The 288,358-nt window shown below is 35.8% G+C and overlaps 1 protein-coding gene across 5 annotated transcripts; it reads right to left on the bottom strand.

The window, feature by feature from the left end:
• Positions 1–32,083: 32,083 nt before the first annotated feature.
• On the bottom strand, positions 32,084–214,586 carry HDA2 (histone deacetylase 2). 5 transcript variants are annotated; one of them, XM_089817999.1, is made up of 15 exons: positions 214,440–214,586; positions 214,159–214,258; positions 214,012–214,067; positions 159,950–160,067; positions 140,305–140,367; positions 110,952–111,029; positions 110,702–110,770; positions 110,459–110,625; positions 110,224–110,288; positions 110,079–110,125; positions 109,881–109,925; positions 109,545–109,595; positions 50,598–50,684; positions 32,484–32,571; positions 32,084–32,367 (listed from the first exon to the last, which is right to left on the bottom strand). In XM_089817999.1, the coding sequence occupies exons 2-15, from the start codon at positions 214,252–214,254 to the stop codon at positions 32,282–32,284; spliced, it is 1,116 nt and encodes a 371-aa protein (XP_089674125.1). In that variant the 5' UTR covers positions 214,255–214,258; positions 214,440–214,586; the 3' UTR covers positions 32,084–32,281. The 5 variants fall into 5 exon arrangements, 3 of the variants coding, with proteins under 3 accessions (XP_089674125.1, XP_089674118.1, XP_089674134.1); XR_016361840.1 differs by having other exon boundaries at positions 32,484–33,208; positions 214,159–214,586; XM_089817992.1 differs by having other exon boundaries at positions 214,159–214,586.
• Positions 214,587–288,358: the final 73,772 nt, after the last annotated feature.

Below are 288,358 nucleotides of genomic sequence, written 5' to 3' on the forward strand. Positions count from 1 at the left end.
ATACATGCAAGATTATGTTATCATTCATTCCAAAGCAAAAGTGTTGTTTAGTTAACTGTGCATTCAAGATTGAGTTTGATTGTTTTAGCTTTAACCATGCATTCAAAAATGAGTGTTTAAGCATACAAGTTCATTCCAAAAACAAACATAAAGAAAAACTTGCCAGCAATATGGTTAGTGAGAAAATATCCCTGCAAAACCACAAGTTAGGGCATTGAAAATGTATGACAAACATGAAACAACCCTGCAATGAAAAGGTTAACACAAAGTTCAGCCTTTGACAGAAAAATTAGGGATCTAAACAACATCAAAATCTCATGAAATCAACACCATCATGATGGGTTCGAAATCAACTTTTCGGTGATATTTTTTTTTTAAAAATGGAGTCTGTATGCTCAAGTTATGAGCAAAAAATAGAAGGCTACTCCTTATGGTCTAGAAGGGCATGTGGCATGCTGATGCAATGATGACATCAATGACTTGCGAGGTTAAAATTGATGATTAGAGGCATGTCAGGCAATTTTTTTTTTCGAAAAAATAAATAAATCTCGAGGGGTGTATTAAAAAAGATAAATATTATTGTTAAGACTAAAATGGAAAAGACAATAAAATTTTGTTTTGTTTTTCCTTTTGTGTTTTTAAATGAAAAATAATATTAATTTTTAAAAAAAAAAGGAAATATGTGGAGGGTTTGCGCACAATAGAGGAGGCGACAGTTGTGCGGGGTGTAGGGAGGGTTTTGGGCATAGCCCAGTGGAGAGCTGGTGGCGTGGAGGAGTGGCTAGGTGGCGGGATGCAGGGAGGCAAAGTGTTGGTTGTGGGTGGTGGTGGCTAGCAGGGTGCGGGGTTTGATGGAGGTTGCATAGAGAGTTTGTGGCCGCAAGAGGAGGGTTTGAGCAGGATGTAGGTTTCAACGCAGGCGGGGAGGAGCGGTGGTGGTAGTACGGGTTAGCAGCTAAGTAAGCGACGTTCACTACGGGGGTTAACAGCGAAGTGGCCAGTGGCAAGTGGAGAAGTGAGGGTGAGGGTTACGAATGAGGCAGAGAGATGCAAGGAGGCGGTGTGTTGGCAGCGGGCAGCAAGTCAAGTGGCTGAGCGGGGAGCAGGGTTTGAAGCCACAGGCGAAGCATTAGAGCAACGGGGCCGCGTGATTAGTTGCAAGCATGCGTAGGAGTTATAGGTTGTGCAGCGTCACGAGATGGTGGCGAGCACAGGGGCAGTGCTCACAGGTGGCGCCATTGGTGGCACCTACGGGTGGCCGACTTGCGGTAAGAAAGAAAAGACCGACTATTAAAAAAACATTTTATTATTATTATTATTATTTATTTTTTAAATTTATTATTATTATTAAAACAATTTATATATATAAAGAGAAAAACATAAATAAAAGTTTTTTTTTTTTTTTTTAAACATGAATAAAATAAAGCAACCACCCCCCCCCTTTTTTCTACCTATTTATTTATCAACAAAGAGGGAGATTTTTTTTAGCTTTCCTATTTTCCTAATTAACAAAGAAGTATACGTAATGTTTATAAACTCCAACTTGAAAATAGAGAAATAAAAACTATAGAGTGTAATATGTCAAAAAACTTCTCTCGTGTGTTTCAAGTGTGATGATGGGCTTTATGGCTCGATTAGAGGCTCTTCATAAGATTTGATCTCTAAGTGCTTCTTCAACCTACAAGCTTGAATACTCATAAATAAACTTAAAAATATATTAGATGGTTAATTCGAACCCGTGAAGTGGGTTCCACCGAGCATGCTAAAATGTATTGCATAAAAATGTAATAAACAGAATAAACACTAAGCAACTAACATCTATTCTTACATGATCATGCAAACCTCAAATATGAAAGACGACATGCAAACAATGAAGACATGAAATCAAAGAGCTTTAATCTACTCAAAATAGCACCAATGCAAACCTCATGAAATCACCAAGTGGTTGTGATTTCATTGTTGTGGGATGTGGTTGCTCACAATTCCTGCAACATAACAATGAGGTAGATAATGATTTCTCAATGATAGGTGTAAAAGGTGTGAGAAGCATGGTTTCTCACACATGTGTGAGACACCTTGACTCTCATGTGAAGGGGACAAAGTTGTAAGAGGTGTGGAAGGCATGAGGGGTGTGGAAAATGTGAGTGTTCCTCACACATCTATGAGCACACACTTAGGATTAAAAGTGGATTAGCAAGGTGATTAAAAAAAGTAAGCGAGATTAAGTGGTGGGTAGGCTTAGAAGGATGAGTTAGGTTAGGAAAGTGAGGCTAGGTTAGGGTTAAAGTTAGGAGCCATGTGCTCAAATAGGATTAAATTTAATATTTAATTCCAAGTGGTATTAGCAAAGGATTAATTAAATAAATGAAGTACTTTACTTAATTAAAGTGAATGGGTTAGCATGCAAGTGGAAAGGCTAGAATTTAAATAAACTTAAGTTTATTTAAATCAAGGAAAGGTGAATGTAATTAAATAAATATAAATTTATTTAATTAAAGGTAAGGTAATTAAATAAATAATAAATATTTATTTAATTGGTCAGGAAGAGGGGATTTGGACAAATTTAGGTGTCTACACCTTGTCCTTAGGATTCTTAGAGCTAGAGGCCATTTGGCAAACTAGGGTTTTAAGTAAATGAAACTGCATAACTCGGCACGTGAAGAATACCTTTAGATCGATGAAATGATGCTTGATTGTTACTAGAATCCGTGCAAATGCTTCATTCTTGCTTGAAAATCACTTCTTTTCTCTGCTCGCTCTTTCTCAATGTTCGTAATGATGAAAAATGAGCAAAAATCTGCCTTATACCCTTTCAAAACATCACATTTAATGCATTGTGCTTATACAACTATAGACTCGACTTCTATGCAATTTTTGTTTCACTCAACATCCATTGGTTTTTCCATCATTCTGTAGCTATTAGAATTACCCTTACTCGACTCCAATAGGAATTTCCTTCACTCGACAGCTACTACTGACTCGACTTCAACAGGCTTTGGCTAACAACTTGGCACACACTAGAATTCTACTCGACAATTGAAGAGGATTTTTTACATTCGATAGTAAGATGAAAACTTAAAAGTTTGACCATGATTTTTCCTTGTTGACTTGCATCTTTATTCATGCCAGTTTACCCTTTTCAACACTAACTTATCTTGGAACTGATGTATGATGAGGCATTTAAATATCAGTCCCACATACCTCCTTTTGCTTAGTTTGATGAAATGCGACCACTTGACCTTTTGGGTGAAGTGATCTCTTCATTTGATGTGTTGCATCCATCTTTCTTCTTCCATGTTTTGCTCATCTCTCCTCTGATGTGCTCATCATCTACCTTGCCTTTTCCTTTGTTGAACTCTGAGTTAGGTGCCTTTGTCCTTGTTGGGCAGTTCTTGCTAATATGACCAGTCTTCAAACAACTAAAGCATGTAGTTTGACTCAACCATCTATTGTAGCTACCACTGAAGTGTGTTGATCTTATGCAATTCTTAGGGATGTGTCCATACTCTTGACAATGGTGACAACTATGTCTTGTATTGTAATCCCAATTATAGGAATTTTCATAGCTTCTTCCCTTTGTTGACTTTTTTAATGACCATGTGGTCTTGGATCTACATTCAAAGGCTTTGTGTCCAAACTTCTGACAATTGTAGTAGCATCCTTCAAATTTTGGTGCATGCATGGTTCTGGTTTTGCATTCATGTGCCTAATGACCTTATTTGTTGCACTTGTGACAATGAGTTAGGTTCTTTGGCTTAGCATTCTGACTAGCATTCTTGCTCCTGCAAACATTAGCTATGTGTCCTTTCTTTCTACAATGATGACAAGTAGGTTTAGAATTCTTACCTTTATTGTTTCTTTCCTCAGCAACTTTGGATGATTCTCCTTCTTCAGTGCTTGTGTGGCCCAATCTTGACATGTCTTTATTGGATTTAGGGGATTTCAGTAGTTGCTCAAAGTACTTGATGGCTTCATTTGGCTTGTTGAAACTTTCAACAAACTCCTTTTCTCTTTTCAAGTCATTCTAAAATTGCTCATTTTGTAACTTCAATGTAGTTATCTCAATTTCATTGACATTCAACTCGTGATGAGCATTCATCATTTGGCTTAGGGTGTCCAATTGCATGTTTGAGATCCTAGATAGCTCTACTAATTTTTCTTCCAATCTATTTGACAAAATTCTTTTGTCTTCTTCAATCATGGTCTTGTCTTCTATAGATTTCTTCTTTTGTTCAGTCACCTCACATAGCAATATAGCTTGTGATTCTTGCTCCAACTTGAGATTTATGATCTCCTCAACTTGTGCTTTGTTCTTGTCCATGAGATCTGCAATTGCTGCATCAAATTCACAAGAGTTACCATTTGCAAATAACTTTGTGGTGTCAATCTTTTTGTATTGAGTGTCATTTTCAGCTATAGCAATCTCTTTCTTTCTCTTTAGTGAACTTCTCAAGGCATCTCTGGCTTCATTCATCTGTTGTAGGAAGAGATGTATCTCAATCACCTAATTTTCAATGGTCTTTCCCAACTTGTAAACTTCCATCTCAAGATCTTTTCTCCAAGTTGTAAGGTTTCTCCCAATGAGAACTCAACTAAGATACCAATCGTTGGAAATACAAATGGGAAATGTATACTTTGAGAGGGGGGAGGGGGGTGAATCAGAAGTACTAATCTCTAACAATCAAAATTTTTAACTTTAAAACAATGCATGCATAAACATATTGAAATAACATGTAAAGTAAATGCATCCACATAAACACTTGACACTAGGTATGATTACCTAGAAACCCTCCAATGAGAAGGTAAAACTGGGGTGGGGATGACACCCACAATTCTTCACTACTACAACAATAAATTTCACCTATTAAGGTTACATAATTTGACCATTATCATGATCTGCATTGCAAAAGGCCTGCCTTGTTAAAGGCTTACAAAGGATTGTTAGATCCCACCCTATTAAAGGATTTTAACACCTTATCAAAAGTGTGCCTGGCTAAAGGACTTTAAAACACTCACTTGGAATGTCACCTTGTTAAAGGATTTTACTATGACTATTAAGTCAACCTTAATATAAAAGATTTCATCCTGCTAATATAGTTGTTAGAAATTACAGTAGAATGTTTGATATGATACACTTACAATCTAGTATTGCTGATTTCAAATCTCAATTCAGTTCATCTTGATCCTTTCTGATCTGATATGAAATTCTTGTATCCTCGATCATCTATTCTGATAACTGATTCTACAATTCCGTCCTTCTTGTAAGTCACCTTGAATGTATATTGATCAATTCACCCCTTTTCACTTCCCTCAAATCTTCGCTAGTGTCACCTCCTTGCATGCGTTCTCTAATTCTCTCTCTCACATACTGAATTATGGGGCTTCATCTCCCCTTTAAAAAAAGACTTTGGTGGCTTAGGGTTAGGTATGAATTTACAATTGAGATTCATTCATTTTTTTCACTTAATTCCTTCCATTTTTCTCATTGGTTGCATGTTGATTGCATAGGGAATCCAAATAGATTCGATCTTATCTTCAAAGCTCCAAGATCTATTCATATGTCAACTCAAAAATAGTTTACATAGTTGTTTGTTCCATCACAAAAAACTAGGTCAATTTTGTGTTACTCGACACTTGTTAATACTGATGCTCGGCACATACTATAATTCTGTCTAGCTCAGCACTTGAACTACTCAGCACATGAGTGACTCAACACTCATTGCAACTCGACATCTATGCATATTATACTCGGCATATGTTACTAGCTTGGCATGAACTTAGTAAATTTCTTAAGTGTGTTGACACTCAATTATCAAAATCAATTTGAGATCAACATTGTGTTGCCTCTGTTGGATGATAAAGGGGGATTAGAGTTGATTTTGAAGACGATTATTAATACTAGAGAGAGGCAGTTGCGAAAAAGGACCATCCGTGAGTTTTTGGTTAAGTGGAAGAACTTACCAAATGAGGATGTTACCTAAGAGCCTGAGGATATTGTACAAGACCCCAGATTGTGATTGCTTGGGGACAAGCAATCTTGGGGAGGGACGACTGTAATGTCCCCAATTTAGCATGTCTTTGGAGTATGGGTTTTGTCAACTCACCATTGCGACCCTTGTGAGATGACGTTTGAATTTTGGGGTCTTTGTTAAGAAATTGCTGTTTTTGGACTTACTATTTTTAGTAAGTCTTTCATGGCCAGTTACTATTTTTTGGGTTTAGCAATTTAGGCTAGGTGATCGTTTGGCTTTTGGATGTTTGATCTCTCAATGGTTTTTGATGAAGTCATATTTATTGGGAAGTATGTTGGTTTTAATGAATATTTAATGTACACCTAATTATCATTGTGCTTTATATTATAAAGTCTCAAGACTTTGTATTATAAAAGTTGTTTTTAAGTGAAAGGTGTGTGGGTGAAGCTAAATGGCTCAAATTTTATTATAAATATGGCTTTTTGGGAGAATGATGGATATATTGAATATATTAATTTTCTCATCTTATGATCTAGCTAAGGGTTTTTGAGTCTTAGAATTTGTTTTGGTAATGTCATTGCAAGTTGTGTTGTTCTGTACAATTTGTCGAGTCTCATTGCCGTATTCCTGTGGCTAAGGTGATATTGGTTGTGAAGGTCTCCAATTGTAGTGATTAGAGTTTGATTAGGATTTGTGAATTCTGAGTGGTGGAGGACGTTATTAAATTCCAAAGTTTGCATATTTACTAGTAGCATTTTGTGAGCTTTGGCATTATGCTTTTGAAGGTAAGGTTGCACCTAGGATCAACATACATCTTTCTCTAAGACCTGCGTCCACTATTCTCAATTCCTAGAATTGGTATTGGCACCTATGACTACAATTTCAAGGGTCCATCCATCTACATTAAATACTTGTACACCTGACCAACCTGCATTCTCTATTCAGCTATCAAATTGGTGATTGGAGTGTGGTGTGATTCATGGTTGGAAGGCAACCATTATCTGCGACTCAGGATTGGCATTGAGGAGCAAACATTGATAGCAAGAAGGCAAATTTGGTGGGACGGCTCGCCAAATATATTTGCAATCCAGGTGCCATTTAAATAATATGGACTTCTGATTAATTATTATACAAATAAAGTGCAACGGGGTTTTAATTTCTCAGTTACAGTTTGATTTCCCATATTTTCATTTCAAATTTCTTGACATTGTTGATTCATTTCTACAAAGGGGGAAAAAAGAAGAAAGAAAACTCATAAAAATTACAAAAAATAAGTTGTGCATTAGAATGCAAATTAGAAGCCTGGTTGGGTCATTTAAGTTTTTGAGTCATTTTAGGTGCAAAGATTACGAGGTTACATGTTTTGGTGGTCAAGTTTTAAAGTTAAAGAATTGTTGGAAGCTTGATCATAGATTTGGAATTTGAACTTTGTGATTATAGATCAACTGGTGGAGTTGAGGTAGGGATTGAAACCCCTTTGTAATTTTTTCTTTTCAAAAGTCTTCATTGTGTCTTCTAGTCTGGTTCTTGATTTTGGAGTGATTGTGTTATATTTTCCTTTGTCTATTGAGGAATTTGAGAGACTAGATTGTTATGATATTCATGTATGAGGAAAATCTATGTTGATATTAAAATAGAAAACCATGGAGCTCTTTGTAAAGATGTAAAAACATCTAGGTTATTAATCTATGGTTCTATATGATGAGGACTGCATTATTACGCAATTTTCAAAGCCTATCATATTTGTGCTATGTAAACCCAGAATATATATATATATATATATATATATATATATATATATATATATATATATATATATATATATATATATATATATATATATATATATATATATATATATATATATATATATATATATATATATATATATATATATCTTGGGTCATAGAAAATTAATATTATTACAAAAAATAAGTATAAAAATAATGTCAAAATATACTTTATAAATAAAATAAAGAATATATAACATATTTTATTGAGAAAGTAATTTAATTTCTATATTTATGTATTATGCATGCGTGCATGTGTATATAAAAAATATATTTATGCATGTGAAATGTATAAATGTGTTTTAGAAAATAAATATATTATTCTTGTACGCTTTAAAAGTACATAAGCATGTGAAAATAATATATACATACTTATTTTTAAACTTTAAACAAAAAATATCAATTTTTGACCTTATTTAAAAAGATATTTATATCTTTTTAATATTTTTAAAAAAATATAATCATTTATTTATTGAATAAAATAAAATAAAATAAATAAATATTAATTATTTTGTATAAATAGATTGTTAATATTAATATATTTTATTTATAGAGTTAGCTCTAGTTAAATTGTTAGTTGAATATAATTTATTATATATTTGTTAATGCAAGTGTAGTTATAAATTAATAAATATATAGTTTTCATTATCATTTCATTGTAATTATTCAATATTATGGATGAAATTATTAATAAGTTAAGTAAATTATAATTTAAGTTTGAGTTATTTATAATTGCATTATGAATTAAAGAGAAATTAAAAATTAATATTGGACCTAAAATGAAGTTAACCAAGGGGCACAAGTGTCAAAGTTCCTACCTTTAGTGTGGTGGGTTTATAGTAAGAGTTGAGTTAGCCTGTGCATTTAACTATAAACTTGAAATGGAATGTCAGATTGCGTGGGAGCATTTAATTTGTGGAGACCAACTGCATCAAATTTACTTATGAGCTTGTATGTTTTCTTAATTCAAGATATGTTAATTGTAGAAGGTTGATTTAATGTATTTATGTCCACTAACTAGCTAAAACCAAGCACAAAGAAAGTTAAACTGCAGTAGTTATTCTCTTACAAGTGATGCATGTGGAAATATTACTAGTGGTAGGTCTTTCCCAATTGAATCCTTCTACCAAATATATGCAAAAATGTTATGGCATAGCAAAAAATTAGAACTCCTTGACATTGGTAGTAAATGATACTTAGTTTGCTTGAAGGGTTTTAGGACATTTTAAACAAAAAGTGTTGTAACTCTCTTATAAAACTTTTACAATTTAGTTTGTCTACTCCATATATATATTAGATGAAGATAAAAAAGCAAGTCAGAGAGGCACAAAAATGTCACCTTTAAATGTTAAAAGTTATATGGTGTCTATTTTCTTTATTTATCTTTTATAAAACACATATTAAGAAAACCCACACATATTTAATAGAAATGATTATGTTTTAATTTATTTTTATTAAATCTTTCTATGATTCTTCCACTATTTTTTCTAATTCACTATATTGTTGAAGAATTAGAGGAACACAAATTATTAATTATTGAACCCAAGAAATGAGTCTTATTGAAATCAAATATTGCAATTACTTGAAATTAAAATTGGCCTTACTAGAATTAAATTTTGTAATTACTTGAAAATAAAACTAGATGAATGATGATATTCTATGTGATGATGTGTCATTATACAATACTAATAATTCTAATCCTCCAATTATGTATGCCATGTGGATGCATTTTTTTAATAGTTAGTGGCGAGTTAAGACTTTTAGTCAAATGACAAGTTACATGATAACAGACTACATGCATATTTGATGTGGACAATTAACATATTGAAAGGTGTTTCTATCTCATGTAAATCATTCAATGCAAGTCTCATGTAAATAATTCGATGGAAGAGCTTCCTAGAATAGGATCCTTGATTACCTTATCAACTATGGGAAGGACCAATCTAGACAATTCTTTAGGGAGAAACAACCAATCATGCTTCAGTAAAGGGAGATAATGTGAAAAATTCTGAAGAAAAGCCACATAAGCTTTTGAATTAAAATTGTGAAAGGATACTATGTGAGTTTAAATGTGAATACTTGGTTGAAGGAGGAGGATGCAATGTTCAAAGATTTCATGGCGAAAGATCATAATTTTTGGTCTCCTAAAAATGCTTCCAGATCAAGTAGTTTTAGCTTCTCCATCTCTGTGTGCGTGTCCACAATAATTGCTCATTTTCTATTATCAAGTATAAATTCTTCAGCAACCAAATTTAAATCAAAGTCTTTGGGACACATAATTCTTTAGAGACTTTTAAAATTTGTCTATTAAGCATAGGATGGAATTGTTGTAGATCATACACATTGATTACATTTTGGAGTTCAAAGTTAAAATGGACTCCAAGAAGAATGAATTTTGGCTTTGTGTACTAACTATAGTGTTGCTTGTTCTTTTCATTGGTCTAATGTCATGATTGATGCTAGTTCTTAAGCCAATTTGGAAATTATCCCCAAATTAGGAAAGTTAAAAGACGAGGTAGTCAAAATTTCAAAATGTGCCAAACTATTCATATCAACACTCCTTTATCACATACACACAAAACAAAATTGATAGAAATAAAAGTAAATATACAACTATATTCTATTTAAAGAGCAAAAAAATAGAGAGGTGAAAATATTTACAAAGAAGCAGAGAAAAAAATTCACCAGTTAAATGATTCTTTCCAAGCGACCTATCATAATATCCAAATTAATGTGCTATTTAATGTAAGGGTTGGCAATCTACAAGGCTTATTCAGTAAATTTGTATGCCTATAGTGAAATTTTATAAAACATGGCTTTCTATAGAAACACACATTTTCTAATTGGCATGACGACTACATAGGAAAAGGACTTGCAAATTTTGGGTAGCATATGGGTCATTGCAAAAATGAAGGAATGCCATTAAAAAATCTTGCTTGTAGAAGAAGGATGTAGAGCCAATGGAGGCAGAAATAGAAACTAGACTTGGTGCAACTACAAATGATTTTGATGGAGAAGTTACAGGGGATTGAGATGGAGGAGCTTTTGTCAATGCTACTATTGGTGCTATAGTAAGGCCCTTTATTGGGGGGCTTTGGATGGAGCAACTGCAGTAACAATGATTGAAGTGTAATCTTTGCAACTACTTAAAATCTTTACCCCAAGAATTTGGAAAAATAGGAGCATGTTTAGATCTAAAAATAGTTGTATAATGAAAATTGGTTCGAGGTAGAAGGCCACAAAATTTATAATCTCACAAAATGTAATGCACTGCTAGGGTACCCAAAAGAAATTAACCTAAGATTTCACTAAGTTTGCCAAACATTTTTTTTAAAGATTATAACAAAAGATAATATAACAGAAGCAATAACTCACATACATACAAACAATCCATAAAAAAATCACATCTCTTAAGGGTTCCATGATGTTGAATCACATATATAAGTTTTATTAATACTAAATCTAATACATAATGAATCCACATCATAGAATAACCACAAGCACTAATCCAATTAAATAATATACAAATTACATAAGATGCCACTTGGCACAACCAGAATGCATAATCATCCACTGTACAACTCACATGGTATGAAAAGATCTAAGAATAAACATCATGAACAAAATACATCATCTCATAAAATCTATGATAATCAAGTACAATACAAAAAAAAAATCCATCCATCAGAAATACAAGATTAGAATGAAAGGAACAATTAGACAAGTACATCCAACAATGACATCCAGTTTCCAAATCTCAATGGTACAAGAAATACTACCACCCAACCTCGTGGAACCTAAATGACCCACTCCCACCGTGCTGAGGAGATAATCTCAAGTCCCATACGAATATCAATCCCAAAAGTCATAACCAACATCTAGGTCAAGGAAAACATGATAGAAAACTATCTCAAAGGTACCAAGACAAAAAATGACATCTAAACCTAAAGGAAAAAAAGACATGTAGGAAATATACTATGTAAGTGGGCAAGTGTCATCACATGAGCCAACTCTAAGGTTACCCTGGCATCCTTTTTGGACTCCGCCCTCCTAGTGTCTTTATGTGGCATCAATATCCTTTCATAGAGATAAGGTATAGTAACGAGGCAAGGTCGCAACCAAGCATCCTCTCTACTCCCATGCTAGTTTGTACCAACACTCAAGGCATGAGCGAGGAAAAATACTGACTCAGATTATTAATTTATTTTAAACCCATTTAATGAAATGTTATCACTTATTAAAACAACTTACAATGGGTTACCCTGGAAGCCTCTTTAGGGTTTTGACCTCCATTGCAAGCCACTTCCCAACATACACATAGATTAACTACCTTAAGCTCATGAAAAGTACAACTCATAAAATCACAATTTTCACCTCAGTCCTTTACAAGCAACTAGAAAGTGCCTAGAGACAAATCACAATATTCACCTCAATCCTATGCAAGCAATTGGAAAGCACCAAAATATAACTGATTGAAAACTCAAATTTTATAACCAAGAAAGTCACAATAATACCTCAATTCTATACAAGCAATTGGAAAGCGTCAAAAGATAATTGATCGAAACTCAAAGGTTACATCAAGAAAATCATACCGTTCACCTTAGTTCTATACAAGCAACTGGAAATCACTAACAAGCAACTGATCAAAATTCATCATAGAAATACGTGAATACATCACAATAGTCGAGTATAAATGATCGAGACCAAAATATATATAACATCATCACATAACAAAACTTTCCAAGCCTCTAGTAAACATCCTGACTAGTCAACGTACTAAGTCAAACCCGAACCCTAGCATGAAATACAACATGTACATCTCACCAAGAAATTTAACAAGTTTTTTCATAGTTCATTTGGTTTTGAAAACATAAAAGTTCTATTTTCACAATTGGGTTTCAAGTTTCAATTTTTCAAAAGTAATCAAAATCGATAAAGGTTTCATATGTTGTATTGGTTAATTACACATCTCAAGCTTGTACCCAAAATTAACTATAGATGCATATTTAAATTTCGTCATAAGATAACCTTTATGGAACAAATATCTTTATTTTAAAATATACCCCTGAAGTCCATTTATTGATATGTTACAAGTTCCTCCTCTATAGATAAATGATCATTTATTAAATCAATATTAGATTTTAAAATAACTAAATCAAATATACCTTGTTGGATTTAAAGTATAACCAGTTTCCAAATATTCTAATTAACTAAGCTAAGAATGATTAAATTTTTTATTAATAACAATAATTATTCATTTAATAATATAATAAAAATTATTAATGAAATTTAATATTACTTATATTAATTAATATATATATCAAAAAACATTTTAAAATAATAATAAATAAGTTAAAATTTCGTTTATAGCCCCATGTGCTTCACGCGATAGCATGAGTGCTACAAGGCAACACTCAACGCTACTACAACAATGTGAGCTACTACTTGCATTGCTCACAACTGCAACAACAACCTGAGTTGCTATGATAAGAAAGAAAGGAGGGGAGGTGGGGGGTGGTAACTTGCCTCCTAATTTCACATTAATTTTTTAAAAATATAAAATAAACACTACTAGAAATAAATTTCCAATATATAACTGATATAGAAACCCAAATTAAACAGTCAAAATTAATAAACAAATATGGTTTTCTGAATTCCCCATCTTGATTCAGTGTTTTCTATACAATCCAATGACAAAAACCAACTTTTCTTAAAACAAGGGTCTCAACCCGAATTAAATTTTGAATACAAATCCTATTTTCAATAAGAATTTCTCTTTGATTTTTCTCATAGACAATCCAATAACCACAAACAACTTTTCTCAAAACAAGGGCTTCAAGGGCTTCAACCTGAATTAAATTCCGAGTACATATTCATACAAACACAAAGCATACAGAGAAATTTTGAAGGGAAACTACTATGTAAAACTCAACAAGATCCTATCTCGATCTGATGCTAACTAGATGAATACTTAGAGCTCACAAGAAATTCTCGTCTTCTCGAAAACCCTCTTTCTTGAAATTTGCTCCTCCAAACATGTGTGTGAAGAAATGAGCTCTAATTCATTAATAAAGAGCTTTCTTTAATTAGGATTTCGGTTTTACAATCACTTGAACCTTTTTACTTTTTATTTTATTTTATTCTAATTTCATGTGCAAACTTTTTGTATTTTAATTAAAATAAACTTTATTAAATTCATTCTCTCTCTCTCTCTCTCTCACACACACACACACACACACACACATTAAATCACAAGACGTCTTTAATAATATATTTATTAATTCAACTAATAATAATATTTAGAGTTTATTAATAAAATAAAACTCCTAAATAAATTATTATTAAATAAAATAAATATAATTACACCAAAATTAGAACTTTAATTATATCTTTTAAATTTAATTCTTCTATTTAATTAATAGCTTAATTAATTAATTATAATTAAAAATTGATTTTTATTTATAAAATTTGCATTAAATTAAATCATTTAATAATCTTTTTATTTGATTTAATTTTAATTGAAAATAAAAATAGATACACAAATCAAAATAAGAAAACTCATTTGAAAGACAAAGTATTAGATCAAACTCAGGGGTCAAAATCTCAAATTCACATTACTTGATGAATTCAAAAGGGTAAACAACTCAGATACTTGTCCTATTTTCTAGGACAATTCACTTAGGGTTGGGATTTGGACTCGAGAACTATCTCCCCTCTTTACCATTCATATTTTGTGATAGGGTACGCTCATCTGGCAATTCAGGGAAGTTGATGCTTGGTACCTACAATCTGTATAAAATCTGAGCATGTAAATATACATATATATCTAATCTAAACATGAAATGATGAGGAGTGGTGCATTGTGTATATCCCGACTAGTAGGTAACTATGCCTCCCTCCCTCAACCACATCAGACACATCAAACATAAAATAAAGCATACAAGTACACCATACACATGCAAGTATGGGGTAAGTAACCATAGAAATTGCATATGAATCATCCATCTAGCTATCATCATATAATAACTGAAATCACTATATGAACTTACATGTATCACCATCAAAAGAATAAACATAAACACCTGAAATAACCAAGTATCAAATAACTCATCAAATATATAACTTAGTATGAATAACACCAAATCAAATCCAATAATCAAGTACTCCTAATCATAAAACATAACCATAAAACAAGCCTAAAAGAATTCAACAATATAACATGAAAAGTGAACTAGGGGTAGGCATTACACAAAAAAGATTCAAAGATTAAAAGAAAAAAATTATTGAAATTCATACCTCAACTTTCAGGGAGCTTCGTGAAGCCTTAGAATTAGCAGCCACACTTCCTTGATTGTCTTCAACAAATTTGATGCCTGAAAAAGTATAGCATAGCATCTTCTAGAATATGAGATCGCTAGAACTTTATAAATTGATAAGATGTTAAATATATTTCATATGTATGCTTTATGTCATGTTTGTTTTGCTTTGATGGATGGTCTGCATGGGTAAAGTGTTGCCCTAACTAGAGGCTTCAAATATTTTTTGTGGTTTTATACATTTTATTGTTTGTGTGATACTATGAAAATATCATAATCATTTTTTGTGTCACAATTGGTTCATGTTTTTTTTTGGGGTACATTTGTTGGTGATTAAATGTGTCTCGATTATTATGTTGTTTGACCATAAGAGGTGATGATCATTATTGTGTTGATTTTTTTCTTGGTCACCTTATTTTTTTTCAGTGACTATTCTATGATCTAGATGATGACATTGATTTATGTTCTCCATGCTTGGAGAGAGATGCTACTGATGTTTTGATGATCATTAGTCTTGTGATATGATAAACATATGTGTTTGGCATTTGATTTGTTGAGATGTCCATTATAGGGTGGATAGTTAGATCCTTGTATAGGATGATATGTTCTTTATTTTGCTCCAACATTTGCTTTGGTGATTTACCATGCCACATTAGAAGATGCTTCTTAGATCTTTAAAGATCATTGGGGTATTTACCTAGTTGATTATGTCAGTGTTGTCGATGTGATCTCTGATGAAGCCGCATGGAAATATACATCATCGTTGCCTTTTACCCCAATCCAAAAGGATCTTTGGGATGCAAATATGTCAAAGAGAAAGGTGCTACTATAAAATAAACAAGAAAAAAATTATTTGTTCCTCCTCAAGTGATGGAATGTACTCCATCAAATTGGGATATGCAACAAATAAAAAAATGAGTGTAAGATCAACCAACAAAAGAGTCTTCAAGTTTTGTTGTAACAATTTTGTGCTCCCGAAGGTAGGTTGCTTTCCTTGGCTATTGTCACTCTTCTTCTAACTCAAAATTATCTCAAATTGTTATGCAAACATGGACTATCATGGACTCTTTCATACAATGTACATTATCACACACACTCCAAGAGGCAAACAAGGTTGCAAACATCCTAGCAAATCTTGGTTTTGATAAGATAAAAACAAACTCCCTCAAACTCAACCATGAGTTGTTAGATTTGCCTTAGTTATAAGAGGAAGTGTGACTTGAACAAGTTAATTTACATGACACTTTGGCACAACCTATCAATTTGTACCACTTTGAGTTGTCTAATATTTCTAGAACAAGTGTTTACTGAGCTTAGTAGAAATTTTTTGCTAAGTTGACATAACATTCATAGGTGGTCAATGGTGGAGTTATTCTTGGGGTCTACATCTAATTATCATTTACTTACATGATTTCCTGAAGGTGTTATCATTTTTGACATATTATCATCTCAATCATTGTGGAGTATGACTTTTTAAGATTCATTTCTTGGCATTAGAGAAACCTACCAGTTGTAATTACTATTATTACATCCTAAAGACCGCTAGTTAAAGTTTTATATCCAATATGTTGGCATCTGTCCAAGTACATGGCTCCTCACATATGAATAATTAAAGCAACCAAGCTTTTATTTAGAGATTTTAGCCTACACATTGCAAATATTTAACATCATCCACGTATTGCCTTCATGAGTTGGTTATGGGGTGACTGGATAAATTTGTTGGTCACTCAAATGTCTAAGTTGATTCCACTCTTCTTTTAGTCTATTTACAATCTGTGGTGCTAATATCTTACACGTGGTTTCTAAGAAGACTCAAAGGAGACATGATATTCAGTATTTAGTTAAATGTAAGAACAAACATGCACTAGAAGATATTCAGATGGATGAAGAACAAAGAAAGAAGCATGGTTCATTACTACAACACCTCATCTGAAGAGGACTTGAGATTCATTCTACAAGGGAGTATGTTGCAGTGGCAGACTAGAAAATTTTTGCTACAAGAACTAAGAGGATTAAAAATGCTATAGGAAGTTATGCAGAAATTTAATGTTGTGTTTTAAATGTTTTCAGCTTTAATTTTTGTAATAAAGTCCTATGATGTGGTGGCATAAATGGAATAGCGATCATATAAGCTCTCCAATTATAGCCACTTAGGACAAAGTTAATTTCAGTTTTATGTTGAGTCAGTTTTATTCAAGTTTGTGTGTGTGTTTAACAATTTAGTCAACTAAAGAATTGATGACCACATGAAGTTTCAAATAGCTGGAAGGTTGGTGATAGATTCTGAATTCTAACCGATCCTATCATGATTTGAAAAACATTTTCTTTTCTTGTTTTTTATGATGTTTCATCTTCCAAATAGAAAGGGAGGATAAAGGATTTAAAAAGACATTTTTGTAACTGAATGAATAGGGGAGATCAGATTGAGAAGAATGGAATAGAAATTTTTTTTTTTAGTTTTTTTGATTTTTGAGTTTTGTAGTTTGGATGTGTGGTTCTCTTTGTTTCCTTAGTTAAATTGATATTCAGAAGTTCCAAGATTTTAGTGATGCTTTTGTTTTAGAATAGTAACATATCGGTTAAGTTTTGGGATCAAGTTTTAATTTGTTGTTTTGAAATTATTATAGGAAACACGTTTTTCAGAATATTTGAATGTAAATATTTTTTGTTTTGAGAGTTGCATCAGTGGATGGTAGTCTATTAGACTCTCTACAATCTATTTCCTAGGATCACAGTAGAGCCATGTATTATACATTTATATTTTGCATTTGTTTTGGATTTTTTGGTCAATTCAATCCATGTCTGCACGGAAACGAATTTCATGTTCATGGTGAATATATTCATGTATTCACCGAATTTTTGAAATCACATAGTTGTTATGTGACAACAGGAAAAGTTGTTTTATGTATGGAATATGCAAAAGTTGTAAGTGCCTTGAATATTTCAGAATTAGTGGTCGGGTTATGCTCAAATTTTAAATCCATGGAAGAAGAAAAGGAGGTGTAAATTGAAAATGAGTAAATGTTGTTTGATAGTTATGTTTTGGGTTGATGTGGGTATTCAGTTTTACATTAGGGAAATGACCAAATTACCTAGGCATTTTAATTTCAGTGCAAAAAAGTCACGTCGGCCTTGTCTTTAAGTTGTTGCAGGAAAACAAAATGTGGTGACAGGAGGTCAAGAAAGTTCATGTCGCCTATCAATTTTCAGTAGGTATTAGGAAAATCAGTTCTTTAAAAAATCTAAAATAGGTTGAAGATTGATCCTAGAAAGTGTATGTGCCCCTTGATGTAACTTAGTTGAGTGACTCATTTCCTCCTAAGTTTTCCAAGGTGAGGCTCTGCATCACATATTGTCTTAGAAATCTTTAGCGCCTTCGAACTGTTGTTTTCATTAATGCCTAATATAAGCTAAAATGTATGACTCTAATACTAACATTTACAGGAACACATTATATAGCTATATATACAGAGAGTCTCATAAAACCATCAAACTTATACAAATTGAACAAAGTACATAGAGTATAGTCTTATGGAAAAAAATCCCTAATAGCATACAAGGAATTCAACCCTTATTTGTTCATCATACTAATCACATAAGGTAAAGCACAGGGTTGCAGAGAAATCGCTTAATATACATTTTTTTTCCTTCTGCTCTTAAAACATCACCATTTGTAGCTCACATTACAGATTCATGTGAGTAGAATGTTGCAATGGAAGATCCCCTACTAGAGAAAATCTCGATTCCAGGGCCAACATTGGCAATGATAATGCATCGCTTCACCACATCAAAAATGGATTTTGATAGCCTCCTCTTTGGCCATCTTTTCTCCATATATCCCCTTAGAAAAGAAAGTAAAAATTCATAACTTACTCAATTGCTATAGAAAAACAAATTAATCACACACAATAAATGAAAGAAAATATTAAATCATCAATTACTATTATACTGCTACAACACAATCAAAATAAATTCTCTGATCTTTCTTATTAATTGCTTGCAATAACTCTATTACATTGTCTTTCTTTTATAGAACATTTCTATAATGATTGGAGATAGATTACAATAGTTAACTATGTATATATGAATAGTAGTAATCTATTCATACAAAATAGTCAAACTAGCAAAACTCCTCCCTTATGATGAATAATTATTCAGTGGATATGTTTTTAACTACAAACTACTAATTTCTTTGTGCGAGAGCACTAATGATGCATGTAAAACTAAACTAAACAAATGGTTAAAAAAACACATGAAACATACACATGAAATTATATTTTCATCATCCCCCAAATTTGGTAGATGACAACAATGAATTCGCCCTCTGTCAGGACTCGATGGCCACCATTACCACCTACACAATCTCCAAATGTCTTCATTCGTTCTACGATTCTATTGGCAAGATCAACCATGTCAAAAACTTAGCAACCGAAAAATTGGTCCCATTAATAATCATGATCCACTCATCTGTTAGTTTTTTGCTTAAAGAAATATGCCTCTCAGGCTCTCCATGTTCAAATTCACGATCACATCTTGGCTTAGGAGAAGTGCCAATAACACTCCCGTTGCTGCCCAAAACTGCTTGTCCAGGGTTCACATGATGATGGAAGCGGTGTTAGGGTTATGGAAGGGGACTAAAGCCTATAACTTGAGATTATAGATCAAAAGCCTCAAGAAACTACCAAACATGTAACCATAATCTGAAAGATCATAGAAGTTGTGATGTTTTCATGTGGGTATCATGGAAGAAGCCTAATTGGAGATGTTTACAATTATGTATTTGAAGACACAAAAGAATAAACAAGAAGTAGCAAAAACTCCAACCAAATTAGAAAATTGAATTCATGGAAAAGAGTCTAAAACTTCTGTATGATTTTAAGCTATGACTGACACACAGTTCTAGGCAATAATCTTTTCAATTTTCCTCCATGTCTACACCCATGCAAAAAAGACAAGAACATTTGCGTGTGTGTCTAGGCAATAATCTTTTCAGTTTTCCTCCACGTCTACACCCATGCAAAAAAGATGAGAACATTTACGACCATGTACCCTTCTTCAAAATGCCACTTGTAACATCTTTTATATTTTCTTTCATTTTTTGGAAGAAAATGAAAAGGACTGCCGAGAAAAATGGGAAAAGCCAATAGTAAAAGAAAAATTTAAATTTATGACATGTGTTTAATTTGAAAATTTCTTTAACACTATAGTTTTGGCACGATTTTTTTAGTTTGCATAGTTTTCAAAAGGAAACTAATAGTAAGAAAGAAGATGAAAACTTTAGTCTCCTGCCTTAACGATAGGGACTACCAATTACAAGACATGTATTATCTTGCAATTCTTTCTCTAATGACATGTTTGAGTTGTATCTAATTCTATATCCATTATTATAAGGGTTAATCTCTTGCTCGTGTTATGTTTCTTTTCTTTTTCTCTTTTGTAAAGGTAACAATAAGAGGATTTCTTGTTGGTTCTTTCCTCCATGAGCCTATGAACCAATATTATTTTATATCTATTAATATATTATATATGGCTTGCCACCTTCACCCAAAAAATATTATTTTCTTTGGTGATTTTCATGACTTTGTGATTTATGAGAAGTTGATGTAGCACAATTTTAAACATAAACAATAGTTATGATACAATAGAAAAAACACCATAATGTTTAAGAATTCAAAGATGTTCATTATTCACCCAACTTCTCTACATGACAAAGAGAAGAAATGGTAATTTAACTCAATTAAAAAATTTGTCATATTTGGTCAGTTTTCACAAAATCTATTTTTTGTAATTAAAAAAAGAAAAAAAAAAAAAACTCTAAAAAAATATTGTTTCCCCCTAAACCCGCCCTAAACTAAGATAAGACAAGTTGCAAACTACTCTTCAAAATTAGAAACATGATTTCCAGGTTATTAAAATTTATCACTATTTAAAAACTCAAAAAATCATAAAAAACTAATTTTAGAGGCCTAAATGAAGTTTTTGGCTACCAAAAAAATGTCAACATGACCACCAATTGAGCTAAGCTCAATTTCTAATACAAAAATATATTCCTAAAGAATGTGTTGGTTCCCAAAACCACAGATTGGAAATCCAAGAGCTTAACAAATTCTCTAATAGGATTCCTCAATTAGTTTTGGCCAACGAATGAGAATAACCTCCTGATTCAATTCCCTTGCACTTTAGGCTTCGCTAAATCTATGCAACTTCACCTTAAACCCTTGATCACTTGGTTCAAAGCTTTTTTACAATGAATTTAAACTTCGTGATCTCTTAGGTTGGCAAAAATCCTAAACTTGATCAAAATAAAGTTATGTGAATGCTTTGAGATATTTAGTTGTGAAATGAAAAAAATTTAATTGAAAAAATAAATATTAATTATGAGATATGGATATGGCAGAATATTGAACTTCAAGGCTTCAGACATTAACCACTTTCACAAGATAAATTGCAAACATGTCCCTTATTCAACCTTGCGTAAACATAGTCAAACTTTCTTCAGATCCTTATATACAACCCTGAGAGACAGTGTTATATCAATCACCACTTTATAGACTAAAGCTTCAATTGGCAACACAACCCCTATTCTAATTGAATTTAATTTCTTTGGGAAAACCAATTTCATATTCAAATTCTGATAGTAGCGATTGATTTTTAAATAAATAATCACAGGGGATAAACTGAAGAAAAGTATTTGAACTTCAACTTTCAAGATGGACAAGAAAAAAGTATAGAACTCTTGCATTAATTTTGAAAATGAGTACAATAGGTTTATACTTTAGTTACAATATCCAATATACCAAAACTAAAAAAACATTCTATTCCTACTTATTCCTCCTTATTTATCTCATTGTCTCCTCTCTCCTCCTAATTTCATTGAATGCTCCCCTTCCTTCAAATGATATATATTCCTTATTTATATTCCATTCAATAAAAAATATGACTTTTTAAAAAGAACAGTCATATCTATTTTTAAGAATAAATAATATATATATTTTTAAATAAATCATTTTTCTCCTTAAATAATAAAATACATTAATATCAGGCAAGAGCCTACAACACAATGGTAAATTGTGAACCTCTTATCGAAGAGGTCTTGGGTTCGAATTGACCCGTGCTTAATAAAATAATAATTAATAATAATTAATCTTAGCTTTGACCTATTACCGATCAAAAAGAAAAGAAAAAAAAAGACATTAATATTATCTTATCTTATCTAAGAGAAAGCCTCAAATTACTCTAATCACTTAAAACAAGATTGACAGTAATGATGTGTCAATACTCCAATGTATCTTTGACAATGATCCATTAACTTTATTTACAGGTTTATTAATATCACTTTATTATATGTGATTTTGATCACACCATATAAATCACTATAGTTTCACTAATATTTCCATAGATATGCTCCATCGTATTCATGCCTGATAAAACTCATGGTATATACCTCATGTCGCTTCTTATTACAGAGTCTTTTAAATTCTTCTTTACAAGACATATTTTAATTGGGACTCTTAATCGTTAACAATACTTGCCCCAATTCTTGATCTGCCGCAAAACTCCAACCTTGACTTAGCAAAAAAAAAAGTGATCTTATTTGATTCTGTAGATGCATTTTTTAACTTATCAGGCTACAAACTTATTATTACTTCTCTTTATTAAACCACCTCTTAGTTCCTTTGATGAGATTATGGTATTATTGAAGATCATAAGGAAATCGTAGGAACTATGAACAAATAATTTATTTCCTTAAAATGTTCATATGGATTAATAATAATCTTGTCTGCAAGCTTACTCTTCGATCCTTTAATGTTATTGGGCTTATTGACTTAGTTTGTGGGCTGAGTGTTCAATATTATCATTGGGATTTAAAAAAAATAATAATCCATGACATCTCAATGTCATGATATGATATGATACCAACTAGGAATTCACGACTTTCTTCAATGATTTTGTTTGCTAAGATTTTCGTCGATAACTAGTGATATAAATACTTGTCCTGTTAATTGTCAATTTTATTCATTTCAGTAGAAAAATGTCATCCTGCATACTGTAGTGAGAATCGACCTGTATATGAGAATTGATAACTTCATAGTAATTTGATCAGAGCCAATGGTCGATGAGTTCCAACTTGCACGGGCCATTTCCTTCATTTTCAATGCTGCGCACTCCTCATTTGCTGTGTTCCACCAATCCTTGTTTAATTCCTTTGATAATATTGTTTTCTATCTTATCATCATGGTTCATAGCGAGATTTCAAAAACAATCATCAATGAATTGTCTATATACTCTCTGATTTTTTGCACAATAAGAAACACTTCACCATGACAACGTATACATTGGATAGCCTTTATTTCACATATGCATTGTATTCAAATAGGGATCTCTAAATGAGTTCTTGTTCTTGTTTTGGGAAAAATGACATCAATGAAATACTTCATTAAGTCTTCTATATTATTTTATAAATTGAGGCTCTAATTTGCAAAAAAATAGGGCTCCATTAGAATGCACCTGTCAAATTTCAACAAAATCAAACAACTAGGTCAAAAGTTATGACCATTGAAAGTGCCTCCATCAAAAATATTTTGTGGTTTTAGTTTTTTCTGCTCTTGGTTTCTTTGCTAAGAGCATTAGGCTAGGTTATCTAGGAGCAAATAGGGAAGTGACTTGCAATGAAGGTTGATGCCCTAAAGTCATTTCACGGGTAACTCATTATAAATTAATAAGTGATACAATAATACATGAAATGAGGTTTTCAAATGAATTGATAAGATAATTGTGTTCCTTGCTCATGCCTATAGTGCTAGCACAGGTGATGATGAGAGTGGAAGATGTTTTCCGCCTTGAGGGGATCTAGATATATCATAGTTAGCAACATTGTCTAAATGAGAAGTTTACTAATGCCGCATAGTCACTAGGGGGTTGAGATCTAGAGAAACTATCAGGATGATTTTAGAGTTGGCTTATATGATGACACTTCCCCATATGCATCTTAGGTTTCCTACATGTATTGATTCCCTGTGAGATTAGTTGTATAACTTTTGCAACATGTTTAACACACCTTGAGATAGAGAGCTTCTAGGATTCATTGTCTAAGTTTTGTATCTTGTTGATTAATATCCGAGTGAGACCTAATGTTATCTCCTCAGCATGGTGGGTGTAGACCTTTAGTTTCATGTGGTTGGGTGGTAGTGGTTCTATTACCATTTGAGATTTTGATTTAGTTGTACTAGCGTTGGATGATCCTTGTAACCATTACATTCATCTAGTTCATTAGTGGAGACTTGCTACTATCTTCCATGAGTTCTATATTGTACCATGTATCACTGTATCATAGTTTATGATACTTTTGGGATATTGTATTGTACTTTTTACTTAGATTATTATTACACACCCTAAGATTTGTGCAATGGGTTTTGTTTCATTGTGTATTCCTTATTGTATCACTTGTATCTATGTATTCACTTGTGTAATGATGCAATACATATTCATATTCACGATTAATCTAAATAATTAAATACTATACACATAATTCTACATTATGAAACCCTTGAGAAATTTTAATGGTGTTTGAGTTACATTTATGTGCATGTATTGTACTTCCTTGTATTTCTTTCACATTGTTATTATTATTGTATAAAAATTTAAAAAGAAAATCTTGTAACATGTTTAGTTTCATATCGAGAAAAAAAACATATATATCTGAGGTTCATAGGAGGGTGACAAATTTTGCATCTAGACTAAATCATGATAATCAAAAGACATACTTCCACAAATCATATATAGAACTACAAAGAATTTTGGGCAAGTGTCAAACACAATCAACATAGAATAAACTATTAGAACACATTTTTTGGAGCATTGTCCTTCCAAAGCACCAACCTCCAAACTAATAAAACCTCAAAACCACTGCAACAAAATAGAAATGTTGATCATAACATCATCCACCAAAGCAATATATTTCCATCAATGACAACCATACAAACACATTAATACATGTCCAACATATTCCACAACTCTAAAATATCAACAACAAACTCCCCCTTTCAACACAAACGTGTAAAAATAATTGAACACTCTAGAATAAGCTATAGAGAAAGGAATGATAGTTAGCTGGATCTAGAAGGATCAAGGGAATTCAATGAGTTTTTGCTTAATGATTATGAGCATTTAGGTGGAAGTAAGAAGAAGGGGAACATATCTAACGTGTACGCAAGAGAGTATAAGGTGTTGGCAAGAATTGAATGGGAAGGATGTGGCAGATGGGTGGCCATGTGATGGAATGCTATGCAACCACCTCATCTAATTTGGATGGTTTCCACACAAGTTAAAGGGGTGGGCCAAGGCATATTTCAAATAGCAGACCAAAATGGAAAAATTGACATGCTAGACAAATTGTTGTTTGTCACGTGGAAAATTGATGAAAAATTAAAAATAAACTTTTTTAGCTTGTCTAGTTATTGGTCTACATGACAAGGAAAAAATAATAGTTTTTGGGTACACATAGCATACCACATGGACCCACAAAGTTAAGCTGTGCACTTTATGACTTCTAATGCATAGATTTTTCTTGATAACATTGGGTAGATTGAGAAAGCATTCACAACTCTTGAGAAAACAATGAAAAGGCATTACTAAAAAAATGAATGCCTCTATTTCAAATTGGTGTCTTGAAGCTTTAGTAGATGACTTCTTATGTGTAGAAGGTATCATTCCTTCACCTTTATTTGTTAATAAAGAAAATGACCTCACTCATGGAATCAAGATCAATGCAATTAGTTTCAACTTTTGTTATTGTGAGTTATGCATATAAGAGAACACTAATGATACAATATCCACTCATTTTTCACCCTCTTGAATTAGACGTAATTAATTTGATATTGATGAAGAAACGATAATAAGAGATGTAATCAACACAAAGGATGAAAAATCTCAACAAGAAATTTGGTCAACACAAGCTAAACAACATAGATAATAATAGAAAATGGCTCCCAAGTGTATTGCCTATGCTAGAGTTTCTCCTAGAGGAGGGGTTCTGCATTACTTTCTAATGGGCTTGGCAATGTCAGTGCTTCATACTCTATTGCTCATTCAACATCTGCCTTGGTGGTTTGTCCAACATGTGTAACTTTCTCAATTGGCGGGTCAGACATTATTTCTACAAGTGGTAATAAACCTTATAATGCTTCTACAATGTACCCTCCTCAGCTTCAGGCTGATGTTGGTAAAGGCTAATCTTTGGGTGTTGTTGATGTTGACCTTATCCTATGGATGCTTCTTCTGCATCTTGTGGGCCATCTCTTAATATTGTGAGAGGTCCTAATGCTTTTGTGGCCAGTCTATCATTGAGAGTTGGTGTTACGATGTCTCTTGTCCCTCCTACAAGCTTAAGTGTTCATCAAGGATATGAAATCTCCTACAAAGGCAATTTGGTTGGTTGCCAGTCTGACAAGGGTATTATCCCCTCCTTTTCTGTTTAGGCTGCATATTTAAATTTGCAGCATAAGGAACATTTTCCTATCTGTAAACCTATTGCATTTAAGCTTTCTTCAGAGATCAAGAGGGAGGTTGCTCACAACACTAGTGTTTCACCTCTCGTGGAGTTATTTGTTGATTTAGGGGTTTTTTGCCCAATCTCTCTCAATTGTATGATTGGATTTCCCAAAAATGGAAACCAATCTTATTTGGTGTGGTACATGTTTTCTCTATGGCTAAGGGTTATTCCATTGCTAAATTTGATAATGTTGAGGATATAACTAAGGTCTTATGTGATCACTTCTTCAGTTGGGATGATAAATATATGTTGATGATTAAACTTTGGAATCTCAATTTCAATCCTTCCTCTGAATTGTTTAGCAATATCTCTATTTGGGTTAGACTCCCCAACCTTCCTCTTCATCTTTGGACTAATTCCTTGTTTGAGGAAGCGAGTGACGCTTTGGTGGAATTTTTTTTTATGTTGGATGATGATTCTTCATGTCTTCCACTTCCACTTATGCTCCTTTTTAGTTGACTTTGATGTTTCTAAGGCTCTGCGAGCTGAGATCAAGTTTGATTCTTCCTTGGGATCATGTATTCATTTGCTTGACTACAAGGGCATCCCTTTTAGATGTTGAAGATGCTTCAAGATTGGTCATGTGTTTGCTCAATGCGAATAAGAGAAAAAGAAAAAAATATGCTTCTTGGAGGAAGGGTGTCCCTTCAGAGCACTACATTGTTCGAAAGACAAGTTAACTTGGGGCAGTTGTACATGATTCTCTGACTACTAATTCCAATCCTCTAGATGGTGATGTGGTTAAGTGTACCACTCTTTCGTTTGTTGGGGATAAGGATGGTGATAGTTCTGCTAGTGCCTTTTTTGTTGGTCTTATTGAGAGTGTTGTCCCTGATTAGGTAGTTGTCTTTGGTTCTAGACCTCATGCTCCTATTGAACCTACCTCAACTCCTCAAATTCATGTTGGCATTTCTACTTCTGTTGGACCTATTGGTTTTGTGTGACTTATCTCGCCTTCTCCAATCTTTGTTGTCCTTGCTGCCTCTGTTGACCTAGTTGTGTTTTTCGATTTTGGCAAGAAACTTTCAAACACAAAGTGGCCAACTTGACCTTTCAAAGTAGTAAGGCTAAATGGTTTTTGCAAGTATAACACATAAAAGCATGTAAACACTTTAGCAAACACCTAAAATATTCAAGTGTGGGCTCACAAGAGCTACTCCTCTCTCCACTCTAACAGAAAGACAAAACCCATCCCATAATTAATGCCATCTACTATAGGAATGGATAGCTAGAGAATGTAAGATCTTGAACTACCTTACACCCTTTACTTCAAAAGACTAGAGCCTTGCCCAAAGTAAGCTTGAACACATCACATGGATGCATATGGACACACTCCCCAAGAACAATGCAACATAAGGAATAGTTATTGAAAAAGGCTTAAACTAAGCCCTTTAAGTTCCTAAGGACATCCTTGAAATAAATAAGCTACATGAGATACAACTATGACACAACAATCGTGGATCAAAAAATCAAGCTACTCAATCCATCCTTGCATCCCTACCTTACAATTACTCAAATATTGAGATTTCCCTAGGCACAATATGACTAGATTGGGATAGAATTTCACTCCTCTTTTTGTATCTTGTCAATAACACATGGTTTAGGTCATCCTTTGAGGTGATAAATCTCCAAGCATTCCTCCAAATAGAAATGAATTTGCTAGGTATTGTTTATCACCCAAGATTGCATGAAGAATGAGGGGAGAACATACACATAAACTAGCAAACCATAAGATTACAATTGGAACAAAATATGAAAAATTATGTAAAATGTAATCTCCAAGAATGCACTTGCAAAGGGAAAATATTCATTGATCACAACAATCCAAACATGTCAAACAAGAAGTTAATTAATTGCTATTCCAATTTTGGTGCCTAATCTAGGGGACAATAAAAAGGCCTTCGACAAACAAAACATACAACACCTATTAATATTTTCACTTATTTTTCTTTGACCAATGTAAGCAAATCTACGCCACTTTATTAGTTGATACAAAATGGATAATTCAAAATCCAAAATATAACAAAAATACTAGAAGCCAAGATGACAATGCCAAGATAGGCATAAATACCTAAAAGCTATAACATAAGCACTAGAACACACAAATGCATTGACTAGCAGCCATTAAGAATCTAAAAATTAATAACACCAAATAAATTGAGCATACTTGTTGACAAATTGTGCTAAACTATAGAATGAACATTAATTTCATGTAGAAATTATAGAACACAAAAAAACACTATTTACCAAGTTAATCCAACAAGCAAATCAAGCAATTAGAAAGAAAAATAGAAACCCAATAGAAAAAAGAAAAAAGAAATATTAAGAATGCAAAAGTGTTAATTTGCAAAGCAAAAGAACAAAATTGCAAAAGCATCAATCTTTCTTAAAAGTGCCAATCCAATGCAACAACACTAACTCAAAATCACACAGTTAAATCCTGATAGCAATATCACAATGTAAAATCACCGATCTAGGGGTTGCAATGAAAACAACCAAAAGTCAAATGGAGATTATTAAACAAGGAAGTGTCCCACTAGGTAAGCCAAAATGAAGAGAATGAACAATTGAAGGGCATAACATAAGTAAGCGACTAACATAAATCACTTCAAATTTCATACCTTTCTCACTTTCTTGATTGAGATGAAGTTATGCACGTTTTCTTTGTTCTTCAATAATCTTGTGATGTGAATGGTTCTCTAAAAGATATAGCATGAAGGGAGAGACTCCTGTTTAGCAAAGAAAAATTATGGAGTTATGGAAAATCAAGATTTTATTACAAGATAGATGGACAAATTTGAAGAAGAGTGAAAGGGCTTAGAGTGTCACCAAGGTGGAAGCATGTGACAATGACACTTGGTATGAAGAAGAGGGCAAGGTGTATTCACCCATGTCTTTGAGTTGATTGCGAAGAACAAGGAGATGACAAGTGGAGGCATACATGAGAACATATAAGAAATGTTGGATTGGATAGGTGACAATGGGTGTCTTCATTGGGAAAAAGATATCACACGTGTACCTATCCAATAAAATAATCAATTAGAGAACAAGGTTAAAGAGTTGAGAATAAAATGTGCATGCTAACATTTATGAAGATATCATGTGTGAGTACCTATCCAATAAAATAATTGATTGAAGGACAAGGTTGGAGAGGTGAAAAAAACATGTGCATGCTAACATTTATGAAGATATCTTGTGTAAGCACATATCCAATAAAATAATCAATCAAAGGACAAGGTTGAAGAGGTGAGAATAATATGGGCATGCTAACATTTATGAAGGCTTAGACGACTTACATGACTACAAGTTTGAGAATTTGAAATTTGAAATTTGAAATTAAAGAAAATGTCAATTAGGGTTAAAGGAATGAATAGACTAAAAATGGTTATATGAACTAATACAAGTGGAAATTGAAGCCTCAATTTTATTAATCAGCCTCTAAAAGTGATAAATGAGGGACACTTTAGGGAATAGTTAATCTGCTCAAATATTTGCTCAGTTCTTGCCTACCATGTTTGGCAAGGTCCAGTTCCAACTAGTCATGGTGATCCTGAGTGAATCACTTTCTCAGGATTTAAATGAGGGATACTTGTACACAATTGAGTCATGTGGTTATAATACACAAATAATTTCAATAATAAGCAGTGTAAGCCAATGGCTTGGACAATAGTAACTCACACTTTTAAAAAGGGATTAAACACTCCTATGACTTGAATGGGATTGGAATTGGCTATCCTACTAGGAAATCCCATAACTGGGCTTTTTCTCACTCTAGGGCTCCCTATAATTTTATGGGCTATCCTACTAGGAAATCCCATATTCGGGCTTTTTCTCTACCATATGTTATCCCAATCTTTGCCTCTATTATGGGTGCCTATGCAAGTGCTTTCAAAATAGGGCCCAACAGGTGGTCGGGACCCACTGACCTTATTTGATGGGGGCAACCACACCTGCCGTAGGGATAGTGGCCCATCGACCCTCACACCTACCTTACCAGCCTACCTTTCTCCTATTGACCACTGACCTACCCACCTTACCGATGCAGCCTAACGACCTACTGATGCATAGGGATTCGCCCACCGACACCCACCATGGATATTCGCCCACTGACCACAATGGCCTACCTGCCCAACGAACAGACCAACCACCGGCCGGCTGAAAACCACCGACCATGTACCACCCATGTTACATAGGGATATTGGCCTACCGTCCTACTGACCTACCGTCCTACCCGATAACTTATTGTCCTACTAACCAAGGCCTACCCTCCTACCTGCCCGACCAAAATGTAATTAATCAAATATTATTTAATTAATTACAGCATAAAATATATTTGTTGTCAATTAGTTATTGGAACATGAATATTTAATTAACTTATGAAGTCAAGTTTGAGATGCCTACAATGTTCACTAGTATTTGTTTCATAGTAGCTTATATCTAAATCTTAATGGAATATATCATTCTAACCCCATAAAAGAGGTTGACAACCTCCATAACTATCTACGAGATTGCAGTAATTGGGTGGTCGTATGTGTTAGCTCTGATCATTATGTTTGTTACGCGCCTCAAAATGTCAATGAAATTGGCGATAGCTGCATTCATGGGTAAAGGGTCATGTTTCCTCTTCATATAGTATTTTCTTTGTTAAGACAAGTGGTAAAGAAAGGCAAGAAACCCACCGGTTTGTGCCGTCTAGAACAATAGCATAAACCATCAGTTAAAAATCGGTCACCACCAATATACTGTGATGAATCACTTTGGATAGAATGCAAGGAATATGCTTTGGAAGGAGCTTGGGAGATCTTTGAATTCTTGCGCAAGTTTAGAATGTATGTTTCCATTTCAACGTGGCTAGCCTTTTTTGGTCAAAACATAAGTTTAAAAATGCTCTTCACATTTAAGATATTATCCAATTACTCACAGGAAATGATTTATTCTCTGCTGCAACAATTTATACTGTTTTTATCCTTCAAAATTCCGACGATGATGCTCTGCATTGTGTTCTTTGATTTCATGGGCAGGGGCTTTTGCTTGTAATGAACAAACTAAAATTAACCTGCGAGATAAATGTTTCTCCAATTGACGTTGAATTTATCTCAGATCAAGGAAGATACCTTCTATTATTGTTTAACTCCTGAGTTGAGTTTAAATGACAGATCATTTCTCCACTCAAGGAGACTTTATGAATTTTGCTATTTCAAGTAATACAATTGCTAACTAGTTGTTGCCAAAAAAGGCTAGCCATGCTGAAATGGAAACATACATTCTAAACTTCTTGTGCAAGAATTCAAAGATCTCCCAAGTCATGGTCAAAGAGACTTGAACTGATATGGGCCATTTTGAAACTTGGCAAGTGGCTCCTATTGTTTTCATTGAATTTCTATTATTGGAATTTTTATCTATCAAAATTTGGAGAGAGAATATTTTTGTAGGTGTATTATGTAAGGTAGAACATTAATAAAAAAGAAAATCAATTAAAAAAAGTTTAACTGTATCTCTGTAATTTTTATGGTAAACTTACAGATCAGTGTTATACACAACTATTTATTGACAAAACAGAAAGATAGTAAATTACAATTGTATATTCACACACAGGCTTGGTTCAAGCACAACCAGAACCTAACTCTGCATATTTTGGGAACTAGAGGTATTTTAATTATTTAATTCAATTAAATGTTTATCAGAAAGATTTGTGATCGAATCTGCAATAACTCGAGCACTACTTTTCATGTAGCCACCTGAAACAAATGCAAGCCTGTTCAGTTAGCTCCCTGCTTTAAATAAAAAGCATACATAACTATAACTATTTGCATTGTACTTTTGGGACTAATATTAGGCTGAATATGAAGGGTACCTGATGTAAGCATGACAATGGGAACTTTCTTCTCCTGAGCAAATGTGAAGACCTTCTCGTCTCGCTTAATGACTCCTTCAGGATCAACCTGTTGAAAGAGTGATTTGGAGGTTGTGACATTCAAGAACCAGAGGAGTCATTAAACAAGAAGGGATCACATTTAATGCCTCCAGAATACTTCGAAGACATCCTTGAATTCTTCATTACAGTTTAATCCAAATAAATTTCTTTGTAAATGCAATTTGTATTTCACCTATTAGCAAGAGCATTTTGACTCTACTTTGAAATACACTTAAATGTTGTTGCCTGGAATTTATGATAGCTTACCATAAAATTTAAATATGTCCAGTTATATTCACTACATTACTATGCTTACATAAGAATTGCTGGCACCTATAAGTCCTTGTGTGATTGTCTCTTGTAACTAGTCCCCATTTGTATTGAGTACTGGTCATCTTTGGAGACATCTGTAAGGCATCTCCTCATAATTTACATATACAAGTCAGCCCATGAGCATACTTACGTGTTGATTTTTGGTCAAAACATAAGACATTTCAAGTTGCTTGAAATTTGTCCCAAAAGTATTCATCCCGCATTAGACACCTATTAGTTGCCCTCAGTGCTCAGTAACTTCATTGTATCTTCATTTCTTGCCTATGAAGGAAGATAAGTTGGTTGGAGTCCCCAATCAATGATGCAACCATATTGTGAATGTCAAAGTACACCTGCCACCATCATACAAAGACCGATTGAGTTTATGGATACTAAATCACTTTTGTTCATGCAGTGATTAGCCTTCTATTTTCTCGTGTGTTCAGCCACCTAGGTTGGAAAATATATGTTCATATTTAATGCTTTGTGAATAAGTGCAACCTCTACATGTACTGTAATAGCGGGCTATTTAGAACAATGTTAGTGGGCATCCTTGTTGGGCCCATAACTTTGCAACTATAGCTCAAGATGACCGAAAATTGAAACAACAAATTGTCAGAAATCTTTGAACATGTATAACATCATGATATGGTTTCTAACTGCATACTTTAACAATTTTTGAACATGTGAACTGCAGCATAAGGCCCAAAAGCTGTTCAGAGACAAAGTACTCTATGACATGGTGCCTCAAGAAATGTGTAGCTTTCTCTATGATCAGTCTTGTAGGTGGGAATGCCACGAGGTCAACAGATCTCAATTCCATAGTCTCATCACCCTAGCGATCAGTCCTGTAAAGTACAACAGGTCTAAGTTTCTTATAAGAAAAAACTTGTGATCGAATGTGAATATTTGGTAACTTTTTGTAAATACCATGCATATCTGCTTCTTCTGTCTCACAATGAGCACCAATTACATCTAAAAGAAAATCAACAGTTGAGGAATGATAGCCCATGGTTGCAGACCAGTGTTTCATAAAGGAGCAGCTTATATAAATTATGCAGAAGAGCTGTTGAAGGCTCATGTCCAGAAAAGTTAAGATACAACCAAGCATTGCAAAGACTCCATGAATAATTGAGGGCTACAGAATTTGGATTGGTCTACTGATTGCACAATTGCCTGTAGACAAATTCCTGGGGCCTTAACACTAGGGGAATGCACCCATTCCGTGGCCATCATTTTTAGTATTCATCTTTTGTTCTATTGATAAATGGAAATGGGTAACAACTGGGTTTGAAAATAAATTCAAGTTTGGATAAGCCCCAAATTCCCCTTGCTAGGAAGGTTTTGATCATTGAAGTAAAGCATGTCTACTATTTTTTAGATTCTCTTTTTTCAATTACAGGTGACCCATATGATCATGGAGATGATGCTCAAAATCTCTCTTTCGGAAAACAGGGGTAAAGTGAAAGGGATTGTACTTAAGGCATAGGATTCTGCACCTCACCAATGGATCAAGGGGATGGGGGATTTGAATCCCCTTCAATCAAGGAGCTTCCATTTAGAGAAAGTGGGTAATAAGAGTTGAGAGGGATATAATATAGCAGCCTCTAAGTGTACCATAAAATCCAAGCTGCTCTGCATATTTAAGGTATTGGACAGGACTTTAAACTCCAGCACATTGTTGTTACTGCAATGACCCTCTCTTTTGGGGCCAGCACTGCACAAAAGAGAGTGGGCTAGGAAAAAAGAAGAAGAGTTTCTCCACTGGTAACTTCTGTTGGGAATAATACATCATTCCCGTAGGTTGTTAGTGTGTCATATTATAATAATTTGTTACCTGGTTGCAGTTTATGGTCAGTATTATGAGTTAGGCAACTCATATATAGATAGGAGTTTTTCATTTGTTACCACATAATAATGGGGATATTATGGGATCCTATGGTATAGAAAATATAACTCCTATACATGTATGTAATTTGTATTGAACGGACATAGAAGAGAAGCATTATTATTTCATGAATAAAATTATCAGTTTCTTTGACTCTGCCATACTTCTTATAATTTGAAGGGCCATGGTTTGCTTGAGATATTGCAGCATGCCCTATCTAAACATTTTGCTTTCTGCGATTTCAGCTTGTTTTCTTGAAAAGGTTTGTTATTGATTGGCCATCAAGAATTCTTTAGATTGAAGGATATGAGAAATCATGATAAGCAATAATGAATCCTAAAATTGACTAATGAATACGAGCAAACTAGGATAATTTTAATCCCCAAAAATTGTCTATTTAAATTATAATACCAAGGATTGTGACCATTCACAAGTGTTGAAAATGAAAATGGTAAGGCTTTTTACAACTGTGAGAAACAACCTTTATGAACTAGTTTCTACCAAGACTGGTCTTGTTTCACAATTGAAGAAAATGTGGGGATAGAGGGGCTCCACAGAGCATAGGAAAAGTGGGTGTGCATTTAGAAAGTTTGTAAATACCATGATGGTCACTGATCCATTGAGGACTAGAGATCAAGGCAAGGTTACAGAAATTTGGCTTTATAGACTACATGTCACTAGTGTGGTAGAGATGAAAAGGTCGACCATGTCCTTTATAAAAGCTCTTCTTGTAATGAAAAAGAAATAAAATGAAGATACAAACAGTAGATACAAAACACAAAGAACACATTTATCGTGGTTCAGCAAACTTGCCTATGTCCACACTTGAGCAGGGGAATTCTTTATTAATCAAAAAAGTGCAGATACATTTGAATACACAGCAATTGCGTATAAATACAACTCCAAATGGACTGTTGAATGTCCATCACAGAAGTTGAATGGACATACAATTGGACTGAAAACAATATGGCTGTTGTGCTTCACACCCCCAACAATCTCCCACTTGAAGACCAACTACTGTTGTAACAAAGCAATTCCCCTTCTCCAATCCCTGTTATCGCATGCTGGAAATGCCGAGAGAAGCTTGACAAACCTCAAACTTCTCCCATGTAACAACCTTCGTGAGAGCATCAATTAGATTCACCTTGGTGTCAATCTTGACAACTTGATGCTTGCCTTCTTCAACCGCATGTCGAATCTAGTGATGATGCAAGTCGATATGCTTGGAATGACGCTGAGATGTATGATGTTGGTCATAAATATTGCACTGTTGCTGTCACAATAAATAGTATAATCCAATTGCTTTAGTCCCAATTCTTTGAACAAAAGTTGTAACATATCATTTCCTTTTGCCCCCTCAGAGAGAGTCATATATTCAGTCTCTGCAGATAATTGTGAAACTGTATGTTGCAATTTAGAATCCCAACTAATAACGGCCCCAGAAAATGTGAAAACAAAACTGGAAGTAGATTCTCATTTGTCTAAATCTCCACCAAGATCCGAATCTATGAATCCCTGCAATTGTCTTATCTTGCCCAAATTATAAAGCAAAATCAGAAGTACCTTTAAGGTATCTTAGGATCCATTTAACAGCCTTTGAATGAGGTTTACTAGTATTACTCATAAATCTGCTTACTACTCCCACTACATGAGCAACATCCGGAGGAGTAGAAATCATAGCATACATGATACTCCCAATTGTAAAGGTATAAGCAATGTCTTTCATAAAGTCTTGACCCTCTTGTCTTTTAGGAGACAAATCAGAAGACAAACGAAAAATGAGAAACTAGAGGAACACAAACCGGCTTAGCTTTTAACATACCAAATCTATCCAATACCTTTTCAATGTATTGCTTTTGAGATAAACAGACTCTCTTCTTGTGTCTATCCCTTAAAATGGTCATCCCAAGCATAGTTCCGAAAATTGCCATAAAATTGCCAAAATCGCGTAAATCGCGAGAAGATTCATGGTTGCCGAGTTTTTGTGAATCTTCAATCGCTGACAGCAATTTCTTGGCATGAATCGCTTGAATCGCTGATTTAGGCGATTCATGTCAAAAATCACATGAATCGCCCACGTGAATTGCCCGCAGCAGCTAGAAAGTTGTATTGAAAATTTAAAAAAAAACACATGTTTTATTTCATTTCTTTTTTGCCTTTCCTCTTTCTTATAACCCTAAAGGGCCTTCTAATTGTTAAGCATGAGTAGAAGAGAGGAAAAGTGAGAGAGAAGAAGAGAAAAAAAAAAACCATAAGTTTCCAACCGGCAAGAAGGAAGAGCACCAAAAAGATTAGAAATCCATCTGGGGAGGCCATAAATTGCATGGGGAGCATTAAAGAGTCAATATCAACACTCCTCAACTCATTTGCAAGAGGTAAGTGCTGTTTTTTTTTTGCATGTTAGTGTATTATGCATTTTTTGTTAAATTTTTTTAGTTTTCATTTGCAAATCTTGAATGTTTTTTATTTTACTAAATTGCAAAAAAAGGTTTGTTGTTTTGTAGCTTTGTTAGCCTACTGGATGGTTCCGGCGGTATTTTGTATTCTGTAGCCGACAGTCCGGCGGTGTTTCTGTACTCTGTAGCCGATGGTCCGGCGGTGTTTCTGTATTCTGTAGCCAACGGTCCGGCGGTGTTTCTGTATTCTGTAGCCGACAATCCGACGGTGTTTCTGTATTCTGTAGCCGACGTCGTCGGTAAATAGTTTGTAGCGGATAGAATAATTGTGGCCGACGGACTCCTTCGAGAAGGTTCAGCAGTAGTATTTATATCCCATCTGGGATCATTGTAAAGCATCATTCGCTTGCTATTGCGAATATTACTCTGCTATTCATGATCATTGTCTGTATGCGTTGATTTCTTTACCTGTACGGTAAACATTTGGCGCCGTTGCCTTATGAATCTGGAAGGTGGGAGGAATGAAGATTAATGCCAAATCAGCTTATCAAGGATCGGAATAAGGCGAAGGGAAAAGATGGAATCCGTATTGCGCAAGAGAATTTACTTCTGGCACAGCAAGCTGAACGCCGACGGAGATTCCAGAAGATTGCCGATAGAAACCGAAGTGCGGAGGAATTGTTGGAGGAGACTCGGCAGCAGGTGGAATTGGTGGAAGAAGCATGGGAGGAGTTCTTGAATTTGTGTTCGCCGAGGGAAGAAAATTCAGACGGAAGAGCATCAACTCGCACGGCTTGCAGTGCCGACGAAGCACGAGCGTGGAGTGACCTCTTCGTCTAGGATAGACTTCCGTGGGAAACAATTTTGAAGGATCCTTCGTCTTCACCAAGGTTCCCAGCTGTCGATACCTCCAGTGTGGGAGTTCAGACTGCCGGTGTGGGAGTGCCGACCGCCGGTGTGGGAGTGTCGACCAGTGTAGGAGTGCAGACCTCCAGTGTTATGGCAGGACCCAAAGAGAAGCTGCCGAAATTTGAAGGCGATGGTACAGTCGACCCCATCAGACATTGTAAGACATGCGAAACGATCTGGCGAGCAAATGGAATCACAGATGCCGACAAATGGGTCAGGCAATTTCCGGCAACCCTATGAGGTGTCGCGATTGATTGGTTTTCGGATATGGATCCGCAGAAGCTGGATACATGGTATAAGATTAAGGAGTTCTTGGCGGAGTTTAAACTCTTGCGGGATGATAATGAAATCGTAGCGAAAATTTTCAATACCAAGCAGGGGAAGCACGAAACTGTCCGCGTCTATGCCGGAAGATTAAAAGACTTAATAAACAAAATTGAAAGCAAGCCGGCAGACAGATTGCAGAAAAGGTGGTTTGTGGACGGCCTATGCTCACAGTTGCGGAGGAAAATGAAAATTGTACCACCGTCGTCATATGTGGATGCTTATAATAGAGCACTGGACCTTGAAAGTGAATAGAAGACAAAGAAGAAGAAAACTAGCTCCTCTGATTTTGATGACGACGAGCCTGCCGGAGATGATAACAGTGACGATGAGGGTAGTAGCAAAAAGGTTTGTGCCTTACAGAAGGATATGGTTCGAACGATGAAGGAGTTTAAAAACATGCAGGAGGAGCCAAAAGGTAGTGAACTGTGGTGCACGGAATGTAAGACCGACGGTCATACTAAGGGATCGTGTCCAAAGAACCAATTCTGTGACATCTGTCAGATCATGGGCCATTCGACAAAGGACTGTCCCTTTAACATGAAGACAAGAGGATCTCCGCAGGTGCTTCTTACACAGCAGGCTTCCCCGTCGGGTAGTAACGGAAATGCAAACATTGATGGTGCCACATTCAGAGGGTATAGGAATAATAGCAAAGGGCAAAATAACAACAATGCAAACAATAACAATAATAATGGAAGCCGAAGTCGAACCTAGTATGATGCAAACGGACGGCCGATCGTTCAATGCCGAGCATGTAATTTGTGGGGTCATTTTGCGCGGGATTGTACAGAGGCAAACACACTGAAATTATTATGCAGATGGTGCGGACCCGGCGATCACGAAGATTCCAAGTGTCCAAAGGCTGGAGTAAACTTGATCACTGTTGGCACGGAGGTAGAGGAAGTTCTGGCAATTACACGGAGGCAAGCCGAGGAAAAGAGAAAAGTGGGGGAAGCGCAGGCGGACATTGCAAAGGCATCGTCAGCAGGGACATCTCAGTTGAAGGACATCATCGGCACCTTGGCAAGGAACTTCGTAGAACAAAACATTGTACGACAGATCTTACAAACGGAGATACTAGTCAAGATAAGTGACCTCCTTCTCACAATGCCCCAGTTACGGACGGCCATTTTGAATCATACACCGTTTTCGAAAGCACCGGAGGACATAGGAAGGAATAGTAGGGAAGTGATGACAACAGACCCAATGCTGCTGGCACTCACCTCCAAACGGCATCCGGCGGTCGTCGAGATGGGGATTTTGGGAAATGTTTTGACAGAGACAATTGTTGACGGAGGGTCCGGCGTGAATATCTTACCGGAGGATACCTGGAAGAAGTTGGGAAAGCCGACGCTGTGGCCACCTACATTCTAGTTGCTCACGGCGGACCAGCACGGGATCAAACCGTTGGGAACCTTAAGGGCACAAACGGTAACTATTGGTACGCAACCATTTTTATTAGATTTTGTGGTTATTCCATTGAAAAGAAAAGGATATGATGCTATTCTAGGACGAGATTGGTTGGTGCAAGCAAAAGTAAAGCATGATTGGAAACGAAATACCATATCAATGAAGGGCAGAGACAAAAGATTCACAATTGACCTACACACACAAATGGTAGGCGAGGAGGCAGCATCGTCAGATTCAGAAAGCGACGACGAAAGTGATGATGAAGGAAAGAAGAGAATGGAACCGGACGAAGAAGGAATATTGAGACTAGACAGAAGATCGAATGACGACCTAGACTCAATGAATGGCCTTTACCATTGGCAGATAAAAGACTACGAACTGTTTCCGAGTTGCACTACATTAACGGTCGACAAACGTGACAAAACAAAGGAAAATGAATGTCCGGAGGAATGCTGGGAAGCGGAAGAAGGAAAAGTTGCCATGGCTGAAGCTGAGGGGAAGAACATACAGTCTGAACACAGAAAAACGAAAGATCCCACAGTCTGGTACATGGTGAATGGACCGCGCGGAAAGAAAAGGTTACAACATAGCATAAAATTAGTGGAAGGGCACCGACAGCAAGGAAATAATCCAGTTGCACGACGATCGCAGGCACAATGGGCGACGGAGGTGGCACAGAACAAACGTAAGGCGTACGACGGTCAGAATGAAATCAAACTGGAAAAGTTTAAGGGTAGATGGGTTGGATCATATCAAATTCGGAAGGTCAGCGACAATGGAGCAATCAGATTATTAACTTTGGATGGGCAGAAGGTACCTCCGGCAGTCAACGGATCCAAATTCAAAATATATGGTGCCAAGAAGACTCCGTCACTGTAACAGGATGGCCAGCTGACTCCGTCGTCATGGCAGAATGGCGACGGTCTGAGGCAAATTTGAGGTGCTTTGTATTTTTTTTTGAAAAAAAAAAAATTGAAAAAAAAATTGAAAAAAATAAAAAAAAAAATTTGAAAAAATAAAAAAAACAAAAGAAAAAAAAAATTTGGGGGCCCCGCGGACTGAAAAGCCCTGTGGGCAATAGCTTGTCCGTGGGAGAAAGGCCCGCGGATTGAAAAGCCCTGCGGGCATCAACCTGTCCGCGGGCGAAGTCAAAGACCCTGCGGACAGCAGCCTGTCCGCGAGAGTGAAGAGGAATGTCCCCGCGGACAGTCTGTCCGTGGGTTGTTAAAAGCCCCGCAGGCAGCTGTCCGCGGGCATAAAACAGTCTTTTGCCAAGGAAAGCCCCGCGGGCTTAAAACATTTTTGCCAGACATCTCCGCGGGAATAAAACCTCTAATTCCTCCGCAGGAAGGCCACGGGTAAAAGACATTTTCCGCCTGGCTCCAATTCCCGCCTCCAGCCGGTCGTGCCAGACTTCTACGCGGGGAAGCAGAGCCAAATAAAAGAAGCGTGCTTTTTCTGCCATTCGCTGCCAGGAAATAGAATCGTGCAAAGACTTTAAGCATTTCTTCACTACTAACAGCGAGATTCAAGAAAGGGGCTTCAAATTTCGATTTTTGATTGTTTCATACGGCTTGCCGCCTGATCATGGCCGAGTTTCTGACATGGGTGAGTTCCAAATGGCGACGGTTTGGCAACTGTTGAAGAGTTGCAATCTGTCTCGAGTTGTACAGATGCCCTGTAACATGAATTGAATTTAGTTTGATGGCTAAAAAAAAAAAAAAAGACGACAGATTCAAGTTGTTCGGAATGAGCAACAGATGATGCCAAAGGGAAGGGGAAGCATCAATGGTTGTCAGAAAGAGTGCAGAATCGGCAGAAAATGACAAAAATGGTGGGTTCCGTGCATTTCTGTGTGGGTTGCGAAGTGCTAATCAGGGCGCTGCCCCAGGACCCCGCGGGGGCGCTGCCCCTCGACCTCGCCGGGGGCGTTGCCCCCTGGACCCCCAGTCGTTGCGGATATCAGTTGTGGGAGTCTGACCAGTTGAGAAGAGTTGAAGTTGCTGCAGGCATGGACTTTCTGTGTACCAGAGGCAGTGGGAGCAGGTGTTGGCTGTGAGGTTGTCTTGGTGGATGCGTAGAGAGCTCGGGAGGGGCTGATCATCTAGTTGGAGGCAGTGCAGCGACACTTGGCTCAGGGTACCGAGGAATTGAAAACAGAGAAAGCAGCACAGGTGGCTATCAAGATCAGCTTGAGGAGACAGTATTGTGTTAGCAGAGGCTACAGATGTAACGGGATGAATGTGGAAGTGATGTGACAGAAGCAGGATTTTCTTGTTGTAGTCACTTTGATGATATATTTTGTTTGTTAATTTGTCTCAGATATGTTGTAATTGTCGTCCATAGACGACTTTTCTTTTTAGGGGGGATGGTGTTAGCCGATTGGATGGTTCCGGCGGTATTTTGTACTCTGTAGCCGACGGTCCGGCGGTGTTTCTATATTCTGTAGCCGACGGTCTGGCGGTGTTTCTGTATTCTATAGCTAACATCGTCAGTAAATAGTTTGTAGCGAATAGAATAATTGTGGCCGACGGACTCCTTCGGGAAGGTTCGGCGGTAGTATTTATATCCCGTCTGGGGTCATTGTAAAGCATCATTCCCTTGCTATTGCGAATATTATTCTGCTATTCATGATCATTGTTTGTATGCGTTGATTTCTTTACCTGTACGGTAAACAAGTTTTTGTTTATTAGTTTCAAACTTTGATATTTTACATGATTTTTTTTTTATTGCAGCAGCCCTTTGGTTTCATTTTCCACAACGGGTAAAAAAGATGAATGTTGGAAATATAACAAAGAGTTTCCTGGAAGAAACAAATTTTAAACAAAATGTATATTTTGTAAAGAAAAAATAAATGATGGAGGTATTTATAGATTGAAATACCACATTGCTGCTATACCTGGACATGATGTTACAATTTGCACTCAACAAACTGCTGAGACAAAATGCACTTGTTTAGTGGCATTAGAAAAAACTGAACAAGACAAATTGAATAAAAAAATGCAACTTGAAGGGTTAAGGGGTATTGGCTCCCATGTTCTCGCATCCGTAGCCGCATCTACAAGATGATGAGGAGGAGGATGATGAGGCTTGAGCTAGAGCCTTGTTTTTATATTTTGTTTACAGATATTGATATTGATAGTGAATCACTGATAGACATACATTTCAAACTTCCATGGATCTTCATCTTAGATTCTTACATACATTTATGATTTGATGTCTTATGGATCTTCATCTTACATACATTCTATGATTTGAATCATCATGATCATTTGATTTCTATTTACTTCAGCTAGCCTACAACTTAAATTTTAGTACATAACATAATTACGCATGTGATGGATTTTATGTTCCAAACTTCCATGTTTATGTATGTTAAGTTTTAACTTCTATTTGATGATGTTATAGTGTGTTTAAGTTATATTCAATAAAGGGTGTATGAAATAAGTTTTAAATTGTTGAAATCTCTAAATTTAAAGGGTTTTTTTAAATTTGCTGATTCATGGGCGATTCATTGCCGATTCACGATTCGATTCGGCCTTGCCGATTCCGATACAATTCCGATTCTCGTTACTTTGATCCTGAGTATTCACTTGGCTGCCCCCAAATCGTTCATGGAAAATCTTGTAGCGAATTGTTTTTTTAGCTCACAAACAATCCTCATGCTAGTGCCAGTTACTAGCATATCATCCACATAAAGTATGATAAATTCACCATTAGGCAACCATTTAAAATAGACACATGGATCAATTTTGGAGCTTACAAGCTTATGCTCAATCATAAACTGATCAAACTTGAGATACCGTTGCCTTGAAGCTTGCTTAAGCCCATACAAACTCTGCTTCAATCTGCAACAAAGGTGCTCCTGGCCCTTTTTGACAAATTCCTTAGGCTGCATCATGTATAGTTCTTCACTTACATCTCCACACAAAAAAGTCATCTTCACATCCAACTATTTGAGCTCGAGATCCCAAGCTACAACTAAACCCAAGACAACTCTAGTAGTGGTCATCTTCACTACTAGAGACAAAATCTCATTGAAATCTATACCTTTCTACTGACCATAGCCTTTGACTACCAGCCTGGCTCGATAATCAGTCTGACCTCCATCTTCCTCTTTCAATTTGTAGACCCATTTGTTTTTCGAAGCTTCCTATTAGGCAGTAAAGGTACCAAATCCTAGGTCTAATTCGTTAATAACAAATCCATTTCCTCTGGCATAGCATACTGTCATTTCTAAAAGGCTCTACAAGAAGCCTTGTAATTTGCAGGCTCAGTTTGACCAGACACTAGTGATGAGGGCTCTTCCCCTTCAACAAACAATAACTCGTAATCAAAGAATTCAGAAGGAATTTATTTTTATCGTGTAGACCTTCTCAAACCAAGAACATTCTCCTTCTGCTGTTAATTATCAAAACTGTTGTATATCCCTCTTGATTTATCAATCTTTAAATTTTTGTTAATCCCATCCATTTGTTTGCAGTCCTCTGTCCCTTTTATACTTAGAGTTTTCAAGATTGTGTGACAAATCCAAATCGTTCGCTTGTTGAGTCTCACCATGACTTTCAATTTGGATGCAAGGTTTATATGCATCATGGCTACCTACAATAACTAAGAGGAGATCCAAATTCCACACTTTGCAAGGGATATCGATGTATTATGATCAGTAAGGATCCCACTATAGCTATGAGCCACGGCCTCCTGTCGTGTTGGCATACCATCTAGCGTAGATCTTTGAACTGTCATGGCTGATGATACGAATTGCCACATCTCGGGCTGTTGGGACCGTGTTTAGGAGGCATAGTAATATTGGGCACAACTAAGTGTCTTTCTACCTACCTGGGATGCAGAGTACTGTGATTAATTGGGCTGCCTTTGTCATGACTGGAGCATTGGGTTGCATATTAAAAGAAATTGGAATTAACATCGATCATTTAAAGATTGATGAAGCACTAGGCACTTTTATCATGACCATCCCCTTTGTGAGTGGCCAAATAGGTGTATTGAGAATGGACGAATATGGATGCATTGCCCCTATCTACATAAGGCGTTATCCCTTGCTCTGGATTGTTCTCTTCAATTTGAATGATGTTAGTAAGACCTCTTTCCAACAGATTATCATCTAACTATGATGTCTGTCCATCATACAGGTCATGTAACATGTTTCGTATTGGCCATGTGATAGTATTATTAGTGATGCCATGGGGCTGTTTGGTTTGTTCATTGTGACTATTTTGAGCACTCGAAAAAACAAAATTTGAAGTTATTGGTGATATAAGTGGAGGAGCCAAAACAAAGGTGGGTGAATATAAATTTGCAAAGAGTATGTAATGTCCCCAATTTTAGCAGGTTCCTGCAGTTGGCCAGGTTAGTTCACCATTGCGACCCTCGTGAGCTGACAGTAGGATTTGAGGGTCTCAGTTGTGTGGTTATAGGCTTTCCAACAACCTATGGTGTGTTTTGGCTCCGTTTGAGGGACTTACTATTTATAGTAAGTCATCTGTTGGTTCCGATGAGCTCAGTTGAGTTAGAGGAGTTGGATGATGCTCTCAGTTTTTATTTTGGGCTTTTAGTTTGAGCTCCAAGAATCTTGGAGGGAGCGTTTATTTATAGTCACCCATCAGGTTCATTCATCATCAAGATCATTTTGGTGTTGTCAAATTTCGATTCTGATGCTTCTTCAGCTGTTTTCGCAAGATGGGTAAATTATTATTATTATTCATCTAAATACGCTGAGGTTGTTATTTTTGTTAGTCACCTTAGTATCATAGCTCGTTGGAACTAGGACGAAAAGTTTTAAATTGTGGGAACAAGAAACAATGGCCTTATTTGTCAAAATATTAAGTTATGGTGGAAAAGGTCATTTTTGGAGCCAAAAGCAATTAATAAATTAGATTATAATGACACTTTATTATATTTTAATGTTGTGTGTGGGAAGCTTCTTAAGTGAAGTTCATTTGGGAAACTTTGTGCCATTTGGAGATTATAAATATGAGTTCACTTGATGAGTAAAGCATCCGGTTGAGTATTTATTTTTCTCTTGTTGTCTTTGTGACACTTTTGAAGTTCAAAAATTTTGTGCCCTTGCTGAAGTATAAGGGTTTGGGATCTACATTTGAAGTATTGTAGATTCAATTTTGAGATTGCTTGGCAAATTGTATTGAGGTATACGAATTGTCATTTCTCCTACTATATTAATTGTTGCTAAGGAGAAGTTTAATTTTTCTTGCTGCTAGAGGTTGTTCTAGAATTTGTGAAGGGATCCACTAGAATTGTTATATCAAATTGTGTGCTGGTTAATTTGCAGTTGGTTGAGCGCCAATTTATATCTGTTGTTGGGTGTTATTTTCTATTTGCACTTTGGGAGCACCATTTTCCAAATCTGTAGTTGCATTGGTTGGTTGAAGAATTAATTTGCTGCAATTGGTCTTCATTTTAGAGGGTATCAAGGCACGTCTTACCTGTAAGTTCATGGAATGTAACTTCGAATTTTTCTAGGTATTGTTAATTTAGATAATAGGAGATATTTTATCAACTGGGTTGTTGGTATTTTGTGATAATACTCAATATCTAAGTTGATATTGAAATCTGGAATTTTTCAACTGTATATTCCCTATGTAATATCCAAATATTTGAGTTGAAATTATTATTGCAATATCTTCTATTTTGCTGCTATATTGTTGTATCAAAAATTGCAAAATTTCAAGAACAAAAAAGAAATCAATTCTTCAGCACAAATTGTTTGAGAGCCAACAAAGTTTATTTTAGTGGTATTAGAGCTTGCTTGCAAAGTGTTTGACGAAATGTCAAACAACTAAATTATAAAAGAAAGTTATAACCAATTGGGGTTATTACAGAGTACTGACTGTAAATTAGTATTAGAGGACTGTAGACAAGAATTGTTTTGTAGTTCTAAGGGAGCTATATATTCGATGATTGATTGTTCCTCTTTATGGAATGCTGGAGAAAACTTCTCATTGAATTTTGAATCACCTTCTTTCCCACTAGATCCCAAACTCTAAATCAAAATTGATCCTCAACATAACCATTAAATATGCCCTCCTGTGATTTAAAATCCAACTTTGTCCTCTTTTCCTTTGGGACATGAACAAAAGCTTCACATCCAAATGTCTGAATGTGAGAATATGAAATTCTTTTCCCCAACCATTCTTCCTCCAGAATACCAAAATCCAACCATGATGGACTTTGATTGATGAGATATACCACTAATACATGCCTTAGCCCAAAATTCTTTGCCCCATCCAGCATTAGAGCGCATACATTGTGCTCTCTCAAGTATGGTTTTGTTCAGCCTTTCAGCTGCTCATTTTGCTTGTGGAGCAAATGGAACCACTTCAACTTAATGAATAACTTTATCCACACAAAAGCTATCAAATTTCAAGGAGCAAATTTCTCCTCCATTATCAGTTTTTAAGGCACTAAATCTTGTGCCCAATCTAAGTTTCAACAAGGGCCTTAAATGTTTTGAACTTAAAGAAAACATCTGATTTCTTAGGACGCATATAAATCCACACTTTTCTTGTACAATCATCTAGAAAGTAACAAAGTAAATAGCTCCTCTAATAGAGGTTACCTCAATGTGTCCAAAGACATCCAAATGAACTAGCTCCAAAGGTGTGCCCTTCTTTTCATTACCAGTCTTCAAGAAGCTGACCTGCTTTTGCTTGCCATAGAGACAATGGTCACAAAACTCTAAATCAATAGATTTTAGACCTGGCAATTGTTCCCTTTTGAGTATAACGTCAAAAGCCTTCTTGCTCATGTGATTGAGCCTTTGATGCCAAAGCTCCAAAGTGTTCTCTGTGATTGTCATAGCAGCTCCCAATTCAACATTATTTTCTAAAATATATAGACTACCAATTCTATCTCCATTTGCAGCTACATCAATCCCCTGGTTACTTTCAAAGTATCGGGATTCAAGAAGGTATGGCAGCCTTGAGTATGGAGTTGAGAAACGGAAATCAAACATCTCTTTAATTTAGGAACATAATGTACATCCTTAAGTAACCATGTACTGCCTCCTTTTAGTCATAATAAAACATCATCTTTTCCAATGATTTCGCAAGATTTGTTGTCTTCCTAAGAGACACTTCCAAATTGACCTACTTGTTAATTTGAAAAGGCTTCCGTGCAAGAAGAGGCATGAAAGGAAGCACCAGAATCAAGCACCGATGAATCTGAAGTAGTGTCGCTTGTTGTCAAGATAAAGATACCATCACAGGTTGTACTGGCTTCACTGTCCAGCACTCTTTCTTGTGCTTTATTATAGTTTCTACAATCCTTTTTGATATGACTGGATTTACCACACTCCCAGCAATCACTATTTCTCCCTCTTGACTTCGATCTCCTTGCTGATTTGGATCCTTTATGATGATTACTTTTATGTCTTCTTCCTCTATTCTGGTGCTTACAACCGTTAAGGATTCACCGGATGAGTACCCTTGTTTCCTTTTTCTTTTGTCCTTGCTGAGAAGAGTAGCCACTACATCATCAAAATCCAGCTTATTCTTACTAGATACCGAAGTTCTCACTGTCACAACTCCATCCCAGCTGTTCCGTAATGAACACATGAAGAGAATAGTCTTGTACTCATCTTGTGTCATGCCAACTGAATTTGCTTGGCTTACTGGAGTATTTAACTCGTTAATGTAGTTTAACATAATGCTTCTTTCCTTCATCTTGAGTTTGTAAAGCTTCTTCATGATGAAGACTTTATTTGCAGCTGAAGTCATCTCATACATGCCTTTGAGTTTGTCTCAAATCACTTTGGTTGAGGTTTCATTTACGATATTGAAGAGAACATTGTCAGAAAACAAGAGAAATATAGTTGCCACCGCTTTCTTATCAATAGTCTCCCAATCTTCATTGCTCATTGTAGCTGGTTTCTTTTTTTTCCCTCAAGTGTGAGAGAAAGATCTTGTTTTATCAACAAGGATCCCATCTGCACTTTCCACAAACTGAAATTCTGTCCCAAGAATTTTTGCACTTTCATTTTTTCCATGATTCCAAAATTTCAACCACTGAACTCTAGACCAGAAATTTACCTTTCTCTGATACCAATTGTAAATGAAAAAAACAAAAACAAAATGAAGATACAAAACACAGAAACACAAATATTTATCATCGCTCAGTAAACTTGCCTATGACCACATTTGAGCAGGGAAATTCCTTTTTAATCACAGAAGTACAATATATGTTTGAATACACAGCAGTTGCATATAAATATAACTCCAAATGGACTGTTGAATGTCCATCACTGCAGTTGAATGGACATATACAATTCGAGGGAAAAGAAAATGGCTGTTGGGCTTGACACCCCCAACACTTCTGTCAGGCTCCCTTGGCATTGTTTCAAGTTGAATCTAATAATTATTTTATTTTCAACTCTTCTACAAAACCAAGCATTAACCCAGAGGCCCATCTATGCATAGCACATACCTTTATGGTTTTGGTGTTAGATAACTCCAGGTACCTCCTAGGTTCCATTGTGTATCGAGCCATAATGCAATATGATAAAAAAAACATTCATGTGATACAACAATCAAAATAAAAATTAATTTAAAAAAAAAGCAACTACTGCTGCTACACTTTCTGCATCTTGGTCTAACAAACTAATTGCTAGTTTGCATTCTCTCGGTGAAAAGAAATATAATGATCTATTACATAGTTCTTAAGTTTGACAATGACTAGCAAATTATCAATTTACCTTATTTTGACAATAACTACTGTCAATTCTTTTTGTTAATTTCATGCATATTTTGTCTATTTTTCAGTATTTTTATTATAAAAATATTGCAGACAAACTTAAGTTGTGTCATACTCGATCCAAAAAAGAAGCAAACCATTCCAATACCCAAGTCTGTACCAATAACTTAGCTGTTCTTTCTTGTAGGCTTGTAGGGGTCCTTGTTAATGCTTTAATAATCGAAGATACAGCTGCAAACTGTTATGGCATACAATCTGGTCGAGTACTATCAAGTTCCTGTTGAAATTTGGGCACAAAGCTAAACTTCTCAAATTAGGGGAGTTGATGCATTGAGGAAAGAAAATGTGATTCTAGGGAAGGTAAAATTTATTTGCTTCTTTTTTCACTCAAGCAAAGGTGCATATGTTGGCTTTTAGTTTTCTACCTTTGCTAGGAGGGGACTTCTCTTTCATCATATTCATTATTTTTTAACCTTGTGAGGAAGGGACTTCTCTTCCATCATATGCATTGGATCAACATAATTCTTTGAACCCTGAAGTTATTTAAGATGCACTTTTCTAAAGAAAAAAGGAAAACAAAGAAACACTGATCATGCTATCTAATACTACTTATCAGCAATGAGAGCAAAAAGTTTGTGAATAAATCATGAAAGAAATTTTTGAAATAACTGTAATTACAACCCAAAGTGCAGGTTTTACTACTAATGTTGCCAAAAATGAGGTTGAATACCACAAAGATCATCTAGTCGAGGTTGAAAGCATTTCCTTAGCCACATGAAGAGCATTGAAAATAATAACCGCATACCTTTGTAAGGTACTAAATTTCAAGAAGAAACAGTGATTGCAAAACTAAACGGTTTAAGTTTTAACTCACAAAATTTATTAAAAAGACATTTTTATATGTGCAGTAGTGCGAAAACAATTGAAAAAAACAATGTTGGAACATACACAGAAAATAAAATAAATTATTCTACATATGTTTAAGAACACAAAGGGCAATTGTGAAGGTGAAGAATTACACTAGAGGAAATTCAAAAGAATCTCTTACATAAATAAATTTCATGTTAATTTAGAAAGCTAACATACCTTTAATCTGCCTAAGGGATCACCAGTGAGAATGTCAGTTCCTGCATTATAAACAACCAACTCTGGGTCGAATGCATTCCTAGCAACCTGTGTTTTCTCTCAAGTTAGAGACAAGATGAATCTTATAGTGGATTAAAATAAAAATAGATACTCTTGTATTAAAGTCACATAAACTAATCATTATATCTTCATGTATAGTTATCATACTGTGTCATACCAAACAAGCCATCCATCAACATTACAATGCTACTACATTAAATTCAAAAGTAGCCATTACAATGAAAAGGTCCTCTCAATTCGTGTTTCAATGAAGAGTATACCAAAGGGGCAAGGAACATCCCGCCTTATTATTTAATGTTTTCCAGCAGCCATGAAATGGTTGTCCTTCAAATTTAGTTTTCTTTTAATTGGAAAGTTCTCCTTCAATTTACTGCAACTTTAAAACAAATTTGCCCTTGCTTTATCAGTTTTCTTGAGAAAAATACATAGATACATAAGAAAAGGATTATGCCAAAGAAACTAAATGTAATAGGGAAAGGGTACATCAATGCAAAACAAATACAAATTAGAAATGAAGTGAATGGAAAATGCATTATTGAATTTTTAATCATGAGTTAAGATTAAAATATTTACATGTAGATCTGATGATTTAAGAGTAAAATCAAGTAGAATTAAAGTTCAAATAAATTAGTTGGCCTCAACACTTCTGATAACATTTGCTACAAGGATAGACAATAAAAATGATTCATAATCTTACAAGTTATAGATTTATATCTTGTTAATAGCCACACAAAACTCAACTTCCATATCACCAGTTGATCATCATTTGTGTGGTAACCCAAGTCGATTGTGGCCATCTTGGTTAGTTCGCAAGGTCATCCTGTCATGGACATCTCATCTAATGACTTTTGCAGGGTATCAATAATTATAACAAACATGGGAAAGGGTAAGCAATGATGAAATATAAAGAGAAATGGAAAAACGAGGAATGATACAATAGGCAAGAGCGGATTAACTGAAAAAATATGGCAAATCTGGTTGCAATTTTGCCTAAGAGCTAAGGGGGGAAGTTGGTGCACTTTCCAATGGCTTATGTCAGTTGACAATTTGTCCCAAATCAGAGATTAGCAAAAATAGATCCACTGAAGTGTTAAGAGGAAAAGTAGGTGCACACTTTTCCATTGGCTTTCTTCTCTAACAAGATCGCTAAATATGGTCTAAGTAGAGCCGGCGTATGCTTTTGATGGTATAATCACAAGTCATTTCTGCCAATGCACAGTTTGAATGCTTATCCAATGTGGTTTCTGTTGATGAATGTTTAATGACCACACCAACACAAAATAAAGAGTCAAAACACATTATCCCCTCTTGATCAAATTCACCATGTATATGCTAAGATTAAACAAAAGATCACAGAGGTGACTCCAAGGTTCAAACTGCAAACCTGCGACTCTAATGTGAATGAACTCATTTGGCTTTGATGTATGCTAGTTATGCAAGAGGACTTACACTAGTTCATTTAGAATAATCAACATTAGTTATGAAGGATATGGCGATATGAGTGCATCAACTACTTTGAAATTTTATTTGAAACAAAGTGCAAATGGGATGAGGTTTTAGAAATCTAAACTACTTCTATTTCTACTTCTACTAATGGAAGACGATGTTGAAGTTGTGGTGGGACCAAACCTGTCCTAGCTTTAGCAAGTCAACTATGCTTAGAAGGGTTCCATCTTCAATGGATGTAAGTATGATGTTCAAATTTCCAATGGTCATTAAAACCATAATTAATGTAAATCAATGATCATCAAGTAATTGAAGTGCTTGCAATTAGGCTTAGACTAACCTTGCACTTTTGTTTGCGATCAACAAACACCAAAAGGTATGGCCACTAGTTTCACCATGCAATCAACAACGACAAAATCTTTTATCATCTAACAATTGTCTAACTACTTCACTTACCTATTCTATCTCTTAATCAACTTAAACAGTTTTAAACTAAGGAATGTAGGAAACCATAAGGTACTCCAAAAATTCACAAGTACTCACCATGTAAATACAACAATGAATAAGGACAAAATTTGGTAGGATATTAGCAACAATTTCTCCAATAATCTCTCTTTACAAATGAGAGAAGAAAGCCTTATATAGGGAGCTCAACTATATTGTCCAAATCTATCCAACAAAACTCTAAGATGAGTACAAGCTAAACTATTAAAAGTTGACCCAATTACAATAGAGTATCAATTTCTGGGCCAGTAAGAAAGATAAAAGACACTAATCAATGACCTAATCAGAAAATTCAATGCCTAATAGGCTTACAACTCATCATCTAGGTAATAATTCCCCTTTTCTTTTTCCTTTTTTTGCATATTCAATAAACCTAGACATAATTTTATTGAGATCTATTAAAAGGTAAAGTCTACCAAGATAACTGGGCTGGGGGGGGGCGGCGGGGGGTTGAATTAGTTATATGCTCATAACAACTTTTAATAACTTTATCAAATCTGAAACATGTAATCAAAAGATGCAACAACTATAGAAAGATCACCATGCACAATAACACTAGATATGTTAACAAGGGAAAACCCCAGTGGGAATGATGCCCGCAAGATGATGTACTAATATAAAAGTTTCTTGTGAAAGGATGGAATTTGTTAGGAGCCAATGATATACAATCGTTACATATGAGTCCTTGTTAAGAGACTTTGAATCCATGTCAGGAGATTTCAACCCTGTTAAGAGTTGTGCCAACTTTGTCAGGAGTTGAAAAGAGGTCAACTGAACCCACGGTTCAAATAGCCTCAAACTGTCTTCACTAAACAATCTTCAAGATAACATATCCAAGTTCTTGAATTGAATAAACAACAACTTCTTTGCCAATACAGTTCCTTTGAAGCTCATAGCACATCCTCAACATCAATCTCTGCTCTGATCAAACATAATTCGCATCCAAATCTCACATAACCGACAAAATGATCCCATTGATCTATTGCCACACATACAACCAAGGAAACAAACTTTCCTTTATACCAAGTCCCAAAACAAGTATTGAGTTGGCCTTGAGGCTTTCTCAATTTACAATCAATAGTATAGGACCTCGTTAAGATATTATAGTACATGTTACATTACAATTAACACTTCCCATAAAGATTTTAGCAATAGTCGGCTTCTCGGGAACAACATGTTGAATAGTCTTCACAAATCCTTATAGAATAAACATTTGATTCCACCATGTTAACTATAGCATCCTGAACATGTCTTCAACCATAATCCAAGCATGTCGAACGATACAAAGCAATTATCAGAAACTGTCAACTAGAAACTCTCTCTGATAACAATCTCCGCAAAACTTTTTGTAATTCACACAAATCTTTATAACTCTTTCTGCGAACATAGACATAGCATCACAACAGGTTCCTTAATATACCTTCAAGTGCACATAACATAATTCAAAAACCACGAACCTCATTGAATGAATCTTCCTTTGCAACTCTAGCTAAACTATCCAAAAAACAGGTATGTTAACATCAATGACAAACACTGTCATGAATGCAACACATAAGTACTCAATCATCTTTTTAACATATTGACAAACTCCCTGTTACATCCCAATTTTCGACACAATTTAAAATGTTCATATAGCCGTTGAGGTTCACATGAAGTCAGTTGACAATTAAATTTGTTATAATCCTGCGAAATGGTAGGATGGTTAGTCGTTATAATTTCATATGAAAATAACATGCCAGTTGATTATTTATCATGAATTCATGGAATTGAAAAGGTGGTTAGCTGTTATGATTATTTATAATTAATAACTTGTTATGATAATATGATTTAACTGCGGAGAATTTCCTTGTAGGGAGCACATCAAAAGGGTAGAAGCATTGTCAAAAAAGAATTGGGCATGTAAGCATCACCATCACTGAAAAATGGGTGTGAGTCGTGAATCACCATGGTTGAGGACCTAGCGATTGCATAACAGGATACACACATTAGACAAGCATGAGCTATTAAATAAACATTAAAAACATTAATGATTTAACTTAATTAAATTCATACCTTTAAACGGCTTATGATTGACATTTCCATCATTTCAATGTAACACATATTTATGTACGTGCACATAGATATAGAAATAAAAGTGACACCATAGTATTATTTCTATACAAGATTCTATCTATTACGTACATTTAATTTAATGTACAAAAAGATAAAATAATATTCCAAATAAAGCATGTATTTAGATATACATAATAAAAGATACGAACTTGGATAAAATATATAGTATGATGCCATCTTATAAATACATCTACATGCAAGTAGATAATATATTATAAATTATCCTTGATTAATAACCTTTAAGATCTTTTACATATTTATTCAATTCCTTTCTAGAAACCAAAATATACACTTGGCATATTATATCGGTGTTCAAGAGGGCAAATCATTTCTTTAAAGTTACGGCTTCTTGGAAGCTTGGGATATTATCGAATGCCTTTACATATATTTGGAAGCCGAGAGAAGCGGGGAGAAATATATTGTCTTCATATGATTTAGCTTTGCATATTTTTACCCACAACATTACTTCTTGTTCTACCCTTGCTGAAGGTCAGAAATCAGATATATTTTGAATATTGCATACGGATTGCTTCCATGAGGGAACCGGCTGTTAAACATCAAGCCAAGGCTCATGTCTAAGGAACCGACTATTTGAAACCAAGCCAAGGCTCATGTTTTCCATCCTTAGACCAGGTTATGTGGTCAAACTTTCTTAATCAGATTGCTGTATGTTTTTCTAAAACTATTTTTCGTATTTGCAAGAGGAAGGAATGTGTCATGAAAATTTCGTACATTACTTTTGAATTGCAATTGAATGGATATTCGATAGTCCAATCTCTCTCTGCTGTTGAGTCAAGACCAAATGTGCATGATATGTTCATACATCTTTGTTTTAGTGAATTATATCAAAATCGAATTATATTTCTTGCAAGCCATTAAGATCATTTCTCAAAACATTAAGATTATGATATGACATGCTCAAAAATGTAATACTCTTACACCAGCTGAGGTTCAGCAAAAAGAGTTGGTTTACTCTAAGATTTAAACACCTGGGACTCACCCGACTGTATGGCCAAGGAAGAGGTAAAGAGGTGAGAGAGAAATCTGCAATAACATGAAACAGAATCAGATGTGACATAACAATATATATTATTTTAAAAAGAAATCATTTAAAAGCTCATGCATGTCCAATTCATTCTCTATTGTCAAGTCGAGTGGTGTGATTAAGTAGCAAAATGCTCAGTGGCTGACAAGGTTTTTCATGTCTATTCAGAGTAGGGAGGGCCTTTCTAGTTAAAGAAAGTGTGGGGATAAGTTTAAGGTCCGTGGTTGGGAGGTTAAGGCCTTGACAATGTTTCCTCTATCCACAAGATGTTAGGACGTGCATCAGATAAAGATAAGTTGAGCATTGGAAAATTTATTTGATGGATTAATTTATATCGTTGAATTCGGTTATTTCCTTTGATGAAAGCAGCTTTTCTCGACAATGTAATTGGTAACCATTTAGATTGGTTGACCTTCCAACTGAATATGGAATATATCTATAGGATTGTTATTTTAATCTTTCATTTATAAGAATAATGATTATGAGCATATCTTCTAATCTTATGTTATTGCCACAGTTAGCAATAGGAAGAAAAGGAATGAAATATTGGTATCTGATGCCCCAATTGACATAGTGGTACGTGATGCCCTAAATGATCCAATGATAAACAGATGCCCTAAATGATCCAATGATAAACAGATGCCCTAATTGATACAGTGGTGTGTGATGCCTTAAATGATCCAATGGTTATTGATGCCCTAATTGACACAGTGGTATGTCATGCCTTAAATGATCCAATGATAATAGATGCCCTAATTGATACGGTGGTATGTGATGCCCAAAATGATCCAATGGTAATCGATGCCCTAATTGATATAGTGGTATTTGATGGTAATCATCATTTGATTTTAATATAGTGGTATTGAAGGGTAATCGTCATTTGATCCTAAGTGGTATTTGTGGACTAACCTGGGTGTTTGCAGAAGCATCCTTAGATTGATTTCGGTTTCGAATTCCATGGTATGTAGGTTTTAATTTCCATAGTAAATTCATTCATGATGTTTTCAATTATTAGTGAAAAAAATTTCTATTTAATTGATTGTAACCATTAATCTCATAAACATGAACGTAACTGATATAACTGTCATCCTATGAAAAGGAAGTAATAACTGTATTTCTTTGATATGTTAGTTGTTAGTTAAGACTTGGGAAAAATTGGTTGTTACACTCCCCCATACATTTACATCAAATATTCATGCTTAACAATCTCCCCCTTGGCATTGATAGCAACATAAGATAAAAAAACATCAAAGCACCATGAATACCAAAATATGGTTCTTCGTCACTTGCCTTTACTCCTTCATTAATGTTGTCCATGAATGTAAACATACATCTCTCTCTTAGACATATTGTAAAGAGTTTTTCATGGTCAAATCACAACCATAAAAATACATCTCCCCAATACATAGACATCAATGTTCAATATTTTTCATGCTCACTTACATCTCCCCCATTGACATAAATGACAAAGGTGTCATTATGCCAATTCTCGAAGTTCAATCATCTCTAATCTAATTTGTAAAAGCTCAAGTGTCCAAAGACACTGTTAAATACCAATACCAAGAGTCCTTAATGACTCATCTCAAACATAGATACTCCCCCATAGGAGAAGCACCAAGCATTCAATCCAAACAAAAGAATAGTGCTCTGTTACTGGACTGATGCAATCTCTTCATCAACTACTCTGAAGAAGGTTGGGGCATAACACCAAGCACGCTCTCAAACACTCAAATGTATCCTTAGCCAAAGGTTTAGTAAATATGTTTTCTATTTGCTCCTTTGTGCTAACATATTCCAATTTGATCTCTTTCTATGCTACCTTTTCTTTCAAAAAGTGATAATTAATTGAAATTTGTTTTGTCTTTGGATGTAAAACTAGATTCTTTGACATGCTAATTGTACTTGTGTTATCACAATGTATGATAATAGGTTCAATAAACTCAATTTCAATATCCCTCAGCATTTGCTTCATCCAAATTATCTAATTACAATTATTTGTTATTGGTACATATTCTGCCTTTGTTGTACTCTGTGAAATGCAATCTTGTTTCTTGCTTAGCCAAGCAACCAATCTTCCTCCCAAGAAGAATGCTCCACCATTGGTGCTTTTTCCGTCATCTACACTTTAGCATTAGTATATGTGCATAATGTGAAATCATGTGACCTGTCATACCATAACACATAATATGGAGTTCCTTTCAAGTATCTGAAAATTCTTTTTATTGCTGCAAGATGTCTCTTTAGGATCTACTTGAAAACTTGCCACAATTCCAACTGCATTAGCTATATCAAGTCTAGTATGTGTCAAATACTGCAATCCACCAATCATAGATTTTTATCTTGTATGTTATGCACTAGGGGATTCATCTTTGCTTGATAACTTACATCCAGTCACCACAGGTGTTCCAATAGGTTTACAATTTTTCAATCCAAATCTTTTCAATAAATCCTTAAGATGCTTAGCTTGCGATACATTATTTTTCAAACATCATTGCTCTAGCTACTTTAGTCACTGATCTGTTCCTTCTTTTTGCTATCCCATTATGCTACGGTGTCTTAGGGACTGAAAGCTATCTCTTTTTACAATTATCCTCACAAAAGTTGTTAAATTAATTTGAAATAAATTCTCTGCCTCTATCTAATTTCAAACATTTAATCTTCAAACCAAGTTCATTCTCAACTCTATTCTTAAATATCTTGAATTTCTCAAAAGCTTCAGATTTCTCTCTAAGAAATGCAACCCACATCATCCTAGTAAAATCATTAATAAGTAGCATAAAGTACGTTTCACTATTAAAAGCTTTTGTTCTTGTAGGGCTACTCAACTCTGTATGTACAATCTCCAACTTTGTTGAAGTAGTAAACATTTTGCTTGGAAATGAACTTTTCTTCTGCTTTACCAACACACATTCTTTGCAAATCATATTAGAAGGTTTCATAATCTCAAGCAAAACTCTAATTGCAAATGTTGTATAGGCCTTTACAATGTTAAAATAGTTAATATGACAAAATCTATTATGCCATGGCCAACTATCATCCATTTTAGCAACCAAACATGTCATCTCAGTAGGGTTCAACTGAAAAAAATTATCTGTTGTTCTTATACCAGTACCAATCAATGTGTCATTCTTATCTTTGATAATGCAAGTCCTTGCTATAAACTGCAACTGATATCCCTTGTCAACAAGCTATCCAACACTCAAAAGATTAGCTAGCATAGAATATTTCTTTAGATTTTTTTTAGCTAGCACAGAATATTTCTATTCTTTACGATCGTTTCCTAAGGAAACATTGTTTTATTCTTTTGTATATATAGACCTCTCAGCAGTATTTTACCAATTACTTTGTAATATGGTATCAGAGCCAATTCTTTGAATGTTTTTGAAAAATATTATAATTTCTTGTTTGAAATTATTACAGCAATATTTTTCAAAATTATTTTTTGTGATATCTGCTTCTTACGACCTTTTTCTACAACAGTCGTCTGTTTTTCTGCACATTTTTGCCATTTTTTGTGGGGTTTTTTGAAGCAAGGTTGTTTTTGTTCAAAATCCTAATTTTTTGTACCAGAAAAAAAAGAGATCCTTGGTGGGTTTTTTGAGATCTCAACTGGGTTGTTTGTTTTTCTGGGTGCCTTGATTTTTGTGTGCCTCAATCTTTGAGCCAGTAGATCCTAAAATTAACAACATATTCTTTCTGAGTTTTTTGAGCTCTCTTCTCGATCATCCTTCAAATTTTCTAGGTCTTCTATTTTTTACCTCGAAGAACATGCCTTCACAAATTTTTATGCTTTTTCATTGAAAAATGTGCTATGGCATCATTGACTAATATTTTGCTTGAGAGCAATTCAAAATTCAATTGTCGCAATTATGGCACTTGGAAGCAACAGATAATAGCAATTTTTGAATATCGAAATATCGATCAGATTATTCTACGTGTTACACAACGTCTGACTGCCCCTGATACTGATCAAGATAAATGAGATTTGAATAATCGTGAGGCAGTGATGCTTTCCAAATTATCCGTAGCTGATGATCAACTCTCTTAGATTCCATCCAGGAAGACAACTACCGAGATATGGACACATCTCAAAAATCTTGATGAGACTTGTGTCAAAAGCAGAGCTTTTTTCTTGAAAAACATTGTTTTATATTATCATGGATGAGTGAACATCGCTCAAAGCTCACTTGAATAGGATTTAGGAAATCTGTGATTAGTTGCTTGCCATTGGTCGCAAGATGGAGGAAGAGGACATTGTGGTTATCACTCTCCAGAGTTTACCCAAGTCCTATGAGCATTTTATCAAGACTCTCAACATCATGTCTTCTAGTGTTGATATAAAATTCACCGATCTTTGCACACTTTTGCTTCAGCAAGATTGGTGTAAACAACAATTCGGTAGCAGTTCCAAATCCACCTCCACAAAGAAAGTCTTTGCTACTAAACCCTTTCAAAAGGATAAAGACAAGTTTCAATAGTCTTCTTAGTAGAAGTCATCTACTCCAGCTTCAAAAGGCCCCTGGAAGAAGAACATTCAATGCAACTATTGCCACAAGTTTGGTCACATGAAGGTTGAATGTTGGAAACGCTTAGCTGCCCAATCTAAGCAATCAAGTTGCAGCCAAAAGGGAACAATGTAGAGCACACTGAGCAGACGGAATCTGCCTTTTATGCCTTCATGGCTAAAAGATTTGCAAATCATGTGAAGTCGTCTGCATGGTATATTGATTCAGGTGCCTCTCGTCATTTCACCCATTGCAGAGACCAGTTCACTAACTACCAACCTTATTTGGATTTTGTTATTTTTTGTGGCAGAGAAGAGTACACCGTTGTTGGCAAAGACAACATTCAGATTTCATTCTCCTCGATGTGTACTACGTTCCAGGGATGGAACTAAATCTACTCTCAATTAGTTAGTTGCTGTGACATTCTCACAGTTGGATGTCACCTTCAATTTAGATCAATGTACCATCATTGATAGGGCGACCTAGTCTATTGTTGCAGTGGTCTTGAGGATCATGGTCTTTTCCGACATATTGATTCTAGTGATTCTTGGGACTTAACTATGGCTGCTTGGTGGTCTTTTGTTACCACACTTTGGCATTAGTGGTATGGGCACCTAAATGTGCATTCTCTCTCGGCTTGCTCGGGAAGAGCTTGTCCTCGGTTTGCCAGAGATCCAGACTTAGTAGCTTGGAGTTTGTGATGCATGTCAGGATAGGAAGCAACATCACACACCTTTCACCAATGGCAATTCATGGAGAGCTAGCTTCTCAGGTACTTTAGCTTGTTAATGCCGATATCTTTGGCCCTATGGCCACTCCTATTCTTGGGTCCAAGTATTTTTTGTTGTTTGTTAATGATTTCAGTAGAAAAATATGAGTGTATTTTCTTGAAAAGAAATTAGATGCATCTCTTGTATTTTAGAAGTTCAAACTTTTAGTTGAAAAAGAGTCTGGGAAATCTATTATTACTCTTAGTTTAGACAATGGGGGGAATATTCTTCTAATGAATTCTCTAGGTTCTTGAATACTCATGGCATCAAATGCCAGTTAACCACAACCCACACACCACAACAGAATAGCGTAGTTGAACGTTAGAACAAAACAATCACCGAGATGGCTCAATCTATGCTCGAATATCGACATGTTTCGAAGAAGTTTTGGGCAGAAGCAAACAACACTGTAGTTTATCTTTTGAACTGGTCACCCACAGTGATAGTCAAAGGTAAGACTTTGGAAGAAGCCTGGTCAGGTCGTAAGCCCAGAATTAGTCACTTGAAGGTTTTTGGCTCCCTTGCTTTTGTTTTGATCCCTGATGTGTCACGCACCAAGTTGGATGCCAAGAGTCAGAAACTCATGCTTGCTCGATACAGTAGTCTTCACAAAGCTTATTGCTTGATCGACACTGAGATATCTCGTCTACTGTACAATCGTGATGTAGTCTTTGATGAGCTACGATGACCATTCATACTTGTTTCTCCCGTTCCTAATCCAACAGACCAGCCTATGAAGGCTCATGATCTGGGAGTTAGGCTTCCATTAGGTCATCCTGATGGGAGGGCTCCAGTAGCTCCAATTATACAAGTGATCCCTATACAGACACCTCCAACTTCTCCTGCAGGATCACCTCGATTTGTAGATGCTTCACCTGAGTTTGATCCAAATTCTTTTGATGAGGAACCTAATCACCAAGCATCTCCTGATACTAATGTTGGTCATTCTCCTCTCCGGCCTAAGCAGTGCGCTTAGATGCTGATCTTCGTGAAGATGAGCTCATTGATGGGAGAACTGCTTGGAAAAAGAGCAAACCTATAGAATCTGTTAACTTTTCTCTCATGGACAACATTCACAGTGTGTTTGAACCTCAAACATATTCCGAGACTAAAGGAATTCCAGAGTGGGAACAAGCTATGAAATTTGAACACCATGTTGTGAAGTTTTCACACCATCGCCCCAAAATTTTTGGGGACCCCCTTTTTTCTAATTGCCTTGGCAAATTTTTGGATTGTCCAACAATTTTGAGTTTTGAAAAATTTTGAGCCTTGGACACCTTCAAGGCCAGTGGGGAGAGCATTAGATTTATTTTCACCCGGTTTCAACTTGATTTTCCATAGCCACCAATTTCATCCTTAGGCCGAACAAATTTTTAAAGAGCAACACTTGGTAGGATAAAATTGTAAATTTTGTACTTAGACATTTTCTTTTGAAAATTTGGATATAATTGTATAAAATTGGATAATTTTCAAAAAATGAAATTTTTTGTTAAATTTGGTCTTTTGGAAAATCTTAATTATTTTTTGGTGAAGAAAATTAATTTTTGTGATGGTGAAATAAAATTGCAAAATCGATTTTTGGCTCTAGAAGAAATTTTATTTTATTTTTGTCAAAAAAAAAATATTATTGGCATAGCAAAATCGATTTGGGTAAAAATTGCAAAAAATTGATTTTAATAGATTAAAATTGTCTTCAAAACTTTTTGCCTTTAATGAAATTGGTAATTTAATATTGAAAAATGGCTTTTCATTAGCCAAAATCCTATTTTAATGACGTATTAATTACTAAATCCTCATTAAATGGAAATATTTAACATCTCCAAGGCACCATTTAAATTTTTTTTGCAATTTAGAACTAATTGGCAATTTTAAAAGTTAATTTTCATCATGGCAAAATTAATTTTGGTTAAGTATTTAATTGTGGGCCATAATTTTGCATTAATTATTTGTTTTTCTTTCTGCCAGGGTCCAAGAAGAAAGTTGGGTATAAGAGGAGGCCTCTCCCATTTCTTCCTCACTTCTCACTTCTCCTTCTCAAGGCGTTGGTGATTTTGCAAGAGCAGATCTGCACTTTTCTTGCTTGGCAAAATTTGTGGAAGGCGAAATTTGTGGGAGCCGAATTTTGTGGAGGCCGAAATTTGTGGGAGCTGAAATTTGTGGAAGATAAAATTCTGATTTTTTTCAAGAGGTTGCGATTTTTGCCCTAGGTTGGGTAATTTTATTTGGAGGTGAATTGCATGGTAAATTTCTAATTTGCAAAGGGATTTGAACTTCTTGAAAGTCATATTCTAGGTTCCAAAAAGTCGCTGTAAGTTTACTGGTTAAGGTGAATTTTCATCATCTAGAGTTGCAAGGAGTGCTTAAGCTGACATCCATCTTTCGTTCTAGTCTAAGGATTGCTCCGCTTGGTTCTTCTTGCCTTTTGGTCCAGCACTCTACCATCTCGTAATAGGGCGATGAGCATGGAGGATGATAGTGCAAATAAGAATCCCAAGCGGGCGAACACTAAGAAAGACAAAGAGGATATGATGCCCAAAACTTCCTTCTTCTCGAAAATGAAGAGAATAACCGACACCAATATCTGTACAGTGGACATGATACGGATGAGGGACAGCCTAAAGGAAGGACAATCCCCCTTGGCTATAGTTAGAGGTAATTTCAAATCATTTAGAGTTGCAAGGGGTCCTTAAGCTGACATCCATCTTTCGCTCTAGTCTAAGGATTGCTCCTCTTGGTTCTTCTTGCCTTCTGGTCCACCACTCTACAATCCCGTAATAGGGCGATGAGCATGGAGAATGGTATTGCAAGTAAGAATCCCAAGCGAGCAAACACTGAGAAAGACAAAGAGGATATAATGCCCAAAACTCCCTTCTTCTCGAAAATGAGCAGAATAACCAATACCAATGGCGGTACCATAAAAGGATATACAAAAGGTAGTTGCACATCACAACCCAAGCGTCGACACTTCCATTTCAACCATGATAAGCGATGTTGAGGTGGCACTTGATTTTGAGGATATTAGAGAAGAAGATATCAATGAGATAGATTTTGGATCAAGACTAGATGAGTTAGGAAAGGTTGCTATTAAGAAAAAACATTTGGGCACCCTTTCCTCTCTCAGCACTTTTATTGGATTTGCAAAGGAATATGAGAAGGATCACAAAAAGATACTACAAGCAGCGAATAGCGTGGCAAAGTCAGCGGAATTCAAGGCGAAGCACACACCTTGTCCTCCTATGGAAGATGTTAATGAAAGACTAGCTAAGTTCATTGCCTTAGCTAAGAAAATGAAAGAAAATGGAAGATTTATATTAGAAGATCATTTGATGTAAGCCCAAGTGGCAATTTCTCTTTCTTCTAGAATAGGACACGTGTCTATTTCTGATTGGCCACCATTTTGGTGCCTTCTCATTGGTTGTCACTTTTTGCACTTTTTTCATTGGTCCATTGATGAGGTGGTGGTTTCTCATTGGCCGATGGGGTGGCAACCCTAATTAGGGTTTTGAGGATCCAATCTGGATCGTTGATCTTGTTTTGATCTCCACCGTCCATTGTATTTCTGGCCCCTATAAAAGGCCATTTGCTCTCATTTGTAAAGTGGTCAGAGAAATTGTTGCGAAGATAATACCAAAATGCTCTCTTTTTCATTGTTGCGATTTGCATGTTGATTAAGAACATTGGGTGTTATTGCATGTTTTCTACTTCCCCTCAGTTAGATTTCTTTTCAAGTTGTTAAAGTTGGTTGCATTTGAAGTGGTTTAAGTGAGGTTAGAGTAGATGGATAGTTGTATGGTAGCATTGGTAAATGTTTGATAGGGATCAATACTAGGCCACTAGCATCCTAGTGGCTGGTTGGGAAGCTTTGTGTGGTAAACTAGTTTATCATTCCCTTGAATCATTGCACCTGTGGAAGTGAGGCCGCTGGTCAGCTCTCATTAGGTTCGATCCTTGTCCATTTGCTAACCTTCCATTCATAGGAGTAGGAGTAGAATAGTGAGTAGCTGGGTAGTTGAAGTTTAGAGAGAGGGAAGTTAGGAGTAGGTCAAGCATCAGAACGCATCCATTCACCTTCCACGACCATCGCTTTCCCATCAACATCATCATTGGCAGACACATCCTCCATCACCACCATCATCAACATTATTTGCCTCCGCACATTTCAAAAACCGAGTCACCATCACCTTCATTCTACCAAAGTCCAAGTCATCCTTGAATGAATAGCGTAAGGCCGCCTACATGATTACCAGCGAATCACATCGATAAAACTGAGCGAGTATCCACAAGAGTAAGGAACATTGGAGTTATTCTCATATCCCATGAGTAATAACTTTTCAAGAGAGTTGCATGTTTGATATCCCATATTGAATATTCAAATCCTAATATGTTATGTAAGTGATACAAAACTCGCATCAACACACCAGAGCCTGCTAAAGAATAACACTTGGGTTCTTTTAGATTCAAGCTCTTGGTTATGTTATTATACTTGATCATGTTATTGTAATTAACACTTGATGTATCAAGCGAAGTTGACCTCGAGCATATGTATTTGATACTCCTTGATGTGGAGCTAGTAGTATTTTAGCCATAGACTAGAGTCAACAAAGTTGTAGGCTTAATTATTTAGTGTTTGTAGGCAGATTGGCAGAATAGCACCTTTGTCAATAAATTAATGCTTTGGCCCCTACTGATCTAAGCCAAATTAGACCACTGCTCAAAGATTTTCTAGGTTTTAGCACATGTGATGGGTGAATCAGCACCTGTGATACTTTACCGCTAGTGCCAACGCTTTCTCTCTAAGACTTATTAGGTCTCTGGACTGAGTTTTTTAATGTTTTAACGTCAGTGATTCCACTTCAATGCCTCTGGTTGGTTAAGTTTGATAGTTGGTTTTCTTATCCTAATTGGTTGGAGATGATTCGTACTTGCATTTATGATGGTTTATTATTTGTTTTGCATCATGGTTAATTGTTGGATGAACTTGTATAATTAATCAGCAAAGAATATTTCAAGTTTAAATTGAATCTCTTAGATGGATATGAAGGATCTAACTAATCTCCTCTATTTTTAGCTGAGAATCATTGATCAACTTCGTTATTTTGTGGCTCGTTGGATGTAGTTTGAGCCCTTGTGGCAACATGTGGCACCTGAGATTATGTTCCTAGTACATGATTGGGCATCTGGGAACACTTGGAAGTTTGTCAAGACTTCGTCCTGTGCATGATTGCAAAGCAATCATTGTTTTGTATTATTTCTTTGTGCAAAAGTTTTGTTAAGCACTTGTTAATGTAATTGCCACAAAAGAAGATTATATCAATGCATATTCAACCCTACGTTTTGAGGGTTTCTAAGCAAGACATTGCATACCATGTTAACCCTCGGTTAATGAGGTGCGATTTACTACTTGAGTTTGATGTGTGATGTGGTCGCTGACCATTTCAAACCAATATATCTTCACGATATCAGTCCTACTTTAATTGTGTTTCAGAACCTATTGAGGTATTTACCTATGTATTAGTTGTACTATGTTAGAAACTTGAAAAAACTTGCTTGGTCATGAGTAACCATAACACAAATTCCATGGCCAAGCCATTCATTTGGAAACTCACAAGCAAGTCATTTGCCAAAATGTGAAAGTTCACCCACCAATGCATAATGGCATCAACAGCCAAAAAAGAAGGATCATAATCCATCATTTTTCCAGAGTCTTCTTCAAACTCTCACTCCTTTGATATATTGCCAACATTCAATACATTTTCGAATAATTTCAATGGATTTTGCATGATCTTGGACTGATTTGATAAAATTCCCTGGCAGCATTGAAAGCTATGTAAATGCTTATTTTTTTGCTTTCATAATCTTATTTTATCCTTCCCTCTCATTTCGGGGTTTTATTATTCAATTTCAATTTGTTTTTTCCTACTATTCAGCTTGCTCCTAGAATTTACATTTTATAATCTTTAAATTTTTATCCTTTTTTACACTGGGATTTCAAATTCAGTTTTTTTATTGGGACATGTCACCAGGAAGCAAAAAGTTTGTAGCAAGCATAGGACTCTACTTGGAAGAATAGAATACTAGGGAGACAAAGAAGCTCGGTAGCATGTTGTTATTTAGAGACAAAGAGGACAGAAGGCACGGGCCATCTCAAATATCATCTTCTATGGAGCATTGGAAGAGATGTTTGGCTTTTTGATAAATTGGAGTCCAAAGTTATACAAAAGGAATGCTCCTCTTTCTCCACTCACAACATCTCAAAGAAGTGAATCCATGTAGTCTCAAGCACATCCACAACACATATATCAATAACCTACAAGAATAACCCTCATAACAAGTCTCCAAAAGTCTCCCAAGCTCTCCACAACCAACAAAGGAAAGAGATAAAGGAATAACCATGTCATCTCTCACATGACATACATGAGCACAAACTAGTGACATAATCTCTAACGAATCTCAAATCCAATGTAAGATAAGATAATAATATTAATGTCCACGAAAAACCAAAAAGGTTTATGGGACTAAGCATACAAATAGAAGAGCCGGCCAAAGCAGAAGCACCAAACGGTGACTGAAAAGAAACAAAACAAGAAAGAAGACAAGGTAAGAACTAAGGGTCCTTCCTTGTCACAAAGAAGTCAGTAATAGAAGGGTAAACCCGTGGACGATCCATAGTCTTAGACTATTGTGTAGAATCGCTGTATGATAAGTACTGGAAGGCCTTTTCAAACCCTGTGGAGGAGATAAGGGAGAGAAAAAGGTAGTAATGAGCTGGTTTGAAGTATGCCCTTGAGGTATAAAAGACTACAGGGTAATCTCTCGAAGATGGGTGGCCTCCTGAAGATAAAGTGCAAAACACCACTGATCAATATAATTGAAGAACATCGAAAGAGAAGAACAATCTCTGAAAAGGAAGTAAAATCTCCCTCTAATCTCATAGTAGAGAGGACATTGAAAAATGAAGTGGATCTCAGTCTCAACCTCTGCCAAAGTACACAACTGACATATCCGATCAGCCCAATCCATATGGTGATCGGTCCGAGCCCGAAGGCAGTGAGAACCAACCCTAAATGATCCTAATGAGAACAGTCAGGCATGATTCCAGCGCCGATAGAGATAAGCAAGGCGAGCAATAATACCGTCCCGAATAAAAAGAAAATACTCAATATAGAATGCCAACCTAGGTCGAAGACCTCCCGAGGGATTACTCCAACAAGTGGTAATGTACTATTTGTAAATATCCTGTCTGACGTGCTCGTTCAACTCCTAACATGAGGGGAGAAGATGAGCAGGAGCATCAAGTGAAAACTAATAAGGAGGAAGATGATCTATCTCAATACCAATTGAACCCAACAAAGAGGTGGCCTGAGTGTACCAACAATGAGATCTAGTAGAGGTGCCAAATCTCATAATCTCAACAAAAGAACAATATGCTAGATGAAAGTATATGTGCTGGTCAACCCCCGACTCCATAAAACCACGAAGCTGATGAAGAAACCAAATCAAGTCAAAAAATGGTGGCAAGTTTGAGAGGATGAGCTCCAACCTCAGCTAAGACAATGCTGTGAGGGGTGAGTTTGTGACATCTTATGATATGTCGTGATAGAGCCAAAATTTTATTAAATAGGACTCTGCATTTCTCTACTCACATTCGCCTTCTCTCGTTGTAGTGTGACTAGATCCATATCCCCTTTTCTGATCATTGTGAAGCACAATATGTTTGAAATTGAAACAAGAGTCCTCACTCCTCTTAGAAAAGGATATGAGGATATGTTTAAATCAATTCAGAGGCAGATGTTTCCAGAATTGTTTAAGTGTTTATCTTTCCCAGTAGAAGCAAGACTCACGTGGAAATGAAAAAAAAAACTTAATGACATGCCATTTATTTCATGGATCATTCTGAGAGTGCAGGGGCAACTTAATCGGATGCAAACTTATCATTATTTTCCCGAAAGAGATGAAAGTTGTTCAGTGACTAATTCAGAGAGATCTCATGAGAAATCCTAAATACATTAATAAATTTGGAAATCTAGTAAAGACTAAATCAAGAAGAGTGATGCACGGATTGACTTTGGGCATAAGTATTCCAGATATGATGGTAATTCACACACCTTGCATATGTGAATACCATGACAAATGGAGAGGCATCTGTAGAGTAATCACATGTTTGCATAGGAAATGATTTTAAAGGATATGGAGCATTGTACACAGCCGGATACTAAGATGAAACATTCAAAGTTAGAAGTGACCCTTGTGCGATGCTCGTGAGAAGGAAGTTTGATAGATTAAAGTTTTGCAAATGACATGATAACCGATGATGATGGTCAAGCAGTGGAAGTTAAGTGTTCGTAAGAGAAGACTCCATTGATTGTACCTGTATACTGTAGCGAAATCAACCCAATGGTAATAAGTTATCTTTGTGTTGTCAATCGCATGAGGTATGCCCAGTTTTTGTCTTCAGTGAGGGGTTTCACGTCTTGCACTTTTGTTGCTTCACGGTATAATTAAAATTCTCAAGCGAAGTATTTTCCAGAATCACGTGAACGGTGTTTCTATCATATTCATCATTAGTCTAATGATTTATGTCTTGTTTTGTAGATCCACGTGTGTGGGAGATATGGAGACCTTCAAACGAAGCATATCAAACCAGCCATTAGAAGCATAAGATCCTCACATCCTGAGGGGTTGCATTTTGTTTCCTGTCGCGATATCACATGTTATTCAAATACTAGCAATTCTTCTATTAGCTAGCAGGAGATACAATGCTTACAAATATGCCACAAAGTTTTGGATAAGAAATTTCATTATACTGGGCATATATACGGGAGATAAGGAGATTGCAAGTATACCACCGGTTACATTAAAACATAACCAAACTGTGTTTAAGCTGTATAATTTTTTTAAATTTGGTTAGTTTTTCTCATGAAGGGATGCGATGTTTTGTAAGGTAACTGTTACCTCCTAACCATCTATAAATTTGTGTAATTGAAAAATCAAAGGACTACCATTCGTATTGCTTTAAAAAGGGAACCTTGCATATTCTGAGGCATATATTATTAAATTCATTTTTTAAAAAGATTAAAGTCGAACTAAGCTCCTGCATATTGAGGGCACTGGACGTATATTTCAAAATATTGTGAGAAATTGTGTTGAATGGAGCGTTGATAATTGGATGTCTTCAACGTAACTTTTTTGCAGTAAAACCAGTAAGAATTTCATTTGTGTTAGAGTTAGATATTATATAATCCATCTTTTGCAATCATTTTATTTTTATTTATCAACAATTCATTATCACGATAAGTAGATCAAATTGTTCATTGCTATTTGAACTTGATAAATACAAATACAGTAAAAAAAAATTGTTTTCATATTTGTATCTATTTTGTCCTTTTATAGGTTAAAACATTATAGACTAGATTAAATATGCATAATAGGGAATAATTTGATGCATCGTGATAACTGAATTATTTATAGATATTGTATATCATAAAATTGTATGTGAGAAAGTATACTGTTGACTCTAGTGCCCATTTGAAATTCGGCACAAATCATTTAATTGTTCATGCTTCTCAATTCATGTGCTGGCGATTTTCTAATCTTTTTCTTCGAAGGATTTGATACTTATCTGTTTTAGTAATTCTATTTTAAATTTTCCTTTCAGCAATTCACAATTCTACTAAAGTAATTAAAATTGGAAGATTATTCATCATTTATAATCCAGAGATTTTCCCTTAGAATCTTGCCATTTAAGGAGGTTGCCTTTGCATTATAATCTATTCACTATAAACCGTCTTGAATCCAAGTTTTGTTGTCCAGGATCAAGTGTATAGGCCTCGGTTTAGCGGAGCCAAAAGCATAGAGGATCTAAATCAATTTGATTGATCCTGTCAAGTTTTTCAAATCGATTAGATATCCCAGCATCGAGCAGGCAAGCTCGTAGGTTTCTAATCAACGATTTTGATAACCAACAGATTGGCGACTCAACTGGGGAAGGTCGCAAGTAAGCTTTGCATACTTACTCCATTAGATTAGTGTAGAGTTTCATTTAAGCACGATTTTGTGGTAAGTTTTCAGATTTTGTCTTTTATAAGCATTTACCAAGAATCGTGAACGTATTATTAAGTGTTTTATAATTTTTGGATTCTGTAAATTAGTTTTCTTATCAGCATTTAAGCAAAAAATTCATAAGGTTCTTCTTGAGATTTCTAAATGTGTTCAAAGCTCTAATTCGTGTTTAATCTAAAGTTTTCTCCATTTCACACAAAAGATTTGAAGCCAAGACTCTAGTTTTATTTTTATTTTCAGAAGGTCATTCTCAAGGTATTATAGGCGTTAACTCTACTGGTTAAACACCTAGGCTTTTATTTCTTTCTTTTTAAAAAGAAAGTGGCAACTCTATTGTGTTTCATCGATATATTTTATTGAAGAGCATTTGTTTGCTTTTAAGGTGTATGTGGGGATGGAGATCAATGAATCCCCGACCTAAAAGACTTAAGCAATTAACTTTTGAGAAAAAACCAAGAAAGAAGAAAGTTAAAAATCCAAAGTCAAAAATGTTTTACATAGGACACAGAAACTTTCAGGAAAGGACCAACAAACAACCCGAGATATGTGAATCAAGTCATAACAGTCCTGAAAAGGATGAAGAAAATTGTAATCTATTTTTTCACATCCCTATGGTAGATGAAGAGCCAAAATGTGAGATAACTCGTATTGAAGATGACGAAGAGCAAGAACAAATAATGCAATGGGATATGATTATAAAGAAAATGGCTGAAACAATGAATAGTAACAATGCAATATTAGCAAAACATTAAAAATGCAGCCAGATGATATCCTCGCAAAAATAGAGATATCAAAGGATCTTATTGCTTTCCCACTTAGAAAAGCTTGTAGTGAAGAAAAGTCAGATAGGTGGAGGGAAGAAAGGTTTGATCAAATGCAAAATGAAGTAAATACATCATCGAAGTACAATCCACCCCATAAAAAGAATCTGGGATCACAATTTGTCACTAGTCATGTTAATCCATTATATGAGAATAAAAGGGATAAGAATCAAAATAATAATTTTAATAGACATTTCCACAATAATCAACGGGTTTGGAATAATGGGCAACATACCAAAGGAGTTCTACAAAATGGTGGAAATATTAGACAACCCTATGGTTTGAATCAAAATAATAACAATCAAAACACCCAAGGTCATATGGTGCAAAATCAGGGCATTAGAAATCAAGCAATAAGGCAGCCTATGGCAATTGAAAGATATAGACAGCTTGATTTCAATGGGATTAGAGGATATCCAAATCCGATATCAAATGACATAAGGAATGCTATTCCAAAGTTTTTAGGAAGCGAAACAGAATCAGCTGAGCGAAATGTGATTAATCTGAAAAATGTGATTGAAGATTTTGAGGAAGATCACGAAGATGTATTCATGAAACTGAATCTGCTGAGCAACATGTGATTAATCTAAAAAATGTGATTGAAGATTTTGAGGAAGATCACGAAGATGTATTCATGAAACTCTTTGTACAATCATTAACTGAGGATGCGTCAGAATGGTATAGAAGTTTTCCAGATGGATCCATTTTTGGATGGTGCGATTTTGCTAATCAGTTTATTGAGCAATTTGGTGATCACAATGACACATCCTTTGCATCACATGAATCAACAAGAATTAAGGAGAATACAAATGAGTCAGTATCAGAATTTAACAAAACATTCAACAAAGTTCTCAATAGGATTCCGAGGGAGACTAAACTAGTGGACTCATTTTTGATTGATTTCTACTTAAGTGCATTTGATAGTAAAACTAATTATGAGATAAGATCTCAAAGACCTTCATTGCTGCAAGCTTTCAAAGTTGCCATGACAATTGAAAATGATAGGAAAGCAGCGGGTAGAATCAACAAAAGAGATGATCCAAAATTATATAATCCTAAAAACCCTAAGAGGGATGAACTAAAAGAGACAATGGATATGCTAAAAGAAATAAAAGTCAAACAAAATAGAAATGAAAGACAATCATTTCATAAAAATGACAGGGTAAGACTTCAGGACATGCCTTACAATACAAATCCTGAAGTCAACTTTTGCCATTCCGACATGGATAACTTCTAGGTAAGCATAACTAAACCTACTTCTAAAACTATTAATCCAATTTCAATTCATGCGAAAGAAGATTGTAATAACATTTGGCAAATGTTTTTTGATGGTGCTTGTAGTAAGGAAGGAAATGGGGCTAGTGTTATATTTATTTCACCATCAGGTAAAATGTTTAAATTTTCTTTCCTATTGAATTTTGAGTGTACTAACAATATTGATGAATATGAGGCTTTGATTATTGGTCTTGATATTGCTAAGGCTTGTAGGATTAAGTTATTCACTGTTTTACAGGATTCAGATCTGATTGTTTCTCAAATTAGGCATAAGTTTTCAACTAAGAAGCCAAGGTTAAAACAATATCGTAATTATGTATGGGAATTGTTAGAATTTTTTTATGCTTTTTCTATATAATGGATTGATAGGTCAGTTAACTATTGGGCTAATATAATGGCCAACCTTGCTATTAGACAAATCAATCTTCCATTTGATGAGGTTATTCAAGTTGAAATAAAAAATAGACCTTCAATACCCAATAACGTACAAAACTAGCAAGTCTTTGAAGATGACAAAGATATTATTAGGTTTTTAACTTGTCAGGAGGATTATGAAAATCAGTTCATTGATTGGAACGGATGTGTGGAAGAAGAGGATGGTAAGGAAATGCTATTTGGAAAAGAAATAGTGCAATTAAAAACAAACATAATACCAAAAGGTCTAGTAGCCTTAGAAAGGATTTTTGATGAAAGAGAATGCAAAATATAGCAAATTCACTAAAATCCAAAACGATATTGAGGAAATAAACTTAGGAAGTGAGAATTCTCCTGAAAAGGTTTATATAGGGAAGAAGTTGTCATCCAAGATTAGGGCTGACCTGATTTCTCTGTTAAGAAAATACAGACATGTCTTTGCTTGGAGTTACGATGAACTTAAAGCTTATAGGGAAGACTTGTTTCAACATGAAATACCCTTAAAACTTGATGCGAAACCTTTTAGACAAAGACAATGCCCAATAAATCCAACACTAGCCCCAAAAATGAAAGATGAACTCATTAAGTTAAGAGATGCCGGGATTATTAAACCTATTAGGCACTCTACATGGGTTTCAAATTTAGTGCCAGTGAGAAAGAAGAACGGCGATATACAATTATGTATAGATTTCAGAAATTTGAACATATCTTCTCTAAAGGATTATTACGCATTACCTAATATGGAGATATTATTGCAAAAGGTAACTAGTAATGAACTATTATCCATGATGGACAGATTTTCGCGCTATAATCAAGTTGAAGTTAAGGAGTCTGAACAGTATAAGATTGCCTTCACCACCCCTTGGGGTACTTACGTGTATGCTAGGATGCCTTTCGGACTAACAAATGCAGGAGCCACTTTTCAAAGGGCAATCGATGTTGCTTGTGACGGATTAATTGATTTGATTATGGTAGTTTATCAGGATGACCTGACTACTTACTCGAAAAGAGAAGAAGATCATTGTAAGCATTTGGAGAAAATTTTCAAAAGAGCCCTTGAATTTGGAATTTCTTTAAACCCTAAAAAATGTCAATTTGGAGTCACTGAAGGGAAACTATTAGGTCATATTGTCTCTAAGGAAGGGGTAAGAATTGATCCAGAAAGGGTAGCAACCATTGACAATATTCAGATACCTAAAACAACCAAGGGAATCCAATCATTCTTTGGGCAAATTAACTTTGTGAGAAGATTTGTTTCTAATTTTGCCGAGATCATTAAACCTATTGCTAAGATGCTTAAAAAGGGAGCAAAGATCTCGTGGGATAATGACGCTGTAGGAGCCTTTGCTAAAATAAAGAAAGCTATAAAAGAAGCTCTAGTCCTGAAATCTCCTAATTTTAAAAAACCTTTCCAAATATTCTCGTTTGCTTCTTACCATACTATAGCCGCTATTATGTTACAAAAGAACGATGAGAGGCATGAGCAGCTGATTGCATTCTTTAGTAAAAGTTTACAAGCCACTGAACTTAACTATGATATAAATGAAAAACAGGTGTATGCTCTTGTTAAAGCAATCAAATCTTTTCGACCCTATCTAGTTGGAGCTGAAGTTGTTGCTTATGTGCCAAATGTTGCTATTAAGAATATATTTAGACAATCTGAAACTACTGGAAGATAGAGCCGTTGGATAAATCAAATCCAAGAATTTAATATAGATATTCAAATCACAAAATTAGTTAGAGGGCAAGGATTGGCTAAACTCATGGCAGAATCAAATTTGGAGGCTGTACAGGTAAATTAGATTAATGATGACCATACTAAAGTTAGTATTGAAAGATGCCCTTGGTATACTGATATAGTTTATTATTTACAGCATACAAAATGTAGAGGTAATTTGAGTGACAGTCAAATTACATGCTGCGAAATATGTCCTAATTCAGGGAGATTTATATTGGAAAAATCAAGACAGAATTTTGCTTTTATGTTTAGATGTTGCCTAGTCTACAGTTATTCTCAAAGAGATGCATGAATGAGTTTGCGGTAGTCATTTTTCAGCTAGGACCATAGCGGATAAGATATTGTGAGCAAGTTATTACTGGGCCCATCTTTTTAAAGACTGTCATGCTTATGTTCGAAAGTGCGAGGCTTGTCAAAAATTCTTTGGTAAGTTGAAATATGATGGTGTCCTTCCCTTGAGAACATTACAAGCAGAAGAGCCCTTCCAAATGTGGGGAATCGATTTTATAGGAGAAATTAGTGATAAGTCGAGTGGTGGACATAGTTGGATTTTAGTGGCTACTGATTACTTTACCAAGTGGGTAGAGGCTATACCCACTTGACAGTCTACAAATAAAGTGGTAATTAAATTTCTTACTGAGAACATTCTAACTAGATTTGGAGTTCCTCAAAAGTTTATAGCAGACAACAGTATGTGTTTTAGATCTAATGAGCTTGCTGAATTTTGTAGGAAATATGGCATTACAATATCATACTCGTCTCTGTATCATCCCCAAGGCAATGGACAAGCGGAGTCTAGCAACAAAAACATCTTGAAGATTATTAAAAGAATGTTAGACAACAAGAAGTGCACTTGGGATTCGAAGTTGAATTTAGCATTATGGGCGGATAGAATCACAAGAAAAAAGTCAACCGGTTTTTCTCCTTTCAACCTAGTTTACAACAAAGAAGCAAAGCTTCCTTTGAATAACTTATTGCTTGTTTATAAATTTGTTACTAAGGAACAATTAGAAGATGTCAATTTCATGGAAAATAGATTAAATACACTAATTGAGCTAGATGAGGTAACGAGACTTGAGCAGGAACGAAATATAAACAAGCAGCAACAGGTTAAATTTCTTCATGACAAGAAAACTTTAAATCGATCTTTTAAGGCAGGTGATTGGGTCCTGAAACGGAACGCTAAAGATCAAGACAAAGGAAAGCATGGTAAGTTCGAAGCTTTATGGCTAGGACCATTTATTATCCTTGAAAAGGCCAGGGAACATTCTTATTTTTTGCAGGATACAAATGGTCACCTATAGGATTTTCCAGTCCATGGACAGTACCTTAAGCCATTATTTCAATGAGCATAAAAAGGGAGTTCTTTTCTCCTTTCCTTATTGTATTCTTATCTTTCTTTTTAGATTTTTATTTGTATTATTTCGTAAAACTGATTTTCCCTTATGTTTTGGCAAGTCTACTCCCCTAGAGATAACAGAGGTTATCACTATGCCCACAAGGGGCCTATGTCCCTAGCAAGAGCCACTGATGGACCCAAAATTTTATAAAATAGGACTCTCCAATTCTCTCACATTCGCTTTCTCTCGCTGTAGTGTGACTAGATCAATATCCCCTTTTCTGATCATTGTGAAGCACAATATGTTTGAAATTGAAACAAGAGTCCTCACTCCTCTTACAAAAGGATACGAGGATATGTTGAAATCAATTCAGAGGCAAATGTTTCCAGAATTGTTTAAGTGTTTATCTTTCCTAGCGGAAGCAAGGCTCATGTGGAAATGAAAGCAAAAAACTTAACGACATGCCATTTATTTCATGGATCATTCTGAGAGTGCAGGGGCAGCTTAATTAGATGCAAACTAATCATTATTTTCCCAGGAAAGATGAAAGTTGTTCAATGACTAATTTAGAGAGATCTCATGAGAAATCCTAAATACATTAATAAATTGGGAAATCTAGTAAAAACCAAATCAAGAAGAGTGATGCATGGATTGACTTTGGGCATAAGTATTCCAGATATGATGGCAATTCGCACACCTTGCATATGTGAATACCACGACAAATGGAGAGGCATCTGTAGAGTAATCACATGTTTGCATAGGAAATGATTTTAAAGGATATGGAGCGTTGTACACAACCGGATATTGAGACGAAACATATGAAGTTAGAAGTGACCCCTGTGCGATGCTCATGTGAAGGAAGTTTGATAGATTAAAGTTTTGCAAATGATATGATAACCGATGATGATGGTCAAGCGGTGGAAGTTGAGTGTTCGTAAGAGAAGACTCCATTGATCGTACCTATATATTGTAGCAAAATCAACTCGATGGTAATAAGTTATCTTTGTGTTGCCAATCGCATGAGGTATGGCCGGATTTTTTCTTCAATGAGAAGTTTCACATCTTGCACTTTTGTTGCTTCACGATATAATTAAATTCTCAGGTGAAGTATTTTCCAGAATCGTGTGAACGGTGGTTCTATCTTATTCATCATTAGTCTGATGATTTATGTCTTGTTTTGTAGGTCCAAGTGCGTGGGAGATATGGAGACCTTCAAACGAAGCATATCGAACCAGCCATCAGGAGCATAAGATCCTCATGTCTTGAGGGGTTGCATTTTGTTTCCTATTGCGATATCACAACACATTATTCAAATACTAGCAATTATTATGTTGGCCAGCAAGAGATACGATGCTTATAGATATGCCACAAAATTTTTGATAAGAAAATTTGTTATACTGGGCATATATACGGGAGATAAGGAGATTGCAAGTATACCGCTGGTTACATTAAAACATAACCAAACTGTGTTTAAGCTGTATAATTTTTTTTAATTTGGTTAGTTTTTGTCATGAAGGGATGTGATGTTTTGGAAGGTAAGTGTTACCTCCCAACCATCTATAAATATGTGTAATTGAAAAATCAAAGGACTACCATTCGTATTGCTTTAAAAAGGGAACCTTGCATATTTTGAGGCATATATTATTAAATTCACTTTCTGAAAAGATTAAAGTCGAACTAAGATCCTGCATATTGAGGGTGCTAGACGTAGATTTCAAAATATTGTGAGAAATTGTGTTGAATGGAGCATTGATAATTGGATGTCTTCAATATAACTTTTTTGCAATAAAACTAGTAAGAATTTCATTTGTGTTAGAGTTAGATATTATACAAATTGTCTTTTGTGGCCATTTTATTTTTATTTATCAACAATTCATTATCACGATAGGTAGATCAAATTGTTCACTGCTATTTGAACTTGATAAATACAAATACAATAAAACAAAATTGTTTTCATATATGTATCTATTTTGTCCTTTTATAGGTTAAAACATTTTAGACTAGATTAAATATGCATAATAGGGAATAATTTGATGCATCGTGACAGCTGAATTATTTATGGATACTGTATATCATAAAATTGTATGTGAGAAAGCATACTATTGACTCTATTACCCATTTGAAATTCGGCACTGACCATTTAACTGTTCATGCTTCTCAATTCATGTGTTGGTGATTTTCTAATCTTTTTCTTTGAAGGATTTGATACTTATCTATTTTAGTAATTCTTTTTTAAATTTTCCTTTCAGCAATTCACAATTCTACTAAAGTAATTAATATTTGAAGATCATTCATCATTCATAATCCAGAGGTTTTCCCTTAGAATCTTGCCATTTAAGGAGGTTGCCTTTGCATTATAATCTATTTGCTATAAAATGTCTTGGATTGAAGTTTTCCTGTCCAAGATCAGGTGTACAGGCCTTGGTTTAGCGGAGCCAAAAGCGTGGAGGATCTAAATCAATTTGATTGATCCTGTCAAGTTGGCCAAAATCGATTAGATATCCTAGCATCGAGCAAGCAAGGCTCGTAAGTTTCTAATCAACGATTTTGATAACCAACATGTCGTAACATTAACGTTTGAACTCTCTCTATAGAAGCCCAATTAGAAGCAATAAGAGAAGGCCCCCAAGTCACCAAGGATTGTCGGACGAGCCAAGGAGTCAAAAAGGGATAACCTGGATGAAATATCTTGGAAATGATGCTTGAAGCATTGTCTTTCCATCAATGTCAGGGAACCCATGCCCTTACTAACTCTAGACTGAATAGCTGGTCTCAAGCTAAAGCGCGGCCCCGAGAACTTCACACCAAGATACCTATAAGAGGAAGTAATCTCTACCTCCTGACCCTGAAAGAAGAAATGAAGATGAGAGGTCTTTAAATAGTTAAAGACCCTAACCTGAGTCTTAGACAAATTAACCACAAGCTTTCGTTGATCACAAAAAGAAGCCAGATCATCAAAGAGTCTCTGCAAGCTGTCAGGAGAAGAGGCTAAGTGAGCCATATTTTTAGCAAAAAGGAGAATGGAGATCAAAACCTGATGTAAATAGCACCCATCGCCCAATTGAGAGGAGTTCACAAGAAAATCCTCCAACTCATCAATATACAAGACAAATAGTGTAGGAGAAAGAGGACAACCCTGCTTCACTCCAATGGTACTCTGAATCAAAATAAAAAAACCCTTCTGAGTCCTAAGCCTACCAGTTACCTTCTCATAAAGCCTCATAATAGCAATCTGTAACATATCCGAGATCCCAATCTCATGAAGTCTTTGAAATAAGGCCAACCTAGGAACAGAATCAAAAGCCTTACAAAAGTCCACAAAACAACTATATACCTTCTGAAAGCGATGCCTAGCCTCCTCAATGATAGTCCGCAGCTTGAATACATGGTCCATAGTCTGATATTTTGCCCGAAAATCAGCTTACCCTTTAGCTCTACAGTCTCTTCTATCAAGTTCACTAGATAACATGGTGTTTAGAGCAGTGACATACAGTTTGGCAAAAGTATGTCCGATCATAATAGTTCTATAATTACTCAGATCAGAAGCAGGTCCAGACTTATGAATAGGGTAAACCACATGTTTAGACTAGGACTCAGGAAACCTAGTGCAAACCACTCTATTAAAGAGTGTAGAAAGGTAAGATCCAAGAACCGAAGCACCAAGTTTGGAATGTTCTGCTTGGAAACCCTCTTCATCTGCTGCTCTGTTGCATCTCAAAGATTTGATGGCCTCAATAATACTGGAGTGGGTGAACAAATGGCAGTATGGAGGTGGAATTGAGTGAAGAGGTGGCTGCCCAGGAATGTCATAAAGCGTAATGATATGGGAGGTCAGAGAGTGGTACTCGAGAGTGGAGGATGGGGGAGAGCACCGAGGAAAAAGGGAACGCCAAAATATCTGAGGATTTTGAATAAGCGTGGAGCAAAGGGTTTCGCACTGAAAAGAGGCAAAAGAACGTTTCTTGTAGTGAAGAAAACGGAGGTACGAAAGGTGCAAATGGGTGAAGGTAGAAGACGGAGTCTCGACGCGAACTGTGCGATGAAAAGCTTTGCAATCAGTATCAAACCATTTATTCATAGGACAAGTATTCTAATGCTTAGCTCTGAGAGGGAGGGGAACAATGAGGAATAGAAAGGAAAGCAGAATCCTAGATGGCAGAGGCAAGTGAATCAAACATGTCAGATGCAACGAGCGACTCACTAAAACTAGTAGGTGTCAGAAGTCTCCTAAGGTGATAAGTGAAAAGTTCACCATCGCTGTCGGGGTAATGAAAGTGAGTAGGAAAGGAGATGAGATCAGCCGAGTAGTGAGAAGACTGAAGGGAGTGTGATGGGTGGAGTTAATCGCAAAAAGAAATGCTAATAAGAGCATGATCAGCCAAGGTGAGACGCGAAATGGTGAAACTACGAATGGAAGAAATGAAGGAATGAGAGGAAATGACATAGTCTACAACACTCGCACCACCATAGTGTGGCCAGTAGGTAAAGAGGTCCAATCCAGGAAGGAAGGATAAACCATTCAGAATCAACAATCCAGAAGACTCACAAAGCTGGAGGAGGTGACAGTCATAACCTGAGAGCGGCCCAAAAACATCCCTCAAGGTGCGTTGAAGTCCCATAGTAGCCGAGTCTAACCCAAATGTGCAGTTTGAATCAAAACTACGATCATGAAAAGGAGTTTGAAGGTCCCTGGTTCGAGCGTTGAAGTCTCCAAGAATAATAATGTCACCCAAAGCCTCAAACTGTGAAATGCTCTCCTGAAGGTCGCAGAAAGTATCTCCATTCTTCGAGTCATCAATGGCATAAGGAGAGGTGGTTGGTGGAAAATAACAAACAATAAAAATCTCTATCGATATTTCCACTAACCAATCTAGACCCACATAAATCTAAAAAAGCCGTCAGAGTGAACAACTAAAGTGAAGCTGTAAATATCATTACGAACCAAGCAAGCAACACCCCCTGACCCACAAACCCCAGTAGAATTCCAGACCTCATCTCTGCAAACTGACAGTCATTCATAACCAAGATAACCTAGAAGAGGGTGCATAGGGCTCTCATGAGTCTCAGTAATGACCAAAATATCTGAGGACCCCACCGCATCCTAAAGAAGACCGAGTAAGAGAAAAAACTGAACATCCAGAAAGATAACCAAGACCAAAGAGAAACAATGCAAATCATATTTTGTATCATGTCCTTCTACACACACTTCTAGATGTAAACTGTGCAAGTATGATCTCCTCCATAAAACCCCAACTAAGTAGCTTCAACAACACCCAAACCATACCATATAACTAATCATGGATGTAAGCCTCTCATAAGAAGATCAAACTCATAAGCCATTCCTAAACCAAGGAATAACCATTCCTAATCCAAGGAATATGCCCAATATAAAACCATCTCCCAAACTCAACCAACATAACAACATATGCAAATGGAGATAACCAATACTAAACCATCTCTCAGATGAACCCTCTAGAACTAACTCATGTACCATAGCTCAAGATCCATATCCATGAAAGACAAACATAAATATAATGCACCTGAGAGAAACAATGGGCTATACCTCTCAAGTAGCAAACCCCCAAGTAGACCAAGAGTGGGGAATGAGAATGCTCATCAAGATATCCAAGTCTCCAACTAAGACTCATCTAAGAACAATCTCCTCTCAAGTCCATATCAGGTGAATGCGCCCAGGACTTCCTACTGAAACCAAATAATTATCCCAACAAATAATTCTCTAATCCAAGAGAAATCAACATCACCACCGTCTCTAAGTATCCATGAGCACCTGTAATCAATCAATACATGCCAACTCCAAATGCAACATAGCAATATCATGAAGTATCCAGCTTATGATTAATTTACTCAATACTAAGAAACTAAACCAAGATCAATGTCAAAGTTCCAACCATGGCCTCAAGAACATAAACATGACAATATGATCTAAACCATCTCAACCAAAGAGATAACATGCTCCATATGCACATACTATAACATGTCAAAACTCTAAATCTATATCAAGAGTATATCATGACATAATAATGAAACCACCCTAACACCAAGGATAACATGTCAAATGAAAGCATAAATCACACCTTTACCAAAAACCCCATTAGTCCTCAAGATGCAACCATCTCCATACACCATGAAGAAAATCACCTCCAAATACCATGAAGAACCGTCTCCACAAACCATGAAGACAACCAAGAACCCCATGAGTCCTCAAGATCTAACCATCTTCATACACCATGAAGATAACAAGTGCACCATGCAAATGTCAAAGACGCTACTGTAGTAATAGGATCTAAGACAAACCTCCAACAAATGCAAAAATCAATAAATATATGAATGCCAAAAAACTATCACTCAGCCGTAGTACCAAGTCACTTATGTCATTATAAAATCCATCTCCTACATGAAGATCCTCCAGGTCTACAGTCACACAACCAAAGTGTCAATACCAAGTGAAACCAAGATCTCCAAACCCAAGAAGATATAAGCCAAATCAGGAACTAATCCTGCACTGTCACCTCATCACTATCACAAGCTCCCACTAAACTGTGTATGCAAGCTATCCATGACATCATGATGAAAAACCATCCTCTAACCATGAGAATCAACCAAAGCATCAAACCATTAAAGAACTCAAAGTGCACACCATGAGCTCCTCAAAAGAAACCAAATAACCATGATCCTCAACCAAGAAGATATATACCACCATAATCAAATCATGAATCCAAACCAATGAACATCAAAGATGTACCAGTATATCCAATCATGTCATGCCAAAATCCATGGCACCATGATCACATCTATGAACCGAGCATCTGACTCTCAAAGTGTCCAACCTATCAGCATAATATTGTCAACCGCAATCCTCCACCATGACTATACCTGGTAACATCTCATCCCTTCTACATTAAAAAAAAAAAATAGCAAATCATGTGACTTATGGCATAGACAACCCAAATCCAAGCCACCAATCTAAATATGCATCAATAATGAAAGATCAATGGGCAAAGACAACTCATAACCAAGCTATAAATGCAACTTGTAAGTATAGACTACTTACAACACTGCACAACTTGTAGACCCAACAAGTCATTATACATATCTACATCAAATACTGATAACCATATCATCATGAGACCAATATGAAATATGAACTAAGTATACAATGACATCAAATCTTAAATCTCTAAAATATAAATGTCATAAACTCACAATGTTACCATAATTAATATATACCATAAACTGTTCAGATCAATATATCACTAAATAAATCATCTCAAACCTGCACTAAATCTAAAACAATGTGTAAATCTCTCTAAGAGCTTTTTGTTGACTACTTGAAGTCCAAAATCCGACTATGTATGCCCAAGTTATGCCCTAATTTGTGTTCAAAATAAACATCTGACTTTTGGGCTCTTAAAACCTGACAAAATATCAAAATCATAGAACGAAACCTATACCAAGTTGTAATGCTTTGAATCAGCTTTCCAATGCTTGTAAGAAGTCTGAAATCCAATATCTTGAGAGAAAGTTATGACCATTTCACTAAGAAAGTCTTTTTACCATTTTCATTGCGATTTTTTTTTTTTTTGTGACAAAAATTCCGACGGGATTAAATTTGATGGCCATCATAGGCTGAAACTAAAAAAACTCTTTCATTTCCTTTGAACATGGCCAGAGTAAGGCATATTATATATCAAAATTTGTGGAAACATTGACCTAGATCCAATAGTGAGGTCTATTTTTGCCCAAGAGGTCATTTCTGCAAGCTCCCCTTAAAACCCTCATTTAAATAAAACATCCGAAAAATTCATTTGTCCAACAATTTCACATGCCCAAAATCTACCAACATCCCATCATAACAGCAAATCCAAAGCCCTTAGATCTGCAATAAACCATTCATATATCTTGTCTTTTCTTTTATCCTCTAATGCATTTTCATGGATTCAATCTAGAGTTACAATAATAAAAACCATAGCTCTGATACTACTTGTAAGGAAACTTGCAATAAAGAATATAATTGTTTTCACATAATCTATAATAGATCTAAAATAAATATGTAATTGAAATCCATATACAAAAGAATAGACAACATATCCACAAAAATGTGATACAAGATATATCTTAGGAAACCCTCATTGAGGGAAAAAACCCAGCCTCCAAAAGCATCCATCACCATGTATTATTCAGCAAAAACACCATTGCAATACAACCATGGAAATCTTCAAAGCCATAGCCACTATCAAGCAATCCATGTAAACAAGCATGAATCCACACATCTCATGCTATGCTTTCAACCTTCACAAATGCTCCCTTGGCTAACCTATCAAACCTTGTCCCGCTCCACTCTTTCCCTTTTTGCCTTTTTCTCCTCTTACACCAACAACTACCCTTGTCGCTACTTATATAATAGCAAGTCTCACAAAACCACCATGTGGTATTACATAAACCATGTGCTACCCAACCCATTGACCCCACATTTAATATTGGAAATTGAATTCTTTTTTCCAATATTAAATAATTACATAAAATATCATCACAATGTTATAATACAACTCATCAAGTATATCCCATGGGAATCTTCCCATGTTGCACGCCCATCTAGATGCAACATTACATAATAAAATAAAATAATACAATATAATAATATTATGCAATGTGTGCAACACCCAACAAACATATATCATTTGATAGTATCATATGACACTTCACCATTGATCAAGATTCAAGATTCGAGATATTTCACATGTCAATTAAATAGTTCAAACTTCAAATTAAAACTTCATAGGCACAAATATTCACATTGAAATTCCCTCAAGTTCGAGACTCCAAACTAGAAAATACCTTAAGGAAAATCAACATGCAGCGAAATATTACTAAAATATAAAGTTCAGCATGTAGTTGGAGATCCTTGAAAAAATCTCATCAGAAACAAAAAGTCCAAATCTATTCATGGTATTGGTAAGGTAGAGGGACTAGGCAATTGTTAATGGATAGCCAAGTTTACAGTTTCTGTTAAAGCAAATGATTCAGCATTTGTTACCTCATTTATTTTCATAAGATGGCTAGAACAAAATAAATGACACAACAAAAGCACACATTTCTTCTAATGTAGACCACAATCTAATGCCAGTTTTAGAAGTTACTTTTTTCTACGTGGATGCTGATGGAAGCTCCCAGATGCCCTATGGGTGCCACCTAGAAGCCACTCACAAGCACCCGGATGCATCTGGATGCCTAAAACAGGCATCTACCCACATCTCGGTGCTTGGCAGCAGCATCATGGTGGCACCCACAGGGTACTTGTCTGCCTCTGAGCTTCCACATGCATCCACTTTAGTATCTAGTCATTCCGGACAAGTGTCGGTATCTAAGATAATATATTGACAATGATATATGTTGGTAATAATTTCTTTTTAAATGCGACATTAATAATGATTTAAGACCTTAGATATTATTACAATAGTTAGAATCTAATCAATACTAACATTATTGTTTAAAATAACAAAGAAAGAAACAATATTATTAAAAGACCAAACCAAAATTTATTAAGTGAAATGAATAAAAAAAAAATACAATCTTTAACGACACCCATGCCAAGTGACCTGGCCATGGGTCACATTGCTAGAAAGAGGGGAAGCACAAAGATATTAAACTCACCCACTGGGTTGAAAAGAGCAGGACCGATTCATATACTTAATATCCATGTGATTGAAATCATAGAAAAAGGGAACAAAGACCATAAACGAAGCCAATGACGTAGAACTTTATTGACCAGTGACATATCAGCAAGCCACCCTCACCTTCTACGTGTGATACAAACCATCAACAATAGGAATTAAAAGGGGAAGTCACCGATAAGGATGGATGTTAAAAGGACACCGACCCAAAACATAGTGAGCACCCAATTACCAAAAGCTTGTGCAGTACGGTCACTAAGCATAAAGGTAAGTAATATTGTTTATTAATATGGTATCGCATATTTATGGATATTGTTTTATCTATGTTAACCAATAATAATATTAATATTTGTACACATAAATATATGTGAGTATGGAATTTCAAATAATATTTTCTTTCATTTGATTAAAGGATCATAAGTAGAAATAATTTAATATTTGAAACGATTATTAAGTACCTTATGAAGGGAAGATTATAACTTCTTGTATCAGTATCAGAGATGGGTGTAATACCCTTTTGGCCAACACTACTTAGTAGATACAACCTCTATAATGTTGGTATGCGAGAATTATCTCCATCTAACCAGCATGCCTAAGGAAGTATAATGGCAAGAATATTCTAATGGTGTTGACATATGCATATGTAAGGGGTGCACTCTAGAAAAAATAGTTTAATAACTAAGGGTTAGGAAACGCGATCTAGAGGCGTCTTTAAGGCTTGGGTTTAGGATAGAAGGTAGGAAAGTATAATAAGGCTTGTTATTATTAAGATTCTAACTATTATTTTTGTAGGTTTTGCTAACTCTAGTAGCAGGGACGTTATAGTGGTATGAGAGCATGGTCCTACCATCCTACGAAATTTTGGTTAGTTTACACATCTAAGAAACAATGGCCAAACAACTAAACTTTATGGAACAAACTAAAGAAGGAAATGAAAGCTCCAACAAAATGCTATTTGAAGCCATATAAAAATTAAGCAACAATAACAATCAGAGTGAAAGACCTAACCCATAGAGAGATTTCCATTCTAACCATGAGGAAAATGAGCCATCATCACAATGTTCAGTTCCACGAGATACCTTTCCTTCATTCATTCCAAGAGGAGAACCTATTGTAGAAGAAGAAACAAATATAAATAGTGTGGAAGATATTGCACAATTATATGCGAACTTGGATCTAGACATTCGACATCTTATTTCCTTTGAAGAATACTACAAAACCAAAATCATGGAAAATAAAAGGAAAAATCATGTAGATGAAGACCTTCAAGAGAAAGTAAAAGTAAAACTAACATGTTTTGATGGTTCAAAAGAGGAAACTACTCAATCATGGGTCCAACAATTAGACACATATCTATCCTTCAATCCTATGACTGAAGAAGGTGCTATTAAATTCGTCGTTCTTCATTAGCAAGGGTCAGCCCACAAATGGTGGCATTACGACAAAACTTCCTTGGGACACAAAAAAATTACCAGCTACAATGAATGCACTCAAAGGTTAATAAGGAGGTTTGATCAAAGAGATCCTGAATGCCAAGAGCTATCTCACCTTAAACAATCAAGGACAGTGGAAGAATTTTCTAATCAGTTTCAAGACCTATCAATAATGTTTCTGAATCTTTCCTAGAGCCAGCTCACTCATTTGTTCATAGAAGGACTTAAAGATCCCATTAAAACCCATGTAAAACACCTTGAGCCCCAAAGTTTGGAGGAAGCCATCTGGAAAGCAAAGAAAATTAAGTCTAACAACCCCAGGGTAAGGCCTAAGAATTTTGGGCCCAAGGTACCCTATCGGAATGGACCTAGGAGAGATCACCAAGAAAGGCCTTGCTAAACTTGTAAAGAACCATGGAGTAAGGAATATTGATGTCAAAAGAAAGAAGAACTATTTCAGAAAAATCTATGCTTTAAGTGCAAGGAACCATGGAGACCTAGTCATCAATGTAGAAGAGGAAAAATGAACAAAATAGAGAAATATGTGGAGATGATACCCCAAGGAAAAATGGAAAAACTCAGGAATAGGAACATGCGATATTAGCTATCATCACCCAAGAAAATGAAAATAGGACCTTTTGACTCAAGTGGACAGTTAAAGGACAAAGAATATTTGCATTGGTGGACTCAGGAGCTATGTGTGACTTCATTGGGAAACACTTGGTAGCAAGGAGGAAACCACTTGGTAGCACGGAGGAAACTATAAACACAAGAATTTAAGGGTTTCAAGGTGGTTTTAGGAAATGGATCCATAGACAATTATACAAAGATAGTACCCTAATTAAAAGTTACCCTAGGGGGCCACACAATTAAGAGAAACTTCTATGTGGCAGATATTCAAAATGATATTATCCTAGGAATGCCATGGATAAATTCTCTTAGGCGATTCATAATGGATAGCCCTAATTTAGAGATTTGTTTCCAACATGAAGGGAAAGAAAGAACATTAAAAGGAATACCATATGGTTCCCCCAAGATGGTCTCTTGTAAGAAAATGACAAAAATACTCAATCATGACCAAGGGAGATGGATTGCACAATGTATGATGTTAGATAAATCAAATCCAAAAGGAGAAACCATTCATATAGATATTCAACCTATATTGAAAAGAAACAAAAGATTCTTTCAAAAGATTCCCCTAGGATTTCCCCCAAACAGAGTATTTGAACATTCTGTAGAATCAGAAGTAGGAACGAAACTAGTAATAACCACCCCTTATGGACATCCCCGAAAATTCAAAGAAGAGATAGAAAGAACAATCAAGGAGTTATTAGAGATGGGTCATATCCAACACAAGAGTAGCCCATTTGCATCAACAGTAGTCTTAATCAAAAAGAAAAATGGTACTATGAGAATATGCATTGACTATAGAGCATTAAATAAGAGAATTATAAAAAACAGATATCCTATTCCTAGGATTGATGAACTGATGGATGAATTACACGGAGCATGCTATTTTTCAAAAACTAATCTACGATCTAGAGATCATCAAATAAGAATGAGAAAAGATGTACCCAAAACTGCTTTTAGATGTCATTGTGGACATTTTGAATTCTTGGTTCTTCCATTTGGTCTCACCAATGCACAGACAACTTTTCAATCATGTATGAATCATATATTCCGACAACAATTAAGAAAATTCGTACTCATATTCTTTGATAACATACTTATCTACAACAAATCATGGGAAGAACACCTCCAAGATATGAAAGAACATCTGAAGATCTTGGAAACAAAGTCACTATATGCAAAGCTTTCAAAATGTGAATTTGGCTTAGATAGGATAAGATAAGATAATAATATTATGTCCAACAAAAAACCACAAGGGTTTATGGGACTAAGCATACAAACAAAAGAGCCAGTCAAAGCAAGAGCACCAAACGGTGATTGAGAAGAAACAATACAAGACACGAAATCAAAAAAACCAAGGTAAGGACTAAGGATCCTTCCTTGGTATAAAGAAATCAGTCCCAAAGGGATATAACTGTGGATGATCCAAAGTCTTAGGTCATCGCCGAGAACCGCTGTAGGAGTGTTGCTACCTGGAAAGACTAGTGCAGTGTTTGACTGATCTAGAGTGAGTGATACTAGATGGCCTTTTCAAGCCCCGTGGTGAAGACAAGGGAGAGAAAGAGATGGTGATGAGCTGGTCTGAGATATGGCCCTAAGCTATGAGTGACTACAAGGTATGCTTACGAAGTTGGGTGGCCTCCCATAGGCAAAGTGCAAGACATCGTTGGTCAATATAGCTGAAGAACGTTGAAAGAGAAAAACAATCTCTAAATAGGCAGTAAATTCTCCCTCTAATCTCATAGTAGACAGGACAACGAAATATAAAGTGGGTCTCAGTCTCAACCTCTGCCAAAGTACACAGTCAACAAATCTGATCCTCTCTATCTATATGGTAATTGATTCGGACCCGAAGACAGTGGGAGTCAACTCAGAAGGAGTCCAAAGAGAATTGCAAGGCATGACTCCAGCGCCGATAAAGATTAGTAGGGCAAACAATAATACCATTCTAAATCTCAAGAAAATGCTCCACATAAAAGGCCATCTTAGGACGTAATCCACCAAGAGGATTGCATCAGGTAGTGATAATGTACTACCTATAGATAACCTATATGACATACGCATTCAACTCCTCACATGAGGGGAGGAGGTGGGCAGGAGCATCCAACGAGAACTGGTAAGGAGGAAGACAATCAATCTCAATCCTGATTGAACCCAACAGAGAGTTGGCTTGGGCGTACCAACAGTGAGATCTAGTACTAGTGTCGGATCTCATAATCTCAATAGAAGAACAATAAGCTAGATGAGAGTATCTATGTCGGTTGACATCTAAATCCATAAAGCCTTGAAGTCGATGGAGAAACCAAATCAAGTAAAAAATGGTTGTGAGTTTGAAAGGATAAGCTCCAAACTTAGCCAAGACAATGTCGTGGGGGGTGAGTCTATGACATCTAATGATATGTCATAAAAGCAACATCTAAACATGCTCTATAGAGGCCCAATCTGAAGCAAGAAGAGAAGGTCCCCAAACCATTGAGCCATAGAGAACAATCGGTTGAACCAAGGAGTTCAAGAGGGACAGCTTGGACAAAATATCCTGAAAATGATGTCTGAAGCACTGTCTTTCAAGTATGGCTAGGGAACCCATGCCCTTACTAACTCTAGATTGAATAACCGGTCTCAAGTTGAAGCGGGGTTTGGAAAACTTCACCACGAGATACATGTAAGAAGTAATCTCAACCTCCTACCCCTGAAAAAAGAAATGAAGATGAGAGATCTTTAAATAGTTAAAGATCATAACCCAAGTCTTAGTCAGATTGACCACAAGCTGACATTGATCACAAAAAGAAGCTAGACCATCAAGGAGTCTCTGTAAACTATCGAGAGAAGAGACCAAGAGAACAACATCATCTGCGAAAAGGAGAGTGGAGATCAAAACTTGATTCAAATAGCACCTGTCACCAGTTTGAGAGGAGTTCACAAGGAAATCCTCGAGCTCGTCGATATACAAACCAAAAAGCATAGGAGAAAGAGGGCAACCCTACTTCACCCCAACAATGCTCTAAATCGGAACAGAAAAGCCGTCTGGAGTCCTGAGTCCACTAGCCACCTTCTTGTATAGTCTCATAATAGCAGTCAACAACATATCTGAGATCCCAATCTCACTAAATCTCTGAATAAGGCCATCCTAGGAATAAAATCAAAAGCCTTACGGAAGTCCACAAAACAACAATAGACTTTCTCAGAGTGGTGCCTAGCCTCCTTAATAATAGCCTGCAACGTGAACATATGATCCATAGTCTAATAGTTTGCTCAAAAATCAGCCTACCCTTTAGCTCTCCTGTCAAGCTCTCTAGATAGCATGGTGTTTAGAGCAGTGGCATAAAGTTTGGCAAATGTATGCTTGATCATGATAATCTTGTAATTACCTAGATCAGAAGCTGGCCCAAACTTATGAATAGGGTAAATCACATGTCGTGACCAGGACTTAGGAAACCCAGTATAGACCACTCTATTAAAGAGTGTAGGAAGGTAAGATCCAAGGACCGAAGCACCAAGTTTGAGAAGTTCTACCTAGAAACCTTCTTTGTCCGCCGCTCTACTGCATCTCATAGATCTAATGACCTCAAGAATATTGGAGGTGGTCAACAAATGGCAGTAAGGAGGTAGAGTGGAATGAAGCGGTGGCTGCCCTGGAATATCATAAAGCATAATGTCAGAGAGTGGAAGTCGGGGATGGAGGGCTAGGGGGGACACCTAGGACACAAAATCAATGCAAAGGGGGTAAGTGTAGATGAGGAGAAAATCAAGGCCATTAAAGAATGGCCAAAACCTAAAACACTTACCCAACTCAAGGGATTTGTGGGCCTATGTAGCTACTACCGGTGCTTTGTAACAAGGTTCTCCAAAATTGCTTTCCCATTCACAAATTCAACAAAGGAGCTTTTACAAGGAATGATGTAGCACAACAGCCTTTTGAGAAACTCAAAGAAACCATGTGCTCTTGTCCACTTTTAGCTATTCCAAATTTCGCCAAGCCATTTGAATTATAGCATGATGCATTAGGAGAAGGAATTGGGCTAATTATGCAAGGGAAACACCTAATAGCCTTTGAAAGTCACAAGCTAACAGATATAGAAAACACTACTCTATATATGATAAGGAAATGTTGGCTATAATGCATGTGTTAGTGAAATTTTAATAGTACTTGGTCTATGGGAATTTATTGTGAAGACAAATCATAACAACTTACAATTCTTCCTAAATCAAAAAGGTCTTAACGATCGCAAACAAAAATTGGTTAGTCAGATGCATGCATATGACTTTGATATAGAATAAAAAAAAAGGTATTAATAATGGAGTCGTTGGTGCCCTCTCAAGAAGGCCCTAAATCAATACTATCGCAAACATCTCAAAGGATTGGAAAGAAGAAATCACAACAGAATACATCCAAGATCCTCGAACCAAGGAAATATTGGAAGGAAATTTACCTAATGAAGATTTTAGAGTTTGGGAAAATAGCAACCTTTACAAAGGAAGAGTCTACTTAACCCTTCAATCAAGGACTAAAGAAAAAATTGTTAAGGAGTATCATGATAACCCACTGGCAAGACATCACAAATACTGTAAGACATATAAGAACATTAGAGAGAAATATTCATGGAAGGGTTTCAAAAATGATGTGCTAAAATATATAAGTGAATGCATGACTTGTTAGCAAAACAAACCCAAGCCAACACATCAGCAGGATTACTACAACCCTTACCTATTCCAAACCAAAAACAGGAAAGTATATCCATGGATTTCATGATAGGATTTCCAAAGGTTCAAGAGAGTGACAGTGTATTTGTGGTAGTAGACGGACTTACAAAAATGTACTCACTTCTTTGCCATCGCCACAGAGTACACAACACATCAAGTAGCAGAGTTGTTTTTTAGGGAAGTTTTCTGACTCTATGGACTTCCGCAAAACATTATAAGTGATAGAGACAGCAAATTCCTCACCAAGTTTTGGCAAGAACTTTTTTGCCTAGCAGAAGCAACCTTGACTCCCAGCACAAGTTATCTGTAATGTTCCTACTTAGAATTGGGATAATTTCTTTACTTCTTCTCACTTATTCTTTCAAATTCTTGTACATAAAATAAATAACAAAATTATGTGCAGTATCACTTCTTTCCCAATCAATCAATAATACACACACACACACACACACACACACACACACAGAGTATATTTGTTCTATTAGTAACTTCCAATATAAGTCTTCATATCTAATGACCTCTTCTCAGCTAACCTGAAAGATTAGGGACAATCACCTCCTTGCTTATCAAGTGCTTACTCTTAGACCCAGTAGTAGATAGCAGTAGACAGTATGTATATGTTACAAGTTTCCTTACTAAATAAAATTATATGCACTCTTATTCTTCTTCCTAGATATATAGAGTTCTAAACGTTATCCTCTCCAATCATGTATGCACCTATATAAACGAAGACCTTTATTCTAGACTAGGTTTCCTTTATATGGATTGTTAACTCCTTGCTGGCTGTGAAAGAGTTGTGTTCACTGTCTCTATTCAGAAAATGAATTTGCCAAGTTTGGCAATGGATCCAATAGAATGATATGATTCTTGTTGTTTATCTGAGATTTCAAGGAATGAATATAGAAGGCTCGAAGACTCTTTTCAATGCTATCCGTAAGTGCTGAGGTGTTTGGTGTTAATTGAATATGTTCCCAATTGTTTACTGCCTGTTCGATGATTATAACTTCTGATTCAGCCTTGTATATCCCCTTCCCCACGTTATATTCTTCCGGTTATATTTCGTGCTGCCTTCTTAAGACTTTATTGATCTTCTTTCCATCCGCTTATCTCCCCCTGCCGCTTTCTTAAGATGCTAAATATATATCTCCACAAAAGCGCCGATGAAAAGACACGTCTCAAAACTAATCATAACGTGATGCTTACTATTTGAGCGTATATGATAATAATACCTCTTGATTATGTTAATTGCTATTTTAAACTATTATTAGTCTTTACTAGTTGGTTCCTCACAGGAAGTCTTGATCGCAAATATTGATCAACTCTTATATTTGATATTTGACCAAGTGCGATGATTATCTATATGCAATTAGAATTCCACATAGGTATCCTTTATTGATTGTTTTACTATATGGGTGGACGTTTTAATAGCTATCTGTGATTCAATTTAGAGGTAGAGTATTATGTAGATCACATAATGTTTCAGATTAGTATTATGATATTTTAGTTAATGATGAGATAATTTATATTTGTATTTGAATCATGAGTTTGGCTATGAAATGGTTACATTAAAATATTATCATATTTATTTATTTATCTATATTATTTTTGATATGGTATACTTATTATTTGTCAATTTATAACATAATGTTGTATTGCTTTAGACATTATCATTATTATATGCTAATTTTGTTTTAGCAACATATTATTAATAGTGTCAAAATATATATATTTTATTTGTTATTTAGTTATTAAGATATAAATATTCGTGTTACACTAATAATATATTATTATATTATATTATATCATTTTATTACTATTTATTAATCATTTAGATATTATATTTATTATTTAAGTATTGTGTCATTTAATTAATTTGACCTCTGAGATTAGGGATATCACATTATCATGCTCAAACAGATTGGCAAACATAAGTGGTCGATAAATGGTTAGAAGAACACCTAAGGAACTATGATACAAGGCAACAAAAGGCTTAGATTAAGTGGTTACACTTAAGAGAATAAAGCTACAACATCACTCATAATATGCCAATAAGAATGAGACCATTTAAGGCACTCTATGGACACGATGCCACATCCTTCGAAAGTCTAATCCCTCCTTAACTAGAGTGTCGAGTGCATAAGATTTTGTTAAGAAAAGTACAAATATTATTAAAACATTAAAAGAGAATATATGTCAAGCACAAAATCAACAGAAGATCTATATAGACAAGAAGTGCACAGAATGGTCATTTACAATTGGAGACTACGTATTTTTGCGACTACAACCCTATAAGCAATCCTTGATTAAGAGAAATGGTGTAGAAAAACTCAAGCCTCGATTCTATGGACCATATAAAGTATTGAGGAAGATTGGGGAAGTAGCTTATGAGCTCGAACTTCCCAAGTAGTAAGATTTATAGTGTGTTCCATGTCTTTAGACTCAAGAAGGTTCTAGGACAATGAGTAACTCCTTGTGTAGACTTATCCCCTTGGACAATGGACAACTCACTTTAATACCAGAAGTTATTTTGGGCACTCGAAAAAGGCAGTTAAGGAGCGGGACTATTACGGAATTCTTAGTCAAGTGGAAGAATTTACCAGAACAAGCAGCTACTTGGGAGAAAGAAGAAACCCTTAAGTTGCTTGAGGACAAGCAAATTCGAGACGAAGGGACTACAATTGATCTCAATTGAATTATAAAGTACCAATGAAATGTACAATTTATCATTATATAATATATAGACAATGATATATGTCGCTAATAATTTCTTTTTAAATGTGACTTTAATAATGATTTCAAAACTTAGATATTATTACAATAGTTCAAATCTATTCAATACTAATATTATTTAATAAATATATTCAATACTAACATTATTGTTTAAATTAACAAAGAAAGAAACAATATTAATAAAAGACTGAACCAAAATTTATTAAGTGAAATGAATAAATAAATAAATACAATCTTTAACAACACCCATGCAATGTGACGTGGTCATGGGTCACATCACTAGAAAAAGGGTAAGTGCAGATATATTAAGATTACCCAATGGGGTGAAAAGAGCTGGACCGATTCATATACTTAACACCCATATCATCAAAAACATAGAAAAAGGAAACGAAGACCACAACCGAAGCCAATGACATTGAACTTTATTAACTAATGACATCATCAGGCCACCCTCGCCTTCTACCTGCACTACAGAGCATTGGCAACAAGAATTAAAAAGGAGAAGTAACCAATAAGGATGGATTGTTAAAAGGATACAAAGCCAAAACATAGTGAGCACCCAATCACCAAAGGCTTGTGCAGTACAGTCATCAAGCATCAAGGTAAGTAATATTGTTTATTAATATGGTATCGCATATTTACGGATATCGTTTTATATACGTTAATCAATAATAATATAAATAGTTGTACACATAAATATATGTGTGTGTAATTTCAAATAACATTATCATTTATTAGATTAAAGGATTGTAAGTAGAAATAACTTAATATTTGAAAGGATTAATAAGTACCTTATGAAGGGAAGGTTATAACGTCTTGTATCAATATCAGAGATGGGTGTACTCCCATTTGGCTAACACAGTGAAGTAGCTTACAAACTCTTAGTGTCAGTATCAAAGATGGGTATAAGTTAACTACCCATTTGGCTGACACAACAGAGATGGACATATAGTGTTGGTATCAGAGATGGGTGTAATACTCATTTGGCCAAACGCTACTTAATGGATACAACCTCTATAATGTTGGTATGCGAGAATTATCTCCATCTGACCAGCATGCCTAAGGAAGTATAATGGAAAGAATATTCTAATGGTGTATACATACGTGAACCTTAAGGGGTGCACTCTAGAAAAGATGGTTTAATAACTAAGGGTTAGGAAACCTGATCTAGAGATGTCTTTAAGGTTTGGGTTTAGGATAGAGGGTAGGAAAGTATAATAAGATTTATTATTAAGATTCTAAGTATTATTTTTGCAGGTTTTGCTAACGCTAGTAGCGGGGACATTTCAGTTGATAGGAAGGAAAACCCAATGGGTTTTCTATATGAGGCCATTAACAAGGGCAGGAGACAATACCACATTTTCATGGGTTAGACAAAAAAGAACATTTGCCATATTATTGATTGGAGGTGAAGCAAACAACTTCAAAAAACACATTCCTGCTCCTGTCTACTACTTTAAACAAACAAAAAAATCATGTTAAATTTCTTCAAGGCTGATGAAGAAGTCATGGATGGCCCAAGACATATATAGAGAGGATGGTTCTTGATGATGACTGTAGAAAGTTTTGGATGAATCACATGTTTACAAGGCCACAAAAGAGCAACTCTATGCATTCAGAGAAGAATGACTTTACAATCAAGTAAATGTAGGTATCAGTGTGTCTTGTAATTTTGGATGGCTAGGTATTTGGACTCCCAGAATTTCCTAGTTTGTAGAGTGTGGTTTTCTGAGTTTCAAATGTCATAATTACATAGTGCTGGGCATTTGTTTAACCTGCAAATTGGGTGTTTTATCTATGTTTTTTGGAAGCAGTTTCATATGCATTTTCAGACATTACTATCTCTATTTGGGGCATCCTGAATACTGAAATTGTGGGCAGCAAGTATCAAAGATCGGTGTGCTTGGGCCTAGGCAGTAATTTCTCTTTGTTTCGATCTGTTCTGGACTGCCTGCTATCATTTCAACAAATCTGGTGTGAGTATACAGGCTGGGCAGATTTCCTCCTTGCAAACAACAATGGTTGTGTAGGGGGGGAATTACAAGTAAATGTGTGCATTTTTCAGGCTGTTGCAATTCATGTGTGCACTCACAGTCTACAACGATTTGGAGTTGCTAATTTAGACCGGGTTCCTTGTTTAAATTTTAATAGTGAAGGTAAATGAAATGTGTTAAGAATATTTGTATAGTTTGCAAACTAATCAAAATTGTGAACTGCTACAAGTTGCATTGTTTCTGGATTTTCTTGCATATTGAATAACAGTTTGCTAGATCATGAGCGATTGTGATGTTCTAATTATAGCAGTGAAATAAAGTCATTAGTGGTAAAACAATAATATGAGATTTTAGTTGCAAGCTTAAGCATATTTTGATGGTTGCCTTTGTTGCAAAAAAGTCTAGAAATTTTAGAAGGATCTTATTTCTAGTAGTAAGAGCTAGTTGGGGTTATTACAGTGGCACCAGAGTGGTTTCCTACTAGCTTGCAGGAATTGGGCTCAGTTTGATCAGTGCTTTATTTTGGAGATTTGGTTTTCAGCATTATGGATGGTAACAGGAGGTTTGGTATTCATTATACCCACAGAGGGTGAACTTTTTTGCCAAGGGATGGAGATTTTGAGATACAGGGTATTGTGAATCAGTTGGAAGTGCTAGTGAATGAGTTAAATCAAAATCACAAATGGATGACCCAACTGATCTCAAATCCGAGATTTGAGCAGAGCATGATATCGCTTTTTCAAAGAGCGAAATGTGATGATATAGTTGCGGCTACAAATGTGTGGGATATTTCTTATGAGACATTACATGAGTTAGGCACAGTTGTGGTGGAATGTAATGAGGATTCATGTCGGGTTGAGCCAGATGATGCAATTGTTGGCATGAGTTCCCAGGATCATGTATTTGATGGCAATGCAGCAATAGTGAGAGTAGGAGCATGCGAGGATACTGTCATATCAGCAACCACTTCTGTGTTGGTTGAACCATCTAGCGAGGAGCTATCATATCAGCAACCACTTTTGTGTTGGTTGAACCATCTAGCAAGGAGTTTAGCAATATGAATGCAGTGGTTGTAGATGTGTGCCTTGATGATAGTACACATGTCAATGATCATGAGGTGAGTGGTGTCGAGGCAGAATCATGTTATAGTTCGGATTAGCACAATGGTGAGATTCACTTCATGGACAATCCTATATTTGATATGGATGCAGCATTGTCTTATGAAAATTCATTGTTTGAGGTTAATGTTGATCACTCACCTGAGTGGAGTTGGACTCAGTTTTCACCATCTCCAAATTCAGTTCAGTTTTCTGTTGCGGTAGTTGGTGATGTTCCTGTGGCAACATATTTTGACGTGGCTACACCTATTGTTTATACAATTGGCATGAGCGCATATGTTTCTCTTGTAGTTACGTCTTTTTCAGGGATTTTTGGTGATGATCAGGATTACAGTCCAATATATATTATGTGGGTGGATACAAGGAAGAAGAGGATGCATAGATCTTCTATGGAGATGTCTTCTGGTGAGATTTTGACTTCTACATCATCAACACAGTTTTTGGGTGCTATGCTACAGGACATGTGGTTGATCCTAATAATGTTGGTTTGTAGTTGGTTCAATGTCGACAGGGATTTCACGCACTTCTTCATTTGGGATCCAAGAGGAGGTTGGAGTTCACTGTATTGTTGGATTGCTTGAGGACAAGCAATCTCAAGGAGGGAGGACTCTAATGTCCCCATTTTTGCTAGCATTGGAGTTTCAATGATTAGCCTATTATTGTGATCCTTGTAGGCTAATTATTGTGGTTAGAGGGTCTTCTAAGGTAGTGGTTTGGCTTGGGAAGCTCTTGTCTTCTCCACAATTCAGTAAGTTACAAGTAGATCTTGGTTTGGCTCAGATTGAACTTCGTTTGGGCTTAGTTTTGGGTACTTACTATTTGTGGTAGGTTGGGTGTTGATTGAGATGGACTATTTCTATTTTTGGATAGTGCATTTGGTCACATGGAGAAATGATAGGTATAACTCCTATTTCAAACGACATATTTAAATAATGAGTATTTTGGGTGTTATTATATTTTTGGTGGCCAGATTATTATTAATTTATTAAATGGCTTATTATAAAGTTATAATTTAACTTAATAATTTCACTTAAGTTGAGAATTGAGTTATCATTGGAAAGAGCTATTTATTAATTAGTTAAGCCAAGTCAAGTGAAAGAATCTAATGTAAGCTTCTAATTAATGTTGTGTGTGAAGCTTCTTGAGTGAAGTTACATTTTGGCAACAAAAAGAGCATTTGGAGGTTATAAATACAAGCTCATTTGTTGAGAAAAGCAGGCTTGAATATTTATTTGCTTTTGTTGCCTTTGTGAATTTTCCAAGTTCTGATTTTTTGTGCCCTTGCTGAAATATAAGGGTTTGTAGTTGATTGTTCATTCCACTCCTGAGGTATAGTGGTTTGATCTGAGAGTCTAGATTTAGAGCTTCCTCTTTCTGGAGCAACTGTGGCCAAGGAGCAATTGTCTATTGAAGGCATTTGGTGTCTTCTCTAACTATATCAACTGTGGCCGAGAGGGCAAACCCTTCATGGAGAGATTTGATGTTTGAGGAGCTGAAAATTTACTTAGTCTCAACGCCAACTTAACTTGTTAGTTGGACAGTTAGATTACATCAGGTTTGGGCATCCAGTCCTATGGACATGGCTGCTTGGGATTACTTGCTGAAGCAAATTTGCTAGTATATTTCAACTTCAAGCATATATAATCAGAGTTGTTGGAACTATGCTATGGGTGATTTACCGTCAAGTTCTTTCTTGTAATTAATAAAACCTTAGTAGCCTTATTGTAATCAAATAGGAACTCAGTATTATCAGTTTGAGAATACTTGCAACTCTGAATTCTAAATGAAAAATACACAAGGCAGATTAATTCATGTGTTTGGCATTTATCAAATGCAAATTTTTGAAGTCTGATTTATCAGACAATTGTGAGTAGTTCACTACACTTCCTAGTATTGTTTTTAGAATTTAAAAACATCATACATACAGTGATATCAGAATGCTTGACAAGTGCTTAACAAAATGTCAAACCTTTGAATTGTGAAAGAAATTAATGTTTGATTAAGCTATACCTAGAACTGGGTTATTACATGGTATCTCTCTTAACTGTGATTTATTTGTTCTAATTGTTCATTGTACTACTGCCCATAAAGCTTGGGATATTTTAAAGCATACATATGACAAACCATCTGAATCACGCAAGATTCAATTGCAAGACAATTTGGAAGACTTAAGGTATACTGATTTCAAATCTATGGATGAATTTATACTTAAATTTGATTATATTAAAAGTCAATTAATTGGATTAGATGTTACTCTAACTGATATTAGATTAATTACCATTATTCTAAAGAAATGTCTACCTAGGCAATTTCAACAATTTGTTACTAATGTTCAGTCTCAACTTGCTATTCCTACTTTGTCTACTCAATAAACTCAAAAGTATTTTTCAAAATTTGTTGCGTCAAGAAGACGCTAAGTTGTTGCAATTTGGTACTCTTACAACTAATGAGCATGATTTTGTGTCTAAGAATCAAAATCAAAAATTTAGATCATCTAATCATAATAATTCTCCCAATAATCATAAAGCTAACAATAATCACTATAATCATAACTTTAATAATAATCATAATAATAATCATAATTTTACTGATAATCATAGTTTCAATAATAGATTTATTTCTAGGCCTTCTTTTAACAACAATAATAATCAAAATACAAATCGTAATAATAATCAATAAAATAGTCCTAATAAAAAAACCAATTGTACTTATTATGGGAAAGATGGTCATTTAACTAACAATTGTTTTAAAAACCAAAATGATAAGCAACCCATCAATAACAATAATCAAAATAATCAAAAATCTCATAGTAATCAATCTTGTCATGCTTTTACTGTTAGTTACAATGTTTCTAAACGATTAGAATGGATTGTTGATAGTGGTGTTTCTCAAGATGTTACATCGCATAGAGAAGTGTTTGATTCTTTGCAACCCAATACTTCAAATATTCCAATTCAATTCGCTAACAATCATAGTTGCAAACTTGAAGGATTTGGTTGTTCCAAATGAAAAGTTACATGATGCTCTTTATGTTTTTGATTCAAAATCCAATCTTCTTTCAATTGCTAAGTTATGTCAAGATTATAAGGTTGAATTTCATAGGGATATGTGCTCTATTATTGATCCTAATACTAATCAAGTTATTGCTAATGCTAAGTTGGATCATGATAACTTGTTTAAGTTTCATGAGTTCACCTCTTCAAGGTACTATTTATAAGAAAATATTGATTTTAATGTGTGGCATGAAAGGCTTGGTCATTTGAATTCTAATTATATCTCATTGATGCAAAAATCTAATATGGCTGAAGGATTGCCTCAAATTGTTCCGTGTAAGATTGTATGCACTAGGTGCATGAGTGGAAAAATGCATAGGTAGCCCTTTCCCCATGGTTCATCATGGAGGGCATCTCATAAGTTACAACTTATTCATAGTGATCTTTTAGGACCTATGGAGAATATCTCCATTCAAGTTTGAAAGCATGTTCTTACTCTTATTGATGATTTTACTAGAAGAATATGAATCTGTTTCTTACATAGAAAAGATCAAGTACTTGATACATTTGCTGATTTTCATATGTTTGTGGAAAGGCAATCTGATTCTAGGATTATGATTCTTTGAACTGATAATGGTACTGAATATGTTAACAATTCTTTTTGTTCCTACTTAAGATCTTTTGGTAGTAAACATCATCTTACTATTCCTTATACACCACAACAAAATGGTGTGGCGGAAAGTAAGCATAGAACTATTGTGGAAGTGACTAGATGTTTGTTACATGCTAAAAACATGGATTACAAGTTTTGGATTGAAGCTATGGCTTGTGCTACTTATATTCTTAATAGAACTCCTACTAAGGTTTTGAAAGATATAACTCCTGAAAAAGCTTGGTTGGGTAGGAAGTCCAATTTGCAACACTTAAGGATATTTGGATCTACTGCTTATGTTCATACACCTAAACAAAAAAGCCATAAATTAGATGCTCAATCTTCTCCATTTATATTTGTTGTTTATGATGAAAGTACTAAAGGTTATAGAATTTATAATCCTCTTACTAACAAAGTTCAAATTACAAAAGATCTTTGCATTACAGAAAATGAAGTACATGATTGTTCCAAGGTTCAAAATAATGAATTTAGTGGAAGTAAGATTGTAGTAGTGGAGGACTAACCTCCTTCTCTAAACCCTACTCCTCTAAGCCCTACTCAAGTATCTTCTTTTATTCCTCCTATTTCTTCTAATGCTAGTAATGATGATAATGTTGATACTAATGATGCATTTATAGATCATGACTCTTCTTCAAGTGATGACTCTATTACTACTAAGAAAAAACTTAAATAGGCTCAAGGTTTACTTAATGGAAGTGATGATTATCTTACTAGATTTGGTGGACGTAAACCTAGGAGAATTAATTATTGCAATTATGGTTTGATGTCTTCTCTTATGAATTCTAATGATCCTCAAACTTTTGAACAAGCTAAAATTCAACCTCATTGGCAAAAAGCTGTGCAAGAGAAATACAACACTTTAATTTTTAATCAAACTTGGGATTTAATTCATTTGCCTCATGGTAAGATTATAGTTTCATGCAAGTGGTTATATAAAACTAAACTCAATGACAATAATGAAATTAGTAAGTTTAAAGTTAGGCTGATACCTAGAGGATTTTCTCAAATTGAAGATTTGGATTACAATGAAACTTTTGCACCAATTGCTACGATGCTTACTATAAAGATTGTGCTTGCTTTAGCTTCAAAAATGAATTGGCCTATTCATCAAATGGATGTTAAAAGTGTTAAATATATAACTTTAAGAGAAGTATATATATATAGTAAGGTTATTAATATTAGAGAAGTCATAATGTTTGTGATATATAAATGTGCAAAGTTATAATCAATTTGGAGATAGATTTAAATGATTCATTAAGATGTGTTGATTAAAGTTAACCAACTTGTATTGTATACATGCCCACATAGGGACATGACCCTACGGGGCATGTACCCTCTCACATAAGTACTTAATAGCATATATGCCGATGAGACTAAGCATCAATTACAATCAGCAATACTCAGTATACATCGGGAGATCGCATAGCCTCAAATATAATACGATCTGATCAACATACTTTGTCTGATCCATACACTTTGTTTGACGGTTATATACAGCAGTAACAAATCAAATCAAAACTGTCTGATCTCATACTTTGAATCACACATCAAACATTCAATCTGAGATTTATCTATCAGACATCCAATCTAAGATTTACATGTCAAACATTTCTAATATCTTTAGTTAAGCAACAATAATTAGAAATTGGAATCTCTATCAGAGATCCTATACACATTTACATGGTACCAAAGCCACCCTCATAGAGAAATTCAGATTTATAATAACTTCTATATCAGAATCTATATAACCTTAATTCAAAATGGTGAATCATGTAAGACTAGAAGATAGGCTTGAAGAAGCCTCAAATTTTGCATCATGGAAAATCAGAGTAATGATTGTACTATGTGAAATGGAGTTAGAAGAATTGATAGAGGAAAATAAATCTATGCCAGAAAATGATCCAGACAAAACTTGGAAAAAATGCAACAACAAAGCCATGAAGATCATCATAGATTTAGTTAGAGATCACATTCTTCCATCCATAGCAAGTCTTAAAACAGCCTTTGAGATGTTCTCCACTATAAAGAATACTTTCGAAATTAATAACACAAGCAGATTGCTAACATTGAAGCAAGATCTACTATACATCAAGATGAATAATGGAGAATCTATTACATCCTATTTCCTACGACTCGCAGAATTGAAAGATCAACTTGCAACCATTGGAAATCAAGTAGATGACAAAGAATTCAACATTATAGCCCTAAAAGGACTACCACTATCTTGGGAGACATTTATTCATGGACTAAATTCTCGACCTGAACTTCATAAGTTTGAACTACTAAAAAATGAATGCACTCAAGAAGAGTCAAGATTAATTACAAGAGGGAGAAATTCAAGCTCTTCAAATCAGTACCAATAATAAGGGAAAAGGAAAGGGAGTTCATCAAAACAACAAGGAATTCAACAAATCATACAAGAAAAGAGATTGGTCCAAAGTACAATGTTTCAAATGAGACAAATTTGGTCACACTCCTAAAGTTTGTCCAGAACGAGAGAAAATTCAAAAAGCCCTAGTGGAAATTAGTGATGAAAAAGATGAAAATCTTGCACTTTAAGTTGTTGAATGAAGAGATAAAGTGGATAAATATAAATGAGAATCCTAAAGTGAGGAATCAAAGGGAGAGTGATACATTTCCAAAGTCTGAATGCATAAATGATGTATGCAATGTTGTACTCGGACCTAAAGATAAATCAGTTATCTATAAATTCAGATTTTCTCATCAATATAACCATACTGAATCGGAGATATGGTATATCGAGATGTTCTCAAGTTGGTTTACAAAAGTACAAATGAGCAAACAACGGATATTCTTACCAAACTTCTTACCAAGGTTAAATTGGAATATTTCAAAGGTAAACTTGGTATGATCAAATTGTAATTTTTGAATATTGAACTTAAGTTTCAATTTTATGTGTGTTTATGCTTCTAATTGAAAAGTTGCATCAGATATGTAATGAAAGATGACAATCTTTCATAGACATATATATTTAGAAGGTAATCATTGCAAGGTGATGATCCTACAAATGATAGGCTTGTTATCATGACAATTTATGTTATTGTTCCAGATACGCTAAAAGTCATTGATAACGAACATATTATGATCACTCTTGTTGTTGATCCGGAATGCCGAAGATCATAATACATGTTATGATAGTGTTCATAACATTGTGATTATAGTTATTTGACAAGTCACTACTTCAGAGTGTTAAAATTAGATAATATGTTGTTTTTATGTATATCATTATCTTTAATATTTTGTTAAAGAGTTTATGAGATCTGATTGATATTTTCACTTCTCCCTTGCTAAGAGGGAGTGTTAAATATATAGCTTCAGGAGAAGTATATATATTTATATATATGACTATTATTAATATTAGAGAAGTCATAATGTTTGTGATACATAAATGTGCAAAGAATAATCAATTTGGAGATCAATTTAAATGATTGATTAAGATGTGTTGATTAAAGTTAACTTGTATTGTATAAATGCCCATGTAGGGACATGACCCTACGTGGCCATTGACCACATAGAGTCATGACCCTACGGGGCATGTACCCTTTCACATAAGTACTTAATAGCATATTTGCCGATGGGACTGAGCATCAATTACAACCGACAATACTCAGTCTACATCGGGAGATCTCACAGCCTCAAATTTAATACGATCTGATCAACATACTTTGTCTGATCCATATACTTTGTTTGATGGTTATATACAGCAGTAACAAATCAAATCAAAACTGTCTAGTCTCATACATTGAATCAAACATCAGACTTTCAATTTGAGATTTATATATTAGACATCCAATCTGAGATTTACATATCAGACATTTCTGATATCTTCAATTAAAAAACATTAATTAGAAATTAGAATCTCTATCACAGATCCTATACACATTTACATGTTATCAAAGCCACCCTGATAGAGAAATTCAGATTTATAATAACTTCTATATCAGAATCTATATAACCTTAATTCAAAATGGTGAATCATGTAAGAATCATGTAAGACTAGAAGATAGGCTTGAAGGAGCCTCAAATTTTAAATGGCGATTTACATGAAAAAATATATATGGCTCAACCACCTGATTTTATCAAAGAAGGTAGTGAACATTTAGTATGTAAACTAAAGAAATCTATTTATGGTTTAAAGCAATGTCCTAGAGAGTGGTATTCAAAACTTAATGCTTTCTTTATTTCTCAAGGGTTTGATAGAAGTAAAAATGATTCTAACTTATACATTAAACATATCGAAGATGGTATTATCATTATTATTCTACATGTTGATGATTTGATTCTTACTTCAGTTTTAACACTGTAACTTTTGATATTAAGTTTCAACTCAATCAAGAATTTCAAACGACTAATTTAGGAATTTTACATTACTTCTTAGGAATGCAAATGTGGCATACACCTAAGGATATTTTTCTTTCTCAAAGCAAGTATGCTCAAGATCTTTTGGATAAGTTTCAAATGAATGATGCTAACCATATTTCTATTCTATGCAAATTAGGAACTAAGTTAATGGTTGATACGAACACTCCTTTATTGATGCTACTTCTTATAGACAACTTGTAAGAAGTTTGAATTATCTCTCTTACTAGACCCAATATTGCATATAGTGTCGGTTTAGTTTCAACTTTCAAGATTTATGTCCAAACCTCAACAAACACACTTTAAAGTAGCTAGAAGAGTATAAAGATATATCAAAAGAACTCTTAATCTAGGATTATTTTATGATGCAAATTCTGATTTTACTTTACAAGGATTTACTAATTCTGATTTAGGTGGAGATCCCAATGATGGAAAATCTACTTGTGGATATTGTTTCTTTGTTAGTTCAGGTGCTATTAATGCAGGGGACTCCCCTTAATACCATAAACTCATAACAAAAATATAGAAACAACAGCATATGTGAGAACAAAATATGAACTTCTTATTATTGCCACAAATGCGGAATTACAGAATTCTCAATTACAATATGCTAACCCAAGTGGGCGCCTTCATTACAGTAATCTACAAGACAATGTTGCAAACTATCACCCAAAGCTGTCCTAGACAATGTTCGGGCCTTTCTTAAATAGGTAGTTTTATGCCGCCTAGGAAGGTTCTAGATGCTCAAACTTAATACCTAGGGCCGACAGACCCTAACAATACATATAGAGTCGGCCAAATACATCTTTGACAAATTATTTTAGAAATTTCGGTAGCCCAACTTCCGAAGGCCATAACTCATGAACCATTGCTTCGATTGCCTATTATAACCACTTTTCGGAAATGCCAGCTCCTGATCTACAGGCTCAATTCCATCAAATTTTCGGACCTCATCCGGGCACTCTAAGGCCTCCAACAATGAGCCTAAAGATTTTTTTGCAAATTTTTCCACCGAAAATCTGCAATAACTTCTCTAATACTTAAGCTAGACAAATGAGATTTTTATGACAGGCTTATATCTCCAAAATGAACCTTCCTATAGAAAATGAGAACATTCTGAGCTTGTATGACAAACTTATTAAAAATAGCAAGTTCTCATAAATAGTAACCACTCTGTCTACTAGTCCTTATTAAAATAGAAAAGGCTGAAAATAAGATATTTTTGGGCGATGCAAGATTGCCCTTACACCCAGGATGCTCCTGCATCAGCTATATTTTGGAAAAGTACGAAAGACACCTTCGTTTCTCTATGCTCTGCCAAAGTTGAATATAAAAATTGTACTAATGCATCTAAAGAAGCTTTATGGCTTAGAAGAATACTTGAAGATTGGAGTCTACCTCAACAAGAACCTACACCTTTGTATTGTGACAATCAAAGTGCAATAGCCTTGGCAAAGAATCCTATCTAACATGCAAAGTCAAAGCATATTTCTCTCCACCAGCACTTCATCAGAGAACATATTGAAAAAAAGCAAGTGTTCCTCATCTATTGCAAGGGTGGAGATTAAGTTGCTGAAATTTTGACAAAGCCTCTTTCTAGAGAGAAATTTGAATTTCATTGTAAGAATTTGGGTTTGATACACTTTTTGATGAAATCTACCCAAGTAAAGATTAAAGTGGGGTGTTAGAATTAGTAATCTTTCCTTGATTGTATTTATTTATTAAATGGGATAAACCAAGGTATCCCTTACGGTTTTTGTCCTAAGTACAAATGTGAGGACATGTCATTTACTTGTCCTCTTGTCCATGTGTGATGACAACTCATTTTTTGTAATTTCTTTTATAAGGAAATTAGTTTATCCTCCTTAAGAGGATCTTGACACTTTGCACACACTTATTATGAATAATGGCATTCATAGAAATGGGAGTTACACATGCAACTCCATTCTCATCTCTATAAAAGAGATGCCTCTTTCTTATTCTACTACTCTTCTACACATCACTTTGATGTTATTGTAATGAGCTAATTTGCTCCAACAATTTCTCTCTCTCTCTCTCTTTTCCTTAGGTCTTTCACTGACATTCATAATATTACACAAGGGGTTTTCTTTGCTTTCCCCTTTCAAAATCTCTGGTCTCCATTCTCGTTGATTCATTGGAAATCTCATTTGGTTTATGGTAAACTTCTTCACATAAAGCTCTATTTGATTGTTTCATTAGTTTTCATTTTGCTCAATTTCTTACAATTGTTGACTAAGACTTCACTCGTAATTTATAACGACTTGGAAAGAGACTTATGTTATATTTCTTATCATAATGTTTCTACTTTGTAGACATCCTAGGTGTGCAGGTTATATCAACAATTTTATTAAGTATATTTATGCAGATGTTGAGCGTGTGACACAAATACATGTATAGCACACATGTTGTAGGTCTTATTTATTAATGTCAGATGAGCCTCAGATTTTCTACAAAATAATACAAGAATAGGAGTGGCAAGAGATAACTTTGCACCTCGAGCTCTTTGTCCAAGCGATCCAAGTACTCCTTGCTCGAGATACCACTCTGTAACAGGAGTATAGAAGCATTAAATATGTTAGCCTCTGCAGAAATTTTTTACTAAGAGGCATTCAATCTGAAGGAATAATGACATTTAGTTTTATTGAACTTGCCTATAAAAGTGTTTTTTAAGGTAAAAGAATGAAAAAACTGCTAGAATTGATGGCCATGTCAATATGCAAGGAGTACATACATATAATGCAGCAAATGATTCTCATCACATCTTATAATCATTAATTGGCTGATGTGTAAGAAGTTTTGAATTGAGAAAATAATTCCCCTGGAACATACCGATATTTCTATCCTTTGTTGAATGTATTCCCTTGCTCTAAAATCCTGAAGAAACATAAGTAGTAAAAACAAAAGCAGAAAATCAGCAAAAAAGTATACTAGTATTTTGTATGCTAAATCGAAGGATCATTCAATTAGATCTACTGCATGGTTGAAATATCCATTATTATGTTTACCACAAGTACAGAAAAATCTCACCTGAGGATAGATCTCACTGTTATACATGTCCAGGATGTAGACTCTCTCTGTGCAAGATAAGGTTCACTTACAAATTTATTGCAGGTTCATTTAAAAATACAGTTTCAATTGAAAATATGAATGGCCAAAGCAAGCAGGGATCTACCATCACGAGCAAAGTCCAATTCATGCCCATTTCCTTGATGAGCATCAAGATCAATTATCATCACCCTGCAAGTAAAAATCAAAATAACAGGAAATGTAAGTCCAGGATCCAGAGGATCTCAATAAACAGGTAGGAAATGGGAACTTGGAGGAACAAAGAAATACCATGATTCCCTGGTCTGGAAGAGTACTCTATATTACTATTGACATTGCTGAATGACATTCAGAATGCATACCTTGAGATCCCCATATGAATAAAGGCAAACTGTATACAAAGAGAAATGTCTGCATATACACAAAATCCACCACCTCTGTTACCACTGCAATGATGAAATCCTCCACCAATGTTGATAGCCCAGCCTCTTTCCTTGGCAAGTTTCCCAGCTAGCACAGTACCTCCAACCTACCAGAGCTATCCAACTTAATTACTCGTAGATTCCAAATAGGGAAATAACTTCATGTAAAATAATTATCTATACCTGCTTACAGAAAGGTTGAAGAACTCTCTGCTGCAAAATACAGTTGGGCAGCAATGCAACAGGAGGGACCTACAAATCACAACAGGTAGGACTGTCATGATAGAACTCTCCAAATAAAATATGAAATGGTAAACTTCAGAGGACAGAATTTTTTCAAAAATAATGACAGTAATCCTGCATTTTCAGTCAATTCAAATATAAGTAGAAGTTGAATACCAAATACCAGCAACAACAACTGGAGGAAATTTACCTCAGCACGATGTTGTGAAACAGAATCCAGGGAGAAGGTGTAGCAAGTGGCATAACAGGTGCCAGAAGTCATATGGTCCTTGGTTTCACATGGGGAATCGGCATACATTGAGGTATATGTGACTTTTTTATTGAAAATTGAGAAATGAAATGTAATGGCCCTACTAAGAGACCCAAGAGGCCAACTAACTTAACCATCAAATGAAGAATTTTTTTTCTTCAGCAAACTGAAACAACTCTATGACTATGAATACCACACGACACAAATATTCTTCCATGTGTAACATAAATAAAAGAACCTAACAACATCATGATATCTTTGATCAAGGCATAATTATAGAATTAGACAGTCAACTCCTACATTCTCTTCTGTCTACTAACATCGTTACTTAAGTAACAACTCCATGTGTTGACCAACCATGGAAGTGCAACAAAGAAATTCCAAGTCAATTACAAAGGATATTATTTGATCTTGTACTAAAATCATAATCCATCATTTACATAAAGTACAGGCATTCTTAATACATTTGATCCAATAGTGGGTAACCAAATACAATTTCTTCTCGAAGATTTATAAGTACAATGTCAAACATTAAGAGGTATGCAAAAGATGTTACTGAGTGCTACAAGCTTGGACCTGCCTCAAGAGTGCAACAAAAACAACACAAAAGCAAGACAAGGGGCTAAGAAACAATCAATAAAAGTCAAGCAAGCAAAGTACAAATATTAATTTAATTTCCAACATATTCGGATCGGACAAAAGCTCACAAGGGAAGAATGTCATCACATAGTTCTCTTGCTGGGTTACCCTGTAATAACCCCAGTTGGTTACACATAATTTTCCTATGTTAAGTAGTTGTCAAACATCTGGCAAGTCATACTGATACCACTGAAATGTTGGATGATAATTTTGCTTGAGATGTTAGCTTGGAAATTTATGAATATTCGGACCTTCTAAGGGATAAACAGTGAACACATATAATCAGAAATAATGCCAATTCTCCACCTTAATCATTTTGAGACTTCACATGCACCACTTCAACATAATTTAATTTTTGGAAAGATGATATGATCTTTAAATAACAGTTCCAACTTGTTTTTGCTGTAGTGAACCTGTGAGTAGGCTCAACCCAGGACCTGAAGCAATAAAATGTCAGCCAAAATGCCGAGAAAACAGACGCCTAGCAGCAGAGATAAGTGGTGCCTATTGCATTTACTGATGTCTTCAAGTGCCTGAGGAAGATCATTCCAGATTTACACACAGGCCCCAAATTCAGATTGCCCAAATACAAGTTCGAATTCACAGATTGCAAGGTTCATTTCCCAGAACAAATGACTTCTTCCAAAACTACAGGTATACAGAAATCGAAGTCTTAATAACTCCAGACTTGATAATCCTCAGAACTCAACCCACAATACTTCAGTTGTGGATCAAAATACAACTCAGAACCAAACCCTTATGCTTCAGCGAGGGCACAAAAACAAGGAACTCAGAATTGTCACGAAGACAACAAAGCAAAGAGATAAACAAATAATCGGATGCCTCTTCCAATGAAATGAGCTCACATTTATAACCTAAGTCACAAGGTTCGCCAAATTTTCGGCTTCAAACTCAAAATTCAGCTAACCCCCAAAACCAACTCCTCGTCTGAAGAAATTGAAGTCTACGTGATATCAATTTCCATGCATGTCTCAGCTTCCATCTCAATAATAAGATCCTGGGACCCATTCAAAACGTCCTCAAAGTCATCACCTAAAGTCTAGCAAGGGGTATCATACCCAGTGTAGCTCATAGCATCATCAGATGGATCATCAAAAGTGTCAATGCCATATGCATCCACATCTCCTAATAAAGCCTCAAATGCTAACACTTGAATCTGCATACATGACCCAACGTCAGGCTGTGAATCAATAACACTAGAGCATGAACCCACATCTACTGACTTCACTATAACACCCAGACCACCAACACCACAATCGGGTGACTCCAAGCGTGCCTCAGTCCCACCTAAGGAAGCAGCTACCTCCTACACTAGAGCAACACTATGACAGCTCACATACAAATATCCCATAATAATCCCCTCCTTGAGAGACCCTGAAGTATTAATGGTAACAATTGAATAAACGGTCCCTGCACTAACTATAGCAACAAGTCTGGGAGCCTCAACCTACTGAAGCTCATTACCGTTATCCTCCCTTGCCACTGACACAACCACATGTCCCTTTGAAATAAATGCATCATCAACACTACAGATAGGACTAGCGGGTGTCATACTAAATATAGGTACATCTGCATCATGGACATTCATCGGGAAAAACTCAAGCCTCCTTTCGGTGGACCTTCTAAAGGCAGAAACCATATATCTTGTTGCCCTCTCAACCGTTTTTGGATTTGACAAGCTCTCCACCAACCTTTGTTGTTGAAGCTTAAGTTTCTCCATACTCTCCCTCAAGGTATGTATTTTCTCGCCATTTTCCATGTAGCTCCATCGGCTCATAGAACTACTAGTACTCCTATGTTTTTCCATGGCTAGAAAATGCGATAGTGTTGGTCACTCCCAATACAACAGCAAATCTGAAATAACAATGAATTTCCTACACCACAAGATGGCAAGAACACTAAAATAACAATGAATTTCCTTTGGTGATGAGATACGACTACTATGTACCTCAACCAACTCCTCATCTAAAGAAATGGAAGTCCTCATGGTATCAATCTCCTCTCATGTCCCAGCTTCCATCTCAACAATAAGATCCTATAAACATCAATCCTAGGACCCATCCAAAATTCCTCAGAGTCATCACCTAATATTTGGCAAGGGTTATCGTACCCAGTAAAGCTCATACCATCATTAGATGGATCATCGGATGTGTCCATACTATATGCATCCACATCTCTTAATAAAACCTCAACTGCTGACACCTGACTCTACACACGACTCAACATCAGGCTGTGAATCAATAATACTAGAGCATGAACCCACATCTATTGACTTTGCTGTAATGCCCAAACCACCAACATCACAGATGGGTGACTCCATATGTGCCATGGTCCCACCTAAGGAAATAGTTGCCTCCTACACTGGAGCAACAAAATGACAGCTCGCATACAAGTCTCCAATAATAATCCCCTCCTTGAGAGAGCCTACAGTATCAATCGTAACAACTGCATCAATTGTCCCTACACTAATTGCAGCAACAAGTCTAGGAGCCTCTACCTGTTGAAGCTCAGTGTCGTTATCCTTCACTGGCACTGACACAACTACATGTCCCTTTGAAATAAGTTCATCATCAACACTGCAGATAGGACTAGTAGGTGTCGTACTAAATATAGGTACATCTGCATCATGGACATCTGTCAGCGAAAACTCAAGCCTCCTTCCCGCCGACCTTCTAGAGGTGGAAGCCATATACCTTGTTGCCCTCTCAACCGAAACTGGATTCGACAAACTCTCCACCAACCACTGTTGATGAAGCTTAAGTTTCTCAATACTCTCCCTCAAGGCATTTTTATTTTCTCGCTATTCTCCACATCGCTCTATCGGCTCATAGAACTACTAGTCCTCCTGTGTCTATCCATGGCCAAAAAATGCGAGAGTGATGGTCACTGCCAATACAACAGCAAATCTGAAATAACAATGAATTTCCTACCATAGAGGATAGCAAGAAATAGGTTCTAATACCATTGTAATAACCCCAATTGGTTACACATAATTTTCCTATGTTAAGTAGTTGTCAAACACCTAGCAAATTATATTGATACCATTGAAATATTCGATGATAATTTTGCTTGAGATGATAGCTTGGAAATTTATGAATATTCAGACCTTCTAAGGGATAAACACATAATCAGAAATAATGCCAATTCTCCACCTTAATCAATTTGAGACTTCACATGCACCACTTCAACATAATTCAATTTTTGGAAAGATGATATGATCTTTAAATAACAGTTCCACCTTGTTTATTGTTGTAGTGAACCTTGTTTGGCTCACGTTGTTGATGTGTGATTTCTCCTAGAACTAAAACAGTCCTTGCACAACTAACTATTTAAATCTATCAGGCAAATGTAGTCCATGCTGAAGTAAATTTATTCTTTCAGCTCTTTCCAAATGGATACACTATTAAACATGATTATATACCAGAATAATAACAAACACAATGTTCAGTCTCTTCTATCAACAGTTGCTCTCACACCATAAACGATTTACAGATAACAAATGCAATTATTATTTAAGAGAGATATTGAACCTAGCATTTACTGTTTTTTCCCTAAAGTCTCTCCTAGGGAATTAATCATGGTCTCTGTAAGCTAATCACCACTACTATAAGGGCCCGTGTATGCAAGAAACACTAGTTGTGAATGGTTGACAACTTATCATACAAGGCCGAGACCTTTGGATGAGAACATTTAATTTACCACTCCTTTCTTCCCAAATTTTGTTCACTAGCCACCTAGGGCTGATTTCTCAAGTTTGCAAGTCCACGCCACAACTAGATGCCCTAGCATCCCAAAATTTAGGCAAGAAAATCGCCACAATCACAATGATATAACAGCACTCGTAAGTAGGCTAAACCCAAGACCTGAAGCCATAAAACATTAGCCAAAATGCAGCGAAAAAAACGCCTAGCAGCAGAGATAAGTGGTGCCTATTGCATTTACTGATGTCTTCAAGTGCCTGAGGAAGATCACTCCAGATTTACAAACACCCCAAATTCAGATTGCACTCCCAAAAATGGCAACTGTCAAAAATAGACTTACTAAAAATAGGAAGTCCCCAACTGAGCCCCCCAAACTACCCTATCAGCCCACGAGGGTTTCTATAATAAACTGACTCAAGGAACTGCAAGAACCTGCTAAAAACAAGGACATTACATACCTTGGTCTAGCCTCTCAAGTCCCTAGCCCCCAAGGTGTAGCCCTACTCGTTAAGAGTTCAATAATGTATGATAGGGTGCTCTCTAGAGTCATATTGTATTTGATTCCGCCATTGAATTACATATTGACTTGGCGATGCGTTCTGGTGTTTGAATGGAGTTGACTCTCCCTGTATGAACAGTACTCGTGTGCTTCTAGTCTTCAAATTATATTGGACACTCCTTTATCGAATGACCCATCACTTGGCGAATCTCACAAAACATTGTTTGAGGACAATTATTTTTGTGTGCCCTTCCAGTTTGCACTTCGTACACCATAGTTCATTACTTTCTTTATTGATCCCTTTCTCCAATTTTAGTTCTTTTATCATTCTCATCATGTCTAACCACAAGGCCTAGACTCTTGTTGATTCATCATCACTACTACCCTCATTACTTTCATCATCATGCATCTTCCTCTTTCCTCAAGAGGATGTCTTATTTTCACTCTCGATGTCCATTCTCTGATTGTAGGCATTGGTGTATGAGGGTGGAGGCACCACTTTTATCTTCTTACACAGGGAGGGAATCAACCCCTCCATGAGTCACCTCTTCTTCAACCTATCAACAAACTAATTTTCCAACTTGCCCAACACTTCCTTAAGCCTGCTACTATAAGCATTTACACTCTAGTTTGTCCCTTGTTTGGTGTTATAAATTTCAGCATCAATCTCATTATCGTCTCATAATAACTTAAAACTCAACCTTGAACACCCCCTTGAGTGTGTCCCAAGAAGCTATGGATGAAGCATCTAGTTCTATGAATCTGTCTATTATTATACCTTGTAGCATTCAGCCAATAGTCTTTTCCATCCTCACCATTTGCTACCCATATAGTCTTACAAGTCTTTCAATGCCTCATAGGGTCCACTGCCCCATTCACTAAACTTTGACAGTTTTTACTAATACACAATCAAACTTATTGTAGGAGTCACCTCTTTCTCGCCTAATCGCCCCCTTATGCATCAGACCTGGGTCGACTAGTCTGACCGCTACATTTCCGTGTTCTCCTTGCACTCTCATCCACATGTGCATCCTCGACACGTCCACCTCCAGTGTTCCCAACACCTCAAGTACTTCTAGGCCTTGAATCATACTCACTCTATTTAAAGGTCCCCCCTCAGATGGATAGGTTCTCAATGTTGTGCAATATTTCAGTCTGATGATTTTCTGCCTCCATTTTTAGCAATCTCAAATCTTTAATCATAAAATTGATGATATTTTACAATATGCTGAAATCAGAATGAAAGACTTGTAAAAAGTGTCTACCTTCAAAAGATATCATACACTTGGAGCAATCCATTACACTCAGCAATATCTAGGGAAGATGGACATTTAGAAACGATACAAGAGTTGCTGAAAGTGGATTCTTCTGCCTGTTATACGAAGGGAATGACACATATTCATATTGCAAAAGAGAAAGGGCATCCTTACATACTTAATGAAGTACTAAATTCTAGACCAGATTGTATTAGATTGGGTAATCAAAAGCATAAAATGAACATTCTGCACTTGGTCATGCATTGAATCTCAATCTCAAGGCAGTCAATAAAGCATGTCACACTGTGTTGGATATAACACAGATTAAAAGGGGCTACTGATTTACACAACTATCCGCCTGGAAAGCACTGAGAGAAAGAGCGATGGTTGATACAAATCTAAAGAGCAACTGTGTTCATGTGATCTGAAGAATAATGATCTTGAACTATGCTGCAAGTTCGACAGATATTTGAGGCTGCTAAGGACTGCAGAAAACATTTGATGGAATAGTACACATGCTTGAGTTGCTTCAACTTGATGAGAGAGAGGCATACTAACAAATATGTGCCTCTTCAAACTTTAAGGCTTGGAAATATAAATTTATTTTTATTTTTTCTTTGATTCAGATAAATTATTTTTCTGAAATCTGCATACAGTGATTGTATGAGACAGAACTTCCAAACATGGAGTTAGCATATAAGATTGATGAATTGTTCATTGCAAAGAGGGGCTCTACGGACCTTAAAGAACTGGAGAAGAAGATCAGCAAATGAGAATCCTTGAAAATGAAGATTTTCCAGAATCAGTGGTGCCATGTAAAGAGACTAACAGAACAGCATCTCTGTTTGAAGTTAAATGCCTGTTGACTATAGTAAGTAAGAGGAGGAGGATAGGCCAGATTTGATGCACGCAGAGAAATGGAGAAACATTTGTTGACTTAGTGATAGAGAGATATAAACTCTCCTTCTTTGTTCATGTTAACAAGGGCATAATCCAGGCAAGCATCTACAGCGATAATATATTGGTCCAGTCTGACACAGGGAAGTATCCGAATGAAGTTCGAGTGAAATCTGGGAGATCCTGATACAGTATTCTCTATCATGGAGACTTCAGTGCTCATCTTTCACAAAGCCACTAGTAATTGTTTAATGATATACATCTAACGATGCTTCATGTGTTCTGCAGATCTGGACTATGTGTGGCAAGGACATTCTCCCTGATGATGCTCGACCCATGAAATACAAAAGCCAGTGGGTGTGCTAGGAAAAGCAGTAGAAAAAATAAATCTCAGATGCCTGATAACTAAGGGATACATGATAATGAACCACTGGCTAGAATTTGCAAACCACGACTTCCTGATAATCAAAGTTGAAAGACCCCGTGCGGACTTAGAAGATGGAAGTAGTAGAATAAGAAGTTTTTCTTGAATCGAGCACTTCTAGATGATAATCTCATGAACATGTGTCATTCATGCCTGAAGATGTCACAGTTCATGGAGGAGCCCGTTGATTCTAAATTCACGAAGGAGGAAGGATTTGCCTAAAAATGGAGCAGATAATTCTCGCATATGGTGCAAATTATTCAAACCATTTAGGCCACCGACTAGGAAAATTATACACAAAGTTATAAAATTGCCCATCATATTAAAATTTTATATTGGTGGTTATTTGTTATAGAAGGGTGCAATGGTTGGGTGAATACCTTTCCATTGGTTATAAATATAGATGTAAAAAACCAAGGGAGGGAGACAATTCATAATTATATTTTAAAATTTTATATATTATGATGTATTATATTCTCCTATTGGCGTAGAACAAAGCCCGTGGATTGAATTATTGGGTAAATTTTGTGCGATCCGCATAAATTCGCAATAGATGGATCATTTGTAAGGAATGTCTTTATTGTGATTTTATTTCCGGCGTAATCTATAAGCGTATCTACTTTATTTATTTGCATTGGAGTTTTAAATTATTATTAAGTTGTGTCCTTTATAAATATTTTTATTTATTTTCTATAAATATTTTAAGATTCGGATAAATGCATTGGGTCATTATTGCATTTTAAACTTGATAAACATAGATATTGTGACATATTTGATTGTTTCTGTATTTATGTCTAGTTTGTCTCCATATCGTAGGAGTTAAAACGCATCCTAGACTAGTTTAAAATTGCATTTATATAATTGATCCGTTGCGTCTGAATTGTTAAAACTATTTATAGTTTAAATATATTAGACTTTATAAAGTTATATGTGTCAACTTATAATATTGACTCTAATTGCCCATTTAATTAAGCACTGGTCTTTATATTACTCTTGATTCATAATCCACATGCTGCCAACTATTTCATTTCTTTCTATTGAGGAATTAATATATTCATTTGTTGTGTTCATTCTTTATTTAAACTATTATCACATTTATTATTCTTAATTCGTAATTTGCAATCTTAAAGCTTTCTATAATTCTTGCCATTTTGAAAGCTTTGATTATATTCGCATTCTAATCAATCTGCTATAAGCATCCTAGGCTCAAGTGTTTTCTTCAAGATTAGGTACACCCACCTTGGTTTTGCAGAGCCAGAAGCACAGGGGATTTGGATCGCATCGATCAATGTTGTCAAGTTGGCCTTAACCGGTTGAATATCCCAACATCGAGCAGGCAAGGCTCGTAGGATTCCAATCTATGGTTTTGGGAACAAACACAGTCAATTCAAGATTTCCTTTGTACTCATCCGATAACGTATGTACGGATGGTTGTTTTCTTCGTTCTCTTTGTTTTACAATTCTAAAGAGAGACTAATCACTTGGTCTTGACCACCCAGTGATCTCTTCTTGCCTTTATAGGGATCCAAGGGCATGAATCATGCAAGTTTGACCCGACTTGTTAATTTACATACACGAAATAATAATAGAGATGGTAGTGCATACCAGACATAAAAGTAAAATATATCTTTGTTGGCTCATCAATACATTACAGAGAAGAAGGCCAAAGATGGTTCGCCAAGAATTACAATTTACCCAACCACACCATGCTATTTTCCTTGGTGGTACATGATATATTAAAGGACCCGATGGTTGCCAAAAGGGACACAACCAACACAGCAACTACCTAAGAGTGTTAAAAATTAAATACAAACAATTAATACATTGATGGATAACCAATATTATCAACCATAGCAATATGCATTTCATGTAGACTAAACCCCAAAGAAAGCTTTCTACATGATGAAAATCACTCATTCCAAGGGATGGTAGCTTTCATGTTTAGGTTCTTTTTCAAGACTTACATAATGTCAAGCCTCAAACCTTATTTCATTGCTACTGTTCTGAAAATTGCAGCAAACTCAATCACCCTATTTGGAAACCTATCAAAATCTTAAGTAAAAGTCCCCAAAAGCCAATGCATCCCATGAAGGAGCCACCTTTCCAACTTCATACGCAAGGCATGCATTACTATTCATCAACTCAAACAAAGTGTGAAATGTCCCACTTGTTGGCCAATCCCCAAACTCAAGACCAAATCTCGTGTCAGATTGAAGCAACTTTAAATGAATGCAAACAAGGAAATAACTGTCAATGGAAATCATTAATTTGCATACCCAAGTTATCCTCAAATTCCTCATGTAGTAAGGAATAATGATGCCTCCTAGTGTCATATCATTCCAAATTCCAAATGCAATCTTCATCTGTCTCCTTATTTGCACATTTCATATCTGGCAGTCTCCCAAGAGGGTACCCGATCACCTCATAATGTCAACTCAAATCATTAGTAAACTAAAAAACATACTCCAACTCAAACTCTGAATCTTCTCCCAAATCCCATACCTTAATATTTTCACCAGGTGCAGCACTAGAACCAAGATTCATTCCATCGTTCAACTCAAAAAGTGAATTGTCATATGTCTTCAATACACTTGCCTCAAACAATAGTTATCATTGAACACCATAAATTGATTTTTCCAACCATGTTTATAAAAATCAACAGAATTGTTGCTATGAAAAAAAATTCAAAATCAGAACTATTATACCTTTCAATAATGACTTCAAGGCTGTCCCAAGTCTCTCGTGCGCCCTCATTATCATTTCAGCAGTATAATGTGGATCCAAATTATCTAAGTTTTTAAACTTTTGCTTAAAGTCAATCCCATGCAAAGATAAATCAAATTTTGTTTCAAGATTTTAGTCAGAATCGCCAATAGTAAATAATAGATTCAAATATGGCAAACTTCTCTGTGATAGGTAAACTTGTCACGAGAAATTTTGAGTGGCAATAAAACTTGTAGCTTTCAGGCTCCCAAAAATATCACTGAAAATATTAGCAATAGCTTGTTAATATATCGCCATAAACTCAGAAAATATAGGCTGCAGTCTGCATATAGGGACTGACAGCCCAAAACATGCAAAACACATTTTTTTGATTGCAAATACCAGTTTGGAGAGCAGAAAAGGGTTTGGAGGAGAAAGAATGTGAACTGCAATGTTATAGAGCAATTTGTTGTAGATTTGAAGTGAATTTGAAGAGAATTTTCAAACAAATTCAGATTCACAAATTTTCAAATTATTTCTCTTTTTTTTCAAATCATTTTGTTTTATCTTTGTTGCATCCAAGTTTATACAAACACTATAATAGCATTTGCAATGTACTCTAATGCTAAGTTCTTGGTTCGAGTTCGGTTCCAAGTTCAAAGTTCGAGAACCAGTTTGCAAGTTTGTCAAAATTTTGGAAATGGGTTTGGGTTCGTTCGTACAAAAACATGTAAAAATTACACACACACACATTTATGAAGCATTAGTTACAATTAGAATGTAGTATAATAGCATAAACACATTTAAACAACAAAAACACCATAAATTTGTAATCATGGTGATCATACCATCGTATAGTTCAAGTCACAAGTTCAACATTGAAGATTCAAAACATTAAAAATAAATCATGGCATCAAGTTCAAGTATCATTGTTTCATGTTCATTGTTCAACTAATAGAACAAAAATCTATTAATATTCTAAGTTCTTCAATCTTCATCTTCTTCTTCACATTCTTCTTCTTCATCTTCTTCTTCTTGTTCTTCTCCGGCACTAGTTGAGCTAAGGCCAATGGGATCAGCAGTAGCTGCAACAATGGTATTGGCATCAAAGTCATCAAAATCATCTAGTGTAAGTCATGTAGTGGAAGCATCCAAGTCCACAACCTTTGCACTTACATCCCACTTCTGTCTCCCCTTCTGTGTATTCTTTACTCTTGTGCGAAAGAAGGCACAAGTTGTAATGCACAAATACCAAGTTCTCTACTCTTTTTTATTGCAACCTATTGCGCTTCACCGAGTGGATGAAAGAATAGGTGCTCCAATTTTTTTTTGATGCAAAAGAACTAACAACCTATGAAGACAACACACGGTAAACAATTACAAAAGAATTAATTCAATCTTATAAAAAATTTACAACTACTTTCTAGTCATGATTCTTTTGAAGATAAGGTGAGCTATCTTTTTTTAAAGGTGAGCTATCTTTTTTTAAATAAAACTTACTTGTGATATAACTTTGCCTGCAAGGGGCTGCAATGTTTGGAATCTTTTGCCATGGAGGTACCACCAACTATGAGCATCCTTCCTAAACCGATGACGAAGAACCCTTCCCCAAAAAGAGAGGTAAGTACAATAAAGAAGAGAAGAGTCATGTGACCCCCCTAGTGAAATATCCCACAACCCCCAAGAGATCTCGCAAATGAAGATACTCGACCTCAGTTCAGGGTTTGGTGAAGATATCTGCAACTTGCTCTGCTATAGGACAATACTGCAAGTGGACAAATGGTACTCTAATCCTAAGGGTAGTGATAACAACAAATGGTACTCTAGTGGACAAATTCTTTAATTTACCGAGCTCTACTTCACCAAGTTATACTACAACTACACATGAAGTGGTGCAATCTTCAAGGGTTATGCGAAAGATATTCATACCACCACATACACCATCATAAAGAGCAATGTATATGAATGATAGAAGTTAGACATATGCATGAAAGGGGTTCAGGCTAACTTTGCACAACGATTTAGAATCACTAAAAAGTCGAGTATGAACCAAAGGAATTCATCAAAACATCATCATCTTCTCCATTGCAATCACAACACTTTAACAAAACTAAACTTAATCTAAATGAGGGAATTTAAGAGAACAAGAAAGCACCAAGACACATCAAGTAATTCATCAAGCTTCAATGCAAACTCTATTATCTTAGTAGCTCATAGCAATATTCTCAGAAAATTCTCTCTTACAAATGAGAAGTGAGACCTTTGTGTAGGTCCTTGATTACGACGAGTAGCCCAAAGTAAGACAATAACCGATGGCCCAAATCGTGCCACATCAGCCCTAATTAGGGTTAGGGCAAAGACAAGAGATCTACATTAATACGACCAAGAATCCACTACTATAGTGGATAATAAATGCCCACTATGCATACTCGTTCTAGAAGGGAGTGGGGAGCAATAAATGACAACTAAGCACACGCCCACTATGCAATAAATGCATCTATCCCTGATTCTGCCTCCTTAAGGCATGGAACTGATCCAAAACTGATCCAACACCATCTCCAATTCTTCTATGTTGATGCTTGGCACCGATTCTTTCTTGAATTCCAAAGCTGCAATTGCTCTTTCTGCCTTTCCTAAACTTTCCTCCCAATCTGGTAATAAGTCCTGAGTGGTGTGCATGGTATTTGAGAAGATAGAGAAGTTCTCAAAATCATCTCTTTCAAAAAACTTCAGCTAAAAGAACTCCAACTTGACTTTCAAATTGTTTGCTGTAATTTCATCCTCTACTAACCTCTATGACAACAAGGATGCAACTATATTGGACACTCCTTGCTTGGTGTTGTCAACTATCTTTTTCTATTGAGCAGACTCCTTGGTGAAGCTCTAAAACATTTCCTTGGTTGCGATCATTGCACTATACCATCAAAGGAAGTCATAGATATCCCCTTCGCCAATAACTCCACCATCAATCAATGCCTACTTTGGGGTCTCCATCAGATTTTGAATATCAAAAATCAGTTCATCTTGGTAAATATGCTCATCTTCCCACGATTCCTCCATGTATTGGATTTTGGAGAGTACAGCTAATGCCTTGCTATGCACTTGCACCAATTCTTCTACATGCTTGAAGGCTTCTTCCTGAATTCTTTCAACCCAAACCTTTGTAACCTGAGCAGACTGCTTGATCCTATCAATATCATCTACTATTTCAGCTGAAACACCCATTGGAAGGACAAATGGACCTTCCTCTCTTACTGGACGAGGCAAGTTGTTAATGTACTAACACAAGGCTTTGATTTCTATTCTATTTCTAGTATCCTTCTTCCAGCTTCTTCATCCTTTCTTTCAAAGCTTGAGTGGGACATCAAACTTTTCTATGATTTTCTCATAGGAAGCATGACCAAGGTTGATATACGTGACATGGTACTCATCTGGAGTGATTTGGTCCTTAGTCTTATTGATTCTAGGAGTTGCAATCTGCAAAATCCTGGACCCCTATTCTCCTCTGACAATTTAGTGAACCTTTTTGTTTTCCCTTGTTCTTTGGATTAGTTGGCTCATTCAAAAATTTCTTCTAATTCAATTGCCGAATCAACCTCCTTTTCTTGACTCTTTTGAATTCACTATTTTAACCATTTTGGAATGGGTATACTCTAGTCTCCCAAGATCGCCAATTGTTCTTTCACTTGGACTAATCGAATATTGATATCCTCTTCACCTCCTAAACTATTCATTGTCACTTCAGAAGGTACAAATTTAACAATTGAAATCTTTTTTGTTGATGTAGGAAACTTCTTCCTCTTCTGGACCAACCTCAGCCTCTATCATTTCAACCTCAACAACAAACTTCTTCCTCTTCCGAATGAAATCCCTTCTGCACTACATTTGGATCCTCCTCCATTTGATCAGGAACTTGGAATGTGTTCCATGCTCTAACCATTCTGAATAGCAATCTTGAATGCATCCTCTCTCTATTTTCATGCTCATCTACAACATTTGGCCAAAAATCCTCAAGGTAAACTTTATGCTAGTAGTTTGATACCGCTACTGATTTGATCTTTGTTGTTGGGATCGAAATCATACCTTTCTGGATAAAGTCAAAGACAAAAGAAGTGGAGTTAATCCGATGATCTCTTTGCTGCCTTCAGACATAGGCATATCTCAATTTTGCCTCCTCCAATAGAAATTGAGAAAAGCAATTCCAATTTCTTCTTCCCCTTCTAAATCTTGTCATTAATTGTGAGTTGTCGAGTAAGCTCCAACAAGATCATCTTATCTATTCAATACCTCGGAAGTTTGTATGGCTCCATAGAGAATCCCTAAACTCAGATGTATGAAAAGGTAGGAAATTGAATGAACCAAGCTCCATAATCCTCCACCAACTTCATTGCTCCAACTGAAAATCTCATATGCAGCCTCTTTTGTAGGGTCCTAATTGTACGCATGGCAAAGACATCATTAACTCTTACATAATCATCCCTACAATGAAGATGCAACTGTGGATAGCATTCACGAACTTTCAGGTGTTAGGTTCCGCTCCCAATTGGTCCTTCGCATCTTAGTCCATCATACTTCATCCTTTGAGCTAGCAAATAGATTATGTAGGAGCTCATACAAAATTTTCTTGTGTGCTCTAAATTTATCAATTGCTCATTCATGTTATCACTTATGAGTCCATTCCAATCTATCTTGTCCCCTTCTCCTGCCACTGCCTCAATGAAGTAACACATCCAAGATTCAAATTTATTAGAATGAGGCACCCCAAAAATGTGACTAAGCATCATGATCATGACAATATACTCCCACTACAAGTCAAGCCATACCAGCTCCTTGGCGATCTTTGAATGATGCGACCTATTCTTCATCAAACATTTCTTAATAATTATTTATTCACAAAACTGAATTCCAGCAGTGGACTCTCAGTGCCTACTCCTATGTTTTTTTCACCATCCTCGGGGGTGAAGGAATCTCAAATGCTTCAAAGATAGATGCTGGAGTAAAATCTGCAAGAATATTTTCATCTAAATCCTTCATTGTTCAATCTCTAGGACTGTAATGTTTGGCACATTCTACAATCAATTATGGATGTTGAAAGGCAGGAGGGAACCCCCACTGCAGCAACAATTCCACTACTCATGATTATGGTGGCCAAGTGTATATGTTGATGGTCTTTGTACCCAAACATCCTTCTACTGAACTCATTCATGTCGAGGCCGCCAAGGCTTGTATCTCCAATTTCTGCCCATTTGGAAAGGATCTTCCATTCGGGGTCGAATCCTCTCTTCTCATTCTTTATCAATTGTCCTCTAGTTTCTCTTGTTCCTCGAGGTTCTGCCATTCCTCCTTCCTGCAAGACAGAAACATTCAAATGTAATAACATGGAAAAATACGGAAAAAAGCTGAGCTAATTCCTCCAAAAGAAGAAGATTTTGGAATTTTTTCAAGATTTCTAGTTTTTTCTTCAGAATTCACTTTCTATGCTTTCCTCAAGGAACATGCAAATTTCCCCAAGTCACTGAAAAAAGCTCAAAGTTCGCAATCTTGTTGCCAATTCCAAGAGAATTTCTTCTCTCTCTCTCTCTCTCTCTCTCTCTCTCTCTCTCTCACACACACACACACACACACACACACACTCTCAAGAATTCTGAATATCTTCACGTTTTCCTAGAGAAATTTCTTCAAAATTTACACACAAGCCTCTCAAATTTCACTTTTGATCTGAAATCATTCTTCAAATTTTTGTGTGAGAATGAAAGAATTAAGTGACTTTTTAAATAAACCATCTTTTTGAGAAGTTGCTTTTAAAACTACAAACTAAAATTAGGTACTTGCCTTAGTTGCCAAGCTTCCAATTTTTGTACCACTTGCCATTGTTTTCCTCGTTTTTCAAAAAGTTGCCAATTTGATTCCTTTGACTTCATGACGAAGTTGTATCATGATTTATCCAATTCCGATTTCTGGAGAAATACTAAATTAAGTATTAATTAAAATCAATATTTAATCAATTTCTTGATTTGAATGCAAAAAATAATTTCCTTTTCAATTTTCTCACTTAAAAAATTTTGTATTCTTTTTTGAAAATAATCAATTAATATTTAATCTTTTTATGTAAATCCAAAAAACACCTTTGTGCAAAAAAAATTATTTTGTATTTTTCAATCTAAGTATTTGATAAAATCAATATTTAATCAAATTAATTACTTTAGAACCCATTTTTCAATCCTCAAGAATTTTGTCCAGATAATTTCCATTTTTTTTCCTTTTCAATTGCTTTTTTGACACTTGACTTTTCCAAAAAAATTTAACACTGGATTTTTCCCTACTTTCCAAAATTTTCAGTTTTGCCCCGTACCATTTTCACTTTTTGAAATTTTCATGAATTTCTCCATCGTCTGAGATTTTTTTCTAAATTTTTCAATTTTTGGGAATTTTCAAAGAACTTTCAATTTTCAAGATTTATCATTTTGTTCAAATCACAATTTTCACTTTTAAAGAATTTTGCTTTTTCCATTTATTAGGACTTTCACAAGATTTGATTTTTCCAAATTTCCTAAATTTTTAATTTTTCACCCATTTGGATTTGACAATTTTATGTCTCTCAAGAATTTGACAACCTTTTGGATTTTTAGGAATTTTTCACTGTGAGAAATTTTCTAACTTTATGAGATTTTAAGGAAATTCCAAATTTTCAATTTTTTTCATGATTCCTGAATCTTGTCTTTATTTTTGGAAAATTTTGCAACCCATAAAAACGTGTTCTAATCATGGGGTCTAGGCAGGGATTTTGGTTGATTGAGGATTTTATCCCTTGAAAGGATTCGATGACATCGGGAAAAAGAAACAAAAAGGGGCTTCAGAAAAATAATCAGGTGGGAATTTTCCATTGTCATGGATTATAACTATCGTGGACAAAATCCACAACCCCTACCAATATGTGCCCAAGAAATGTGAAGAGATGGGAATTCAGCCATGTCGTGGATTTTGTCCAAGATGGACATTCAACAGCAAGTTAGAACCGCACTTTACAAGAAAGGAAAAACAGGGTTTTTAGGGTGTCATGGATTTGTCCATGATGGACAAATTCCACAACCTGGGCTCAACTGCCCTTGCTCTTTCCGACGAGAGCATTTCCAAGGGGGTCATTAATCTGATGTTTGCAAGTTTTCCTTGACATATGTAAAAATGCGCTCCACATTCTGCAAAGAGCACAATTTGGGGGGTCTCATGGATTTTTTTGTTTGACCATTCCCTAAACTACATTGACATGCACTCTAAGAAGTGTGGGGACTCCCCAATGGACTATTGTGTTTCTACTCCGTGACTAGTTGTTGCAATGAATACTCCTTGCACTGGCCAAGCCTTCCCTGATCATATTCTAACAAACGTTGTAACTAGCCCATGATTGGCATTCGATGGTGAATTTCTAACCACACATGTATTGGTAGGAAAACAATCTAGCAAGATGGATTTATATGTCTGGTCGTATTACACCCTTGACATGAGGTAGGGAGAACCTAGGCTATCGAGCTACTTTCCCAAGAGCTACCAAGACCAGAGGGGGTTCCATTGGAAATGGGTGAGATGTGGCAAGCAGTCACAATAGGAGCCTCTTGGAGACTATTTCTACTCGAGCACAATAATTAAGGAATTGAGGTTTAAGTATACCATCTACATTGGGGTTAGTAATTAGGGTGCGATTAAGGAATTGAGTTTTAAGTATGTATTATTCGTAAGTATGATCTATATGCATAATGATATATAATAATTATTTGGGATTGGTATTCTCCTACCATGAAACATTACAAGTTGCCATCCCCAAGTATAATTCAAGCCCTAATTGGGCCTTTAAGAACAAATGAAGAATGGTCCCAATAAAGTATCATTACATTGAAATAAAGGTCAGGTACATACTCTAGATTCTAAAATAGTTAGTATACTCTGTGTTACACGGTTTTTATAATCATTTCCGACCTTCCATTCACAATAAGAATTACTGTTGAATGCCATAAACAAACCCAAATTTACAATCTGAGTTACAAGGACGGAAGTGATAATGTTTTGTCTAACTAATTTGTTCAAGTATAGAAATTTCTAGTGATTATTTGAGGAAAGGGCATTTCAATGGAGACCTTTGCACATATATATATATATCAATTGGTTTGTCATTCCAAGCTCAATCATCAAAAGGAAATATGTCGTCAACGATACTAACCTACACTATAGAACTTTGGGAAGCTCTTTCATCAAGCAATTGTGTGTAGAATGGTTACCAAAATAGAATAGTAAAGCATAAATTCAATTGTACTAGTATCAACAAAAGCATTTATTATTAATATCAAAAATACCAATGTTGGCGAGGGAAATCGGTATTCTTTATTGATTACCAAAAACCACAAGTACATCATTCATGTTCCTCTATTCTTAAATAATGGTCGGATGGTTAGGAAGACCAACCAACACATCCCCTCGCCACCTAACTACCCAAACCCATTACAAACTATCCTTTATTACATCATTGTTTTATTATGCCCTTTATTTATCCCCCTCAAAAAAGAAATTGTCTTCTAGACGACTACCCAACCATAAACCAAGAAAACTATACATCAAGATGTAGGGTGGGAGGACATCCCTACACTAGATGCTCGTTTGCAGATATGTCGTAGATCTCGCTCCACAGCCATCTGCTTAGCTCTAACTCCTTGAAGCAGTCACAAGGCTTCCATCCTATCCTTTTCTATTGCTGCCAATTTCTCTCCCAGAGTCGCTTTCACTGCCTTCCACTCATCTTCCATTCTTCTTAACAACTTCTTTTCTTCTTCCATTCTTTTTGTCAACTCCTTTTCCTATTGAAGTGCTAGGAATATCCCTTTAAATGATTCCTCTATTTGAGCAAGTGACTGCATTAGGGGTGACTGCTCCAACATAGTGGGTATGGTATGTCCAGCCTTCCATATCTCAACTGCCTTTCCATGCCCCACTCTGCTCTACATGAGTAAACTTTAGTCTGTATGGCAATCTTTCTTCATAAATGCCACTAGTGACTCTATTTCTCTGACTATGGCATCCAAATTCTGCCCCTTAGCCTGTTTTATGATCTCCTTGGTGGTTTGTTCCATCCCCTGTAAGTCTTTGAGGAATTTTCCAGCTTTCTCCTCAAATGAGAGTGCTTTCATTCCTGTCTCTAATGGTTCCAAGTGCTCACTTTGTGCTTCCATTCTATCTGCAATCTCCATCTCCAATGGGGGTTGGTGAAGGTGGAGGTATCATTTCAAACTTTCCTAACAATCTTTTGCATCCTCCAACATTGTGTCCTCAACTTGTGCTTCCTTTTTTTCTATACTCGTTCCTTCCATGCGCTTCCTGCTCTATACTTCCTTCTTTCATGTAGATTGTACCACTAAAGCAATCGGTTGTACCACTAAAGCAATCGGTTGGGCCACTTTTATGCCTTTTGGTGTTTCTAGTCTCACGCTATGTGCAGTCTTTCTATGGCATCGAAGCTCTATCACCTTAGTGTAAGGCAACTGGTTTGGGCCAAACAAGTTTGCTACTACTGGAATGGAAACTTGATTCGCTCCCCACTGAGGAATTAGTTGTTTGCTCAAGTCTCATGTACCTCCTTTACTCCAGGTATTCCTTCCTCCTTATCTTTCAACTAACAGTCTAGTTGTTGTACCTCCTTATGAACCTCCTGTACATCCTACGTACAGAAATCCTCTATGTCGACCTCTTTCGTACGAACATCATCCTTAGTACAAGCATCTTCTATACGGACACCCTCCGTACATACCTTTTGTTCGCTCCTAAGTTCTTCCTGTGTACTCACTACCGCTACCATGTTGTCTATACGAACTTCATCTCTTGTACCCTATGTATGACTAGTTAGTGTACGATCACCTCCTCTTACTTCCACATCTTCCTATATGTGAATCTCAGCATGCTCAGCTATGACTCTTGGCAATGGTCCCTCTTCTAGTGGTAGGGATGTGACCTCTCCAAATGTGCCTTTGAGGTGACTAAGTTGAAATTCCTCTTTCTCTAAGTCTGAAGATGTGTTTGTACTTGTCCCCTCTTCATCTTCTTGATTTGTGCTTTATGTCTTAAATTTTAATAGAAGTCTTCAGTACCACTGTATGCCTTAGTTTCATCTTCCTTGTCTCTCCCACCCTGCAGGCCCTATTCCAAATATATACATCTAAAACCAATATGCCATGGTCGGCTTATAGGGTTTCACCTTATTTGCTGGTACGAATGTCCTATGTTCTCGGGCGACCTGTGTTAGAACTACTTCTAGAAACAATGGTATGGCATGATGAGGCATATCAAATGCCTTATGTTTTAGCTGTGAGAATTCCCTTACACTCTCTAAAAGGAGTTGTGCCTAGTTGTAAACCCTTCCCACATTCAACCTAATCGCGATAGGCAATATCCAAATGGCAATATCGGATGCGCGGCTCCCCCCAACAAGTTTGTTCTTCACCAAGGCCACAATACACCTCCATTCTTCATTGGCTATAAATATTTTTGTTAGGCCCCAATTGTTATTCTTGCTTAGTGAGATCGCTTCAACATATTAGCCCCAGCCATTTTTTTTTATCATGTCCTTTGTTAGGAACTCCAAAAACTTTGTTTATCTCTTTTGGAGAATATGAAATAGTGAGGGTTTGCTGAAAATACTGAATCACAGACTTGTGTCCTTTCTTGTCATATCCAACAACCATAGTTCTTAACACAGGATCAAACTCCTTTAAATCAAGATTAGGTATAAAAATTATTTTATCTACTTTTGCTTTGTGTATTGCTTCCTTCAATACATGGTTCTCGTCTGCATTCTCCCACCATGTCCGGCATTCACTCCCTACTACACTTTCAAATGTGACATTGACAGCTATAATTTTCTACGCCCTTCCCTTTGTCCTTCTTTGTGGCCATTTTCTTCACCTACAAGACTTTTCTTTTCCTTGAATTCCGAATTGTTCCTCTAATTGGATTACCAATGCTTGTCTTCACCATTTTGTAGTTGTTTTCAAATACCCTAGTCATTCTTATTGTTTCGGGTTTTGGGCTATCTCTTCCCATCTGTCTCAATCGCCATACACTTTTTATTTGTCAATGTCACTCTTCTCGATATTTATAACCATTGTGTACTATAGTTTATTGTCCGTACTCCTATCTGTACCCCTCTTGTCCGTGAGTAGGCTCTTATTCGTACACGAGCTCCTCTTGTTCGTACACAAGTGGTTGTTGCTCATACCTTGACTCCTCTTGTTCGTACATGGACCATTTCTTGCTTCTCTCGTCCACCCGTACAAGGTATCGCACTTTTGTTTTTTCTCCTTATCCTACAATGGCTCCAACTCCAATGTTATCACTCCTACGTGCTCCCCAACTTCCTAGCCATACTTGTGTTTTCTCCTCTTACAGTACGATCTCTACTTCGTGTACAAGCTCCTTCATGATAGCTTTGTAGTCCTCTTAATTTTCTAGGGTTCGTTTTTCTATTTTTCTCATTATTTACTTGACTTCTCTCCTCTTTTATTTCTATAGAGTAAATATGGAAACTCTCTTTTCTCTCTTTATAGAGTTTCAATTTGGACCAATTAACTGAGTCTTTTAAGGGGTTATTATCTAAAGTTGACAACTTTATCGCTCCGATCACCCCTAGTTCTGTTATTTTGTACGGTCCCAACCATCGTACTTTGAATTTGCAAGCTTTGTCTCATTCTTGCTATTATACTTAAGTACAAGTTGGCCTAGTTAAAAAATCATTTTCTTCAAATGTTTATCATGCGAAAACTTCTACCTCCATTGTGCTACCTTGATAGGCCATTGAGCCATTGTCCTCTTTTCGTCCAGTTTTATTAAGGCATTAAGTCTTTCTTTTAAGCTCTGCATATCTCCCATCCTATGTTCTATGGCTACTCTTAGACTGGGTACTGTATATTCAACAGGCACATACATTAAGCGAAAAGGGGTTTTCCCTGTGGTGGCCTTGTAGGTAGTTTGGTACGCCCATAGCATTGTTGGAAGCCTCTCCTCCCAATCTTCGTTTTCAACTCCACATGTCTTGTACAAGATGGTCACCAATACTTTGTTTGTAGCTTCTTCTTATCCATTAGCCCTAGGGTAGTATGGACGAGAGAAAGTATGGAAAACCTTAAATTGACTTGTCATTGTCCTAATTACCTAGTTCACAAAGTGTACTTCTTTGTCACTTGTTATCTGCAGGGGTATGCCAAATTGAGTCACTATTTGTTCATAGACGAATATGGTCATACTTAGCATCGTGTTATCCTGAAGTGCTCTCGCCTCCACCCATTTTGTGAGATACTTTGTTGCAACCACTATATATCTACATCTGTGAGTGTTACCAGTGGGCAGAGGGCCCACAAATCCAAACCCAAACATTCAAATAGTTCTTGTGGCTATGAGGGGAAAGCGGCATGAAGTCTCTTTTGAGGGATTTTTCTACCCTCTGACATGTATCACAACTTAGGACCCATTGCCAAGCATTTGCATGAAGTGTAGGCCACCAGAGTTAGGCTAACAATACCTCCCACATTGTTGCATTGGGTCCCATATGGCCTCTCGCCAAACCTTCATGGGACTATCTCAAAACTGTGGCGATCTCTTTCTCCATCACACATCTTCTTAGCACCTCATCAAGCCCCATCTTATACAATAATCTGTTAATAAGTTGGAATGTCTTGCTTTTCAATGCAATTTTTCTCCTTTCTACCACTAGAATTTCTCTGGGAAAGGTAGAAGTTGATAGGTATTGGTTGATATCTTCATACCACTATAGTACAACAATTTGAAACAAGTGAGCATCCAGGAAGTTCTTGTTCACTCCATTTCTTGCAAGTTCTCTTGACTTCATTCTTGACAACTGGTCTGCAATCACATGACTTTTCCCTGGATGAACTATGATTTTGAAAGTAAATTCTTCAAGGAGGATTAGCCACCTACTCACTCTTCTTTAGATAATAGGCTTGTTAACCAAGTACATGAGAGCTTGATGATCACAAAGAATGTAAAAGGAGTGAGTAATTCGTAATGTCTAAATTTTTGAACTGCATAGACCATACCTAGTGCTTCTCTTTCGATGGTGTTGTAATGTCATTCCGCTTTTGGAAGTAACTTGCTTGCAGAGTACACAAGATGGTCCAATCCCTCCTTGCCAATTTGTGCCAAAGTGGCGCCTATTGCATAGTTTGAAGCATCAACATGGATGTGGCACTCTTTATTCTAGTCTGGATATATTAGAATTGGGGCTCCCACCAGTCTCCCTTTTAATTCTTCAAAAGCATCCTCTTGTTCTTTTTCCCAGATGAATTGTTCTCCTTTCCTCGTACTTTTTTCCAAGAGAAAGGATACTTCGCAAATCCTTTTATGCCCTTCCTATAATATCCCACATGCCCTAAAAATTATTTGACACCATTCACATCCACAAGATCCTCCATGTTAACAATGACTAATTTTGTCAGGATCCATTTTCAACCCTTCTTTGCATACTATGTGTCTCAGAAGCCTGCGTTAGGGGACCGTGAATCTACATTTCTTTGGGTTTGAATGTCAACTTAGCCCTTCAACATCATTCCATGCATTCTCCGATAACCTTTAGGTGGTGCTCATTCCCGCTATAGATTGACCAATCATCCAAAAAGGCCTTCAAATTTCCTACTGACATTTATCTAAAATGTGGTAGGTGCGTTACACAACCCAAGTGGCATCCTATTGTAAGCATATACCCTATCCTCCACTACAAAGGTGGTTTTCAGTTTATCCTCTTCAGCGATGCTTATTTGGTTGTACCCAAAAAAAATGTCCATGAAGGAATACATCTCTTCCACAGTCACTTCTTCTAAAATATTGTTCATAAAGGGAATTGGGAAGGTGTCTTTTATGGTTGCTACATTTAGGTATTTCAAGTCTACACAGATCCAGATTCAATTTCCATCTATTTTCAAGGATACAACTACGACCGATACCCACTCACTGGTCTCTACCTTGAATATTATGCCTACATCGAGTATCTTAGTAATTTCCTACTAAACCTTAGCCGCATACTTCTTATTCATTTGATAAGGCCTCCTACATACTGGTATTGCTTCAAGTACTAGCAGTATTCAATGGTCTTGCTCCAGGCACTCCTATTAAGTCCTTGTACATCCATGCAAACACGTCCTTATACTCGAGGAAGATTCTAAATGTTGTTGCTTTCACTATCGGATCCCAGTCATCTCCTATGAAAATCTCCTTAGGCAGGCCCTTTTCTCCTAGATTTGATTTCTCCAACTTAGCCTCCTCGTATGATTTTAATGGGCCCACCCCCTGTGTTCATCACGAGAAAGTGACGACTTCCAAACAATTATGACTTGTAAAATTTATTGGAAGCTGACGATCTTTCAATAACTTAATCTTATATCATGATAGACATTTTATGATGTCTGAAACATATCATAATAGATTATAACTTGCATGGTGGCTTAAGTTCCTTAAAACAAACAATGGCCTTCTATTGTGATAGTCATTTTATGATGTCTGAAACAAATTGTAATAGATGATATCTTGCATGGTAGATTAAGTTCCTTAAACAGACCATGAATGTTCATATGGTAAGCATTATTGAGAATGTGTGTGCACATATCTTATGAACATTTTGCGTATTTGTTGAATATTATGCAAATTGATGTTCAAGAGGCCATTACTTAGAGTACTTGGTGAATATTATGCGACTTGATGTTCAAGACGCCATTACTCATAGTACTTGGTGAATATCTTGCAACTTGACATTCAATAGGCCATTACTCAAAGAGTACTCAGTGAATGTCATGTGACTTGACATTCAAGAGGCCATAACTCTAGATATCATAAACGATATAAAATGTTGAGTATCTTCTGATCAAATTGTTAGTAAACAGTTTTGCCTTTCAACAAGAATTACAGAACATGACTCAATACACCCGAAAAGAAAGACAAAATATACTAACAGATGGATAGATTATCATTTTACTAATAATCCTCCTCTGAATTGAGAGGTACAGCTCCCTCACAAATGATATTCAATGAATATGATACTTGGTTGTGCCCTTAACCTGAAGACACAAAAGGGTTTCTAACATCCGCCCATCAACATTAGGTGAATGTGATTATCAAATTTATGAATAAAGAAAGGAAGACAAATAAATAACCCTATAATTGCTTATCCAACTTCCCACATTGCATTACAAAAGAGTTAAGAGGGGTTGCAGGTATTAGCATGCAAAAAATGTGAATGCATCAATCATAAGATTACATACATCACAAATCTGATGTAATGGATATCACTGTGTCTAAAACAGGGAAATTAAAGACCATAAGATCCTTTAAACCAGAAATATGAGTGTACAGACTATAGAATCAAACACATGCATATCCTCTTTGTTTCAGAAACATAATGGAATAACAATAGTATTATCACATCCTTCCATTACAAACAGACTGCAAAACCAATCTCTCTTCCCCTGAAGCAGCTGTAGAACTTGCTCCAAAACAGAAAAAGAACAACCCTCCCTTTTCTCCAACCAAAGCTGTCTTCTCACCTGTTATAGCAGCTGTAGAACTTCTAGCCCAGAAAAGAAGAACCCTTTGCACTCACTTGCCGTCCCCCTTTATCATTTCTGTTGTCGGTCTTCCCCTTTCTTTTCGTAACTGATTCTTGAATATATCTTGTTATTACAAATCATTCCCGTGAAAACATTTTAATTTCCCTCAACTGAATCTTGGGACTAGCCTCTCTTGCTTAATCTTCCATTCCACTTTTTAATAAATCTCGTAGTTGTAATGTTTGGTTCTTTATTAAACATTAGATAACAAATCAAATGACATAAGTCATTAGATTCGTGATATAATATATAACCCTTCCTGCTCTAAATAGAGGCCAGAGGCACGTGGAGACGTATCCTGGTACAATGTATAATATATTCATATTCTGAAATATGAATATGTAATACATATTCACTTCCTATTAATCCTCAAAGAAACTTTGCTGTGAGATTTTTTAAATAGGAGACACCTATCAAATTACTCGACAGATTTTAATTAACAATTTCCCAATTTCATGGCCTCTTATAATCGATAAATTTACACCCCATAATCTGATGATGTTCTAATAATGACAATTATCGGCCTTTGATGCTCGAGCAACAGGATCAAATTCTCTTACCATCTGAAGATGCTCATTATTTAACAGAACAGTTACACATTTAAACCCCAGCTTTCAGATATTTAAACGTGAATAAGTCTGTATTCTGTCTTAGCCTGATCAGGTTTTCCCTTCTCCAGCTTTGCCTCAAGTTCAAAGCAACGAATCATGGCCGACCAAATGTTGAAACCTCTGGGCTTGCTCGCTTTCTCTTTGGCCTCCATTGTAATCCCATTAATTGCTTCATCTTTATGCCAAGGTGTGGGCAGAAGATGCTTTTCCTCCACCTTCTTTTTTATTGTACGGAAGAACTTATCAGCAGCTTCGCACATGATTCCGTCAGCTTCGAGGCCATCAACAAAATCAAGAATCTCCCATGCTTGAGTGTACACCTTTAGATAATCCTTCACTTCTTTTGTATAATTAGAGATTGGATAGAGATGGATGATGAATCTGATCAAGCAAACAGCTGTCATTTTCCAAGATATATCAGATGCCTCTTTAAATTGTTTCTCCACCCTTAACTGCTCATAGTAAATCAACCAACCAACAGGAAATTATGAAATCAACCGTGTACAACTCTTTTCTCCGTAAAGATGGCCTTGGGTGATCGACTCCTTAGCTTTTCTAATTGACTTTTTGCTTGCTATCCACAGGCTTTCTGCAGTCTCTCCCAGCATAACCAGCTCTTTCAACATTACTTCATAATTTGGAAATTTCTCGAATTTACTTTCATCATGCTTGGATAGACGTATATACAGTCAGCTATAACTTTTGAATGCCAATGAATTTCGCTAATCGCACCGTTGAGAATCTGGAAAACTAGTCTCATAACAACATATCCCAAACTTAGCAAAATCCGATGGTGCAATAAAAAGTTACGGCCCTCACACCGAGACCCATTTTTTGCTGATAAAATATTACGGTTACAGGCTGTATTAATACTATAACAGTATATTACTTGCACATAAATTACCAATTGGAGCTTCCTGTAATCATTCTACATGTTCAATCTCACCTCTATGATGTGTTTGCAGGCATCTCATCAAGAGATTCACATATTATATTTGACCTCTTCTACTATTCTAATTTTACTTGCACAAATAGATCTTCAAATGCTAAGAAAGGCATGGCTGCGGGCTCCTCATTTCCATATAATGGGACTTGAGTCTTTCTGTTCAGAAATTTAGGTAGTTTAATGCCTTCTCCAAATGTTAGGTTTTAATTCATGTATCCTCTGAAACTTATGAGGTGTCAATCACATAGCAACTCCATTCCGTTCTTAGAACACCTCGTTGTCATCCTTCCGGTAACCGAGCCTTTAAATTAAGGTTATGAGCCTTTGATTTGACATGAAGCCTTCATGGGCTTATACCTCATAATGCCTTTTGGATATTTGTGAAGAATATCGGGTCCCATGAAAATTACATTAAGATCACAATCTTTTAATGCTTCAAGTATGTGATATAGCCTCACATAATAACCCACCAAGAAGATATATCATCAAATTTAAACTTGGAATGTTAGCCCTGCCAATCATTAATTTGAACACAATCTGGCTCCTTTGATAATTTGGCTCTTCAAGTAGTTCAGGTGTCGAGTCATGAACTAGATCTGAGTAGTGATGAACTCTGAATCACTGGGCTCCTGAATCTGCATTGAACCTTAACATGGGAGTCTGATTCTGAGAACACAGATTTATGCTTGGAAAATCAGACTGCACATCTATACTAAAAAGTTTGAGCTCTGAACTTTGATTTTGCAGACTAAAGCTTAAATTCGAACTTGAACTTGAAGTTCTGAATTTGATGGTTCAACTTCAATATATCTTCACAATTCTATCTTCTTCACAGGTCATAGGTCATAAACTATCACAGCAATTTAAAAACCAACCAATAACTACTTTGCAAAGTTAACCTAGAAGTTTAGAATGTGGGTATCAAAAAGCATGGTAACACAAATATATTCTTATACTACATTGAGGTAATATTTATTCATGAGTTTATCCTCCCTAGCTAAGAGGGAGTGTTGATGTCTGGTAGCTTCAGTTGGATAAACCTATGAGACTAAAACTATTGAAGTGTCTGTGTGTATGTGTATATAACTGAAATTGTTATTATATTAAGAGATCGCTACCGTTGGAAAACACATACCAAACAGGCAGTGCTATTACATTTGCAGCGATCTGAAACCTTAACAATGCCTGTACTCCTTATCCTCCCAAATTTGGTGTTCACACAGGCTCCATACCCATGCTGAGCTATACTGCTCACAGGTTCAGATTGTTGTGCATTCATGCCATGAACGAGGTCTCCCAATTGTGGTCTCACTTGATCTAAGCTAGGCTAAAATCCAATACTCACCGATCAAATAATAGTAATGAAATAAAGGATGGGGGCAAACCTAAAGCTATATGAAATGAAGAAATACAATTGTGATCCATGGCCATGAGCTTCAACATAAAAGAGGTCCAAAATCTTAGCAGTAAATAATACAACAAAAATTTTAAAACAGAATTGACATAAGGCTGAAGTGAAAGCAACATATACAGAACATTTTATCTCTTCTTTGGCACAACCATTTAGACACAAGGTAAGTCGAGACATGCCAGCAGAAAACCCATATGCAAAGGCAATGAATCTAGAAACAAGGCACAATAGCATGTCGTCAACTAAAATAACAAACTTCAATAGAAACTCTAGCAAATGTGAATGTTTTATATTTTAAAAATAAAATAAAAAATACCAAAGGCTCCTTTTAACATTATGTAAGAAATTTTCAGGCAATTTTACACTTTTTTCTTATGTTTGCCAAATCTCATTATTTTAAATTTATAATGAAATTTGGCAAAGCCTATGAGATCACATAGGCATAAGTAGTGTGCAATGCAAATTTTGCATTATTAATTAAAAATATTATCAACTATTGATGTTTACAATTTTTTCTCTTGAGCAAAATCAAATTTACCTCAATGATATAAGCAACATTTGAACTGCTCTTTAGGCTGTCCAAGTAGCGTTCTGAGTGTACCTATAATGGTGACAAAATCAAGAGCCACAGAATGTGTTACTTTCAAATGAAAGTTTGTTTAAACTATTGCCAAAAGTGAAATAAAGTAAATTAGTGCATAAACAAATAAATGAAATTAGACAAAAGAAAAACTCTAGATGGAAACACCCACTTAAATGATGAGATAACTTTGACAATAAAACAATTTATACAGACAAGGAATACGATATAGATTCTTTGGCTGATAACCTACATAATAAATTATTGTGATAATACAAAAATATTACCAAAATAGAAGCCTTGTAATAGCAAGTCCCCCTTACATTTCTAAGCTCAAAGAAAAGCCATGTAGTGAGACACAGCTAAATGCTATCATATAGGTGGGCAATTGAAAACATGCTCTCATTTGAAACATTAGAAATGACTTTTGATAGTGTGTACATTATTAGACATGGAAATACCAAAGTAGTCAGATACACCCAAGCATCTTAATGGGTGTGCACACAGTTGTGCTAAATATGGATACAACTCGAATATGCATCAGATATTGTATCAATGTGTGCCCAAAAAATACTAACTTTACAGTTATGTGGGATACAATGTGATTTGATTTTCAAAAAGTTACATATGAACCTTCCTAAACCTCATTCATGAATTTTTTATTTTATTTTCCTTTTTTTGGGGGAAATGTTTATGCTGTACCAAATTGTTTCCATACTAAGGTTCTTAAAAAAAGGCCTTATCCATATTTGATAATGTATCTATGTCTATGCTATTTTGAGGAATACCAATTGCTTTTAACAAAACATCCAACAACTCCAATGATCTTGCGATTGTAGACATTAAAAATGATCTACACACAACATCACATCTCTCTTTGCTATTAGCAAATAAATGCTTAGTGAAAAGGAACTCCAACCAAACCCTTAGAATGAATTAATAACAACTTAATATGCATATCTTACTAACAAAGAAATGCAAATAAAGTAAATAAAAAGAATCTTAAACGTGTGAATTTAATATATGGAAACATGAACACACAAAGATTGTCCTAGAGAAAACCCAACATAGAGTGAAAAACTCCAGCTCGAGACAAAAAATACCATCCATTAGTATCAATAGATTGATCCCAAAGGATTGTAATGTCTGCATGGTCTCACAAAGCTCACATAAAAATTCTATGGCTTCTATTTCACCTTCAACACATTCAATTCAGTTCAGACTTTGCATTCACACTTGCAACAATCATAAAGAAGGACTACTACTCCATACAATAAGAGCCAAACACTTTCAATATATGGAAAGGCATCATATGACCTTCCTATGGTCTCCCAACCTAGCAAAGATGGAAGACTAAGCACTTAAATTCTTTGTATATCTCTCATTGTTTGGACCATAACGAGTTTAAAGATTTCCTCGATACAAGTTCAATAATTATCAATGAATTCACCACAATGAATGGTGCATTCACCTCCCTGCAGCAAGTCGTGAACTAGCCAAAGTAAATCTTTTGAGTTATTTTGAGATTGAAGCTTTGCTCAAAGACCTTTTGAAGAAGTCCCATTCCCTAGTCATACTTAGTCATTATTACAAGTATATTGAATTAGAACTCTCTCCTAACTCCTCATCAATTTTCCAACAAAACTAAGCCTAGTACAATTAGATTCAGATCCAATTTTTCAAATCACACCTCCCTACCCAATAGGCCAACATACTAACAAATGAATCCCTCTCAACATGGCTTGGTAACCACTCACTTTGTTGTCCAAGCATTTGCAAATCAATTATGGACATCAAAGCTACCCCTTAAGCAATCCATGTGTAGCATGTCAACAAAAAGAAAAAACACAATGCGCCCTAAAGGTGTCAACTTGGCCTTAAACTTTGTCTTTATTGAGATATACATATCTTCTCCATCCTTCATGCCTCCTCTATCCTCCACCCTCCACTCGAGATCTTTTGCATGGCTGAAACACTCTTACTACCAACTCCCCTGCTCTAAGGAATGCACCTTCATCTCGCATCATTGTCAATCTCTTCAAAGCTCACTCCTTTATCCATGGCATTCTAGCGTACCATGTGTCCTCGTTGGTCCCCCTTCTTCCCTTCTTTGGATCATGACCTCACTAGTCTCCCACACCTCCACTCTCTATCCCCTGTCATCCTTCTGTAAATATCACCGCCCCCCAGCCATTCTTTTACTTGCACCAACATTAGTGAGGCAGTTAGGTCCATAAGCTATAGAAGGGTTGAGAATGGGAAAGAGATTCAAGTGGAACTCTTCAAGCACTACATCATGGTTTTGGGCTCCTTACCAATCTTTTCAACAGAGTGTTTTGCACAGGGTTCCCCCCCCTCTTGGTCATGACATATCATCAATTTGATACATAAGGTTGGGCTTGCTTCTAATCCCAACAATTACAAGGCAATCATGGATGGGCACACTTTCTCTAAATTGTACACTATAGTTTTGCATGCTATCCTTTCCTAGAAGCTGGATCAACAACATGTTCAAGTTAGAGGGCAGGGCATTTCCGACTAGAATTTTAGAGCATGGACCCCATTTTGACCCCCAGGGTTATTATCGAGGAGGCTCGTCATTGCTCCTTGAAGGTTTACCATTCCTTTGTGAATTTCTGGCAGGTTTTAGATTTTGTTCTTAGGATGGTTGTCTTCCAAAGGCTCTATGACATTGGTATCTCTGAGACTCTCTTGATTTCCATCATGAGACTCTATGAGACAATGGTTGGTTGTAAAAAGACCCTTTAGGGTTTCAAACTTTACCTAGAGCACTATTGCGGTGAAGGAGGGTTTCCCTTTGTCTCCTACATTATTCAGGATTCACATTGATGAGTTAGAGGTATATCTTCAAGTACACTCTGTTCCGGGTGATGATTGTTCCTTATATTGGGTCTTGATTCTTATCCTGCTCTTCAAAGATGACATGGTCCTCCTAGCCTCATCTCCGAGGGGATTACAAAGGCTCCTTGATGGACTTGCATCTTTTTGTGACACATGGCAACTGACACTTAAGCTAGGTAAGACTAAGGTGATGGTCTTAAATGGCATCAAGACTTCTCACCTCAACCTTTTCTTTCAGGGCAAGGTTGAGGTCTCCTCTTTGTACATACACCTTGGTTCAAGTTCTATGGGCCTTGTTTAAACATAAGACCAACACTCTAGCCTAGAATTAACAAAGGGTATGGCTCACTGGCCCTTGGAGAGAGATAGTGCTTTTGGTATTACTTCTAGGACACCATGTCCAAGATGACTCTTATGGACACTTTGATTAGACCAATGATGCTTTACGGCTCTATGGTGTGGGGTGAGTCTTTGTTTGATTATGACTGGGTTGATGTAGAGCAGGTCTAGACCCTCCTTCGGCGTTGTTACCCTACAATTTTTCGCAATGTGTAATATTGTTAACCAAGGGTCCTTTTTGTAACTTGAAGTTTTTACCTACTTCAAGTTCAAGTTCAGCTTCACCCACTATTCGTCACCCCGGCAAGGTCTTTTCCCATCGGCCCAAGTTCTATTATTGAAGTTGAAGTTGAAGTAGGAGTTGATTCAAAACTTCAACTTCAACCTCAACTTTGTGGTTTTCTGATGTTTGCTTGTTTTCTCGCAAGCTATATATTAATAAATCATGAACTTATTTGCGAGGCAATAGATGGGTCCCACCCAATGGCTATCTTGATGACATAAAAGGCAATAAATATGATAGTTGTGAAAAATCATGCCAAAGTACGGCTACTTTTATGGGAAAAGGTGGCGTTTAGATTTTGTGATATCATGAGATGTAGAGCTACGTGCAAATTTGATGGGCATTAACTGCAAACAACCTCGCAAGTCTTGTCAAATACAAGTGACACTCTTGTTATAAATAATTCCGCCTGCTAATATCTGTCCGGAGATTTTCAAGAAATCATTCTACAATCACCCATCTAGCTTGCATAATTGCTCATTTAATCATTTTGAGCTCTTAGTGTCAATTGGTAAGCAAGAGAAGTGGAAGGTCAGGCTCTATCAAGAACTGTAAGTGCAGTATCCTCTATTCTGTCATTTTTGTGCCTAGTTTTCATTTAGCTACTTCCATTTATCTCTGTAAATCTTTCATCTTTCAAGTTAAACCATGACGATTTTCCGCCATAAGCTGCCTAAGCTAGAAAAGCCATACCTTTTGAGTTCCCTCCCCGAAATTTGGGATACTTTCCTGGTAAATAAGAACTCGGTTGATATAGTTGAGCAGGCGTAAAATGCCCAGTCTAGGCCCATTCATGTGAAATTAGCTAGTAGCGGGTTACTCGAAGCCGCCACCTTCCCATCAGCCATAGAATGTCTAGAATTAATTGTTGAATGTGCAAATCACTATGACCCTAGCACCAGGTGCATAAAGAAGACTTCCGGGGAGGTACTGGTTAGGGTAAATAGGGTTAGTGTCAACTCGGCTCTAAGAATTCCTCACAAAGAACCTTACGAACCCTGGACATTTGAGGAAGCAAAACACCTATATGGTGGTAGGAAGAAGGATTATGACTCTATTGTGGCATAGACCTAGCTTTTGAAACCATCTGAAGGAGGTTCTAGATGGCCCAAACCTTTGGCTATTGAGCATTTCATTAGGGAGATTGAAGATATTGTGTTACTTCTAAATAGAATCAAGGGTAATGACCACGCCTTCCACTGGGAGAGTTGGATGTACCTCTTTATTCAAAAGATTGTTGAGGGTGAGAAATTCATTGATTGGGCTGATTTAATAGCTGAAAATTTACATAAAGGTCTCATAGCCGTGAGTAGTTTCAGCTCATTCTTTCTATCCTCCTTAATCTACATTTTAGCGACATCTAAAGAATAGGAGGGACTTCCACACATGCCCTGGACCGATGAAATGACCATATATCAATACTACAAAGACCTCCAAACTGAATTTTGCAAGGAATTCAGAAGAGTCAATGATGTTTTCCTTGGGAGGCTAGTATTTGAGCTCCAAAGACATGAGAATCACAGGTTATCAAAAGAGTCAGTGCAAGCTATCAAGATTTATGGCTGTTTCTACATTAAATTTCCCAAATTTACATATCTCAAAGCCAGGGGTTTTTCTGGAGAACCTCTTAGGTTACCACGCTATTGTTTAGACAATATTGTCTTATTTGAGATATGTAGGCAGTTTGTTGAAGTGTTTGAGTTTCCTGAAGGCACTAAAAAGTCATCTTCTTTTCTATTTCCCATTGAAATTGGTCACTACAAATGTTCAAAATTCAAGCAAGTTGTGTTAGCAAAAAATGCATCGTCTTGCTTATGCCTTAAATCCTATTCTCCTAGAGAAGATTTTGATTATACAAGTTTTGCTAAGGAGAATTTCAAACATGCATCTACATTAGTTCATGTTCCACATTTGGAAGATTATTGGGCTAATTGTCCTGATGAATTCGAAGTCAGAAAAAGATTATGGTCTAGGTAGACAATTAGCCAAATTAATATGTTCAAGGTTAACCTTGGCACCCAGGGGATAACAGAAGATGAAGTTGAAGATGTTATTGACCCATTTTATGTAAATCAAATTGAATGCATGCTCATCCTTGAAATTGATTGGACCAGGAGGGAAGCGGATGATCTACTTGCCCGTACTTCAGATGTGTTGAGAAGAACTAAGAAATGGTTGAAGTCAAAGAATGTGGAATCTCCCACCCCTAGAGCCCCAGAGAAGTATTCAAGAGCCAAGTACAAAAAGGTACACTCCAAGCCAAAGGCCATCACTAAACTTAATATTGCTGACCTTGTTGCAGGTTCTCCTAAAGTTGAAGCTGAAATAACTCCGCAGCTACTTCAACTTCAAGTTCATAAGGAGGTGCCAAAGGTTAGAAGGGTGACTCGCTCCAGCACTAAGAAGGCAATACCAAGTATAGAAAAAGGCACAATTATAGTTGATCTAGATCATACCGAAACAAAGACAAGGCCAGAGCAATCTCCTATTTCTCCCATGGCTGACAATACTCCATATCCTCAGAAGTCTCCTCAAAGCACTGGTACTCAATCTAGTACCCTCGCTTTAACTAAGGTTTCCCCCATGACAAGAAAAGAACCTACTATGCCCCAAGTGGCTGGAAACTTCTATAGAGAAGAAAAGGAGCTTGGTACCATTGTCCATGCCTATTGATGACCTGGTTAGCAAGTGCTTGGGAAAGCCTTTGAAAACCAAAAGGGCAAAAACTGAATCCAGGATAAAGTTTGATAAGAGTTTCAGACATTGGTCAACTGAACCACCAGAAGGCAATGCACATGAAGACCTCACCCCTCAAGACTATCAGATCTCAAGAATTGATCTTGGAAAAAGGAGCTGCGTAGTTGATATGAAGATTTTCGAGGCTTCAAACAAAAAGATTGCAGACAGAGTTTGGAAAGATGCTTAGGATAAACAGCATATGAAAGAAGTGATGAGGAGAATGGCGCAGTACATCAACGCTATCCTGCACTCGAAACCCAAACCTTTGAATGAGATGTCGGCAATTGTCAATGTATCTTCTTCAGCCCACCAACAGTTTCTTGACAATTTGCAGAAATGTAAGGCAGTTGCAAGAACATCTGAGGAATGGTTGCAATTTGTCCTGAGTGAGACCGAAAAGCAAATAAGACTTTTGGACAAGGCTTCAAAAGAAGCCGCTGCCATCATCAAAAAGGTGGAGTCCAATTATGAGAGATTTGAAAAAGAAAGAAACAATTGGGTAAAAGTGGTGCTCTGGATAGAGGAAATTCAAGGATTTGGATTGCAAAAGTTCCAAGCCGACTGCCCTGTAGCTGGCTTGGATGATAAAACTTTGTATGTGATTAAAGATTGTATCGGGTGGAGAAACGAGGCACTGGTCCAGGTAGTAAGTGAAATCAAAGAAATCTTGGATAGTCTTAAACTGGTGGATGAAATAATCCAAGGTGATTTGAGATGGTTCAGCAAACATTGTGCAAGTAAAGAAACTGACTCCGTAGCCCAGGTGGAGGAATTAATAAGCGAGGTCCAAAAGAAGTTCCAAGAGATTCACGAGAAGAAAATGCCATGGAGACAGGATTTCTCAAATGTAGCCCTTACTGAAGCTATCTTGATAATAAATTTGAAACATTTGGAGATGCATGGAGAAAAGGTATCATAACTGAAAAGGGAAAAGGAAGTCTGGAAGCAGAGAATTGCATATATCAGCTTACCTCATTAGTCAGTTATCTCCACATTTACCACTGCATACGAAACATGGAAGGCCGCTAGAACCGTGACTAGTGCGGGCAGTTCCTCTTGACATGGCACGCGTTCATTTGACAGTTGCATTTTCATTTTCTCCTATTGTTTCTTTTTTTATGCATTTCAGTTAACCAGTTGTGTTAACTAAGAGACAATTTACTCCTGGCGGGGTAATTTTGGATAGCTATCCAACCCCATGCCCTATATATATGTAATAGATATTATCTGATAGGGTGAATCTCTCCGTGGACTAAAACAAAAATACTTTTGATACTCTGCACTTTGAATTTTGAATAGAATATTTTCTAGATTAGCAGCAATTAAAGTAAAATTCTATAGTTTTACATGCTAAAGCTTCCTGAAGTAGATACTATTGTCTGCTTTATGATGATTTACATTCTTGAGAGTGTGTGATTATGTGGGAGTGAAGTTGCATTTGCTGTATATTTTGGAATTATCTGTTTTAAATTTTGAAGGTTGTGAGAGGTGCAATCTGTATTATTTCATTAGTTATCCTTTGTTTTAACATTCAATCATGTGGTTGATACCGATTGTTAAAATCAAATGGTTTTTCAGTATTCGCATTTACCTTGTACTCATGAAATAATTCAAAGCTTTTCAATATTTTTAGTAAAATACTTGTTGGAAAGATTACCCCTCAATAGAGGATTCATGATTATCTTTTCATAAAGGTTAGCTGCACCTTGTGTTGAATAAAGCAAAACTTAAGCAGAGAATTCCTTATCAGAAATAGAAATTCAATTTGTTTGCAATTTTCTCCCCTATTTCAAAAATTGTCAAGATCTTGGAAAAAACTATTTACTAACAGGTGCATCATCAAATGTAGGAAGTATACATTGCATAGTATTGTACTCATTGAGTTTGAGGCCCACCCTTTCAAACTTGGTACCATCTTTGATCTGGTTTGGATCTTACATCGCCTACAGTGTTTGGTCGACTCTTCTAAGGGATGACACAGATATTCCTACCTTAGGAGACTCTAATTTGTCATATCAAGCTTTGATTCTTCTAGGCTTGACTGGGATCATCAATCACCTCCCTCCTTTACAATACTCTTTGGATGCACCCTCTCATCTCATGTCGTCCTAGCACAAGCTAGATACAGATATCAAGATGGACATCTATAGGCTATATATCCTCACTACTTGGGTAAGTTCTCAGGGTGGCTTAACTCGAGGATGGCTTTCTATGCTGATCACTTTCATGACTTAAAGGATGGGATCATTGTCTGTCCCTTGTACCTATCCCACTGCTGGTCACATGCACTACATATCTCACTTGGCTCCTTCAGAATGAGATCTCATTGACTTCACATTCAATTTGACCATCATTTAGCTAGGGAAGACAAGTTAGCCAGCTTTGCGACTTAGCGGAGGCCGAGATGCCTTGTACTTATCCCATTGCCGGTCACATGCGCTACATATCTCACTTGGCTCCTTCCGAGTGAGATCTCATTGACTTCACATTCAATCTAATCATCACTTAGCTAGAGAAGACAATTTAGCCAACTTTCCGACTTAAGGGAGGCCGAGATGGAGACACATTTCATTTTCCGATGCCATGAAGAAGAATGAAGCCATGGGCAAAGCATCCAACACATAGTCAAGTACCAAAGTAGGATTGGCATCAAGTCTAAGGAATTTAGAGTCTAGTTTGGAGTCCACTCAATGTTTCTACCAAGTGGAGGATCAACTTTTACATTATGTCACAAGGAGAAGAGGTTGACAAGATGATCGAGGGATCTATAGAGTCCATCCAAGGAAGAGAAATTGTAGTAGGCAAATAAAAACATCATATGGAACTACCAGAGAGCCATTGCAGATTTGAAGAAGGAATCCTTGATGAAATTTGATCCATGATTTGAGTTGAGGTTTTAAAAAATGAATTGTGAGGAATGTCAAATACCCTTGAAGAGAAAGGCTATAATGTCCCCATTTTTTAGTAGGTTCCTGCAGTTGGCTAGGTCAGTTCACCATCGCGACCTTCGAGAGCTAACAGTGGGATTTGAGGGTCTCAGTTGTGTGGTTATAGGCTTTCCAGCAGCCTGTGGTGTGTTTTGGCTTTGTTTGAGAGACTATTTATAGTAAGTCAATCTGTTGGTTCCGATGAGCTCAGTTGAGTTAGAGTTGGAGGATGCTTTCAGTTTTTATTTCAGGTTTCCAGTTTGAGCTCCAAGAATCTTGGAGTGAGTGTCTAATTATAGTAAGTCACCCTGTCAGGTTCATTCATCATCTTTCATCATCAAGATCACTTTGGTGTTGTCAGATTTTGATTTTGATGCCTCTTCAGTTTTTTTCACAAAACAGGTGAATTATTATTATTATTCATATAAAGACGCTGAGGTTGCTATTTTTGAAAGTGTTGTTGGTTGGTCACCTCAGTATCATAGCTCATTGGAATTGGAGCAAAAAGTTTTAAATCATGGGAACGAGAAACAATGACCTTACATGTCAAAACTTTAAGTTATGGTGGAAAAGGTCATTTTCAAAGCCAAAAGCAATTAATAAATTAGTTTATAATGGTGCTTTATTATATTTTAATTTTATATGTGGGAAGTGTTGTGACCGCCAGTCACCATCGCCCAAGTTTGGGACCCCCTTTTCTTTTCAAATCATATGCCAGTCGTAGATTCCCAAAAATCACGGAGCGCAAGTCAACAGGACCCGAGGAATGGTCAGAATGGATAAAAATCCTCCATTCTGGAAAAAGCCCGACCCGCAAAGCGTTAAGCGCAGTTTTAAGGGAGTCATGGAATATTTTGAAAAAGATGAAATCCTTCACTCCAAAGAAATCCCGCTTTCCATAAAAGAGTTAAGCTCAATTTTAAGACAGTGAAGGAAATATTGTGCGAAGGATAGAATCTTCCATCTGATAAAAAGCTTGCTCCCTAGAATTTCGGAGCACGGATTTAGGCTAGTAACGAAATGTTTTGATGAAGGATTTTGTCCTTCATTCCACAAAAAGCCCGACCCCGAAAAATGTGGAGCGCAATCTCAAGATGGGAAGGAAATATTGCGCTAAGGATTAAATCCTTCATTCCACCAAAATCCCACTTTCCATGAAGCATTAAGCGCAAGTCAGAAGGAGTCATGGAATGTTGGAAAAGGACAAAATCCGCCAGTTTAGAAAAATCCCAACCCCGCAAATCATGGAAAAGAATGTAAAGGCACTGTTGGAACGCAAAGGATTTGAATGTTCTGAATTTCAAATGGATGAACGTGAGCTACATGAAGACCATGAATCTAGTCAAGGAAACTCCCAGGAATTAAACCCCAAGTTCAACGAATATCCCATTCTAAGAAAGATGTTTAAAACGTACGACGAAAGTTGCAAAGGAGAGGACACAAGAAAATTTCGGCAAGCAACAGAATTAATAGTTGAGGAGGATCTAATGGAAACAGCTTTTAGGTTCGCCTTGGAAGTATCATTTCTAAATCTTCCAGCTACAACCCGAGATGCATTCATAGAAATTTATTCTTTTATTCTTGGGATGGGATTGGAATGAAATTTCTCCCATTCTGGGGATGGCGGAGTTTGAAACTCTAGAAGAACAACCTTGGGTGAAGTGGAATAGTAACAATCAAATAACAGTGGCGGAGGTGCTCCTTGAATTGGGCCGTTTAAGAGCAAAGGATGTTGTATTTACCAAAATAAATGAGCTACAAAATGCCATGTCTTCCGAGGAGTCAATGAGGCAAATCACAGGAATATGATTAGACAATTTAATAGAAGCAAAGACAAAAGAATGAAATTCCTTGGGAAGTAAAAAAAAAGTTGGGTTCAGAGAAAAGGCGATAAAACAATTTTCTTTCTAAAAGTTTTTTTGGATTTACATTAAAAAATTAAATATTAGTTTTACTAATATTTAATTTGATTTTTTGAATAATAATCCAAAAAAGTAAGTGGAGAAAAAGTTGCAAATAAATTTGATTTTTTTCATTTAAATATGGAAATTAATTAAATATTGATTCTTAATTGATATTTAATTAATTTAAAATTAAAAAAATCAAAATGGGCTAAGAAATACTTAGCTTCTTCATGAAGCTAAGAGCATCAAAATAGCAACTTTTTGAATCAAACAGCAAAAAAGTGACAAGTGGCACAAAAGATGGAAACCTTGATGGCTAAGTAAAGCAACTACCTAATTTTAGTCTACAGCTTTAAAGGCATCTTTTTTGAAGGATGATTTATATAATAAACCCTCTCATTCATTCAGGCTCACACAGAAATTTGAAGAGCAAGTCGAGAATAGGAGTTTGATTCAAGGAGTTCAAGGAAGCGGATTTTTGGGAAATTTTTTGAAATTGTTGAGGAATTTTCTAGGAATTCACAAGAGAGGATTTTGAATCCTATCAGAAAGAAATTCTTTTTGCAGTGAGTTGTGAAAATTGCATATTTCTCACGGAAGTATTGAAAAGTAAATCTTGAAGGAGTATGGAAATTTTGGCAAAAATTCAAAATCTTTGTCTTATGGACAAGTTGTATCTATTGTTGTTAATACTTTCCTTGCATAGTCTTATGTGTGTATATTTTCTATTTTGTAGGAAAGGAGAATGGCAGAGCCCAGGTGAACAGGAGAAACGCGAGGACAACTAATAAAGAATGAAAGGAGAGGATTCTATTCTGAATCCAAAATTGTATCAAAGTGGGCAGAAATCAGAGATACAAGTCTTGGCGGCCTTGATTTGAAAGATTTTAACCAGAGAATGCTCGGATATAATGACTATCACCCGACACACCTAGCCACCAAAATTGTGAGAAGTGGAATTTTTGCTGCAGCTAGTTTCCCTCCTTCTTTTCAACATCCAGAGTTAATTGTGGAATGTACCAAACACTGCAGTCCTAGAGATAGAACCATCAGGGATTCTGAACGAAATGTTCTGGCAGATTTTTCTCCAGCATCCATTTCTGAAGCATTTGGAATTCCTTCTCACCCAAGGATAGTCACAAAGACACAGGAGCAAGCATTGAGAATCTACACGTCTGGAATCAATTTCTGTGAAGAAATAATCAACAAAAGATGGTTGAAAAAGAATAGATCACATCATTCCAAGATTCCTAAGGAAATAGTATGGCTTGACTTGCAGAGGGAATATAGTGACATGGTCATGATGTTGAGTCGCATATTTGGCATGCCTTATTCTTATAGGTTTGAATCTTGGATGTGGTATTTTGTTGAGCAGGTAATGGAGGAAGGTGACAAAATAGATTGGGCTAGGATCATAAGTGATAATCTAAATGAACAGTTGATGAATCTAGAGCATACAAGGAAATTTTACATGAGCTCCTATGTCATCTACATGCTAGCACAAAGGACAAATTATGATGGACTACGATGCAAAGGACAAATTGGAAGCAGAAACCAACACCTCAAAGTCCATGAATGTTACCCACAGTTGCATTTGTATTCAAAGGATGATTACATGAGGGTTAATGATATATTTGCATTGCGCATAGTAAGAACACTGCAAAAGAGGCCACATACAAGAATGTCAATGGGTGCAATGAAGTTGGTCGAGGAATATGGTGCTTGGTTCATTCAGTTTCCTACCTTTTCATACATCCGAGTTCAAGGATTCTCCACGGAGCCATACAAACTTCCCAGGTATCCAACGGATAAGATGGTCTTGTTAGAGCTTACTCGACAACTTACGGCCTATGACAAGATTCAGAAAGGGAAGAAGTTGGGATTGCAGTTTCCAATTTCCATAGGAGAAGGGAAAACTAAGATATGCCCATGTCTAAAAGCTGCAGAGAGATCATCAGATGAGCTCCACTTCTTCCGCCTTCCACTTTATCCAAAAAGGAATGATTTTGATCCTTACAACAAGATCTCATCAGTAGGAGAATCAAAGTACCAACACAAGGTTCACCTTGAAGACTTTTGGGCAAATGCAGCAGACGAGAATGAGATTAGAAAAAGGTTGCATTCAAGACTACCATTGAACATTGTTAGAACATGCAACATATTCAAGGTCCCTAATCAAATGGAGGAGGACCCAAATGTGATGCGAATGGGATTCAATCCAGAAATGACAACTCAACCATATGATTGGAAGAAGAAAGAAATTACAGATCTCGAAGCTCTTTCAAAACTAGTCTTAGATTTTACAAAGTGGTGGATCGAGCGTAAGCTTGAAAAATTAGCTGCACCAGCTAATGGATTCACATATAGGTTGCTTGGCCACAGACCACTTAGGGATGAAAGATCAGGACAAATATCTGAAGGGACTATTGAGGAAAGAGGAACTCCATCCGAAGATGTAGGAACCAAGAAAGGGAAAGAGGTACCTCAAGAAAAGCGTCCTAGGATTGAGGAAGTCATCTAGGAACCTCAAAATAAGAAATAGAAACATGGAGATGCTCCCTCTTCTCCGAGTCGAACTCCAAGTGTCCAAGAGATAGAAACATTTGAAAGGCAGGATGTAGGGACAAGTATAAAGAGATTTGAGCAAGAAGAGAATTTGGATAGGCCAATTCATGATAGGCTAAGTATAAATGCCTATGACAAGTCCATGCAAGAAAGAGGGAGAGATCAAGATATTGCTACAGAAGAAAGTCTCGCTACGATCTTAGAGCGAGAAATGATTAATGATGGAGATGGTCCGCTAGAGGAGAAACTCCAAGAGTAGCAATACATCTTCCAAGTGCTGAGGCCATAGTTCCTGAAGTTACAATGGATAGTCCAGGAGGTGAAGAGGAGATTGACATTCGAGCAGTCCAAAAGAAAGAACAATTGGTGATTCCGAGGGACCAAAGTATACCCATTCCGGAATGGTTGAGGCAACGAATTCAATTGCGTCAACAAAGGGAGGTTGATCCAGCAATTGAATGACAGGAAATTTTGGACCGATCAAACCGATCAGAAGAACAAGAGAAAGCAAGAAGATATACTAAATTCATCAAAGGAGAATCATAATCCAGAATCTTGCAGATTGCGACTCCCACAGTTGACAAAGGAAAAAATCAAATTGCTCCGGATGAATATCATGTTACGGAAGTAGATTTTGGTCGGGCCTCCCGAGAGCAAATATTGGAAGAATTTGATGACTCCACATAGGCTTTGAAGGATAGGCTGAAGAAAGTAGAAGAAGAGTATGAAAAGCAAAAAAGAGAAATTCGGACCTTATGTCAGTACATCAATAACTTACCTCATCCAGTAAGAGAGGAAAGTCCATCATTTGTCCCTCCAACAGGTGTTTCCAATGAAGTGGTAGGTGATATTGACAGAATCAAGCGGATTGCTCAAGGTGCAAAGATTTGGATCGAAGGAATTCAGGAGGTAGCCTTCAAACATGCAAAAGAATTAGTATAAGTGCACAATAGGGCATTGGCTGCAATCTCTAGGATCCAGTGCATGGAGGAATCATGGGTGGATGAGCATATTTACCAAGAAAAGGTGATTGCCGACATTCAGAATCTGATGGAGACCCCAAAGCAAGAATTGATTGATGGTCGAGTTATCAGCGAGGGGGATGTCTATGATTTTATTCAATGGTACAGTGCAGTGATCATGGCTAAGGAAATGTTTGAGAGCTTTACCAGGGAATCCAGTCGATGGAAGAAGCTTGTTGATAACATCAAGCAAGGAATATCAAATGCAGTTGCATCCTTGTTATCACAGAGATTGGTGGAAGAAGAAATGACAATTGATAATCTGAAAGTCAAGTTAGAGGAATTCTTTCAACTAAATGTATATGGAAGAGATGATTTTGAGAACTTCTCCATCTTCTCAAATACAATGCACACTATAAGGACTTACTACCAGATTGGGATGAAAGTTTGGGAAAAGCAGAAAGAGCAATTGCAGTTCTAGAATTCAAGCAAGAATCTGCACCAAGCATCAGTACAGAGGAGTTGGAAACAGTGTTAGATCGATTTCGATCCTTCAGGCGAAAAAATCAAGAATAGATGCATTTAATGCATAGTGGGTGTGCTTAGGGATCATTTATTACACCCCACTCCTTCCTAAACGAGCATGTATAGTGGGCATTTATTACCCACTATAGTAGTGCATTCCTTGTGGCATTAATGTAGATTCCTTTCCTTTGCCCTAACCCTAATTAGGGCTGATATGGCACGATCTTGGCCATCGGTTATTGTGATTATCCGGGCCACCCGTTGTAATCGAGGACCTATATAAAGGCCTCATTTCTCATTTGTAAAGGGAGATTTTTATGAGATTGTTGCTATGAGCTGCTGAGATAATAAAGTTTTCATTGGAGTTTGGTGAATACTTGATGTGTCTTAGTGCTTGCTTGTTCTCCTAAATTTCTTCAATTAGATTAAGTTTAGCATAGTCAATGTGTGGTGATTACAATGAAGAATATGATGGTGTATTGATGAGTTCCTTTGGTTCATACTTTTGACGTTTTAGTGATTCTAACTCGTTGTGTAAAGTTAGCCTGAACCCCTTCCATGCATATGCTCAACTTCTATCATTCATATAGATTGTTCTTTATGATGGTGTATACGGTGATATGAAACTCTTTGGCATAACCCTTGAAGATTGCACCAGTTCACGCTTTGTTGTAGTATAACTTGGCGAAGCGGAATTTGGTAAATTGAGGAATTTGTCCACTAGAATACTATTTTTTGTTATCATTACCCTTAGGATTAGAATAGAATTCCTGAACCCCATCTTATTTAATTTCTACATATTTTGTGAAAATTCCAAAAAGCGCTTCATTGCAAAACCTTAAGATAGCTCCCACATCCAGTATGGCTTGAAATGAATCTAAATAAACACGTAAGGCCCCTTGTGATCATCAGCAAATCACATCAACCACCGATCTTATCCACAGTCAAGACCTGGCATTAAAGGAACTTTGAAGTCATTGTATGATCTTCTAGCAATCTTAGCATACACAAGACTTTATTCAAGAGAGGATAAGATATTTCGGTATTTTGTTCTACTGTTTGGTGAGTCATAAAACACACATCAACAGGAAGCTTCCTAAGTGAAGTTCATTTGGGAAACTTTGTAACATTTGGAGATTATAAATATGAGCTTATTTGATGAGTGAAGCATCTGATTGATTATTTTCTTTTGTTTCCTGCGAAGAGTTTTTGAGTTTTTTGATTTCTTTGCCCTTGCTAAAGTATAAGGGTTTGGAATTAAGAAGTGCCTGGTAATTCACAGTCGAGGTATTATGAATTAATTCTAAGAATTGTCTTAATTAAATTATAATATTTTCCGACTGTTATGTACTGTACTTGGGAATTGCATTGTGGCTGGAGAATTTGTGATTTGAAACACCATTATTGTCCATTGTTTGGCGTGGTTATAAGAGGAATGTATTGAGACTGTCGTCCCTATATTTGGCAACAATTTCAGACTTTGTAGAAGGCTGTAGTCAATTATTGAAGAGCAGCGATCAGGTTTTAGAACACCTGCAGTTATAAGCAAGGAGCATGTATTTCTGAACCTGGAAGTAAATTGGATTATTTCTTGAGAGCTGCGATCCATATTTCATCTGTTAGAAGTCAATTACCAAGTTCATTATTGCATGCTTGTAAATTTCCAGAAGTCAATTTTTAAATTGGATATTAGTATCATTGCCATCAATTATAGAATTACTTCTAAATTGTTTAGTGGTGTTCATTTGTCCAAGTTGATAAAGACTTAATCAATTAAAACTGTGAGCAGATGGCTGTGAATTTAAAGCATTATATATTGAGTGATAGTAATTTGTCTACCAAATGTTTGAAAAATTATCAAACTATTGATTAGTAAAAGCAAATTGATGTTTGTTAAGGATATAGCCTGATCAGGGCTTTTATAGTGGTATCAGAGCGGTTTCCTGCCATCCAGTGGGGTAGGAATTTTTCTTTTCTTTTCAAATCTGCTATTGTGATTAGAGTGATCAGCACTCCTGTTGTTTCTACATCTATGGACAGACATAGGACTGGCAGTTCTAGAAGTCGGAGGAGTAATGAGGAAGTTAGCGCAAAAATGAATGCTTTGCAAGAGAGCAAAGAGAAGTTGAAGCTTCATCAACAGAGGTTGGCAGAGAGCTTGTTAGATCCCGCGATAGTTGAGAGGGCAGGGAGGTATATAGTTTCTACCTTTAGAAGGCTGACATCAAGGTTGCAAGGAAGTAAGCTTGAATTTTCCCCGACAGGTGTCCATGATGCTGATATATCTATATTTAGTACGGCACCTACTAGCCTTGATGATGGACACATTTCACAGAGATCAGTAAATGTCTCAATACCCTTGATGGATAGCAGCATTGAGCTTCAGCAGGTTGAGGCTCCCAAGGTAGTTGCTACGGTTAGTTCAGAGGCAGTTGATGATGTAGTTGCCACTAACTTTTCAAAGTCACCAAAGCAGGGAGTTGTTATTGGAAAATTATATGTTAGCTACTGTAGTGTTGCTCCAGTATAGGAGGCAATTGCTTCCTTAGGTGGGACCAAGGCATGCATTGCAAATAGGGACCCCTCTTTTCTCTCTAGCTGTAGTTTCTAGTTCTCTTTAGGGGCCTTGATAGCAGCTTTTCCTAGGTCTTTTGTCCTTAAGGAAAGATATCAAGGCTTGAGCTTGAAGTCCAGAAGTTTGTGAGGGAGTTTTGATGTCATTTTGACTTTTTATTGCCTAAGTCCTAGTGAATTGAAAAAGTTCTAGTCTAAATAATGAAGGTTTACATGCTTGGGAGATGGGAGGAGGGTTGTGAGCGAATTTGAAGAGTGGTGGAAATGCTCTAACCAAAGGTTTCCACCAGCTATTATCTCTCCCAAAACTTCCAAGATTCCGCCTTAGGAAAAATGGATGTGGTGCAAACTTGGTTGTGGGGGATCCTTACTAAGGCAGCAAACTGATTGATGCAATGTTAAAACGATGAAGCGAAGGAAGATATTTTTTCTTTGACAAACATGACTCCTGCAAAAGCGGTGGATATCCTCTCTCCTCAAGGTTTCCCCAAGTTCATGATAACTCATACTTGATCCTAAATTGTGATTGAAGGCTGTGAGAGTTGCAAGTAGATGAAAAAACTATCACAAGGGTGCAAAAAAGCAAGTTTTTTTAAGTCTAATTTGTCAACTAGGTCATGGTGAAAATCCTCAAAGTCTAGGATTTCCGCCACATTTTTCCTCTCAAAGGCAAATTTCCACCACCTTGAAGAGCACCCAAATGAAGTCTAGGGCATGGATCAATTGCTTTAGAAGCAAAATGGAAGAAAAAGGGCTCTCAAAACAATGTTAAATGGTAAGTTTGTGGGCTGAGGTAGTCAATGATACCTAAAATCAGAGAATTTCTACCACATAATTCCTCAAACGTCCAAAGTTCTACCCCACTACAATTGCCAAAATTGGATAAAATTGGACAAGTAAAGGTTGATGAAGTATGAACTAAGTGATAAATATGCTTAGGGGTGTCAAAGGGAGCAAATTTGAGGTAAGTAAAGGCCCGATTGCAATGAACATTGATTAAGATATGAATGAATCAATGTAATGGAAATAATTACGAAATTAATTAATAATTTATGCATTGTTCTCCCTTATCTTTATTAAATAAAAAATAGTAATTTATTCAATACCAATAATAATATTATTTTATTAATATTGTAAATACAAATAATATAAATAAATTATCATCTTTATAGTGTCCTTTAAAAAGCTCGCATGCATACATTTACGCAATGAATGAGAACACACCATTTACATATACATACATACATATATATATATAGACACACACACATCTACATCCAAGATGGAGGTCAAATCACAACCACAACCATAGCCATAATAGACCTATACCCCTTCCCATTCCACTAGTTTTTACTAGAGCTACTAGGAAGGGGAAGAGGAAGATGTAGACTATTTTGATATTATACTTGACACTTGTATTTGCTTATAGTTTTATAAAGACAAATTACTATTTTTATTTTTCTTTAGAGTTCAGACTATGGCTACGAGCCATCAGCATTCCATATGGGGATGCAATTTTGCATCCTATTTCCATTTATATATATCTAGATCAGCTAGTTTGGTTTGTTTAATCATTCACTCTCATTAGATGCATGTCCTAATTGGATTTTGCAAAAAAATTGTGCCTCTAATTTAATTTAAGCAATTTTTAAAGTTCCGGATATTTTCCTGAGAAGTTTCTAACATATCTCCAACACTTGCCGACATCATTTTTTTCGCCCATGGCAATAAGTTGTCGATTGCAATTATGGAAATCCCTATCAATAAATTCTACTATTTTCTTCATTGGTCTAAATCTATACATTTTGAAAGGAATCCAAACTAGAAAATAGGAAAGTTAAATGAGACCGCATGTAAAATAATTAACATTCAAATTTCATTGTCCAAATTAGAAAATAAGGAAGTTAAGAGAGACCACAATACCACAAGCAAGTCGTCTTTGGTGGCCTCATTGGGCTCTACTAAATCCTTGGGGTCTAAGGTGCCTTCTGAAATGAGAAATTTGCAAATGCGACCCCACTTTGAAGAATCAAAGGGATGCCTAAAAAGAGATAAGAAATAACCATCAGAATTAAAATATAAGACGATCGTGAACAATAAGATTACAAGAAAAAACTATATCAATGCCAAGAGGAACAAAATTGCAAAGTAAATAGTACAGTGTATCCAACAACAATTGACCGATATCAATATTGTCTTACTAATTGAAAAATAAGTTATGCAATCCCTCTTACCAATAGCGATATTATGTAATCCATCACATTAAACATGTATGTTTCTTTAAAAACTCTTAATAAATAAAATAAAATAATTCTAGGTAAAAGAAAAATCACAATTTATGAAACAAAAATTGTTAAATAATTGTTAAGTAGAATAAAACTATTTATAACAAATAAAATTATTTTTAGCTAAACTAAAATAGATTTAAAGGAAAAACAATTAACAATGGAATAACATAAAATCATTTTTAAATGTTATTAAAGTAAAATAGATCAACTCTTAATAAATATGATAATAACATTTTTTTCAAAAATATTTTAGATATCTATACTACTATACCAAATTTACCTATATTGTTAACTTCATTTGAAAAGTTACAATATTTTTGTGTTTAACTTTAAGTTCTAGTTTTGAAAACCCAATTTTTATTATTTCACTATTTCAAAAATACTTGTGTGTATTGTTGACAAGACAAAAATTAAAACATTTTTTTTTACATTTAGTTATGTGTATATATTTCTAATATTTAGATACATCTTTGTATTTTCGTTTTCACGAGACCTTTTACATTGCTACCATTGTACTTCATTCTACCGAAACCCTATATGTATCTAGTTTGTTTCTTACAAGACAAATGTCTTGCTATTATATTATCTCATCATGGCCTTTACAGGATCTACTGTTATAGCTGCAATTCAAGATAAGTGCCCTTTCACAATTATAGTTTCCCTCTATACTAATAAAACATGGCCTTCATTTGAAATTGAGCTCCCATATTAGTAGCAACAAAATACTTCCAAACAAGATGTCCTTAAGCATAGATAAAAAACACTAACTCGTCATAAAGATAAGTAAAACAATTTTACAATGACCACAAATTTTCTTATTATCAAATATATAAGTCAATAAAGAGATCACAAAATATCTAACAAATTTGAAATCTCAAAAACAAGATGGTTAATAATGTGTTTACTAGATTAGCAGGGAAAGGGTCCGGATTGCATGTTTTTAGAACAAAGACAGCTTAGAGCATAACATCAGAAGTAATGAAATAGAAAGCAAGCACATAGACCTGCATAGCAACCCACCAAAAAATAACACAAAAAGGCAAAAAAATAGCTAAACAACTCCACAGATATAGAAATGGATTCAACAAATGAAGTTCCAATCTCCTAACACGAAGCCAAGAGACTCCTCCCAAGCTGCTTTAACCTAAATGTCCTTCGCCTTCTTCTTCTTGTTGCTTGCCACATGAGTATCCTTGTCTTTACCTAGCTGCTACTTCTATTTTTTAATTTTAGAATGGCTAAATATAATTCCCATCATAGCCTTCCTCTTTATGCCCTTTGTGATAGAGAAAAGTTTTCCCAAAGCAATTTCCATCCTCCACATTCTCTCCTACTTCCATCTTTTTCTCCATCTCCCCCAATCCAACTGCAAGTCATCCTAATTAACTCTTATAATGCCCAGGGTGTGTGTTATTATCATATCCATCATCCACTCAGAAGAGATTACCCTTGTGAAGGTCATCCCTATCAACAACTTTTTCCTTAATACCATCTTTACATAAAGGTAAATAAACAAAATTATTCTCCTCTTTTATTCTTTCTCCTGATCTTCCTCTTACTCACCCTCTTTAACATTATCTTCTTTCCTTTCTTCCTTCCTCTTGTCTTCCTCTTCTTCTCTATAATGTCCCCAGTTTAGCAGTTGAGCAACTGTGTGTGTGTGTTAGCTTAGTTCTGCATGGTCCCGAGGGCTAACGAAGGGTTTAAAGGGATCTTTGAGTGTTTTGACCTAGTCATCTCCAGTTTAGGCCAAAACGCAATTGATTTACTCAATTTCAGACATACTATTTTTAGTACGTCAGCAAGACACAGGGGAGGCTAGTTTTGGTGATTGAATTTGATACCTTGTGGCAAGAGCTTTCCGACAAGCTAACACTCGTGCCATTCAGAGTCTGATAGCTAATATATTTTTATGCCTGAAGTATTATTAAAGTAACAATTAATTTAGTTGTAAAATATTAAAGTGTTACTTTAAATATTAAATTTTATGGGGATGTGTGCAAATCAAAAGGGGCGCCTAAGGGAGACATAAGTGATTATTTTAATATGTTTTATATCGCACATCTTTTATCCCACATTGCTCATGTGAGTGGAATGGACCCTTGGAGAAAGAATAAAACAGAGCGTTAGTGGCTTCATTCGGCAGGTGGAATATGAGAAGAAAATTGATGTGTGAGTTGCAGATCCGTTCTTAGCATTAGAGAACATCTATCATCTCTTGTGATATTCTAGACATCATTCCCTTGGGGTTTGGCCTTTGGAATTCATTGCTATCAACTTCATTAACAAGCAGATTGAGCGCATTTCCAGCTACAAGCGGATTGGGTGTTTGCTCATATCATTCTCGCTTCTTGTCCAATGCTTATGCCATTGTGAAGGGATGATTTTATGAGGGTCTTGAACTGATTGAAGGCAGATTTTACTGTGGCAGCACTATAGTGTTGCACTATTCATCTTACTGTAGCAGCAAGATGGGAAGTCATTACTGGAAAATTATGTCATAATGCTGGAGTAAATATTGGTTCAGTTTTTGGGCAATTCTAGGGTGTCCATTAGAGTGTTATCAGAGCTTTAAATTCTGTCATCCTATGGAAGCCTTATAGGGAATTGAGAACAACTGGATAAAAGGAAAAGTGTTTGATGAAATGTCAGAACACTAAAGCCAGAAATAAAATAGGTTTAGAATGTATGTTTGAGCATGCAACAAAAACCATTAACTTCCGCCATACCCAAGCAAGACAACAAAGATTCAGACTCACAGAGCGAGCAATCTAGTTCATCCATGCAGGTGGACATAGAATCCAGTCATAGAGACACAAAGGAGATATTTTTTGAACAAGACAGCAGTATGGGTAACCGAGATAACAGGGATACAGGACTAGGCGAAGGCAGGAATGCGGGTCCAGATCAAGAGGAGGTAATGTTAGACGGTTACTAGGTACATTAGAGGAGTGGCAGCATATGCAATAGGAGTAGAATAGGCGAATGGATATAATGTTGCAGCTTATGGCTAAACAGATGGGTGTTATTATTAATCCAAGTGATGCAAACAATGGAAATGGGGGCAATGATAATAAGAGGCCGAGGCAACAACAATGGTCCTGAGAATAACATTAATGGTAATAATAATGCACATGGCAACAATGGGAATGAGGCTAATAACTTTAGACATGTTGCACGCCCAGCTCAAACAACGAGCTCGAGACCTCTTCTACCCACCTTGCCATCCAGAGATCCGGTTCAACCAATAAACGGACCCCAGATTACCAAGTTACATGATCAGTTCAAGAGGGATTGCGAGGCTAGTGGACTAGAGTTTTAGGCAGATATTTCCCTCAGAGATTATATGGACTTGAGGATGAGACACATGCCTAGAGCAGGAGGGAGAAATCAAAACTTTGAGTTGAGAAAGAAAGTTGGGAAACTTTATTTACCTTATTATGATGCCTCGGGGAAGATGATTGCACGAGCTTGGGTGCAAAAGTTAGATACATACTTCTAGTTGAATCCGATGCCTGAGGAGGAGACTATCAAGTATGTGGCTATTTATTTGGATGGCCCAATGTATAAGTGGTGACACCATGGCATGGTAACCTTGGGGCATAATCAGATCACATCTTATGAGTTCACTAAAAGACTCATAGAGAGATTTGTTGTGAGGTTTTCACACCATCATCCCAAAATTTTGGGGACCCCCCTTTTTTTATCGACTTGGCAAAAAGAATTTTAAAGTTGTCCAAAAATTTTGATTTTAGAAAATTTTACACCTTAGACGCCTTCGGGTCAAGAGGGAGGAGGTTAGATTTATTTTTCACCCAGTTTTAACTTGATTTTCCGGAACTAGTAATTTTATCCTTAGGCTGAACAAATTTCAAAGACAACATCTTTCTTGATAATTTGGACTAGACCTAGCAGGAAAAATTACAAAATTTTGGACTTAGACGATTTTATTTTGAAAATTGGATGTAGTTATAGGATTTTTAGCATTTTCAAAATAAATTTTTTAGATTTAATTGTTTCGGAAAATTTTAATTTTTGGTGAAAATTTTTGTGATGGTGAAATTGAATTAGGAAAATCGATTTTAGATTTTAGAGAAATGATTTATTTTTGTTAAAAAATTAAGTTACATTGCAAAATCGATTTTGGATTAAATTGCAAAAATTGGTGTTAAATAGGTTAAATTTGCCTTGAAGATTTTAAAAGCCTTTAAGAAATTGGTAAATTAAAATTGAAAAAATCAATTTTGGCTTGCCAAATCCGATTTTAAATGATATTTTAATTACTAAAACGTCATTAAATGAAAATGTTTAGCATATCCAAGGCTTTATTAATTTTAGCTTTGCAATTTTGGTCTTAACCGGTAATTAAAAATGCAAAATTTCACTATGGAAGAGGTAATTTTAATGAAGCATTTAAATCTGGGCCAGAATTGTGCACTAATTAAATTTTCTTCCTCTCCCAAGGCTAGTCGACCAGCTAGGAGGAATGTGTGGAGTTGGGTATAAGAAGGCTTCCCTCTCCCTTCATTTCTCATTCCACAAGCAGGTCTCTTCCTTTCCTTGGCGATTTTGAGGCAGCCTTCTTCCATTTTGGCAATTTTTCTTTGCAAAGGGAGAACATTATCAGACTTTGCAATTTTTTAAGGAGCAGATTTTCATGTTTGAGGTCTGATTTTTTTTTTCCATAGAGCTGTGATTTTTTCCCTAGGTGAAATTTGTGGAGCCGAACTTTGTGGAGGTCTGATTTTCTTGAGGAGCTGCGATTTTGCATCAGATCTGGACAGTATTATATGGTAAAGAAAATATGTGATTAAGTCTGATTTTTTGGTACATGCATGGGCAATCTCAAGAGGACAGAATTCTAATTTTTCCAGCTAGGGCATCATTATTTGCAAAGGGCTTGAAATTCTTAGGTCTGATCTGAACTTTACAGAAGACCCGAGTATTAGTAAAGGTGAATTTAATTCATTTAAAGCTGAAAGTTGGTCCTTAAGTGGATTTCGCTCCTTGTTCTTGTCTAGTTTTGTTTCTCTTGGTTCTTCTTGCATTCATCATCCACCACTTCATCATCCCATCTATAAGTTGAAGATTGGAGAGATAAGTGTAGAATCCATGATAGGACATTTAGCGAGGCAGAAACAAGCTAGACCACCTTAGGAATGAAGTTGGGAGATATGGTAGAAATAAGTGGTAGTCCAACCCCTAGATTGAAAATTGGAGATTGATAAGTGTAGTGATAGGACTTTGCAAGGCAGAAATAAATTAGAATCCATCGATAGAAAGAAGGATGGAGATCGACAAGGGTAGTCCATATCACTTGGAAAGGTATAAAAATAAGTGTTTAGAATGGTAGATGTTAGTGCAAGCAAGAACCCTAAGCGAACAAATACTAAGAAAGACAAAGAGGATATGATGCTCAAAACCACCTTCTTCTCAAAAATGAGGCGAATTATCGATACCAATATCAGTATAGTGAACATGATACCGTTAAAGGACAAACTAAAGGAAGGACAATCCCCCATGGCAAAGAGGATTTACAAAAATGGAATTGCACATGCAACGGTTTTCCCTCCTATCTTGCCTTGTCCAGAATTGGTTATGGAATGTGCATCTAGGTTTGATTTGGTTAGTAAATCCATCATTTTTGATGATGGGAAGAGAGTGTTGACCAACATCAGTAGACAGGTGATCGAAGAAGCATTTAGCATCCCTCAATACAAAAGTATAACAGTAGTAATGATGGACTAGGTGGCCAAGTCATTTCAAGATAACCAGGAGGCTTATTTCATCCATCTAAAATAGGATTGGCTACACGAAGGAAAAAAGGGAGTCACCAGATCATCGAGACTCATCGTGGCAGACTTAAAATCAGAATATGGAGATCTCATTATGCTTCTCAACTGGATCATGGGCCTAGCTCAAGGTATGCAATTCAAGAATTGAATGTATTACTTTATTGATGAAATTGAAAATGGAAAGGGCAATTTTGATTGGGCTAGAATTATAAGTGAAAATCTAGAATTACAACTCAGGGCAGTGCAAAACTAGAAGCAATTCCACATGGGGTCCTAACCCTTCTATTTGATTGCAAGTCGGCAAAGGTTGAAGTGCGAGCTTTGGTGAAGAATGAGACCAGGAGAAGGGTGAATTTGATTGAAGATTGAGATTCAAGAAGCCCCACAATTTCAAGAAAGAGCGGATTAGTAGAAGAGATTTGAAAATATTTGAAGCTGGGTAAGGCTTGGCTATTCGTCCAAGCTAGCTTGGTTGGATTTGAATGGGAAGGTAGGAGGACTAGGAAGGTTAAGGAAGGCAAGGATAATGGGGTGGTTAAGTTCGATTTCAAGGTAGTGGCCAAGAGCAAGGCTCTCAAGTTGCAAAGAAGTTCACATCCAAGGAAGCCATCGAGGCCAAGGCAAGATTACCCCAAGTGCATGAAGACCTCATCCTTTCAAGGTCAGGACATCAAGTACGAGCAAGTTCGAGCGGTGATGAGAAAGTTTTTAAGGACAAGCTCAAGCATCTGAGGCTTCACCTTACCTCAAGGATTGAATAAATTTATAAGATAAGGTTGATGAGGTGGCACTTTCATGTGCATGCAATCAAAACATGTCAAGTGTCCTATGTTCTCATTGGTTGACAAATTATTGTAATTTTCTCATTGGCCCACAAAGTTGGTGCCCTCATGTAATTGGTTGAATAATGGTAACCCTAATTAGGGTTTGTAAGATATAATCTTGGCCCTTGATTTTGCCTCTTAATCTCGGCCATTCATTCTAATTTGGAGCCTCTATATAAGGCCATTTTGCTCTCATTTTTGAGAGAGTTATGTTGGAGAATTGTTGGCAAAATACTATCCAAATTGTTCTCTATTCATTGTTGTGGCTTGCATGGTGGATATACATGATCATTTTGGTGTATTGCATGGTTCTTCTCATCTCTCAAATTAAAGTAGGATTTCATTTCATATTGTTAGAGTAGAAGTAGATGGCTAATTGTATGGCGATGTTAGTGAATGTTAGATAGGGAACTATATACTAGGCCACTAGCATCCTAGTGGCTTGTTAGGAAGCCTTGTGTGGTAATCTAGTCCAATCGCTCCTAAGTTCTACTTGCATATCATCTTTCGGCTTGTACTTCAAGTTGGGTTGGAAGATGGGTGTCAATGTGAAAATCCTAATAATATCCCTTAGAATCATCGCACCAATGGAGGTAACACCGCTGGCAAGCTTTCATTTGGTTAGATCCTTGTCCATTTCCTAATTGCTCCATCCATAGGAGCAGTAGTAGAGCAATAAGTATTTAGTGGTAGGAGTAGTTGAAAGTGAAAGTGATCAAAGAGAAAAGAACAAGTCAAGTAAGCGAAGTACCACCAAGTCATCTTCGAATGAATAACGTGTCCACCTACGTGATTACCAAAAAAACACATCGATATACTGAGTTAGTATCCACAGGTGTAAGGAACATTGGAGTTCTTGCTTATGTCTTCATAAGTATTAACTTTTCAAGAGAGGAATTGAGGACTTGATATTTCATATCAAGTGTTTAATTGTTACATGTTATGTAGTGGTACAAAACTGACATCAACAAGATTTGATACCAAAGATCCTAAATTACAGTTTAAAGAGTTGGCACAGCTCAAGCAGTGGGGATCAATTGAGACATACATTAGTGCATTTCAGAGCTTAGTTGTGTTAGTTATAGATATTTCAAATAGGAGATTAGTAGTGCTATTTATGGATGGACTCTCAGACTCCTTAAGGGGTTGGGTCAAGGGGCATGACCCGACTACACTACAGAAGGCCACTAAGAAGGCTCGTGACTTAGCACCTTCTTTTAAGAGAAGATTTCAGCCTAGGGATTCACATACGAAGAAGGATAAGGATAAGGACAAAAAACCTTTTTACCAAGATGCACAACAAAACGGGGATAATAGGAAGTTAGATAATGACACCCTGAATGAGTTGAGGAGGAAGAAGTTGTGTTTTCATTGTAGAGAGTCTTGGGACTTATTTCATAGGTGCCCTCTCAAGGCTAAGGCAAATCAAATGAAATATTTTCCAGTGGAGGAGTCACAATCAAAGGGGGAGGATCAGCACTCTAATTCAAATAAGATAGCACTCCAGAGGAGAACATCATTTCTAAAGATGATAGGTCATTGGCACGATTGACAGGGGCTTAAAAGGCGATCACATTTAGGGTCAAGGGTACTATCCAGGGGCAGAAAGTGATCTCTCTCATTGAAACTAGGGCTACACATAACTTCATAGATGCACGGTTAGTAGCCACAAGAGGTTTACAGACTGAGCACGCTGGGTTTAGAGTCATGGTAGCTAATGGTGACAAATTATTATGCACTCAGAAGATATTTAATCTTCACATCACATTTCGAGATGGCTTTGAGTTGGAGGATGAGTTTTGTGTAGTAGACATGGGAGACTATGATGTCATCCTCGACATGACATAGATGGCCTGGCTAGTTGAGTTACACTCAACCTAGCAAAACTAAAGATGAGATTCCAGTATGAGGGAAGAACCCTTTGTAGTAGTCTCCCTAAGGAGAATGCATAGACATTTTCGGCATAATGACATAGAGTGGGCAGCAGAGTGTTTCATCATGCCAACCCCACAGGAGCCACAGGTAAAGAGTCATCCACTAGATATCAAGAAGATACTTGACAGGCATGCCAAAGTATTTGACGATATTCCACACAGAGTTCCTCCTGACAGGGGAATAGAGCATGTTATTAAGCTCGAGAAGGGAGTCAAACCGATCATGATTACCCCCTATCATCATCCTAAAAAACACAAGGATGAGATAGAGAAGGCAATTAAGAAGCTATTGGAGATGGGCCACATTAGGTCTAGCAAAAGCCCTTTTGCTTCAGCAGTAGTTCTAGTGAAATAGGATGGGACAATGTGCATGTGCATCGAAAAAACAATTAAAAACAGGGATCGCATTCCTAGGTTGATGAGCTGATTGATGAGTTGCATGGTGCACGCTTCTTCACCAAAATTGATTTTCGATCTGGATACCACCAAATCAGGATGAGAGAAGAGGACATCGAGAACACAACCTTCCGATGTCACTATGGTCACTTTGAGTTTATGGTTATGCCATTTGGGCTAACCAATGCACTTGCCACATTTCAAAGTTGTATGAACCAGGTGTTCAGGAGGCAATTGAGGAGATTTGTCTCTGTCTTCTTTGATGACATCTTGGTCTTCAGTAAGACCTAGGAGGAACACTTGTAGCATTTGGAGGAGGTGTTGTCTATTTGACGCAGTGCAAGGTAGCAAAATCCCCAAAGGAGATGTCCTAACCCCCAACTATAAAATCACATAGCAGAAACACAACAACAAGAAGCAATAATGCAAGATCTGATACCAAATCACCATAATATATTCATAAAATATAACTGATTACATGCAATGTCTCGGGCTGTAAGGCCTTCCCGGTTAAGGCCGAATACAAAGCAAGTAATAGTTCTGCAAGATCCCTCAAGACCCAATCCAAACAAGAGCTAGTCTAGATCCACACTCTGGTAGAAAACCCCCAGGAAGATCTCAACTTGTGCTCGCAAGCCCACCAAGCAATCCCCTTGTTTTCCAAGCCGCAGCTACTAGCTCTTCTCCAAATTCGCTCTTCCAAGCTCCTCCACTTCTCCACGATGGATAAATAATCACTAAAGACTTCCCTACAACCCCTACTTATACCAATCTAAGCCACAAGTCGGCCCAGAAGACAAATTAAATACAAATACATAAATTAAATGCCACAAGTCAGCCAACAACAACAATTAATTGCCCAAAATCGATGTTTGAGTAAAATTGCAATATCTCCTAGCTCCGAATGAATTAGAACTCGCGCTTTGAACCATAGGTAGAAATCTAGGCCCTCTTCAATCCCTGAAATTTTCATCCACTAACTCATTATGGAAAATTACTTACACGGCCTACAACAGGCACCAAATTCCTAAGCAATGTCGAGCTCCTCCCAGACCATGCCGAGCCACCAAAGACCATGCCAAGTAACCAATGACCATACTGAGTCCCAAGACCATGCCGAGCAACCATAGACCATGTTGAGTAGCCAAAGACCATGCCGAGCTCCATAGACCATGCCGAGCTCCAAGACCATGCCGAGTTCCATAGACCATGCTGAGCTCCTAGAGTATGCCGAACACCAATATCTGCCAAGCTCCACAACACTTAACCAAAACCCCTCCAAACATGCGGGATTGCAAGAAAACCCAAGATGCTCTTGCATCACTATTTTGGATAGAGAGTCATTGTATGTCAAGGAATCAAAATGCGAGTTTGGCATGACCGAGCTCCTTTACCTTAGGCATATAATTAGTGCTAATGGTATTCGGATTGATCCATAAAATATTAGAGCTATTGTGGATTGGCCTACTCCCACAAACCTCACACAGCTTAAGGGGTTCTTTGGTTTATGTGGTTTTTACAAGAGGTTCGTTAGGGGATTCTCACAGCTTGCCGCACCTTTGACAAATCTTACCAAGAAAGGAACCTTCACATCGATAGAGGCAACACAAAGATGTTTTGACCACTTCAAACAACTGATGTCATCTTGTCCAATTTTAGCTCTACGTAATTTCACAAAGCCATTTGAGCTTCAATGTAATGCTTCAGGAGACGAGATAGGAGCAATATTGATATAGGAGAGACACCCCATTGCATTCGAGAGTAGGAAGTTCTGAGGAGTTGAGAGGAGTTATTCTATCTACGACAAGGAAATGTTGGCCATAATGCATGCATTGGCCAAATTCCGATCATATTTGGTAGGTGGGCATTTTGTGATCAAAACTAATCACAATAGTATAAAATACTTCTTGAGCCAGCGTGATCTTAATGATCAGCAGCAGAAATGGGTTACTAAATTGCAGGCTTATGACTTTGATATAGAGTTTGTCAAAGGTAAGAAAAATGTGGTGGTTGATGCTTTATCTTGGAGACCTCACTTATGTGCTCTAGCAGAGGTTTCAGGAGATTGGAGAGATTGAATTGCAGCGAAGTATGCAGGAGATGATTGGGCTTTTGAGATAGTTACAAGCACCATTCAAGATGACAGGTATGCAGTGTTAGATGGGTTGATCAGATTTTAGGATAGGGTTTATTTGATCTCTACATCACAGTTTAGAGAGGATATTCTGAGGACATTTCATGATGCACCTACAATTGGGCATCCAAGGATCTTCAAGACCTATAGGCAGATCCGAGAGAGGTTCTCATGGAGAGGGCTCAAGGATGATGTTGAGAAGTATGTCAAAAAGTGCGCAGTTTGTCAGCAAAATAAGGAAGAGCACACATTTCCTACAGGTTTACTACAGCCCTTGCCCATTCCGAATAGGAAATGGGAAAATATTTCTATGGACTTCATCACTAGTTTACCACGAGTGCAAGGAAGAGATAGTATTTATGTGGTGGTAGACAGATTAGCAAAGTTCGCTCACTTCTTTACTATTCCTTCTACTTATACAACAGCACAGGTTGCAGATTTATTCTGCAGAGAGGTCTTTAGGTTGCATGGGATACCAAGATTTATTATTAGTGACAGGGATAGCAAGATCATGAGTGCCTTTTGGTGGGAGTTGTTCAGGCTGTGCGGTACGAATTTTACACCTAGTACAAGTTACCACCCTCAGAGAGATGGGCTGACGGAAATTGTAAATAAATGGGTGGAAGGTTATTTCCGAAACTATGACTTCGCCGCAGAGATCGTAGGTCAAGTGGTTATACATGGGGAAGTATTGTTACAATACCACATATCACATGACCATTAGGATGACTCCATTTATGGCATTGTATGGGTATGACGCACCCAACTTTATGGATTTAGTTTTGGGGAACAGCCGAGTGCCCAAAGCCAAAGACCTGTTGCAGGATAGTCAGGATATCCTGAGAGCACTCAAGGAGAACATACAAGAAGCTCAAAATAAGCAGAAGTTGTATGCTGATTAGCATAGGGTAGTGCACAGTTTTGAGGTAGCGAATATGGTGTATTTGAGGCTACAACCATATAGGCAATCATCGCTCGGGGAGCGGAGCAGAGAAGCTCAAGCCTAGATTTTATGGTCCCTATAGGGTGATTCGCAGAGTGGGAGAAGTTGCCTATGAGCTTGAGCTTCCAGAGGGTAGTCAAGTGCACAATGTATTTCATGTATCGAGGCTTAAGAAAGCCACTGGTCAAAGTGTAGTTCCTTCTACAAATTTACCCCCTTTGGATGAGGAGGGGAAGCTCATATTAGTACCTGAGGCTATTTTGAACACTCGAGAGAGGAAACGCAGATCTAGGATAGTAAAGGAGTATTTGGTCAAATGGAAAGACCTGTCAGAGGAGGATGCTACATGGGAGAGTGAGCAGGTTATTTAGCAGGCCAAACTAAGATTGCTTGAGGACAAGCAATTTCAAAGGGGGCGGGCGAACTGTAATGTACCCACTTTAGCAGTCGACCAAGTGTGTGCGCATTAGCTTAGTTCTACATGGTCCCAAGGGCTAACGAAGGGTTTAAAGGGATCTTAGAGTGTATTGGCCTAATCATCTCCAATTTGGGCCAAAACAGAGTTGATTTACTCAGTTTCAGGCATACTTACTATTTTTAGTAAGTCAGCAGGACATAGGGGAGGCTAGTTTTGGTGATTGAATTTGATACTCCGCGGCGAGAGCTTTTGGACGAGCTATCACTTGTGCTATTCGGACTCCGATAGCTAATATATTTTTATGCCTGAAGTATTTTTATGGGGATGTGTGCAAATCAAAAGAGGTGCCTAAGGGAGACATAAGTGATTATTTTAATATGTTTTATACCACACATTTTTTATCCCACATTGCTCATGTGAGTGGAATGGACCCTTGGAGAAAGAATCAAAGGGAGCATTAGTGGCTTCATTCAGCGGGTGGAATATGAGAAGAAAATTGATGTGTGAGTTGCCGATCTCTTCTTGGCATTAGAGGATGTCTATCCTCTCTTGTGACATTCTAGATGTCATTCCCTTGGGGTTTGGCCTTTGGAATTCATTGCTATCAGCTTCATTAATAAGCAGATTGAGCGCATTTCCAGCTACAGGCGGATTGGGTGTTAACTCATATCATTCTCGCTTCTTTTCCGATGCTTATTCCATTGTCAAGGGATGATTTTACGAGGGTGTTGGACTGATTGAAGGTAGATTTTACTATAGCAGCACTGTAGTGCAGCACTATTCATATTATTGTAGCAGCAAGATGGGGAGTCATTACTGGAAAATTATGTTATAATGCTAGAGTAATTATTGGTTCAATTTTTGGGCAATTCTAGGGTGTCCATTACATTCTCCTTTCTTCACCTCAAAATCCCCATCTTTCCTTTATTCATCCTCAAAGTCATTCTACTCGTTCTCGTGAAAATCCCCACAGAAGTCCCCCCAAACACTTTCTCTTCTAATTGAGTGAGATACTCCTCATCTTCAATTTCCTCCTTATTATCAAACACAATTTTCTTGCCTCTAATATTTTTCAAATTAACAGATGCAAAGGCTTTTCACAAGCCTTGTTGATCTTCTCCTCCCTAAATCTGAAATTGCAAAACTTAAGCCCCTCATTACCGAAGTCCACTTTTGCACCTAAAATATCAATTGTCCCCCTATCCTCAAAAGATGCTTAAAATGTTTAACATCCAATTTTTAACTTCACAATTTTTAGACTACAAATATGTGTGTCCCCATTTGAAGTTCTTTAGCAATGTACTTGTCACTAGCTTTCTAAATTTGTGTCAGGTTGTTCAAAGGGGTAATTTGATGTTTCCAATGAGCTTAGAGGATTTAGAGGAGCTTAGAGGATTTAGAGGAGTCATATGATGCTTATAGGTGTTATTTCCAACTTCCAATTTGGGCTCGAAGATTATTGGATGGAGCATCTACTTTTCTTAACCTAGTTGGGTTTGCATATCATCTTTCATCATCGCAATCACTCCTACACAATCAGATTTCAATTTCAAAGCATTTCAAATCTTGTCATTAATTGGGTGTATTATTGAGCTATATTGAGTTAATTTCACTAAGGTTGTCACTTAAATTAACTATATTTATTAGGCACTTCAATGTTATAGCTCATTGGAAAAAGGATGAAAAGTTCAAAATGATGGGATGCTTAAAAGTGACTTTAAGTGCTAGAAATATTTTTAAAGTATATTAAATTATTTTTTAGAGTTGAAAGTAAAACACTTAATAGATTAATGAAATGATGTTAAAAGGGAGTTTCTTGAAAGTTTCCTAAAAGGCTTATACAAAAGGGGAATGATTCTTATTAAATTAAAAAAGAAAGGCATTCCAATAAGAAAAAAAAGTGTTTTTTCAACAAACAAAAATGGTAAACATTCTTGAAAAGTAGCGAAATAAAAGAAGTTTTTCCGATTTTTCCGAGCACATGGCCTAAAAGCTACAAAAGGAGGATTGGGACCCTCATTTTGACACCTCATGGTCCTTGTTGGGTCTCTTTCAGGATGTTCTTGGCTCTGTTGACATTCTCCTTGTTACAAAAAGCCATGAGAGCCTTGTTCATCCTCTTCCAGGCATCTCCAATTACCAGTCGCTATATTTTTTTAGGGATGAGGTCAAGTGTTTTGGTCGGGTCAAAGGGTCAGGAGGAGTTGCTTGTTTGGTTCACGACCGCATCTTGAGCAGGATTTCTATGGTTCATTCAAGCAATTCAGCCAAATACTTGTGGATTCATATTGGTTAGACAACGTCTCATTTCAGGGACATCTTCATCATTGTGTGCCATTTTCCTCAGCCTCCTCATACTGCATTGTTCATAGCCTAGAGTATGGTGACCCTTTTGAGGACCTGCATGAAAGCATTACCAAATTTTCAACCATGTGTGACATTATCATTCTAGGGGACTTTAATGCTCGAACCAGAGACCCTCACACCCCCCTCTACAACCATGAGTCTAACCCAGTTTGTGCAATCAAATCGGATCTAAACACCTTAGGCTTGCAACATTTTTTTAGGACAGTCAGGAAACCCTCACTAGGTACGGTTGTCATCTCTTACAATTATGCAAGTCTTCAAGCTTGGTGATCCTAAACGGACTTTCCTGTTTTCCTCGATTCGGTCCTTTCACCTAATCGCCTAACTATAGCAGCCCAAGCATCATTGACTATGCTCTATCTGGTGTTTCCCTCATCCCCTCCAACTACTTCGCTATCTCTCGCCTCCCCCTGGTCGATCATGCCTTCCTAAGCCTTACCCTAAGGGTCTCCCCTCTGCCCACCCCTCTAACCCATCTCCTCCCCCCACTCCCCAAAGGTGACCACCCCCACCCCTACCTCCTTTTGCTTCTTTGAGAGTGATCATGACTTCTTTGTCGTTCACCTTAGATGTCTCCTTCCCAAGGACTCCTTCACTGATTTTGGGGATGTTCGCTCCATGTTTTAGTCGTTGGTGGCCACTTTGTGGTAGTCCACCCTCCTCTTCATTCCCAACCACACCTCCTCCCTTTCTTGCGGCCCCAAGCTCAAGAGTAATTGCCCCAAGAATCAATGATTTGATGAGGATTGCAAATCCTTTCGCCCATCGATTCGCTCAAATTTTTCCACTCTTTCTTTTTCCCCCTCATTTATTCAATTGAGGATCGCTTACTATCACTTTCTTTCCCACAAGAAGCAGACCTTCTCCATGATACAGTGTACCTCCCTTTGTGCCTCTTCTATAGTTTTTGAAACTCTTATGGCACACCATGTTTCCTCACCACCCCCTACCTCCACCCTGTTTTCTCACACTTCCACCCTCTATGATATCTCTAACCAGCCTCCTCTCCACCTCACCCCCTCGTGTCATTGCCACCTCTTTACTTTCTCCAACATCAATGAGGCTATGAGATGTGTGAATAGTAGTAGGATGACGAATGAGGAAGGGATTCAAGCGGAGCTCTTCAACCTTGGTATTGCTATTTTGGGTTCCTTTCTCATAGTACTCTTTAACAATGTGGTATACACCGGTTTTCCTGATTCCTAGTCGCAGCATATTATCTATCTGATCCATAAGACTGGGTCAATTTTTGACCTCGATAACTATAGGACCATCATGGTTGGGCATATATTTGCCAAGTTTTATGCCATTGTACTGAACACTATCTTATCCAGGGAGCATGATCAACAGCATTGTCGAGCTAGGGGGTAGGCTAGATTTTGTACTGATTTTCAAACCATAGACGATATTGACCCTACAGACTATCATAAAGGAGGCGCAAGACCATTCAGCAAAAGTCTACTATTGCTTTGTTGATTTTTGCAAAGCTTTTGATTCTGTTCCTCGGACGACACTTTTCCAGAGACATGGGTTTGGGATTTCAGAAACTCTTGACGGCTATCAGGAGGTTTTATGAGGGTGTTGTGGGCAGGTTCAAGACTCCTTAGGGTTTTTAGATCCTATCTAAAGCACCACTAAGGTGAAGTAGGGATGCCCTCTCTCTCCTACTCTCCTAACTCTCTCTCATACTCTCAATGGTATTTTTATTGATGAGTTCGAGACTTCCCTCCGTGACTTCTCACTCCCTGGCAATAGGTGTCATTTACACCAGGTTTTGATCTTCATTTTATTGTTTGTCAACGATGTCCTTCTTGTGTCTTCCTCCCTTGAGGAGCTCCAATGGCTCCTTGATGAGTTGGCCTCCTTTTGTTACTTGTGGTAGTTAGTCACAAAGATGGGCAAGGCCCAAGTGATGGTCTTCAATTGCTTGAAGACCTCGCATCTCCATTTCCACTTTCAAGGCCTAGAAATTGAGATCACATCCTCCTACACTTAACTAGGGGTTAAGTTCTCTAGGCTTCGTTTCGGCTTGAGATCTGTCATGTAGCCTCATCTTAATAAGGGGCTCGACTACCTGGCTATACTTGAGAGACAATACTTTAGACACCACTTCCAAGATACCATGACCAAGATGTTCCTTTTGAACTCTTTGGTCAAACCGATCATCCTCTACATCCTCTATGGCTCTATTATGTGGGGCCCTCTCTCTTGGTTTATGATTGGGCTTTGGTTGAGAATCCAAAGCCTCCTCCTTCAAATGCATTATCAAATGCCATCGGTCCACCCCCCACAATATCATCTTGGTTGAGTTTGGGGCTCATCCTTTCACACTTGGGACCTGTTGGTTCCTAAAACTACAGATTGGAATCCTACGAGCCTTGCCTGCTTGATGCTGGGATATCCAACTGGTTAAGGCCAACTTGACGGAACTGAACAATGTGATCCGAGTTCCCTACACTTTTGGCTCTGCAAAACCAAGGCGGGTATACCTGATCCTGGACAACAACCTTAAATCCAAGACCCTTATAACAGATTGATTAGAATGTGAGTATATTGAAAGTTTTCCAAATGGCAAGAATTATAGAAAACTTCAAATCTGCAAATTACGAGTTAAGAATAAAAGTGAATGATTGTATAAAGTGATAATGTTTTAAATAAAGAATAATTATAGATTAATGCAACAAATGATGATATCAATTCCTTAATGGAAGGAAATAAAAAATTTGCTAGCATATGGATTATGAATCAAGAGCAATATAAAGACCAGTGCTTAATTAAATGGGCAATTAGAGTCAATATTATAAGTTGAAACGTACAACTTTATAAAGTTCAATGTATTTAAACTATAAACAATTTTAACAATTCAGGCGCAACGGATCAATTATATAAATGCAATTTTAAACTAGTCTAAGATGCACTTTAACTCCTACAAAGACAAACTAGACATAAATACGGAAACAATTAAATATTTCACAATATCTATGTTTATCAAGTTTAAAATGCAATAATGACCCAGTCCACTTATCTGAATATTGAAATATTTATAGAAAATAAATAAAATTATTTATAAAGGACACAACTTAATAATAAATTAAAATAAATATTTCTTACTAATCATGCCGGAAATAAAATTGCATTGAAGACACTCCTTACGGATGATCCACCCAATACAATTTAACTCAAAATCTCGTAAGAATTTATTCAATAATCCACAATCCAATAGCTTAGTTCAAAAAATCATTTCTCCACCAATGAGAAAATAATATATCAGGTTTGCCATAAAAATTTTAGAAATGTATATGTATGAATATGAATCCCCTGTTGTGTCTTTTACATCCCTTATTTATAAAGGATGAAGGAGCATTATTAACCATCGCACCCTTTTGAAACTAATATCTACCCAACATTAAAGATTTAATTATATTAAAATGCAACCATTGGTCAATACTCGTAACTTCCATCATGCGTAATCCCCCTGAACTTTCCTTTTTCATGTAGCCGTGTCTTTCAAAAATGGCAAACCAAACACAACCCAAAGCATCAAAGTGACCGGGAACAACCTGGAGCATTCTGGTTGCAAACGAACCTTCTTAAATCCTTACTGTTGAAGCCATTCTACACTTCATTTATGTCTTCATTTCCTTAGTGGGCTTTTGATGGGTTGATTTGATCTATGCATCAGGAGTCCTTGCATGGCCTTCCTCACATAATTCTGAATATCCAGAAATTGATGGCAATTCTAACCGAATATCATCTTTTCATTTGTTGCCACAAATCTCCAAGTCTGTCGTATATCATCCAAACTCTTCTATTTTTTATCTCGACAAAAACAACACCCTGTAGATGGCACTCGAAATGAATATTCTTTTCTGGACACACACGGCATACTCTAAACCACTGGCTTATTTGTTCTTTATCTTTTATGGCACATGGTCTCCTTTTTTACTGTATAGAAACTCCCAACTGTTATGAAAACAATCTCCATGGGCGGTACATGCTTTGTGTCATAGACGGAGTTTCATCTGAATACATAACTTTGGTTGCTATATATGCTTCCATATTTCTCCATATGCCTCTTGTGAACATCCTCTTCTGCTATCCTGTTGATAATTTTTGTACTGAGAAATCCGGAAATTCTGCCATGGTTCTGCTGCACATACATTCATCTGCAATAACAGAGAGCACTATTAGATTAATGAATAATAATACAATTCCAAATCCTTTGCTTTGCTGGAAGAGAAACAATTCACTATTCATGAGGACTGAATATCTAGTAATTATTGCTGATAGCCTTCATGTATATCACATGATTCCCAAATCGTTGCTACTTCTTCCATGCCTTGATAATAAGTTTTGTTTGGACATTACTCTCAATGGTCTTCACTACTACATTTGAAAAAACACTCGCATCCTCAGGCATACTACTGAATTGCCGTACACATTTAGGGAGAACCCAAACAAAGACATGTTGAAAACACAACTTGTATCTTGTGAGTTTCAGCATCAAAGCCTTAACATCCCTTGGTCATCTTTTCTTGAAATTCTCCAAGTCTTACAGTTCTGAAGGAGGACCCCTTTTGGCTACTTGCTCACATTGGTAAAGTGCTAGGTGTAGTTGTTGTGGATGTATTTATTGTTGTCCTGTGATATGTAAGCGATAGAATGTTCCTGGAGATGTCAGCAACACCTCAACATGAAGAGCAGAAAAAAGATTAACAAGCATCGTCCAAATCAATAAGTATTCTTCCAGACTGGCGAGATTGGGACAAATTCCTGTGCATATCATGGTGCAAAAGCCTCTGCACTTTGTCAAGATCAGGCTCTTCAAAATAGTGAGTGATACACAGAACCACTATCGTTATGAGTGATTATCATGTCTTCCCGGCAGTGATCGTACTCATGCCATTATTCATATTATTCTTTCACCAGTCTGAAAGTCATCTTTGTGCTTTCCAAATGCAACTTTCTCTTTCCAATAACTTGTATATATACCTAAACAAATTCTTTCTCAATGTGTAACTTGGTGAATTATGTGCCCCCTCTAGTATGGATTCTTGGTGATTTGGGAAAACTAAGAAGAACAAGCTTGACGAGAACTCCCTCAAACTGCCACAAATTAAGACTGGGCTTCTTAATCTGAAGTATGCTGAAGATACAGATATCGGACAATGAGCTTTCAGACAGAAATCAAATCTTTGAACACTCAGGCCTGGCAATCACAGAATATTAATGGAGTGTGATTAATATAGATAGAGAAGTCCTTGAAAGGTGCTCCACTTATTTCTTCTCGAGGCTTTGACATATGCTTCCTCCATAGTCCAGAGTTGTATAGACTTCTGGCATTGCTCCCCAATATGTCTAAATACATCCACCACTGCAATTCTTCAACATGTTTTGGCATCTTAGTTTTGACATTAATGATGAAGATTAACAATCTCTTGAATACAAAAGTCTCACTCCTCAAATGGATGCCCTAAATTTTGCCAAAAAATAAGGGTCCATCAAGACCATCTTTCATTTGGTTTGGTTTCTCCATTGGCTTTGGAGCTTTGCAAACACTACTGAGGGTTGTCATAGGTATTCTTACCTAGCCTATTGCTCTCCTAAGGCAATGGTGATCTCCGATCTTGTTGGCAGAGCTCGCTATGGGTTCGCCCAGGTATTAGCTCTTCTAGGCTTGATTGGGATTGTGATGGATCGCCTTGCCCCCTTACATTTCTCCCTAGATGCCCCTACTCACCTCCTTCCCTATCAACAAGAGTTGAATGAGCACGTAAGGCTCGACATATACAGATAGTATATTATCACAACATGAAGTAACCCTCCGAGGGGACTTCGCCCAAGGACGGCCTTCTATGCCAAGCACAACATGGATATCCAGGACAGGGTTACTGTGCGACCTTGGTACCTCACTCCCTGTTGGACTTATGCCCTCTACATCTCTTTGGGGTATTCTAGAGTTGGTTCTCATCAGTTATGCATACAAACTGAACACCAAATTGACAGACAGTATAGGGTTTGTCCCCTTTATCCCCCTGGGGAGATGGAAACTAAGACCCATTTTGTTTTCTGTTGCCACATTTACTTTGATATCAGGGGGAGATCCCACTGCTTATTCGGAGTGTGCATGTCCATTTCTTCATTTTTTAGATACACTGATCAGCAGTGTTTTGCACTTTATCTCTAGGAGTCCATGCGGCTTCATGATTACACTTTGCAACTTCAGTTTCTGTCTAGACCAAATCCACACCAGCTCATCACCTCTCTTTCCATTCCTGTGTCTCATGTCTGGGGGACAAGTGCTCGTTGGACTCTCCATCAAGACGCATTAGGTCTGTAAGACCTTGCAGAGGGTCCACTTGACAACATCAGCACCACCATACACCCACCAAGTCCTTGAGACAGTCTAGGGCACGTTGTCGCCCCGGACTGTATCTTTTGTGTTGGGATACTTCTCGTTTGTGAGGAGTATCTAGTCTTTCTTTGTTCTATTTTTTTGGTGCCTTTGCTTTCCTTCATGTGCTTTCTATGGACACCCTTTGGTGCTCTCGTTGCTAGTTGTTTCCTTGTTATATGTCTTCTAATCCCTTAAACCCTTGTGATCTCTTCTTGGACATTAATAAATTTATCTTATCTTATCTACTTGGAGGAGACTGCTTCTTCATCTCTAGTTTGTGAGGACAAAACCCCTTGTAGGAAACATTCTCCAAGTTGTTGAGAGATATAATCTATAGAATAATCTAATGACTTTATTTAAAGATTTTTAAATGTGCAGAGCTTATTGGATATTAGACTTGCAAAGAACAATCTCGAAGAAGATTGAGGAGGTTTAAACTTCAATTTTGCTAGTTGTATCTTCTTTGTTGACTATATTATTTCCAACCAGCAATATCACTTCTTGAGGGTCAACATGAGAATTCTAGGGCAGTCATTGGAGTTTGAGGAGCTAATATTTTTATTCATTAGAGATCTTAGCCATTTTTCAATGCTTTCAAAACCCTGATAAAGTGTGGTTTTCTTTTTTGGCCTCCACTTCTAGCTGGTTTATGTAATCTTTGGAACCCTACTAAAGTGTGAAATTATTTGGCAGCCTTCACTATCACTTATGAGCATAAAGAATCTTGTAGCTCTTGTGGGAATATTTACAGACTGAATAGTCCTATTAAGGAAGAAAATAACTTGGGAGGAGCTTTCTTTTGTGGACTTCATGGTTGGGTAAAACTTTTCATCTTGGTGGTGACTTTAATGTGATCAACAGTCCTAGGAATGATTGTTATAGTAGCATTCAAACTACAAGGTTGGAATTGTATATCAAAGATAAGTTCTAGTTTCTCTCTTTTTAACATAGCTTTTAAAACTTGCAAAATCTCTTCAAATAAATGGCAAAAGGGCTATTTTAATATTGTGTTGTGTTTAGAAAGCTTCTTGTTGTTTCCTGAATAGTTAACTAATCAGTATATTACAAAGTCCTCTATTTTTGTGAAGAGCCCAAGCAGACTCTAACTGACCATGCTGAGAGAGGGAGTGAGAGTAATGATTTTTGGAAAATTGTGTTTTTATTTGTTTTTTTAATATATATATATGCGTGAAATGAAAACACTGAAATATTAAATAAACAATTCACATTAATATGCCAAATACTAGGGCGGAGGCCCTAGCTCGGTTGGCTAAATCTTCCCTGTTGCAGGGGGTTGGTCACGGGTTCTAGTCTCCCCCGTCCTCATGGTACCGGTGGGCGTGTCGCGCGCGCTACCGGTCACGTTAAAAAGTTTACCAGGCGCACTGCAGTTTATAGGGGGGCCGTGTTGCACCGATTCCTGCAGTCTAAAATTTAAAAAATTTTAAAATTTTTTTTTAAAAAATGCCAAATACTGAAATGTTGAGCAATTGCAATTTATTGCTTATTCAAGCCAATGCTGCAACAGTATGAGAAATTATGATTAAATATGAGGAACCTATTGTGAGGTTTTCACACTATCGCCCCAAAATTTTTGGGGACCCCCTTTATCTGGCAAGCCTTGGCAATTTTTGCAGATTTTCGGAATTTTTTCGATTACCTTAGCAAATTTTTTGGAGTTGTCCAAAAGTTTTAATTTGGAAATTTTATGCTTTGAACGCCTTCGGGCCAGGAAGGATGTGGTTGGATTTCTTTCTTCACCCGGTCTTAACTTGATTTTCTAGAACTTGTAATTTTATCCTTAGGCCAAGCAAATTTCAAAGACAACATTTTCGATGGTTAGAACAATATTCAGCAGGATAAATTTGCAAAAAAAAAAAATTGAGACAGACAGATTTTGGAAATTGGATGTAATTGTATAATCTTGAGCATTTTCAAAATGAAATTTTTTTAGATTTAATTGTTTTGGAAAATCTTGAATTTTTTGGTGAAAAGAGAAAATTTTGTGATAGTGAAATTAAATTGGAAAATTGATTTTGGATGCTAAAGAAAATGATTTATTTTGGTTGAAATTTAAAATTGCATTGCAAAATTGAAAGTGGGCTTAATTGCAAAATTTTGCATTAAATTGGTTAAAATTGCCTTAAAGATTTTAAAAATATTAAAAGAGATTGGTAATTTAAAATTGAAAATCGATTTTAGCTTGCTAAATCCGATTTTAATGATATTTTAATTACCAAAATGTTATTAAATGAAAATTTTAACATCTCCAAAGCTTTCCTAATTTTATTTTGCAATTGTTAGTCACAACCGGCAATTAAATGAGCAAATTTCACTATGGGCAAAATTAATTTTAGCATAGCATTAAAGTTGGGCCATTAATAAAACACTAATTTAATTTTCCTCTCCCACAGGGCTAGTCGGCCAACTTGAGGGGACATGGAAATTTTGGTACAAGAGGGGCTCCCCCCTCTCTCATCTCCTCATTCCATCTTCTTCCTTCTCATGTGTTGAGCGATTTTTCTCTAGAAGGGCAACTTGCAGATTTAAGCGATTTTTTTGGGCAGATTTTTCCTTGCTTGGTGGCATTTTTCTTCTTCCATCTTAGGCGAATTTTTGCCCTAGGTCAGATTTTGGGGCAGATCTGACTTTTTCTTGCTTAGGCGATTTTTTGAAGTCTGATTTTCTTTCCAAAGGTTGCAATTTCAGTTTCCAGATTTGGGCGATTTTGTTGGTGAAGAGGCTATGTGATCCAAGGGTTTGACTTTGATTTTGGCAAATGTGGGCAATTTCAAGGAGGTCAAAATTCTGATTTTTGCTAGGGCATCATTATCTACAAGAAGGCTTGAAATTTCCAAGATTTGATCCGAATTTGAAGAGGGCCCGATTATTGGTAAAGACAAAATTAAGGTAAAATTCTACTCATTTTTAGAGGTGAAGATTGGTTTGAAGGTAGATTCTATTCCTTGTTCTTGCTTGGTTCATTTCCCTTATATTCTTCTTGCATTCATTATCCACCACTTCATCATTTCATTGATAGGTTGAAGTTTGGAGAGATAAATGTAGATTCCATGATAGGACACTTGGCAAGGCAGAAATAAGCTAGACCACCCTAGGTTGAGGTTGAGAGATATAAGTGTAATCCATCCTAACGTAATGAAGAGGTAGAAATAAGTGATAGTCTCATCCCTAGGTTGAAGGTTGGAGATTGATAAGTGTCGAGATAGGACTTGGCGAGGCAGAAATAAGCTAAATTTCATAGATAGAAAGAAGGTTGGAGATCGATAAGGGTAGTCCGTATCACTTAGAACGAAAGGGCAGAAATAAGTGTTTGGGATGGTAGATGTTAGTGCAAGCAAGAACCCAAAGGGAACGAACACCAAAAAAGACAAAGAAGACATGATGCCTAAGACCACCTTCTTCTCAAAAGTGAGGCGAATAAGTGATACCAATATCGGCACAGTAAACATGATATAGTTAAGGAACAAACTAAAGGAAGGACAATCCCCCATGGCAAAGACAATTTACAGAAGTGAAATTGTACACGCGGCAACCTTCCCTCCTACCTTGCCTTGTCCAAAATTGGTAATGAAGTGTGCATCCCGGTTCGATTTGGTTAGTAAGTCCATCATTTTTGATGAAGGGACAAGAGTGTTAGCCAACATCAATAGACAAGTGGTTGAAGAAGCATTCAATATCCCCCAGTACAAAAGCATGACAGTGGTAATGATGGATCGGGTGACAAAGTTATTCCAAGATAACCAAAAGGCTTATTTCATTCATCTAAAGCAGGATTGGCTACACGAAGGCAAGAAGGGAGTCACCAAATCATCAAGGCTCACTGTGTCAAATTTCAAATCAGAATATCGCGATCTCATTGTGCTTCTCAGCCGGATCATGGGCCTAGCTCAAGGTATGCAATTTGAAAACTGGATGTACTTCTTTATTGATGAAATTGAAAAAGGGAAAAGAAGATTTGATTGGGCTAGGATCATAAGCGAGAATCTAGAATTGCAACTTAGGACCATACAAAATCAAAAGCAATTCTATATGGGATCCTATCTATTCTATTTGATCGCAAGATTGTATGAAAATCTTGGACTTAAGGCCTTAGGAGTAATTGGCAATGGGTCGAGGCAATATTTGGTGCATGAATGCTATCCACAGCTTCATTTGCACAACAACAAAGACTATAAGATGTTTTGTGACACCTTTGCCATGAAAACAGTAAGGATATTGCAAGGGACACCTGTTAAGAGGCTCTCATCAGAAGCGGAAGCAAAAGTCAAGAAGTATGGGAGTTGGTTCATCCAATTTCCACAATTCACTTATATTAGAGTAGCAAGAAGCACAATTCGTCCCAGGAAACTTCCAAGGTACCCACCCGACGAGGTAGTTTTGATGGAGTTGGCCAAGTAACTTGAGCATTATGACCGAATGATGAAACTCAAAGGTGAGACAAGGATTACCTTCTCATTTGAAATTGGCAATGATAGTTGCCCCAATCCTGTCGCCTTTGCAGTTGCGGAGAAAGAATTGGAATGGTATCATCTAAGATGGTATAGAGCAAGACAAGGATTCAATCCTAATGGTCTTATCAAGGCATCTCATGGAAATGCATTTAAACATGTTCCCACTATAGAAGATTTTTGGGCCAATGCATGAGATGACTTTCACGTGAGAAAGTTGCTTTCTCAAGATTGTCAGTGAACATGATGAGGGCAATCAAATGGAGAGGCCTTGATATTCCTGATCAACTGGAAGATGATGAAAATGTGCTGAGAAAAGATTATGATACTGTGGATGGAACCGAGTTGAATCCAATGGATTGGGATGATCATCGGGATCGTTCCTTAGAGGCAGTTACAAGGACAATCAATTTGCATACCGAGTCGTGGTACAATGAGAAGTTAAGGAAATTACAAAGCCAGAGGGTACACCTTGCTTATGAGAAGATGAAACCAAAAGAAGGTGTAGTGGACTCAGTCAGGCAGAAGGGTGAAGGAAGTAGCCGGCACCAAGGAACAGTTAGAAGCAAGAAGAGAGATTTGGAGGTTGAAAAGGGTAGAGAACATCAGGAACCTCCAGCAAAGAGACAAAATGCAGCACCGTCAAGGAAACGCATAATTGAGGCTAGAGGCCAAGAAGATGATACAAGTGGACAAGGGGTCGCAGTAGAGGTGAGCTCTGATTCAGAATCAAGTGGTTACACTGACAGCACCGAGTACTCTCCTCTATCAGAGAATCAACGTGGAGATGACATGGCAGTTACTAGTGAAGAAGAAGATGGGCCAATTGATATTGAGGAAATAAGTCAGGCACCCGAGGCCATTGGTGATGCTTTGCAAGTTGAACCGAATCTAGATTTGGGGAGATGCACCATACCACTATGGTTGAGGCAAATGCTTATGCCAAGAGGTGAGGTAGTGACTGCTCGAACAATTGAAAACATCCAAGGATTAATGGAAAAGGGTGATAGCGAGAACCAAAGACAAATTGCAAAGACGATGGCAAAGGTAATCAGGAGTGACAATGATGGTCACCGAAAGGTTCAGATTGCTATACCAACGGTTAACAAGGCATTGGATGAGATTGTGGCTTAGGAATATGAGATAGTAGAGCATAACTTGGGAAGAATCACGAATGACATGGAATGTGAGGAGATCTAGGAAGGCATTGTTTCAATTAGAGAAAGGTTGAGGAAGGCAAACGAAAGGATTGTAAAGTTGGAGGGCAAGAACAAGTATTGGAGAGATTGCCAGCCTATCCAATAGTTGCACCAGGCAGCCCTTCCTCAAGACAGTGGGAGCAACACAGAAGAGATATAAGGCTCAACTGCGTGAAGTCAAGGATTGGATCCCTGATACAATCCAAGATGGGCTAAATGTCTTGCCTTCCTTTGTCTCGACATTCGGGTCATTAGTGGCTATTAGAGACAAATTCAAAATATTTGAAGGTGAATGGAAGGATTTCCTTCCAGTCAAGGACTTAGTCATTCCCAGGCTACAAGCATTCATTGAGCTACCGGAGAAATGTTTGGAAAGAGCCAAGTTGGTAGATGAAGGAGGATTAGTATGGTGGAGTCTTGGTTTGTTGCCTTGACTATCAGATTGAGAATACTTGAAGAGGTACAGAACGAGATTGCACAGCACAACCCAAGCGTTGACACTTCCATTTCAACCATGATGAGCTATGTTGGCGCTGCGCTTGATTTTGAAGATATCAAAAAGGAGAACATCAATGAGACAGAATTTGGATCGAGATTGAATGAGTTGGGGAAGGTTGCCATCAAGAAGAAACATTTGGGCACTCTTGCCTCCCTCAATGCCTTTATCGGATACACGAAATAATATGAGAAGGATCATGAGAAAACACTACAAGCAGCGAGCAACATGATGCATTCAGCTGAGCTCAAGATGAAACATACACCTTGACCTCCCATGAAGGAAGTTGACAACAAGCTAGCCAAGTTCATCACTTTGGCTAAAAAGATGAAAGAAAAGGGTAGAACTATAATAGAAGATCATTTGATGTAAGCCCAAGTGGCAAATTCTCCTTCTTGGGTAGGATAGGTGTTTGATTCTGATTGGCTACCATTTTGGTGCCTTCTCATTGGTTGTCACTTTTCCTTTTTTTCATTGGTCCATTGATAAGGTGGCGTCTTCTCATTGGCCGACGAGGTGGCAACCTTAATTAGTGTTTCTAGGATCCAATCTAGATCGTTGGTTTTACCTCTTTCTCTGTACCGTCAGTTGTAATTTCGACCTCTATATAAGGCCATTTGCTCTCATTTGTAAAAGGGTCGGAGAAAATTGTTGCTTAAGATAATACCAAAATTGCCTCTCTTTATCATTTTTGTGACTTGCATGGTGATTAAGAACATTTGGTGTTATTGCATGGTTTCTACTTCCAATAGTTAGAATTAGATTTCCTTTGAAGTTGTTAAAGTAGATTTTATTTCAAGAGGTTGTTAAGTAAGAGTAGATGGATAGTTGCATGATGATATTAGTGGATGTTTGATAGGAATCTATAATTAGGCCACTAGCATCCTAGCGGCTTGTTGGGAAGCCTTGCGTGGTAAACTAGTCTTTTTCCTTTGAATCATTGCATCTATGGAGGTAGAGCCGCTGGTTAGCTTTCATCAAATTCGATCCCCATCCATTTGCTAATCCTTCCATTCATAGGAGTAGAAGTAGAATAGCAAGTAGTTGAGTAGTCGGATTTCATTCTAATAAAGTTAGGAAGGTAAAAGTCATTAGAACATTATCACCCCCCTCCATCATCACCACCATCAACATTATCTGGCACTCATATATTTTACAAACCCACCATCATCCCAAAACCCAAATTATCCTTGAATGAACAACATAAGGCCGCCTACATGATTACCAGCAAATCACATCAATAACTAAGTTAGTATCCATAGGTGTAAGGAACATTGGAGTTTTTCTCATGTCTTCATGAGTATTAACTTTTCAAGAGAGGAATTGAGTGTTTGATATCCCATATCAAGTGTTCAATTGCTATATGTTATGTAGTGGTACAAAACTGACATCAACAGAACCTAGGAATGACAAGGCACAATAAGCCACTGGACTTCTACGTCCAGCTTTCCTCTTAAGACAAATCACAGCCTAGGAATATGGCCACGGCTGATCAGAATAGACACCAGTAATGGTGTTTTTATTGCAGCAGAAATAAACATCCAAGTGTGGCGTTTAATCAGACAGGCTGTAAAATATTACCAGAGTGTTTGAATGCAGCACAATCATTAGCAGATGTTGACACCAAATGCAGAAGTATACCACCTGAATTCACAAATGGTGATCACCCAATATGTAGAAATGAAGGCACCTGATTTTGCAGGAAATAGAGACACCAAGACACAACAATTTCCAATGCCAAGCAATGCTACCAACGGCACTCAAGAATCAAGAATATCAGTCACCAATTTTCAGCTTCTAAAACCCCCTTCCAAGTAACAGTCAATACAGTAAGGAAGGTCACCCACGATCAGATAAAAAAATTCAGTATACATCAGCACTGAATTTGAATAATCAATTTAGCTTCAAACAGCAATTCAATTGCTTTACAACAGCAACAATTGATGAATCATTCCAGAGGAATCAGTCCCCAAGAATCTTAGGAAAACCTCAAACCCTCACCAAAATATCAAAGCAATAAACAAGAATGTGGATCTAATTGCTTCATAAAGCCTCTTTTATAATGCGCTTGGCTTCTCTAATACACCTTTCATTAAAGTTGCTTCATCAACACACCTATTAATTAGAAGCTTCCAACTAATTATTTAATTAAATAACTTTCAAGCACATGGCTTCATGAAGACATCTTTCACTTCAAGAGGCTTCTCAATAACACTTTCATTTTATAACATGAAAATAAGGTAAAGTGTCTTACTAATTTAAAGCCTCATAAATAACTTATTATACTAACTCCCTGAATATTCCCAATCCACTGCTGATGAAGATCAACTACCAGTGCCTCCACTGAACTGCTCAAAATAGAAACCACCTCAAAATAGACTTAATAAAAATAACAAGTCTGCCTCAAAGACCCTCAAAACATATTGCCAGCTCACAAGGGTCGTTGTGATGAATTGACTGAGCCTAATTGCAGGCGCCTGCTAAAATGGGGACATTAGAGTCCTCCCTTCTCAAGATTGCTTTTCTTCAAGCAATCTAGTAGCACATCAAACTCCAACCTCCACCAAGATCCCATAGAAAAATGTGTGTGATGTCCCTATTACACTCAACACTCGTGCTAATGATGTAGAAACTGGAACATCACAAGGAAGAAACTCAATAGGAAGTCCCAATTCATCCCCTTTCCCTGCACCACCTAAACTATCCTACCAAACATCATACTTAGGCACAAACAAACTCTCCACCTAATAGAGATCCTACATGGGGATCAAATATGAAGCTGTATGCAATTCTCAATGTATATACCTCACTGAAATCCTGATCATCACCATCTAAACCAACAGGCTGTTGTGAGGATTCAGCCTCGATCTCATCATAGTATATCCACAAAGTATGGTTCGTCACTCCCCTAGGCCTCAATGTACAAGTGTGTCTTTTAGCATAGGGTCCTTTGCACCATAATTAAAGTTCTTTCCTCCTCAAATCCTCTCATGATGCCTCATCACTCTTCCCAGCTGATTTCCCTTTTTCATCAGCGATTGATGAGTGTTCCTCATCTATATGTGGAGAGGTAGAAGGCTCCAAAGCATACTTGCCTCGAGACATGGATAACTCAAGATCTCTCGCCGTTTTTGTTGCCTCCTACAAGGTAGGTGGGTCCAAGGACTTAACCCATCCTCGGAGTGGCTCAACCAATCCCTCCATAAAAAGCATAACTCTCATCCATTCAGAGATATCACATACCATTACTAAAAGCCTTTGAAACTCACTAATGAAGGCCTCTAAGCCACCTGTCTGCCTCAACTGAGCTAACTCCAAGAAATATACCTCTGAATTCTTCCAATCAAATCGCTCTCTCAATCTGTCCACAAACTCCTAATAGGAATAAATTTGATCATGATGTAAGGAGACCAACCCATGGTACCACCATTATGGGCTACTCCATCCAAATGTAGCACAACAAATCTAATAGTGTCCTCCTTGGTCACAAGATGCAATGCCAGATATGTATCGAGCTTATGGACCTAAGCTCGAGTTGTCACCTTGCCACTACCATCAAAGTGGGCTAAGGTCATCTTACTAGCTGCCTCTCGCAAATTCAATTGCCTAGGCCTCTGTCTCTCAAATGTAGGCCTACCTCTAGTATGCTCCTGCTTCTATGTCAGAAATCTATCAAAATTAAGGTTCTGCTTGATGGCTTGCGGAAGAGCATCCCACTCAGCAAATGCGCTGTCATCCACAAAAGGCGCAGCCTTAGTCTCAGCATTGACCATGTCAACCTCTGGTCTCATAAAAGTAAGTCGTTGTGGCCTATCATGTGCACCCGTATACCCTGTCTTGTCAATCCTATCCTCAGTCCTCCCCCGGTCCTCTGCTTTAATCCTATTCCCAACTCTAGACCCGTCATCAACTTGGGACCTATGTGAACTGACAGAATCATCTCGAGTACCCCTCTCCCTACTCCACCCTCTAGGAAGTGCAATTCGTTACAGTGTGCCAGAACGCTATTGCAGCACATCAACAACATGATGTTGTCTATGTGCTAGATCTCTAAAAGTCTCTCTAGCCTCTCTAACAATATCAGAACCAATGCCAGCATCTCTATATCCTGTACTAGTTGAACCTCCTAAACCACTTGCACCCTTGTCACCCGTACTACCAAACTAAATCTCAAATTCTCCATCACTAGGTGGAGAAGTGTGATCTTTGCGGGTGTCATGTCTACTTGGAATAAACCTTTGAGCCATGCTGAAACCCAACTTCCCGCAAACTGGCACGAATTCACTCTGATACCACTATAAAGAGCCCAAGTAGACTCTAACTGATATTGTTGAGAGAAAGAGAGTGAGAGTGATATTTTTTGAAATTTTTAGTGTTTTTTATAATATATATTTGTCTGCGTAAAATGAAAATACTGAAATATTAAATAAACAATTCACATTAATATGCCAAATATTGAAATGTGGAACAATTGCAATTTATTGTATATTTTAGCCAATGCTGCAACAGTATAAGAAATTACGATTAAATATGAGGAACCTGGGATGGACAAGGCACGATAAGCTGCTGGACTGTTTAGCATTGCTTCCCTGCCATGTGACATCTAGCTTTCCTCTCAAGACAAATTGCAGCCTAGGAATATGGTTGTGGCTGACCAGAATAGACGCCAATAATGGCATTTTTACAGCAGAAATAAATGACCAAGTGTGGCGTTTAATCAAAGAGGTTGTACAATGTTACCAAGGCATCTGAATGCAGCCTGATCATTAGGAGATGTTTACACCTATTGAAGACTGTAGCTACAATAGTGATCTTTATCTCTGGAAATATGGGCGTTATTACCGTTCTTATCACCTTCTACTTAAAGGACACTTATGTTTAAATTGTAATATTAAAAGTAATGACATGTCATTCGACATTCGTTGAGGCATAGAAACTTGAAGAGTTGTAATTGTAATTAAGAGTCACATTTTGGGACATTGAAGAGAGCATCAGTTGGTATGTAAAGATATTGACTTTGGCATGTTTGTCATTGATGTCAAAAAGGGTGAAAGGGAGAAATGAAATTCTTGATGGTGAAATGATATTCTTGATGATTCTTCATGTTTGTCAACTTGTGAAATTTTCATATTCAGATTTGCAGATTCAGATTTTTAGAGCTCGCAATTAGTAGAAAATTTATCTAACTTTTATAAGGGCTCATAAAGCTTTGAAAATTTGCAAGTGAAGATATTTAGGTTATTTACAAATGTTCTTTCTTCTAGAAAATATTTTGATAGCATTTAGAAGGTCAAACAAAGCAATTTGTGAAAATCAGTCTACTGCTCCAGGAGGTTCGCAAAGTTCCTGTCACCAATAGAATCTACTTATAAAAATGGAAAAACAGTTTTTGTTTTTAATTTTAATTTGATTTGTAATAATCTGGAATGCATCTGAAAACCTAAAATGAATATCAAAACCATTTTTTTTTAAAAAAAATACAAGCTATTTTGATGGCTAATGTTAAGAGATTCAAAATTCTTTATTAAAGGGAATTGGTTGCAAATCGGTTACAAATCTATTTTGAAGAACAAATTTGTTGATCATTATAAATAAAGGTGATGGAATGAAGTATATATGAGGAAGTATGCTTGTCTGCAAAAATTAATTCTATGAGAAGCAAAAATCAGAAAACACGATATTATGGGAAGATCATGAAGATTGTTGTTAGAATTTCTGATTTTTTTATTGTAATGATAGCAAGTTCGTTTCGCTTGCATTCATTTATATCAAAAGGTTTTTGAAGTTCTAAAAATGCAGATTTCCAGCAATATAAGTTGACTTGTCAATAGAGGTTTAAATTAAATATTTCTATCAGACTTGATGGATTATTATTTAATCAGATTGAAACGGTAACAAGAACATTTATTGATCAGATTTTGACTGCTGGAATATGTATGCAGATTTTTATTAATGATGTTGACTATTTTTACAAAAGTTGTGAACTGAAACAATGAAGTATAATGCAGATTTGGATTTGTTTCAGATTTGTGAATGCAGATGTGGCAATAGGTTTTGAAAATATTATTTATTGATCAGATTGTTTGCAGACTAATGAAGTGTTTTTGGGAACAATGAAAGGGTGGTATTCTTATGAACAATGGTTGGTTTAGAATTTGATATTCATGCAGATCATGATAGAGATTTTGATGGGACTGATTATTAATCAGATTTGAAGACTAGTGCAGATTTTGTATTATTGATGCTAACAGTTTTTGCTACAAGAACTTTGGTTGCTACAGGAAGTTTGAAGATGGAACATGCAGATTGTTCTTGAATCCAATGATTTGTATAGAAACAGAGTAGCCCTCTGAAATAAATAATCATTTTTGTATATGAAGGAAGTGGGTGCCTCTAAATATGCTATGTGAGGTGGTTTGGCTATGTGAGGCAGTTTGGCTATGTGAGGCAAAAGAATGCTATATTAGGCAATTTGGCTATGTGAGGCTTAATGTATGCTATGTGAGGCACATTTTCTAAGTGAAGCATAAGAAAGAATTTGAGAAAGTGGTTTTTGACCTTGAGGGTTTTCCACTATAAATATGGTGTTCATGATTTGAATTTGTATATTTACAATGTTGTTCATTTTATCTTTCATCTAAACCACATATGATTAATAATGTTAATGGAATAAATGCATTTGCATCATTGAATTAAAGTTAAAATTTGAATGATTTTATAGATCACTAATTCACCCGCACCCCCCCCCCCCCCCCCGCTCAGTGATCCCGGTATTCCAACAAAAGAGCCTCTCCTTCAAGTGATAGGCATTGTACACTTGAATTTCATTATCAATAAAATGATATTTTGCAACTAGGTTTTTTACTTCATTCTTGACAGTTTTTCCCAAGATAATTCAGAGTGTCTCTTGTTTCTTTTCTAATCTCTCTTATTGCCATTTATCATTGATTTATGGGCTCTATCTTTAACATGGTATCAAAGCCAGGTTGATATCGACAATATATTTATTTATTTTCTTGTTGGTGTTCAGCATTTTAGGCTTCGTGCTCTTTATATTATATTTGATCTTTTAGCTTCTTTTCTTCTCGCTATTGCTCCTATGCCTTCTTTGTGGGCATTTTTGTCATAGCTTTGGTTGTTTTGGTCTCCCTTGAAATCCTCGCATATGGTGACTTTACAATTCTCATTATTTTTTTGGCATCATTTTTTTCTGATATTTTCTCTATCTCTTAATATAATCTTTTGAGTTTTTGCGATGATTTGAGTCATCTTCTATTTCTCGGAGGCGATCCTCAGTTCTTTTAGTCGGGATGTTTCTCGCTCTTCCTTTTGATCGGTCTAGTGATTCTTTGATTGTAGTGCCTTTTTTTAATATTGTCATTTCATCTTGTTTATCGGAACTGCTTTTTATCTCTCTATTGATATTCTTTAAAAGTTTTTGTAGCTTCATATTTATGGTTACTAGGAAATATTTCGAGGTTCTCACACCACCTTGGTATCACTTCAAGAAGTTTCCACATGAGGCGATCATCTCTGCTATAATTATCCATGACTTTTGCAATGCCTTCTGCATCACATTTTTGTTGTCACTCCGCATGTTTCCAAACTGCAAATCAAGAAGGAAAATATTAATGTGTAGCATCTTTCAAGTCGTTGTTGGGTTAGAAGGTCAGAATTTTTTCAAAGGATTGAGGCGCGTAGATTGAACCGATGGATATAACATTTTGAAGCATTGGGATCATGTAGGATTCAAAGACAAGTTATGCCATGGAGATGAGAAGATGGAATGACTCATCCCATTCTATTTGCCATTTCTTATTCTCCTATCTACTTGGTCTTCTCATCGGCAACATTTGAAATGGCTATTATTGTTTTTTTGGCGAGGTCGGTTGTGCGAGCATTAAGTCCTACCAAATCACAATGAGCTTCTAAATGAGCAAAAGTTTTATCAGAATTTGGTGATGGCAATACTAAATATATTTATTAATAATTTTTAGTATCTTTGCAAAATACTTTAGAGAGTCTATTACTCTCGTGTGATATGTATTTGGAGGCACCAATGTGTAAGTATCTACGATAGAGATTGTTATGAAATCATTTCTCAGAATTTTCAGAATGAGTGTGCAGTCTGTAGATTTTTGTGTTTGGAGAGAAAACGTTGAAGATTTTTCGTGTTGCATGTAGCTATCACTGATGCGGTAACAACGATTGTCAATTTTTTTTGTCTTGGCCTTACGATGATTGAGCTCCTAGCTGCATGGTCATCAGAAGTTATGGAATATTGCCAATCGTTCCTGCTTGCCACATCTTCTTCAATGCATGTGAAGATGACGGCATAACGGTGGCATGAGAAGTATTAAACTGCACACAGCAAAGCGACCAGAGGCACAGACTCCAACAACTCACCAAAGGGTACGACAGTGGTGGCACAGGAGGTGACCACGGTACCACAGGAGCACTAAAGAATGGAGTGCAATCGCCAAGTCGATCAAGGGAAAGGTTGATAGAAGAAGCCCAAGAAAGGCGAAGGGTGATCGAAGGAACAAAGGAAGAATTGGCAAACTGGTATACGCCGAGGGGGAATCCGGACAGAAGGGAAAGGACCAGCGCGGCTTGGAGTGTCGAAGGAACTTGAGCGTGGGGTGAACTCTTCGTCCCTGATACACCTGACGAGAAGATATAGTTTGGTTGAAACAACCAAGTCCTTGAGGAAGCCTTCACGCCACTTGAGAACGTAGGTGTCCGCAACGCGGGTGTTCAGAGCAGCATGGAAGTATAGAACAACATGGAAGTACAGAACAACACAGGTACCAACAGCAACACACAACAAAAGAAAGAAAGGGTACTGATGGCCGGTCCAAAGGAAAAGTTACCAAAGTTCGACGAGGATGGCACGGCTGACCCGATTAGAGACCACAAAACTTGCGAGACGATTTGGATAGCGAATGGAGAAAACAACCAAGATGAATGGGCAAGGCAATTTCAAGCCACCTTCCGAGGTGTAGCAATCAATTGGTTTTCTAACATCGATCTAGCAAATCTAATGACATGGGAAAACATAAAGAAGGAATTTATTACAGAGTTTCAACTGCTACGAGACGACAATGAGATAGTAGCAGAAATCTACACCACAAAACAAGGGCAAAATGAAACTGTCCATGTACATGCTAGAAAGTTAAAAGAATTAGTAAATAAGATGGAAAGTAAGCCAGTAGACGAATTGAAGAAGAGATGGTTCATAAAAGGACTATGATCGGAGTTAAAAAGGAAAATGAAGATCGTACCGTCATCATTGTATACTGAAGCATACAATCGAGCGATGGACTTAGAAAGTGAACAGAAAACAAAAAAGAAGAAGAAAAGCAAATCATCCGACTCGGATGAATCCTCTTCTGAAGATAGCAGTGGTGATGAAAAGGGCAGTAAGAAGGTCCATGCTCTCTAGAAGGATATGATCAGGATGATGAAATAATTCAAGAATATGCAGAAAGGAAATAGCCAGACTAAAGAAAATGAGCTATGGTGCACATAATGCAAAACGGAAGGTCACACCAAGGGATCTTGTCCGAAGAATCAGTTTTGTATTATATGCCAAATCGTGGGACATTCCACAAAGGAATGCCCATTTAATATGAAAACAAAAGGGCATCAACAAGTGCTCTTGACACAGGAAGCATCCACACTAGGAGGAAACGGAAACACAAACAATGACGGTGCCACCTCAGGTGGGTACAGAAATAAAAGAAGGGGATAGAACAACACCAACAACAACAATAATAATGGAGGAGGTAGTCGGATTCGATATGTTGCGAACGGCTAATCGATGGTTCAGTGTCAGGCATGCAACTTATGGGGCCACTTTGCATGGAACTGTACAACGGTGAACACATTGAAGTTGTTATGTAGATGGTGTGGTCCTGGAGACCATGAAGATGGCAAGTGCCCAAAATCGAAATCAGGAGTGAATTTGATCAGCATCGAAACAGAAATGAACGAAGAGTAAGTCCTGGCAATCACGCATAAATAGGAAAAGTTGTACCCAGAACCAACGGAAGAAAAGAAGAGATTGGAAGAAGCACAGGCAGAAATTGAGAAAGGGATGCAGTCAGAAAAATCACAAACGAAGAAGGTGGACACTGCGGGTACCTCAATGAGAAACTGTGCAAAACAGAACATCATAAGGCGGATATTAAAAACAGAAGTGCCAGTAAAATTAAACGATCTGATCCTCACAATGCCCCAACTACGAACGGCACTCACAAACATAGCCCCAGCTGCTAAACTACCAGAAGAACCCAGTAAGGAGAAGGAAAGCATAACAAGTGCAGCAGACCCAATGTTGCTAGCCCTTACATCAGGAAGGCATCCGGTAGTCGTAGAAATAGGTATATTGGGAACAATCCTCTCAAACACAATTGTGGGCGAAGGTTCGGAGATAAATGTCCTACCATAAGATACCTAGAAGAAGTTGGGACAGCCAACGTTGTGGCCACCCACGTTCCAATTGCTAACTACAGACCAACATGGTATTAAGCCTCTAGGGATCCTAATGGCACAACCAGTGACTATTGGAACACAATTGTTCCTGCTCGACTTTGTAGTCATACCACTAAAAAGAAGGGGATATGAAGCCATTCTGGGATGAGGATGGCTCGTTCAAGCAAAGGTCAAACACAACTGGAAAAAGAATTTAGGCAACAGAAGCCATATACCCTCAAGAAAAGCAGTCACACATTGGAAGAGAGCAACTGCACCAAGAGGAAGGAGCCATACTCTTCAGGAAGCAGGAGGTTCTTTAAAAAAAAAAAATTGACGAAAAATAAAAACAGTTCAGAATGAGTAACATATGATACCGAAGGGAAGGGAAAGACATAAAAAGGTAGTAAAACATAAGCCATTGGCAAAAAGAGTATTGGATCGGAAGAGAATCACAAAAAAGGTGTGTTCCATGGAGTTTTGTGTGCGTTTGAGGGTGCTAATTTAGTCTTGGCGGCGGGGGCGCTCCCCCCCGACCGCGCCCTGTATCGCAACAGGGAGCGTGCTTGGGGCTCTACCCCAGGACCCTGCGAGGGTGCTGCCCCTCGACCCCACTATGGGCGATGCCCCCTAGACCCCCAATCAGTGTAGTCATCAATCGTGGGAAGTGTGACCAGTTGATGAGACCTAGAGCTACTGTAGGCATGGAGTGTTTGTATGTCAGAGGTGGAAAGGGCACTTGAGAAGCTTTTCGAGAAGGATGCTACACTTTGAGGCACTCGGAGTAGGTGTTGGACGTAAGGCTATCTTGGTGGATGCATAGAGAGCTCGAGAGGAGCTGATCATCCAGTTGGAGGCAGTAGAGCAACACTTGGCTCAGTGTACCCAAGAGTTTGAAGCAGAGAAGGTGACACAGGTGGCTATCAAGGTCAAATTGGCTAAGGTGACAGTATTGTGTTAGCAGAGGCTACAGATAAAACGTATTTTGGAGACCAGTTTGGTGCAGGCATGGGACAAATGTGAAAGTGGTGTGATAGAAACAAATCTATAGTTAGTCAGTTAATGTACTATGTTTTGTTGTATTGTTGTCCAGAGACGACTTTTCTTTTGGGGGGGATGATGTTGTTGGTAAAATCTATATTGTAGCTGACAGGTAGAATAGTATCTGAATGGGCGTGTGACGGTTGAGTCACCCCTTCGGAAAGGTATATGTACACCTCTGGAATGGATTTTGTAAGGATCATTGTAATCAATCATATTGAATCTTGTAGTATCTTCTGCATGCATGCAAATAATAAAAAGAATACTTCTATGTTACATGTTCTTGTGTAATGTCTGAATGTATTAATAAACCATTTACCCTGTACAGTAAACACCCAATCCACTACTGATGAAGATCAATTGTTAGTGCCTCTATTGCACTGCTAAAAATAGAAACCACCTCAAAATAGACTTACTAAGAATAGCAAGTTTTCCTAAGAGACCCTCAAAACATACTGCCAACTCACGAGGATTGTCATGATGAACTGACTAAGCCTAACTACAGGAGCTTGCTAAAATGGGGACATTGCAACCCTATTAAGAGCTAATGAGAACAAAAAAAGCTTAATGCCTGAGCACACTTGCTCAAAGGATGAAAGGTTAAACAACCTTTACTTCAGGATAACAAACCCAAGAAATGTGCATTGACTCATCTACAACTTACTTGTCAAAACAATTCCTTTGAAGTCCAGTAGGAATGATAGATTCCATTCATACCTTTTCTCAAAGCATCTGACGATATCTCAACTCTGTTGTGACATTCCAACATCAACTCGCATCTATACATCCCAAGCATATAAATACAAATGAGGAAAATAACTTTCCTTTATACCAATTAAAAATAATCAATTAAGTCAGCCTATTAGGACTTCCCCATTGCACAATTAAATACATAGGACCATGTTAATGCATGCATGCCTTCTTAAGCAATTATACAATCATTGCATGAAGTGTTTCACATGCTACAATACATAATTAATACTTGTCAATAATAATCAACACACTACAATTATTCAATCGGTTGCCAATGAAACATATCACACGTTACACATCAGCGACCTTTCCAAAATTAACCAAATAATCCACAAATCCAAACATACGTGCACCAAAAAGTCTTCTATCATCCTCTATGCTCGCCATCAAGCTATAGCCAAAATACTGCAACTACCTCTTGCATAAATCCCTACTCACTAGTCTTTACTAAATTATTTGTAACTCAACTAGAATATCACATAAAGTATGGTGACAATAGATATATGTCTACACTCCTATAACACAAAGTATGCTCACACATCTAGAACTGCCAATCATTGTTTGCATTGAACTAATCAATGACCTATAACATACAAAATTTGAGTTTATTTCCAACCTCAAAACATATGTTGACATCAATGACAAAGCCTGTCATTAATACATGTCTGCTACCTGAACAACCTTTCCAATTGTCAACAATCCCTCCCAATCTCAACAATCCCCCCCTTTCGCATTAATGGCAACATATGGTAAAAAGCTATCAATCCAAAAGTATAACTTTCTAAATATCCTCAACATATATAGTGTTTCAGCTTCCCATACACATACCTTCCCTGATGAAAGGTTTTTCCCCCTTTGACATTAATGGCAAAGGGTGCCATAATAATGTTAAGTATCAACAATCTCTCCCCCTTCGAAAGTTCTCTCCCTGTCGAACTAACCTCTTTCCTTAAGAAAGATATGCAATTCCTCTGATCAAATAGTTGCTTTGGATCAAGCCAATCTGCAACCAAAAATCAAGTCAAGAGACACTGTTATCAAAATCTGATCAAAAAAGAGCTCTTGGATAGCTCTGCTCAATGCGACCACTCCCCCTAAGGAGCAGTACCAAGCATCACATCCAAATGTATGAATGTGTTATGATTGTACTGGATTGATGCATTCCCGCATCAATTACTCTTCATAAGGTGGGGCCATCACCCCAAGCCTTTGAGATATTTGAAAGTGTCCTTAGGCAAAGGCTTAATAAAGATATTTCCAACTTATTCCTTTGTACTCACATATTTCAATCTAAATTAATTCTCTGCAACTTTTTCTCTCAGAAATGATATTTGATAGCTATATGCTTAGTCTTTGAATGTAACACAAGATTCTTTGACATGTTTATAGTACTTCTATTATCACAATGCATATTAATAGGTTCAAAAAAAGATATACCAATCTCCAATATTGGTTTCATCCAAATAAACTAATTACAATTATTTGTTGTTGTCAAATATTTTGCTTCTGCAGTAGATTGAGATGTACAATCTTGTTTCTTACTTAGTCATGAAGCCAATCTCTCGCCTAGGAAGACTGCCCCTCCACTTGTATTTTTCATGTCATCAATGTTTCCTGCCCAATCTGCATTAGTATAAGCATATAAGGTAAAATCATTAGATCTATCATACCATAAGCCAAATTCCAATGTTCCTTTCAAATATCTAAAAATCCTCTTTACTATTGCCAGATGAGATTCTTGAGGTTCTACTTGATATCTTGACACAATACCAAATCATTAGCAATATCAAGTCTAGTATGACTTAAGTATCACAATCCACCAATCATAGATCTATACTTTGTTTGAAAAGTGTTAGGGGAATCATCAGTAGTGGTAAATTTACATCTTGTTACCATAGGTGTCCCAACTAGTTTACAATTTTCCATACCAAACCTTACTAATAATTCGTTAAGATATTTAGTTTGAGACATAAAAATACCATCTTCAATCTTAGTTATTTGCAAACCAAGAAAGTATTTCATTTCTCCTCTCATTGACATGTCAATTTCACCTTTCATTTCCTCAAAAAAAATTATTGCTTACTTCATCATTTCCTTCAAACAAGGCATCAGCATCAAATACCTCAATAATCAAAAGACTATCAAATTGATTCTCAAGTATAAGTTATTTTTAGTTACCGTACAAGGTAAACTGATAGTTGTTGCATTCAGAGACTAGAATATAACACTGAACGAGATAGTACTTTATTCATATAAGCAGAATATACAATGATGATCCATAGTTCAATTTGGACAATGTACATATATATCCCGAAGGGGTGACTCAACCGTCACACAACCTTTCAGACAATAACTAATCTCGTCGATTGTGTTTAGACTTTGTTGATAACATCATCCCCCACAAAAAAAGTCATCTTCGGATGACAAAATAGAGACAACTAAGTACATCAAAACAAGACTAAGAAGAAGGTTGTGTCTCTGGTAATGCAGGTATAGTAGCCTTCAATTGTGCCCATAACTCGTGCACCTGCTAGGTCCAAGTGTTCAAATCTACCTTAGCCCGCATCTGAATCTCTAAAGCTGTCTTCATCATCTCTACTATATTCCTGAGCTCCACCTCTTTTGCATCCGACTCCATCTATAGCCAATTGTTGGCTTGCTTTGCTTCCTCCAACAGAGATAAGAATGTTGCCTTCTTTGATTCCCTCTCGGCAATGAGTGTTGCCTACTTTGTCTCCCAAGTTGATTGTTGCATAGCCAAACTGGCTTCTACTGCCACTAATCTGGTACTTGTCTCCTCCTGAGACCTCTCTGCTGCTACCTGATCTACCTGACTCTTTCGTAGAGCATAGTATGCATCCCGATACACCTGTATTATCTCCCACATAAGGTTCTCCACTCAACTCTCTACTATGGTCTCTCTAGCAGTCCACTCCTACCTTTTCTCCGGAGTCTCTGTGTTTGGCCACCCTCATGGCTCAATGCATAATGTAAAGGCAGTTGGCCAACCAACTCGCATGAAAGATAGAACCTACTCCAACTCCTACACCACTGTCTCCAGTGCCAACAACAATTGTCTGCACTATCTTTCTTAAAACCCAAATGCAACAAATGTTTATTTAACCTCGCATACCAAGCTTGTGGACCTTGCTTCAATCCATAGAATGCTTGTTTAAGTTTACATACCATGTCTTCTTGTTCTAGTAAAGGAAATCCATTAGATTGCTCAATGCATACTTCTTTCAATTTTCCATTCAAGAAAGTTGATTTAACATCCATCTGATACACTTTGTACTTCTTGTTAATTTTTAACATCCATCTAATACACTTTGAACTTCTTGTTAGTTTCAAATGCCAAAACAATCTAACTATTTCTAATCTAGCCACAAGAGCAGAAGTTTCATCAAAATCAATACCTTCATGCTGTGAATAATCTTTACATACCAATCTTGCTTTGTTCCTTACCACTTCTCCTTGTTCATTCATTTTGTTTTGAATACCCATTTTGTTCCTATAACATTTTTATCTTTAGGCCTAGGAACCAATTCTCGTGTATTGTTCTTTTCAAATAATTCTAGCTCTTTTTTCATTGCATTAACCCATGATTCATCTTTGCATGCTTCACTAGTATTCTTAGGTTCAACATGTGAAATCAAACAAAATTCATTTCTCATTCTTGCCCTTCTCATTACTCCACTACTTGCATTTCCAATAATCTGATCACCATAATGATTCAAAGCTACATATCATGGCATTCTCTATTTTTCCCTTGGCTCTTCAACTTCAACTTGTATCTCATTGTCTATTTTAAAGAATTTTTACTATCCAGTAATCTAATTCTGATTCTAAATTAATTTTTGCCGTTTGACTTGTGCTCGCCTGATTAGCTTCCTCATCTAAGTCATATTCTTGCACCTGAAATCTTTCATCAATTTTTGCATTTGCACTCTCAATGATCTTCTTTAGTCTCAAATTATAGCATCTGTAAGCTTTTCTCCTAGTAAAATAGCCAAGAAATATCCCTTCATCACTTCTAGGATCAAACTTTCCTATCTCATCATCTCTCTTAATAGAACATATGCTTCCAAAGGTTTTAAAGTACTTAATTGTAGGTACATGACCAAAGCAAAGCTCATAAGAACTTTTCACCTGCTTCTTGCCTTATCTGAATTTTGTTTAAGGTTAAACTATAGTATTTACTGCTTCTCTCCAATGAGCATGTATTACCTTACCTTCAAGCATCATGGTTCTTTTTATATCTAGAATAGTTTTGTTTCTCCTCTCAGCTAGACCATTTTATTGTGGTGTCTTAAGGGCTAAAGTATGTCTAAGTATATTGTAATCCTCACAATATGCATTAAACTTATCAGATGTAAACTCACCTCTGTCAGATCTTAAACATTTTATCTTTAATCTAGATTCATTCTCTACTTTAGCTTTATAGATCTTAAACTTATCAAATACTTCAGATTTGTCTCTTAGAAAACCAACCCACATTATTCTAGAGTAATCATCAACAGAAAGGATAAAATATCTCTCACTGTAATATGTTCTTGGCTCTGTAGGACCACATAAGTCTGTATGTGGTGCAAGAGCACTAGGACCTTCAATTTAGACCAAAAAGGCATGAGGATGCATAAAGACTTGTATGGAGATCACTAGATCAATTAAAGATTCTTAGAACCTACTATGGCCTTGTGTGATTACAATCTCAATGTAAAGGTAAATTGTCCTAAGAATACTGATAAGGACCTCAGGACTAGAATAATGATGTAATGGGATCTATAGGACTAGAATGGTTTGAGGGGTCTAGAAGAAGACTATAAAGTCATTGAATGGGTTTTTTAGGTTACAAGTCTCAAATAATGCATAAATTGTAAGTTAAGAATTCGAATTTCTTAATCTTAATGGCTACTTGTAGTTAGGAGGGAAACTTCAATTCTCTTTTGTTATGAAATGTAATGACCTCTAACCACTTAGAGTTGGTTGAGGAGGTTTATATGCATCTATAAATGTCTTTATACAGATGGAACGGCCAGAGATGTGAATAAACACATGACTGTATGGCTGGAAGTGGAGTTTTTTGCAATAAAATCTGAGATTTTCTTATGATTTCTGATTCCTATTGATTGATCTCAATATTTGGATGAAAAAAGTACATCAATACAGTCATATCGTAAGTCTTTGCATGTTTTGTTGATCTATATACTGACTGGTGAAAGGAAATTAGTGCTTTCATTAACCAGCTTTAGTAGAACTTTGAATTTTGGAGTCCATTTCTTGAATGGCATCCTGATTCTCAAGGAATGGACCAATATTGACATGTACTATACTATCCTGGCATTTAATGTGCAAGAAAAGTAAGATTTGCATGGGTACCCTGTGAGATTTTTGGAGAAAGGGAAGAATCTTGAGCCTAGCCTGTAGCAGTAGGAGATACGTCTGAAGGAGACTTATGTTTTTATGCTTGGGAAAGTTAAGGACATCAAAGACATGGTGTAGGATCAATCAGTTGATCCCAGAAGTGACTGTCAAGAGTTGAATTAAGAAATCCTCATTTTAGGGCGTTTTGAGGAGGGATTTGGGGCTTTCATGGGAATTGAACACATAGAACCAAATTGATTGCAGAAACCTTTAATTGGGACCGAAATACAATACTGCCCAAGGTTTGGCGAGTTGGGATTAAGTATTTCTTATACTTCCTTTGTAAAAGTGGTAGTTTTCAAGCCCAAGAACAGGGCACAATCAGTAATTAGCATATACTTTACAAAACAAGCCTACCTAGGAATTTGATATGTGGTTAAGGAGCCAAATGGGTGTCTAAATCTGTCAGTTGTTTTGGAGAAGTTGTCAGTAAATTGCAAGAAATCAGGACTGGCAGGCTAATTGGGGCTCTTTGTCCTAATAGGAGAAATTTGGGGTTTGACAATTGAATCAAGGAACAGAGGGCTAAAACCAGTCAAATCACTTCATATCTGAGATGAACAAACACCTTAAATCATTTTGAGTACTGGGTAAAGCTTTGGTTTTGTTTTGACCTCTTTGACCCATCTAAGTGCATTAGACCCATAGTGGGAATTTGGAATACCTTGTATTTCCCTTACAAATCTTGACAGCCCACCACATTCCTCTGCATCAGTTTGCACCAATTCCAATTTTCCTTCAGTAGTAAGTGTCTTTCTCTGTAAATTGTTCCTTGTTTGCTTTCCCATCACAAATTCCCTGCACATCATGTTAGTAGGTTTCATAACCTTGGGCAAATCTCTGATTGCATTAGAATTACTGATTCTCACCATAATATCAAAGTTTACATGACAAAACCTTCTATGCCATAACCATCATTAATCTTAGCAACAAGACAACTTACTTCTCAAGGCTTTAATTCAAACATTACCTTCGGTCTTAGCACCAATAGCAATCACATTTCCCGATTGATCTCTAATTATTCTCACCATAATATCAAAGTTTACATGACAAAACCTTCTATGCCATAACCATCATTAATCTTAGCAACAAAACAACTTACTTCTCAAGGCTTTAATTGAAACGTTACCTTTGGTCTTAGTACCAATAGCAATCACATTTCCCGATTGATCTCTAATTGACTCATCTTCCATCTCTGAACTGCAAATGGTAACCCTTGTCTACAAGTTGTCCAACACTTAACATGTTATGCTTCAAACCATCAACAAATAGAACATTATCTATGTTAGTCTTATAGACTTATAGAACCTTTCCGTTAAAAAAGTATGATGATGGTGTTGTTAGTATTGTCACCAAATCTAACAACACCACCATCATACTTTTTCAACTCAACAAACTTGTCTTTATCCCTTGTCATGTAATGTGAGCATCCATTGTCTATAATCCATTATGAATTCTTCTCTATATGTGAAACTAAAACTTTCTCTTCCTTAATAGGACTTTCATCTTTAATTGCAACAAATCCTATTGCATCTTCATTATCACTGTCCTCAAAGTTAATATCCTTGATTTCAATTTCATCATTACTAGCATAATAACATTCCTTAGTAAATTTTGACTTGCAAGGTCTAGGCTTAATCTTAGATTCTTTGGTAGGACATATAGAAGCAAAGTGACCAACCTTCTTACATGAATAACAGATTATAGAAAATTTGCCTTGAAATTTTCCCTTAGCTATGTGTTCTCTCTTCACAATCAAAGCTTAAAGCTCATCCAACTTTCTTTTTTCTTCCTCTATTTCTGCCCAATCCTTGGCATAATCTGCAAGGTTTCCACTAGAAGGACTCGTAATATTTGTTAGCATTGTTTATCTTTATGAACAGTAGCTTTGAATGCAGATACAACTTTAGGTAAAGCATCTTTTAATTTAGAAGATTCAAAGGCTTGTAACTTACCAATTAGTGTCTCCTTATTGAATCCCTTGATGAGAGGAATCACCTCCTCAATAGCATTGACTTTGTTCTCATAGGATGGTGGCAAAGATCTAAGAACTTTCTACACAATTTCATTTTCGGTCATAATTCCTCTTGCGTTCCTTATCCCTATGACAATCTTTGTAATTCTTTGAACATAGGCTCTAATTGTCTCATCTTCCTTCATTCTTGCATTCTCCAACCTTGCTTTCCAGTTCTGCAACTTTGCTTGCTTGGTTTACTCATCTTCTTCATATATCTTCTCTAGTTTTGTCCAGATCTCAGTTGGTGAATCAATTTCTTTTACCTCTATAAATTCTACTTTTGATAATGCACTCAGTAAGGCTTCTCTTGCAATCATGTTACACTGAAATTCCTCCTTCTCATCAAATACGCATGAAGATTGCCCACTCTCTGATTTTATGCCAGATTGATGCTTTGTAATCAAACAAAAGTCAATTCTCATAAAGATCAGGTGAGTTCTCATCTCATTCTTTGAGTTGTCATAGTTGTCTCAATCAAATTTAGAACTTTCCTTCCTATATGCCATCCTAGATCTCCTCAAGCCACTAAACTTCCTTTTCAAAGAGGACCTGGTGCTCTAATACCAATTGTTAATAAGAAAAGTCCACACCTCACAACTGAGAGGGTGAGTGAATCATTTGTGCATAAATGTAATTAATTCCAAAATTATAAAATTGATCAAAGGGAAGAACCCCAATGGGGATGATACCCACTAGATATTGTACTAATATGTAAGTTCCCTATAAAAGGATGTGACCCTGTTAGGAGTCAAATACTATGCATTTAGTACAATTGTCCCTATTAAAGGACAGATCCATGTTAAGAGACCTTAAACCCTTGTTAGAAAATTCCAACCTTGTTAGGGCTTGATGAAAATAAAAAAGGATCACTGCCTGAGCACACTTGCTCCAAGGATGGAAAGGCTAACCACCTTTACTTCAGGATAACAAATATAAGAAATGTGAACTGATTAATGTGCAACATACTTGCCAAAACAGTTCCTTTGAAGTCCACCAGGAATGATAGATTCCACTCATACCTCTTCTGAAAGCAATAACAATAACTATATTAATGTGAATACAATAACATAATAAAAAACCGAAAACATGCTTAAGGAAAGCGTACAATTGCAGCCTTTCATAAAGTGGGCTATTGACTTATCTAGGATCACATGTAAAAGGCAATTCAATTTTACTTTCATCAACACCATACGAAAGGAATGCGACCAATACCCTAAAAGGGAATGCAATCTAAATAGAGGAAGGAGAATATTTAGAGGAGTGAAACAAGACCAAATAAAATATAACATCTAAGCACCTTCGAGCGCCTAAGGAAAGTCAAACCCATGTGATCTAATCATCATTGGTAGACGTAAAAATTTAAAAGGAATTGAGACAAGAAAGGGATCAAACAAGAATAAAATATATATAGCTCCATTTGATGTGGAGGAGGATTCAACGAAGAGTATCACCATCCACAATAAGGACAAGCAGAAATTTCGTACTTATATAATAAAGACAAACAAGATTCATATCTAGCATGAGCTCCAAGATAGACGTAAAAGTGGTAAAGGCACCAACCCCATATAAAAGAGTCATAAACCATGTGGATGGTATGTCAGCCATTAAAAGGGGGATATTATTTTGAAGATATTAAAAGAGAAGTACCAACATTGTCCAAGCATACGAAGGACTCCTAATAAGGGTTGTCATATTTTTTATATGCAACATGAGGTTAAAGGGATCAGGCACCAACCGGCCCTATAAGGTACAATGAATATTATTTTAAGATGTTTTTATTTTATTAATGATATGATGGGTATATGTGTGTGTGCGTGTGTGTATAAACTATATTTATTGAAATATAAGAAATTTGCAAGAGTAAAGTTTTAATATTAGAAATTCACATTAATTCAAAAGAATGATATTTAAAGATTAGCTATTATAAGGAGCTAATTCATATGCTACATTCATATGAGAGAATTAATTATCCAATGCCTTTAGTGTCAATGTAGGGACTAAGCTCATCCTTATCTGAATGACTACGTGCTAGTGTAGGGTGTGGGGTTGTCTCTATATGAATGGCTAAGTTCGGATAAAGGTAATCTCACAGTGCCAGTGTGAGAAGTCAGTGCATTCCTCTTACGAATGCCTATCATGCCAGTGGGAGAGATTAGCACAACCCCGTATGAATGGCTAGATGAGTGATAAATGGAATCTCATAGTGCCAATGCAGGAGGTTAGATCCTCGTATGAACGGCTTCCATAACAATGCGAGAGATTAGTACAACTCTCTATGAATGGCTAGATGAGAATTACATAATGGCCAGAATATTCTTTTGAGTCAACACATACATATGTGATTGGCCTTGGATAGAGGATGTCCCGTCCAAGAAGAACCTTAAAGGGTGCACTCCAGAGAAGATGTTAGAATAACTAAGGGTTAGGAAACCCAACCTAGAGACATCTTTAAGATTTGGGGTTAAGATAGAGGGTAGAATAGTATAGTTGAACTTATTATTGTTTAAATTCTGACATTTATTTTGTAGGTATTATTTCCTCCCTGCTCATGGCCTACTACTAGTCTTTACTAAATCATTTGTAATTCAAACAGACTATTACATAAAGCACAATGACCATAGACATAATGTCTACACTCCTACAACACGAAAGTATGCTCACACATCCAAAATAGTCAATCATTGTCCATATTGAATTGATTAATGACCTGCAACATGCAAAATTTGAGTTTGTTTGCAATCCTAGAACATATGTTGACATCAATGACACAATTTGTCATTGATACATGTCTACTACTTGAACAACCTCTCCAAGTGCCAACAATCTCTCCTAATCTCAACAGGGGTTTGATCACTTTTGCAGTTCTCTAGAACCTAAGTCGAATTCATCCTCTATCAAATGCCCCTCATTAATAGAGACCCTTAAATGCAAGTTAGGATGAAAGATGTCCTTGGCTTTGCTTCAGCAGATAGTCTTCTAAGTAGGTAATTAGGCTTTCCTTTGGTTACAGGGATAACAAGATTCCACATAGAAAAAAAAAATTTAAAAAATCTACAAAAGCCTCTCTACCTTGTAGTGTTGGGCATAGCAAAAGGATTACACATATTAAATTTGTTAATCAAGCTATACCCATTTATATGTTTCTACTTTTGTTGATTTGCATAGCCATATTGAGTAAAATTAAAGATGTTTGCACAAATTTTTTGTGGCACTCCAACTAGCTATGGTAAATTTCATTTAAGAGAAATTTACTAAACATTGAACTAATTCAAATTTTTTGTTCCAATTTTCTTATAAGGGGCTTTTGAGGTTAGACTTTTTGTATAAGGCTTGTTTTTAGATGATGTGATTTCTAATCTCGTTAACTTTTTAATTGCATCTTTGATTGTTGTAGGATTGAGAACACTTACCAAACCTCAGATTCATTCTTTCAACCCTTCTACAAATAAGCATGAGTGTACTTTGAGAAACCTCTAGTACCATGACTAAAAGTTTTTGGAGTTCAGTGAAACAATCTTCTATTATTCATATTGTTTTAGTTGTGTGAGTTCTTCAAAGTACATTCAAGGTGTTTTTAATCAAATCTTTTGATAAATTTCTAAGTGAATACATCATAAGTCATATGTGTTGGTGGCCTTATGTAATAAGGTCATGATGCAACTAATCATGGGCAGTTTCATCCAAGTGTAGGATAGCAAATTTAATAATGTCTACCTCCACAATGGGACTAACTAAGAGATGTGTGTCCATCTTTTGGACCCATGAGCATGTTGTGACTCTTCCAAATACATCAAAGTTGGGTAAAGTCACTTACTTACCCTTCGTCCTAAATCTTTATTGGGTTATTCTCTTTCCCTTCAGGGTAATCTGTGTTTTAGCATTATAGTAATCTCTAAAGGAAACATTTCCCCTAACTTTGGGACCTAGTCTTGAGTATGCTTCAGAAATTTCATCAACATTGTCAATAGGTGGGTTATTTGTTTCTTCCTTAGTATGAAGTAAGGTCTCGTTAACCTAGGGATTAATTGCCTATTGTTATTTTCTGAATGGCTATAGTTTAAATTATTTCCGTTTGGTTAGTTGAGTTGGAGGGTATTGATCATATCGTTCACATTTTGTAAGGTATGGAGGAATGTTTGAGTTGTCCTTGCATTTCAAATAATATATACAAGGGTTAGGGATCAAGCATGTGAGTACAAATATTTTATATGTTAATAATCAATATCCATAAGATAAGTCATGCAATATCCATATTTGGTTTTCATATTCAACAATAACAGATTGAATGAGGAAGCACACTAGGGTACCCAAAGCGAAGCTCACACTAAACCCAAGAGAGGACTTAATACTCTCTTGGCCCACATGTGGAAAATATGTCAAACATCTATCATGGGGCAGCCTACCTAGTGGGGATGCTCATCTTGGCCCTCACTATTCATGTCGCCTATTCGCCCACTTATTATTGTAACTTCTCCATCAATCAACCATTGTAGAGAGTGGAGAGGAAACCGCAATAGGATGCCTAGAAATCCTCCTATCTAAGCCCAATGGCAAAATACAGTACCCCCTTGGTCCATTTATGACACATATATCAGTCATCCATAATGAGGTGGCACACTTAAAGCGCAATCATGTATTTTCTCTCCCTTCTTGTATTTCCTCGTTTTATAATTTAGAATAGCATTTCACATTATCACCCAAACAAATATATGAGTTGTGTATTAATTCTACTCTTCCATTTCATACCACAACACTAGTAGAATACAAGCTTATTGCAGACTATATAATTACAGGTTTGGTGTTGTAAATTAAGTGGATCGGAACTGATGTCATCTCCTTTGTATGCTGTTTTTTCTTTTCTGGGTAAGGCTTGGTGCTAATTCCTTGATGCCTTTCTTCCATCACAAATCCTCCTTAAGCATCCTTTGGAGGGTTGTGTTTGTTTGTGGCGGTCACCCTCATTTCCAGAGTGGTGTCTCTTCAAAAGTTTTTTTTACCCTTAACTAATGCTGTCATCAACACATTAGATCGCTGGCTCAAGGGGTTCACTTATCGCAGTAACTCGTGGATTGCTTTTTTCATTGAATTTGCTCCTTGGCTGAGAATATACCAATCAATTTGATGGAGTAGCTGCAGAATCACCGCTTCTTCTTGTTTTGTCTGATATGGATTAAAGAAAATTGTAAACTCTTAAAATTGAGACAATTGTAGGTATGACAAAATATCTGCACCTACCCATTCAATGCCAGTCACCTTAGATTGACTTGAATTTCATCTAGAGTTACTGTATTTCATTTCAATCAAGCTCTTTTAAAATATACAACAAATTAGCATATCAAAATTTTGCCATCTGCAGGATTAAGGTGATTCCTCCTGTGATTATGCGCAATTTCAATGGATTACTCAACCTCCCACATTACCCCTTACTAAATAAATCCTCTACAGCTGCTTAGAGATTCAGCAAGTTGATGATTGTGGGTTAAAGTTTGAGCCCTTAGCATCACCATCTCAAAATAATTACATATTAAAAAAAACAGGAAGATGGTGTTTAAGTGACATAGACCTCTCCAACGATGATAACAGACCTCAACCTCCCACATTACCCCTTACTAAATAAATCCTCTACAGCTGCTTAGAGATTCAGCAAGTTGATGATTGTGGGTTAAAGTTTGAGCCCTTAGCATCACCATCTCAAAATAATTACATATTAAAAAAAACAGGAAGATGGTGTTTAAGTGACATAGACCTCTTCAATTGCCTTGAACTAAAAATTCAATTCATGGATAAGAAAACAAGTCCAGAGTTAACCTATCAGTTTATCCATTTTCGAACCCCAATTGTGGAGTCTCATTGAATTCGGCTATAATTAGAATGTGTCGGAAAGGTAAATCAATTATCAACAACAAACTGTCGGCACAGACCATAGATGAATTTCCACACATGTTTCATATGCAGTCGTTCAATATGGACCAGCTATCTTCCACCGTCTATCATTAATAATCCAGCTAACTCTGGTCTACAATCAAGTTAGCATTTAATATGTATTTTTCTATAAATCTAATAGACTGGGACTGAATTCGCCCATATTTTGCATTCTCTCCATGGGTTTCTTTTCTGCTTGATTTTTAACTTGGTATCAGAGCTGATGGCATATCCTTAAGAGCCCATATTTGGGTTTCCCTTCTAGGGTTCCTTCTCTGCCTTGTTTTTAAAATTGTGATAAAACAATTTGATAATTAATTTATGGGGAGATGTTAGAAAGTAAATTAATTATCATAAATGTGGTCCGCACAGACCAGCCGTCCAGCACAGACCAAAATAATATTCATGTGCACAAACTATTGCACCTGCTCACAATTAAATCTATTGCTAACTTTCTGCAACAATAAAGGTAGCGTTTAATATGTATATGATTATAAATGTAATAGACTCGGCGTAGCATTTAATATGTATATGATTATAAATGCAATAGACTGGGCCTGAATTTCTCGGAGTCCATATTTGGGTTTCTCGGCTGTCTGTTTCTCCTCCGTCCCTAGTTTTTAACTGAATGCAGCAGAAAAACAAAAAAACAAACTCAATGCAAGTAAATGAAATCAGTTTAGGAAACTCACAGTTTCTCGATACCCATAAACGATATATTGTAAGAAGAAGAGTATATAAGAGGCACCTGGAATCAAAGAAATTCATCAAATTTAACTAACCTGTTTGTAGTCTAGCCGTACAAATATCATAAAAAAATCGAAAATAGAGTTAGTCACCTTGGATTGCGGTATGTCAAAGTAGAGTTTAGTGGACAGAACACGTTCCCTGCGCTTGGCTTCTTCGTCGGTAAAAGCCATTGCAGACTCTGTCATTGATCTGGAAATAAATATCTTATTTAATTTGATTACTGAGGCAGAGGAGCACTTATGCCGAGGGAAACATGATAAAATTCGTCTATTGCAAACCCTTTTCAACAGTCTTCTCTCTTTCACGAAGCTGGTAAGTTTCACAGTATGAGCTCTTGCAAACAATTTAGTGCTCCCTGTTTAGGACGAAACTGTACAATTAATAAGGAGAGCCGCAAACATCCAGAATGTAATCGCGAGCTGGACTTCCTTCGTGCCTTGGTAATTCTAATCAGCAATCGCACCAGTGCAATAGTTACGCCATGGAAATGTGGAAGGAGATCGACACAATTTTTCTTGTCTAGATTTTGTAGATATGCCAAGTACACATAAGAAAAGTTTAAGAATCATATGTTCATAATAGTTGTGAAATAAAAATACTTTATAAAGTTCAAACTAATTTTGTATTTCTATTATTATTATTATTATTATTATTATTATTATTATAATAATATTGATATGGAAATTTATAATCAATATCTAATAGATTAGGTTGGGCCCTGGGGTCTCATGGATGGGCTTCTTTAGGGCTTCTTTAGGGTGGTTGCTGAGAGTTTTTAGAACTATTTAAAGAGTGGTTCATCTTTAAAAATTAAGTTCTTAAGTTTAAGGAAGTTAGTGTTCTCATGAAAATCAATTTAAGAATTTAAATTTATGATGTTGTTGTTTTATTACTATCATAATTTAATTTTTCTAATAATAAATAGATTCTTGACATGTGGCAAAAAAATCTCTAAATTTGTGGAGCTAATTCAGCACCACCCCATTTTCACCCGCTCAAATTAAGGGGGTTAAAAAGTCGGAGCTCCTATTTTGTAGGAAAAGTTTTCAAATAAACCTTTAGCGCCCCCCCCCCAATCCCCCAAAAAAAAGTATCATGGAGCTACCCGCTCCATAAAAATAGAGCCCAAGGGGCTCTCATGGGATCCCTCCCTTACTAGCATGTAAGCAACTGTGTAGAGAGAAGCTTTGACACACTACATAAGGAATAGACTATTTGTTACTAGTAAATAATAGATTGGTGTGAAATTTTAAAATACATTTATTCAAAACTGAAGTACATGAAGAGACAAAAGGTAATACATGTGTTATTGTATTTGTCATAGGCAATAGTACTATTGTATTTGCTTTCTTCGAAAATTATATTAGTTTCCACCAATCACAAGTAATTATTATTAAATAATGAAAATATTTCTAAAATTTTATTATTCATTTATAAATTTTATAAGTTGTATAAATTATATGATTGGCCAAATTGATTTTGTGTTATAGGAGCCCTTTTGGAGGTTTTCCATATTGCAATTTATTTGGCTAAATTCATACAAAAAAGAGTTATGTGGGTTTCAACTAATCTATGAAATAATTTTTTTATTAGATTCATATAATTGACTACTGATATGATGATTAAGTCAAAAAAAATAGTATTTTCAATCACATTCTTCTCAAATATTACTCAAATTTTTAATCTATCTAAATAGCTAATGGAGGTTAATGAATCTTCCTACAATAATTGATTAAATATATATGTTATTTATAAAAAATCTTTATTTCTTATTATATTGTTTTACTTTTATAGATTTAATTCATAGATGGTTAATTATGATAAACTTAAAATAAATATTATAAAAAAATTATTTTGTTTATAGTGCAATACATTATTTTACTCTTCTAATTTAATTCATAAACAATTAATTACGATAAATCACATTCTTTTTTAATCTATCTAAATAGCTAATAGAAGTTAATGAAACTTCTACAATAATTGATTAGACTTTCATACAATTTGTTTATTAAAAAAAAAAATTCTTACTATATTGTTTTACTCTTCTAGATTTAATTCATAGATGGTTAATTATGATAAACGTAAAGTAAATTTTGTTTTCTTACTATAAAAGTAAAATAAATATTATAGAAAAATCATTATTCTTATAGTGCACTATATTTGCTTACTATATTGTTTTACTCTTCTAGATTTAATTCATAAATAATTAATTATGATATGCATAATAAAACAATTTAATATTATTTTTAAAATTAAATTTATTCTAGATTTTTAATTTCTTGTGAACAATGAAAGTTTATCACAATTAAACTACTTCTATTTTCTTGTTAACATTTTTATATTGATTATGAAAAAACTTCATAGAATTTAGTTTAAAAATAGGAAAATCTAAAACTACATATCTCTAATTAATATTATTTTTTATTAAATGAATAAATGTTCATCCTATTAACTCCAACTATAATAGCAAGTACATGCCACTATGTGGCACTTGTTTTTAATTGCTTGATATTTGTATCATTCAAGTGAGAATGGAAATGGGGTTAAAGTAAATAATTTTTGCAACTAATATTTTATGGTTGAAAGATTTGTGTATGACAATGTTGTCAAGTCCTTCCCTTTTTTACAGTGACCAACATACAAGATTTTTTGCATGTATGTGTATATTTTGAATGTGAATGTGGAGTGGATGTGGAGACTTGGAAGTTCATGAACTCTTCAAATGGTTGGTGAAGGTTGATCATTTTCGGTCAATGTTGCCTATGTTGATACTTGCTCTATAAAGCGTAAGCTCTTGCGATTGTATATAGTCAACACCAAGCCATGTTTAGTGGTATTTGATGGTGGATACCATGGCTCATTGGGCTTACAAGATGATTTGTTGGTTTTTTTGGTCACATGCTAGTTCTATGTAGTTTTTAAGTTCAACACAAATGAACAAGAGAAGAGGTGGCTTTTGACCATTTTTGTAGACAATTGATTTGACTTGTCTAAATTCACCATTGACAAGTCTTGTGTCTTTTCACATAGCATTTAACTTCATATCTAATACATAAGAGAATATTTGATTGATGATGTTCTTTGTCTAGATTTGAGCATGGTAATCCCTTAAGTTACTCATGGGACAACTAGCATTGCTAAAATAGCAATGTGTGCTTATTATGGAGAAGCATCATCTCATTTATTACAAATATATGTAAGAAAAAATAAAAAATAGATTATTCTTCAAAGGTGAGTGTGGAACTTGACTGTGACACTAGAAGATGTCAATCTACAATTGTAGGTATTGCATTTTGTATATTTGAGAGAGAAGTGCACAAAAATTAATTTGAATAGGATCACCTCAATTTGTTAAGATATTTTACTTAGGCTTACAACTATTGTGGAGCCATGAAATAGTGTACCCCCATAGGAATGCAAAGCATACAATGATTGATATCCTTCATTAGTGGTAGTTGCTCCAAGTCATCAAAGAGCATTATTGCATCACTCCAAATGGAATGTGATTATAGGTAACAAATGCTTATTGTGACCTAATATTAATTCTTTCAAGTAACTTTGGACCAATGAAACTCACTATAATTATTAGACCATATCAAACTTAATAGATGCTCTTTTGGAAGGTTGCAAGTGTATTTCCTTGTAGATGGACCATTTCATTGATTAATATTTAGAGGGTTGAATGAATTGTTGATGTCTATATGTTGAATGTTATATTGATGCTTGTTGGTGCGAGGAGTAGCAATGGTGGCTATCCATTTGGTGTTGAGCCAATGATTGTAGACTTTATGTTTTTTATAAGGTGATGCTTTTCCATGCTTATGATTTCATGAACATTTTTTTTAGTGCTAGTGGTAGTAGTGGCATATAGGTGTGAAAAAAACTAAATTATATGCCTTTTGTTATTGAGTAGACAAGTTACTTTGGATGTGTAAGTTGAGAATAGGGGGGCTTTAAAGTTGTGCATGTTGGAGTTAATAAAGTCAACAACTACTAATGTTTGTGTTGGGTTGAATTGTAGGTATTTCCAATTATGGTTCAAGTCAATCTCAGAGTTTCCAAGCATATCAAGCTCACTTAGGTGGATAGGGAGGCCTGGATATTATTCTAAAAAGACTTTCCACTCACCAAGGATCCTAACTTCTATTATTTCTTTGCTCATTGGGTTGACAACATCATTTTTGTATACTATTCCAAGAGGTGTTTGTCACACAAGCCATGGATGGTAGTTTCCTGAAAATCTCTCTCACTATGCTAAACTGATGATAGTCATGAAATATGATCTACACAAACAAAATTAATGAATAGAACTATTTCAAGAATCATGTATGGATTATTATGGAGCTCTCAAACAATTCTCATGTCGCAATTAGCTTCCCCTATTCTTGAGAGAATTTTCTAGTTGCAACAATACTGCAGATTATTGAAAAACTGTGGAATATAATATGTATGAATTAGTACTATAGAGTATTGGAAAACTGTGGAATACAATATGTAGGTATTCAAAAGTGAACTACCTTGTTTAATGTGTTGAAATTAATGTGTCTCCTTTATCACAATAGGGACATGAGATATTGTCAAATGGTCATCTATGTCTTTTCCACTACTATTAATGACATTGTCACATATGTCTAAATTGTGTGGTACTAGTCTTGAGCAATAGTTCACTACATGAATAGTTTTATTCATCTATAGTTAAATAATTTCAATCATCTTTCTTTGATTTTTTATTCTTGAGTTAAATTTATACTTATAAGTCAAATGAATATAGGTATTTAATTAATTGTTACAAAATTTAAAATGCAAAAAAAAAATATAGTTTGATTATAAAATGATGTACTAAGATTATAAAATGATATGCTATGACATGTTAGCTATTTATTATGATTTTAAAAAAGATATAATATTATATAAATTTTAAATTAAATTGAAATAGAGATATTATAATTAATAAAAAATCTCAATATCTAGAAAAAATTGAGATATTGTGTTATATCCATAATTTGTTTGTTTATATATAATAATTTTTTTTAAAAATTTTAATTATTGAAAGGCTTTTTCCAATATTTGTTCATTTTTAAAAATTTATAGTGTATTTTTTCCCATTTAGTGTGCAAGTGCTAGAGGGAAAAAAGGGGTGGGGGGACCCAGCCTAGTCTGGGATGCGAGCATCCTATTTACTTTATGAGACATTTGCCTTTGATTTTTAGTTGAGGACTTTGAGAAGGCATACCTTCTCTTACATGAGAATACTTCATTCTTACATCGTATCTTGAATTACATTTAAGGACTTAAGGATTCATATACTTTCTTACATTAAAGAAACTTTTTGAGATGCTCCTTTATCTCAGTTTGCATTCTCATTAGAGTACTACAATTTGAATCTTGATTGTTATTCATATTTTTGCTTTATCATATCCTCATGTTTAATTGAGCGGCAATTTTTATTCCTGCATACTTTCTTTTGGCTAAGATCCTTGTTAGTAATCACAAATCATTGTAATAAAATCTAAATAAATAAATTGTAAATATACCTTTATCATTTTAATGAATTGAATTGATTTAATGTTTAACAACATTTAATTTATTGATAGTATGTGCATTAAATAAAATCTTAAAATTCTTATCCTTTCTTTTAAATGGTAAAATCAATAATCCTATAGAATGTTAATCCATGTGTTAATATGTCGCATTGATTTGGATGATGATATTTGAGTATTATTTTAAGGTTATACGTTTAGATTTGGGTGACTTAATTATTCTTTATAATAAAATCCTCAACATCTACTCCCTTGTTGGCTAATGTATCTGCTTCTTTATTTCCTTCTCAATATATATGCTTAATACTAATTTCTTTGAATTTATTAACTATCTTTAATGTGTATTCAAGTTTGGAATTTAATATCTACTTAGGATTACTTATTTTCCTTAAAGCGTTTAGAATATTTTATGAATCCCTTTCAATGACTAACTTTCTAATGTCCATTTCCAAGCTAAGGTTTAGACCTTTGATCAAGGCCTCTAATTCTGCTAGATTATTAGAGAGCACCCCCAAGGGCTTGACTCATTTATTATCCAAGAACCTTTGTTAGCATGTATAATACATTATAATCCAACAAGACATGGATTTCCTCTTGAGGCACCATCAAAGTTAAGTTTATCCCAACCTACTAGAGGGGGTTTCCATTTACAGTCTACCCTAGTTTGTTTATTTTCTTTCGAGTAGACCAAGGGTGGGCAATAAGCTTAAACTAGTTTTTGTGCATTTCCACATCCCACTCAGAGAAAGAACCTTCTTCCTTATGAAAATTTTTGAAGTTATTATTTTCTAGGTGGATGACAAATGTAACATTTAATAATTTATTATACATGTCACCAAATAAGTATTGTAGGTGGTCGACAAACATAACATTCAAAAAGATCACCTTCCAAATAAGCATTTTGTTGAATAATTTATGTGCTTCATCAATGTTACTGCATTTTCCATACATTTCTATAAGCCCATTTTCCACAAAGATGTCAAATATATATCTAGTTCTAACTAATCCTTCATGAGTTTCTTTGCCAAATTCCACTACTTCCAATCTAAAACATGCATAGAGAACACGAGCCAAAGTGATCAAATTTGGCTTTACAACTGTAAGTTGCATTTGTCTACAAGCCTCGAAAGCTTTATTGCATAACCCATTCTGAACATATCCATAAATCAATGCAATCCATGTAAAACATTCAGCTCTGACATCTCATCAAAGAGGTGCAATGCTTGATCCAAATATTCATCTTGTGCATATCCCGATATCATTGATATGATATGATATGATAGATTTTAATGACGTCCACGAGACTAAAGTAGTCTATGGGACCCATGCAATCACCCTCCCGAGTCAAGAGCAGAACTAGTCAATTGTAAAATTTTGGTTAACTTGTCTCTCCTTCTCTGAAGTTTGGTAATCAAATCCGCTGCTCTCTTCACTTGATCTTCCTCGAATAAATAGTTGAAGTCCTTGTTCTGCAGTATTTTTGTATAACCAGATCTGATGTCATTGTAAGCCAAGCAATCTTTGACAAAGTGTTACTCTGTCTCAACTATTCCCATATTACAAAATAAACATGTTCTGTCTGCCCACTCTTCCTTTGGAACTTGCCACCGACCAGTTTCACATCGCAACTGATGTGAACTAGTTCGAAGTTGTGCCATCAACATTTTTGCTTTCCAATTAATAGGTGCTCTTATATAGGCCTTTTCATCATGACTAGAAGTGGGATTAAATTCTTTAATGTAATAAGATTTTTTCCGTCCTATACGTCTTGTCCACAGAATATTGCAAAATTTTTCATTGACAAACTTTTTTATTTCTATAATGTTATCCGGGCAAGTTTGGATGTTGATATCCCATTTTCGCATCCATTTGTCATTGCTTCATCCATGTGCTTTTCCGCCTCACAAGTTTTTCCTCTATGATCAACTCGGGCCAACGATGTGTTTCCAGCCCTTGGGTTTTCTTTAAGTAGCTTATCATCCGGACCAAAGCAATGGCTTCTAATGGAAAGGAACCCACCTCTGCCAAAAGGATCTCATAGAAAACTGTGGTCTTGACTTTAAGATTGCATGTGATGAAGTGTTTTTGAATTCTTTCTACTTGCCACCATTTCTGTTCGGACATACTACCTCCCCACACTTCACATCCGTATAGAATAACTGAAGTGACCAGCAAACCAAAAAGAGTTTTCATGGTCGTCCAATCCCATAATTCTGCGTTCCTACACTTGTTTTGTAAAGAGTATAATGCCTTCCAGCCCCCTTGGATCCTTTTTGATCTGCAAGTATCCCAATTGAGTTTGTTATGAAAATCGATGCCCAAGTACTTGTACTCTTCCACAATCTCAAGTGGTCTATTTTCAAATAGAAACTCATCTTGTATGCTCCTATTCTTCTTCAGCGAGAAGATCATAATTTTGGTTTTGCTAGTGTTAACTTGCATTCCTACTTCATGACAAAAAATTTCTAGTGCTATCAAGTGCTCTTTCAAACCTTTAGCGGTTCTAGCAAGAATTATGAGATCATCTGCATATAAGAGCAATCTTATCACAAAGTGGGCCAGCTGCACCCCCTCACCATTGGTCTTGTTTATCCACTCTTCTAACTTGTCAATATAGAGCCCGAACAATGTTGGAGATAGCGGACACCCTTGCTTAACCCTGATGTTGCTGTCAAAATTTTCTGATAGCCCTTCTGTCGTTCTAATTTTAGTTTTGACCTGCTCATATAATCTATAAACCGCAGACCTAAGTTCTTTAGGAACTTCCAACTCTTCCATTCTATCCCATAATTTATTATGTGACACTGTGTCGAATGCTTTTTTAAAGTTCATGAAACAACAAAAAGCCTCGTTCTCTGGATTGTCCCAAACTTTCTTAATAAAGTGTCTAAGAGTGATGCCATGATCTATAGTAGAGTGTTTTGGTCTAAAGCCTGCTTGTCCTATTGCACGTTTGCCTTCTGTTTCAGCCCAGTTGCTGATTTTTTGTTCTACCAAGCTGCCAAATAACTTGCCAAAAAGTGGATTGATCATGATGGTTCGGTAATTAGAAGGATTATTTATATCTCCACTTTTGTGGAGTGGGATCACCACACTTGTTGCCCATTTTATAGGGAAACCTTCTCTATTGACACTGTTGAAAATTTTAGTGATGTGTGGTGTGAGGGTTTCAACACCCCATTTTAAGTATTCAGCTTCAAGCCCATCTATATCTTGCGCTTTACCAGAAGCTAACCTCCTTATGCCTTGGATAATATCCTTTTCGCTGAATAAATCCCCTGTAGTCTCTGTTTCCATAATTCTACGTTCTCCTAGATCACACTCGTAGAGAGTCTTGGCATATTCCAACCATTTGGTTCTTGTTATGTTGTTCTCTATCTGAGTTTTTCTCTGCTGAAGTTCTTTCCAAAACTTTCTGGGGTTGTTTTTACCAAGATTAATCAAGTCGATTCTTCTCTTGTTTACATACTCTCCTTTCTTCTTTTTAATCAGCTGATCATACTCCTTTCTACTTTCTTTATTTATGTTCTTTTTCCAATTTCTTTTTTCTGTTTTGCATTCCTCATCAAACCACAGATTGGCCAAAAAAGTGTTCTTGGCTTCTCTTGTGGCCCTAGATCTTTTACACTCCTCCGGTGCTTTAATGATAGTAAGAACAAGGTTATCCTTGTCCACGAAATGATGTTTATCAGACTCGGGATGGTTTCCTGGGAACCTAGACAGCCGCAAAAGAGATTTTTGGAAGGTAACATGGTTTTCTTGTGTCATTAAAACTTTGCCAATCGGAATCATCTTCCTCTTTTGTAAAGGTTTTGGGACAATATGTTGATCTTTAAAGTGAGTGGCCACCCTAATCAAGATGGGGTTATGATCAAATTTTAGCTCCATGGGGCAGTCCTCTATCTCAAAGTTAATAATCTTTGTGACATATTCTTGCAAGCATATTACATAGTCAACAACACTTTGTCCATTGTATCTTTTGCATGTGATTCCACCTGATTTAGGCCACTTTTCCAAACCATTACATATGACCATCTTATATAAGTAGCATAAACCTAGTAATTCAGCGCCAAAATGATTAATCTTTCCCATGCTATCCTGTGAAGATCTTTTCCATTTTTGTGTCCCTTCTTCTTCAAGCCAAACTGGGTCTCTGCTTTCATTGTAACTCTCCTTAAAATTGAGAGTTTGGTTGTTTGATGTTCTAGCATTGAAATCCCCTATTATCATTATTTCCCCTAGAGAGCTAAAGGCTGCTATGTCTTTTTTGAGTGCAGCAAATGGGTCTTCTCGATCCAATCTATGCTTTTTATAAATTTTTGAGCCTTTTGGGGCGAAGTAACAGACAGCCACCCTTGTAGAAATCTGATTCTCTGTTATTTTAATCCAAATATATTGCTTGTTTACATCTTCTTTCTCTAAGTTTACAAATCTGCTCCAAGTTTCTTTTATTAGAACGGTAATGCCTCCATGCCCCTTACCATTATCTATCTTCTCATTCCACAATGATACCTTCTTATACCCTTCAAAATCTGGAACCCTACATCCATCATGCTCATGCGTCTCGGTAAGCATAATGATGTCATTATCTTTAGCTATCGGCCCTAACCCAGGTCCTCTTCTCCAAGGATAACCTCTACAGTTCCAGCTAACTATAGTTAAATGTGCCTGGGTGGGCTCGAGTTCCTATTTATTATGTGTGATTTTGTCGCTAATTTGGGCTTTGCCATTTTGTAGCCACGCCCACTTGCCGTTATCTCTTGTTGTTTTCACTTTTTCCCATTCTTGCCTCCTTTCTTCTTGCTGAGTTATGGTGAGGTCATCATCAAGATATATGTGTGTGCCTCTAAGAAACTTCCTCTTGCTGAAAATGTTGTTTTTATCTCTTGTATTCCTCATTGTCACTCTAACATGTCTGTCTTTGCCTCCTCTAATCCATTTTCTGATTCTTTTTACTTGTATGATTGTTCCATGCCAATCTAATTGGTCTTTAAAGAAGTCTTTAACTAAATCTGTTGTTTTCTCCTGTTCTCCATAGTCTTGTAGCCCTTTGATGACAATATTTGCTGCTTTCTCATTTCTTTCTTTTTCCTCTCTAATCTGTCTTCGAACTTGCTTTTCTATGTTGTCAATAGGAGTGTTTGCTGGTCCCTTTACTATGTTAGCCCATGATCTAACTTCTTCAATTTGTTCTCTGAGTTGATTCTCTTTTATTTCCATATTGGCCATGGCATCTTGTATATTTTTCATTTGCGAATTTTTATCTCCTTCTGTAGCCTCTCCTTCTTCCGTAGTACTTGCTACTGTCCTCTTTTCTCCTACTTCTTTCTTTAACAATATTAATTCATACTCTCCTTTTTCCATATTAAATTGCAATTTTTGAATTTGTTCTCTAAGTGACTTGACCTTCGCTGCCAATTTCCAATTATCCTCAGTAACTCTTTTCATTGTGATACTTTCTATCTGGATCCTCTCTTCAAGTGCCCACACCCTTTCTTTCATAGCTACCAAATCGTTCACAAAGATGTTTGGATACCACGTCATAGGTGTCCTTGTGGGGCTGTAATTATTTGGCAGCCCATCTTCCACTGTGTCTATCACTTGAGAATTATTTCTCTTCTCTTTACCATTAATATCTCTGATATTATCAAACCGCTTAATTGTTTCAAGGATTTCAGTCAACCTCATATTTATTTCTCCCTCCCTTGAGCTGTCTAAGGTATGTGGAATAGGTTTCGAAAGTAAAGCTGCTAACTTCCCTTTTTTTGCATTTTTAAACTTTCGTATCTTTCTCTGCCTAATTATTCTTTTATATTGCTTGGCATTCACATAGGTGTAGTTTCCTCCCGTGGGTGTTCCACTGGCTTGTGAGAAGCCCAAAGTGTTTGTGGGTAAATTACCATTTGTCCCTCCAAGATTGAATGAACTCACGTGTCCGGCTAAGGGTCCTGGAAGAATAAGGAAGCTCCCTTGATTCCACTTGATGATGCTACTGTACATTAAACTATCCCCGTATGTCAGGACCAAGCCACTGTTACCAGAGATGTCATTGTGTTTCGTAGCTTCTCCCAGATTAGTTTGTTGTTCTGCTGTTATAGGTGCCCTGACTATCAAATTCTCTGCCACCCTATTACTGACAGATCCTGTGTTTTGCAAGGTGGACCCACCTAGGTTGTGCCTCTATTATCTTTGGTTGATCAATCAATGATACTTGTACAAATATCTTCTCTGCAGGTGTTTCTATGATTTCCTCGTTTGTTCCTTCCATGGGGACCATATCGTACCCACTAGTGCCTTGATATAGATTCTTTATGTAGTTTTACCATTGTAAATTTACCAAAGTTAGGAGAAGTAATACAGGAAGCCTGAACAGGTGTAGACTGAAATGTAAGAGGTAAGAATAAGGGAAAAGGCGTACCTGGGATCTACCTCTCGAAGCCTGCAAATATGGACCCACTAGTAATAGCAAAGTCTTTAGCACTGGATGACTAGGCCCACTGATTGCCAAAATTGTCGATCAAACCAAATCTGTCCCTGTACTGACTGTCACTGTTGCCGGCCCTACCTTGGTTGCTGCATGCTCCACCTTCAACAAACTGCTGCCGCCCTTGCCCAACTATAATAATTCGGCCCTACCTTGGATTTTCCGTAGCAGAAAAATGATGATATTTTATATCGTGCGACTGGAAAGTCCCTGAACTGCGATCAGAAGATGATTGCAAAGCCGCCACTACTCTCAATCTGCTTTGACCGCTCTCAATGTTATTGTACAATGAGCATTCTTCAAATATTCAAATACTTGTGGTGTGCTCCATACACACGCCTACTAAGGAGTACATTCCTTAATCGAAGAGGGAGTACGTATTTTTTCTCATTTGCACCTTCCGACACTTCATACTCCTAATCCCAACATTCCATCAAATTTAATATATACAGTTCGCGCGTGCTTTGAGTGTACCAATTAAAATTAAGTTACGCATTGGGGATTAAGTCCACAAAAATGTGGGTAGGTTAGGCATTGTGTCAAACATTTATCGTGCATCCTAAAGATTAGTGCACTTGGCATAAATAACAACAATTTTTGTTTGTAAGTAGAAATGATTTATAAAGCCTATGAGAATGAGGTGGGCATGGAGCAGTTTTCCTTGTGGGAGGTTTATGTTCTTTACACATCCTTGTAGAAAGGAAATATATTCGATAGGTCTTTAAGTGTATAATGAATGCATCGTCCTCAATATATAATCCTTTTCATCAAACTGCAATTTGTACATACCATTTAAGCAATATTCATCCAACAAGACCACGTTTCTTGAAAGCATCTTGTCAAAACGATTCACATGCATTTTCTATGTTTTCAAATTTTGCATACATGTCAAACAAAGCATTTCTAGAAGAAGTGATGGATATGCATACCCTATTGGGAAGCTCCCATTTTGGCACAAGCAATGAGTCTTATTGTTGTGCAAATATAAATCATTTGTTGTAGAGGTGGGAGAAAATGGTTTGAATTTTTTTTAACTTCACAAACATAAAAAATGATCAACAACCACCAAATGCAACATATGGAGAAGTGAGCAATAATATAAAGAAAATGCATAAATGGAAACATATGATGATGTGGGGTCAGAAAACCACCTACAACTCTTTTTTGAGCCAATTGCACGGAGAAAAGCATGGGTGGCCAAGATGAATTCTATGGTCATCCATTTTTTCTATGTAACTATCAACCATAGATGTCAAAGTTGAGGTCATGCCTTTCAGATAAGAAACGCCTATGGCATAAAAGTTTATTAGAAATATAGGTAGCAATAAAGATAACTATAATAACACAAAGATATTTTTAAAATATATTATTATAAAAATGTGAGTAGCTATACTATTAGAAATATGGGTAGTGGTAAAGAAAAGTTGTACTTTCATTTTATTTTGAAAAGTTGTACTTTCATTTTATTTTTTATACCAACTTTTTGAGTTAATGTTGATTTTTTTTTCATTATTATTAATATAATAGATTGTAAAAAAAAAGTTTATTCTAAAAATATATTATAAATATGGGTAGTTCTAAAGAAAGAGAAAGTATAATAACACAATATAGTTATTCTAAAAATATATAAAACATATAAATAAGTGGTGGTAAAAAGAAGTTATGATAACATGGAAAGTTAGTGGATGATACTGGATGATGAGCTTGGCTACAATAAATGAGGCAAAAAAATTTAGAATGATTTTAGACACTTATGTGAAAGTTTCTGGGCAACAAATTAATGAAGGTAAGTCATCTATTTATTTCTTTAATACTCCACAATCAATCCAACTCAATATTGCCATGATTCTTAGGTTTCAAATTGTCTCTCTTCCTCTAATTTACCTTGAAGTCCCTTTTGCTCTGGGAGCTCAACTGAAGGGTTATTGGCAGGACCTTTTGGATAAATTTCATAGCAGGGTGAGCCACTGGACTCATAGGTGGTTCTGTTTCGTTGGGAGAGTTATCCTCCTCAAGACAGTGATTTAGGCTCTTCCCATTTATAGGTGTCTTGTGCAAACTCCCCCTACTAGTGTTATGAAAGAATTTGATGCATTGTCTCGACAATTTCTTTGGTCAGACAATCTTCTCTCTACTAAGTGGAACTTAGTCAATTGGGACACAGTTTGATTGCCAAAGTTTGCTGGGGGTCTGGGACTTAAATGTATTGCTCTTGGTGCCAAGCCTTTAGCTACTAAGTTATACTAGAGATGGTGCAATAATCAAGATCAGGATTGGGCTAAGATTTTGGCCCAAAAGTACTTTCTGGGAGTGGATTGTCAGGATATTCCTAGACTGGCTCTAGATTGGAAAAGGTTCCTTTATTTGGGACACTCTTAAAAAGGTAGCTCCTCTTATCAAGGAAGGTCATTTCTAGATATGTAATGAGGGATTGAGTGCATTCTTTTGGTAGGATTCGTGGGATGGCCATCCTCCCATTCTTTCCAACTACCCCCATTTCCAGCCTCTTTGCCATATCTTTATTGTTGTAGGATGGACCAAGGTGGCACACTTCAAGACCGTCAAATGGTGTGGATCGGTGGATGTGGCTTGTTGGAAGGACCCATGAGAGTGGCATTTGGGTGGTTCCATGGAGATTCGAGTTGAACTTACTGGTCACCTCTCTAATAGGTTATGCAAATCCTCTAAAGACAAGGATATTCTTGCTTAGGATTCATGTCCTAAAGGTAAGTTCAATGTGGCCCAAAGGTTATGCTTGGCTAGATAAGTAACGACATGGAATAATTGAAGTTTTGTGGTAGAAGAAGGTTTGGAATAAGTTTTCTTGGCCGAAGTGTAATTTTTTCTTATGGTTGGTGTCTCAAAAGAAATGTCTTACTTGGGATTACCTTCAGAAAAGAGGGTTCCATGGGCCTTCTCTCTATTCCCTCTGTATGTTGAATGCAGAGAGTGTATCTCACTTATTCTTCTTATGCCCTCTCTCTAGAGAAATTTGGCATAAGTGGTGGGAGGCATGGTGTCATGGGTGCATTCATGTTGAGTCTCTTATTGAATTTTGGGAAAGCCTTGGAAGACACCCTGTGAAAACAATTTTCCTCTAGGTGGCTTGGGTTGTTGGACCTACTTTTATTCTACTTTGGATGGAACGTAATCGCAAGATTTTTTACAACTCTAGTTTGGGAGTCACTAAACTGTGGCAAATAATTCTAAGCATACTCCAGGAAACTATCTATGCCAAGTGTGATATGACTAAACATGTAGACCCTAGAGATTATAGTATGGTTAGGAATTTGGGACTGGTGGAAAAAGGATTGGGATGCACAAGTGGTAAAAGATCTCAACTTCTTAAGAGAAAGGTTTGTAGAGTGGGGAGGTGGAGGCCACCTTCAATTGGTATCCTTAAAATTAATACTGATGACTCTTCACATGGGAATCCCGGGCAGATAGGTGTTGGGGGTATTGGAAGTGGTAAGGATGGTGATGCTATCTTTCTTTTCTCTATTTATAAAGGAATTCATTCTAATAATCTGATGGAGGCCCTATCCGTTAAGCTAGCTATTGAGTGGGGATGGTCTTTAGGTTCTAGGAAGATTATGTGTGAGTCAAATTCTCAGATTATTGTGGATATGATTAATAACTAGAGAGTGGATGATGTTAACTGGAAATTAGACTCTATTATGAGAGAGATTCTATATTTGAGCAGTTATGTGGATTGGATCTCTTTTTGTCATATTCCTAGTGAATGGAATGGCATGGCTAATGTATTGGCAAAATGGGAATTGAACAAAGGAGTTGATTGGGATATTACAGGAAGGGATTGACTTCCTGTTGAGAATATCAAAATTTTTGAGCAGTTAGTGGAAAGGGATAGGATTTAATTGTTATTGTGGTTGGTTGTGGATCTTTTGGGCCTAAGGCCTTATATAATTTTTGGCTTTGATTAAATAAATTTATATCCCCTTTTCCAAAAAAGTAAAAAAATAACATAACAATTTATTCTAAAAATATATAAGAAATATAACTAGTGATAAAAAGAAACTTCTCTTTATATATAATATTAAAATCTTTTGGATTAATGTTGAGTTTCTTTAGTACTAATATAATAGATTGTTAAATAAGTTTTAACAAATCTAAGAAATATTATATGTGTCTTATAAATGATAGAATATTTTGAACAATTTTTCATATTGAGTTATTTTACAAAGGTAATAGTCAAAAAACAATACTTGACCATGTCTAGTAGTTCATCATAATATGAGTATGTCAGTGTACATCTACTCATAGAACCAAGGATAGGGACTAACACATACATCCAAAGTCTTACATCATGTTTGTATAGGGACAAACATATATATCACTTTTATATTTGACTCAAAATGACACAGTTAAATCCTAATAGCAATATCATAATTTGACTTGTGGAAATTATCTCCTACTTATCAATTGATGAGCTTAAGGGGCTTTCTAATGAGTGGTTCATAAGGCACAACACTTGGTGAAGTTTTTGCAAATGAGGTTGCAAACTTTGGGTTTAACCATGGAGGAAACTTCATAGTTAAGCGCACTCAGGCTATAGTAGTACTAGGATGGGTGACCTCCCGGGAAGTCCTGGTGCTTTACTGCTATGGGCATCATCTAGATATAATGAGTACTAAATGTTCCATGTATTCTCATGAGAGATGGATTCATGTTGAATCACTACTCATGAAATATGGGTCAATGAGTTTGACTCAAAATCACACAGTTAAATCTTGATAGCAATATTGCAATCACATTCTAAACAAAATGAAATGTCGCTTTAAAAATCAATTAAATAAAAGATAATTATTAAATGTGTTGATATCATTTTTGATGATTGATTTATTTTATTAATTCAAACACATATTACATTTGCATTAGAGAAGGCATAAATTCCTTGATAATTTTCAAAAACCACCCTTACAGTGCAACCCAAAAAATAGCGCACTACTCCTTCAATCATTGACATGGACACATACATACATAAGAAACACACAAAGAGAATAGGCCATACTATTGAAAATGTGCATTGAAAACACAATTAGGAATAAGCTCACACGTGGTGACCCCAACGCTCCATCATTTCCTCTTTGGACTCATTGATCATCACACTACTTGTCTGACCACCTTACTCTCCTTCTTGCTCAAAACTAGTGACTACACCTCTGTTGGAGTTTCCCCTGCATCCTATTCCCTAACTTTTCTCTGCATGAACTTCCTCTTCCTCCTTCTCTTTTCAACCAAACGCATATGATCCTCCTCCTATTGGGCTATAAAGTGTAGTAGCTCCATCCATTCAAAACTCACCTCCCCCACCTCTTTCTATCTAACATCATAGAGCTGAAAAAAATGAATGGTTGAATGCACTCCTCTACCCCTTCTATGTGTCTCCATTGGCCCTCATTCGAATGAAAACCAATACCCACTTCTACCATATCCAACCAACATCAATACCCCAAACGCCATTTTGGTTCCATGCATATTTCCACCATCCTCATTACCTCCTCTTTATTCTGGGCCAGAAGTAATGCCCAAGCACAAAACGGGGAAGAAATGTTGACATTTATCCTTGGAGGAATATCAACAACAATAAAATCCTTCCCAAAAAAATGATACAAGATTATGAGAAACTCTTCCTCTACTATGTGGAACACCTCTGTGAGACATCGTGGAGTGATCTCACTTTGAAACCTTGTTCTTTTATTTTTCCTTGACATAATCAAGTAAAAATTTGCCTCCATTTTACTCTAAAGATGACTCATGCTCATTAAGTGAATTTCAAACTTTGTCTAAATTTAGAAAGTTTGCTTAATGTATACATCATAGTGAACACATTCATCTCATCATAGCAATCACATCCCTTTGTCCTTTTCCTTCCTCACATTCCCCCGAACATTAACTCATATTACTAAACCACCATTGTACCCCATCATTACTATGACACATTCAACAATGAAGTTGACAAGACATTGCTCAAGGAATATAAAGGTGTCTAAAATCTTCTATCGCTTCATTTTTCTCTCCTAGGTTCACTAATATTGGCCATTTTATCTACTAACACGTTCCCATCCCTTCCACCATGGCTAACATGAAAATTTTAAAATCCTTCTAATAGCCTGTGAATTCTCCTAATAAACTTGGCCAAAAACCATGTTTCCATCTTTCCCTTGATAACGTCATTAATCACTATATGAGAATCACTAAAAAGATGAATATTCTCGCCACCACATTTCTTAGCCAATTGAAGAGAAAAAAGTGTTGTGAAGCATTCAACAACGTTATTCAACCCCTCTAGAAAATGCCTTCACTACTATAACCATATCATTATTTGTTGCATCTAAGATGGCACATCCCGCACCATTGCATTATGGATTCCCTTTTGATGCATTGTCAAAGTAAACTCTAAACCATCCATTCTCCACCTTTCTCTCCTTCTCCTCAATTTCTTTAGTCTCAACCAAAGGATTAACCATTGAAATCCCATTAACTTTCATTTTGAATGTGTTGATTTTAGTACCAAGAATTACTCTTTCTTTTCACACACAATTATCCTTCATACAAAATATACATTTGAAAATGTAGAAAATACAATAGTTTTTATAAAAATGCCAAGATATCATATTCATGATCTACATCCTTTATATTCTAAATCTACAAAAAAAAAATTATGAAACAATATATTTTATTGGAGTTCTTTCCTTTCTCTTTCGGTACATTCTATCATAAACTTAATTGACGCCACTCTTTTTAACTCATAGGCATTGATCTTGTTACCCTTAATACACTAATAGGTTGAAGGGCTTGAATATTATACCAAAATGAATAAATAGGCCAATCCTTTGTTGTAATAGACCTATCACTTCGAACGTCAAATATTTTTGGCCCTTCAAATGATCTAGTTACTTCACAAACCTTATACCACTTTGGATCTTAGTAGTACATTCATACGAAAACAATTGTAATATTATGGATAAATTCTATAGTCAACTTCCTTAAGAAAATTATATTTTTATTAGATCAAACTTAAAAACCTCAATTTGTAGAGTGATGATCATCCCAAGGTTGGTTGTGTTATCCCAAGGTTTGTTATGTCTCTATAGATCAGTAGTGCATGAAATAGTTGATTCAATCTCTTTTCCAAATATAATTTTCAAAGGTTTAATTTTTATAAAATGAATATAATGAAAAAATGTGGTAGGGAATGTGTTCTACATGACAAAATCTTCTCCTTATAATGCAAAAATTGACAACAACAACACCACAAAACAAAATTAATGCTACCTCCTTTATGAACTCGTGTTGGTTGCATGAATGAATGCATGGTAGATTATATAATGGAATAAATAGCTTGAGCATATCCTCAAAGAGTCATCTTTATTCTCCTTGAGATCAAATATTGCACAAATGTTCTAAGACAACTCGGTGGCAACTTCCTCATGTGCCTCATACAATTCCTTTAGGGCCTGTTTGACTGCTGAAATAGGAATTGAGTATTGGAATTTGTTATTAATGATTTATTATTGTACCATCTTAAATTGGATGCACTTCAATTTAATGAAGGTTTAGCACCAATTTAGTGCAAGATCATCAATCTCCTTATATCTTTCATTTGTTATTCCCTTTTCTATCATTCCTCCTAGGTGGAATTAGGGTAGGACCTAATAGATCATCTTTAAAGCTCCTATTTTCATATAATTAATCTCAAAGTAGGATATATTACTCTTAGGTCCTCCCTTCCTTTCATATATCCACTTGAATGTACTCCTTGCATTGAAATGACTATATCTTAGACTTTGGACCTGATTCTGGAGATCTGAGACCTATTTTGGGATTTGAAAGGATACTAGAGGTCCCACAACCTAGTTGTTAGGGGAATAATGTGTCCCTAATTGGGAACTATTTTGGGTCTCCTCTTCAAGTCTTGTGTCTAGATGCATTCATGGTGTTTATTACTATGCAAATCAGCCTGTGGGAGTTAGTCAATTATGATCTCTATATAAACCCTTTCATTTGCTCCATTTTCCATATCTATCAACTTCACATGCAATCATCTCATTATGAAGCTTTCAAGCATTCAAGTCTTCAAAAACTCCTCCATTGAAGATCAAGGATTCAAGCATTCAAGTAATTAAAATATTTTATTTTTAAGATCTTCTTCAATCTATTTAAGAGCTTTTTTTATATCTTCTACATCCATTCATCTTCATCTTCTTTTCTAAATCAATTGGTGAAGTAAGCACATTGCATTTAAGTCAAGAGATCTAACTATTGTAAGGTGAATTCATACATTTACTTTATATTCATGTTATTTCAATTATTTTAATTCAAGGTTAATTCATTAACTAGTATTTGACCAGGGCAAACCCCCCATCAACAAAAAAAACCTTTTGTTATTGTAGGTTGTAGATACCAAATTAACAAATATGTTACAAATCTCAATACCCTTTTTGGCTTTCTTCAGAACTAGGAAATCACAATCAACATCGTACATAGTCAATCAGGGGTGCACTACACCTCTGATGATCCATTATTTTTCCCATAAAGATCTAGTTCACCCCTAACATATGGTTGAAAGATTTATGGGTTTTATCTGCTGCACAATTTCAAACCTAGATTTGACAATTTCCACTCATTATGATTAGAACATAAAGCATAAAATAGACTTTAAAGGTGTGTTATTTACCTTTCTTTTTCCTTTCAACACATTTACTTATATCTATCTCTAGCCTCTTTTATTCATCTATGGTTTTCAAGGACTTGGATATCATTCCCCTATTCTTCCTAGACCTATTTTGCATTAGTGCTCCTTGCTTATTTATTAAGCACTAATCTTTCTACACCTAGTTCTCTAGAATTGGGATTGAAAAGACTTTTTTTCTTGATTTCTGTGTGTGTGTGTGTGTGTGTGTGTGTGTGTGTGTGTGTGTGTGTGTGTGTGTGTGTGTGTATTCATAGGTTATGTGATGAACTAAGGATTTTATTCTTGACTCACATTTCCAACACTACATTTATTGGTGAACCCAATTTATGACATTTTGACTTCTAATTTGGTGTTAGATTTCTTGTTCAAAGTTAGATCTTTGCATCCTCTTGTATTATCTTGTTATCTATCTTTGTATGCTTTATATTTTGATTTATATTACATTATATTTGAGTTCATATCATAATGCTAAATATCCTTTTGTCTCCTTGCCTTGTTTGGTGTATGATATTTACTACTTTTAGTCCTACTTATAGCATTCCCATTGGGAGGAGTCATAGAATCATCTCTCTCTTTGATTCATATTCCTCTTTTCATCCTCTTTGAAACCTTAGTGACTCTATGTTTTCTCATAATCCTAAGCCTTTTATGTGGCATGACTCTTCCCACTCATCTCATGATGAGGATGAAGCTTTAAGGGTTCCTCCTAAACAAGTTGATAATCTTGCTACTAAGAATGACAAAATGCATGATTGGATTTTACAAGAAAATCACAATACTAAGACTATTGTTTCTCTTGATGCTCTTAAGAAAGTGACCCATAATGATGAACATTGTATTAATATTTTGTGTGGTATTACTCACTTTATCTATACTATAATGAAAACTACAATTGGAACAATTGCTATGTTGCCATTGATGTCAAACCTACTCGTAAGACTTTTTCTATCAGTATAGAGTGCCATATTATTTGATTGATGGAGAGGATTTGAAAAGAGAGATAACTAGATGAACTAGTGAAGTTGTTGAATAAAGAGGAGCAAGTATGCTAGAATTACAATGGGCACTTGATTAGTTAGTCTTTGACAAGATGATGTATTGTTTAATCATTATATGAAGTGAAGAAGATAGTTCAGTTGATGTTTAGAAGAGAGAACAAGAAGTTGAGTAAAACACAAAGCTTGATCGAGTGATAATTTACTAGGTCAATAAAGCAGAATATTAATGAACTTAAGATTTAGCCAAAAAAATAGTATCAACCAAGTGATAGTTATGAACAAATAAGATAATGAAGAAAATGTAGTAGTGATTGAGCATAGTGAAGACTAAGAAATTCGATGAAAGCCAAGCAAGGAAAAAATAGTAGAGACCGAGCTACATAGTGTTGACCAAGAAAATGAACACAATGATGACTAAGTGTCAACAAAATCAAAATTTGTGAAAGAATCAAGTTTGAGGCCGACATAGTTAAATTTTTAGATTGGTCAAAATATGTGGATGATAAGGATTGATGAGCTCACATATTTAATGTACGAATTGAGTTTCTTATGCGATCAAAGGCAAGGATTTAAAGAGAAGTTTCTAGAATTGTCAAGAAAGGAGTAGACGAACAAAATGATAGATAGATTCCATGGATCTAATCAAACCCTAAGATCTACGGTGATGTTTAAGCAAAAAAAGATCAAAGCTACCTATTTGAGGAGTCATAAGGGATGTTTTATAAAGTTGGTTCATTGTTTATTGGTGATTTTGTGGAGAACCTATGAAGAACAAATTAGTAGAGTAAAAGAGAGAGGACTACTGATGTGTGATTGCTTGAAGGGTTTCCAAGAAAATTAAAGATGGAGATTATAGTGAAGTCCAATCAATGAAACAATGAATAAGCTGAATAGAGATCTAAATTTTCAAAGTGAGTTGTATCTTGATAGATCAAACCTAGTAGTTACTTTGTAACCATTGTCGCAGTTAAAATCCTTTAATCAAGGTTTACCTAACAATCATTTTGTAAATCCTTTAATCAAGGTGACATTCTAATGGAATGATCCAAAGTCCTCTAACAAGGCTGATCCTAATAGGGTGATTAAATATTTTAATAGGGTCACACATGACAATGTGTTTTGTAACTTTTAATAGGGTTGGCTCTTAACTGAGCTCATTTTAGAATAGTGAAAAGTGGTAGCATGTTACTTGGTGGTTTTTCTCAAATTGGGTTTCCACGTTAAATCCTAGTGTCATATATGTGTCAATGTTATGTCTGCGATGCATGCTATTTACTATTGTTTATTTTTTGTTAGTCAACATATACTGAACAGAGAACTAAGTGATGAATGAATAAGTTAAGTTGTTGATGAGTTGTTAAATTGGTCAAGTAGTTTTATGAGTTTTTTAAAGTTGTTTGAAGTTAGTAAAATTTGAATTGGTACATCTGGACCTAAGGATAGCTAATCCCTACCTCTCAATTATTATATCATTCTAACTATTGGTATCAAAGCATTGGTGCTTGTAAGGAAAGTTTGAAGGGACTTAAGCCAAAGGTCAAGATGTACAAGGGAGAGGTACCCAAGATTAACAAAGAGAACTTACCTGCATGGCAAAGACTGATGAAATTGTATCTATGCAAAGTTGGATATTCTTCATTATAGTACCTAGAAAATGAGTATATTGAAGTGCCTAGGCACATGACTATTGAGAAAGCAAAGGAGAAGAAGGAGCATAATCAAATGATGATAGATCTAGCATCTTCCCTAAGTTATGTTGAATTTGATGATGTGAAGGAATGCACTAATCTAAAGAAAATATGGTACAAGTTGCCTCAAATCCATGGATGAGACAAAAATGTCTTAAGGGCTAAAGCTAAAAGTTTGAGAGCCAAATTTGATGACATGAGAATGAAAGAAAGAGAAATCATTGCACAATATTGTGCATGAATCAAGGAGGTTGTGAATGTTATTAGAGGAGCTAGTGTATACATATTTGATGAGATTATGATAAGTAAGGTATTGGGGACTTTACTTCCTATCTATGCAATTAGAGTATCTACAATTCAAGAACTAATATGTACATCTAGTAATGATCTGACCTTAGATAGTCTAGTTGGTAGACTCATTGCATTTGAATTGTAAAATTTTCATAACTATACACCTTCTAATGTTGAAAGTTATTTCAAGTCTCAACTAACCCTTGATGGATCTAAGAGAAAGAAAAATAGTAAACATGTGGACAATGATAGTGAATTAGATGATGATCTTGATGAGTTATAACCATTATTTGCAAGAAAGCTACCAAGAGGAAAAGGAAATTACAAAGGTAAACTCCCTATTACTTATTTTACATGTAACAAAGTTGGTCATATTGTTGCAAGATGTCCTAATAGAGATGAGAAGGAAGAAAGGAAAGAGAAAAATATTGAGGAAGGAGAGACAATAGAGACAATTGAGGTAACAAAGATTGCAAAGGAAAAGGTAAGAAATCTTGTTATATTACTGAAGAAGATGGTTATGATAGTGATTCTACTAAAAATGATGAAGAAGTTGTTTATGTTACAATGAAAAATGAATATGATAAAGATTAGAAAACTACTTTGATTTCACATATAAATAAGAATGACAAGTGAGTAATTGATAGTGGTTGTTCATATCATATGATTGGTGATATAAGTAAGTTTGAAAAGCTAGAACATTATAATGGAGGTAGTGTTAAGTTTAGAAATGATGCACCATACTATGTAAAAGGTAAAGGATCAATTATATTGAATGATAAGATCATATGTGGCAATGCATATTGGGTTGATGGTTTGAAATATAACTTGTTGAGTGTGACCTAGTTTAATAGTTCAGGCTATCGAGTTGAATTCCAAAACAAGAAGGAAGAGATTTATGATGCTCCTAGTGAACTAATTGGAAGTGGAGATCAAACAAGAGCTAACTTGTTCTATCTAGACCTATCTGAGGACACTTGTCCATTTGTACCATTTGAAGATATTTGGTTATGGTATAAGAGGATATGTCATGTTAGCTAATCCTAGAGAAAATCACATTGATGATAGAAAGAGTATATGTGGAGGCTCTTTCTTTCTCGGTAGGAGATTGATTTCATGGAAAATCAAGAAGAAAAAATATATTTCTCAATTGAAAAAAATGGTTGAGTATGTTGATGCAATAATTAATTGTTCTAACATTTTGTAGATCAAGCTATTTTTGAAAGGTATGAAGAAAGAGAATATTGAACTTGTTATGATATATTGTGATCACACAAGTTCTATAAACATATCAAAGAATCATGTGATATATGCAAAGACTTGTTGGTGTTTTAAAAAACTACTAGGTTGATCTAATACCCAATACCAGGATGCAAAGACAAAACTTAGTCTAAGGGTTAGATATTTGCTATACTCAATTGGATTTTCTTTAAATTTGGACCAACTTCAATAGAATCATAAAGATTCTCTACACTTTAGGATTTTCAGGGCCAAGGTGGGTGCACCTTAGGGATGGAAGAGTGTCTAGTTTTATGATACTTTTCTTCAAATTGTTTTCACTCACACTCTTCTCTTCAGATCTATCCCTTATAGTAGAAAATGGTCACAATTCTTCTTCGATTTGCAATGACTCCTTGATTACAGAAGCTAACTATAGTTCACAAAAAGACTATTACAAATAAGTGATGACCAACGATTTGGTTCTTTAGTATAGAAAAGTAAATTGATTTGATTTTAGATGTGCTTTGTACAACCACATGAACTTATCAACTTGAATCTGAATTGATAATGAATGCCTTATCCATCTCTATACAGAGTCTAACTAGCAAAACTTGACCTAATTAATTGCCTTGCAATTAAATTCATCAGCAGTTAACCCTGAATTTTATTATTATGATATCCCTCCCATATACCTAGAAACCATATCAATTCATGAAAGCATTTACTTAACTCCTTGAATTAAAAGAAATCAATGAAAAGATATACAACCCATCCAAGTTGCATTAAAATGAAAGAACCTTGTTCATTCAATCCCAAAATTACAGATATATGAAAAAGGAGAAAAACCTTAGAGACACAGATATTTGCAGAACCTTTCTTTGTATTAATCTTCCTTGAAAACATTACATTACTGATATAAACTCAAGAATAGCTCAAGATATGACAAAAATTTCATTCAAGATTCATTTGTATTCTCAGACTTGCAAAATTGAATACATCACAAAATTTTACACAAAGATTAACTGGACCAACTGCAAAATAATATAAACACTAAAATTGTATTAATTTCAGACCCTTACTCCACATCTTAGAAATCATTATAAAGGAAGGATTGTAACAATTAGATGGGAGGAAAAATGTCAAAATTTAATTGGCAACAAAATACAAAGATATTTTTTATTGTTACATTACAAACATTCTTTGTACTTGATCAAAATTTTAGGATGCAGTTGCAAAATTGGTAGGTGGCACTTTTCTATAGGCTTCTTCAACATCTTTTTGTTGATCTTCAACTTCCTATAGCTTTCTTTTCCTTTTGTTTATCCTTTTTATCTCTTCTACCTTTAATTACGCCTTTGAGCTTCCTAATCCTTTCAACAGATGGTATGGCCTTTATATCAGCTATGACTTCCCGAATAACAATATCAATATCCACATCAGGCCAAGTGGCATCTCGGATGGTGTTTAACTCATCTATGCATTTATTCCATTTAGTGTCAGTTATTGCCTTTAATTCTCTAGTAACCTTGCTCATATCTGACTCAATTCTAAATAGAAAATCAATTATGTCATAGACAATTGTTACATCTATCTCATTATTGCAATAAGCAACAAACTGTGGATGCCTCAAAATACCTTCAAAAGAGGAAGACCATTCCTGTCATTCTTTTATAACTCCATTAACATCTAAGATAGTAGAAATAAAATTAGGAATCCCCATGGCAATTGTCTTCATTTTATCTTGGATCAATTGCATTTTATGTGAGAAAAAACCATTTAATTCTTTTACCCTATTTATCATCTTCCTAACACTGATGATTAACCCCTTGGGCAATTGTTTCTTTTGAGGCAGTAGAGGAACCAAGCTATCAAAGAATTGTGTGTAGGTCCCCCATGTTGTAAATAAAGGGAATAGTAGAGCTAATGCTTTTGAGCATTGAAATTCAGCTCCTTGCATAGAGATATAGTCATTGTGCATATTTTGTGAAACACTTTACAAGGCACCTATCTTGTGCATCATTAGGCTCCAAATTGTCTTGATTTTCACCTCCTTTGCATGAACCCACTCATCAATATCCATTTGTTGGTTCTCTCCTACATTTTTTGTATCAGTTTTTGTTTGGGCTTCCTGGTCTTTCACCTTTGTGATGGGCCTAGCAACATTTCTAAAGCTTCTCACCTCTTCATCCAAGACAACTAATCTTTGTTCAAAGACATAAGTCCTCTTTAGCTCCTCCTCACATTTCTTCTTGGCATCAATATATATGTTTTATGTTTGATATAGTTGTTCTTAAAAAATATCCATTTTGCTCTTTCCCATGAATGATGTTGTGTTCATTAGATTATGTATTTGGTCACTAGACACAATAGTGACATTCCAAAATATAACATTTCCTTGGGAAGAATCTTTTATTTTTATAAGGGTTGGCTTATTTACCTTAGGAGCCATGCTCCATACTATCATAGTCTTACTGTCAATGTTGCAATTAGACCACTATAGCTCACTAGCAATATTTGTCTCTTCAAAATAGATTGATTTGTCCTATCTTCTAATTTGATCAAGCATGAAGGATGAACTGAGCTCCCACCCTAGGAAAAGAAGTATCCCACTTCTTGTTACCAATTCTCTAGCTTCTTCCATAGTAAGGATCTCACTATTTGGATCATAATCCTACAATCTTTGCACTAATTTTGCAGTTTTCTCTAGGGAGTCTCTTGGTTGCAGTTGCAGAGTAAGTTGATTTTGCTTGACCATTTATAAGAATGACTTGAATTCATCTAATTTGATGAATTCTTCATCCTTCATGAATTCTTGAGCCTGAATTATTCACTCATCCAACATCTAAATTTGTAGCTTAGTTTTATTGGGGATTTTCTCATTCTCCCTAGCTTGCTTCAACAATAAATTGTGTCTAATTACATCAAAGTATTGAGATCCTCTAGGAAACATTTGTAGTATCTTCCCTTTGACCTGATTAAGGATCTCAATCATATTTTGTTTCTTTCTCCCTTAAGCCCATGAAGAGCTCTCTAGCTAATCATCATCTACATTAATAGTTATAACATCCTCCTACTGAGGGGCTTGAGGCTCTGCTCTATCTTTGATTTCTGCAGGTACTTGTGTCATTATTTGATCAAAATTATCTAGGCACTTATTAAATTTGTCCAAGTATGCTGATTCATGATAGAATCCTTGAAAATATGGATATATTGCCTTCATGGCATCTTATATTCTCATTATCTCTCTCCATTTATAGGTTCTCTCCCTACATACCTTTGTATCTAAACAATTCATTATGCAATCTTCCTTCCAATTTGGCTTGTTGTTAAGGAGGGTACATTTTCTCATATTTTTAAGAGCATGCCTCACCAAATCATTTGGATCATAGGTCCTGGTAAGGGCTATAGGAAGCATAAATTCAACAATGCATTTATCTATTTCTTTTATTGCATCTTTTCCTATGAAAAAGTCCCCTATTTTGGTATTCCTAGCTATGAAAGAGCCTCTCTTAAAAATAGGGCCTAAATATTCCTTGTTCATCAAAGTAATTGCTAGAAGAATTCTAATTGGCCTAAACTCTCTGGGACATATTTAGGTAGCACATGAGGGGGCTGAGGACACCCAAAAACCCTTATTATTGAAAAATTTCCAAATAGAAAAAGACTATCCCAATAATGGATCATTACCCTATCCCCATTAGGACAAGTAGATGGTCTTATTAACATTCTTACTCCCCTAGGTATTCTCTTAGTTATATCAGCTAGCATATTTGAAATTGGAAAGACAAAATCATTATAAAAAGTAATAGCACTAGCGTAAGGATAAAAACTTTTCCAAAAATGAGTCCACAGCTGCATGGGTAGGTTTTCTCCATTGTCCTCAGTGGTTTCAATGAAATCTAGAATATTATGCCTTGTGTTTTTATAAAAAATAATGTGCATCAATAATGAGTAATGGAAAAACCTAAAATTTCCCAATTCTCCCTTCTGAGCTGCCATAATCTCATCATGCATCCTACTGATAATGTACTCAACAAAACCATACCCAGCATTATGAACTAGGTCTTAGACATATAGAGCCATAATGTATATATACCCAGGGGCATTCATGGTTCCATCTACTCCCACCAATTTGTTGATCCTGAATATAGTGTATTTGAAGTATTTGAAGAAGAATTCGAGTGGCATAAGTTCTCCTACCTTCTTTGGTAGTTTATCATTTTCCTTCTTTGCTTTGGGGATGTGTGTTCTCATAACCCTTCCAGTAAAGAAGCTTTTTTGACTCTTAAATGTTTCATTCATCTTTTCTTTCTCAATTGACCTAGTCATAGGTCCTCCTAAGTCAAAAACTTCAATAAAACTCTCTTTATCCCACCTGTATAGGATACTCATATCCTTCCTATAAAATTCTTTAGTTGTAGGATTGTATGATTTGATCAATGCCTTCATTAGATCAACATCTACTATTACCTCTGGCATTATCAAAATTTCCATGTTTCTGATGCAAGGGTTGTAAATTGGTGATTTCTCAAATTTGTTATTATAAAAATACCAGAAGAGCTCATTCTCGTTGGTATCAAGGACAATAACATCTCTATAGAAAGAGTATACATCTTTGAAAATATGGTCATTCATGTTTTGAGCATGGGAAGACCCTATAAGGAGGTATACACATTCCTCTGCATATAGACTTGCCAGCTTTGGTTTAGCCTACTTAGTGGCATGTGAGGATTCTTCCTTGTCAACCTAGGCTATTATATTGCCTTCTTCTTGTGCCATGATTCTACGATCAATTCTTCAAACAATTATTGTCAATATTAGCTTATGAAAACTCTAAATATCTCTACAAATTCTAGGAATCTCTTAGCGCTCAAACTCTTATCTCTGGATTGTGCAAAATACTGTAGCTTAGAAAACTGTTACATCAACTTATTAATAGAGAAATGAGCAACAGAGTAGCATTTATGTGTCTTTATGTCAATACATGCAAAAATTCTCAATTTTTATAAAAGTGCCAAAATCTACTTGTACTGTAGCCTTTCAAATCTTTTTATGCACTTTTTGATAGGACATCACCTTTTAATCATGATGAGGCTCTTAATAGCTTTTTTTTGCTTTAAAACTCATGCTTGCAACCTGGAAACTCCTTTTATTCATCGTTTCATGGTCATTTTCTGCCTTAAAATTTAAAACCAGTGACTAAGTAACCATAGCTTTACACCTTTTCTGTTTCGTAGTCTAATTAATGTTTTGGATATTTAACTATGTGACTAAGTGCCTAAAGGAATTAAACCCTTTAAAACTTAAATCGTGTGGTTGCTCCATCTTATTAACATTTGCATTTACTATTCATGACTGTGTGAATTCCCTTAACAGTCATGAAGTCACGACTTTGCACACATTTATTTCTTTTGGAACTTCCTTGCCATGACCATGCAGTCACTTCCTACTTATAATCTATTTAAGACTTTGCAGGGTCGTGACTCTACTTATATCATAACAAACTTGCCATGCAACTGTGTGAGCAAAGGATTCTTCGTGCTCTTTTAACTTAGTCATTTCTTCATGACTCATCCTCATTAACATCTCTTCAACATCATGATAGCATGACTCCTTATGTTCTTCTTTCAGTCTAGCTACATTGTATGGTCACAGTTTAAACACTTCTTACAATTCTTAACTGTGCGACCATGCAAACAAGCATTTTTATTCGATTTTTCCATATTGCCACTTGTTTTAATTAATTTCCTTTTATCACCGTGATAGTGTGATCACATATATTCTTTCTTCAAACTGACTGCATCACTGAGTCACTAACTTTTTAACTTTTATTCTCTTCAATTGCACAATGAAATGATCAAATAGAATCATACCTCTTGCAACTATATTCACCAAGTCATAGCTTAGCTCACCAGTTATGACCTAACTACTTTGACCACATGAATAATGGTAAGTTTGAGTGTTTTAACCTTGTCATCGCTTCACAGTCAAACTTCTTGATTATGTGTTTACCTCTGTGACCATGCGATTGAAGGTTTCCTTAAGTGCTTCTAACCACTTTTTCCTAGTCGCAATCGTCTCAATTTCTTTAGACTTCAATTCCCCATACAAGCTAACATAACATTTCATGTAGTTACTATTAAAATTCATAGAATCCCTTCCACTTAGGTGACTGCATGACTAAGGTCAAATTGACTACTTTGCTTGGTTGCAATATAAGAAACACTTAAGTGCTCAACTGTCACGATTTTGTGATGAAAGGAAATTTATTCGCTTTGTTGGGTCACACCATTTGATACTGCAGTATGATGAAGAGTTTCGACCATGTGATCAGCGTGGTCATATGGTCACACACTTTTCTATTTTATGAGTTCACATTTGAAATACAAAAGTGTGTTAAAACAAAGATTGAACCAACTAATTTTTGCAATTCTTTAGGTTCAAAAAGGGCATGGAATTAGACCAAGGGTTTGCTAGGGTAAAACATCTTTTATGAAGTTCAAGGAAAACCTAAATGCCAAGAATGGGAAAATCTATCAAATTAGGGTTTTTACCAGAGGATTGTTAACAAAATATAACAAACCCTACATGCACATCACAATGCAAGGCATTTTCACATTAAATTTTTTAAAATTTTAGGCATAGTGAAAATCAGAGCTATCAAGACCAAACACATTGCTACCAAGTATCATCACTTAAGAGAATTGGTATAAGACAAAGAAGTGAGACTAAAGTATGTGAACATAAAGGAGAAGATAGTTGATATATTCACTAAGGCATTACCTAAGGATGCTTTTGAGTACCTAAGAAGTAAGTTAAGGGTTATTCACCTATTTGAAGCAAATTGAGGAGATATGCAATATTACATCAAATGTTATGATCAGAATATCTTACACATTGATGTAGAAGGTCACACTTTAGGAGCTTCCTAAACTTGTGAAAAGATGGATGAAAGCATGAGTAGATGAGATTGTAAAGAGGCAAGTAGAGATGATAGAGGAAATGCTATAGCAAGATCAATCAGAACGTGACAAAGAGAAGATGATGTCAATAATGGATGATGTCTTTTCACATTGTTGTCAAAGAGGGAGATAAGTATTTATAGTTATCATCCAATATCAGAATAGATGAGGGAGATATGTATACAGTTACCATCTAGAAAATAGGGAGCCAATACAACTGATATTACAATTGGTGTCAGAATTGAAGAATATGCAATTGGCATTATAGAGGGAGAAGTGTAAGAGGTTGTATGGATGAGAATTAGAATGAAACTAAATATATTAATGAAGATCTATATCAAAATCATAGAGGGAATAGATAATGATAAATCATGAGATTTTTTTTTGCATTTTCGTGGTAACTAGAGGTGTTGCCATCAATGAAAAAGAAGGAGATTGTTGGAAACTACAATTGGAATAATTATTATATTTTCATTGATGTCAAACCTAATGGTAAGACATTTGCTAACAATATAGAGTGCTATATTATTTGATTGATGAAGAGGATTTAAAAAGAGAGATAACTAGACGATCTACTAAAGTTGTTGAGTAAAGAGGAGCAAGTATGTTTGAATTATAGTGGGCACTTGATCAATTAGTCTTTGACTAAGATGGTATATCATTTAATCATTATACAAATTGAAGTAGATAGTTGAGTTGATGTTAAGAGGACAAGACAAGAAGTTGAGTAAAACACTAAGACAATCGAAAGCCATTCAAGAAAAAAAAGTTGTTTGAAAGTTCTGCAATTTTTTGGATGTTCAAAATTTTTTCTAAGTCTATTACTGTCAAAAGGTGCATAGGTGTGCTTTTTGAAGAAGTACATTTTTCACAGGTGCGCTTTAATTTATCCTCAAAAATCTCAAGGTTAGCGACATTATAGTACCTTTCCACTTCCAAAAATTGCTCTTGAGATTTTTTTTAAAAATCTCTTAGATTCCCTTATGTGATCCCTCCATTACTTTATTGCTCGTGGATATCTTTTCTATCTAATCATCGAACTTGTCCAGCTCCTCTATAGTGTATACTTCCATTAGCATTTGGTATTGGACAAATAAGATAATGAATAAAATATAGTAGCAATTGACAGTAGTGAAGACTAAGCAGGTTAGTAAAAGTTGAGCAAGACAAAATAGTAGAGATTGAGCTACATAGTGTTGACCAAGAAAATGAACATAGTGATGATCAAATCTCAACAAAATAACAATTTGTGAAAGAATCAAGTTTGAGGTCGACATAGTTAAATTTTTAGATTTGTCAAAATGTGTGGATGATAAGGATTCATGAGATGACATATTTAATGCATGAATTGAGTTTGTTATGAGATCAAAGGAAAGGATTTAAAGATAAGTTTCTAGAAGTGTTAAGAAATGAGTAGAAGGACAAAATGATGGATAGATTCAATGAATATAATCAAACCCTAAGATCTACGATGATGTTTAAGTGGTAAAAGATCAAAGATACCTATTTAAGGAGGCATAAGGGATGTTTTCTAAGGTTGGTTTTTAGTTGATTGGCAATTTTGTGGAACACTTGTGAAGAACATAGTAGCAAAGGAAAAGGGAGAGGATTGGTGAAGTGTGATTTCTTGAAGGGTTGCCAAGAAAATCAAAGATGGAGATTATAATGAAGTCTAGTGAATGAACTAAGAAATGAGTTGAATGGAGATCTGAATTTGCGAAGTGAGTTGTATCTTGATAGATCAAATCTATTTGTCACATTCTAACCATTATGGTAGTCAAAATCCTTTAATCAAGGTTGACCTAATAGGCATTTTGTAAATCCTTTAATCAAGATGACATTCTAATGGAATGATCCAAATTCCTCTAATCAAGACACTCCTAATAGAATGATTAAATCATTTAATAGGGTCATGCCTAATAGCATGTTTTGTAACATTTAATAGGGTTGGATGTTAACCAAGCTCACTTCACAAAAGCGAAAAGTCATAACATTTTACTTGGTGGTTTTTCCCTAATTTGGTTTCCATATAAAATCCTAGTGTCATATATGTGCGAATTTATATGTGTGATGCATACTACTTAGTGTTGTTTATTTTATGCTAGTTGACATATACTAAAAAAAAAACTAAGTAATGGATGAATATGTTAAGTTGTTGATAAGTTGTTATATTGGCCGAGTGGTTTTATGAGTTTGTTTAAGTTGTTTGAAGTTAGTAAAATTTGAATTGGTACATCTAGACCTTAGGATAACTAATTTCTCCCCCCAATTATTCTATCATTTTGACATACTCATGTTAAGCCTTCGACTCAAGTTGCTTTTGAGTTAAGGATGGCTTTTCTTGTTTCTACTCTTGAACATGTTTTGCTTATTTTTGTACTTATCTCTAGCATGTCTACTTATTTTTCTCCTAGTGTGACTACTTATGTTTACATGTCTAATCCCCTTAGTAGTCTTCCTAATCCTTCTATTCTTGTGAGTGTTCCATCTACTTCTTTGTTGACTTCACAACCTTTATTTAATATTGTTCCTTTTACTTATCTTATAGTGGTTCCTAGTGTTCATGATGTAGGAGCATCGTAGGTGTAAGAACAATCTTGCATCACCCAAAAAATATTTTATTTTCAATCTTTTCTATTTTAATAAGGACTAGTAGATAGGGTGGTGACTATTTATGGGAGCTTACTATTTTTAGTAATTTTGTCATATGATGTCGAAATGTTTTGATTTTCTACATAAAGGTTCATTTCAAAATTATAAGTGTACCATTAAAATCTCATTGCTCCAACTTAAGTATCAGAGAAGTTATTATGGATTTTTGGTGGAAAATTTAAGAGAAAAATCTTTAGGCTCACCATTGGAGGTGTTAGAGTGCTTGGATGAGGTCTGAAAACTCAATGGAAGGGTGCTTGTGTAGTTTTGAGCTTGCAGATCAGGAGCTGGCATTTCTGAAAAGTGGTTATAATAGCCAATCAAAGCAACGGTTTGAGAGTTGTGGCTTTCCAAAGTTAGGCTACCCAAAATTTCTAAAATAATTGTCAAAGATGTATTTGGCTGACTATATATATTGTTAAGATCTATCAACCCTAGGTATTAAGTTTCAATGTCTAGAACCTTCCCAACTGGCATAAAATTACCTATTTTAGAAAGGCCCAAACATTGTCTAGAACATCTCTGGGTGGTAGTTCACAGCTTCATCTTGCAGATTACGGTAATGAAGATGCCCATGTTGGTTAGCATATTGCACTTGTGAATTCTATAATTCTACATTTGTGGCAATAATAAGAAGTCCATATCTTGTTCTCACATTTGTTGTTGTTTCTTTGTTTATGTTATGTCATAATGGTATTAAGGGTAGCACCCTTCATTAGTTTCACCCATAGTTCCTTCTATTCCAACTAATTCATACACCCTTCCTAGTGTGTCAGATGTACTTGTGCCACCTATTTCTTCTAATGATTCCACTATCCTTAGTCTTGCTCAGACTATGTCTTCTTTACAACAATAGTTTGCTTCTTTCACTCAATCTAAGTTTAAAGTTCCTACATGTGATATGAGTAGTCCACTATATTTTGACATATGGGTAGTCCTTTCCTTGACACTTACAATGTTAAGGTGATCATGTGACACATCTTAAGACTTTCCAAGTTCTATGTAGTGACTATGCTCATGACCATAGGATTTTAGCTAAATTGTTTCCTCACACTGTCTGTGACAAACATTTTTAATGGTATTTCTCTTTGCCTCCTTATTCTATTGATTTTTTTCATAAACTTGCTAACTCCTTTATAAAACATTTTCCTAATTATATTGGTCCTTTTACTTCTTTGACTGATTCGATGCATTGCAAACAAGGTCCTAATGAGAAAGTGACTTATTTTATTGGTAGGTTTAAGCATTTACATGCTTAGATTTCTTATCATGTGCTTGCTCTTGATATTCAACATATGTTTATTGTGAATTTACTTAAATACATTATATATAAGATTATGCTTACTGAGTTCACTTCTTTTTCACAACTTTGTGCAATGCTTCATCATTATCAATTACAAGTGAGCTAGTTTGAGATCACCACTCTAATAGTTCATGTGCCTATTGATAAGAGTGATGTTGCACCTAATCCTTACAAATTTTAGAAACCTAACAACTATGTCAAGATTAAAAAAGCCATGAATATAGTAGATGATCAAGTAGTTGTTGCATCTCAAGGTGTCACCACTCCTTCCTTTGTTTTCCAAATGAATCATAAGTTTACTCCTCTCTCTGATTCTTTACATTCTATTATGACTAGGGTTAGTGCTAATATGATTACACTTCTTCCTATTAAATTGCTTATGCATTCTACTACATCAAGTTTGAATTTTGATCCTCAAGCTTTTTGTCAATTTCATCACTAGCCAGGACATGATACTAAGGCATGTTATTCTTTGACACATAAGATTCAGGATTTGACTGATTCTAACACATATTTTGTTGATAGCCAAGGTAATCGGAATAAAGTTGTGGCACCTCCTAATTAAAATCTTCAAATCTACACTAATTATTTACCTCAAGATACTACTAATACTATTTTTCAACATCCTTCTTGTTCTCCTCCTCCTAAATTGGATGTTGCTTATGATACCTTACAATGAGAGAATGATAATACTATCAGTGTTGTACAATGTGTAAATTTCAACCTCTACCTCCACCTAAGGAAGACATTTTCTCTACATCTAATGATCAAACTAAATCTAAACCAAATCATAAACATTCTAGAGACCTTACTATCTCATTTGTTGATGCTGATAAGTTCAAGGCTCTGAATGGTCCTCTCTATATTACAACTTAGATTTATAAATATCCTTGTTATAGGTATTTTATTGATCTTACTTCTATGGTTAATATTATTACTGAGGAACATTTACATGTTAAGAAAAAACAACATGATTTCTATGACTCAATTGATACTTGGATTTAAGCTTGTAATGGTTTCTTATATCCTCTACAAGGTACCATTTCTTTTCCTATTGAGCTATGTGGTAAAGTGGTGAATATAACTTTTGTTGTCATTTCTACTTCTGATTATTTCTAAGTGAAGCTTGGTTTACCTTGATTGACTTCCATGTGAGTCATTTCTTCCCCTATTTATTAATGCATTAAATTTTATTATGATGGTGAAATTAAGGTGATCAATCATGATCTTTATCATCCTTCTAGATCTTGACATTATGTTACTCTTGATTTCTTTTGGCCTTCTATTCCTACTCCTCATCCTACTCATCCATATTATATGTTCTACACCTATTAATCTTATAAATGTCAATATATTGTTGAGTTGGGTATGCCTAGGTTTATTTCTCTTGGTCTTTTACCTACTACTTCTATGTCTATCTCTTATAATTATTCTATATCTAATGATCAACCACCTCTTGCATCCATTGATCCTCCTACTATGGTTCACTTTTCTAGTGTGGTTCCTTCTTCTACAGGCGATCCTTCTCCTAGTATGGTTCCTCCTTCTATATCTCAACTTCTTGTTGCTCCTCCTCTTGTGTCATCAAAAGGTAAGGAACCTATGGTTTTTGATACTCTTTGATCTTCTCAATAAGTCTCAAATAAAACTAGGTGTAATCGACATTCTCGTGAATGTCAAAAGAATCGTCAAGCTTGTGCTAAAGCTTGTATGAATATTTCTCATCAACCCATTCCTGGTAAGGAAGTCAACCATGAAATGACTATTCCTCATTTGGATGCTATTTCTATTAATTTAGATGAATAAGATACTTCAGATTACAATGAGCATGAGATTATAGATCTTTATGTTTATTTTCCTAACATGCTTTCTATGCAACTTATGCTTACAATTACACCTATGCATAGTGACTCTCTTGAGAGTCCTTCTTTGGATTTAGCTATTGTTCCTATTGTGTTGGATATAGCTCCTCTTGCAAGTTATCTACCTTCTCTTATTACTATTGACTGAGATAGGGGAGGAAGGAAACATGCTTGAAGTGAGTGCTCTAGCATAGTAGCTTTTTGTGTATTTTTCTTGTTGTTATCTGCTTCCTATATATCATGTTTGCTCAATTTTTGTTTGTATTTTCTTTAAAAGAGTATTTTTTCTTGTTGGCTCAAGGTGATAAAGAAATTAATGCATTGTGTCATTCTTCTATTTGTTGTTAGATGTTATGTTGTACATGTGTTATGTTTTGTAGGTTTATCCTTGTGTTGTTTGCTTGGATTTGCAATATGGTAGTGCTGTTTATTTTTAGTTTCCATGACGGTGATCCAAAAAGACTCTTCTTTGTAACTCTTACATGTTTTTATTCTATTATGTTGTAGTTCTAATTCCTTTGGGGGATGATGATACTTCATAATTGGTATAAAATTTTCATGTTATCATATGATCATATTGACCCCAAAGTTAGTAGATCCCTTTTTGTGCTCTTGCATGTTATGTGTCATTTCCCTTTATTTTTCTTCTCCTAGGGACATATCATAGTGGCAATATCTTTCAATGATTTTACATATACTTTGTTAAAGTCATTTCTCCAATTAAGGTGTTAGCAATGACTTTAATGTGGGGCATACACTTTTCTCATTTTTGCATTTCATTCATGGGTGGTGAATATGTGTTCTGAGTATACCTTGGGGTACTTTAGCCCTAGATTCTTAGTATGCTTCCTAAGTTATCCTTAAATCTATGTGTTACTACTTTATCCTATTTTTCATTGCACATATCTTATGAATCCCTTCATGGATTATGCACAATCTTAAAGAATGGATTTTCTATGCACACATTTAATATAGGAAGTGAGCATTCTTGACATTAGGTCTCTCTTTCCTTTACATGTGCATATACTAAATCTCATCTGTTAGAAATGTATAAATTTTTTCCAAGTCTCATATGTGGGTAACATATTCTTACTAGACCTTACCTTGGTGATACAAAGAATGTTGATCTATGGGTGGGCCTTCTAATGGGTTGACTAGCAGGTTACCACCCTGTTAGACTATTTCAATGCCATCTACCCCTCTTTTAGTGATTCATAATATGGTGGGCACTCTACCAGGTGAGATAATCACTCCTCTCTTCTCTCTTTTTAGTCATTAATTTTTCTCTTATTTTGATTTTGGAGTTAGCAAAGTCTCAATCCCTTGGGGGCTTGATGGATTCTTTTCCTCCTTGATTTTAATGAGAGTACCTTATGCTGTGTGCTCTACTTTACCAAGAGTTTGGATTGAGTACACACTCTTGCTAAAGTGGGGGATAAATGTACCATCTTAAATTGGATGCACTCTAATTTAATGAAGGTTTAGGACCTATCTAATGTGAGATCATCAATCTCTTTGTTTCTTTCATTCCTTCTTCCATTTTATGTCCTTCCTCATAGGTGGAATTCGGGTAAAACCTAATAGATCCTCTTTAAATCTCCAATTTTCATAGCATTAATCTTGAGGTAGGATCTATTACTACTAGGTCCTCCCTTCCTTTTATCTATCCATTTTGAATCTATTCGTTGCATTGTAGCGACTATATCTCAGACTCTACACCTCATTTTAGAGATACAAGACCTATTTTGGGATTCTAAAGGTCTCGAGATCTAGTCGTCAGGATCACAATGTGCCTCTGATAGGGACCTATTTTAGGTTCCCTCTTTGAGTCTTGTGTCTAGATGCATTTGGGGTGTTAGTTCCTATGTAGGTTAGCTTGCAAGAGTTAGTCAATTTTGATATCTATAAAGACCATTTCATTTTCTCCATTTCTTATATCCATCAACTTCACATGCATGCATCTCATTTTCAATAATTCTAGCTTTCAAGTCTTCAAGTATTCAAGTCTTCAAGTCTTCAAGAATTCATTCAAGAATTTCTCCATTGAAGATCAAGGATTTAAGCATTCAAGAAATTGAAGAAGTCTATCTTCAAGGTCTTCTTTAATCCAATCAAGATCTGTTGCAACATCTTCTACATCCATTCATCTTTATCTTCTTGGTCTAAATCAATTGGTGAAGTAAGTACATTGCATTCAATTCAAGATTTTGACTATTGTAAGGTGAATATGTAATATAATTTAAGTTAATGCTAGTTCAATTATTTCAATTGAAGTTTAATTCCTAAACTGTGGTTTGACCAAGGCAAACTCCCTATCAACAACAAAAAACCTTTTTTATTGTAATTCATGGATATTGAATCAACAAATAGATCACAGATTTGAAACATCACACACAACCAATTAGTGGTACATTGTACCCCTAATGATCCATTATTTCACCCCTAAAGATCTAGTTTTCCCCCTGATTGATTGCCAAAGGATTTTTGGGTTTTGTCCACTACATAGTTTCAAGCTCGGGCTTGATGATTTCCACTCATTTTGATAAGAATGGAAAGCATAAAATAAAATTTAAAGGTGTGTTCTTTACCTTTATTTATCCATTCAACACATTATTATATATAGCTCTAGCCTCTTTTATTCATCTAGGGTTTTAAAGGACTTGGATATCTTTCCCCTATCCTTCCTAGACCTAGTTTGCATTAGTGCTCCTTGCTTATTTAGTTATAACTAATATTTCTAGATCTAGTTCTCTAAATTTGGGATTTAAAGGACTCTTTTCCCTAATTTCCCTCCCTCTATATCTATATATATGCATAGGTTATGCATTGAACTTGTTCTTTTATCTTTGATTCACATTTCCAACACTACATTTATATTGGAATTTGTTATTCTAGACTCACTTGGTTCAATAAAACTAATTCTGGATATGTTATTCTAAATCTATATGGTTTGACAAAAATAAAATTGAATTTTTTATTCAAATTCTTATTTAACAAGAAGAGAAAATGGTTTGTTGTGTATGCATCATTCCTGATAGTTTCCTCCGATGAATTGACGTGAATATTGAAATAAATTTTGTTAGGATTAATATGTTTCTTGTTCAAATCTTTCAACAATTTAGTGATTTTAATCTAATGAGATGGATTAATAAGATTTTTTGTGCATCATACTATAAATTTGTGAGGGTTTTATAAAGGTTAACTTGGTGAAAGTCTATTTACAGATTTCATAATATATAAGGAGATGATTAATCAAAGCGTAATGAAATGTTGAATAAATTGCAAATCTCTGTGTCAATGTGCTCCCTTGCTTTTTGATTCTTCACAGTGGTAGTGCAGTGTTGTGAACTATTTTCAAATCTACAGGAACCTCATCTACTAGGGCTGCATTTTGTATTTCCCCCAACTACCATTTGCACTCTTTTAGTAAACTACAAATTTGTATCCAAGTAGTTATCATGAAAATGATCGATAATGCACACCAAGGAATTCAACTACAATTAATAAAATTCTTCGTTGCTTGAAGGTAAAAAAACACACCTTAATTTTGATTTCTTTCTATATAGAAAAACCTAGTAAGAGAAAAAAGAAGTGGCATACATTATCAAAAATCTCACCCATTTAAAGAAATGCAAAAGATAATGTTACATTGCTTTTCAAGCTGAACAGAACAAAGATACAAGGATATGGGCCATCAAAACTCATAGTGCCTACAAAGATGTTTTAAAGCTCGAGAAGGGTTCACTGGAGAAAAAGTTGTTAAACAAGAATAAGTGTCAAATAATTACCTCACAAAAAATAAAACCAATCACCAATATCATTTCCATGGATCTGAAAACATATCAATTGTGAAAAAGTAAAATTGGAATAGGAATTGGCTATTTCAATTCAACCTATTTAGGGGGAATTGAAAATGCTCACTTTTGGGTCAAAATTGGAATACACATTCCTATTGTCAATTCCAATTTGGTGCACCTAGACATAGGATTCAAAATTTTATGAATTTATATATGCACATTCTAGTCTGATCCCTACTACCAAGCAAGCCCTTATTATTTAAGCTCTCGACATGCAACAAGCATGGGGAAAAGCTCCTAATTCTCATCCAATGTGTTCCAAAATTAGTGGAGTTGGTCTAAAGGAAAGAATATCCATGGAGATTTTAGTAGAAGATGTTAAATTTCAACAAGCAACCGAAAAATTTCTAATTTTTCAAACAAAATTTAATAATGTAAAAGACTGCAATCTTAGCAATGTGGAGGAAATTATTAATAGGAAACATGTCATCCTCAATGGAGCTCAAATTAGGAAATAAGCTATCCAAAACACTTGTGTGGTTTTTTGTAAAGTAATATGAAGGATTTTCATGTATTCTAGGTAGGAATAAATGTTGGTAGTCAGAAAATATTAAGTTTAAATGAAGTATGCTAATTTTGATAACTCAATACTCTTAGTTTAGGACTGGATCATTTAGGGTGTGATGTTTACAAGGGAGGATACATGCGAATTTGATTTGTATTGATTTTTTTATAGGTAATAAGATACTTTGTATTAATATTTCAAAAAAAGATTGCATATTATGTAATTTGTATTGAATTTAGAAATCATATATTTTCTCTAATTTTAATACCATGTTAGAAATATAGATAGCGATAGATGTTGTAATAGATAGACACAAAGTTATACAATACTTTCATTCAATTCACATTCTCTATTTTATATTAGGATTCTCTATTCTATGTGAAACTTCTTGAATTTCTTTTCCTAATATGTTTATCAATTCAACTTTATATCACTAATACAATAGGTTGTTAAATAGATTTTAGTAAAGCTATGAAATATTATATGTATTCTATAAATAAAGTGATATTTCTAACATATTATTCTAAGTATTTCAATGTTAAATTAAATTAAATTTTATTTTTCTTAATGAGATCAATAATACTAGCAATCACACCTTGGTGTAGAATGGGTATATGCCAAAGAGGTATAGAAAGTAAATTAGGAAAATTTTAGAATATTTTTGCATAAGAGATTTGAGAAGGAAATTCAAAATGATTTTCGTTTAGAAACCTTAGTGAATGATGGAGTCAATGAGTGAATCCTGCATCTTTCTTGCTAAACCTTAGTTAAACACTAAGGAGTCAAAATTATTTAGTGATCTTTATTCTTAGTTTTATACATTCTAAGTGAATTGGGATTTGGATCATGACACATGTCTAGTCAGGTTTATGGGAGTAAATACTTCCCATCTTATGATTAATCATTTCTTTTTAATTTGTCTTCTTATCTTGGCTCATCATTTGAATTCATTTTTGCATTGGATTCTTTGTTGGCTCTTGTTCCATAGATTTCACCTTATACTACTTCATGCTTAGACATGGAAGACATCTCCAAACCTTAAGACTATATGATTTTTACCATAACCAAAGGCTAAGACTTCTCATGATGTGATAGCTACTATTTTGAACCCTAATCTAACCACTACAAAATCCATTATGGTGGGCAGGAACTCACATGGACAAGCTAAGTCTCATTCTCCTTTGGTCAAGAGTCTCACATTGCCCTATTAGAAAATTGGTTGAGGCTATTACTTTGGAATCTAATAGGCCTATAAACACAATTTTTTTTTCACTTCTCTTAACCCTTGGAAGGTTCTTTAAAGGAAATTTCTTAATTATTGGGTTTTTTATTGTTTAGAATATTAATTTAGAGATAATGGTTATCTACCATAGAATGATTTGAAAATTTCTATTCATTTTTCCTTTAGATTACATGAAATTCAAATAATGTATTAGTCAAACAATGTTGGGCAGTGGGTAACTATTCATTTATAGCAATAGCTTGGTTTGTGGATGCCACTAGGGAGGAAATCTTGGCCCTATCAAGCTCTTAATTGTCCACCATGAGAAATATGCCTCTCGTGGTTTGAAATTTGTTACCTTAATTAGTGGAACAATTTGACAACACTCTTAAGGTTGAAGAAACAAGAATTACTTAACCTCACATAGATACTAGGGCATTGGTTTCCTTAGCCCTAGGGGTTGACATTCTAAACTAAGTCATCTTTAGTTTAGACTCTCATTCTTAGGTCCCATGAAACCCTTAGGGGTCGTAATTATTACTTATTATACATTAGGTAAGGGCATGTGAGGAGAAAAGTATCCTACTACTAAGAAAATGATGGATGTGTCAATCGTAAGTATGTGATGTAGAAGAAAACCAAACTTAGGCAACAACTAAATTGACTTTAATGTTGCTGGTAATGATATGTTTGCAGATAAAAACTTTAATTTAAATAAAGGGAGTGTTTCTAAAGATTATGGTAATGTGACATCTAGATCTTTTGCCCCTATTATTGGGGCATTGTTATGTAGAGAAAGGATAACGTTAAACCCTCTCCTCCCCTTTCTAAAACTTTTATTGGATTCTCTACCCCAAATTCATTTTCTTATTTATTTGAATTAGTTATGCACCCTAATCCACTAGCTAAGGTGTCTACTTGTAGAGTTTCTATCCCTAATGGCATCAAGGATGTCCAAGCAATGCTCACAATTTTTGTTACATAACATGAAATTTGCATTACTTTGAATAAGACTAATGTTAAAGACAACTGCATATTTCCTACTATAATATTAAAGATTGTAGTAGGTAAATATTATTGAGTCCCTAATAGATTTTTGTGAGAATAGAAAGTTTTATTAGGGCTTTGGTGTTAGAATTCAAGGCTATGATTACCTGTATCAAGGAGGTTTCTTCTTTTAAGCTTGTAATTATCCACATTTCTTGAGGGAGTGATAGGCCTAAATTGGTGCATCTCTCTAACTTTCCTTTTCATCTATTGGTTTATTCCTCAAAGGAAGTGACTGAGGATGTTTCTCATATGGGACCAACATTTAGTAACTCATTAACATTGGTGGACAACCACTTGGTTGGAAATAGTAACTTCCTTGATGTTGGACATTCATATTTCCCCAACCATATTTTTGGTCCCAATCAGTATTGAGAGGTGTGGGGTGAATTAGTACCATCATTAAAACTAGTCTTTTTTTTATTCGCTCTAACTGATCTTATCATAAGCCACTTGAAAACTATCACTAAGATAAATATAATAAGGCAAAAGAAAGTAAGTTCACACACAAGCATTCATCAAGTTGACACAAGTATTTTATATGTAGAAACCCTTGGTTAGAGGTCAAAAACCATGGTAGGGATAATATACCCACTATCCCTTATAATGAATGTAAAGGGATGCCTTGTTAAGAACTACAAGTGCTTCTTCTGGAAGCACATCCTATTAGGAATGCATACAAACTATTAGGGTTACAAAAACTTGTGAAAGCTACCTTGTTGGAGGATTTACAAATCTCCTTTTGAGAGACACCTTGTTAGAGGATTTTAAAATAAGCTTACTAATGAATCTTTCCTTGTTAAGAGCTACAAATAGATGCAATGATAAGAAAGCACACTAAGTGTTTAGACCTCAAATGTGGCACTGGCTTTTCATGTAGATCTTTGCTTTGAATCCTCAAAGATGCACTAATTTTTTGACTTATTCGATAAGTTGTTTGTTCTCACCTCTCCTCTTGGTTGTTTACAATAGCCTATTACTATCTCTTGTCCTTGTGCAACTGCTACTTCTATTGGTTTCCTTCTTTTTGAGCTCCAAGTTCTCAGTTCTCTCCTTCTCTCCTTGCAGCGATAATAACCTTCATAAAAAAATATGTTTGATTTAGTTTTTTATATCCTTTCCTCAATGACAGGGAATAGTTAACCATGAAAAGATTATCCCACTCATTTTTGAATTCAAAATTTGAATTCCATGCATACTTTTCTTGTAGGAAACCTATGATCCCTAAGCCTAGGGCCTAGACTGGTAGCCCTGCTAGCCTTTTTCTGAACCAATAGTATCCTTTGTCCTTTCTTGCTCACAATATTCCATTATTACCTCATGTTACATCACTAGTGATTCATTATGTTGATGAATCAGATCAAATATTAATCATTCATGATTGTTTATGTCATTATGGGTGTGCCAGAGTGTATGTTGGTGTATCCCTTGACCGATAACCATCGACTTCCTTTTTCTTCTTCTTCCTTCAACCAGTAGTCACACATTTTTCCAATCAAATACTTTGTCCATAAATTACAACACTTCATACTTATTTCATCCTTTTTGCCAAAGATACATGTACGGTCAACAATCTACCCCTTTGGCATTAGTGGCAAAACATATTTTACCAACACTATCTCTTTCTGCTTTGGAAAGTTCTTTTGATGGAACTTTTTTTTAACCATAGTACCAATGAGAACCATGTTGCTAGTAGATGGACTTGATGATGATTTGTTATAGACTCCCCCTAACAATGTGTTTGTCTCACTTCTTTCCTCTTTCTACTATTCTTTTATATTCCCATTCTTCTCTTGTTTCTGGATTCTCCATATTTGGTCCTTTGCTACTATAGTTGTTCTCCCCCTATTTGGATTTCTTATTCTCTCTCTTATCTATATATTCTTCCCCTAATTATATATTCTCCCCCTACTACTAAATATTCTCTTTTTATATATTCTCCCCCTTTTTGTCATCAATGACAAAGGATTCTGTGGGGTGGCTATAGGTTGCTAAATATGTCTTGATATTGACCATATATGATGGAAAGATGAGCACTCCATGATGCCTTTAGATTTGTGAGAGAAATGATCTCACTCTTTATCTATTCCAAGAGTGTTTCAAGATCACTCATGGTGTAGCCCAGAACTTTACTAACTACTACATCTACATTTGCAATATTAATTTGAATTATGCTTATCATTTGGGATAGATTACAATGAATTTCCATTAGTATGATAGCTCTCTTTTCTCGCTCATATTATAACTTATGAATGAATTTTAATGTCCCTTGGGTCTTGGATATATAGCCAGTTGCAGGGTCAATGACTATGTTGAAGTTATCCTACAAACTTTGCTAATCCTATTGAGCTTGTAGTAGCTTTTGTTCTAGATCTTGTGAGAGTACTAGTAGATCTGATGCCTTCTTCATGACCAATGTTGAAGCTTGTAATGTTTATTTTAGTTTTTCCTTTACTTCCTATAGAGTGGTAATGTCTTTTTCTACCATATTGTTCAATGTATTCATCCTTTTTGCTTCTAGCTACTTTTCCACTAGTGCTTCTACACTTCCTTGATCATCTTTCACCTTGTCAACCAATGTGGAGAGTTGGTTTATGAGATCCACATTAGGACCATATGTGACATTTGAAGCTAATTCCACAATTATGTTTTTGGTTACTACAAATGTTCTTGCTATTTGCTACTTTTTTAGTTCTTATTTCTTCTTCAAACATTGCTTGTACTTATTGATTTCTTCTAGGTGCATGTCCTTGATCATTTCTTTCTTTTCAACAATGAGGGCATAGAATTCTCTTCTTCCTATAGTACTCTCCACCTGTCATTCTTGACACATTTAGGGCCCTCTTTCTACTTGCATATTCATGTGTCTTTCTTTTAGACATTCATGATCTTGAAGATGGAGGTTTGTTTGTAATGTATTATTTCTCTCTATGTGTCTCTTCTTCTTCTTCAATCTCTTCACCTTCCCTAAATGGTGGTTCCAGTTACTCCTCAATTTCTATGAACAATTCTTCTAATGGTTGATCATCTATTATTTGTACTAGCTCAGGTGATTTATACCTTTCATCTTCATTCTTCTCTAATGAAGAATCAATAGAGATGGTGGATATCTTGATTGTTTCATCAATCTATTTTTGAGTCATACCTTCTAGTGACTTGACTCATTCCTTTATGGTTTTCTCACCAACATGTATAACTAGTGGGGAAACTATTGGTTGCTTATCTTTTTTAGCTTTAATTATATGTATATTTCCTTCAATTCTCTTGGGTACAATTGACTCCTCTGGAGTGACACTAATTGTTCCATGTTCTTGGTCTTGTGGAACATCTTCCTCCTTTTGAGGACTAGGATTTTCTTGTCTCCTTTCTTTAGCTTTTCTCTCTACATTAATGCTTATGCCAGTTTCTACCTTTGTTAGAGTGGACTTAGGTACTTCTTTGACCTTTAAATTTGATGATTCCTTTATCCCTCCTAGTGCCTGTGGAGTTAATTCCTTCAAGTGTTGGGATATGATTTCTTGTGTCTAGTTGATTCAAACGATTAAGATGTCTATAAAATCTCTTGTATTGTTGATCCTTCCTTTGCAAAAATCTTCTATGAACATCTTTTGAGATTCATATATATTTGGTCTCAGCTTTATTATAGACTCTTCCACTATTTTCTCATAATCCTTTGTTCTCATGCTCCATTTATCATTCAATATTATTCTCAATTATTTGGGTAATAAAAAACCAATAGCATATGGCTTTATTTCTATTATTCGCATGCTAGTTAATACAACATTTATAACCTTTGTCTAATTTTCCTTAGAAAATCTTGAAAATCTATTCTTAAAAATAGTATAATCATGCTTCTTTACAATTGTGTTCACAATTTCACTAATAGGAACCAGTTCAGATTTCTTCTTACCTTTCTTTGGTACTAATGATGCTTCCATTTCTTCTTCCTTGGTGGCCTTAGTGATCATAGCTACTCCAACTACATCATCTTTGGATTCAATTTTCTTAGCTTCAGGTTGATCTGGTGATGGGTCTTCTTTCTTTCAGTGCTTAAGTCATGTGAGGGGACTCATTGCTAATTATTACTCTATTTCTTTAGTGCTCATTACCTTGAATGGATCTATCATGAGAGGCTTACGTTCTTGACTACTTGTCATTATTTCTAGAGTTGGATTTTAAGCCTTCTTCTCTAAGAGAAGTCTATTTATTATCTCTGTGCAAGTTCCAAACCTTGGCAGGATACAAATTTCATCTTATGCTAATTCTATCCATTCTATGTATAGTTGTACCTCTTGAACCTTCACTTTATATTTTAATAGTGTCAACCGTTGGGTTTTTGATTGAGATTATCATATAATGCATTTATTTGTGCTCGCCAAAAAGAAAACTTTGTCTCTGTAGCTTTCCCCCAAACTTGTTGGTATTTATTCTCCTTGATTCATCTCCTTGTAGAATCCTTTGAAGTATTCCCACAACATGCAATTTCCTTTTCCTTCAATTTTCCTATATAGTTCTTCTATTGATCCATGATCGGTTGGTCTTCACTTCATTTGATGTTTGGGGAACCAGGAAATTCTACTATTAGGTAGAAGAACATGCATACAAGTATGGATCCAGTTAACCGTAGGGTTTGATCCTAATGATCATTAATTATCTTTCCCATGCTCTCCATTATTTACCTATGAAGATATACACATAGGTCAATTTTTGATTTATTACAAATGATCTAAACCACTCAATATGCTATGTTGTTGGGAACGCAGTTTTTCCTACTGGTCTGGTACAATTTATATCCCAAAAACATGCTTGCAAACCTAAACTTAGGGTTTTTATTCCATCCAATGTACAATCCATTCTATCATGTGTCATCTTTCCTCTAGTCAGTGAAGTTAATTTCTTATCGAGATGAAATTCATTAATAGATCAATGTTAGGTTCATTGAACCTAGTTACTCTTTCAATTAGGTCTTTTGTGACCCTATATGATTTGTCTAACCATACATGTTGTTCATGAATTATTCATAGAACAAATATTACCCATTCTTTATCAAAGAAGTTGGGTATGTCCACTACTCTACTCAACATGGTCTCTACTAGATCTTTGTGTTCTTCCTTTAGGGCTCCTTCTAAGCAAAATGGTTTGTACAACCCTCTTATCTCTTTACCACCAATATCATGGATTTTGTGACTTCAAGATATGCACTCATATATTCTTTGAACAAGACATTTTTGTACAACAAAGACATCTCAATTTCATCTTTTACATCTTTTCCTTTGATATGATTGCTTGATATTTAGGATGACTACTTTAGCTATTGTCAATCAGGTTCACCATGTTGATTTCTTTAGCCATTGTTTTTGCTTGATTCAAGATTTCTTCATTACCAGAGCATTGAGAGATTCTTCTCACAAGAGATAACTTTGTATTCTTTCCTAAGAGCTCTTAGGGTTTTGTAGTATGAAAGCATAAGTGATTTCAGTAATGCAAAGTATCAAATGACTCTCGATCCTCATATTTATGTCAAGAGATTGTAATGTTAGGGTTACAATGGTTGTCAAAAATATTCTACCTACTAGAGGGCATATACCATTAATATTTTAGATCATTTTACAATTGTTACTTTTCTTCTACTTGATCTTCCATCAACAGGTTGCACTTTTATCTTGGCGTCAACATCTCCTCTCTTCATATGCATGTCTACAGTTTAGACTAGGAGACTAGTTTATGAATGTTTTCCTTTTATCATCTAACCCCTTTAAGATTTGTAAGCTTAATTAGTTCATGAGGTCTCACCACTGATTGGTGAGATCTCAACCTCATCAAAATTTTCTTTAGTCACTTCATTCTTTTTCATCCACTTGGTGTTGAAGTCCTTCTCTAGTTGTTCCATGGCCTTGGTTTTCTCTTTATTAATTTGCGAGTTACCACCTTGTCTTCTACTGCATCTACAATCCCTTGCAAGATGACCAATCTTGTGGTAGATATAACAGGTCATTTTGGTACCTTTCTATGGTCCAATGTAGTTCCTTGGGATCATCCTTAGCTTGTACTGAGTTACATGATGAACTTCATTTCCACAGGTTGTACAAACTAGAGTGGGAAACCTATCCCTTCTAGTAAGACTCATTATCTTGGGAGACCTTTGATTGCCTCGAGCTCTTATTATGCAGTCTTTTGCTCTATGTCTATACTTGTTTCAATAGTAGCAACATTCCTCTATTTTATTCTCATTGAAATGAGAAATACACTACTATATAGTATGGTTGTAGAGATAAAATTTGTTGTAGTACCCTTCATAGGTATATTGGTGAATAGGCATAATATTCTTAAATCAACACTCTCCAGATGTGTTCGCTTTCTTAACACATAAACTATAGGTAGGTTTAGTAGTACCCTTACCTTTTGGAGACATACTTGATGATCTATTGTTGTTTAGCTTATTTTCTCTAGAGGTATCTTCTTCTTCAATTTTGTTGTTACCTTGGTAGCCAAGACTAGTTGTGCTCTTATTTCTTCATCGAGTCTTCAATCATCAATCTTCTTGGAAATCTCATTGAATCTATTTAGTTTTTCATTTTGGTTATTTGTGATTCTTAGTTCTTTAATGAGTGTGAGTACTTGTTTGGTTAGTTCCATGAACTACTCCATATTGGGATGCCTATTTTCTTCAAGATTTAGATCATTCTCTCTCCTTGTTGCTACTTCAACTTCATCTCTTGCTAGAATAGCAACATCTCATTTGGTTAAAGATTTAGAAACCTCTCTAGTTAGCTCTTTTTCTCCTTGCTCAACTAAGCAATAGTTTCCTTCAACTTCTCTATTTCAATGATTAAGTCAGAAATGGCTTCTTTCATCTCCTTAGAAATGATGTACTGATGTTCGATAACTTCTAGGATTTTAGTAAGCTTTTGCATCAACCTTTTCCTCTTAGTAAAGGACCTTCTCAAATTGACCTTTAGGTCTTCTATGGTGTCTAAGGCTTCTTCCAACAATCTTCTTAGCGATGTCATGAGATCTTCCCTCAAGTTTATAGACTTTCTATAATAGGAATCTTCATTTTGATACCAATTATTGGTTCCAATGAGTACTAAGAGAAATCAACATTTTTCTTTAAAACTGATTGTTCTTTTAACCACTTTAACTAATCTTATTGTAAGCCACTTGAAAACTATTACTAATATAAACACAATAAGATAAAAGAAAGTAAGTTCACTCACAAAATCATTCATCAAGTTGACAGATGTATTTTATACATGGAAACCCTTGGTTAAAGGGTCAACACAATGGTGGGAATAATATACCCACTAGCCCTTATAATGCATATAAAGGGGTGTTGTGTTAAGAGCTAAAAGTTCTTCTTCTATAAGCACATCCTAATAGGAATGCCTCCAACCTATTAGGGTTACAAAAACCTATAAAAGCTACCTTATCATGGGATTTACAAACCTCCTTCTAAGAGATACCTTGTTAGAGGATTTTACAACAAGCTTACTAATGAAGCTTTCCCTATTAAGAGCAACATATAAATGTAATGATAAGAAAGCTTAATAAGTGTTTAGACCTCAAATGTGGCATTGGCTTGCTGTGTAGATCTTTGCTTTGTATCCTCGAAGATGTATTGATCTTCTTACTTTGTTGGTGAGTTCTCGATTCTCACCTCTCCACTTAGTTGTTTGCAACATCATGTCATTGTCTCTTCTCCCTTTGGAACTACTACTTCTTGTTTCCTATTTTCTAAGATCCTATTTTCTCAATTTTCTCTTTCTCTTCTTGTAGTGGCAACAACGTTCAACAAAAACAACTATGTCTAATTTAGTTGTTTATATCCTTTCCTCGATGTCAAGGCATAGTTAATGACCATACTATCCTTTTCATTTTTTTAATTCAAATTTTGAATTTCATGCATGCTTTATTCATAGGCAACCCATGATCCCTATTCCTAGGCTCTAGATTGGTAGTCCTACCAGCCTTTCTATGAAAGAATGGTGGCCTTTGTCCTTGTCTATTTTCATCATTTAATTTTTACCTCCTATTAAATCACTAGTGACTCATTATGTTGATGACTCAGGTGAATTGTTAATCATTCTTGACTACTTATTCCATCATGGGTGTACCAATGTGTATGTCAATGTATCCCTTGACTCGTAACCATCAACGTCCTTCTTCTTCTTCTTCTTCCTTTGATTTATTGTCATACATTTTTCCAATCAAATACTTTTGTCATCAATGATAACACTTAATAATTTTTTGATCCTTTGTGCCAAAGATACATGTAGGGTCAACACATATACCCCTAACTAACCTCCTCTTTCTTATGGTAATGTTATTGATGGTTCCAGTACAAATATCCAAGAATTCTAAGAAGAATTGGATTATAAGCATTGAAATAAAAAATATACCCTAGAGGTGATAATAGAATGTCCACCATTAAGGAGGAATTTGTTGAATCCATTAGGTCACATGCCAAGTATACTAGTAGAAGAAAGGGTACAAGAGGAAATAAAATTCTTATCGAGGGTAATATAAAGATCAATTTTGTAAAATAAAATTTAAGGAAGAATAACAACCTAATTATAAACATCTCAGTTCTAAAATAATGTAGCTGATCATAATTAACCAAAATGATTCTACAATCTCTTGAATGGTAATTAATTTACCCTCACTTATGATGATGAGTAGAATTAAATGTATTAAAGTTGAGGAAAGATAAACCATCTCTCCAAGAATAACTTGCATGTAAACACCTATCATAGAAAGAGAGAAGCAAAGCTATGGTGGCTTGAATTCACAGATCCATAGATATGAGACATTCTTGATGTGCAAAAGATAAATTGAAATTGTATTCAATGAATGCATAGATTACAAAGAGATATCCATCCTTATAAAGGAGATCATAACCCTAAAATCTAGCTAACCTAGGTTGCATTATCATAATTAATTAAAGAATTAATTATTATATGCCTAAATTTTAGCTTAAGTAAACTAGAGATAATAAGTGACTTAATGATTTAATTAATAAGAAAATACCTTATTACTCTAACACCCTTCCTTGAGATAAACTTAGGGAGTAGCTAAAAACCTAGAAACTACTATTGAACGTAATTTTGGGTCTCGACAATAATGCTTGATGAGGTACCTAAACACAACCAAATCTCAATAAAGAAGAGAAATAGAGAAAGTCACATGGGATTATCCCTATTCCAAGAAGAGATGGAAATAATTGTGAAAGACTAGTGAAGGACTGTAGAAGCCTCCAAACTAGAGAATGACCCAGAAGATAGGAACAAAAGGATGGTCATGCAAAACATCATTGAAGTATGAAGAAACTACAAAACTCTGTCAAAAAGTAACTATTGATCTAAAGAAACTCCACTAAAATAAAACCTGACCAGGTAGAGAATACTCTAATCTACATGAGTTCCGTCAAATGATACTACTAAAATTTGGAGGCATAGAAAGGAAAATAACTAAACTTGAAGATAAAAATAGCATAAAACACCAAATCCTAGAGATTTGATCAATCAAACATGGAAATTCATAACTGAAGTAAGTATGAAAAGAAAAGTGTCCATATGGTAAATGATCCATCTCACCTAAATTCATAGGTACCCAACCACTACATCCACCTAGTACATAAGAATAAATACTAAACACATAGCTCACTCCATCAAACTAAGGAAACATAAGAACAAACATGATAACCCCCCTAATGTAGACAAGGGTGAGGTGATAGGAAATTGGAATAGTGGGCCAATAATAACTGCATCTCAAGGAACCATGATTAAGATGCACAAATAAATACATCATAGTGTATTGAGGCAACCAATCTCAGACATGTCATAAGGCTAATGTCATAGAAGGGACACCTGAAAAAGGTAGATGGAAAATAAAGTAAATACATCAACACCTCCCCCCATGACACTTAAACAAAGTAGTTCATTTACAATAAAGCACAAGATATGATAGATCCCAAGAATATAGTAATTTGTATGAGTGTCCTCAGATGACATTGCTTGAATTAGAAGATAAAATAACTAAAGTGAAAATATAGATAGAATATGACACTTTATCTCAGTGCCTTTGCATAAACATGCTACAAAAGATGTCATAAAGGATCAGAAGACACATAAGGCTAGTTCAACAGAAAGTACAACCTATAAAAAGTCATCACAAGCAACAAAAATAATCCTTGAACATGACACAACCAAGATATCCACCAGAGTGCAAATTGAAAAAAATTGAACAAGATGTACTTAGAGCAGAATTTTGAAAAACAACCAACATCATCGGAAAGAGTATAAAGCAATCTTCACTAAGATATAAAGTTTTCCCAAAGTGGAGATTGAATGCACAAGACATGTCTCCCAAAGGGAAAAAATGAACCCCTAAATTTGAGAACAAAAAAGCTATAAAAAAGGTTAAAAATTGAAAAATACCTATTGTGTAATGGGCTCAGAACTAGATTTTTGATGATATCTCATTTGTAGAAAATGAAGTTTGTATGCATGAGATATGAGCAAAAAACTAAAGGTAGGTCCAATTGAGCCAGAAGGGCTAATAGGCACACTAAGGAGTGCTAAAATCAGTAGATGACAAGCTCAAATTCAATAGTCAAATGGATGTTGATGCAAAAAAGATAGAAAAATATCCAAGATGCCAAAAAAATTCCAACTTGTTGGAAAAAAAAGTCTTCTTAGAAAATGGAAACCATTGCTGTGAAAAAAAATCTAGTGGCCAAAAAAAGTGCATTTGGGAAATAAATTGCCAAAATAAATGGAAAACCAACATGAACCCAAAAAATTGTCAATGCATGTAGAAGCCACCAACGATATGAGAAACTACCAAAAATGTCAAAACTGCCTATGAATAATGGAAAACTACCAAACCACCACAAGGTCCAAAAAATTGCCTAGACCCAAAATAATGTTGATAACTATAGGCAGTTAGGTGGGTCCAAAGAGCCATGTAGCCAACACAACTAGTCTATAGAAATGGGTCCCAAAAGGACACATTCAAGGTATGAATGTGAGGACTCCAAAAGGGGTTGTGTGCCAAAACTTGTCCTGAGGCTGAGCTGGCTATGCATGTTGACAAGGTATACACACACCAAAAAAAGAAATGTCACTCCAAAAAAATGGCATCAGACAACCGATAAACACATCTTTCTCCAAAAAATCTGTGTCCCACTAAGCCAAAAGAATAAGGCACATATCTCAAGGCAATTAAGTCATTGTCTGCAAGAACAACTACCCACATCTCCCAAACATTGGTGCACACAAAGATTGACATTTATTGGTGCCACAATTTTAGGAAAAAATCATCTGTGCATAGGGGGACATAAAGGTATGCTAGCTAGGCATGTAGGTGGGGCATGCACATTGAGAAAGGTGCAAGATTTGACAAACCTGATGATCTTGTCAAAGTGGATCCCAAGGAGGAGCCCCACAAGCCTCCCTTTTTTCCATGTGCTTTACCCCAAAAAAATAATCATAGAGAGTAAAGCTAACCATGGGTAGTAGGTGTCAGCATGTATAGGGATAACAACTTGAGTCAACATATGTAGGTGTGGGGCCCAAAAAAGTGTGCCTCCCTTTATTTCTCTCCCTTAATAAAATTCTAATGTGACCTTTTTATTTTTTTATTTAAAAGTGAATGGACATTTGTTTTTTAGTCGATAAAAGGAAAGTACCCATATTTTATTAATATCAATCTACTTGAGCTTAATAAATAATAATAATAATAATAATAAATTGCAACACATAATAATAATTAATCTTGTCTTTGACCTCTTATTAAAAAAAAAGATAAATGCAATTTTAATAAATTGATTAAAAAATTACCACTTCTTGATTTGCATGCGCAAGTCATACGAAATCACCTGCATGCAAACACTTGATGTACATTTGGTCTCAAAATGCCCCAAAATGAATATCCCCTCCATATCCAATACAAATTTCTCTATAGAAAATATAGATCTAAAAACTAATACAAAAACTCTCATGAAGATAATAAGGGCATGAAATTTTGGAGATCTAATACCATGTTGAAGTTGAGGAAAGCTCAACCCATAGCTCCCAAGAATCACTTGCATGCAAAAACCTATCGTAGAAAGAGAGAAGCAAAGCTATGGAGGTTTGAATTCAAAAATTCATAGAAGATGAGACATTCTTGATGTGTAAAAGATAAATTGCAATTGTATTTAATGAATTAATGGATTACAAAGAGAGATTCATCCTTGTAAAAGTAGATCAAAACCCTAAAAGGAAACTAACTTAGGTTGTATTATAATAATTAATTAGTATATGACCAAAGTTTAACTTTAGTAAACTAGAGATAATAAATGAGTTAATGATTAAATCAAAATGATTTAATTAATAAGAAAACACCTTATTACTCTATCAAAATATATATGATGGAACATGTTGGTGTTTTGAAATGCTACAAGTTTCAAATTACCCTGATGAGAACAAGATATATCTAGGGGTAGCTACTTCCCATCTTCAACATACCATTTCAAACACTGGGCCAACTATAAGGCTAGACCCTTCTTCTACTTTAGGCTCTACAAAACCTAGGTGGGTGTATCTTAGATTCACTTATATAGTACCAGTGCTAAACATATTCTTGAATCTATTAATAGTAGATGAAACCCTTATTTCTCCTATTGACTCATGCAATAACATAGATTTGCAATAGCTAAATGCAAGACAATGCAATTCATAAGTTGAGTGAGAGTAACAATTTTTAGCTCTTCAACATGAAAGGGAAAAACATTTGATTAATGATGTTGATTTTCAACAAAACATGACATGAATAACATAATACTCTGATCCTTCAAAATGATCAGTGCCTTATCTATTGGGCAATCTTACAAAACCCTTAACACACATCCTTGAAAGTCATTAACATATCCCATATATTAGGACTTCTTGATCTATCTATTCACCTTGTGAACCAAACATCTGCATCTTTCTAAACCTCATACTTAACCCATCCCTTCATGAGATCTACAATCCTATGATGATAAATCAAGCATTTACATAACTCCTTGAGTCATAAGTAAAATAGATCAACATATACAACCAACAGATTGCAATTGAGTTTCATACTTTTTGTTTACAAAACACAAAAGATGACAAACAACATGAATGGGAGAGAAGATATCAGAATGAATACTAACTTGCTGCTGCATTTTTATTCATTTCTTTGAAACAAATACAATAAGATACATGAAATTGAAATGCAAAACTACCTAATAGATTAGAATTGTCTATATTTTCATTTTTTGTTGTTCATTACAAGAGAAATTGTTGAAGAAAATGGTATCATAGTCATGAAAACATATCAAGAACTAGAACCCCTACAATGAATGAGATAAAGAAAGATATAGAAGAGGATGAATACGCAGATCTATTCTATGTCTGACATGTTTCCACTTGGAAAACTTCCTCAAGAAGTTAAAAGCATCTCTCTATTCTCTCCCCTCAACTGGTAAATCAAATCCTCACTCATTTTGCATCCCAAAACCATAAAATATCTTTAGCATTTGATGGAAATCATAACTAATTGCAAAAGACAAAAATCTTTGAGAAGTTCCATCAAAAGCAAGCAAATTGTGAAAAAGTAGAGGCAAAATACATCATTATGCATCAAATTTTGAACAAACTGAGCCAACCAAGCAAATCAAATGTATCCCAACTGAATTCTATAATTGCACTGATGAAATCATTGCTTGTAACTGAGCATCCTATTGAAAACACAAAGCCCCTTGTAGCATGCACCAATGACCACCTGTAGAAATGGATAGCTTGTCTCTTCTTGATTCTGTCAGTATATCGGAGTGTATATTTTGGGTAAAAATTGTGCCTTTGGCAGCCATTTAAAATTTCAAGCTCCAAACTATGAACTATCCGTTTAAATGAATAAAATTGAAAAATTGAAAATATTTCTATAGTATAAACTATAGAGAATCATTTTTTAAAATAAATTTTCCAAACTCTCAGGCTGAATGCTCAAAAATGAAAAAGATAATATATTTTTTAAAATTTTAATGTCCCCTTAAATCTCCCTTGGCCACCTGCACGATGCCATGTGTTGACCTTTGGTTGGCCCTCATCATTTCTGCCAAGTCCTATGACCTTCACCAGATTTTAAGTTTTCAAGAGTTCGCATTGTCACTTGCCAAAAAAACCTCCCATTTTTTGGTGACAACATGGCTACCACTGGAATCCTCAACTTTTCTGGCAACTCTTCTCTAACGGTGAAAACACTTGCCAATCCACTAGTTGGTCAAGTGGGCCCCTCCTCATGCTTTGTAGCTTACAAAGGCCTGCATCTTATAGGCATTGTGATATGGGAGTGTTATTATATTTAAACACTATAAAATCCCCTTTTACAACATATGTGGGACAAATGTTATAACTGTTTTAGCACCTGCTAATGGTCTTCTCACCCCTACCACTTTGAAGATCTTTCCATCGCTTCTACTAAATTGAGATCCCTCCTTCCAAAGGATCTTCCTTTCATTCTCAAGTTCCTGCATGGATTTGGATATATCCATTTTAGTCTTTGCAACCTTCTTGGACAATTTTTTGTTAATCATTTCTTGTTCTTTGCTCCGCTATAAAGTTCTCTCCCCTACAATTTTCTTTAATAGATGTTCTAGTGGGTGAGACTGAGCATCCTCATCAGCCTCCAATTTAACATCTTGCCAATTAACATACCATTTTAGTTAACCCCACTACATCAGGTTCTTTCCTCCCATCACTGTCGCTGACTCCCTTGCCATGGGCTTCCTTGCTCCTTCCAACTGGCATGGGCTCCTTTCAAAAAGGTGACTCCTCTTCATATGTTTCTCCTCTTTAACATCACCTTCCTCCTGTATTTCCTATGACCTCCTCTTCATATGTCACCTTGGGCTCTCACTTGCCATGGACTACCTCTATGGCAACTCCCTTGCTCCATGCAACTTCCACAATGGCGTTTGGCAAGTGTTGAAGAAGCACAAGTTAATCTGGAATGGATAAAGAAGAGCAATCTTTTAGAGGCATGGGAAGGTGCCCGTATTTTAAATGGCTAGATCAAAGGCTCTAGTTTTAACATCAAAATTGATGAGGCTTTCAGAAGCTGTCTTGGATACATGTTTTAGTCATTCAATCACCAAATCTCAAAATAACCAATACAGGTCTGGACTCTGTGTAATGTCTTTTAGCTTGATTAACTTTAATGCAAAGTAGTTGATTATACTTTCCTCCCATCTAGATTCATGTTCAAATTAGAAAGCACTTCTACAACGTTGTCTATACTTTCCCACTAAGTTTCGTGAAATTGGTCACAACCAAAAATCCCATTAATGAAGAAAACATCTGGAGGATATAAGGTATTCAAAAATATTGGCTCTCATTTGCTAACTTTCCATACTTGTTTTTCTATTTTAACTATAATTACACATTCACATATGTCACTTTTCTTGATGACAAAAAATATTAGGAAGGAAATTGATTAGTCTCCTCTTGAGTATTAATGAACAAATTAATCAATTTGTCCAACAACTTTCTTGTTGATAGCCCAAGATATAACTATCGAAACTGATTTAAAATTGTCCTTGACAAATCTCATTTCATAGAGCTTGAAACTTTTTTTAATGTTCAGGTAATTTCTTTAGGAGGATATCATAGAACTGGGTTTGAAATGGTGCTACTAAGAGTAATACCTTTGCAATATTGTTAGAATATGACAATGCATCAAACATTCCTAATGTTCATTCAAAGATCCACACACATAAAACACAACATCTATTTTTATATCATATAGAAAATGTTTTTGATAATCATGATCATTATGTCTCATCGAGACATTTTTACTATGCGATTGCAACTTTGAAACTTGATGAAATTAGTCAGGCCCCAAAGTGGGTCTAGCTAAAAAAAAATTCATTTCCAAAAAATTGACATGTCAAATTGATCTATTCATCATTTGATACTGACTAGATTCAAATTGAAGAACTGCTCTATCATTAAAAACTCTTCTCACATCCTATCTACAAATTGTGATTTTCTACTAATAGGGCTTGTCGGCTGGCTTTAAAAACTGATCCATACAAATAATTGGGCTCTGAAATCAATAATACTGATTCTTTGTTCCACATACTCCTACCCTATCAAATCTCATCTAATGATGAATTCTCAGTCAAAAGATATTAATTGTTAAAGTTTCCCTTTCAAAACTACCTGCAAGAGAACATGTCAAAAAACCATAAAACACGTTTGGATTTTGCTTTAAAAACTAGGTAAACAGATACTTGGGAGCATGAAAACTGGGACATTGGTTCACTGTCATGAGGAAAACATAATTATGGGATTAGGGCTCATTAAAAATAACTAGGTATGTTTGGTGAATTGTCAAAGTAGGCTACTCAAATTTGCAGACTAGAAGCAATGTCAGAAAAGTATATTTTCCAAATGGAATGGACCTGGGAAAGTGTGTAGATGGATTCGTCAAGACTTGAAAATTGGCACACTTAAAGTATTTTTAGATTAGAACACAAGTGCAATCCATTCAATCTCACCTATCATAGGTTTGGAGATATGACATCACAAATAGGGGTTCCAACAACTTTGCATTTCTTGACACCAGTAAAAAGTTACAAATTGCTTTTTGAATCGTGTTTGAAAACTAATCAAACAGATTTGTCATAGGGTCAAAATTGAAACATAGCAAGTCTTTGAACACTAAAATGCAATGAAAAATTAATTTTTTCATTTTGGTCAACTAGGTCAAAATTATAATACGTCAAATAGGGCTTCCTAGAATTCAGAACAATTTGCATCAACATGACAACAATAAATGACCAACTTTGAGGGACTCAAAACCTAGTCAAATGAATTTGGAATGACTCAAAATTTGAAACATAGATTATTTGGTATGGACACTAAATATTTCCAAAGTGGTGAGTCATGAAACATTACTAGGCGCAAGATATTCAATTGCAAACTAGGACTCCTATCATTATTTGACACACGGGCAAAAATGTAGAATTGGACATTTCTCAAAACAAAACTTCACAAAATGGCTCATAATGGAAATTTATCTTCATGGAATGCATAGATGTATCAAATTGAAGGTGTTATAAATATTAAACACCTCTTAGGCCTCAAATGGATAGTCGAGTACACTTGCATTAAAAAACACTTATAGGGCTTGATTTTTCAATGGTACTCAAAATTAGGGCTTCAATTTTGAGTCCCAACAGAACATTAGAGAACTAGAATACCTAGTTAGGAAGTATTTTCTCAGGGCATTATTACATGGTCACTATGACATAAATGTGATCATTTTATAAGTTATTAAATCCCTAATAGATTTCCATGTGAATAGAAGTTTTTTTAAGACTCGAGTGTCAAAATTTGAAGCTAGGATTTCATGCATCAATGAGGCCCCTACTTCCAAGTCTATGATTACTCACTCTTCTTAGGGGAATGTTAGGTGTGTGGTGGTGTATCTACTTTATTTTTCTATTCATCCATTGGTTTATCCCTCAAAGAAGTGACTAAGGATGTTTCTCCTATGAGACCAATCTCTAGAGCCTCAGTGATATTGGTAGCTATATACTTGGTTAATAGTAGTGACCTATTTGATGTTGGGAAACTCCATATCCACAACTAAAAATATTAACCAATCTCTTTAATTTTATGGTAATGTTATTGATAAATCTAGTACAAATCTCCAAGAATTGTTAGAAGATTTAGATTTTATAAGCTCTAATTTAAAAAAAATAAATCCTAGAAGTGACAATAGGATGTCCACCATTAAAGAAAACTCTATAGAACCCACTAGGTCCCATCCCAAGTGTACTAGTAGTAGAAGGTGATAGGGAGATCCATTAATGAGTCACTCTTGACTCCTTCTTAGGCATTCTTCTTGGCCTTTACTGGACCTTTTTCCTAGGTCATATTATAATTATTTACAATAATTGAGTGGGGTGGGGGGGGAGGTTGGGCAGAATCAGTTATCCTTAGGTCCAGATGTACCAATTAAACATTTAAACACTTAAAAAAAATTATATCTATCTTTTCATCCACTCGGTCTCTATAACAATATATTAGTAACACAAACTTGTAGTTCATAGTCCCAATAGAAATTAATCTACAAAATGTAAAACATTCATAGTAAATCAACTCAAATAATCATCCACACAAGTATAACAACAAGATTTAATGTCGAAACCCAATTTGGGGAAAAGCCCACTAGTAACATGCTACTAGCATTTCACTCTTCTAAAGTGATCTCTATGAGGAGCCAAACTTGTTAAAGGTTACAATACATAGTGTTAGGTGTGACCCTATTAAAAGATTATATCACCCTAGTAGGAGTGGCCTTATTGGAGGAATTAATAATATTCCATTATAATGTCACCTTGATTAAAGGATTTACAAATGATTGTTATGCCAACCTTGATTAAAGGATTTCAAATTGATACAATGGTTAGAAAGTAACAACATGTTGATCTAAATAAATACAACTCACTTTGAAAATACATATCATATTTTAGTTCAATAGTTGATTTAATTATTGGCCTCCATTATTCTTTATCACTGATTCACTTGGAAATACTTCAAACAATCACTCTTCACCGCAACTCTTCACTGTTCAACCTTCTTCTCTAATTCTCCAATCAACGGAATCAACAACTACTCCAACCTCACCTAGGTCAGCCCTTATGCCTCCTTAAATAGGTAGCTTTATTTTTTGCCTCTTAAATTCCATTGTTGATCTTAAGGTTAGGTCAAATTCATCAAATCATTCCATCTTTTCATTTCATCCTTCATCCTTTAGAAAATTCTCCTTACTTCTCCTTGAACTCATATATAGAAACACTCAAACATGGTTTCCTTGCATTAAATTTTCTAGCCCATCAATCCTTATCTTCAACATGCTTTATATATTCTAAGAATTCAACTATGTTGGCCAGGAAATAAGATTCCTTCACAAAATAACAAATGTTGACAAATGTTGACACTTAGACAAAACTGTATTCTTTGACCTTAGTCATCACTACACTAACTTACTCAGCTTACACTGTCTTCACTTGGTCCATATATTAGTACTCATTCTAACTTCTATGTTACTCTATCTTTTACTTGTGCTTAATTGACACTAAATTTTCTCATCTTCTACTATTTATTCAATTGACACTAGTATAGCTCAATTTCAACTATAAGTTCTTTGATCTTTTGCATTGAAGATTAGCTAAACCTAAGTATTTGTTCTTCATTGGTCATCTCTTATAGGCTTCAACACAACTTTTTTCACTTAGTGTTGTGATTGAAAAAAACATTATCTTGTCAAAGTCCATTTTATCAAGTGCCCATTGCAATTCCTTGTAACTCAATCTTTTCACTGGGTCCTCTTATTATCACTCCTCAAATTCTCTTCATCAATGATCTTGATATGGCACTCTCTACATATAGCAACTATCTCACCAATAAGGTTTGACATCAATAAAAACATAATAATTGTTCAATTTGTAGTTGCCAATAATCTCCCTCTTTGGCATTGATGGCAACATCTCTAGTAACCATGCAATCCAAAATGCTTGACTTTTCCAATCAAATCCCTCTATTTTCATTATCATATCTTTATTAATATCCTTAGTTTCATTTTGATTCTCATCTCAACATCCAAAAATGTCCCTTTTAGTTTCATTGTGATTCTCATCCATGCATCTCTAATATTCAAAACCTCTAGTAGTGCTTCTAAAAACTTCCTCTATCATATCAGATCATGAACTCATGAACATCTTCACTATCTCTTAATGGAAATACCTCTTTCTCTCTGATTATTGCATAGGAAACTCTATCATACTTCTCCTTCTTTCATGTGTGCCTTCCTTTATCTATAATTTCTCACTCTTTACTTCTTCATATGGTAATTACATGTCCTCCTTTTTCACTATTGATGGTAAATATGTAAACTCTCCCTCTTTCACAACAATGCCAAAGACACTTCATACTATCCAAAGAACACTTCCATAATCAAGTATCAACATGATACTTCAACATCTTCAGTTACCTCTGACTCATACATCTTCAACATGGAGATATATCTTGGTTAGTTCTCTAAACCAGGTTCTCCTCTATCATCTTACTTATGAGTGATTTAACATCTTGTACTTCTCTCTTTTCACTACTTTAGGTAGGTCCTAAAGTGTGACCATCTGCATCAACTTGTAAAATATTATTATTAATACATTTGATGCAAAGCTCCATGTTAGCTTAAGTAGGTTCAATTAGGGGAATCACCCCTAGTTTACCTCTTAGATATTCATGTTCATCCTTAGGTAAATATTTTGTGAATATATCAACTATTTGTTCCTTTGTATTCACATACTCCAATCTCACTTCTTTGTCTTGTACCAACTCTCTCAAGTAGTGATACTTGATAGCAATATGCTTGGTCTTTGCATGCATCATAGGAATTTTAGATATGTTTATAAAAATTCCATTTTCACATAATATAACAATAGGTTCAATGATTTCTTCCTTCATTCCTTTCAATAGTTGCTTGATCTACACTATGTTAGAACAATTAATTGTTGTAGCTACATATTCAACTTTTGTTGTAGATTGGGAAATACAATTCTACTTATTTATTATCCATGATAATAGTCTCTTTCCTAGAAAGAAAGTCCACCATTTGTACTTTTTCTATTATCAACATTTTTAGCCCAATTTGCACCAGTATAGAGTTTTAGCTCAAACTTTTCATTCTTCTTGTAATACAATCCATAATCTTAATATAAGATTGTTTTGAAATAAAGAGCCTATAATAGAACAATTATTATTTTGTCAATGATGTCAAACCTGCTACCTACTGGTGAGACAATTTCTTTTTTCATCTAAAAGATATCATTTAGTTTATTGATGAAGAGGGTTTAAAAAGAGGAGATAAGAATAACACATAGAGAAAGGTTGAGTTATGTTGGTGTGTAAAAGAAGCATTAAGACCAAGTAAGACATTGATACCATAGTGTATTATTTATCTACTTAAATTCTAAAGTAAAAGATTACTCAAGATAAGACTGGAAGAAGATTGCCAAGTAGTCAGTGCAAGTTGAGCAGAAATCAGTGGAAGCAGAGTGAAAATCAAGAGGTGCCAAGCAAAGATGGAAAATAGTTCAAGCCAAGTAATTATTAGTGTATGTCGAGTATAGTTTAGTTGGTGTTGAGCATCAATAAAGTTTAGTGTTTTTCAAGTGAACTAGTGTTGCCTTAGTGACATAATAATATAGTTGTTGAATGACAAAAAACAATGTTAAATAAAAAATTTGATGAATTTGAGCTGACTATTTTATTTTCTTGAATTATGTGAAGCATGTGAAAGATAAACATGATGAGCTAGTGGCATAGAATTCAAGGTAAACCATTTTGAGGTGAATTCAAGAAAGATTATAGAAGTTTCTAGAGGAACTAAATGGAAAAGTGGGCAGATTCATTATATCCTACCTAATCCTACCTAACCCTAAAATGGCATGATTGTAGTTAAGTGACTAAAGTCTAAATTCTCTATTTATAGAGATAGCTAGTCAGAAAAAAGGTTGTCATGTGCGAGAACCTAAGGAAGAGAAGGAGTCTATGGTATTGCTTCATTTAGTGGCTGAACAAAAGTGATTGCAATTGGCATGCAAAGCAAGAAGACTTAAGAGTATGAATTTTGGAAGGGTGAAAAAGCTATAAAAAATGATGTGTGTGAATTCCAAGAAGAATGGAGGACTAAAAAAGAGACCTATAAGTTGCAAGTGAGTTGTAATTTGTTATTAGATCAAACCTTACTGTTACTTTCTAATCATTGTATCAGTCTAGGGTAAATCCTTTAGATGAAGGTTGACCTAACAGTCATTTGCAAATTTTTTAACCGAGTAACATTCTAATGGAATGGTCTAAATTCCTTTGACAAGGCTCAGTCCTAACAAGGTGATTGAAATGCTTTAACCATGTCACATTTAACAATGTGTATTGTAACATTTGATAGGCTGACCTTTCATAGGGAATCACTTCAGAAGAGTGAGAATTAGTAGCATGTTACTAGTGGTTTTTCCCAAATTGGGTTTCCATGTAAAATCCTTGTGTCAAATTGTGTGAATGTTCTTATGTTGTTTCATGTTTACATTTTTGAAAAGTTGTTTTGACCTAGGAAAATAATCTACAAAGTTTATGTATTGTATGATCTAATGGATGCATGCATGATAAGGTTTTATGGATATGGGTCTAATAAGAATTGAAAATTTTTATTTGTACATTTGGACCTTGGACAACTAATTCCCCCCCCCCCCCCACCAAGTTATTCTAAAGAATTCCAACAACTAGTATCAGACCATAGTGCTTAATAGGACTAGTTTGAAGGTACTAGAAGAACAAGATCAAGATGTCTAAAAGAGAAGTACCAAAGCTCAACAAGGAGAACTTCCTTGCATGGCAAGTCTGATGAATCTACACCTAGGAGGTCTTGGAGACCATGCACAATCTACCATCACCACTAAGCATGTTGACCCTGTTGGAGTCCTAACTACTAAGGATCTATAAAAGAAGAAAGAACACAATTAGACTATGTTAGCGATTGCATCTTCCCTAAGCTACATTGAGTTTGATAACATCAAGGAATGTGATACTACTAGGAATATGTGTGATGCTATAGAAAAGATCTATGGAGGAGACAAAAATGTGTTGAGAGCCAAATCTAAAAGCTCAAGGGGTAAGTTTGATGATATGAGAATGCAAGAAGGTGAGAATATAGTTTAATACTATGCTAGAGTGAGAGACATAGTCAATGTTATTAGAGGAGAAATTGGTAAGACTGAAGATGAGACTGTGATCAACAAAGTACTGAGAACTGTGCTACCCATCTATGCTTTTAGAGTCTCTACCATACAAGAACTAAGGTGCACACCTAGTAATGATCTAACCCTTGAAGGATTATAGGTAGACTCACTTCTTTTAAACTCTCTAATTTTTATAACTTGAAATATGAGAATGTGGAATCTAGTTTCAAAGCTAAACTGCCATTAAAAGAACCTAAAGAGAAGAAGAAAAAGGTCAAAAATGTTTGTAGTGATAGTGATATAGATGAGGAGGATTTAGAATAGCTTGAAGCACTGCTAGCAGGGAGATTTTAGAGAGGAAAAGGAAAATTCAAAGGTAAGTTACCTATCATGTGTCTTAATTGCAATGAGGTTGGTCATATTGCTGCTAGATGTCCAAAGAAGAAGAACAATAGGAGTGGAGACAAATAAAAAAGTAAAAGAGATGAGGACAACAAAGATTACAAAGATAAAGGCAAGATTGTTGGAAATGATTGAAATGATCATAAGAAAAGCTATTGGAATGATATATGGAACTGGTAAAGAATGTTCTCAATCATTGTTTTGTCATTGATGTCAAACTTGCTACTTGTAGGAATGACAATTGCTTTAGTGATCCAAATACTATCAATTAGTTGATTGTCAAGGAGGAGGCAATCAATAAGATGTAACTAGAACACCTAGAGAAAGGTTGAAGTTATGATGTTGTAATGAAGTACAAGGATCAACTAAGCCATTGATGAAAAAGTGTATTTGATGAAATACTATAAGATACAGAGAATGGGCACACTGAAACATATCAAAGATGTAAGGTTTTAGTTAAGACATTTGTAAAGCTCAACTAAGTTCATTAGAGAGAAGGAGCCGAGCAAGCTAGTATGTGCCAAGCAAATTCTTAGTAAGTCTCGAGTAAACTTCAAGTGCTGAGCAAGTTCAAGTGCTGAGTAAACTTCAAGTGCTGAGCAAGTTCAAGTGTAGAGTGATATCAAGTGCCAAGCAGAGATAGGTGCTGAGTAACACAGAGATGCCGAGCACCAGTAAAACTGATAGGTGCCGAGTAACACAGAGATGCCAAGCACCAGTAAAACCAATAGTGTCGAGTAACACAGAGATGCTGAGCACTAGTAAATCAATAATGCCTGTATATGAGCAATGTTAGTATGCTAATAGAAACCAAATTTAAATAAAACTTCTACAAGCTAAACAAAATTCATAAACTTCAAGATAGACTAAGATGAGCTCTCAATTGAGAATATGAGCCATTAATAGACTCTCTCAATAAGAAGCTCTCTTGTTGAGTAGCTTTATCTAAATGGATAGGATGTATGCTCAATATGCTTTCAAAGGCTTCAATGGATGATTGTGGATTTTTGGTGTGGATAGATGGCTTTAGTATGGATTTGGCTCTCAAAATAGCATTATAACTTTACTTCATATATTGTGTTAAAATGACTTGGGAGAGGATTCCTTAAATAGGCAAAGGGCTTGAGGGATCAAGGGCTAGGATGCAAGGATGTGAAAAAGCTTATAGAAGGCTCAGATTTCATGAGAGGAGAGCACATGGATTGTGCTTCCTTACAACCAATTAGGGAGTGACACATGTCACATGGTGAGAGGATGGAGGAAAGGGGAAGGATGAGTCAACAAAGGAGGCTCAAGGGATAAAATCTTCATAAAGACCCTCATAATGACTTGTAAGAGCAATAAAAGGGCTTGTAAGAGTCATTTATGACCTAGTGGACTTCATAAAGTTTTATGGTTGAGATATTTTGAGGGTGATGAGAGCAATTTCGACTTGGACTTGATTAGGAGGGTTTTAAGCTTGCTTAGGCTTGTGCAAATGATTAGAGGATGGATTAGGATGGTTTAAGATTAGCTTAGGGATAGGCAAGTGGATGGCATTTAATGAGGGTGGGTGAAGGAGGAGATATTTGTTAACTTTGGCTTGGGTTAGTAATTCTTAACCCATGTTTAGGAAATGTGACAAGGTTAGGAGGGGATTAGGATTAGGTTTAAAGACATCTTCTAGAAGAGTCTAGACTTTGGATGAGGATAAAGACTTTCTAGAATAGTCTAGAATTTCCTAGGTTGAGGATGAAGACTTTCTAGAAGAGTCTAGAACTTCTTAGGATGAGGATAAATTAGATTTTTAAGAAATAAATAAAGTTTTATTTATTTCAAGGGTTTGGGGTGAGGAGATATTTATTAATTTTTTTTTAATAAACATGAGGATTAATATTTAATCTTAATTAAATATTTTGAGTTGGGATTAGGGGTAGGAAATGATGGGATTAGCCTTTAATCAAATTTAAAGAAGGATTAGAAGATTTTGGAAGAGGTTAGTGGTCTTAAGGAAATTGGCCAAGTTTTGGGCAAAAAATAAATTTTTTATTTATTTTGGGTTTTTTGGTCAATTTATTAATTAAATAATTAATAAATAAGGAAATAATGTTTAAATAAGATTTAAACATTTTTGGGAGGGATTCCTTAATTAAATATTTTTAATTAAGATAAAGGGATTTAATGGCATAAAAATTAATTAATTAATTAATTAAAAAATGATGATGTCATCAGAAATTTTTTAAAAAATAAAAATTCTTTATTTTCTAAAGGTTTTTAGGTGTCTACAATGCCAAGTTGCTGCATTATTTTGAAAATCAAAGATTCGCCAGATCTAAGCCAACCAAGTTGTTATCTAGAAGTTTGTGAATTAAAATGGAAGATAAGAATGATGAGTTGGTGGCACAGAACACCATGTAAAATGTTTTAAGGATACAACTAACGAAGTTTGAAGATAAAACAAGATATGAGGTAGATACATTGTATTCTACCTAATCCATTTGAAACCCTAAAATTGGAGAGGGAGAAATGAGCGGCAAAGGAAAATCAGATTTCTATTTAAGGAGTCATAAGTTAATGAAAAAAAGAGAGAGAGGCGGTCAAGCATGAAAGCATGAAATGTTGAAGGAGGTGCTAAGGAGATAAGAGAGCATAGTGACTCTGTTTCAGTAAGAAGACCCTTGATATGGATGCATTAGTACAATGAGTTAGAAGACTCAAGGAGACGAAGCTTGAGAAGAAGTCAAGCAGTCAGAGCTAAAGTGATTGAAGCCAAGCATTAGGATTGAACTAAAAGTGTGATCTGAATTCTGCAAAGTATGTTGTAAGTTATATCAGATCAAAAGACCATTATCGTTACTTTCTAGCAATTGTAACAGTAAAGTTTAAATCCTATGGACTTAGGTTGGTTTGATAGCCATGAGATAAATCCTTTAATAGGGTGACATTCCAAGTGAATGTTCTAAAGTCCTTTAACCAGGCCCATTCCTAACAGTTTGGTGAAATCCTCTAACAAGGTCACATTTAACGGTGTGTTGTAAGCCTTTAACAGGGCATCACTTCAGAAGAGTGAGAATCAAGTAGCATGTTACTGGTGGTTTTTCCCAAATTGGGTTTCCACGTAAATCATTGTGTCATGTGTTGATCTTGCATATTTTATCTTTGCATGTTGATTTACTATAACTTGTTAATATGATGGATGAAAAGTCTATAGATTCATTAAAAGTAGTGAAAAAGTATTAATAGGGCATTTGGACCTTGGATAACTGATTCACCTCCCCCTCCTAGTTATTCTAAAAAATTCTAACAATTGGTATCAGAGCCTTACTGCTAACTCAGTTTAAAGGAACTATAAGTAGAAAAGATCAAAATGCCTAAGAGAGAAGTTCCCAAGCTCAATAAAGACAACTTTGTTGCATGGAAAAGATTGATGAAGCTACATCTTGGATCCATAGGAGATTATGCCCAAAATTCAATTGTCACTGAACATGTAGATCCAACAGGTGCTCCTACTGCAGAAGATATGAAAAACAAGCAAGAACACAATTAGACAATGCTAGAAATTTCCTATGCACTCAGCTATGCTGAATTTGATGATATCAAAGGATGTTATACTACATTCAAAGTGTGGAAAGCCCAATCAGACATCTATGGAGGAGATCAAAATGTACAAAGAGCAAAAAGAGAAAGTCTCAAAGGAAAGTTTGATGACATGAAAATGGAAGAAAATGAGAATGTTGCTCAGTATGGTGCAACAATAAAGGAAGTGGTAAGTGCAATAAGATTCTTGAGTGGTCAATTAGATGAAGATACTATTAATAGTAAGTTCTTAAGAACCTTGCTTCCTATCTATGCTATTAGAGTATCAATAATACAAGAGCTAAGATGTATACCAGGAAACAATCTAAGTTTTGAAAGTATAATAGGTAGACTCACTGCATTTGAGTTATCTAATTTTGACAACTATAGACCAAAGAATGTTGAATCTTCCTTTAAGGCCAAGTTATCACTGAAAGATGCTGAACAGGTGAAATCAAAGAAAGGAAGAAAAATGAAGTATGTATCCAGTGACAACAACACTGATGAGGAAGATGTGGAACAACTGGAAGCATTGCTTGCTAGAAGATTTCACAGAGGAAAAGGAAAATTCAAAGGTAAGATGCCTATCATTTGTTTCAATTGCAATGAAGTAGGTCATATTGTAGCCAGGTGTCCACAGAAAAAGGATTACAAGGAAGGCAACAAAAAAAAATTTAGAAGAGATGATGACAAAAGAGATTACAAAGAAATAGGTAAGAAGTGTTACATTGTTGAAGAAAATTATGATGAAAATGATGATGAAGTTGTTTATGTAGCCATGAAAGATCAATCTGATGAAGAAGAACCCACAACACTGGTAACATGTATGAACAAGAATGACAGGTGGATCATAGACAGTGGATGCTCACATCACATGACAGGAGATAAAAGTAAGTTTGTTAACTTTACTCAGTATGATGGAAATAGTGTTAGATTTGGTAATGATGCTCCATGTCAAATCAAAAGAAAAGGTTCCATTAAGCTCATAGAACAAATTTCATGTGATAATGCATACTATGTTGAAGGATTAAACTACAATTTACTAAGTGTCTCACAGTTAGGCAATATATGATGCAAAGTGGAATTTGGAAACAAAACTGCAAAAATCTATGATACTGATGGTAAACTGATAGGAAAAGGAGATCAAACAAAGAGTAATATATTTTACCTTGATATGGATGATGTTTCTTGTTTTATTGCAAAATTTGATGATGAATGGTTATGGCATAGAAGATTATGTCATGTCAACTTTGATAATCTGGTCAACATCAGTAAAATGAAGAAAGTCAGAGGTTTACCAAAATTGAAGAAGCCTGATAATATCATGTGCAAACAATGTCAGCTAGGAAAGATGACTAAGTCAAGTTTCAAGAGCAAAAACTATACATCTAAAGAAGTACTTGAATTAGTTCATACTGACTTATGTGGTCCAATGGAAGTACAAAGCTATAGAGGAGATAAATACATAATGTTGTTTGTTGATGACTATTCCAAGATGATGACTATTATGTTCTTAAAACAAAAATCTGATGCTTTTCAAATGTTTAAGTGGTATGTGGCTAGAGTTGAAAAAGAAACAGGAAAAAGCTTGAAATGCCTAAGATCAAACAGAGGTGGTGAATTCATATCAAATGAATTTGAGATATTCTGTAATGATAAAGGAATCAAAAGACAAATGTCAGCTCCTAGAACTCCCCCACAGAATGGAATTGCTAAAAGAAGAAACAGATCTATGATTAACTGTGCCAGAACACTAATGATGGAAAAGACTGTTGCTCTAAAATTTTGGAGAGAAGCTATAAGTGTAGCTGTTCATACACTGAACCAAGTGCAAGTCAAGAAAGGTACATATACAACACCTTTTGAATTATGGTATGGTCACTCACCCAATGTAAAACATTTCAAAGTATTTGGTTGAAAATGTTTTATCCTTAAAGATGCAGAAATGGAAAATTTGATGCAAAAAGTGATGAAGCTATATTTCTTGGTTACTCCATTAGAAGTAAGGCATATAAGTCTTTGAATATTAACACTAACAAAATTGTGAAAAGTGCAAATGTAAATTTTGATGAGCACACAGAAGTCCAAGCTGAAGTACCAAAGAAAATGGAAGAGTATAGAACCTTTGTGTATTCTTAGGAAGGAATGAATGTTGACGAGGATGATGTCAATCAAATTGAAAATCAACAACAAGTATCAGTTTCAGCCAAGTCATAACCAGTGAATGCCGAGTTGCATTCAGAAGCCGAGTTGCAAAATGAAAAAAATGCACAATCTGATTCTGAAGACAGTACACATGATGAAGAACAACCTGACAACGAAGTGCATAGTGATCCTGAATCTGAAAGATCAAACATGGAAACAAGGACAGAGCCAAGATTATCCAAATCTGTAAAAAGACATCACCCTGCTGAATAGATAATTGGTGACAAAGATGCAAGACCAATGACAAGGAACAGACTAAGACATGAATAATGTCTAATTAGCAAATCTAAACCTAAGACAGTATATGGTGCATTACAAGATGATGATTGGTACAAAGCTATGGAAGAAGAGATTGATCAAATAAAGAAGAATAAAACTTGGAGTCTGGTTCCTAGACCAGTTGACAAGAATGTGATTGGCACCAAGTGGGTATTCAGAAACAAGCTAGATGAGAATGGTGAGATTACTAGAAACAAAGCTAGGCTAGTATGCAAGGGTTATGCTCAAGAAGAAGGAATAGACTATGGGGAAACATTTGCCCCTGTTGTTAGAATGGAAGGAGTAAGAACTTTACTTGCATATGCTGCCTACAAAGATTTTAAAGTCTATCAGATGGATGTAAAATCTGCTTTCTTAAATGGTATACTAGAAGAAGAAGTCTACATTGAACAACTAGAAGGATTTGTTGATGAAAACAACAAGGATATGGTGTGTAAGCTACATAAAGCACTCTATGGTTTGAAACAAGCACCTAGAGCATGGTATGAGAGACTTCATAAGTATCTAGTGCAAATTGGATTTGAAAGAACTGATGATAACAACAACATGTACATCTAAGCAGAAGAAGATAATTTATTGTATCTGAAATCTTTGTGGGTGACATAGTGTTTGGTGGAAAGGAAGTGCTTTGCAAAGGCTTTGCTGACAAAATGAAACATGAATTTGAGATGTCTATGTTTG

Source organism: Cupressus sempervirens, chromosome 1, assembly GCF_028749045.1.
Source record: "Cupressus sempervirens isolate cs-2001-9-10 chromosome 1, ASM2874904v1, whole genome shotgun sequence".
NCBI classification, from domain to species: Eukaryota; Viridiplantae; Streptophyta; class Pinopsida; order Cupressales; family Cupressaceae; genus Cupressus; species Cupressus sempervirens.

Excerpts from the sequence above, each read along its gene's own strand:
- HDA2 (XM_089817999.1), bottom strand. The coding sequence starts at position 214,254 with ATGACAGAGTCTGCAATGGCTTTTACCGACGAAGAAGCCAAGCGCAGG. Across the intron at positions 109,596-109,880 it reads AACAAAGGATAGAAATATCG|AGTGGTATCTCGAGCAAGGA; the intron begins GTATGTTCCAGG and ends CTCCTGTTACAG. Across the intron at positions 50,685-109,544 it reads GCTTGGACAAAGAGCTCGAG|GTTGCTAGGAATGCATTCGA; the intron begins GTGCAAAGTTAT and ends GAGAAAACACAG.